The sequence below is a fragment of the Taudactylus pleione genome, unplaced genomic scaffold (assembly GCF_031769625.1).
Source record: "Taudactylus pleione unplaced genomic scaffold, aTauple2 ptg000609l, whole genome shotgun sequence".
In the NCBI taxonomy this organism is placed as follows: Eukaryota; Metazoa; Chordata; class Amphibia; order Anura; family Myobatrachidae; genus Taudactylus; species Taudactylus pleione.
In genome coordinates, this window is record NW_028285011.1 from 3,419,000 (window position 1) to 3,707,357 (window position 288,358).

The following is a 288,358-nucleotide window of genomic DNA, read 5'->3' on the forward strand; positions in this document are numbered from 1 at the left end:
GCTTGAAAACGGGGAGTGGTGATCCGAACGCAGGCGTGCCAAACGGTCAAAACGGGCGTTTTAAGGGTGTGCATAATTAACAAAGCAGCGTCATCGACCACGTCACCTGGTTGTCTCTTAGCCTGAACTGTTCGCATGATTGCGGTAGGAAAATCCAACCATAAGCACTGCGAGCAGTTCAGACGCCTTTCGATGTACTCAATTAATCTAATAAATAGCGGAGATGATGTATGATGCGAGCAGCCAAGGGGCGTCTTTACAAAATAGCGAGCGCATGTTTCGTTCGCTCGCTCAGACATAGAGGCGTCAACAGACCACAAAGAGCGAGCGCTCAATTTAAATAGCCGGCCCCTTTTTCTGAACGAGCGAGCGCAAATAGCGTCCGGCTCTGAATCAGGCGTACTGTTCCTTCAGAAACATGTGAAGACATGATATTAAAATGGTGCATTCATCCCATTATTTTTAGTATCCATGGGGCTGTTTGAATGGAAGTTCAACAAGTGCAAAGACATGTTTGTGCTAGCCTCTGTTGCACATTAAATACAATGGCATGGCTTATCTATCTATATTGCATGGTATATTATAGAAAGATATTCATTCTGCTCTATGGAATCACTTGGTGTACCAGACAAGCTGCTGAGTAGCATAGTATTATATAATGATCAAATACTATATGAACTAGAAAGAGTTTTATATATTTGTTATATTTTAATAAGGCATATAGCTACCTTATAATGCAAGTTGCACCACTCTGTTGGCCTTTTTCTTGTCTTTTCTTTCATAACAAATCCTGTTTATAGACTCTATAATGGGTGGTGATGGAATTCCAGATATCATGTGGTATAAGTTAAAGGATGGACAGTCAAGGTAAGGCTAGGGTGCAGTTGTGCAAAGCAGGTCAAACAGTAGTAATAAGTATGCAGGACTCAAATAACAAAAATATGTACATTTCTGCCAACTCTAAACAGACAATCCTATTCAAGGAGGTTGACCTCACATACTTGATTTATAACAGTGTGGTTTCCCACCCACAGATCTACCAAATAAAAATAGACATTCCACCTTAAATCTGAACTATTGAAAATTGTAAAAATAAGCTCTTACTAATCATCATTCCAGTATTTATGGGTGTGTTCTCATTAAGCAGTGTGTGGGTATGAAAACAAATACAGTATATGAATTCTGAGTAATTATTTCTTAACAACAGAGCTTCATTAAGTATACTGACTTTACATGTTATCATATTTTGATCCAACACTTAACAAATCCTGAAACTTTATTAGACTAATTAACTAAAACAATGTAAAATTTTCAGACATGGCTGTTGAGCACTTGTACACCTATTTACCTCGTATTCATTATTATAGTTCTATTGGACTGGTCCAATGGTATACTGTGGAAATCAGTGCTTTGTTCTAATGGGCTGCACTGCCTGGAAGTCACACCACCTACCCTAGCAGATCGGAGTCCGGACTATGAACTGCTCCTAGCACCTTCAGGACTAGGCTTGGCCACAGACCATTGATGTTTTGCAAACATTAACTGTCAAGGCCTGATGGTCAATGATTTTTTAATCAATGACGCAACGGTAATGGTTTATCAGCATTGATATCTATGTAATAATGTTTTTAGATGTTCGTTAATATAATTAATCTAATTAAAGTCTATGTATTTGAACCTCATTCATATTTGGCCTGATTCAGAGGTACTTTCTAAATGCACTTTCACGAAGTTGCGCAAATATTTGCTACTACGCATGCACAAACATTTCTAAAACCCCCTAAAGGCCCATACACACTGGATGATATCCATGAATGATATTAACGATAACGATATCGTTGAACGATATATCGTTCATATCGTCCAGTGTGTATGCACTCACCGATGAATGATGCGCACTCCCGCAGGTCGTTAACAATATTCCCAGTTGGCTGTACATGTAGCTCAATATGGGGATGTATTAGCGATGCCATGCTGCCGAATGCAGCATGGCCTCGCTCCTCCACCCACCGCCGCCTATCGTCATTGCCGGCATCGTCAAGTGTGGATGCACTTAACAATGCCAGCACCCCCGCCGGGCCTGCCGCTGACAACATCATCCAGTGTGTACGGTGCATGCATTAACCTGAGTGTACACCAAATGGGCTGTTGCATATGGGACCGCTGGTATTAGAGCTGGCAAGGAAAAACCATGGGAGTTCCTCAGTGGTGACTGGAAGTGCAAAGTAATCCATCACATGGGCATGTTATTGGTGAGTCAGTCTCATTTACAGAGCTGCAGCCACAGAGGCCATGTTCAGACGGAGATACTGCACCTGCCATAGTGTCGGTGGTGTGCCAATGGTGGATTGTCCAGAACCACTGGTGGTGTTACACCGTGCAGCAATGCTGAAAGTGGACATTTCAGGGCTTGCGCATTCAGGTGCACGCTAGTACACAAGGGGAAGGCTGAAATTATAATTTGCATGTTATTGCCATCATGGCTCTGCACAAATACGCAGCCATGACAGGGACTGCATGCACCTCTGAATCATGCCCATTGCACACAAGTGATAACCAGAAAAGACAGAACTGACTCAGATCAGCTGTGTGATACACTGGTCATCACAGTGATTGTGGAAGCCAACGGATAAGAGCCATAGTCACGGTTTAAAGCAGCGTTTCCCAACCTCAGTCCTCAAGGCACACTAACAGTCCAGATTTTAGTGATATTCATGCTTGAGCACAGATGATTAAATCAAAATAACTGAGGTACTAATTAAGACACCTGTGCTCAAGTACAGCTACCCTTAAAACCTGAACTGTTAGTGTGCCTTGAGGACTGTGGCTGGGAATCGCTGGTTCAAAGTGAGTACTGACCGGAGTCAGCTGCAGGTGGAAAGAGTCCCCAGATTTACAAAGGGATTATCTGAAGAAACCTGAAAAGAGTGATCAAGCACAGGAGACACTGTTGAGAAAACTGCACCAGTTATACAAAATACCGTTATAACCGCTGAAACTGGGGCTCATGCATTAGTGCCTGTGAGGGAAATAGGGAGCTTCTTGGGAGTATAGAGTGAGAGTCTGATTAAATGCATGCCTACATGCCAACTGTACCAATTTGTGGATCTCAAAACTGTCAGGGCTTGCATGAAAGTGGACTGAGTTAAGTTTTAAAATGGTTTCCTGGCAAAGGTTGTCCTCCATTGATGACAAGTTAATAATGGTGCCATTGATGGAAACATTTGATGGTGACTCCTTCAATGAACAAGCCTACCATGGCAGGGTCTCAATATGATTGCTTCAGCTGCAGTGTAGCAGAGCCTGAGAGTAGAGAAGAGGAGCTGACAAGCTGGGCAGGTATGATCACCAATGCAGTAGTTGGAGAGACCTTGTTGGTTGGGAATGGAGAGAAACATGGAGGAGAGGAGAAGGGATTCATTTGTTACAGAACTTTATTTACAAGTGACATCACATTCAGGGCCTGATTCAGCAGTGCACACTATTGCAGCCAGAGCACCATCGGACACTTCAGTCACACCATCAAACATTGCCTCACACCCATGAAGGAGCCGATTATGCATCTAAACATTGCCGTCTGTGTCAGTGCTGACCGCGACACGCCAGTGTCTGGCTAGCTACTCTTCTGTTACCACCCAGAAATTCCCACTAAAATTGCCTCTCCCTGCATCCAAATTCATTATGCGGCTCCCGGCGGCAGCCATCAGAATGCATGCAAAGTGCGATTCAGACGCATACACAGACTGAAAACATTGTCCGCTTCATCTGCCAACACTGAATCAGGCCCTCAGTGCTACGTGATTACTGTCATGGAGCAGATAGAGGTACTCTGAAAGCCTCATTAATCTATTTAGCAGATATTGCTGTGAGTATAATTAATATATTTATTGTTTATGTGAAATAAACATACCTGCAGCATTATCATGCTTATGCTGCTTTGAGCACTGTGTCTGTGGAGAATCTACAAACTGATCATTCTTGCTGGCTAGAAAGCCTTACATAGAACAGCAGCGAAAAAAATAAGTAGAAAATGTTATTTAAACATTTTACTACAGAAACCATAATATATTCCAGGAGCCAAGGAAAATGTTTCCATTATTATAGGTGGAATGTTTTGCTATAATAGTCAAAATGTGAGAGCAATATAAGTAACATTATTTCATTATTTTGAAGCTCTAATAGCGTTTTTTTCATTTATTAAAATTTTCAGACTGGCTTCATACGTAGCAAATTCACATACTATATTATAAGGCGCTTATATCAGAATCTATTTCTCACTCGTCAATGCTAGCTTCAGGGTAGTGGCCTTTTCATCCGTATAGTGTGGATATATCAATCATTGATAAATCTCTGTTTAGAGTAGACCCAACATCATTAGTTGGACTTAACTCCTTTAAAGTAAGCCTGTTAGCCAGGGCCATCTTAATGAATGGGCACACTGGGCAACTGCCCAGGGCCCCACGTTTTTATAGGTGCATTTGAGCAGGGGCAGGCTGGGCTGGGGGGCATGTACATGGAGTGTGCATGAGGCAGCGAGCTGAGAGGCAGGCAGAGAAAGATGCTCCCCACCTATTCTAATTGTGAATGACACACAATCAGAGTGGCCAGGCAGAATTCTCTACCTGCCTCCCAGAGCTGAATTAATGGGGGGGCACGTCCTCCCAGGACCCCCCATACTTTAATCACAGCTGCAATGCAGATCAGGAACTGCACTGCAAGCTGGAGAAGAGAAGGTGAAGTCCTAGCAGGGGGTGGGGTTACAAAGCACTGTGCCAGCAGCATCATGGGATAGAGGAGGAGGAGCTGCTGCAGACCCAGTTACCAGAGTACTAGTAACAAACACACAAAGGCCAGCGCCGGCAGCTGTGGGTTTGTTTTAGCAGCCGATGAGAGTCAGACAGACTCTCATCGACTGCTGCGCCCACTGCCAAAGCTGGGCTGGAGCTCACTCATGAGCTCCATTTTCCGGCTCCCGCGGTGGGTGATGGGAGAGATGTCATGACTTCTCTCCCATCATGCAAAGCGGGCCGGCTCGGGAGGACGCCAGATGGAGGAGCAGATGCCAGAGCAGGGATTAAGGTAAGTTGAGGTTTTTTGTGTGTGTGTCTGTCTGGCCGGGGGGGGGGGACTATTACTACTACGGGCACTGCACACTGGTGGGACCACTACTGGGGGCACTGCCTAGAGGGGGATTACTAGTGGGGCCCTGCTGGGGGGGACTGCTACTGGGGGGGCTCTACATAGGGGGGATTACTGCTAGGGGCACTGCTGGGGGGAGTACTACTAGGGGCACTACATAGGTGGGACTACTACTGGGGGAACTGCACTGGTGGGACCACTACTGGGGGCACTGCATAGGGAGGGATTACTGCTGGGCACTACTGGGGGGGGCTGCTACTTGGGGGATTACTACTGGGGGCACTGCTGGGAGAGGAGACTACTATTGGGACCACTACTGGGGGCACTGCATAAGGAGGGTTACTACTGGGGGCATTATATAAGGGGCACTGCATAGGTGGGGGACTACTACTGGGGCACTGCATAGGGGAGCCACTACTGGGGGCACTGCATGGGGGGACTACTACATAGGTGGGACCACTACTGGGGGCATTGCATAGGTGGGACCACTACTGCTGGCACTACTGGGGGCACTGCATAGAGGGACCACAACTGGGGGTACCGTATAAATGCTTGTGCAGCTATCGAGGGTGGGGGGCGTAAAGCTGAAGAAATGCCTAGGGTGCCAAGAAACCTTGCACCAGCCCTGAGTGGGGCCCCCCAAAAAAGGGGTCCCCCTCTCCCGAACCCCAGGCTTGCTCTTCCCCACACCCCTGGGCTGTGGGTACGGGGGTAATAAAGTGAAGAATAGATGTAAACTATTGTATTTTACAGTGGGACTACAGGTGCCAGCATATCTGCCCTTTGGCACTTGTGGAACTACAAGTGCCAGCAGGCGGCTGGCACCCGTACCCCCACTGTAAAATAAATAGTTCAATAAAGACAAAACACACACACCGTGCCTAGTAAAACTTTATTTCATACCGCTACCCACTCACACATACTTGCATGTACCAGCCGGTCTGTCATCTTCTCCAATGTAGAATCCATAATGACTGGCCCTGCAAAAAAGATGCTATACTCACCTTCATCCTGGTGCTGGGCTCCGCAGCACCCAGGGAATTCACCGTCACCCGCTCCATACACATACGAAAGCGCTGTGTGTGACCACATACAGCGCTAACCGGCTCCCGACTGAACAGTGACAACAGTCAGGAGCCACTAGCCGATCAGCGGCCGCTGATTGACTACTGCTCCTGACAGTTCCCACATGGGCTGATAATGCACGTGGGAACTGTGAGGAGCAGGAGGCAATCAGCGGCCACTGATTGGGTAGCGGCTCCTGACTGTTGTCACTGTTCAGTTGGTTGCCGGCTAGCGCTGTATGTGGTCACACACATACAGCACTAACGTAAGTGTATGGAGCGGGTGACGGTGACTTCCCTGGATGCTGCGGAGACCAGCGCCAGGATGAAGGGGAGTATAGAATCTTTTTTGCAGGGCCAGTCATTATGGATTCTACATTGCAGAAGAGGACAGACCGGCTGGTACAGGTACGCATGTGTGAGTGGGTAGGGGTATGAAACAAAGTTAATCTAGGCATGGTGTGTGTGTTTTGTCTTTATTTAACTATTTATTTTACAGTGGGGGTACGGGTGCCGGCCGCCTGCAGGCACTTGTAGTTCCATAAGTGCCAAAGGGCAGGCATGCTGGTATCTGTAGTCCCACTGTAAAATACAAGCTTCCTTATATTTCTCACTTTATTACCCCTGCACCCAATGCTCCAGGGGTGCAATGAAGAGCCCCGGGCTTCAGACCAAGCCTGGGGTTTTGAGGGGGGGGACAACACCCTTTATTGGAGGGGTCCCCATCTGCCCGGGTTGGCCTGACTGGATTGGGCTGATAATGCTTTGGCCACAGCCCCGGTAATAGGGTCTCCTGGCTGTGGCATTACAGCCCTGCCGTTTTGGGTCCGGTGCTGGTTTTAATTATAGGGGGACCCCTACGCAATTTTTTTCCCCCTATAATTAAAACCAGGACTGGCCCTGCAGCCAGGTGCTGGTTTCTAAATTACGGAGGAACCCTACTCATTTAGTTCCCCGTAATTTTAGGAACCAGGACTGGCTGGCAAGTCCGGGGCTGGTTAAGCTTTTTGGGGGGGGGGGGGAACCCTACATACTTTTTTAAAATCAGAAAACATTTTATCTTAGGTATTCAGGCAGAAACATACACAAATCAAATAGATCTGTGTATGTTTCTGCCATACTCGCAGCTCAGGAGGTGGTCTATTTGAAACATCAGTTTATCAGTGAGTTTGCTACAAACTCACCCCAGATTGTAAACTCGATTCTTAGTAAATTTGCGAGTTGCAACTTTTTTATGTAAAGTACTTCCTAGTTTGGCCGATTCTTAGTAAATTTACCCCTAAGAGGTTTCTATAATTTTAATTCCTTTTATTTTCTGAAACTTATTTGTGATATATTTGTATTGTCCATATTTGTATTACCTTTTTCTGTAATCAATAACCTTGGAAATATTTTTTGGATTAAACATTCTTAATCCAGTGTATTCTCTGTGTTCGAATTCACGAGCCTGTGAGGTCAAAGCTACGTACCTATATGTAATCGAGTGTGCAATATTGATATTTGATGGGAGAACCTAACAACTCCCGTGAACTTTGTTGGTGGTGGCAGTACCGTGTTAGAGTAACCGCACGTGCTGAGGTAACCATAAGTGACTGGTGGTGATTCTCAGATTGAGGTATCTGGAGAATCGGCCGGCTGGTCTTGACAAATTACTCAACAGTCTCTACTTGTATTTTAAAGTTAGATTTTTCTGTGCTATTTCAACTTATTCTGATAGTAGGAAGAGATTATTTTACCTTCATTTAGCGGGGAAGGATATATTCAGGAAAAGCATGGATTATAAACAAACAATGTGGGTGAGTTTTATTCCAGTTTAATTTACAAATTACAGTGCTAAATCATGACTCCCTTTCCAAATATTAAATCCTCAATAAAACGGCCATGGTATTTCTATTTGTGCCATTCCAGATGTAACGCATCAAAATGGCCTATATAGAATTAGAGGAACAAATACATTTTTGTGTGTTGCAATGGTTCCAATTGTCGGATGCTGCAGCATCCGTGTCTAATCTTGTTGCTATTGCTTCTGTGACTAAATGCAAATGCCACTAAAAGCCGTTCCCTGGTGTACAGTTGTGCAAGGACTGAGACACCCACTTTCAGTGTCCTTAGACGCAGAACTACTGCTTGATGCAACTTTAGATACAACCATCGAAACTTGCACCAGCCCCAGACTAGGTGCAGATTCTCAATCACAGTATGGCTTCCAATGTGAATGATTGTGCATCTGAGTTCGCAGCCACTTCAGCGACACGCCCATGACACTCCCACAACACGCCAATAAGACAGACCATTCTGTGTGTCTGAATAGCCACCTCCCAGTCACATTTCAGTGCACTCATAAAAACATAACTGCGGGATTCCTTGGCTAGGAACACTCTCCGTTAAAAAAGTTTACAGGCAAATTCTTTTGAAAACTGTATGGGATTTGCAACAATCATCTATTGGAGAGCTTGTTCCCTCTGACTTCCTAAAAGGATAACATTGTTATTATATACATTGTTTCAGTTCATAACCGGTTTAGAGCAACACAGAATATCTTGAGTGATTTCTCCTACCAAGAAGTCCCTTATTTATCTATTTATTATTTCTGGTGTTTACATCATTCTGCAGGTGCATCAGTAAGCTCTATATCCAGCATTACCTAAGGGATTCGTGTATATTAATAGTTGCAGTATCCATTTTATACTTGGCGCATAAGCATATACTTATTGCTCTGTGCTTATTTTTACCACATATATATTTGTATTCATTATTTATATATATTTTTTAATCTAAGGTATATATTAAATAATTATATATTTTAGACAGAAAGGCTCTTTGTATTCATTGACACTACACAGATATAAGGTTATTAATGCTTTACCAGCTCAGTGAAACCAGCAGTTGTTCTCAGCAGCCATCTTTAACTACATTTCACAACATGTACAATAATGATCTAATCCAGTGGTTCCCAAACGGTGCACCGTGGCACCCAGGGGTGCCTTGGGACATTTGCAGAGGTGCCTTAGATTGGTGGTCCAGCAACAAATCAAATTCTTTATGGTCAATGTAATGTAAATATGTGGACAAATAGAAGTGCAAACCTTTCCACCACCACATAACTGAACCTAAGGATGACGGGAAGCACAATTTACTTCACTTCACTACATTTTTTCTGAATTTCTCAATAACAAACTTTTGGCTTAGAGGTGCCGTGAATACAATACTGATACACCAGGGCGCCGTGATTCAAAAGAGTTTGGAACCACTGATCTAATCAATTACATACTGAGATACATTACCAATTGCTAGATATCACACACTGCATGTGTGACCAGCGTTGCCAGACAGTGCGGACTAGTATTTAGAGGTTGGGCTTGAAGGTTGACCTAAAGCTTACAGAATAGTGCATAAGAAATACTAATTTCTAAAAGCTGCAATACAAATATATAGTGTGTGTTGAGGCTGTTAGAATGGCTGATATAACAAATTGCAAAGTTTCCGTATGCCAGCACCCATTTTACCTCAGAATAATTTTTGCTCATATAATAGTTTTTTTATGAAGCACAAAATGATTGCATGGAGTTAATTTGCCTATTTAGCAGAAAAAAATAAATAAATAAATGAATGCTCTATCTTTTAGTGTCATTAATTAATATTGTTATGAAAACAGTGACACCACCTGCAGTGAGGAAGGTTGGAGTCACTTGTAGTGAATGGAAATGAATAGAGCAGGCAGCATGCTCGGTTCAAAAAGAAAATAACTAAATAAATAAATTAAAATAACTGAATAAATCAATTAAAAAAAATGCTAATTTGTGGTACAACAGTATACAACAATATAAATGTTAATCTACTTATTTGTAAATGATGACATTAGTGGAAAATTGTATACCACTGCTGCAATCATTGAAGGCTGGTAAAAAGTCTGAATAGAGAATAAAAACAGTGTTAAAATAAAATCCGTCTGACAAAGTAGTTATGTGTGTATAAAGAGAAAACATTTTATTCAGTACAGGAATAGTCCAATAGTTAGGAATAGGATAAGAACCACAATTATCTTCAGAACAGAAAAGGTCTTATACAAAACACAGAAAACGAGGGCGTGTAGAGCATTTTATTTTGTGATAATGAACCTAATTATCTGCCTTGTGCATAACAATTAGCACACGTCTCCAGTAATGTCCCAACCTTAGCAGGTTGCACGTCTGTCTAGAAAGTACAAACATCACTACAAAATCCATGTTGCTACCACTTTGGGGTCACAATCTTAATAATAATTTCAAGAGTTTCTGCTTTTGCTAAAATACTGCCAAGCTTAAACTATCCTTGTCTTAAATAAATGATGATTAGAAAACATCGGGACTGTCTATTATTTCTCAATTTAGCATTTTTTTATTTTTTATTATAGTGGTAATAATTTAACTATAAATGTGCTTTCAGTATACAGTGTGACTAATAGGTGCAAAAGCCATCCTACTGAAATGCAGGCCATGCCCTTGTTTCCACCACTTTGGTGGATGTCTAAAAAAATATTTTATTACACTCTTTTATTTATATGGCAACATAAAGGGGCCCATTTATCATTGAATATTTGAGGTAAAATCCCCGAAAATACCAGTTTTCGGGGGTTTACCTCAAATATTAAGTATCCCCCTGATGTATTAAGGAGGGACCGCAGCAAGTATCTCCGATACCTGCTGTGATTCCCTCCATTACCGCTGGCAGCTGCATCCCCTATAGGTTTCTATGGGGGATGCGATGCTGGCAAATTTACCAATATCCGGAATGTGATGCATTTCTGAAATTGGCCCCCTCAGCTAACGCCATCTGAAGATAGCGTTAGCCGCTGTAGCCTATGGGCTACCACCGCATAATCAGTTAGCGCAGGGTTCCCCAGAACCCTCCCCCGGCAATGGCCGCCAGTCAGCGGGACTGCGTATGCGCAGCAGCCCCGGCACTGGCAGGCAGCTGTCCGGAGACATCGCAGAGACGGGCTCCTTTCAGAGTCCATGTCCCTGCATGTCCCGAATGATACATCCAGACTAAATGATCGCATATTTCAATGCGATCATGGGCGGTACTGACATGCCCTGATCGCATTGCAAATGCAATTATTAATAAATGGGGGCCAAAGTATCTGTAATGCCATACAGGGAAAACTACAATGGTATGAGCAAACAATACATAGGAAAATAACTAACAAAATAGTAAGATAAGGAAACAACCAAGTGACAGTAATTAACAGTTGCATTTGATGACCCATGGGAGTATAGGGTTGAACATTGGGAGCTCGCCATCGACTCTTGTCTTGTCATGGTAACTAAACATAAAAATAATTAATAATAATTGTATTTATATAGTGCTCTTTCTCCAGTAGGACTTGAGGTGCTGAACATGTAAATATAACATGATACAGAGGTTTACATGTTCAAAACAGTATAGAAATTAAGAATATAACAAAGAACATTTTGGGTCATTAGTTGCAGGATTATTCATCCTACCCACGAAGGGTCCAGGCGAGGCAGCCATTTCAGGTGCACTGCATAGGATCACACTGGCCAGACTAGGCAATGCCTGGAATCGATGGCACATATACTGGGAGAGAAAATTAGTAGGCGAGATCCTTGCAAGTTCATCAGACCCATGCATTTTCATTCCATACAGAGTACAGGGCGAGGCAGCCATGTTGGGCGCACAATATTGGTTACAGTGCACGAATAAAGCTGGGTACACACTGATAGATATATCAGCCGTTCCACTGAATGGCCGATACATCTATAATACATCGGCAGGTATGTTCACCAGATATATCTGTGAACGACGTCGTTCACAGACATATATCGAATCTGCAGCACAGCAGATAGCCAATATAACTGAAAGATATATCGGTCATTTGCTGGTGTGTACGGGTGACCAACCGATCGCCCGTACACATGCTGCGGGGACCTGCCGATGAGTGACAGCTCAACTGGTCGGGCAAATTGAAATGCCTGCTCAGATGTGACGTCAAGCCTGGCATATCGGGCAGATGAATGCACTTACCAAGTGTGTATGCACTTGCCAATCTTCAGATAGGTCAGCAGTTAGGGTGACCCATCGACCTAGTGTGTACCCAGCTTAAGCAATACATGAAAATAACACATGCAAGGATAAAAGAACAAGTGAGTTAACATGATACCCCCTGGATCACTACTTCAATCGGTTGCTCTTCCAAGTACCAGGTGACGCAGCCATCTAGGACGCACTACATAGGTTACAGTGGGCAAGATGAGCAAATAGATGGAGGAACAATTGTGATGGTACATGCATGAGCAACGACCCGGTCCAGGCATGATGTTAAACAGCTGAATTCAGCTGTATTTTAACATGGCATGGACATCAGAAAGCAGTCATCAAATGGTAAAAACACTACCATTAGACAAAAAAAATTGGAGGTATTAAACAATCGAGCATTGATGAAACATAAAAATACAACCTCACTTGCGCTTGTGAAATCGAGCATTGATGTCCATGGCAGAAAGAATCTGCCAACTAAGTAGGAACGCACTAGAGCAGGGGTTCCCAACCACGGTCCTCAAGGCACACTAACAGTCCAGGTTTCAAGGATAGTCATACTTGAGCACAGGTGTCTTAATTAGTACCTCAATTATTTGATAAAACATTTTTTTTTTAAACTGTAGTGTGGTCTGCTGGGAGAACACGTGTCAGAGCAGACACCGGAGCGGGAGGCGCTGCAGCGGGCAGGTAAGTGCAGGACAGGGGGGAGGTAAGTGGAGGAGGGAGGGGAGGGGTTGGGAGACACATACAAAATTACCGCAGCTGTAGGAAGTGCTGCGCATGCGCTGGTTTTACGAATGCAACAGAACATGCGCAGCACAGATTCCAGCTGCGGTAAGTTACTGTAGAGAGGGAAAACTATTTCCCAAAAAGCTGTCATCGCAAAAATGACAGCATTTCAAAATAGATAGTTATAGGGAGGAGGAATGATGAATTCCTCTGGTAATTAGGTAGAACTCCATGCGAGTTCTAAACCTAATTACCTCCATCGAATTTTAAGTTCTGATGAATAGGCCCCTGAGTGAATATCCCTTTAAATAGCACAAATGTGCATTCATTGTTGCTTCTGGAATATTTCAACAGGGTGATACTTATGTCTAAAATAACTTTATATTTTGCAATATTCCACAATTTTTTTTCATTAAAAGAAATGGATTAATATCCTGTCTTCCATCTTACCCCGCCAGCAGTGCACAAATGCAGCTCCCACTTGTTGCAGACTATTATAACTGTCTATGCCTATTCCCATGTTGTACCTAACAAATAAAGTAAATATACACACACACACACACACACACACACACACACACACACATAGTTTTCTCTATATTAACAGATAATTACGTCAATAAGAGAGACATCTCAGTTACCTATTGAACTAATATTTGCATTCACGTAGCTTAACTGTTTCCTCCATAAAATACTGTGGAAACTTGCACATGGATGACAATGTGCCGCCCCCACACACCCCCATACGTGACTGCGAGCACTGTACATAACAAAAAAGAAATACATTTGCCAAATGTTCTATCTTTCCAATACAATGTGTAATGATCCGGTGACAGGGCTGTGTGTGGGCCCGGGGTAGAATGATGAGGAGGAGAGTGCAGCAGGCTGATGTGTAGTACTAGCCCTCTCCGCCCCCATCTTCTAGGGCTCAGCGGAAACTCTGCGGGGCTGGTGACATACACACCGGAGGCCGGGACAGGGGGGGAGGGACTTCTCACACACAAGTAATGATCCTCCAAACTTTTTGGAAACGAAAGTTTAAAGCGGGAACCCAAATGCTCGGAAGCAAATAGCAATAATAATACCCCCTCCCCGAGGGCTGCGCCTGTCTCCTCCCCCCGCCCGGGTGCACCTGGGGTGTAGCAGCACTACTACAACTTACTAGTATATGGTGATGATGAGCAGAGCGGTGCTACTACTGCTACACCTCCCCGCGGGCTGATGGGTGACACCGCTGCTGCCTGAGACGGGAAAGCGGCACTTCCTCACACAGCTCGGCCGGTGCTCAGAGACCGGAGCTCAGGAGCAGCAGCGCTGCCAGCCATGGCAGCGGGTGAGGGCGCAGATGGTGACACGAAGTGCCAGGTGGTGAAGGGCGAGGAGGGCACCGCAGGCAGAAGGAAGAAGCGGAGGAAGCACAGGAAGGAGAGCAAGGCGAGGACGGTCCGCTCCAACCTGCTGTACCAGAGCTGCGGCAAGGCAGCGGCGGAGAACCCCAACCGCCAGTACGCCGGCAACTCCATCCAGACCACCAAGTACACGGCGCTGTCCTTCCTGCCCAAGAACCTCTTCGAGCAGTTCCACCGCCTGGCCAACGTCTACTTCGTCTTCATCGCGCTGCTCAACTTCGTGCCCTCGGTTAATGCCTTCAAACCCGAGCTGGCGCTGGCCCCGGTGCTCTTCATCCTGGCCGTGACCGCCATCAAGGACCTGTGGGAGGATTATCGCCGCTACCGCTCCGACAAGGAGATCAACCACATGGACTGCCTGGTGTTCTGCAGGTGAGGAGGGAGGTAGGGGGGCACCACATACACTAGGCTACTATACGTGATGGCATGTGCGACTACAGACGTGGGAGAGCTAGACCCACGCGTGGCTGTATCACACAGGCTCGTCACTTGGGTCTTTCGGGACTGATAGTAGTAAATACTGCGGTGAGGGGAGAGTTTTACACTGACTGAGGAGGTGGTGAGACAGGCACCCAGCACCCAGACCCGCCCCCATGTGAGGCGCTGAAAGCTGCCACGTTAGTGCCCGGCTGCTGAGTGCTCTCCATTCATGGAAGGAGGAGGAGGGACCCCTCTCCTTACCCCACCACACTCAGTGACCTGCCAATGCCAACCTGGGAGGAGAAAGTTTGTGTAACTGGCTGGGGACTCGGGGAGGGTCACTCATCCACCCTGGTGGGGGTCGTGTCCCCAGCATCCTCACACGTGTCAGTTATTGTTCTGTCCCATCCTGGCCACACTGACTGCTGTGACCATCATATGTAGTCTATACCTTGCAGGCAGATGCATCGTGCAATCCTCTATTGTGTCTCATCAGACGTCTGCTCCTTGGAATACATTACATGCTGAGGCTATGGTTACTCCTCCCACCAGCTTCTGACATCTGCCTGAAGTTGTTGTCCATTTTCTCTTGCAGTGGAAAGTCTAGTTGTACACCTAATACTTGTGTTGTCCCAGCAGCTCAGCTTGGGAGAGACTTGGTAATTGGCAACTCTCAGAAATTGTGTTTTCCACTTGTTTGATCCAGATGAAGCTTGGCAGTTTTGGAGAGATTTTCCAGTGTTTAAGGCAGGGATGGTGAGGATGTTGTAAGTGCAATTATCTGATATCTATGCAAGTTATACACAAGATGTTGTTTGGATGAGTTTCTCAAGTTTCAACAATAATTAGAAGATGGTTTTAAAACTAGAGTTGTTTAGCTGTCGTGATGGCAGGCTATAGTTTATAATGTTGCGTTTTACAACTTTCTGGATAAAAATATTGAATTTGTCATAACTCCTTTTTAGCGTCGGAAACAAGTGCTAAAGGGGTTATTACTCATTGTAATATGAAGCCCCTGGTGTATGATAGCCAGAAAATGTTGGTTATTAAGGGGATTTCATAAACATACATTACGGCGCAAGAGTTTTAGAAATGCCAACACACATTCAATTTATTCGTGTACAATTATATATTTTATTTTTGTAATTGTTTCCACTGTATGCTGCTGTACTGTCATCATTTGTAATGCAGTAATGGTGGGTACACACTGGGCGATATTACTGAGCGACTGCACGATTACGACATCGTAATCGTGCAATCGCTCAGTAATTGTGCACAAATCGTGCACTTTTATGTTGGAAACGACCAGCGATGCGCACTCCCGCTGGTCATTTCCGACATTGTCCATCGCCTGAACATGCAGCACAATCTGACGACCTCGTCAGATTGCTGCATGTTGGGGAATGGGGGAGAGAGCCCTGCGCTGAACGATATCGTTAATGATATAGTTCAGTGGCTGTGCTCAATGTCATGAACGACATTGAGCACAGCCTGCCGGGGACACACTACACGATATTGCTCAGGGAGCATATCGTGTAGTGTGTACGCACCTTAAGTCTTCAGATTTGAATGCTTTAGTTCTAAAAAGTTTGTACACACTGGACGATGTGTACCGGGATGTCAGCCCATCGGGCTGACATATCGTACTGCGGGGACATATCCAAATGATGTAACGTACAACGGAACCATCACTTGTTCCGTGCTGAATTAACATGAATGAGTCCACATGCGATAACGTCAGGTTTGATGTGCAGCACATCGGTAGCGCGCATATCGTGCATATACACTGCATAATTTGTATGTCGTTACGATTTGGCCAAATCGTAACAAAATTGTGCCAGTGTGTACGCGGCTTAATCCTCACCTAAAAAGTCACAATTTTTAAAAAAAAAATTTGTTAAGATTTATTATAAGCATGTCTTATTAGCTTTTGTTGCTGCAAACTAAAGACTACCTTCATTACACTTTTTTTTTTTATTTTTTTATATCCCCAACATATTACACATTGCTGTACAGAGACTGTTTATTACGCAAGTCCCTGGCCCAGATGAGCTTACAATCTAGTTTGCTACCACTTATACAAATTCAAACCCTAAAGCCAGGTACACCCTAGACCATATGTCATCTGATCCAGTGAATTGGATGACATATCTGTCACATTGACTAGTGTGTACCCACTATGTCGCTGACTACGCGTGCTTCCACGTGGCATCAGTCATCACCCGTTGGACCTGCATGCAGCTCTGACTGGCGATATTGTCAGTGGGCGCCATACTGCCGAATCCAGCATGGCCGGCGCCATTGGCAACTTTGTATGCGCTTGCCAATGGCGCGACTCCTGCCAGGGGCCTGGCGCGAACAACATTGTGCTGGGTACACAGTTTAGTGTGTACCCAGCATAGGGTTTCAGTGTTGCAATTTTCTTTTTGGTGGCGGTTGTGTAGTGATAGGAGCAGCATGCCTTTGTTACTTTTCTACAAAGTTTAGTATTATATTTCATTTTAGATTTTTCTTCTCCTCCTCCCCATATTAAAAGGGTAATCAAACTCTGCGTGATTGCCACAAGGTGGCGGTTTTCTGACCATTTTGCTGGAAACTCACAATCGCAAATCTGTCCACATACTAAAGCTGACCACACACATAACGATATTTTAGCCGATTCCGACACATTGGAACGACAGATCTTGTAAAATATGGCCAAATCGTGAGAAAATTGTGAGTCCCCACTCATAATCGCGATGCGCGTCCCCGCTGATCGCACATCGCATCTTCAGATCTGCCAATCTGGGATACATGTGCACTGTAGAAATGTCTGGCTGCACGATAGATCGTTTGAAGATTGGACACTGCAAACACCAAATCTTGTGCAGAGCTGCCGAGGAGAGTTTTCAAGGGAAATCGTGCACCATGTCAGATCGTGAACACATCGCTATGTCTGTGGCCAGCTTTAATGGAGGTGCACAATTAAATGTTGGGGTACCACAATTTGTAGTAACTACTTTAGCCACACATGTTGCTAATTAAATACCACATTCACAATTGAACTTTGCACAATACACTGCTCTGCAAGCAAACACCCTATGTAGATCTGGAAGCTTCATTTGGCTTCTGGCTTTCGCTCTATAGACAAGGTAGTTGTCGACAGAATGATTCTAGTGTGGGGTGCAGGCAGAGGAATGCCTTTCCCCAATATGTACAGTTAATAGGAACTACCTCTTGATGGATACATGGTCTGGAAGGTGTTAAAACAGGCCTGTTCTCCCCAAATTCTAAATATTTAATACATTTTACACTGGGTAATGCAGTGAAAACAAAATATTTCTCTTGTACTGCTCCCTGAGAATGCTATACATTCTACTTTTAGGTTAGTTTCATATTTAGTTTGTGTTTTCTGTTTTGCCAGGAGTAGAGTGTATGTGATTGTTTTGCCCTTGATCTGCTAAAGTCTTAAAGCATCTCTGGCCAACAGTGGCTGCTTTGTGGGTCTCACCTTGGAAGCACAGATGAGCTATTCAGTAACTAAGTTAGCTTCGAGAACCACTACTGTAATTTAGTGTTACACGGAAAAACAAATCTATTTTTTTTTTCTTTACAGTTTTACAATGGTAGTGACCATCTTAAGGCCCACTAGGGCAGGGGGGATGTGGTTTGTTTAGGGGTTTGGTCATAATCTTTTAGTTTAAACCCACAGTATCCCCTTACATGGTGAACATTTCATTCACCAATTTAAAATGGCTACAGAAAGGGAGGTGTTAGCAGGAGAAACAATTAAAAATCTGTGTCCGTGATTGCAGCTCCTGATTGGTCCTCCCACTCACATCCCCCAACTTCAGTTTTCTACAGGGAGAAGCTAGAATCTAATTGGCTGCTATAGGTGGTAATAGAGACTTAAGACTTTTAACCTATTTCAGGGGTACAAGCACCCAATGTTTTAAATCTGCGCATGTGTCTCAATGGTTGATATGGAGATCCATGCAATTCTGTGTTGGGGGGATGTGCGGGGTCAGGCTCTGTGTCCATGTACTGTCAGACATTCTGCGCAATCATAGGGTTGCTCTAATGTCCGATGTTGCGCCCAATGTCTGCTCGATCGTGCTATTTTTCCTTCAGCTGCAGCATTCGCATAAATTCGCACCTCTGGATCAAGCCCTCAGCTTCTGAGCTAACAAGGCTTTGGAGGGCTATATACTTAAGGGCCTGATTCAGAGTTGTACGCAAACCTGATGGTTTGCTTACAACTCAGATGTGGGTGGACAGTGCATGCGTAGGACCCTTACTGCGCATGTGCAGAACAAGTCCTGCGTGATCGCACGCAGTGACCCCAAGCCATAGTTCCATAGTTGTTGGTAAAATGACTATGGAGTTACAATATAGATTTGCATACCATAGTTGTTGGTGACACTTTTTTTTTTTTTAATGGCATTCGGCATATGAAGACAGATCTAATAAGTATGCAGTCCTATTAGAAATACTTTGACTAAGTTTTTAGTATAAAAAAAAAAAAAGCATAAATCTAACAATTACAATGGCATGCCAAACGCATTTGGTGTTAAAATGGACTAAAACTTCATAAAGCAATAGTGTTCTTTAGCTCTATTTGAGTATACTCATAATGCTTGAACAATCTTAAGCAGGGTACACACTAGACGATATATATTGGACGATTTGTTTTGAGGCGTATCGGAAACGTCAAGTCCAGTGCGTACCCACTATTGCGTGCTCCCGTGCGCCGTTCATTGCATCTTCAGATTGGCCTGCAGTGGAGGCCGATCTGAAGATCCAGTGGCCGACACCATGCTTCTGGGTGCAGCGGGGATATAATATATCGGGAGGTCGTACACCAGATCGTGCAGTGTGTATTGGTCCGTCGCTGGGTACACACATTTTCTAGAGTGTACCCAGCATTAGACTTGTATGTGCTCTTTCACAATGATTGGTTGGGGCCAGCTCGCTCTTGTAGATAACACATTTGGAGCAAGTTAAAGCTCCATTAATTTTGGTATCCTTGAGATCTATTTACTATATGGTAAACACAGCTGTAATGTTTGTATAAAAGAAAATGGTGATTATTAAGCTTTTCAATTAGAGCACTGCGAATATACACTGACCAATTTTGTCTTTTTAAAATTTTGCCTTGAATGCAGGTTTTTAATTTATTCCTAGTTTGTCACCATTTAGAAAATGGTTTGCATGTAAAGACTTCAGGTGAATGCCAAGGAAGGGCCTGGATGATACATTCATGGATATATACCTGTAATGAGGGAGCTGGGCTTAGATGATCATTCAAAATATTTTCTTCTTTATCCTGTTGAAAGGCTTTATTTATTCTTACCTTTGTCTGTTATTACCCAGTCTTGTTTTATTTATTTTTTTTATTCCCAATTATAAAGCACAATGGATGCTGGCACTTTATAAGTAACTGTTAATAAAGATGATGAAGTTGACAGCATGGGCTGCTTGGTGGAACTTGCAAGTGGTGGGCCCAGGTGCAAAAATATGCCCTTTCTAGGCCCCACACTGAGTTCATAATATGCTATGTGACTTCCAAGCAAAACAGACCGCATCCCAGTGTCTAATAACAATCTGTGCCCCATTAATCTAATAATAATAATTAATAATAATAATCTGTGTCCCCTTTAATCAAATATGTGCCCCCTTTAAAGTCACCAGTATCTGCGCTGCTTGGAGGATACACAGATATGTCTGCTGGCAGAGGGTGAGGGCAAATGTAGAGGTGATGGACAGAGGCAGACACTGCCATTTAGTACAGATGGCATCATAGTGACAATCCTGTAAAGCACAGAGCATTGCAGTGACCAAATTAAATGGTGAATATTCTCACAGTTTTGTCTTTGGCAAGGTCCATGCAGGGCCATCTTAACGTATGGGCACACTGGGCAGCTGCCTAGGGCCCCACGTTTTTATCAGGGGCCTTTGAGCAGGGGCGGGCTGGACCGGGGGGCATGTACATGGAGTGTGCGGCCGTTCGCTCCGTACGTAGGGCAGCGGGCTGAGAGGCAGGCAGAGAAAGATGCTTCCCACCTGTTCTAATAGTGAATGACACCCAATCAGAGTGGCCAGGCAGCATACTCTACCTTCTTCCTAGCCTGTAGCCACAGAGCCAGATTAAAGGGGGGACACATCCCCTGGGCCTCCCCTCTTTCACAGGTCCCCCCCATACTTTAATTACAGCTGCAGTCCAGATCAGGAACTGTACGAGCTGGAGAAGACAGGCGGAGTTGAGCTGGTGCCATGCTACATTGCATTGTGCCAGCAGCATCATGGGATAGAGGAGGAGCTGCTGCAGACCCAGTTACCAGTGTGATAGACTATCCAGCAGACGGCCTGTAAGGTAAGAGGCATGGTCTGTGTATGTGTGCCACTGTGTGTGTGTGACTTTATATACTGTATTGTGCGTGTCACTGCATGTATGTATTTGTATACTGCAAGTGTGTAACTGTATGTGTGCATGTGTATGACTGCATATGTATGTATACGAGGGTTTGTTATCAAGGTTTAAATTTTATTGACCGTTTACATTTTTATTCCCGTGAATGGATGGATAGGAGCCACAGTGCAGTGCTTTGCCCAGGGCCTGCAATGCTGTTACAATGCTTCTCCTTAAATCCCAAAGATCCTTAATATTTACAGATATTACTGAAAACTACAGTTTTTTTGGGGGGTATCCCACAAATATACTTAAAAAAATATGGCCCATAGTGTAGTATGTATAAAACTGGCATTTAACATCTAATGGGCGGAATTCAATTGTTTACGCAGTCTGGAACTCCCGTCTAAAGTGACAGGAGATTGCGGGGTGGTATTCAATTGCTGCCATTTTTCGCGCTGATTGCGCCCAAAGTGGTCTGGTCTAGCCGCGTAAAGCAGCTACCCCCGACCAAAGTGCTGGGCGCGACTGTGAAAAGTGATGTTTGGGCGCCCAAACAGGTCACTTTTCGCACATTTCAGCTCGCACCCTGCTGGGGCTGCAAGCTGAAATGGAGCGCTGGCAGCTGATCATGCCCGACAGGAGCAACAATTGAATAGCTCCGTCGGGCGCGAAGGGGGGTAGAAACAATTGAATTCCGCCCTTTGAGTGAGATGGAAACCAGAATTTTGAAGGGTTAAAAAGACTACCAAATAAACTGTGCACGGAGTCAATTCTTGCGCAGTATTCCCCTACAGGTATTACACTTGAGTTCCATATATTTAAAGTAGATTAAATGTTTCGTTTTTTTTTTTTTTCTCAAATTGGGGAGATGTATATCACTTTTTCTCCAGAGTTGCTCATACTGTTTATGGATAATGACCTAAAGAGATGAAAATACAATACATAATACAAATTATACTTAACAAGCATTCGTAAAAAGAAATGAGAAATAACACCTTCAATTTAGCCAAAATGGTCCCCTACCGGATAGAATTGAAATCGGGCCTCTCAAAACAGTCTTTTCCCTGAAGATGGGAACAGCACAGGCTAACAGGAATGATTGGATGGCAGGGGCAGTTTAAGACAGAAGGGGGCCCATGTACAACCTCCTTGCGGGCGTCCTCTCCGGTAGTGCAGTAGACTGGCTTTGTGCCAGAGTCTACTGCAAAGCCGCAAATCTCCAGGAAAATGACCGCTGTGCTATATACCCGGTGATAGGTCTGCAGCGCCGGCCCAAGCGTGACTCCGGAGAGGAAAGTATAATTATATGGTTGTAGGGTGTGTGGTGTAGGTCCCCCTGGACCCATGGACCCATGTCTCAAGGAAACCAGACGTTCAGGGCATCTCCATGCTGATGCGTTTCGACCCATTGGTTTTGTCTCAAGACGTTGTAGTGGAGTGCTGATCTTCTAATATTTAAACTACCCCCCCACCAATAAGAGTGAACTTTATGAAGTGGTTCCAGAACACTCTGTGTCCCTGGGTGTTTTGTTATTTGTCTTATATACACTACCAACTATTGCATTACACTGGTGCCATGTGCTATACTATTGCTGATATGGGGGTGACTGACATTGGCAGCTGCGGGATACATTGGTAATACAGTGCTACTGGTGGGGATCTGACCTCACCGGGCAGCTATAAAATGATCCTGTTCTTCTGTATCTGTCAACGTTTAGAGGATGGTTACCAGGGATATTCCTATCCTAACTGTCAATTAGGGCGATGCTGAGTGTGTTACTGCTGGGACAGCAATATAGTGATTACACACAGGGAGAATGTGAGCAGCCATTACGATGCAGGGATTACCTTCTTACGGTCAGTCATAATAATGTAAGGTAAATTATATCCAGCCCAAGCGAACAATTACCTCACCCTTATAACTGTGTGTGTCTGTGTGTCTGTGTGTCTGTGTGTCTGTGTGTCTGTGTGTCTGTGTGTCTGTGTGTCTGTGTCTGTGTGTCTGTGTCTGTGTGTCTGTGTGTCTGTGTCTGTGTGTCTGTGTGTCTGTGTGTCTGTGTGTCTGTGTGTGTGTGTCTGTGTGTGTGTGTCTGTGTGTGTGTGTCTGTGTGTGTGTGTCTGTGTGTGTGTGTCTGTGTGTGTGTGTGTCTGTGTGTGTCTGTGTGTGTGTGTGTCTGTGTGTGTGTGTGTCTGTGTCTGTGTGTCTGTGTGTGTGTGTCTGTGTCTGTGTCTGTGTCTGTGTGTCTGTGTGTCTGTGTGTCTGTGTGTCTGTGTGTCTGTGTGTCTGTGTGTCTGTGTGTCTGTGTGTCTCTGTGTCTCTGTGTCTCTGTGTGTCTCTGTGTGTCTCTGTGTGTCTCTGTGTGTCTCTGTGTGTCTCTGTGTGTCTCTGTCTGTCTGTCCGTCCCCAAGACTTGGGATAAGGAGAGTCTGCATTCACCAATCAAATCATCAAACAGACAGCAAAATTATTTACTGCGCCCAAAGTGCTGTTTCAGCCACCTCCATGTTATCTTCCTCAGGGGCTAAAGAACACATCTCAAGCTTCTAGTCATATTGGGGCAGATGTACTAAGCCTTGGAGAGAAATAAAGTACCAACCAATCAGCACCTAACTGTCAGTTGTCAAACTGTGCTTGAAAAATTACAGAAGCTGATTGGTTGGTACTTTATCTCTCTCCAATGCTTAGTATATCTACCCCATAGTCGCTAAAACCGTTACACTAATCAGCCCACAAGTGTGTATGCTATGGAGACATTGGACGCCTGGTTATCATCAGGCATGTATACTGTAGGTGTGTAACTGTATGTATGTGCATAGCCTTAACCAGACATTTTGGTGGCAGAAAGACAATTGGTACCCCCTTCCCTGTTCAAAATAGGGACGGTGCATGCCAAAAATATAGGGGCGTGGCCGCATAATAGTACCAATTAACATCGCACAATAGTGTCCATTATTCACGTTACGCCACAAAGTACTACCCTTTATACACATTCCGCCACACAGTAGTGCCCCTTATCCACGTTACGCCACACAGTAGTGCCCCTTATACACGTTACACCACAGTAGAGCCACTTACACATGTTATGCTAAAGTAGAGTCCCTTATACACATTACACCACAGTAGAGTCGCTTATAAATGTTACGCCACAGTAGAGCCCCTTTCAGACATTATGCCATGGTAGAGCCCCCTATACAGACATACCTTGGTAGGGCCCCTCCACCTGTTTCGTCTTCCTCCTCATTTCTCCTTTTCATCATTCCTCCTCTTACTCCCCCTTTCTGGGAGCATCTATGCTGCTTACCTTCGTTTTTGTGCGGCTGTGCCCAGCAGCAGCCACAGAAGGGATCCTGACTGTACCCAACGAAGTCCAGTCCCTGCAGACACTGTAAGAGATGTGGAGGGTGGGAGGAGCACACGGGGCAGGCAGCTGTAATGTATATTAGCAGTGGTGCGTCCTGCAGAGAAGGAGCCGGGGACACTGCTACTATAATACATTGCAGCGCCCAGTGGGCTAGTCAGTGTTGGTAGTGCATACACGGGTGGAGGCGTCCGGTTCTGCCCACAGGCCATGTGCGCTCTGTGCGAGCGCTCCGTTGTACCACCCTAGTTACAGCTGTGTGTATGTGTGCAATATGTATGACTGTGTATATTAGGATTCTATGTGACTATGGGGCCCATTTATCATTGTATGTTTGAGGTATAATTCCCTGAAAACCCCCGTTTTCAGGGATTAACCACAAATATTTAGTATCCCCCTGATATATGAAGGAGATACCGCAGCAGGTATCTCCCTCCATTTCCTCAGACAGCCACATCCCCCATAGGTTTCTATGGGGGATGTGATGCTGCCAAATTTACCAACAACCAGAATGCGATGCATTCCGGATATATGCCCCCGCAGCTAACACCATCTGAAGATGGCATTAGCCGCTGTAGTCTATGTGCTACACTGCACATAGTTAGCGGGTGGAGGGTTCCTCCGGAACCCTCCCCGGCTATGGCGGCCGTGCATGTGCAGTCAGCGTGACTGCACATGCGCAGGAGCCCCAGCAACTCTCCGGGCACATCGCAGGAACGGGCTCCTTTCTGAGCGTGTGTCCCTGCATGTCCTGGATGATACATATGGGCGCTATGATCGCATACTGCAATGCGATCATGGGCGGTAATGTCATGCCCAGATCGTATTGCAGTAGCGATCATTAATAAATGGGGTCCTATGTATGTGTAGAAGTGTGAGTGTCACTGAACATATGTGTGTGATTGAAAAAGGATTTCAGTGAGATTGTGAAAGCTCGGTGTTAAAGTGGATGCGTACTACTCCGCCTGAGAAGTGTCATAAAATTGATCTACTTGTTGATGAAGCACAGCAGATGAAGATATATCTTTCGGTATATTGGCCATTTTCTGGTGTGTACGGGCATCCAGCCGATCACCCGCCGTCGATTGACCGCTCAACAGGGCGGGCATGTCCGCCCATCCAAACATCAGGTAGGTCGGCTGTTCGATCGATCTGTTGACATAGGCCCTGAATCAGGGCCGGTCTGTTTTTTTTTATTTAATTTTTTTCAAGACCATCGCGACCATCGGGCTGCGACGAGACCCTTGTGGTAGGGTCTCGTTGCCGCAAGCCCCAGAGAGCTTTCAGCTCAAACAGAGCCGAAAGCTCTCCCACTGACATCACTTGTTGTGATGTCAGTGGGGCCGCCCCCAGACGGTAGGCGTTCTCATGGGAACGCCCCCGTCTGGACAGCCACCCACCCCCGGCCCGCCCTCCAAAGGGGGCGTGCTGTCACTCAACATCGACAGCACGCCCCCTTTGGTGCGAGACCCGGAGCGACAGATTGCCTGTCGCTATCCGTGTCTCGCGCATGCGCACGACTGAGCCGGCTCCGTCGTGCACATGCGCTCTGGGCCACCATCGACCCGGTTGCGAGCGCTCAGCGCTTGCGACCGGGTCTGAATCAGGCCCTTAGTGTATACCCAACTTTAGGATCGCCCCCTGCTGCTGGCTGATCATCTTGCAGGACTGTGAAGTAGATGGAAAATTGCTTTATAAGGTACCTTTTTTGCTTTGTTTTTATTTATTTATTTTTCAATTTACTTTTTATTTTAAATATTTTTCTGTGAGTGTTTCACTAAACGTTTTTTTTCAAAGTGCTTCACACTACATTACATTATGATAGTTCTTTGATGACCTTGCATAAAGTAATATTGTGTGCGTGCTAAGCTGCTTGTAATTGTTTTTTTTTTTTTTAACTGTAATAAACTTTTTTCAAGAAATGCCCCCAAAATTGTGTTTTTTTGTTTTGTTTTGTTTTTTGTTTTGTTTTTTTAATGATCAAATTATTCAAATAAGAGCTATTTAACAGGATGATTTTGACAATTCTGCATATTTCTTAAAATAGTTCTTGTTTACATAATGACTATTTTGGGGACATTTTTTGGAAAGATATTAGCAAGTGGTTAAAAGTATAAAAAAAAAAAAAAAAAGTGCCAACAAGTGCATGTTGGCACTTTTGGTTCTCCAATTGCCTGTGTCATACTTGCCTACCCTCCCGATTTGGTCAGGTGCCGGTCCCGACCCCCTGGGAAGGCATGCAATCCTCCCAACTGTCGCCCGCCCCTCCTATCCCTGCCGCAATTACCTCTGAATCCCCCGCAGCGAGGGGGCTGGTGACGCGATTCATGCAGAATTGTAATTTTGACCCCGCCCCCTGCTTCACAATGCCTGTAATATTGCAATGACTCAATCGCGTGACTCCACCACCACCCTGCCCACAAATGCTCACAGCTTGGCTGGCCCCGCCTTCTTAAACTGGCCACGCCCCCTGGGATGCTGATCTGGGTGCTCCCTCCCGGAAGGGGCAGCCAGAAAGTCGGAAAGCCTGACCTGAGTGCCCTGGCAGTCATTTATCAAAGGTGGACATGTTGAGGCCTGTGGTGTACCATGGACAAAATGTAACCATTTATAAACCCCACATCCACCACCCAAGGGGTTTGGTGGATAGTTCAAGTGCTATTGGACACTAGGGATGAATATTCTTAGGATGGGGCCCACGTTTATTTTTGCAGGCTCAACACCCCTAGGGAATCCAGCCTAGGGGGCGATTCAATTGTTTTATCACGCCTTTAGATAGGAGATCAGCAGTGGATATTCAATTGATTTGGGGGTACCCATCCCTTTTTCTGCATGTCGCTCCCAAATAGGAAACGATTAGTTGTGTAAAGCAGCTAAACCTGTTGTGAATCACTCTGGCTGGGAAGAGCACAAACATCGGCAGACTTGCAAGGTATAGTGGACTTTATTTTTCTTACAGCAGTTTACAACAGACAAGTTGTTGGTATCTTCATATACACAGCTACTACAGGTCCTGTTGTTCACCTTGCTTGGCAGGGCTTCCTAACGCTAGCTTCCACAAACTATCGCCTGGCCACTGGCTGGCGTCAGGAGCACTGGTAACAACACCTACTCCAGCTAAATAGGGAAGTCACTTCCTGGAACAGCTGAGGCAAAGCCCATCTTGGCTCCCAAGAAAACCCGGACTCCAGACTAGAACCAGGTTGTAAGCCTGAAACAATGAGTTCTCCCAGGTCCCAGGGTACTTTATAGCTGCTTGAAATGTGGCACCTGAGTCTCTCTGCCACACAGTCTAAAGTCCTGGTTAGAGTGCCCAAACAGTAGTTTGGGTTGCCAAAGCCAGGACTTTTTGCCTATTTCAGCTCGCCACCTCAGGAGGATGCGAGCAGAAATTTGCACGTATGTGGTATTCACTCCTGATCGGAGAAACCATTTACTTGCTCTGTCAGACGCCCATTAGTAGCACCCACGGGTTCAAACATTTTAAATTCCCCTAGTGTCAACTGTCTGGTGGAGTGATGGTGTGTGTGTGTGTGTGTAGCCCCACACTGTGGGACTACTCTCTGTGCTTTCCCCAGCATTTATTTTAGTAAATGCTGTGTTTGAGATTTAGGGCCAAATGTAATAGGGTGAGAGTTTAGCTGAAATGTAATAGAGTCTAAGAACATGTTTGCATGTTTTTAGACTCCAAAAACTCTCACAATTTAAACTCTCATCCAGATATTTTTTCACATTTTGAAGAAAAAACTCAACCAATGTGAGTTTACTACTAAACTCTCACATTCAACCTATACATTTGGCCCACAGAATGCAGTGTCTGTACTTGCCAATACTAAAACGTTCCTCACACATGCGTATGTGCGTTGTTAACTATTGTACATTCGGTTGAAACTTATACAGAAGAAGGTATATGTCAAAATATCTAGAAAGATTCTATAGCGTTTTATAAGTAACCAGCTTTAATGCAAACTGCTTATGTAACTGACAATGAATTCCATGGAACTTTTCAATATTAAAGGTGACATATGAGTGGCTTTTGTAATACACATAGTAGTATCCGGATCAGACATGCAAAAACAATGATTTCAAAACTAAATTAAATTTCTCCTTTTTGTATTTTATTTATAATTTCTTTAGATTTTTTTTTTTGTTTTATTACTTTCCTACTTTTTGTGTTTTCTGCGTTTTTGAAATAAGTGGTTTCCTTTAAAACCATGAATAATGTTTCTTTGACTTTAAATTGGATTTTTCAAAAATACTTTAGTATAATGGTAGAATGCATTTTGTGCTATTTAGGTATTAGAAGTAGCTTGAGAAGATCACAGAACTTCAGGTTGACTTCTGTTAACCTTTCCTGCAGTAGATGACTTGTTTCTCCATTTATCATTAATGTCTAAGCTTTTCTCTCATTAAACAAGAACCAATTATTTGGAAGTTCTCTACAGAAGTTAATACTTTTGTCTGTACTGTAAAAATATGCATTCTGTGGAACTGGGCAAGTATTTGCTTCAAAAATATATTTTACACAGCTTATCGAGTGATCAATCTCTGAAAAGGTAGCGTAAAAACAGAAAACAGAAATATATGCACCAGGTTTACACCCGGGGATGTGGCTTGACAAAGTTTAGTAGTAAATGCAAAAGTTACAATACACAATTCATACACAACCGAGTACTTTATTGAAGTATCAAACATTAATTTACCATGTGAAATGCAATTAAATCCAGAAGCACATACAAAATAAAAGTATTAAAGTTCATTTAAATACAGACATCCATTGTTTTTCTTTGCAAAAAAAATCAAATGGGAATCTGTTTTTGGGGCACAGATTGCCAATGGAAATTAAATAATGCAAATATCACAGCAGCTGCACTAATATTAGTATATATCAGTGGGAGGGGGTGAAGGCACTTGGCCAATCAGAAGTGGCTGTTCAGTGTGTATGTGGTATCAGGAGTTGAGCGCTTGCAAGTTTATACGTCTTGTGACAGGTGTGGTGTATGTGTCTTTGAGCTGCATTTTCATGAACATGACCTTACTGTACTATACTATACCTCAACTGTTTCCCTTTTCGAAATTAGAATGTTTGGTTGAATTTTGCACTTCCAATCTACTAGTGTACACAAAAAAAAAATTTGTACGCACTGCAAAAGAAAAATTCTTGTGTCCAACTCTACATTAGCTTGGCACCTTCAATATCTGCCTCCTTTGTGACTTTCCTTCACCAGGACTTATAACCTCTCCTCCTAGCCCCCCCAGAGTTGCACTTCACATCAAATCTTTTAACAGCAGGTACACCAGTGCTTTAGTAATAGGTCTCCTCAGGTGGCAGCTGCCCTATTTACTGCAGGCTCTGGACAGGGCTTAAAATAATAGACTTGAGCAGTGCAGGGCACCCTCCCTGTGGAGCCTCCACCCACAGACCCCTGACTACCGATCGTGATGATCCTCAGCCTAAAACCTGCCTGGGAAAATTACCTACACAGTGGTGAAAACCGCATAACAATTGGTTCAGTGGTTGCGGAGTTTATCGCAATCTGACAAACGGACGTTCTCATTTATAAATATTATAGATTTATAAATGTTTGTTTTATGAGTTGAATTTATGCTTATATAACTTTATTGTACAATCAGATACTATATATAGTGCTATTCAAAAACAGTTATAATGGCATGTAAATGTATAAATTACCTTTTTTTTTCAAATTATTATTTTTTTATACATATATGTAATATATAAATTATTCCATAATATATAAGAACATGTTCATAGATCTGGTATTTTGTCATGTTTTCTGTTATTTTGGAGTTACTATTGTTTGGCTAGTAGTCTAAAATACCTTCTGTTTCCTGTCACATACACTGACAGGGCTGTATTAAAATAAATAGCACATATCTGTCACAGAAAAGTCAAAATATTATGACAACCACTGGCTCCATGGTGGTTAGAAAATCTTAGAAAGCATATTGGAATTTTGGATGAGCAAACTTTTAGTCCAACAATAACAAATAAGAAAGCGACAGCGCCAAATCTCCTGTCAAAACACTAAACTAACAACTAGAAAACTCCAATCCCGCAAAGATAAAATAAAACACAATTTATTAAATAACAATGTATATATAAATTGTCACAAAACTGTGTATAAAAAATAGTATCAAATAGTAACAATTAGCTGGAAGACTCCAATTCAGATTTATGTAGCACTGTATATACAGAAGTGCAGTTGAATAGGTATACTTTTATGATGCCGGCGGTCGCTATGCCGACAGTCGGCATCTCCACTACAGAATCCCGGCGAGGGTCAATTAACCTACGCTGGGAGACTAGGGGGGGGGGGGGAGGGTTAGCTTTAGGGTTCCGGGGGGTGGACTTTGGGTTAGGCACCCACCCGGAGGTTAGGTTTAGGCTACGGGGAGGGAGAGTTGGGGTTAGGCTCCCCCGGGGGGTACTTAGGGTTAGGCTCCCCCCGGAGGACTTAGGTTTAGACGGCAGGGAAAGGGGGATTAGGGTTAGGCACGGGGGGGGCAGGTTAGGGTTAGGCACCCTAAAGGAGGGTTAGGGGGTAGATTAGGTTAGGAAATACTTACCTTTTCAGACGATCGGGATTTCCTTCCACGTCCGGCTGGCTCTGCCGGGATTTGAACCACCGGATATGCGGCCGGCGGTGTAACATACTGATTCCGTTGAATATGGTAGCGGATAAATAATGTTTTCTATGGTATACACTAGCTAAAAAGACTAAGAACAATTCAGTCAGTCAGCATTTAAAATGGCAGTCACTTGTTGTATACGTGACCAATCAATATACAGATGCGCTCAGTTACATTGTAGCTGATCGCGCCATGTGATTCCCCGTGCCTGCTTATGCTATGGCGCGCAGTGCGATTGCGCCATGTGTTTTTACAAATATTTTCACACAGTATGATATCATGCTATCAGTATAACACAATGTTTTATTGAGTTGTGTATGGCCAGGCTGAAAGCTGGACATAACAGATCTTAAGAGCCATCAAATTAGTTTTTCAGCAGGCTGAAGCTGAAGTTGTGCACTTCCAAACGGGTTGAGTACAGGATGTCATTGCATCATGACAGGGTTAAGAGATCGACACCTGTCTGTAGGTATCCTTACCATTCTCCGACCCCTATCCCTCCCTCGACTCTGCCTAAACCTAACCCTCACCTTTTAGTGCCTAAACCACACTGTGTACCCAGCGTTGCGACCAATAATCCAACGATGACCTATCGGGCGGTCCCCACCCACAGAGCGATACGGTTCCCGACCGTTCTTTATATGCCCTGTCCCCCATAGACCCACATGTGAACGTTTATTGCTTCTCCAGGCCTCTTGTGCATGCAGAAAGATCTGGAGGAGTGACTGGCTATATCGTTCCAATCCGTCGGATCGGCCTCTAAATCGTTCTGTGTGTGGGGGCCTTTAAACATTGAATGAGTGACATACTGTAACTCATCCAGTGTTTTTATGCCCTTATGACAATGCTGCATCGATGACTGGACGATGACATCAACGAGAAGCACAGAGAAAAGAAAAATGTAGATGAACACTGACAATCGGAACAAGTATAATCTCTTCAATTTAACATGGAGTACAAATGAAGTTTTTAGCACGTTTGTCCAAAAATGCATGCCCACCTAGCACGTCAAAGTGTACTCATCCGGTAGGTCCCTAACATTCCTAAGGTTCAAGTCCAGAACATGGGTTTCCTCTGGGTCAATTCAACCAAACTGTCCCAGGACACCACCAGTGAGTGATATGTAGCAGTTAAGGTGTTAAGAAGTGTTCCATTAGTGAGAAGTAGCAACTTAGGTGCTAAAAAGTTACAGCAAAAATTGCAATGGAAGTGTTTAAAAATGTTACTTTAAAAAAAAAACATTTTTACTATTAATGTAACCCTTTGGTAACAAATAAGGAGACACATGTATATCTGAGCCCTTTCATGTAGTGAGAGAGCATAGATTTGTTTCTTTAGAATTGCTAGATAGTATCTTATTATTTTGTATTTGACACTCTAAGTACTGAGGGGCATAATATTCATTATTTAATATTTTCATTCATCCAAAAAAATATAGAACACAAAACACTTTTAGATTGGAAGTGGAAAAGATAAAATACATTGTTCATAACCTGACAGCTATTTTCTACAAAGTTCATGTATGTTTTGGGAAATGAATGGCTTCCAGTGCTGTATCCGCATCTATATTTCCTGGCACACCTGTTTTGTTGTGATCTTTTCACACCAATTTGTCCATGAATGTTACTTTGATGTTATATGTAATGCACACATTCAACTAGAAGATTTGCAGACTTTATTTACATTTATTCAAAAAAAATATGCTTCAAAAACCCATTGTCTTTAGGTCTTTACAAATTGATCTTGAAACAGGTTTGCATAAATGATTACCGTATATACTCGAGTATAAGTCGACCTGAATATAAGCCGAGGTACCTAATTTTACCACAAAAAACTGGGAAAACTTATTGACTCGAGTATAAGCCTAGGGTGGGAAATGCAGCAGCTACTGGTAGTAATCCCCCCTCTGGTACTGTCCCCAGTAGTAATCCCCCCCTGGTAGTGCCCCCAGTAGCAATATCCCCCCCTGGTAGTGCCCCCAGTATTAATCCCCCCCCTGGTAGTGCCCCCAGTAGCAACATCCCCCCTGGTAGTGCCCCCAATATTAATCCCCCCCCTGGTAGTGCCCCCAATATTAATCCCCCCCTGGTAGTGCCCCCAGTATTAACCCCCCTTGGTAGTGCCCCCAGTAGCAACATCCCCCCCTGGTAGTGCCCCCAGTAGCAACATCCCCCCCTGGTAGTGCCCCCAGTATTAATCCCCCCCCCTGGTAGTGCCCCCAGTATTAATCCCCCCCCCCCTGGTAGTGCCCCCAGTAGCAATATCCCCCCCTGGTAGTGCCCCCAGTAGCAATATCCCCCCCTGGTAGTGCCCCCAGTAGCAATATCCCCCCCTGGTAGTGCCCCCAGTAGCAATATCCCCCCCTGGTAGTGCCCCCAGTAGCAACATCCCCCCTGGTAGTGCCCCCATTATTAATCCCCCCCCCCTCTGGTAGTGCCCCCAGTAGCGATATACCCCCCTGGTAGTACCCCCCGGTAGTAGCCCCCCCAGTAGAAAGAAATGTAAAAAAAAAAAAAAACACTTACCTGTAACCCCGCTCCTGGTCCCGACGCTGCTACAGGCTCCACCGCCGCTTTGCATAATGGGAGAGACGTCGTCATGACGACGTCTCTCCCATTACCCACTGCAGGAGCCGGAAGATGGCTCCCGCAGTGGGAGCAGCAGTAGCCGCTGAGAGTCTGACAGACTCTCAGCGGCTGCTGATTACACCAAACACATAGCTGCCAGCTCCGGCGGCTGTGTGTTTAGCAGTGTGTAGTGTTGACCGAATTTCGTCCGGTCAGCGCTACACACGCGGCGCAGGCTGTGTCACAGTAACACAGCCTGCACCGCGGCCCGCATGGTACGCTACTCAGCAGCATACCATGCGGGCATGACTCGAGTATAAGCCGAGGGGGTGCTTTTTCAGCACAAAAAATGTGCTGAAAAACTCGGCTTATACTCGAGTATATTTGGTAATTACACAACTGCAAATGAGGTCTCCCATATCCAAATATTCCAAAATACGGAATATTTTTAGCATGACCAATATAATGAAACCTTTGCTTTTTGCTGGTTCAATGTACACAAACTTTGTTTGAGCCACATAATTATTAAAAATTTTGTATAAAATTACCTGCAGGCTGTGTGTATAAGGTGTAAATGAAACGCAAATGCATTCAAATTTGGGTCCCATTACCAAGATATTTCATTATGATATGCAAATATTCCAAAATACGGAATATTCCGATATCCAAAATACCCCTCGTCCCAAGCATTTTGGATATGGGAGACTCAACCTGTACAACTAATTCTTTGCTACTGGCGAGTTCACATTTTATTATGAAGGCTATCCCTGTGGTTGATATAACCTGTGGTAGACACATTGGAGATGTATCTAACATTCAAAAGAGATAAAATGGAGAAGTTACCCAATCGGCTTCTGTCATTTTATGGACTGTGCAAGATAAATGATTGCCCATAACAACCAATCAACTTCTAGCTATGTTTAGACTTTATCTGTCTTGAAGGTTTGATGCATCTCCCCCATTATCTGAAATCCTCAGGACACATTACACAGCAGATGGTGTAACTAGACAACTTTGAAGATCCAAAACTTTATGAAATGCTAAAACTGCACAGAATTGATACAAGAATAACAAAAAAAATCCTGGCCACATGCACACAGCTATACTAAAAAATTCAATGGAATCTAGTTGATCATTGTCTGGCAAGACCTTTTAAATATGGTCATTACAACATTTCTAGTGTCTTATTTATGTGGTAATCTTGTGATCACATTTTATTTATTAGCGGTTATTTATGTAGCACACATTCTGCAGTGCTTCACAGCGTATATTTGATCATTCACATCAGTCCCTGCCCAAGTAGTGGTTACACTCTGTTCCCTACCACACATACACAGATATACAATCTTGGGTTAACTTTTTTGCCAGGAGCCAATTAACCTACCACTATATATTTTTGGATTGTGGGAGGAAACCCACGCGGTAAGCACATAAAAACTCCATACAGATACTGGCCCAGTCCTCTCAACCTAAACATTGAATTGCTTGATCTTTCCAGTTTGGGCACCCAAGTGTTGCTTAGGGCCGTATTCAATTAGTCGCAATATTTTCGCAGCCGACAGCGGAATCTAGTTTCCGCCTACTTTGCGTGTTTGTATGTGGAAACTAATCGGGTGCGCCCCCGCTATTCACCCTATTCAATTCCAAAGGACGCAAAAATGCCAACCCGCGGAAACGCAAATGGCGGAAAGTGCTGTCGGGTTTGGGGAAATCAGCCTGACAGCCCCCAAAAGATACACTAACATTGGGGATCAATGTAGATGCCCCGGAATAGCCCTACTGAAGCTATTTGGGGTACTTAAATGTTCTCATTAGCTGCTAATTAGCGTCTTTGCACAAGTGGTGCAGAATAGCATTTGGCAGTTTTTGGTTTTTTTTTGAGAAAATAACTAGTCCCAGTAAATTTGAGGTACATGAAAATGGGTGCAAGTATATTTAAAATTTGCAAAAGTGAAGTTTTTAAAACCGTAATTAACGCACCTTCAGCAAGCACCTGCAATCTAAAAACCACCTCCCCCCATACTTGCAGACCCTTCAAAAGCTTATTTCGCTAGTATTTAAGTTTGTACCCCAACTTTGGACTTTTTCGCCCCCTTTTTTCAAAGTCATTTTTTGGGATGCTCATTTTTTTTTTTTTTTTTTTTTAGGATTTTTTGAAGCAGTTATGCTATGGGGGGCTGTCCCAAAGGTGCTGAGTGTTTTCCCGACGTTTGCACCCCAAAACAGCAATTCTGCACTTTTTTCACCACTTATTCATAGGCGAATATTTTTCGCCTATTTGCGTTGTTGCGTATGCGAAAACTATTTGGAATTGATTATGGCGATAACTTTCCGCCATCCATGATACTTTTTCGCTGAAAACTGCTTTTCGCTTCTAATTGAATACGGACCTTAGATGGGGAGGGGATTGTTGTTTGGCTAGTGCAGGTCTCCAGGGGCAAGGGCAGACAGAGTACTCCCCCCACATTTTCATACAGTCTATTTTTGTGTTGGTATAATAATGTTCCTGTTCAGTTTCAGCAAATGAAGGCTGTCAATGTGCCAGCTGCAGAGCTCTACTTGTGTCTTTCTACTAGTAGTAGGACTGTTTTATATATGACCTTTGCGTAAAGGGATAGCGTTCATGGCTCAAAAGAAGTATACATACAAAGTTGGGCACCAAAACTGCACTAAAGTCCTGTGTATCCTCCTCATACAGATAAAAATAGTCCATTATTTTGCGGGGAATCTGTATGAAATACCGACTGCTGAATAGCCGCCGGTTCTCATACTGAATCCTGACAGGAGGACATTCCAACAGGGGCACGTAAGAACCCTAACCTACCCTCGGGGTGCCTAACCCTAATCTCTCCTGGGGGTGCCTAACCCTAAGTCCTCCCAGGAGTACCTATACGTTGTTGTTGGAATTAATTTCCAAATTAGTCTTTGCATCATTTGCATACTTCGTATACATATATTCCATAGAGCGTTCCGTAGCTCAGCCCGTGAGCATGACATTATTTACTGCTGCATGTGAAGTGATGTTGGACAGCAGCCATTGTCCATTCTGACTAATCTTCATGTATCAGTTGCCCAAATTCTAATAAAATAGGTATAATGGGTTAAATGTTTTCAGTAAATAAAAATTGTGTCTTTCTTGGGAAAACAAGGACTCATGAGTGTCCTTCACTTGTCAAAATAGAAAACCAGAAATAGTAATTGCAATACAGTTCAGTCGCCAGTCAATAATTCTGAATTCCAGCTCTTTGTGGTTCTAAGTAACACAGCTGTTATGTAGACATGATATTATTTGGGTATAATAAATGTACAATTAGGTCATATTGTGTAGCAAATGTTAAGGAACATTTGAATCTGCTGCACAACTGTACATTACTTTATTTTGCATTCCGTAGAGCATACTTTTGCAAAGTGCCTAATTTGTGTGAAATAAAAACCTACAAAGTTGAATTCTTAGCTCACAGTGTAACATTTAACTGTATCTTTGTACATGTTCAATGAGCAAACATTCCCCAGCACTTTCAGCCATGGGCGTAATTACCATAGGTGCAAGGGGTGCAGCTGCTATGGGGCCCAGAGGTGAGGGCGACCCCACCTTCCTGGCCACATGTTACAAGTTACATGTGTTATATACATTTTTCACCATTTGGTGGTTCATGGGGCTCTTACAAACTTTTGCTATGGGGCCTTCAAATACCTAGTTATTCCCGTGCTTGCAGCATTAGGTTACATGCAGTCAAGTATATAGTTCAGCTGTTCTGTGGAAGAGACCTCTCACAGCAAGGATTTCCCCCCTTTTTTTTTTTTTTTTTTTTTTTTTATTCTGACAAATTCTCTTTTTTGGGAGGAGTAGAAACTGGAGACTAAATACATTGTTGAAGAACATGCATCTGTAGCCATGCCAAATAAGTCAACATTTGTTAGTCTTTCCGCCTATTGTTTTAAATAGTTCTTAACAATATTCCAATTTATGTCAGCATCCATGTAAAAATAAATATTTTTTTTCTAATTTTTGGAAAAGGTTTGTTTGTGATCTACCCTTTATTGATGCTCCAAAAGACTCACAGATGTACACATTAGAAAGCCAAGTAAGATTCTGGGCCTCATTTTGATCTGTAAAAACAAATGTCAGTGATATATATATATAAATTTTTTTTTTTTTTTTTCGTCAATATGTGGCAAAAATATACATACAAATAAACACCAGCAGTTTTAAGGCAGGTATCTACTACTAGATATACAAACGAGAGCACGATTACGACATTGCAATCGTGCTGTCGTTTGTTTATCTACTTATGTGCCTAGACTGAACGTTCACTCATTCAGTCTAGGCAGAGATGAAGACACTGACCTCTCTGCCGCTCTTGCTGCCGCCGGACCTCTCTGCAATACACGGGAAGGGAAACAAACAGTCACAGCCTGATGACGCTGGACACTTACACGTTGTGAGTGTCCAGCATCATCAGGCTGTGACTGACTGTTTCCTTTCCCGTGTGTTGCAGAGAGGTCCGGTGGCAGCAAGAGCGGCAGAGAGGTGCTCTCTATTGCTCCCCGTACATGCTGAACCTGACAGGATCGTCAGGTTGACAAGCATGTACGGGCGATGATAGATGGCAAAAACGACCAGCGGGCACACGCATCGCTGGTTGTTTTTGTCATTTACATGCCCAATTACGACGTAGTTATCGTGCAATCGCCTGTCAAAATCGCCTAGTGGATACCCCCCTTTAGATAAACTACATTTTCATAATGTTGATATTGCATTGTCCTTTATAAAAGGACCCAAGCAGACAGCTTGGATGTGATGATATCAAGGATGTAATATTGTGCCTTTAAGATAATGTGCAGCATGTACTGTATAAGTTTTCTACCTTTTACTAGCTATAATTTTACAAATTGATAAATAAGTGTTAACCCTTTGAAATGTTAATATATTAAAGGGAAATAGATTATTTATACAATAAATTACATGTAGTGCAGCAATGTGTCTATATTTAAAAACCTGTCTAGACTTATACAGTCTACAGCACAAGACAAGCTGGATAAAGATATGACTACCATAATAACGGGAGGTGCAGCGGCCATGTTTTCCATCAGCAATGGTGTATGGGACCCTTACAAATTATTGATGGAGGCCCAAACATTTTGGAATTTTGACTCAAGTGCAGGGAGTTAAATTATTTTGCCCAGCTGACATGACGACAAGTCTAAATGATCACACTGAAAAAAAGTATGTCAGTGCAGCAAAAAAATTTTTTTTTTCTTTTACACAAAAAAGGACTCCATGTACACATCTGCTTAAAACACAGGTGAAAATAGTATAAAGCTAGGTTTATAGAAAGGGTGATGTGTTATGGGATTAATATATTTAATGTAATTGCATGCAGGTTTGTTATAACACTGTTCCACTTATAGGGGTCAATTGGTAGCATAGGGTGTGAGTTGCCTTTGCCACAGAGTTAAAACACTGGTAACGGCACCACATCTTGCACTTCTCGCGGCGTGCTACCAGCCCAAATTCAGGCTGCCGTAAAGCATGGCTGCTGTTGCTCTGATTCTCACCAGAATGGGACTCCCATCCTATTGGATTGTCCCCTTAGTATTTTCTTGGGTCACAAACTATTTAAAGAAAAACAAAAAAGGCCCTCTAGGGTTTATAGAGTTTTCAAGGAAGTTGGGTGTAACAAAAAATATATTTTTTTTTTACTACATTTTCGCAGTGCTCCTATACTGTGAGTTCAGCCCTTGGTGATAAGGGAGGATAATGAGACTGAATGACATATTACATGGGTCAGAATAAAAATGGTTAAATGAAGCCATACTGTAAACAAATCTCCCAGCGCACTAATACAACAGGCAGATGAAACTATTAATTTCCACCGGTCATCCTACAGAGATTGTAGTTACTATACGGATATAACCTTATCATAGATGAAACTTCTTCAAATTAACCGTTTTAACTCTGCCTACTTTTAATAAACAACAATGTTGCAATTAGGTGATTGCGCTGTAAGATACAATATATGTGTATCCATAATCTTTTTTCTGTTCTCATGTTGAACATGTTTCACACTACACGAGAAACATGAACGATTGTGATATCGTTCAATTGTGCAGTGAATATGTCATCAAGGATGCGCACTCCTGCACTCCCACACAATATAAATTAATTTGTTTTATCTGTGCCTTTTTTTTTTTTTTTAGAACTGATAACTATCACAGCTTGTAGATTATGGCTTTTTGCTATGACTTTGGTGGTATAGGTAATAGCCTGCGGGCTGCAGGCATTGGCGAGTCCCATGTGAGACTGCCCGATGTTTTAAAATAGTCTTTTGAAGGGCAAAACCAGGTTGATTTCGCCTTTTAACCACTTAACTGACACATTTTATTTCCAAAAACTGCTCTGAAATTTTTATTTTTATTTTTTTTTATATGACTTAATTAGGTCAAGAACATCTTTTTAACACTTATCCAACACGATTTTATATTTACAAAAAAAAAACATTTGAAACATTGTATACTGTAAAGATAGCAATTTTTATGGTATATTGTAATGATGGCTGTACCATAGACTGCCGATGGGTCAACTATTAATAGAAACCATTGATTCTTTGAGACCACAGCCACCATGGTTTCCTTAACATCGGTTGAGGGGGCAGGCAAACCATCGATGGTCAGTGGCCATCCCTAGTATACTATAGAGTTGATAGTCCCATTACTTTTGGCCCCTTAAAATGTGGGAGGCACATATAGAAACCATTGTAATTCCTACACCGTTCATCTGATTTGGATGTAATTACCCTCAAATTAAATCTGAAAGTCTGCAGTTAAATCACATCTTGTTTGTTTCATTTCAAAGCCATTGTGGTGGTGAATAGAGGCCAAAATCTGAAAATTCTGTCAATGTCCCAATATTTATGGACCTGACTGTATCTTTACAGTGGTGGTGGGTATATTATTCCCCTCCTATAGTGCCCATTTCTATTGGCCCAAAAGCGTACCTCACTTAAACAAAGGTAAACGTAGTTGGATATATAAAGGTTTCTTTATCTGATGTGGGCTCCCCTTTTATCAATTTGAGGTTTCTCACAGTATTCAAAATCTTTAACAATGTACAGATCTCGTACCGGTACTCACGTGGTCTTAGATTTTTCTATGCCTATCAAGGTTTCTTTTCAGCTTCTCAGCACAGATGGTATTCCTCCATATTATATCAACCATGTTACAGTGGATATATTTAGATAAGTTAACATGGTGTAAATAAAGTTTTTATTAGTAAAAAGTGGTGGATGAATTACATCAAAAGGTGGGCTAGGTATCGACACAACAAAAGGGGTGTGCTAAAAAAACAGGATAGGTCCCCGGTCTCTATTCTGCATCAAAGTTATAAAAAAAGAAAGACACATACCTCCAAATGTGTTTAACCACAGTATCCCTCTATTAAAAAAAAAAAAAAAAAACACCTGGAGGTATGTGCCCTTCTTTTTTACAACTTTGATGCAGAATACAGACCGAACCTATCCTGTTTTTTAGCACACACAATGCCCGATCACTGTGTCCAGCAGTGACTGGCACACGGGCGGATAGACAGGTGGAGTTTTAGCTGAGGGAGGGGCCAGGGGCAGCACTGGTTGGGGGAGGAGAGGGCAGGGGTGCAGGTGGCTGCGTTGGGGGGGAGGGGGACGACTACAGAGCAGTAGCCCGGGCTGGAGACACAGCAGGCAGCTGCACCGGTAGGGGTTTCACGCAGGCTGCCCGATCACTGCTGGCCATAGTGATCAGGGCACACTGGAGGGGAATCATTCCGAGGGTATAGAACAGGCATGTCTAGCATGCGGCCCGAATAAACATTTTATGAACCCAACAGTTTTTACTTTACTTTTTGATCCAGCAACACATGTGGTGGTTTCTTTTATTTAGGATTCATTTTATTTCCTACATCTATTTAGGTACCCTTTGCCATCTCTCTATCAAACAGAATGCATATAAACTGTAGTGTGGTTTGCATATTACTTGCATCTACATATCTTTTTAAAGTCCAGTAGGTACGTGGTGTTAGAGTATTGAGTAACAACTGCATTGAAGAAGTCTTTGCAGACCTCTATCATGTAGTACATTACTACTGTGTAATGCTATCCCTTCCTCTGAAGTTCTGTTCACTGGCTCCTGGCTGAAATGCATTGAGCATTGACCAGGCATTCCCCATAATGATATGCGGTATCCTCAAGTTGAGTTCATTATAACATGGACAGATGTCCGCCTTCCTCAGACAGCAATTGAATTGGTCATCCCCTGAAGATAAATATTGTAAAGGGCTTGATTATCGGGAATTTGCGCGTGTGCAGAATGGGTTCTGCGTAGTCGCACGCAGACTCTTAAATGCCTCTGCCTGATAGGCAGAGGTATTTAAGGGGCGGGGTCGGACGGCATTCCTACAAAGGGAGCGTGTCCGTCCCATTTCCGGGAGTGGCCAGCCCAGGAACTGCGTTGATCAACGCAGTGTCCTGGGCTCGCAAGCCAGCCAGTCTGAGTAAGCTGATGCTTACTTGGCTAGCCAGAGGCTCGGTGCCGTCCACCATCGTGACCATCGATCACTGATGGTCGTGATGGTGATCCCAGCCTACGACCTCCGTCACAGTGCTGGGATCGCAAATGCAGCAGGGGGTGTCATACACTTCCTGCAGCATTTCCATAATAGCAAGGATCCCAATTGCAAAGCTCCCTGCGTGCAGCTTTGCAATTGTGATCCTTGCTGAATCGGGCCAACAAAAGTCAATAAAAATCCACTTGAGCCCAAACACCTAGCACCAAATGCTGCACACTCAATTAAACATTCTAGTTTAACAAGCTATTCCCTTCCTTTATTCGAACTACACCAGGAGCTGTTTTTATTCTGTAGCTCCAGCATTGCGATTGTACAACGCCCACAAATGATGCTTGCTTACCATTCTATGATTTATTTTGTGAGAACCAATGGAAAGCCCCATGAAAAACTGTTAAATGTGCTAGCTAATAGCAGAGTTTTCTGTTTTAAGAGCTCTAATTAGCTGCTAGTGTCCAAAGTGAGACTAAAAAGTGAGCGCTACTAACCATTAGTAGGATAAGATGATGGCTTTCATAGAATCTGGGAAGATGAATTGTTTTTAGCAGCAGTGAAAGCTTGTTTTCAGTGAGGGTCTTGTATTAACTATTATCAGATAGTCTTTGGGGGTTCTATACTTGCCACTAGTCATGTCTGTGCTTTGTATTTATGTCATCAGATATGTCTAATCACCTTTTTAAGTATAAAGCTGGGTACACACTAGGTCGACTGTTCGGCAGACCCGCCGATCTTTCCGACGATTGGTAAGTGTATATGTCTGGCCGATGTGCTAGGCTTGACAGCTCAAATGGACGGGTATTTATATTGCCCATCCAAATGAGCTGTCAATCACCGCCGGATCCCACAGCATACGGGCGATCGGGTTACCTGTACACACCAGCAGATGGTCAATATATCCGCCATCTGCAGATCAGATAGGTCTGTGAACGACGTTGTTCACAGACTTATCGGCTGTACACACCCAGCAATGCACTATAGATATATCGCTCGTTCAAACGAACGGGCGATATATCTATCAGTGTAGTAATGATGTGATGTTCCTGACACACTTTTAAAAATAACACGATCCAGTTTATATAAAGTATGCTCTTTTGCAAACTGCTACATATAGAAATGTATAGTATACCCTCCCTACTTTTCAGCCCTGTTGGGACGACTGAGCAGAGCCCTCAAATTGGGATAACCTCTCCTAAATCAGAAAGTGTGTCTGTAAATAAACAAATAGGTTGGCAAAATTGCCATGTGTTTGCTGTCAAATCTTGCCACTCCTTTTATTTTATCCATTTTTGTATAGCTATAGTATATAATGTCAGTCAAGATGTCACAAACTACTTTGAAACTGGGCATCTGTAGAACTATTTTCCAGCCATGAAAATATTATTCACATTCTCATTTCCTTCTAATGTTTTAGCAAGTTCAACTTGTGCCTGTCCTGGCCATTTTCCTATAAAGTAACTTGTTTTTCTGATTACAATTTCACTAAATGTAAATGACACATCACACAGTCAAGCAAAGTAAAAGAGTGTGCTGTGAGGAACCATGGAGTTGGCAGTGAAACATGTTAAACAAATCCCTCCATCTGTTGATAACCTGCATTTGTATAATTTGTAACAGAGCTGAAAACTATTTCATCAGCCTCATCTTGCCATGTTACACTGCCTGCTTGGCAAGCAGTTTGCCTTTCTGAAAGGAAAAGAACGCTTTCAGTAAACTTGATTTATTTATTTATTTATTTATTTTTGCTGCTTTATTTTTCTGAACATATTTAAAGGCATTGGGAGATGCCAAACTGTTTGCTAGACCATGCTCAAATACAATATCATACACTGGGTAATGGCAGAAGGCTCTGGTATGTAAATGCACATTTTATTTGATTTTTTTTTTAAATTATACTGTACACATAACCTGATCTTCCGAGGCAACCATTTTTCATCTGGTAAAACATAATGGAAGGAGCGTACATGTTTTTAAAAGATCGCATGAACAGATCTGGAATTGAAAGAATTACTTTTGTATATGTGAGGATCTGGTTGTGTTGTGGGCCCGGGGTGGTGATAGGAGCAGACTCTGAAGCAGGTTTAAATGAAAATGTGGAACTTTTAATGAGTGGTTTGGTGGACATGAATATGACAAAAAAACTAAAGTCCAGATGTGAGGATACCGGGTGACCTGGGTATTCTGGGGTTCAGGGATCACACAGTGGAGCAGGTTATAATGAAGGAATGATGAACTTTATTCATGGAGACACAGTAAACCAGCAAACAGTAAGCAGGGTTATATCATTACATTCCACTCAGAGTTCAGCAAAGTCCTTTCCAGCTGCTCTATATCTCCTCCCTACCTGGCCAGCCATGACAGCTGTAACAGTGCACACAGAGCTGCTATATATCTTAAGACAATGAGAGTGGACAACACCCCAACCTCCAGAGTCACACTGTACTCACACACTACCCCACAATTCCCCTTGCTGCACCACCCTACTTCCCTCTCTCTCACTCATTGGTGGGCTCAGGTGTCAGTCTTTGCAGAGAGGAAGGAGGAGGGCTTTGTAACAGGAACACTCGCTTGCTGTCTGCTGCTGACAAACTTCCTGTATGAGACATGCAGACTGAGGGCTTCAATTTAAGAACATAGAACTGGGTCATAACTCTTTTCAACATGCAGGCAAGTCCTAGAAGTCCTTTTCCCTTGTCTCCTCACACCAGATATAGCACTAAGTGCACTTGGTAGCAGTGGTGAAGTAATGGGAGAAAGCCAGTTAGTGACCGGCAATGGAAAATGTCCAGGTACTGACTGGTTAATAGAAAATGTCCAGGTAGTGGCAGACAATGGGAACTGTCCAGGTAATGACAGGCAGGGAAAATCAGGTGTAGTGGTTGAAATGAAGAATGCAGGCTGAGGAAGAATCATCCAGCAGAGTGCCAGTGGAGGCAAGGTGCTCAGGTACTCAGGCAAGGGGAAGGTAATGGAGGATGCAGGGTAATCCAGCGGGGTTGGAGCAGACAAGCAGGCAAGTAGCGTTTCACAGGAACAGGTGGTGAGCACAGGGAACTCTCTCAGCTATGCTGAGAAACACGTTGCCCTGGCAATGAAGTGAGGCTCTGAACCTCCCTAAATACCAAGTGCTGTGCCATGACTGGTCAGAGAGCATGTGATAAACCAGGATTGGGCGATTAGGTCACGTGACCAGAGGCAAGATGGCGGCACCCATGCCGGAGCGGAACGGAAGCACTGCCAGGCCTCACCAGCCCAAAGTGACAACATGCCCGCACAGAACCCCGCACAGCCAACGCCCCTCACCAAATACCAGCGCCACCGCCAGATGCCCCCCGTTCATATTGACCTCACAGGTAATACCCGGCGACCACAATGCCGAGAAACTCTGGTCGTGACCGTATAGGTGTGCATCCAACTTTAAGGATTCATTACCTACACTACTGTTTTATAAGTACCACATGTCACTACTCTGTAGTGCTTGGGAGTACAATACTCTTTCCACTACTTAAGCCTGCAGCTTACTACTTACCTCACTTGTCACTTACTCGGTCACATGAGTGGATGGGATACTGACTCTCCTGGTGCACTTTGCTTCTTTAAAAATGCCTATGCTGCTGTGAATGTTCTAGACATCTAGCTGGCTATAGTTTGTTCTAGCCACATCGTTCAAAGTAAGCATTCACCCAAAGCACTGAGTAACTTACAGTGGTGTGAAAGGTTTTTTGCCCCCTTCCCGACTTCTATATTTGCATATTTGTCACACTTAATTGTTTGATCTTCAAACACCATTGAACATAAGACCAAGACAACCTGAATGAACAAAAAATATAGTTTTTAAATGAGAATCTAATTATAGAACAAAAAAAGGTATCCAACATCACCCATGTGAAAAATGAGTTTGTCATCAACATAACTGGTTGTGCCTCTTTTAGCAGCAACAACTGCAACAAGTCGCATCCAATAACTGCTGTTGGCCCATTTTTCTTTGCAGAATAGCTTTAATTCAGCCACATATTATTATTATTATTATTATTATTATATATATATATATATATATATATATATATATATATATATATATATATTTTATTTTTTTGAGCATGAACTTCCCATTGAAGGTCCTGCCACAGTATCTCAATTGATTAATTTTGAACCATTCAGAGGTGGACGCTCTTGTGCTTCAGATCGTTGTCTTGCTGCATAGCTCAATAGCGCTTGAGATTCGAATCACGGACTGATGACTGAACATTCTCCATCAGAATTTTCTGGTAGAGAGCAGAATTCATGATTCTGTCAATTTTGGCAAGTCGCACAGGTCCTAAAGCAGCAAGGCATCCCCACACTCTAACACTACCACTATCATGTTTGACTCTTGGGGGTAAATTGACTAAGATTTTAGTTTAGTTTTTAATCTCTATTTGCAGCGCCGAGTATCTGGTGTTTTTTTTTTTTTTCTTCTAGTTTCTCATCTCTCAAATTTATTAAGAAGTGAGATTAGCTGAAAGTGAGGTGGCCGATGGTGAAGCAGATCGAGATATCTCCCCCGAGTTGCAAGTGAAGATGAGATTACGCACCTGAGATTGCAGTGTTTTCTCTCTGCAAAGCTCTCCCGAGCTAGCAGCCTGCACTTACTGTGATAGGTGAAGACTGCTTGTGTGTAAAACCTGTAAAAGAGTTTTTTTTTTAAATAGTGTAGTAAGAAAAAAAGACATAGGGTCCCCCCCCCCCCAAAAAAAAAGCATCACTAGCCCCGTACTGCTCAGCCAGTCCTAGTTCCAAGAATTATGGGGAACAAAATGAGTAGGATTCTACCGTAATTTAGGAACCAGCACCAGGCTGCAGGGCCAGTCTAGTTTTAAATATAGGGGGGAAAAATTGCGTAGGGGTCCCCTCTGTTTAACACAAGCACCAGACTCGAACAGACCGGGGTGTAATGCCACAGCCAGGAGACCCTATTGCAGAGTCTCTAGGTCCAAAACACTCTCACCCCAAGCTGGTCAGCCCTGGTCTGAAGCCCGGGGCTCTTCCCCTGCACCCCTGGGCTGTGGGTACGGAGGTAATAAAGGGTAAAATCAAAGTAAACTATTGTATTTTACAGTGGAACTACAAGTGCCAGCACCCGTACCTCCATTGTAAAATAGTTAGACACAAAACACACACACCGTATATAGTACAAGTTTATTACACACATACCTCAATCACACATACTTGCCTGTACCAGCCAGTCTGTCCTCTTCTCCAATGTAGAAATCTGTGTGGAATGACCTGCAAAAAAGATCCTATACTCTCCTCCATCCTGGCGCTGCGCTCCGTAGCATCCATGGTCTTGTTAAAACAACAAACCGATTTACCCCAACCATGCCGAACATGTGTAAGTATATGCTGTTACATATACTTACACTGGCCCTGCAGCCTGGTACTGACTCCTAAATTACACTGGAACTCTACTCTCTTTGTTCCCCGTAATTTTCGGAATCAGGACTTACAAAATTAACTATTTACGGGCAGAAACATACACAATTCACAATGATTTGTGTATGTTTCTGCCAAACTCACAGCTCACGAGGTAGAGAGTTTGAAAAGTGAGTTTGGAAGAGAGTTTGCAGGCATCTCACCCGAGCTTGTCATCTCGATTCTTGGTAACTTTGAAAGATGTATCTTTGAGGTGAAAAGTACTTCTGAGTTGTCCCGATGGTGAGTTAATTCGAGTTTTCTATCTCACCCGAGTTTTTACGAGTGAGAATCTCTCTCTAACTCACCCGACTTTGCTTTTAGTAAATTTGCAAGATGAAAATCCTTCCTAAACTCACCCGAGATTGTCATCTTGACCAATCTCGAATCTTAGTATATTTACCCCTTGGTATCATGTTCTTCTTGTGGAATTCTGTGTTGACTTTATGTAATGAGACCAATGTCTTCCAAAAAGTTGCATTTTTGAATCTACAGAACATTAGCCCAAAAGGGGTTTATCATTGTGGTTTATGGCAAATGAGACACGAGCCTCTGTTCCTCTTAGTTAGCAGTGATTTTATTTTGCAGCTCTCCCATGGATACCATTTTTGCCAATTCTATTTCTTTTGGTAGAATCATAAGCACTGGCATTAACTGAGATGAGTGAGCCCTGTGCGCTTTTGGAAGGAAATTTGTTCAGCCAGCCTCTCCTGGTAATACCCCTTTTACACCGACCTGAAAATCCCTGGTTGATGCATGTGAATGCATCAACCCACGATTTTTGTCAGTGTAAATGGATCCACCCCGGTCCAGGGACTCGGGGATCCAACTCTGGTAGTTTGCAGATTTGACCACTGGTCGTTCCCATGTCACCCTGCAGTGTAAACTGCGATATCCGAGTCACTATGACTCAGATTGTGCCGCCTGATTGGCCAGCTTCAGCGGTGCTTGGAATTGACATCTCCAAGTATCCACTGCAACCAGGGCCGGGCTGGGCTGATCAGCACGAAGCAGGTCACCCCGCCCCCCCTGCCTCTGTACCGCTGCGGAGTGATAAGAGGGTCAGGGAGTGAGGGGAAGAAGCGCTGCTCAACTGTGCCAGTGTGAGCAGTGTAAAAGGGGTCTGTTCCGGGTTGGAAACGTGTTCCAAATCCCGGGTCAGACCTGGGGCTTTGTTATAAAAGGGGGTATTCGTGGTAAGATTCACCACTGTTCAAAGTTTTCTCCATTTGGAGAAAATAGCTCTCATTGGTTCGTTGGAATCCTAGATCTTTAGAAATGGATTTGTAACCCTTTCCAGACTAAAAGTTAAATAACTTTCTCATTGTTTCTGGGATCTTGTTTTGACCTGCAGCATGCTGTCCTGCTCGTTGAGACCTTTTAGTAAACTTCACATCGCGAAGAGGTTTTATTTAAGTTCTGTTCAGATTCAACAGGGCTGGTTGTAATCAAGCCAGATTGTATTTAGTCTAATTGAACCCAATTACCAATGGAATTTGGTTAATTGGTTAAATGAGTATCTAAGGGGTAATTACTATTTCACACGGGGTCAGTTGGTCTCAAATAACTTTTTTTCCTTCAATAAATGAATTGATCCTTTAAAAACTTTATTTTGTGTTTATTGAGGTTTTCTTTGTCTGATATCTGAAAAAATTAAGTGTGACTAATATGCAAACACACAAGAATTCGGGAAGGGGCCAATAACTTTTTCATGTCACTGTAAAGAAAAAAAGCAAATATTTGTTTGCAGTAAGTTATCATATCACACTTTTGCACCACTGGTACCTGACGACAACCAGTGTCCTATTGCACAGAATTCCCAATTTGGATAACATAATATTTGTAGTATCACAAAATGGTTGATATTCAAAAACACTTACTATAAAGGCTGGAAATTGGTAGTTCTAGGTGTATTCTACAATTTGATATTCCCTAAACTTAAATTCTTAAACTTGAAGACCAAACATAGGCCTATATTCTATAAATCTACCAAACCTCTTTTCACTGGGCCTGATTCAGGAGTGCACGCTAGCGCATTCCCGATGTTTGGGAATCTGCGCAGGTGCAGGGCCCATTCTGCGAATATGCAGAATGGGTCCTGCTAACTCACTCGCAGACGGACCATCAGTGATTCACAGTCTGCGTTTGTGGGAGGGGGTGGCGATGCCCCCCTTTTCCTGAAACAGCGACGTATCGATGCCGAGGGAAGAAGCCAGGCTCTCCGTTGGCTGATGTAGATTTCCTAGCCTCTTCCTCTAAACTGCGACAGCCGGCTGCAGGACCCCATGGGTCACCGCAGCCGGCCGATGTCACGCAGATTATCCGATGCTGCATTGGACAACGCAGCTCGGATAAGTAATGCACAGGAGGCGTGATGCCTCCTGCTGCATTACCATATCTGCAAGAGTTGCAATTGCAAAGCTGCCTGCGTGTAGCTTTGCAATTACGATCCTTGCAGAATCAGGCCCACTGTTTGGATTGATTTAGATGTTGAACAATGGGCCTGATTCCAATATTTATGCTAAAGCAACTGCAATCTCTTATGGATCGCAGTAGCTAAAATATGCTAATGCCTTCCATAGCATACCCGAGCATCGTGATGCCCACTGCTGCCTTGTCATATCTGTCCGATGACGTACAACAGCTTAATCATCGGTAGCATTTATGCAGATCGGGCAGCCACGCAGCTTGTAAGTGAAAGCCTGACGTGCCTCAAACTATGCTGCTCTTCTGACGCCCTGTCAGGAGAGCAGCATAGTACGGGATCCCAGTGGTCGGGATGCTGGCGGTTCGAATACAGTCAGTCAGAATCCTGACCCAATTAGGTAAGTGTCCTAACACTAACCCTTAACCCTCTCCCTAGTGCCTAACCCCAATACTTTACCTTTGGGATTCCGCAATCAGGATTCTGATTGCTGTCATCTCGACTGCCGGGATGGTAACCACATCTCCTCCTGACACGCAGAGAGCTCTGAAGGAGATTGCTATGGCTCATTTATATATGACCATAAAACAAAGTTCAAACTGTCCCGACACGCCCACGTTTGCCTAGCCACAACACCCGTTACCGCCCCCAAACGCTGATTACCTGTCACTTGCTTTGCGAGTGAATCATCCGTGTGAGCGTGATAGCAATACAATTGCTGTGCGTGTGCAGTGCGGCATTCACGCAATGGCAAATGCTCGATTTGCCTAAATATCAGCATTGCATATATCTTGAAATCAGGCCCCTAGTCACACGTGGGGGGGAATAGTTACAGGTATATGCTTGGTTGGAAGCTGTCATCCAAACAGAGTAGGTACATATTTTATTTTGAAAGTGTTCAGCTAATCAGTACTTCGTTATATGGGATTCTTTCACTCTGTTTCCCATATTTTATGCCTGCTGACTCCAAGAGTAAAATAAATATATATATTCCTTTCATCTGGTCTATTTTTTTTTTCCTCTTTATTGAAATGTTATTTTTCTGACACCGCACACAATCCCATTCTCCCACATTCTACAGAGTGACCATACAGAAGATATTTTGGGACAGTGGTTCCTAAACATCACCCTGGGGTGCCAGGTTGGAGGTCTAGGACCAAGTTAAATTATTTATGGTCCATGTGATGGGGAAAACCAGAGCTGGTTTTCCCCAGCATAAAATGTGTGTAAACAGAATTTCAAACCTGTCCACCAACACATAATTGAACTTAAGGCCACATAACTGAACCTAAGAATGACATCTAAGCACAAGTTACTTCAATAATTTTTGTTGAATTTCTGAATAACAAACTTAGGGGTGCCATAACAAAAATGCTGATGCTCTAAGGCAACAGGGAGCCCCTGTTCTAGGGTCAGTGCAACTATGACTACTTATGTGACAAATAATTTTCCAAATATTATGTTCTTCAGGGTTTAAGAAAAACAAAATACTAGTTAACTCCTAAAAGGGTTGATAGACCTTACCTCAAGTTAAGGTGCATACACACGGAGCAATATATCTTTACAATATGAATGATAACTATAATGTTCAATGTGTATGCGATCAACAATGCGCGCTCCCGCTGGACGATAATGATATCGTCCATCGGCCATGCAAACAGGCCAATCTGGGCGATATCCTTATATTCCCTATAGGGATCCACGATCGTTGGTCGTTGGTAATATTGTTGGTGTGTGAATGAACAATATCGTTCATCCAGCACACCAGGAATTTCAAGGGAGATCGTTCAGTGATATCGTTCGCTGAACAGATCGTCCTGTGTGTATGCACCTTTACTGTTTATTGAACTACAAGTGACAGTTGTTTGATTCCAAAAAAGGCTCACATATCAAAATTGGAGGGTAACTGACGTTGCTCCAGGGCAGTATCACTAGGCACTAGGGTAGCTCTGTATGATTTAGCTGCCCTTGTGATATTTTCTTAATAAATGTGTAAGAGATATATGTGTGTATATCCACCATAAGTGGCAATAAAAAGTCTGACCATTGCATATTAATATATAGACCCCTTTGATCCTACTGTATCGATTCACACTATTCACTCTGTTAATATAGACAAATTATATTTTCATCCATCTGACACTGGGTTTCGAATGAACGGTTTGCAGTTGTTTTTATTAAGCTATATAGAAATTAATTATGCAATAGAAATTAATTATCTTATTAAATAGTATTGTGTTAGTGCTTTTTGGATTTTTTTCATGTTACAGATGAACTAGATGCGGCTCTCCATGTTTTGCGGTATAAAATTCCTAGTGTGAGAACCAGGCTTTTGCCTTAACTGATATGTTACTGCTGATACCGGTAGTACTACAACAGTTCACATGCCACAGACTGCCGAACTTTGGTGTGTGATCTCTGCTAACCTATACCCCTTTCAGATCTAAACCCCGGAAAAAGGACTGAAGCCGTGCTTTTTTGTTCTTACCCATGTTCACATCTGGGTGAGGACTCTGGTTATTCCTGGTTGTCACCCTTCACACTGGACCGTGTCTTCCAGTGACCCGGGTTTTCCGTCTCAGTTGGTGCTTGGTGACGATATCCTTTCCAAGCTCCCTCTGTATCCTCCAATGAAGTCCTTTTTAGGCATGACCCGGGTCATCAAAACCACGGTCATATCTTTCACACATGAATCTGGGCACTCACCCGGGTTGCAAGTCCCGGAAAAAAAACCCTGGTCGTTGCAGGGTTACGGACACGGGACTGTCAACCCGGGTTATTCCTTTCAGATATAAGCAGGACCCTGGTTGATGCACGTGCACAGCAAAAAAACATGGGTTTTTGGCTTGTGTGAAAGAGGTATTATGAATTCTCAGGACAATAGAAACACATTAATATTATCACACAAGTTCAGAGTAATGATTATCATGGCTTCAGAGTAGAGATGCTTTATGGACAACAATCTTTGCGGATCCGTTTTGTTTTACTGTTACTGTACAACCAGTATAAAACCTCAAGCATTTCTATAAGATTACATTTATTTCCCTAGGAGTGAGAGGAAATATGTGGAGAGATACTGGAAAGAAGTGCAAGTTGGGGACTTTGTCCAGCTGCGGTGCAATGAGATCATCCCTGCTGACATACTGCTGCTCTCCTCCAGTGATCCAGATGGGCTCTGTCACATAGAGACGGCTAATCTAGATGGAGAAACCAATCTGAAACAAAGACAAGTGGTGAAGAGGTTCGCAGAGCTGGTAAGAAAAACTGATTGTGTAAAAGATGTGTATGTGTGTGTACTATATGCACAAAAAGGCACCTCCTTGAGCAATAACTTTAATACAATAATCACACTGACATCCAAAAAATATATAACTACTCGTATGCCTGTGGCCAGCATTTCGCCAATTTGAACCCAGAATATACATACGGAAAATGCTTCGCTAGAAAATGGCTAGATCATATGTTAATATGACTGAATCGGGTAATGAAAGATGTTTGTGAAACCTAACTGGCTAAGCGACATCCTTTTATGGTTTTTGAGGATTTTTTTTATTAACGGTAACAATTTGCCAATTTGTAAGTGTGATGATCTATTTGGCCATGGACTCTGAGGCAACATGGACCGTTTCCAGGGGGTATTGCAAACTGAGCCCCTATAGATGCAAATGATAATGCACTGTTACTCCGCCTCACCGTCTCCCAGCCCAGCCTACCGCCAATCAGCGGCTGCCGGCAGCTCTCGTGGAAAGCAGAGAAAAGAGGCACAAACCCGGTGCTGACTGGCTGGAATTTGCAAGCTTGGAAAAAACGTGTTTGAGAAAGTAGGTGAGGGAAGAGCACCCCCTACGGCAGCAGCCTCATGTGCTATGCCGCCCGTGCGCCCTCCCTCATTATGTATTGGCTACGTCACACAGCCAGGCGGCCAATCAGGAGCCGAACTGGGCAAAATGTAAACAGTGTCTACACATGGCTCGGGCGCCGGGTCCATGTGAGAGCACAGACCACTAGTAGTACGTGAGAACAGCAGCGCCCCTATAACGCTTCCCCCGGGTCACTGTGCCCGACTTTGTGTTTTTGTTTTGTTTTTTTCCATCAAATTTTATACAGTTTTATTCCAAATTCTGTAATTTATTGCTGTTTGAAATCCGTCGCAAAAGAATCATTAATATCTTAATTAGTCTTTGAGATATTCAAATTCAAAGAGCGTTCCGGACAAAAGGACTAAGCAAAATAGATAGATATCGATCTATCTCTGATGATCACTGTGACCCGTACCAAAATGAAAACAATAAAAACTTATCTGAGCCAGTCTTGGCAAAGCTCACTCCTGTGGTCTTTCAACTCCAAAATGTAGAAGGTATCATAAAAACAAAGTAATTTACTGAGACTAATAACAAATGTACATATAATGTAATACATAAAATAAGCTGGATCTTATATTTTGAATGCAAATCAGATCACTGTAACACTGCTTTTACCAACGTGTTTTGTCTTAAGGTGCTGGCACTGTGCCTATTCTGACTGCATCAGCCCTACATCGTTTTCTCTGGCCATATTTTTTTTTTTTACAGAGCGGAACCCTTTAGATTCCTCCATGCCAGCCCCCACTGATGCATGCACATTATTATGGTTGCTTCTGAACCTTGAAGCAAATTGCTTCCAACTTTTGCACTGAGGCAGCCTTTTATTGGAGCACATTTTAGTCCTGATCATATCAGAACCCCATTAAAAATGTGGGATGTGCTGAATAAGCCCCTATATCAACCTAAATTGCATTAAAGATGTGGAGCTATGTAATGTTTGTTAATATTCAACTCCATTCTGTAAGGGAATTTTAGTAAAAATTATACATAATTCTGTACATTTTATACCCACAATGCCACTTTTCAACCTTTTAATTAAGGTTTCTGATAAGTGGGTGACAAATGGAGTAACTGATTCGATATGCACCATTACAAAATATATAGTGAGAATTCAATTGGTTAGTCGCGCCCATAACTCCCGTCTAATGTGACAGGAGCTATGCAATTGTCACGACCAGCCTCACGCTGGTTGTGATGGCTGCGTTCTCGCACTCTAAATGCACTGTATTAGCTGCGTAAAGCAGCTACTCCCATGCAAAAGTAAGGCGCCCTAAATACTTACTTTAGGCAGATTTTTGATCGCACCTCAGGAGGTCACAAGCAGAAATATGCATTAAGTAATGGGCACCCAAATGCAATTGAATAGTTCCCGTCACTTTAGATGGGAGCTACGGGCACAAGGAAATAATTGATTTCCCCTATAGAGTGTGTCCGTGTTGACATCAAGCAGAGTAATGTAAACGGATAACTAAACAAAAATAGATTTCTACTCGCCATAAGAAAAATGTTGTCTTCGCTGTGCTATGCATCTTTAAATCCGCCATGGGACAAGCTATACTACTTCACATAGTTTCCCGTCTGCTTAGAATCCATACACAGCAATATATCATGATTGTGTAAACGCGTTATTAAAACATGAGCACATTTCTCTAACTTTTCGCTTTCATTAGTTTATTTTAGACTTTTGCTTTTCGCAATACATTACATGAGACTACTATCTTTTATTTTATAATTCTCTATTTTGTGTTTTGTTTTAGTTTATAATTCCACATGGGTTCTGCAGCACAGGAGATAGTGGTAATACATAACGTATTGCACAAGTACAAACTAGTACAGCAAAGAACATTAACTTACATTTATACATAATTACGTGGAGAATACAGAGGGAAGAGGGCCCTGCTCGCATTTGGTGGTTTTAGTTGTTTGGGTCAGCACTGCAAACGTAATGATGTGTTGAAAAGTGTTCTTTCCTGTAGAAACCTGCTCTAGGTATTTAACTGGGGGCTTGATTCATCATGGATCGCAATTGCACCTCCATACACAGATCGGTCGATGGTGCGTACTGTGCGCGAGTTAGCATTGCGATCGATCACGCAGATACAAAGCCATTGCAGACAGAGTGACGGGACGTTAGTGTTTGGGGGTTGGTGACGAGAGTGTGGTCGGAGAAACGCATGCATGCCAGTCCGTTTTGGGCCATGTATACATTAGCCACTGCGACGGCATACACAGCTTGAGTACTCACTGCATGTGACAAGGTTAGCAATTTCTGAGTAAGGACAGACTTGTTGTAATTAGAGATGAGCGGTTCGGATTCTGTGGAATCCTAACATTGGGGATACCAGTCCACCCGAACGCTGTTCGGGTGTTCCCCGCCTGACTCGGATCCCCGTTCGAGGCCCAGTCGCAGCTTCCCGATGTCGGATTCTCGCGAGAGAATCCGACGTCAGGGCTCCTCTAGTGTAGGGCAGACCGCTGTGATAGCGGTCTGCCCTACACAGATCAAACACACAGCCGCCAGCGGCAGCTGTGTGTTTGTAATAGCAGCCAATGAGAGTCACGCAGACTGTCATTGGCTGCTGCACGGAGGGAGTCGGTTGGAGCTCACTCATGAGTTCCGTCTTCCGGCTCCCTCCTCAGCGCGTGACAGCAGAGTGGACGGTGGCGGGAGCGGGGATTCAGGTAATTTTTTTATTTTGTGTGTGTGTGTGTAAGGGGGCATACTACTGCTGGGGGCCTGCTAAGGGGCAGCACTACTACTACTACTACTACTACTGGGTGCCTGCTAATGGGTGGCATACTGCTACTGGGGGCCTGCTAATGGGGGCACTACTACTACTGGGGACCTGCTAAGGGGGGACATACTACTACTGGGGGGCCTGCTAAGGGGGGGCAATATTACTACTGGGGGCCTGCTAAGGGGGGCATATTACTACTGGGGCCTGCTAAGGGGGGGCATACTACTACTACTGGGGGCCTGCTAAGGGGGGGCATACTACTACTACTGGGGGCCTGCTAAGGGGGGGCATACTACTACTACTGGAGGCCTGCTAAGAGGGGGGCATACTACTACTACTGGGGGCCTGCTAAGGGGGGGCATAATACTACTGGGGGCCTGCTAAGGGGGGGCATACTACTACTACTGGAGGCCTGCTAAGGGGGGGCATACCAGTACTGGGGGCCTGCTAATGGGGGGCATACCAGTACTGGGGGCCTGCTAATGGGGGGCATACCAGTACTGGGGGCCTGCTAATGGGGGGCATACCAGTACTGGGGGCCTGCTAATGGGGGGCACTACTACTGGGGGCTCTGCTACTGGGGGGCATACTACTACTGGGGGCACTGCATAAGGGGCCCTACTACTAAGGGGACTGCATAGGGGACACCACTGCTGGGGGCATTGTATAAGGGGCATTACTACTGTGGGCTTTGTGTAAAAGGGTCACTACTGTGGGCTTTGTGTAAAAGGAGCACTACTATGTGTCGTAACATAAATAAGAGACACTACTTTATGGTGTAATGTGAATCGGGGCACTATGTGATGGAATGTGAATAAGATTGTGCACTGTGACTCCTTGGGCCATAGCCCACTATGTAAACAAGTACTGTGATTCTGCTGGCCGTACCACACTGGGTGGGTGCACTACTTTTCATTTCTGCAACTGCTGTGTGTCAATGTTTCATAGATGTGCTTTAAATTGTGGTGTCTGTGCCGCTGCTTTGTCGCTTAGTAACCAGTCAGCTCACTGCAACCTTTGGCCAATAATGTTGAAAACAGTATTATAAGCTGTGAGGTGGTCGAAATTGACTGTAAATTACTGGAAATTAATGTTATTGAGGTTAATGATACTCTAAGAAGAAAAAAAGGACCAATTTATGTGATTTTAGCTTTTTTTTTTTTGTCAATTTTTGTAAAAAAAAAATCCAAAGCCAGTCACCGCAGTCTGGCAAATCCAAAGCCGGACGACGAATTAGAACTAAATGCAGCAAAAATGGTCTGGCGCACATCCCTAATGTATTTGTGTGGGAGGGGCTGATGTTACCCGATGTTCCCGATGTATACACAGGATTGCAAGGTATTGCCTTGAAAAAGTCCCTCCCTGGGATGAAACGCGTTAGAACACAGTGACATAATCCACTTGATTTTACTTCATCTAGTCCATCTTCTACTTTGTACACTGTTTTTTAGATTGTAACTGAAGTTACATTAAAATCGTTATACTGCTCAGCAGCCTCATTTTTCATCTACTCACACCTCATATTCCCCCTCACTCACATGCATGCACCAGAGGATTTGCGGAGAAGTGACGGACCAGCAGATGCACACTTTTGGTAAGTATGACTTCCTACCTATATCATACTGCACCATAGTGTCATTGTCACTCTGATACTGCATTCATATCCCCTGACGTGAGTTGAGGGAAGAAGGAACAACACGACCAAGTGAGCAAGACTATCATATTATTGCTGAACACCCAGCCACAAGTTTTTGCCCACCAAGTCACAATTCATTTGGTCAAGCACTATCATCACTGTATGTCAAATCCATATAGAGACATTTAACACTCACCGAATATCCAGAAAAAAATTATTGCCGACCAGATTCCCGAAACAGACATTTCTTCTTTTTGAGACTGTGTTAATTTTACCAAGTCCCAGCCTCAAGATTTTGCCGACCAGTCATCTTACATAATAGTTAAACTGACTATACCACATTGGAGGATTTCATAGATACACATCTATTTTACAAATAGTTGACCCAAAAACACAGGGCCTGATTCAGAGCCGGACGCTCTGTTAAGAGCGCTCGCTCTGAATGAGGGCCCTCCTACCTCTTATTGGAGCGGCCTCCTGGCCGCTCGCATAGCTGTGGGTGACCACCCACAGCTTATGCGAGCGGCCAAAAAGATGGTCGCGATGGTAAAGACCATCGCGACCATCGGGCTTGCGACGAGACCCAGCGGTAGGGTCTCGCTGCCGCAAGCCCAGGAGTGCTTTTGGCTCTATCAGAGCCAAAAGCACTCCCACTGACATCACTAGTGATGTCAGTGGGGCTGGCCCCAGACGGTAGGCTCTGCCCAGACAGAGGCGTTCCCATGGGAACAACGCCTCCGGCACGCCCGCCAAAGGGGGCGTGCTGTCAATCGACATCAACAGCACGCCCCCTTTGGTGCGAGACCCATAGCGACTGCTTGGCCGTCGCTATTCGGGTCTCGCACATGCGCACGACGGAGCTCCCTCCGTCGTGCGCATGCGCACTAGGGCACCATTGACCCGCTTGCGAGCGCCAGAATCAGGCCCACAGTCCAATCAATTATAGATAGCTTTGATCAGCAACCCACTCACCATAGAGCGCTTCCCTCCATCTTTTATGTTTATGAATCAATTTTGGGAATTAAGGACACTCCCTGAGGTAGCAGCTAGTGGTGCTACACATACCCTCTTTAGGAGTTCTAACCGCCAACCCTGTCTAGTATCAAGGTATTATGTATGTGCGAAAACGGTAGTGGGCGTCTCTATGCTGGCTTTGGGCATCTCTATATAATAGCTATGCGATTGCAGTCATTAGCATATTTTCGCAAATATGCCATAAAAAACACCTTTTACAAGCTTTATTGTGTTTTTATTTTATTTGTCCATTTTTGTATATTTTTCAAGGAAGCACTTTTCTCAACTGATAAATTTGTCAGTATTGCTTTTTAGTAGACTATGCTGAGATAATAAGAGATAAGCAGCGGAAAATTCAGGGCAGGGTCGTGGAACACTTTGTAGCCAGCTGGTTTCTGGGAGTAGTCAACATTGTTATTTAAAAATAGGGCTTTGCACAGCAGGTGTTAGTAACCTTTAACAATAGCGCCAATGCCTTATCACACTGCACATGACCATACATGTCAGGAACTTCACACAGTGTACAAAGTTCTCCGTACATTATATATTTATTTATTTTTCTTATTCCGGAACAGAAAGGCTTATACTTCAGGAGTGCATTCTGCTTTTTATAATATTAGGTCATATTTATAGTAAAGTATTATTATTTCTATAGCATCGGCATGGATAATACCTGTATACCAAACCTTCATACATTACAAAATGATTCAACGCTTAGAAACACCAGATGCAAAGCATCATCTACTTAAAACCCTAGGGTAATTAGAGCGACTTCAGATGTTATGTGTAATATTTCCCTAATTCACTGATAAGTGAATAACGGTACTGGTTAGTGGACCATTCACAGCAGTAAGAAACCAGTCTGGACGGGCGGGTGGTCGGCGAAACGCAGGCGTGCCAGTGCGTTTGAATGCCGTTGTAGGGGTGTGCATAAATTAGCCACTGTGATGCCCTACGCAGCTTTAGGGCACATAGCGTGCAATGAAGTTAGCAATTCCTGAGTAATGTCAGACCTTCTGCAAGTGTGCGTGAGGCTGCGATGGTACTCGATTGCACCGATGGTTTTGCTGTCTTGCTAAACCTTACGGATATGTGTAAGGTAAAGTGGGCGTCCTTAAGTTGTGCTGCGGTGGCATAGCGATCGCAGTGGATTAGCATACTATAGCATTTGAACTGCGTGTGTAATCGCTATTGCATTCACATTTGCGATCGGTAGTGAATCAGGCCCATTACCCCTAGATCTTTTTTTTGGAGCTTGCAGCTATCCAGCTGTTGGTAGTAAACAGTTACAGAAACTGTTCACTACCATGTGCCCAGGGGCGCCGAGAGGGGGAGGGGGGGGATGCGGGTACTGATTATCCGGGCCCGGCCATGCCAGGGGGCCCGGGCCGCAGCACACCAGTGACTGTTTTGCCATTTACTTCTTTTAATCATTAAAAAACTAATCACCTTCATTATACCTCAGCCGCGGGGGCGGCAGTTCAATTTTGTGATGCTGGTGTTGGGGGGGTGGGGGGGGGTGCAGGGTAGTGGGTTACCGGACTACCACTGTGCATGATGATGCACTTTCTCATAGCTTCCGCGCCGCTGCGGAGCTTATTGTCTTGCGAGATAACATCATCATCTCGCTAGGCTCTCACTCTACACCAGGCTTCGGAAGACGGGCGGGGATTGGGAGGCACAACAGGAGGCAGGCACCAGACTGAATGACCCTGGGGCTGCGCTCAGAGACTCCGAGTGTGACTGAGGGGAAGGGAAGAGCCGAGGAGACTGCCCAGCTGAATACTGTGAGTGTCTTCGACACTGCAGTTTATATTTTTAATTTAGAAATGCATCCTTCCTTTAGTGTATTAGTTAAGTTTAATATATATAAATATATATATATATATATATATAATATATATATATATATATATATATATATATATAATTTTTTTTTTTTTATTTAGTGGCTTTGCAACCAATGGGGGGAATTCAATTCAACGCGAATTAAATAGTGCCGGGAGCGAGCTCCCGGACCTATTCAATTCAGTGCGCTGTGTGGTTGGAGAATGCCGGTTATCGTGCCTTAACAAGGGTGTTAAGGTGCGGTAAACTGCATTCTCTGACCAAAGTGCCGGGCACGCGGCTGTTAGTGCTGCACGATGCAGAAAAACAGCTGCGCGCCCAGCATTTTGGTCGGATTTCTCCTCGCATCCCTTAGCCCGCCCAAACAGCGGTGTATTGAATAGCTTCGGGAGCTCCCTCCCTTATATTCAACATTGCACTGAATTGAATTCCCCCCAATGACCGCTGAGATGCACAGCAGACAATAGCACTTGGTAGTGTTCCCGCTAGGCTGTTTTAATGGAGTGCCACGCCCTGCCTGATTTTAAAAGGGCAAAATGTGCCCTGCCCTTTTAGCGGCGCCCCGCTAAAACAGCCTGCCCTGTGCTTTCTTCACCAGTGGGCAGCAATGTCAGGTTGGTGGGAAGACCGATCACCACATGTTAATAGAAGCCATGCGCGTGCTCACAGGATTTTTATACAGTGACTGGGAGAGATTGGGGGAAGCCCAGCACCTCTGTAAGTGCTGGGTATGCCCCCAAGTGTGACGAATTTGTGGCAGGTCACAAGGACTTGCCTTCCTGGTTGGCCACACCCTCTTTTCGGGAACGTGGACGCAGAGACTCCCTGTCCTGTTTGCGGTCTAGCGGGAACACATCAAGTTGTTATGTGCTTCAGCCAATAAGATATTGCCCTGTCTCCCCCTCCAATAGTCAGCAGATATGATATGCGATGCATATGGCTGGGGGTGGGGCCCGGGAAGTTGCTGTACCTGGGCCCAAGATTTCTCTTGGCAGCCCTGCATGTGCCTTGCAGAGAAGTCTGGCAGATGTAATTTGATTTGAATTTCAGGGCCATTGTTTGCAAATAGAGTTCACTGTGAAAAGTTGCAATGTTCACTTAATTAGTTAACGCCAATGAGATATCTGTGTATCTGAACAAGCTAGATCTACCTTCTCATCTTGCCTCTTAGAGGCAATAAATGTAGTTTGTCTCCTTGCGCACTGCATGACTGTTTTGTTGCGGGGTGTGCTGCAGGTAAGAGAGAGGTGCATAGTTCTCTCAATATACACAGATAGGGGTTGAGTGCGGTAGCTCCTTCTACCTATGTATAACGTGTGTTGGTGTATGTATAAACAGGCTAACTCTAGTTATAGCGTATGTCTGTTTTGTTGGTTAAATACAGTGTTAACCTCAGAGCTTATAATTGCACAACCATATAAATGTCACAAGTTCATTACAGGGATCAAAAACAGCGATATTGCAGAGTAATAAAGTATAGTTATAGACAATTAATGTAGTGTAATGGTGCACATCCACTTGTTGACTGTGAAACGAGTGCATGATTACAACATTGTAATCGTTTCAAAGTCTGTGATGTGCCTAAACTGAACGTTCAGTCGTTCAGTGTAGGCATATCAATCATCCCCGAGCATGGTCAACCAGCATGTTCAGGCGATGATAGATGTCCAAAACAACCAGCGGGCGCGCGCATCGCTGTTCATTTTTTACATTTACATGGCCGATTTGCGAATGATTAACAAGCGGTTGAACAATAACGATGTTATCTTTAAATCGGCCTGTTTAATAACGTAGTGGATATGCACCTTAGATACGTATATAGATGCAAAGTAACCAAGTTAATAGACAATTATAGGCAAATGGTAATGTCAATAGAGTCCAGTATAGTACAACTCATAACTTCTTACAGGTGTAGCGTACTGCACAGTGTACAGTCCCTGTATTGTACTGCACAGTGTACAGTCAGAGAGCAGCGTCCCACTGTACTGTTTTGGAGTTCTGTTTATAGTTGGTAGTCGTGGGATGGGCAAAGAAAAGAATGCAAAAGAATTAAAAAATCTAAAAGTATAAAAAATAAGGTAAGTAATGTATCGCTGCCACAGTTTTACCTCGAGAGCACTTCAGTCACCGTGTGCTAGTGCATTTTCGGTGGTTCCATGCTTTGCCTGGGGATTACACTGGCTTCCCTTGAGATGCTGCTTAAAGATGCTGCAAACGGTGTGCCTGGCAGGGCCGGACCGTTGGGCATCGAACTCTGCTGGGGTGCATGCTGGTCGCATCAGAATTGCAGCAAGTTGTCTGGTGAGGCTCGTCACGGTGGGGATCTTCTCCTTCCTCTCCCGATGCTTGGCTGGTTTCCGGGTTGGCACTCGGTGGCTCCAGTCACGTGACACAGGGGCTGGAGGTTAGTTGGAGGTGCAGTGTTGCCGTATATGAGTCTGGGCTGTAGTGTTGGTAAGCACCAACGCGTTTCAGCAGATTGGCCATCCTATGGGGTTGTGGATAAGCGGAGTGTTTTTGAGGTCACTTGTTAAATTGATACGTGTGGGTCTTCCCACTTTTGTTATTGGATGTAAATGATTGCTTGGTTTCCTTGGCTTGTAGAATTGCTTGTCGGTCATTCTTAAACAGGCCATCTTCTCAAAGTCTCTGTTGTATATGAAACAATCAATTGAACCTTAATGGTTGTCCCTCCTTTAAGGGGTTCATCAGCCATTTTGGGTAGGTCTCAGGTAGCATATCATTGGTGCAGAAATGAACATATTTGATACATTGTAGAAATAATTGTTGCAATTTATACAAGGTTAATAGTGGTTGGTATATACAGGTTTACATTATTACACCTCTACTTCCGGTACAGTGTTGTATAGTAATACATATCATTGTAGCATTATTGTTAACTCTGTATGGTGCTTCTGCATTCTTGGCTACATTGTTCGCATGGTATAGTTCTGGGTATTGTGAATGAGGACTTCCTATGGGGTACCTTTATAAGAATAGTGGTCCATGTTCATTTTATAGACATGCCACGGGTCTCATCTACACTATCATAGTCTTGGATGTATCCATGCCCCCCCCTATGTTGATGATTTCTTGATGTAAGAAGAGAGGCTATCATTTTTTATTTAGGATTGTGTATATTTACAGATAGTAGATCTGTAAATAATAGACATTTTGGGGCTAGTGTACCTAGTTGGATGATACATCTCAGTTCTTCCTTGTTGATAAGGTGAGTATAGTCTCCCCCTCTCCATCTTTGTCTAACTTCCTTTATCCCAAGAAATTTCATTTGTGTGGGATAGCAATTATGGTATTTCTTGTACTGTGTGGATAATGGGTGATCCTCAGTACCTTTTTGGATATTGCATATGTGTTCACAGATTCATGTTTTTAGGGGTCTGATTGTTCTTCCCGCATACATTTTTGGGCAAGGGCATTCTAGTGTATAACTCACCCTTTTTGGTGTTACATGTGATCATGGGCTCTATTTACTACAATCTGCATATTGAATGCAGATTGTAGTGTGATATTATTGACTGAATTCGCATTGCGAATTCAGGCAATATCACAGGGATTTACTACAAATCCCTTGCAGGGACAGAGCTTGCGATAAAGCTCTGTCCCTGCGAATCCTCTTCGGAGCCTTATCACGGTAATTTTGCAAAAAATATTGTGACTAAGTGCCCGTGCATGCGCCGACCGGTCGCCGCTGCTACACCAAGGTGCTAAGCCCCGCCCCCATGATCGCAGACTCCCCCGCGCGCCACCCCCCCCCCCGCGACTTCCCTCTCCCTTAATTACACTTGCCTGCATGCTCCGGGCCTCCGGTGATGCTCTCTATTCCTCCGGTCAGGTGATCTCCCATACTGCACTGGGACCCGATCACCTGATGACCGGGCAGCAGTGCACTATGGGAGACCAGCTGACCGGAGGGGAGTCATCACCGGTCCCTGGAGTCAGGTAAGTACTTTTTTTTTTTTTTTGAACAGTAATCCGCTTGCGGTCTGTTTAGACCATACAGCTGATTACTGGGACCGACTCCCGGCTCTGCTCTCCCCGTTAGAGCAGAGTAGGAGGCCAGTAACTGGGGGAGACCCTGGATAACCCAACCTCCAAGTGGCGTTATTATCACAGGGCTTTCCCCGATATTTTTTCACATTTTATTTTTAGTAACTTTGGTCGGATCACATTTCCCATTACAATTATGGGAAATGCGATCTGCTTACTAAAAATAAGTGATACTTAGGGGTTGGAGTAGAATTTACGAATTCTACTCCAATTGCCCTGTAGTAACTGTAGGTGATACTAAAATGTAAATGTTAATAAATAGAGCCCCATGTCTTTTATCCTTAGGGTTACATTGTTTCCGGGGGAAGTGATTTCTTGTATAGGTTTGGTACTTCTTTGTCCTGTAGTTTTACATGCTTTGCAAGTACCACAATGATAAAATTGTGATTCTTTACTAGGTTCATCTTGATATACGGTGCTTTTCGGAAAATCACGGTCTGTTTTGGACGGAGATGAACCAGTGTTTATTTATGATACGTTTGATTTGGTTGGCTGTATTGTGTGATGAAGCTGATATTGGTATTTGTGTGTCTGGTTTTGGTTTGTAGTAGCGGTGTCCTCTCTGATTGTCTTCACGGTTAACTGGGCTTTTTTTTTATGATGTCCGGGTTGTACTACTTAGAAAATTGTGTTTGCAGGGTGCAGCTGTCGTAGTCCCTTATTCTTGAGCAGTTGCGTCTCAATCTTTTTAAATTGCTCAAGTGGTACATTCTGCAGCCAATTGGAGGCAAGCAGGGAGCTGTCATTTTTCCGCTCATTACGGTAGACAGATTGTGTCCGCAACTCCATAGGGTACAAGCAGAATCTGCCTTCAGAGGTTAATGCTAATTGAATTGGCCCGTTAATGTTGTATTTGTTTTGGCTGTTGCAGTGTTTTGTGTATTTTTTCTTTTTGAGGGCACAACACTTCTGCCTAATCGCTTTCACAAAGCCTATTAAAAACATCAGCGGCAACAGTGTAAAGGTGGGTACACACCTGACATATATCTGCAGATCGAGTGATCTGCAGATGATGGTCGTTCATACACACTGAATGCCATTATCTGCTTGTGCCCTCGGATCCCGGGGGGGCGGGACCCGGCGGCCGGTCGGGGGCATGTCCCGCCCCATCAACAACTGTGGAATCATTCTTTCACACCAATGTGATCAATACAAAAAATATTTAATTAAATATAAAATGAACAAATTACAGATCGTGACTACAGACTACGAAGAGATCATGTCCAAACAACTGAATTTACCACAGGTAGACTCCAAGCTGTAGGAACATCTCAAGGATGATCAGTGGAAACAGGATGCACCCAAGCTCAATTTTGAGCTTCATGGTAAAGGCTGTGAATACTTATGTACATGTGATTTGCAAAAATCTCAAAAAAAACTTTACACGTTGTCATTATGGGTTATTGGATGTAGAATTTTGAGTAAAAAAATGAATTTATTCCATTTTGGAATAAGGCTGTAACATAACAAAATGTGGAAAAAGTGAAGCCCTGTGAACACTCTCCAGATGCACTGTGTGTGTATATATGTATGTGTGTAATAAATATTATATATAATTTATATACTTCACTCCTTTACCAGGTACTAATAGCCTGGATGCCTTCCCTCGTAGTAATAGTATGTACCTATTACCCGAATATGCAGAGTGTTTATGGGGTGGCACTCACAAGACTTCAGAAGTTTGGTAATAAATCAGGAGACACCACTCCACAGTTTGATTAACGTTAATCAGTTGTTATTTCAACTTTTTTCTTCAGGATCCATAGGGGTACCATGAGGTAATGTGGTTGGAGGCGCATCGGAAGCCACTGCAGTCAAGGCCAGGAGCATTCGCATCCTCACTAGACCACAGGGGGCCTGATCGTCTGACGCTGGGGATTGGCAGCAGACGCTTCTACTGCCACGAGGCCAATGTACCTGGCCGGTTGATGCAGCTTAGGGGAGGTAGGCGCTCCCCTGGCAGCTCCTCCCCCGACCCAGATGCAGTCTCTTCAAAAGCTTTCGTGTGTCTGGGTCGCTCCTCCTACCCACCTCATGTATATGAAACGCTCACAGTCCACTATCGGTGTGCTGCTATAGCTGTTGGTCTAAGGAGGTTTTGGGTCAGTCTCCCTGTATACCTCTCCCATGGGCCAGGTATATAGTGCTCTATATCCTACCAAGCATTGGGGTAGATGTATGAAGCCCAGAAACGGTATCAGCGCACGTTAAGTGCGCTGATACCGTTTCTCCCTGATGTATGATCGGGGGTCTGGGCGGTAAATGACAGGGGCGCTGACATCCTGGGCTATGTACGAATGGTCAGATCGTCTGACCGTTCGGCCGGCTGTAGCTGTCGTTATCGACAGCTACAGCCTGGCGTTAGCCTATACCCACAGCAGGGACAGCGCTGTGGCGGCTACCGGCTCAAGGGCTGCACGCGAGGATCTCGCGATACTTGCGAGATCCCGCGCATGCTCATTGGAGCTGGCCGGGCCTGACACATCGCATCAGCACTAGGCTGATGCGATGTGGTCTGTAGCGGGTAGCGCCGGAGGGGGGAGTTAACGCTCCTCCTCTCCGGCCGGTGAGATAAAGAAGCGAAGCAGGAAGCGTTATAGCGGCACTTAACGTGCCACTATAATACATCTACCCCATTGTGTTTTGAGTAGTTGATTCAGAGCCCAGTGCAACTAAATTTGCATATGCTTTGTATGTGACTGTTAGCTGCCTTTTTATTTCAGAATGTCAGTTATAACTAGGGGTGAGCGGGTTCGGATTTCTGAAATCCGAACCCCCCCGAGCCCCCCCGATCCGAGTCCGATCCGAGTCAGGCTCGACTTTTCCCGCCTGACTCGGATCTGACATCGAGGCAAAACGTCATCATCCCGCCTTCCGAGTCTCGCGGGTTTTGGATCCTATATAAGGTACCCGCGTCGGCGCCATTTTCTCACTCGGCTGTGGACAGTGAAGAGGGAGGGTGGGAGTTAGTGCTGTGTAGTGTAGTGTAGTGCTGCTGTTGTCCACTACTTCAAAGTCCATAGGGGCTGGCTGTGTTGTGCTGTGCTGCTGTTGTTAATAGGGGCTGTGTCCACTACTTCAAAGTCCATAGGGGCTGGCTGGACTGTGTTGTGCAGTCAGTTCTCCATAGGGGCTGTGTCCACTCCAAAGTCCTGTGCAGTGTCCCAGTCCTAAAGGGGTGCTGTAGTGTTGTCCAGGGGGTGCTCTGTCCATCAGGGGTGCTCCCCCCAAGTGCTAAAAAAATAATATATTTTCTGTGTTTGTGAATTGTGTGCGCAGTAGCCGCACGTGCATCAACAAAGTAGTGCCAAGCGTGCGCCTGTGTCATAAGTAAAGGGCCGGCTGGCTTGACCGTTAAGGGTGCTGTAACCCCCGAAAGTACACTCCAGTCCAAACCAAAAAAAAAATTATTTTCTGTGTTTGTGAATTGTGTGCGCAGTAGCCGCACGTGCATCAACAAAGTAGTGCCAAGCGTGCGCCTGTGTCATAAGTAAAGGGCCGGCTGGCTTGACCGTTAAGGGTGCTGTAACCCCCGAAAGTACACTCCAGTCCAAACCTAAAAAAAAATTATTTTCTGTGTTTGTGAATTGTGTGCGCAGTAGCCGCACGTGCATCAACAAAGTAGTGCCAAGCGTGCGCCTGTGTCATAAGTAAAGGGCCGGCTGGCTTGACCGTTAAAGGGTGCTGTAACCCCTGAAAGTACACTCCAGTCCAAACCAAAAAAAAATTATTTTCTGTGTTTGTGAATTGTGTGCGCAGTAGCCGCACGTGCATCAACAAAGTAGTGTCAAGCGTTCGCCTGTGTCATAAGTAAAGGGCCGGCTGGCTTGACCGTTAAGGGTGCTGTAACCCCCGAAAGTACACTCCAGTCCAAACCAAAAAAAAAATTATTTTCTGTGTTTGTGAATTGTGTGCGCAGTAGCCGCACGTGCATCAACAAAGTAGTGCCAAGCGTGCGCCTGTGTCATAAGTAAAGGGCCGGCTGGCTTGACCGTTAAGGGTGCTGTAACCCCCGAAAGTACACTCCCGTCCAAACCAAAAAAAAAATTATTTTCTGTGTTTGTGAATTGTGTGCGCAGTAGCCGCACGTGCATCAACAAAGTAGTGCCAAGCGTGCGCCTGTGTCATAAGTAAAGGGCCGGCTGGCTTGACCGTTAAGGGTGCTGTAACCCCCGAAAGTACACTCCAGTCCAAACCTAAAAAAAAATTATTTTCTGTGTTTGTGAATTGTGTGCGCAGTAGCCGCACGTGCATCAACAAAGTAGTGCCAAGCGTGCGCCTGTGTCATAAGTAAAGGGCCGGCTGGCTTGACCGTTAAGGGTGCTGTAACCCCCGAAAGTACACTCCAGTCCAAACCAAAAAAAAAATTATTTTCTGTGTTTGTGAATTGTGTGCGCAGTAGCCGCACGTGCATCAACAAAGTAGTGCCAAGCGTGCGCCTGTGTCATAAGTAAAGGGCCGGCTGGCTTGACCGTTAAGGGTGCTGTAACCCCCGAAAGTACACTCCAGTCCAAACCTAAAAAAAAATTATTTTCTGTGTTTGTGAATTGTGTGCGCAGTAGCCGCACGTGCATCAACAAAGTAGTGCCAAGCGTGCGCCTGTGTCATAAGTAAAGGGCCGGCTGGCTTGACCGTTAAAGGGTGCTGTAACCCCCGAAAGTACACTCCAGTCCAAACCAAAAAAAAATTATTTTCTGTGTTTGTGAATTGTGTGCGCAGTAGCCGCACGTGCATCAACAAAGTAGTGCCAAGCGTGCGCCTGTGTCATAAGTAAAGGGCCGGCTGGCTTGACCGTTAAGGGTGCTGTAACCCCCGAAAGTACACTCCAGTCCAAACCAAAAAAAAATTATTTTCTGTGTTTGTGAATTGTGTGCGCAGTAGCCGCACGTGCATCAACAAAGTAGTGCCAAGCGTGCGCCTGTGTCATAAGTAAAGGGCCGGCTGGCTTGACCGTTAAAGGGTGCTGTAACCCCCAAAGTACACTCCAGTCCAAACCAAAAAAAAATTATTTTCTGTGTTTGTGAATTGTGTGCGCAGTAGCCGCACGTGCATCAACAAAGTAGTGCCAAGAGTGCGCCTGTGTCATAAGTAAAGGGCCGGCTGGCTTGACCGTTAAAGGGTGCTGTAACCCACAAAGTACACTCCAGTCCGAACCAAAAAAAAATTTATTTTCTGTGTTTAGCCGCACGTATATATCAAATCGATATAACATAAATGGAGGACCAAACTTTCTCCGATAAAAATAAAATAGAGAAAGATCAAGAACCACTTCCTCCTAGTGCTGAAGCTGCTGCCACTAGTCATGACATAGACGATAACATGCCATCAACGTCGTCTGCCAAGGCCGATGCCCAATGTCATAGTAGAGGGCACATACAATCCCAAATGGCAAAGTTCAGGAAAATGACCTTGAAAAAGACATTTAAATCAGCTGAAGAGAAACGTAAACTTGCCAATATGCCATTTACGACACGGAGTGGCAAGGAACGGCTAAGGTCGATCCCTAGTATGTTCATGACTAGTGGTTCAGCTTCACATGACGATGGAAGCACTCCTCCCACTAAAAAAATCAAAAGAGTTAAGCTGGCAAAAGCACAGCGAAGAACTGTGCTTTCTAAGAAGATATCACAAATCCCCAAAGAGAGTCCAAGTGTGGTGGTGGTTGCGATGCCTGACCTTCCCAGCACTGGACGGGAAGAGGTGGCTCTTTCCACCATTTGCACGCCCCCTGCAAGTGCTGAAAGGAGCACCCACAGTCCACTTGCTGATATGCAAATTGAAGATGTCACTGTTGAAGTACAACAGGATGAGGATACTGGTGTAGCTGGCGCTGAGGAGGAAGTTGGCGAGGAGGATTCTGATGGTGATGTGGTTTGTTTAAATCAGGCTCCGGGGGAGACAGTTGTTGTCCGTGGGATGAAAAAGCCCATCACGGTCATGCCTGGGCAGAAGACCAAACATTCCACCTCTTTGGTCTGGCAATATTTCTATCCAAATCCGGACAACAACTGTCTTGCCATATGTACCATATGTAAAGGTGAAATAAGTAGGGGTAGGGACGTCAACCACCTAGGAACATCCTCCCTTATACGGCACCTGCAGCGCGTTCATAAAAAGTTACTGTCAAGTTCAGAAACTTTGGCTCAGACCGTAAGCAGTCCAGGGACACCTAAATCCCGTTGTCCTGTTGTATCCAAGCGCCTGCAAACCACACCGTCAACTCCCTCCTCGTCAATTTCCTCCTTAGTCAGGATCGGAAGTAGTCCTGCAGGCCATATCACTGGCATGACTGACTCTCCTATCCGGGATTCCTCCGGAGGATCCTGCATTGCTACGCCTACTGCTGCCGCTGCTGCTGTTGCTGCTGCTGCTGGGAGTCGTTCATCATCCCAGAGAGGAAGTAGGAACACCACTACTTTTACTAAACAATTGACCCTCCAACAGTCCTTAGCGAGGAGGATGAAGTACGACAGCAGTCATCCTGAAGCAAAACGTATAACTGAGGCCTTGACTGCTATGTTGGTGTTAGACGTGCGTCCGGTATCCGCCATTAGTGCAGTGGGATTTAGACAATTGATGGAGGTAGTGTGTCCCCGGTTCCAAATCCCGTCTAGATTCCACTTCACTAGGCAGGCGATACCGAGACTGTACAGAAACGTCAGAAAAAGTGTCCTCAGTGTCCTGAAAAATGCCGTTGTACACAATGTCCACTTAACCACGGACATGTGGACAAGTGGAACAGGGCAGACTAAGGACTATATGACTGTGACAGCCCACTGGGTAGATGTATCACCTTACGCAGCAACAGCAGCAGCGTCACCAGTAGCAGCATCTCAGAAACGCCAGCTCGTTACAAGGCAGGCTACGCTGTGTATCACCGGTTTCAGTAAGAGGCACACCGCCGACAACCTCTTAGAGAAACTGAGGGAAATCATCGCCCAGTGGCTTACCCCACTTAGACTCTCCTGGGGATTTGTGATATCTGACAACGCCACCAATATTGTGCGGGCATTACATCTGGGCAAATTCCAGCACGTCCCATGTTTTGCTCACACAATAAACTTGGTGGTGCAGAATTTTCTGAAAAGCGACAGGGGCGTGCAGGAGACGCTTTGGGTGGCCCGAAAAATTTCTGGCCACTTTCGCCATTCAGCGACTGCGTGCCGAAGACTGGAGCGCCAGCAAACACTCTTGAACCTGCCCCGCCATCACCTGAAGCAAGAGGTTGTGACGCGGTGGAACTCAACCCTCTATATGCTTCAGAGGATGGAGGAGCAGCAAAAGGCCATACAAGCCTATACATCCACCTATGACATAGGCAAAGGAGGGGGTATGCACCTGACTCAAGCGCAGTGGAGAATGATTTCCGTGTTGTGCAAGGTTCTTCAGCCCTTCGAACTTGCCACACGTGAAGTCAGTTCAGACACTGCCAGCTTGAGTCAGGTCATTCCCCTCATCAGGCTTTTGCAGAAGCAGCTGGAGAAAGTGAAGGAGGAGCTAAGACGGAGCGATTCCGCTCGGCATGTGGGACTTGTGGATGAAGCCCTTCATTCGCTTTGCCAGGATTCCAGGGTGGTCAATCTGTTGAAATCAGACCACTACATTTTGGCCACCGTGCTCGATCCTAGGTTTAAAGCCTATGTGGTGTCTCTCTTTCCGGCCGACACAAGCCTGCAGAGGTGCAAAGACCTGCTGGTGAACACACTGTCAGCTGAAGCGGAACGTGACACGTCAACGGCTCCTTCTTCATTTTCTCCCGCAACTGGGGCTGCCAGGAAAAAACTTAGGTATCCTAAGCAACCCGCTGGCGGTGATGCAGGGCAGGCAGGACCAAGTTTGGACATCTGGTCCGGACTGAAGGACCTGGCAACAATTTCTGACATGTCTACTGTCACTGCATATGATACTGTCACCATTGACAGAATGGTGGAGGATTACATCGGTGACAGCATCCAAGTAGGCATGTCAGACAGTCCATACCTGTACTGGCAGGAAAAAGAGGCAATTTGGAGGCCCCTGTACAAACTGGCTCTATTTTACCTGAGTTGCCCCCCCTCCAGTGTGTACTCCGAAAGAGTGTTTAGTGCAGCCGGGAACCTTGTCAGCGAAAGGCGTAGGAGGTTGCTTCCACAGAATGTGGAGAAGATGATGTTCATCAAAATGAATTATCAGCTCTTCCAGGGAGACCAGCCTCCAGAAGGTACAGAGGGACCTGTGGTGGTGGATTCAAGTGGGGACGAGTTAATACTTTGTGAGGATGAGGATGTACACACTGAAGAGGGTGAGGAATCGGTGGATGAGGAGGATGAGGATGACATCTTGCCTCCGTAGAGCCAGTTTGTGCAGGGACACATTAATTGCCAGCTTGTTTTGTGGGGGCCCAAACGAACCAATCATTTCAGCCACAGTTGTGTGGCAGACCCTGGCGCTGAAATGATTGATTTGTTAAAGTGTGCATGTCCTGTTTATACAACATAAGGGTGGGTGGGAGGGCCCAAGGACAATTCCATCTTGCACCTCTTTTTTTCTTTGCATTATGTACAGTTTGGGGCCTAGTTTTTCTAACTGCCATCCTGCCTGCCACTGCAGTGTCACTCCTAGATGGGTCACGTGTTTGTGCCGCCCACTCGTGTCGCTTAGCATAGTCATCCAGCTACCTCGGTGCAACCTTTTGGACATAAAAACACTATTGTGAGGTGTGAGGTGTTCAGAATAGACTGGAAATGAGTGGAAATTAAGGTTATTGAGGTTAATAATAGCATAGGAGCAGAAAAACCTACAAATTCTGTGATTTTAGCTGTTTTTATGCTTTTTTTCAAAAAAATACAGATCCAAAACACAAAACCCAGAACCCAAAACACGGAAGGGTGGTTTTGGCAAAACCAATCCAGATCCAAAACACGAAGAAAGATCCAGATCCAAAACCAAAACACAAAACACGAAAAGTGGCCGGTGCACACCCCTAGTTATAACCATCACTGTTTTTCTTCTCATCCTTCTGTTGCAGCTGTGTGAGGTTTTTCTTTATACTTCACATTTGTTGTTTGTGAAGGTTGTCATTTTATATTGCATTTTTACCTTTATAATTGATATGTCAAGAAGTAAGTAAGCCTGTTTGGCGGGCTTGTCCTCTCGGGACTTTTAAAAGGATGGTTTGTGTGCTGTCTGTTATAAAAAAAAACACCTCACCAGTCCAGTATACCAGTCCCTGTACAAGAGCAATCTTGGGTGTCCTCCTTGTCTCAGGTTATGAAGCCGGTTTGTAGATCGAATGGCTACTCCCATACTGCCTCCTTGTATAGGGTATCCACAGCATGCTATGTTTGCACCTCCTAAATTAAACTTATACCAAAGAGAGCTTGTATTTAAGTGTATAACATACTTTATGTACAAATAAATTAAACCTACACTTTTAAGATATTCAAGATCAAAGGTCATGTCATGTGACCTTGAAATGTAAAAGTCAATATTTAAATATAAAACTCTTTTTTTATGAAAACTCTGGTCCCTTAGCTTCAAAACAAGACCAACATGAAAGTTCTGCCACAATTAGAAGCAAAGTTATAATACGTTTTAGTTGACCTTTAGTTGCAAGCATAACTTTTACATTTTTTTTGTCATGTTTGTAATCCTGTAGCATGAACACATGTATCACTACGGCTAACATTTTACATATGTAAGTTACTTTATGCCGTCTATAATCCTACCAAATTTCATGAAAATCTGAAAGAGTTGGGTTGGAAGCTGTATGATTTGGCATGGAATGATATTTATTATTATTATTATTTATTATAATTTTTTTTTTTTAATGATCAATTGAAAGATCAATTATATTCTAGTGTTGGCAGAACATCAGTTTTAACTATGACCCACCTAGCTACATTCCAGTCAACTGAGTTTACAGAACTATTAAACAGGATTCACATTGTGAGCTACACATCAATGCTTTTTCTGTATTGCAAGTATTTTGCTACCGCACCCATAACTGCTTATGGAATGTTTTGCTCATATCATCAGCTAGACCTCAGAATAGTAGTCTGTGTGCAGCATGTGAATGTGCTCCTCATATGCATTGCATTAATGTTTAACATCTAACCATTATTTGTCTGTACATCATGGTTACTTTTTTCCACCAGTAGCTTTTCCCATCTCCTCTCTGAATGGTTGGCATATGCAAGGAGGTAGCCATGATGTGCTTATTTCCCATTCTATTACTAGTGTATATACTGATTAACTACCACTATACAGTTATTTCTTGTTTAAAGTCAGATGTAACAAAATTGATTTTTTTTTCTTGTTTGTTTTACTTCGCAAAAACAAAATGGTGACAAGTATTTTTGGATATCTGCCTCAGAATAGAGATTTGTGCATGTGGAGAGTTTTGTTTATTTTTATTTCTAAATGTTATTGAGTTTGTATCGATGGTCTATTCTAATCTGATTGGTCAGACTATTAACCTTTTTTATTTATATAACTCACCAGCAGCATATTCCATTGCAAGTAGTAATTGGGAATATAGTAATAAAACAAGGCTGGGTTTTGACACAGAGAGGTGAAAGGTCCCTGCTCCCAAGCTTAAAATTGTGAAGATAAGTGTTGTATATTGCATGCTGATCCAATCAGATTGCAAGGATAAAATGTGCTTCGTAAATTGTGTGATGCAGTCATACAGCAATGTTGGCAGCAGTTGGGTTCAGAGGGTTGTTTGGGAAAAACAAATTTAGTTTGAACGGTGTAGAGGGGTGGTAATTAAGTAGGATACCTTGCTGGAGGCTAGAGGTAAGTCTTGTGCGAAGAGCATTCAGCGTCGTCTTATCACTACTTCAATTCCCTTCCCTCTCCCACCCCTCCTCCTCTTATCCACCTTTGCTCTTGACCTATCTTCCCCTTTCCCCCGAAAATCAATTCAATCCCTGTAGAAACTCCCTTTACAGATTCCTCCCACAGCATTGTGGGGATTTAATTTGTTGGCACCATTGGCTCCTACATCAGCACCTAGAACAGCTTGTTCGACCAGCCTCTTAAATTGGGATTTATTTCTGGGTATGTGTGGTCATGCTGCCCCTATGGGGTTAGCCAGCAAGGTGTTGGCTAACCACATAGGCCACTTACTATGGTTTAGAGCTGTGCTTGGTAACTGGCAGACTGCAGGGCTTGTAGACATGGGGCTCACCTACAAGACAGCCAAACTAAATAATGTTTTGTGATCCAATGATGCAAGCATCTTGGAAGTATGAAATATGCTTAATTGCTTTAATTAAATGTTTCCAAAAGGAAGTATTCTTATTTGAAGGCATTGGGAATACACACAGCATACAGGATGCTATGCTCACGTTGTTGGTCATAGTGTCTATCGTGCTGATATGGAGAATTGACAACAAGTTGTAGTTCTGCACTCTTTTATCGGGTAGTGGATGTACGCCTTTACCCACTTCCTCAGATGGAAATGCCAGTGAAAGAACTTTGCCACGATTACTTATTTTCACCATGGTCTTTTCAAGTGTGCTTGTTTCATAGGGGGAGGGGCCCTAGATTGCACACCCTAAGCACAATGTGAGGTGCTACCTGCTGTGACTTGTAGTGCTGCAAGCACAAAGAGACAAATGCAAGTGCACACTCTAACCATGCTCAACCTAATAATATAACTGCTAAATAGCATCAAAGAGGTTCTTTGCATATAATGGCCATAATTATGGGCCTGCCCACCACGTCCAGGTGACCTCCAATCAGGCAGCTCCCTAACACTCCCATGGAACAAATATAGGGCACGGGACCCCCCAGGTCAACCCAGCAGAACCGCCCCATGGCATCACACTAGTGTGAGATTTAAAGTGAGGGTTAAAGAATAATAAGGAAAGCCTATGTGTTAAGTCCTAAATAAGTAGGAGGTTATAATAAAAAGTGTATAGAGAGCTACACAGAAAAGTGTTTATCACTTCATTAAGTCTGTATGGATTTAACGATGAACTCTTCAGCCTCACAAACACCTCAGGGACATTTCAGTATTTAATGGAGATGTGTCAAGTTCATAAATATAGCAGAATGATTTTTGAAATTTCTAAATGTTTTAATTATGTACTTCTGAACAAAATACCTTGCAAATAAACCAGCAAGCAGCTGTTACAAGTTCTGCAAGAATGCTCATTGAGTAAAATGTTTTTACAAGAATGAGGCAGTAGACAAATAGGCGTGCTAATAGTCATTATTGGCTGGCAGACATCTTTCAAATTTCTGTACATAGATGTGTCTAAAAATTACACTGAGCAATAGTGTCATGCAGATAGTAGTTTTTGATGGCTGTGCTTTAGATCAGCTCTGTTGCCTACCCATGTAATCCTCTTCTCACAAATATATTTAATGTACTGTAGGCAGTGGGGAAACTTCACCATGTTCTCACACCATGTTCATATGATCATCTGGAATACCATATGTGCTAGACACAATGAGTGCAATTGTCATAGCTGTTAGATCACTGCACCTCTTTTAATGATCTCCATGGTGACAGTAGCTACCGCTTCAACTTCTGCAAACATGAGGAACAAGTGTTTACTTCTGTGTCCAACAGTGAGTATGATGACAAAGTAAATTATCAGGCACAAACTTAATCCAAGCTGGCAGATGGCCGCATTAGTGCTCATGAAGCTTTTTCCAGAACCAAAAGAGGAAAGCTATTCTATTGAGATGAATGAACAACAGTCGTGGTTACTTCCAGCTGATGGTCTTCCCAATTCTAAACAAGCTGAGCAAGTACTGGAGCAGCTGCAAAATAACTTGCTGGCATTAGCTGACGAGCAGAAGTATGTGAAAAACCGGAGGAGACTATACAACCTCCTCATCTGCAATATCCTGGGTAAAATTAAAGGCCTCAAATTGGAAGATTACCTCCGATGTCTCTATTTGTTCTATAGCTCTTTCCATTCTGGATGATATGCCGATCATTGCTATGGCCCATGGGGACCTCCGGCCCCGATTTCACAATCCCAAGACACCTAATGCCACTTCTCAGGCTCTTGCTACCCTGAACACATCCAAAAAAATTTTCCCAATGTGTATGCCCCTAACTCGATCAACCACATTTTTTTTTTTTTTTGTATGCTTAATTTAATTTCACACCATAGAAGAGGTAAAGTGGTCCTGGGGGAGATTTTACCATGCATGATTCCCGCCTAGTTAGATGTAGACACCCATCCAAATTGACCCTAACAACTGCTCACAATAATTCTAAAGCTCTGCAGTCACTTCTTGCCCAACACTACCAGTTCGGGACATGCCAGGTAAGAAGAAAATGTTCCAGGTACTATACTTGATGTTTATGCAAGGTTGGATATGATTTCTCTGAGTATTGACCCTACACAACATATTTTAGATTTCACAATCTTCCCCAGTACTTGGTGTGATCATGGGCTGGTTACAGTAGATATAGAATACCCCCAGCCTGGACGCCAGCATTTGACCTGATGTCGTAACGAACAGGTTCTCCTCAATCTTCAATTAAAAATACAGCCTAATGAGGACTGACCTAAGATAATTCCAATGCTACTCTGGAACACCCATAAGGTGATGATTTGAGGCTCTCTAATTACAGCTGCAGCCTTTGCTAAAAAGACTAAATCACAAAAGCTTCTTGAAGTCTCTGCCTTAGTCACTCAGTTGGATCAAATTCATAAAGTCTTGTGGCCATAAATTTGCAATAGTCTGCTTTGGCACCTAAGATGAGTGCTGGGCTTTTCGCTCACTACTCCAGATGTGTCCTCCTACACCTAGCCTCAGTTCGTGTGAAGACAAATCGGCAGTTCTGAAACTTAAATAGCGTAACAAAACATTTTACGAAAAATGTGATGAGGCGGAATTGTTTGCACTCAGGATGGGGACTACCATCTCTCAGAGCAATGAATTTCTTTTTTTTTTTTTTTTTTATACCTGGACCTCAAGCCAGTGAAAAGAACCAGCCGACTCATCAGTAATCATAAATTCCAATCAAACTCTGATCCTCGTATTCTAACTTGATGAGGAAAAGGCATTTGACTGAATTGGCTCACCTTTTCATATGCAAACCTTGAGACAATTTTGCTCGAAGACTGCTTCTTCCAGGGAATCCAGACACTCAACTCTTATGTGAATGGTCTTCTATCGGCACCCTTTGCCATAATCAACGACACTGTCATCCCTAAGATGTGCCCTGGTCATTGAGCCCCTGGTGACAAGTATCTGTTTATCCTCAGACATCAAAGGTGATCAGCCTGGGTCAGACACGTACAAACTCTACTTACTGTATTTGTCGATGAGTTTTTTTTTTTTTAAACATTAACTTTTCCAAACATATCCATACCTAATCTTTTCAAGATCCTTGCTGAATACAGCGTTATTTCGGGCTATAAAATTAATTTCTCAAAAACATCCCTTGCATTGCATTTGCATTCTTTGATCCTACATCTCCTGCAATACAACTACAACTTTTCTTGGCAATCCTCCAAATTCAAATATCTAGGGATCTTTATCATCAATCATAACTCGCTCTACTTAGAGTTTTCCCTCTATCATCAATGCCATCAAACTAGACAGTCTAAAGAGTCAGAAGTTAGTCATCTGGTGGTTAGGAAGGATTGCAGCACTTAAGAACAATTTCTTGCCTTAACTGCTTTACCTCTTCTATACCCCAATTAATGCCCCGGTCGACACTAACACAACTATATAGATGCTTCCGCAGGCAAGTATTTCAAACAGGTCATATTTTAAGTATTTTTAAGGTTGAGAACCACTGATATAAATGGTTCATACAATTTGTGTTGAGAGAGAAACTCCCATCACATAAGCTTTTCCAAGCTGTATATGTATTGCTACTTCCAATGGTGGAAGTGGCTTTCCTGACAGTGCTCTTGTTGCCACTCATTTCAGTCAGACACCTGTGTGGTTTTCTAGGTTACATGCTGATGTGGACACAGCTAGTATCATACTCTTTAAATGTTTCTTCTCTTTCCTCAGTTGTAGCAATAACAGCTTCCACTAGACCAAATTTGGAGCACATACCCAGTCATTGTAATTTCCTTCTATATTGGGGACCACTGTAAAATTAATTTCAATCCACCACTGTCCTACCCCTATTACCCCCCCCTATGGGAGTACTGGAGTTTCCCCCTATATTCTGCTTACCCCTCGTCCATGGCTAACACCGGATGTAAGAGTACTATCAGACGTTCTTGACTTTGCTTGTTGCGCTTCCTAGATAGCCCCTTACATTTACAGCATTCTCCCAAAATATTTTTATCGTAACGGCGGCATTGAGGCAGCCTGGGGTTAAGGAGTGTGTGAGAACCAAGGGTGAGGAGGGGGCCCGAACTCGATCACTGCCTGTAAGCAGTAGCCCATCGTGCACCCACATTCCTAACCTTTCCAACCTAGCAGTTTACGGTGCCCTATTTAATAAGTTGCACTGCACTGACGTTTCTATTTAAATTTATATCGCCCCTCTTGCTCCATAGCTAGAACTTTCACCTCCCTCAAACATGTGCCAGCTTCTCTTGAAGGGTATTATTATTGTCCTCTACAATCTCTTAATAAACAACAAACCTGTGGATACACCAAAACATGAACTTAACTGGGATCAGTTCCTGGAGAGCCCACCAGATGAGGACAGTCATGGAGAGCATTTCAAAGGCCTCGCTCTTCTATCGGGTCACGGGGAACGTGTATAAACTACAGTTCTACCTCAGATCAATGCTGGCGGGGGTGCCAATATGTGGGATAATATGTCCACATCTGGTGTACCTGCCCAAAATTTGCAGGGTTTTAGTTAGATGTTTCTAATCTCATCAGTGATGTACTTGGGGTGTGGATCTCCAAATCCCTTGTTATTTTCTCCTATGTTGCCCTCTCAAACGGTTAGACAAGCACACGGACAACACTGTGCATAAATCCTCAATGCAGCTTGTTGGCTGGACACTGGAAACGCCCAGATTCCCCCATTGATCATCTTTTAAACAAGATTTAGCATTTGGCAAGCCATGGAGAAAAATGTCCTCAACTCCTCAAATTTATTTATTTATTACGGGTTATTTATATAGCGCACACATATTCCGCAGCGCTTTACAGAGAATATTCACATCTGTCCCTGCCCCAGTGGAGCTTACAATCTATATTCCCTACCACATGCTCACACACATACACACTATGGTCAATTTTGTGGGGGAGCCAATTAACCTACCAGTATATTTTTGGAGTTTGGGAGGAAACCGGAGTACCCGGAGAAAACCCACGCAAGCACAGGGAGAATATATTCATAACACGTGCCATAATTATGCCCAGGTTTCGTGTGATTGGCATTTTTACAATAGTTCCTCATCCTACAGAGATCCATCCCAGAGCCTTCTGGAACTTTTCCTACAGCCTTAGGAACAATGATACATCTTAGTCTTGCCTTGTGTTCTTTTGCGAGTACCACTCTATAATCTAATATGCATGTCCATGCGCTCTCTGCTTGGTGAGCATTGTATTTTTTTCATCTCCTCCTTTGTCTTCTAGCCGCTTTAGTGGCCTATGTGGAACCATATCATTTTGTATATTTACGATGTTTGAAAATATAATAAAACGCGCTTGCAAAAAAAAAAAAATAGTCGCCAATACCTGCTTTAATATTGGTGGCTGATAATGCCTTTGTCTTACATTAACCACAAACACTTTATCCAACAACAGCTACAATTGTTGTTGTTTCTCGTCTTGTTTTCATGTTATTGTATGTTGGTTATTTTTCTCATGATCCTCTTAATGTACAGTGCTACAAAGTATATTGATGCTTTATAAAAAAAAAAAAAGGATAATCTTGCACTGTTCAAGCTCCTGATCGAAGTCATACCTTTCTGATTCTGTATATAATATTATACTGTACACGGTACAAACAACTAGGTATTTCTATATAGTCTAATCTTTTTAAAATGAATAACAACCAAAAGGACCTCATATTACCATTAATTATAAGGGGGAAAAAGCCCCCAAAATATGTCTCTGCATTACCCCCACATGCTGCTCACTGGATCCAAAATTTATCACATGGCACTGAGAGCTTCCGCTTGTTCAATAATTGCATCACATGGCCTCAGATTGCCACTTGCGACAAAATACTACTTGCACTTCCCTCCGTATTTTAAAACACTCACGAGCACAGCAGGAGCACACAGACAGCAAAGCACTGCACACTGTCCTTGTCTGATTGGCTGTGCTGTGTGACTTCTATATAGATCTCCAAAAGAGTTAAAAAAAAAAAAAAAAGCCCAACCTTTCTATTTATAAACAAAATGCAGGAGACACACACCCACACCTATATTGCCTTTCAGTCTTCTTTCCTCCAGTTAAAAACAGAAAAAAAAAAGATTCTAAATCATGTGGCGAATTACAATTAAAATCTGTTACGGATACAAGGTCATACCAAGTATGTGTTGCTTTGCTAATGGCATTCATGTGTTTTCAGTTAAGAAAAAAAGTTTTGCTAATATCAGTACACTGCAGATTAGTTAAGGTGCAGTTGTTATAAATATTCCCTTGCAATATGACTTTATATCTATATAAAGTCTTAATTACCCATATTTGTCTTTGGTATAATTGATAGTGATGAGCGGGTTCAGATCTCTGAGATCAGAACCCACCAGAATTTAGCAGATCCGAGTCAGATCCAAGCAGACTCAATTTTTCCTGCCTGACTCTGATCTCAAACCAAGGCAAAACTATAGAGTCTGAAATCTCACGGTTCATGTCTCTATGATCAATGTAGTATATAAGGGACCACGCGATGGATGCCATTTCACTACGGCTGTGGAGACTGAACAGAGAAGGTGGGTAGTGTAGGGCGAGGTGCTGGTGCTGTCTGCTGTGTCCTGGGCTGGTGCTGATCCATTCTGGGCTGGTGCTGTCTGCTGTGTCCATCAGGGCTGTTGCTGATCCATCTGGGCTGTCCGTGCTGTCTGCTGTGTCCTGGGCTGGTGCTGCTGATCCATCTGGGCTGGTGCTTTGCTGTCTGCTGTATCCATTTGGGCTGGTGCAAATACAGCTGGGATAGTGCTGTGTCCATCTGGGCCCAAGTTCTGAACTAAAAAATAAATAAATAAATCAATCAGTGTCTCTTATATTTTTCTGCGTGCGTGTTAGGCTTAACCACAGTACCGCACAAAATCCAGCCAGCAATGCAAGTTGCAACCTAGTGCTGCCCGACTCCAGTCGTGATCAATCGCTGCTCTGGGCCCAAGTTCTTGATTTATAAAAAAAAAAAAAAAAAATTGGTTTTTTTTTGGATCTTTTACTGTCTGTGTGTGCGTGTATCCAGCCAGCAACGCAAGTTAAGTTGCAACCTAGTGCTGCCCCACTCCAGTCGTGATCAATCGCTGCTCTGGGCCCAAGTTGTGGAGCTGAAAAATATTTTCATATAAATTCTTTTTTTTTTTTTTTTGTCTAATATTTTAGGGTGTGTGCACAACTGCACGTGTGTGAATTTTGTAACCGCACCTTGGCTACACTATTGGTGCTTGTGACACAGCTTCAAGACCGCAGAAAATTTGGAGGGCTGTCACATGACAGGAGAGCAAGGCTTAGAACTGCATGTTGTAGCTGCCGCCAGCAGTGCAAGGCCGTCAACTTCCGCGTCCTCTATGAATGCCCATGATATGGTAAAGCTACTTTTACCGAACTTATGAAAAAACTATTGAAAGGAAATTTGCCTTTAGATAAACAAAGAATTGGCAATATGCCATTCACTACACGAAGTGGAAAGTAAAAGATAAGGCCTTGGCCATTCTTTATGAAGACTGCTGATTCTGATAGCCCTTCTGCTTGTAGTAGTAGTGGTGGTACCATTAAAACATTTAAAGTTGTTTAAAATGAGTAAGCCAGCTCCTGGAAAACCAACTGTGTGCCCTGAGAAATCGCAAATCCCCGAGGAGAGTGTGGCCGCTGTTGCCATGTGTGAGCCATACCTAAATACTAGTGTACTGGAGGATCCTCCAAGTTCCAACATTATGTGCCCTCTGTAAATGTGGGGAAGGGCAGTCAACATCTTGCAGACGTAGTCATCGAGGATGCTTCTGTGGAATTGCACATGGAGGAGGAGGATATTTTGGTAGTTGTAGGTGCTAAGGATGATGAAGATGTTGATGCCGAGGATGTCCTTTGTGTAAGTAAGGCAACAGCTGTTGCCCATGGATTGAAAAAGACAAAACCCATTGTTGTCATGCCGGGACAATAGAATCCACTTCTCACGTGTGGAATTATTTCAGCCCCAATCTGGACAACAGTTGTCAAGCCATATGTACCCATTGCCAAGCAAGAGTGAGTAGAGGGAGGGACCTAAACCACCTAGGAACCTCCTACTTGTTGCGTCACTTGGAACACATTCATCAAATATCAAAGTGTATGTCGCCAAGTTCCAAAACTAAAAACGTAACAAATCCAGTGTCACCTTCCTGCTCCCTCTCTTTTTGGGATCCAAGCGCCTTCGATCTACAACACCAACACCTTTATAATCAACATCCTCATTCGTCATCAGGAGTAGTCCTGCTGCATCCAATGTTGTTGTTCGAAGCATGATTGACTCCTCTCCTATCTGTGATTCCTCAGAAGTATGCTTGATGACTACGCCTGTTGCTGCTGCTGTTGCTGTCAGTGGATCTTCATCCCAGAAGGGAACCAGGAGGAAGGCTACTTGTAGTGTAGCCTCCAAAAAACAATTACAACAACAACCGTTTGACAGCAATCACACAGTTGCACAGCGGATTACTGACGCCGTAACTGCTATGCTGGTATTAGAAGTGCGTCCAGTATCCGCCATTACTGCAGTGGGTATTCAACATTTAATTCAGGTCCTGTGTCCTCGCTACCAGATCCCTTCTAGATTTCACTTCACTAGAAGAGCAATTCCAAATCTGTACAAGGACATTAATAGAAAAAAAAACGTATTAATGTCCTCAGAAATGCAGTTGTACCCACTGTCCACTTGACCACTGATATGTGGATAAATGGGACAGGGCAAACTAAGGATTACATGACTGTGACAGCACACTGGGTAGGTGTATTGCCTACAACAGCAGCAACAACATCTACCAATAGACAGCTGATACAGAGGCAGGCTACTCTTTGTGTCACGGCTGCCGACACTTGATACTCCTGGGAGGAGGCAGGCCTACTAGACACAATAAACTGGTGTGGCTTTCGGAATGACCTTTTCATGAAATCTTGATAGCACGGAATAAAAGTAAATGGAATTTATTCACAGGAGAAATATAATAGCAATGTCTCATATAAAGTCTCAACACTGAGGTTCACATAAGCAATAATGAGTATAGGAGAAATCCCCCCCCATATAGTCTTTAACACAGAAAAGTTAATATGGTAGGGAACCCCGAGTCCAGTGTGAGGCTAACACCTCAGGATGGTATAGAGGAGCTTCACCTGGGTGGAACTCTGTACTGATGGAGATCGGGAGCAGAGTGAGCCCTGTGATGCAGTGAGGTCGGAGCAGGGTTGAGCCCTGTGATGCAGTGAGGTCGGAGCAGGGTTGAGCCCTGCAATGCGGAGGTTGAAGCAGGGTTGAGCCTTGTGAAGCAGTGTGCTTCCGGAACAGGGTTGAGCCGTGCGGTGTAACTAGAATACGGAGCGGGGTTGAGTACTGCGATGCAATGAAGGTTGAAGCAGGGTTGAGCCCTGTGAAGCAGTGTGGTTCGAGACAGGGTTGAGCCCTGCGGCGTGACTAGAATCCATAACGGGGTTGAGCCCTGCGATGCGGTGATAACTGTAACAGTGCAGTTGACAACTGTAACGAAGATGGGTTCGATGTCCACAGGAGCGAGAGACAACAGGCAAAGTAAATAGTGCAGCAAAAGGTGAAACCACAGCAATGGAGCAAAAGCAATACTTAGACAATGGCTATGCTGAGCTCTGTGTGATACTGTCTCCATTCACAGAATGGTGGAGGACTATTTCAGAGATAACATCCTAATAAGCATGTCAGAAAGTCCCTTTCAGTACTGGCAAGAAAAAAAAGGCAGTGAGGCACATACACAAACTGACTTTGCATTACTTAAGTTGCCCACCCTCCAGTGTGTACTCCGAAAGAGTGTTCAGTGCAGCTGGCAACCTTGTTAGTGATCGGTGTAGGAGGTTACTTCCTCAAAATGTGGAAAAGCTTATGTTCATTAAAATGAATTACAAATTCCACTAACTAATAAAAAAATCTATTGTGAGCTATGAGGTGGTCAAAATTGACTGGAAACGAGTGGAAATAAATGTTTATTGAGGTTATTAATACTGTAGGAACAAAAAAGGCCCATTTTATGTGATTTTTAGCTGGTGTTTTTTAAGAAAAAATCCAGAACCAAAACACGAAAACATAACACGGAGGTGAGGTTTTGGCAAAACCGATCCAGATCCAAAACCAGGGGAGATCCAGATCCAAAACATGGGGCTCCGTGCACATCTTTATTTGATAGTAGTTTGCTGCTTTTTAATAGTTTTATTTTCAGACATTTACTATGTACATTACCATTTATCTGTAAAATGTGAGCTATGGTTGAGAAAATCTTAAACCAGAAATATAAATCTTTAAATTGTTTCTGCCTCTCTAATTACAAGGTTAGCCAGCTGGACTTTTAATGAGTTTTTATGATAAAACAAAATTCATATTCTCTTCAATCATTTGGTGATATATACCAGTACTCATGGCCCCTGTATTACAGAAATATGAATGTTAATGTATCACAATACAAAATGAATGTTTATGTTGTAACTGTTATTAAATCCTCAAAGCTATGCTAATACTCTAATAATAATTTATATAGTAATCACATGTATCATGGTCAACTAGTGGGAATTAAAATTGGATTAAATTAGATTTTCAAAATACAAAACAAAATGCATTTCAAAGTCCTGTCACTACTGCTTGGCACAAATGGTTTGCATTACTTTGTGCCATGGGAAAATCTTTCTACAGTAAATCCCAAGGTCCAGATTTATTGTGCTGCAAGAGCTTGTCAGCACCCTGTTTTATCCATAAATAAATGAGCAGAAACTCGAGAATTGCATAAATAACTCTTGCAAGTAAAAAAAAACCTGCAACAAACAGCTAATGCAACTAATTTAACCAGTCATATTATTTGATAAGATTACACCTATATATAATGTGACCACGGGTGTCATGGCAGTTTTTCAAGAAAGGATACTGTTGGCAAAAAGAGATCCTTTTTTGCCTCTTTTTATTGGTTGTTTTTTTGGATGACATGCTTTAAAAGTTACACAATAAAATCTAATTGGCTGCAACTCCGAATACTAACCACCAAAATTGTCCTTTTTGTTCCATGGACTATTCAAATTCTCAATCTTCCCAAGGCTTCTGTCCCATCGAGGCTAGCGTTACAGCTATTCTTGCATCACCTTGACTGTTGTGTTTAAGATTTGTATGCCACATAATTACCTTGGTACAGACCAGCTACTACTTTTGCCTTTTTGTTCTTGTATTTCCTTAAATAAAAACAGATTGTATAAAAAAATTTAAAAAAACAGACTAGATAAGATAAAGTTAGGCTGGTTACCCATCGGCGTTATGGCAACCGCAGTAGGTTACCATAACGCCGCAGCGTAACAATGGACATTGAGTAGCATTTTTGTTCAGGGGAGGATACTCACTGGCAATGTACTTGAGTGGAGAGAGCAACAGCATCTAAAAGAGAAAATATGACGTTAACGAGACTTCCCAGGCTATGCCCCACATGTTTCTTGGTTTTGCCGTTGACTGTTTCCTTTTTTTTCCTCATTGTATTTTAACTTGTGCCTTTTTCTTCATTCTTTATTCTTTATTTTTTCACTAGGGGAAGGATTAGGTTTAGGGTGTAGGGAGGGGGGGGGGTTAGGTTTTATGATCAAATTATATACATTAAATGTGCATGGGCTTATCTACCCTAATTAAAGGAGATTAGCCCTTCATACTTTTCATAGACATAATACAAAAATTGTTGCATTACAGGAAACATATTTTTCATCATTCCCCCCCCCCCCCAACCATCACAAGTAATAGATACCCAGTTGTATATTATGCAAATGGACCATTTAAAAAAAGATGGGGTAGCTCTATTTTTTTCACAGTACAATGCAGTTTGAACTATCCGTTAAACTAGAAGATAAAAATGTCCGCTACTTAATTTTGCAAGGTAGATAAGGAAGTGACAATAGTATCGTTATACGCTCTAAATACATGCCAACTGTCCTTTCTTAGACAAGTTATGGAGGAAACCCAAGTAAGTAAAGGATATATTATCCTACAATGTGATTTTAAGCTTGTCCCTGATCTAGATAAAATGCTTTCTCCATCCTCTAGAATTAGAACAGAAGATAAGGGAGCCTTGCTCTCAGAATACGATCTATATGATGTATGGAGGGTGTATTCTCCAACAATTAGAGACTGCACGTTCTTTTCTCGCATCCTTAATACATATTCTTGCATAGATCTTGTACTACTAGACAAATGGACTTTACAAAATACCTACCAATCAAAAATCTTACCTATAGGCTGGTCAGACCATGCCCCAGTTACATAGACTTGGTCTTCTGCTATTTTCGTTAACCCTCCCTCAAAGATTCTGGAGGTTTCCTGAACATTTGTTGTCTGTCCCAGAAGCTGTATAATCACTGACTGATACTATCAAAATATATCAAGAAGCCAATTCTGTAGCTGATGCTTCTGCATCTACACATTGGTGTGCTCTTAAATCAGTACTTAGGGGGATATCTATTAAAGTAGGATCCCGACTGAGAAGACAATCCTGGCAACATCAGACCGATCTACAAATAAAGTTGGCCCAACTAGATTCTTTCAATAAATTACATCCTTCTCAATCCCTCAAAATAGTTAGCCACCTTGAGAAATAAACTTAAACATTTATATACGGAATATAGAGCCCTCTCATCAGTGTTAGATCAGGTCTGTTGTGCCACAGCAACATTTCCAATTTTTGGGCTTTGCCTTTTGCACAGTCCACAGCCCCACCGAGGTTTACCAAATTTATGGCATTTATGGCTTTTATGACAGCCCACCTGTTCAGGGTATCCATCTGCTCCAGTATCTGGATGGCCTCCTGCTCTTAGCAGGATCACCACGGTACTTTAAAGCCATTTCAAGTTAACCATTGCTTTCCTTCACAAGCACAAATGGTTAATCAACTGGAAAAAAAAGTCCTCCCTGAATCCCTCACAGGGTATGATTCATCTGGGAGCCCTGCTGAATTCTCAGAATTGGAGAATCCTTCTGACGTCAGACAAGTTCTCCACTCTTCAACTACGAGTGTGCGGATGTCTCCACAGTCGACAGGTGTCATTACACTCTGGAATCCAGGGTTTCTACCTTCGGAAGGGTGGAATATGCTCAGTTCCATTCCAGGCCTTTGCACAAACTGATCCTCTCCAGATGGAATGGGTTTCTCTATCTGATCATGGTTCAGATAATGATGCTCTCTCCGGAGGTACATCTGTCTCTATCTGGGTGGCTATGGCCATCTCATCTAGGGTAATCCTTACATCGGACGCCAGTCTCTGGGGCGCAGTGACCGGTCCGCACTCCTTTCAGGGCAGTTGACAGTCTGCCGATTCCGATTTGCCAGTCAACTTATTGGAACTTCAAGCTGTCTTGGGCCCTCGTTCTGGCGTAACACATACTTCACGGTAAACCTGTAAAGGTTCAGTGCGACAATGTCACAACAGTGGCTTACATCTAGAAGACACTCGTATTTGGGCAGCAATGACAGGAATGTCACACATTCTGACATAATCCAAGGGTCTCCTCCCGGCAATCTATGCAGTGTTCATTCCAGGAGTTCTCCATTGGGAAGCGGACTTCCTCAGCCGTCACGACGTGCAACCCGGGGACTGGTCTTCTCCAAGAGAGGTTTCAACTCCTAGTGAGCAGAGAGGGCCTCCCAGAGGTGGTCCTCATGGCCTTCTGACTCTATCACACACTGCCGGTGTTAGGGTCCAGAACTAGAGATACTGAAGCAACCTTCGGTGACGCGTTGTCAGTGAAGTGGACCTTCCACTTTGTGTACCTGTTTCCTCCGGTCTCTCTTCTTCCTCGAGGTCTTCGGAAGTTCAATTGAGACGGAGGTACTCTCCTGCTGGTGGCTCCTGATTGTCCCAGACATCACTGGTATTTAGATTTTCGGAGTCTCTCCATCGACACTCCGTTCCTGCTGCCTCAAGATCCGGACCTGTTGTCTCAGGGTCCTTGCATTTCCCTGGACCTGGATCGTTTGTGTTTGACTGCGTCCCTACTGTGGTCCTAAGGCTTCTCTAAGTCTCCAGTCCTCTCGGCTGGGGTGGCCTCATTGACTGTGGCCGGCCTCTCCGGATTTACGTTGTCCGATCAAGTTCTTTCAGAAAATCGGACTCCTTATTTGTAGTCTATGGATTTCACAGGAAAGGATGACCGGCCGATAAACAGACATTGGCTAGATGGCTTCGTATGTCTATCTCAGGGGCCTACACATAGGACGGCCTTTCTGTTTCTGTTTATGCTTATTCTACTCAGGCTGTGGGCGGCTCGCTGTGGCGCCTCGGCTGTTCTGTCTTGCAAGGCGGTCACGTGGTCTTCTGTCCACACCTTTCTAAGGTTCTGTGCATTGGATTCCTTTGCCTCTCAGGATGCTTCCTTTGGGCGACGGATTCTCCTCATCTCAGGAGCATCCCCACCCTTATAAGGACTGCTTTGGGACATCCCCAAGGTCAACCCTATGGACCCTGAAAAAGAAAAATAGAGATGTGGTAAGAACTTGCCCTCTATCTTTCTTCGAAGTCCATAAGGTCCACAGGGCACCCACCCTGACGCACCTGGCTTCATATGTTACTGGTCACTGGTTTCCCATCTCCTTCTCAGAATATGGTTCTTGAGTGTTCCAGTGTTCTCTCTTTTCTCCTCCGGCCTTTGGCTACTTACAGACTGAGGTGCCTATGGCTTGGGGGCAGGGTTATAGGGAGAGTGGACCCAGTGCATCCTGGGAGCTGAAAGCTTTAACTGTGTGGTGTCCGGTTTTGGTTCCCAACCTATACCCCAAGGTCAACCCTTTGGACCCTCTGGACTTCGAAGAAAGAGAGATAACGAGGGTAAGTCCTTACCATATCTCTCATATTTTTTTTTTTTTTTACGTTTCGACCTAGATAAAAGAAACTACAGCACAATTGCAATGGGAAGCAGAGATCCTTACAACATTCTCAGCTAAACGGTAGGAAACAATCTATCTCAATGCCCATTATTTGTCTAACTGCACAAATCATACAGAACTACAATTTAAACTATTGCACTGACTATATCTAACTCCAGCGAAACTACTTAGAATGTGGTCTTCTGAATCCAAATACTGTTGTAGGAATTGTGAAATAGTTGGAGATATATTTCATATTTTGTAAACAAGTTCAGTGTGTGTGTGTGTATGCAGCCACACCACCAGTTGCCCTCCTCCATATATATCCTATAGATATGCCAAAACATTCCCAATATGTATTAGGCCACATATTGGTAGCAACTAAATGTGCAATAGCCCAATACTGGAAGAATCCCCTGCCTCCTACTCTTAGTAATATCATAGCAAAAGTACAACCTGTTTGAGAGAGACACTAGGGACCCCATATACAATATCTACTTTATACCCCCCCACTTGCCAAATGGTCTTGCTGGAAAAAGTTCATTACAGAGGAAGAGGGTGCGTAATATAACATGATCTCACCATCTTTAGTATTAGAGGATTTTTCTTTATTTTAATATCCCGTAATGAGATGGATAATCATTTATGGAATTCTGTCTTTGAAATATAGCATATACCATTTCATACTGTTAAATAGATGTATACTGGTTAACTAAAATTTTTTGTTGTAGAATGAACTGTAGACCCTTATATTATTTTTTTATTCCCTTTTTTTTTTCTCGTTTTTTTTTTATAAAAAAAAAAAAAGTGCATCAATGACTGTGTACATTTTTGTGGAATAAAAAGTGTAAAAGTGATGAAAATAGAAACAAATATGGTCCATACTAGTGTTAAATACTAGTAAATAAGCCTTAAAACCAAAAAACAAATGCACATATACAGAGTTAGCAAATAGCCTGCCAGTTACTTTGTACTTATTTCTCTCAATGATCAAGATTATATTCTACTTGCTTTTAAAATTGCCTTTTCTTAAACATTTTATTTCGTCCAGTATTATTTTTAGTTAATTGACAAATATTTTATTTTCCATTTTTAAGAATTGTATGTTCTTGTCCCCTGTGTTTCTGTGTAAACATAACTAGCTTAAGAAACACACTGATCTTGTCTGATCAGCCTGATAATTGAATAGGTGTGTATGCAGGAGAGTTAGCCGATAAACTGCTTTAAAACGCTCCTGCAAATGGTTGGATCGGGAGGTCACATCTTATACGCCGTTTAATAGTTAAGATAACCAACCTCCCGATCCATTGAAGAACGTACACATTCGCCAAATCCTGGGGATTTGCTCTTGTGTGAACATACTTGGTCTCAGTTCCACTAATATTAAAATAGTAATAATAATATTAGTAGTAATTTCTTTCTTCCATCAACAGTAGGAGGACGGCAATAATTATACAAAGATTTCGACAGTATTTGTACTACGACGATCTTTGCTGAATGTGTTTTTTAAAACCAGTGTTTTCAAATCTTTATTCCTGGCAGAGGTGTAACTAGGGTATTTGGCGTCCAGGGCAAAATGGAAAATGGTGCCCCCCCCAACTGTGTGCGCTCGTGTAAAAAATGGGCATTGCTACCTGACTGTATTTTAGATTAATAAGAATGTGTAGTAAAGGTTGAGTGTCCCATATCCAAAATTCTTATAATGAAATATCTTGGGAATGGGACCCAAATCGAAACACAAAATGCATTTATGCTTCATATACACCATATACACACAGCCTGCAGGTCATTTTATATAATATTTTTTATAATTTTGTGCATCAAACAAAGTTTGTGTACATACCTGAAATTGTTTCATATACACACAGCCTGAAGGTAATTTTATACAATATTTGTAATAATGTTGTGCCTTAAATAAGTTTGTGTACATTGGACCATCAGAAAGCAAATATTTCACTATCTCAGTCATGCTAAAAAAAAAATTAGTATTTCAGAATATTCTGTATTTCGGCATATTTGGATATGGGAGACTCAACCTCTAGCTTGATATTGTTAGAATTCACTGACTTTCACTATGCTAGTGGGTGGCTCCATTGGTAAGGTGACTGACTGAAAGCATGAAGGTGCTAAATTCGATTCCCAAGGAGAATGTAAGTATCTTCACAAGCTTCCCTTGTAACAGTAGATGGCTCATTGGTAAGCTGTCTGACTGCAAAACTTGAAGTGGACAGGTTCGATTCCCAGCTAACTGTATTTTAAAATGTGAATATGATTGAAGGGGAGGAGATGTGAAAAGAAGCAGAGAGGAGATGCCGGCCCGGGACTCTCAGAGGGACATTTCTATACGGCAAATTCAGGATACGCTGTCCTGACCGTGGCGCCCACCTCTGCTCGGCCTGCCCCTAGTAACGCCACTTATTGCTGGCAGTGAGTACTTCTGTCATTGGCATCCATTTTTTATTTATTTTTTTCTGACAAATGTTATTAATGGTATAAAATGGTTCAAAAGGTAATTCAGAGCAAGACCGAGCATCCATAAATACAGGAGTCCAAGAAAGACTGAGCATCAGTAAATACAGGAGTCCAACAACAAAAATACAGAAATCACAGGAAAAATATTGCTTGTTGCACCATGGGCTTGCACAACTGTAAATAGTCTTAAGAAGTCCAAAAAAGGATGACCTAGAATGTTTTAATTATAAAATGTGAACAGGGAGGAGAACAGGAAAGAAGAGGGGGGGGGGGTGAGGGAATACCTCTTGCGCAACACATGTCAGCATTCTGAAGGGTCAGAGAACCTCGTAGGTAAGATGCACGGTGAATGAATATTACGGTAGGTAGTCCAGCTGTCTCAAGTTTTGTGGAATGTAATGTCTGTGTTCTCTGAAATTAAGGCATATAAATAATTTGTTTAAAAAAATAAATCATTGAAGAATTTGTTTTGACAATATTTATTATAATTTTTTGACACCTCAAAGTAGCCACCTTTTGCAAATATAACCACAGAACACATGGCATTCTTTCTGCTTTCATCAAATATTGTTTGGGAAATTATTCTCCTCACTGTTGCAGAAGTTTCCACACATGTACTGTAGGTGGCTTTGCTTTCACCCTTCTTTCCCGTTCATCCCGAGCCAACTCGAAGGGGATTAAGTATGGAGACTGTGCTAAGAAAGTAGTTCTTTCATAACCTGTAGGATGAACCATTGACCAACTAAGCTAGGACAAGATTATTGCTTGGCACTACAGAATACAGTGATAGTCACTGTCTAAGTTGCTGAATCAGATATTTCAAAAGTGCCCCAGAGCAACACTGCTCCTCATTCAATTTTGACAGTTGGCGCCACAGGGGTGTATTTATTAAGTGGCGGCTTGGAAAAGTCCAAAAATGTTAAAGGTTTATGCTTTTTAATAGCAAAACGTGGGCTTAACCATCTTTTCGCCTATTTGGTGGAAAACAGATGTGTCTTCATACACCTAGCATCTATATGCTATATGTCGCATATGACACTCCGAGAAGTAGCGTACCATATCTTCTTCTTCGGGTTCCATAGGAATCCACAGGGATACCATGGGGAATATTATGGTTGGAAGACCAGGCACCAAACAGTTAAGAACTTTGGCTCCCAGAATGCCCCGGGTCCTCCTCCATATACTGTATACCCCGCCCCTAGCCATAGGACTTCGGTTTGTTCGTTTGGTGTGGCAGGATTCAGATGCATCTTTTATACAGGGGACTGCTTAGGCATTCCTAAGTTTCATTTTATGATTTATTTTACTTTGTTTTCTTGAGTTGGCAGTACTAAGCGTCTGTATTAAGACGCATGGGCTGCGACTCAATCTACCTTCGCCGGGACGCTATATCAGTAATTGTGCTGGTGATTTTGGCAGGCCGCGGCTGCGCTTAGCTAGCAGCAATGCTGCGACCTGGACTGCACCGGATGCTTGGACATGTCAGGTAAGGCGATTTCTCGCTTCTGGTGTAGAGATGCACCAGAAGACACTGTAAGTACCAGGGATTATCCGCATCCTTACTGCACCAGCCGAGGACTTATCGTCTGATGCAATGGGATAGGACGCAGACGTATATCTGCTGCAACGAGGCTAGAAACCACGGTTGGTTAATGCAGCTATGGGGAGGTAGGTGCTCCCCCGAACCAGACGCAGTCCTGATTAATAGGCTTTGCGCGTCTGAGTTGCTCCGCCTACCCTCCACATGTATGAGACTCTCACGGTCCACGGAGTGCACCTGGTAGCGGTTTGTCTCAGGAGGGTCTGGGTCAGTCTCCCTGTATATCTCTCCCTTGGTTAAGGTATACGGTGCTCTATATCTTACTATTACTTTGCGTTGCTGTAGTTGATTTGGAGCACATAGTCACAAACAATGCATATGTAATATAATTACTGTTTGCAAAGTTACTGACTAGCATTTTTTTATTCTATCTGTCAATTATAACTGTCACTGTTATTTCTTTCTGAGTGCGTCACATTCATTTAGCATTGGTGAAGGCTGTCACATTACTTTGCAATTGTTGCCTTTACTTTAAACATGTCAAAAGATAAAGGGAAACATGAGGGAGAGCCACCTGTGTTGGTTTCATGTGTATCATGTAAAGCATGTTTCCTCACAGGACATTTAAGGAGGGTTTGTGTGCGGCCTGTTTAAAAAAAAAAAAAAAAACACCTCACCAGTCCGGTTTACCTGTTGTTGGACAAGAGCCATCTTGGGTTGCTTCTTTGTCCCAGGTTATGATGCAGGTGGTGGATCGTTTGGCTACTCCAATGATGCCTCCTTGGATGGGGTGTCAACATATGTTTTCACCTCATGGGCATTCCTCTATAAAGGATGCTGATAGCCATTCTAGTCATAGTATGGCACCAGCTAATGTTGATAATAGACCGATAGTGACTAAAGCACCTAAACGTGGGTTAAAGGAGAAAATCACCCTATAAGAGAATTTATAAACTGCGAATCCAAAAATGTGGTTTATGCATTAGAATGCCAATGTGGTTTGACTTCTATTGGCAAGACCACCCATAACCTAAAGTTAAGATTGGCAGGACATGTGTATAATATCAGGAAAGGGCTTGAAAAACACACGGATCAAATCCCTGTCACCTCAAATACTTTTGGGGAATACAAGTTAACCCAACATGGAGATCAAAGGATTTGGAAGTGAGGCTATCTAAATCTTAAATGAGGTGGATCCATAAGCTCCAAACATTGGTCCCCAAAGGGCTGAATGGGGAGTTTGGGCTGAAGTGGTTCCTGTAGTATTATGGAAAATATATATATATATTTAAACATTTTGTATTGTATAGAATGTCTCAGAGATTTTTAGTGTAAAAGATTGCAAATTTTTATATATATATATATATATATATATATATATATATATATATATATGTGTGTATATGTACCTCCTTTATGTTGTTGCCTATGTGGCTATGAATTGTTTATGAAGTATCTTTTTGGCTGCATTTCTCATAATCTCTATTGTTTTTAATGTCACACAATTTTATTGATTCATTTTTTTTTTTATTTGTTTTTGTTTTATTTTTAATGGATTCTTGGCACAGCACTTTACTGAGAGACATTTTGACCCCAGAGGATGGAGGGATAAGTACTTCCAGTTGTTGGTTGTTGTAAAAAGAACGCATTCTATCGTTGAGGAAGTGACTGGTAGTGCGAACATGTCACTTCCGGCAACAGCAATCTCCGGAAATGGCGGGAGATGACGCTTGTTAATCAGCAAGGGTATATTAGGTGGACTAGGAGATCTTCCCACTATGCTTCTGATGAAGGATTAGCGAATCCGAACTGCGTTAAGCAAGTGGGATCTAACGCTTTAGGAACATTGTGATCTGGGGGACCATGGCCTTAGTGAGGTGGTTACAGTTATCCAGAAACCTCAACCTCCCACCATTTTCATCAAGAGACTTACCGGTATCCCTAGCATAACTGACCATAAGCGTGCATCATAGTGGCGACGGTATATGCCTGTTTTATTTAGAATGTGAGTGCAATACTGTAATTGTTTATTTTACCAAACGCTATTTGCACTATTTTCCTGTTCTCTTTCTATTTTTTGGGAGTCATGTTGTGAAAAGAAAAAAGATTCATCCAATAAGAGAGGAACATAATAAATTCTGAAAAGAAACATTTGGACTTCTTGCCCAGTTGGGAATAATATACTTTCCTTCTCATTTTAGATTGACAGCGCTGAATGAAACACTATATATGTATCAACATATGGGTTCAGACACATCAGAGGAGTCTGATGATGCACAGGATTTCTCTCCAAGATCTACTTCTGGAGAGGAGAATCATCCATCTACTGTGGATGTTTTTTCTTTGAGGGCGGTTAGATCAGTCCTAGATATTCAGGATGATGAACCAACTCATAGTAAGAAGCCTTTAATGTTTAATCACCACCGAAAGGTGGTCAAAACGGTATTTCCTGTGTCTGAACAGTTCACTGAGCTTATTGCGGAGGCATGGGGAAACCCTAATAAGCGATTTTATGTTGATAAGAGAATAAAATCATTGTACCTATTCCCACCTTCGGTATGCGTGTAGTGGGAGGTACCTCCTACTGTGAATGCTCAATGTAATACATCTAATCAGAACAGCTACATTGCCTATTCCATCGGCTTCTTCTCTGAAAGATTCCGCAGATTGAATGTTGTCTTAAGGCGATTTTTTTCATCATCTGGAGCGGTTACCCGTCCGGCTATAGCTGGAGCCTGGGTAGCTAAAGCTGTTAATGGATTGGGGCATTGGAAAATTCCCTTCCAAATGTTACAGATGATGATTATCTCCCCGATACAGGAAGCGGCTTCCTATCTCGGAGGAGCTGCAGTGGATGCTGGAATTTAGCTTCTAAGACATCAGCAGCATGCATAGTTGCACGTAGAGCCCTGTGGTTAAGGTCTTGGAAAGCTGATACAGCATCAAAGAGGGTGCTGGAAGTCTTGCCTTTCCATGGAAAGGTACTTTTTGGAGCAGAGCTGGATGGCATAATCTCTACTCTGACTGCTTTAAAATCAGCAGGTCTGCCATCCAAGTCATATAGTAGAACTAAGCAGGTTTCTTTTCTGTCTTTTCATCCTCAGTGGAAAACCAAAAGACAGACTTCCTCCAAGCCAAATAGTTTTCGTAAGTCTAAGCGACAAACTTAGGAGTCTGGCCAGAAAAGACGTTCAGCCTCTAGGCCAGATAATAAGCCCTCGGCCTGATGGAGCGGACCGCCTCCTTGGGGGATCCCAGGGTGGGGGGGGCGACTTCTTCAGTTTGCGGATTGTTGGTGTCCAACAACTACAGATGCCTGGGTCCGAGAAGTGGTCTCTCAGGGGTATGTCCTCACTTTCAGGAGACACCCCCACCAGAGGTTTTTTGCCACAAAGCCTCCATCGGATGTGGGCAGGGCCTTGGCTTTTCAGGAAGCAATTCACTCCCTGCTACAGGCAATCGGAGTTCCACATGGTGAAGTAAAGATACCTAAATGTGTATTTTCCACTTACCTTCTAAGCGAGTTATTGGTACGCTGGATTGTATTTAGTATTGGTGGCGAGAATCTGTTCTACTCCTCCTCGACAACACGTTGCACCGCCCCGATTCTCTTTCCTCCCTAAGGACATTTATATTACTTACGATACTACACATCTGTCATTTTTTGTCTTTTTTTATCTTTCATGCATTGACCATCACTGAAAACTTGGACTCAGTGAACGAGAACATAACATAATCTACGCCTGTGAGGATTGTCATTATAAGTATATTTTGATTAGGATTGTCAATTTTCTGTGACGTTTTAGTCTGTTACCTTTATAACGTGTTTTGTTAATTTACTTATATCGCCTTTGATCCTCCTTCCTCCTTCAGCATTTTAGTATTTAACGACCTGATTGGGCAGGTATTGGTGAAGAGGATTGGGCTGATTATATTCTTGCGCCCAAATTACCACATTGTTATATTTCTGGTTTTACAGATGTGCAGAGTCGCCAATGAAGCACAACAAAACTGTGCGTGAGGAAAAGCCGTCGCTGCTCACATCGGAGCCTTTTTTTGCACAAATACAGACTGTTGCACACAGATGTACAAATTGATCAGTGTTATCTAGTAAATGTAGTTTTGTCACTTGTGCATATTTTGCTTAAAAATAAAATGACTATTTTGAGCGAGAAAGATGTGTGGCCGAGTCACCTGGGCCTTGGCAAGCCGAGAGTGGCTATTTGGTGCGACTGAAGCGATAGTGTATGAAGACGTGCAAAAACCCTGCGTGATGCACCAAATTGATTATGCGCTCCATAAGACCTTTTGTCCAATCTTCAGTAGTAGTTCATTGTCTGTGCTTCCATGGCCAATGCATGCCTCTTTCATTGCTGCTGTAATAGCTGTAAATTCCTAACACATTATTTATTCCTTGAAATAGGCCTTTTTTAATCTCTAGCAGGTTACAGTTTTCCTTTTTCTACCATTTCAGTTTATTCACTAGGCTTCACTTGCATAATGTTTCAATAAAAACTGAAAAAAATTTGGGTGTTCTAAAACTTTTAACTTTCATTAACTTCAAGGAGTCATAGAGCTGAATAATCTGTGAAATCATTTCTCAAAATATAAAAATATGCGCTTTTTCCAAAGTACTTATTTTTCTTGTCCAAACCTGTTTTCCTTGCACTGACTCCCATGAGTCACATTGTACCGCCTCATAAAAAGTGTAACTGTGACATTTTTGTACATAAGAAATTTCTTACATCATAACACTTTCCCCATATAAAAATGACAAAACTAACCTAATGTACAAAGAAATACAGCAACGTCTTAAGTAATGTACTTCTCATAGGATAACACTTGAAATGTAGAAAGGTTTTTACAGTTTGTTATAAGCAACTTGTGGAATCTGGTCCTTGCAGTGCCTATCACATGCTGAAGGATGGGTTAGTATTAATAACAGTGGAATCAGTCACATGTCATGGTGGGTTGGGTATGGATTTTCGACGGTTTGGATGCCTCTGGTCAGAATACCGATAGCGGCATCCCGACAGTCAGAATACTGACACCCATAGGTAAGTATAGTAGAACTAAACCATACCCTAATCCTCCCGCCCAATGCCTAAACCTAACCTCCTCCTCCCCACACCCTGAACCTAGCACTCCCTCCCCGGTGCCTAAACCTAACTTCTCCCTAGTGCCTAAACCTATACCTCCCCGAACCCTAAACCTATCCCTCCCCCTTATTGCCTAACCCTCCCCTAACTCCAAATCCTTCTGGATGGTAAGTGGTATCACTTGTTGAGGTATTACATTGCAGTTGTGGCTGTGGCAGTGATCGCAAATTTGAAAATTAAGCTAAACTGGCTACTGCATTGGGTGTAATGGGGGTGGGCGGGGGTGGTTTGGTTGTGGTACTATTAAAATCCCCTTTCCCCAATTCCTCCTCTTTAATGTTTGTCTTTCACCAACATAATAGTGGCAGTGTTCCTGCCATTAATGTTAAGCAGCAGTACACTTCCTATAACTCTTGAGGACCTGTGCTTGGCTGGAATTAACATCTGCCTCAGGTGAAACAGAAGTATCCCAATATCTGAGTAACGATACTGGATCAGAACCTCTATATACCCCTGCCTGTACCTTCTAAAATCCTTCCTATAAACCTCTAAGGATGACGCTAATTTGCGTATGCAGTCATACAGTAAATAAAGACTTTGACCTGGAATCTGTGGTTCCAAAGCACAAGTGTTATTCAAGTAAAAGTTCAGACAGTTACACGCAATTGATCCAGACACAATTTAGGCGCAAATGGAATTATACAGACCCAAGTACAGTATACATACGCAGCGCTTCCGGACCCGAAGATGGGCATCAGCAAGAGACCCCTCGTCATTCAGAACGAAGACTAAGAACCCAACATTTGAGCACACATTTTTATACCCCCCAGAATAAACAGGACAATAGAGAAGTTTGTTGCTGATGTCATTGGTTCCCAGGGGAGAAGCATCTGTTACAGAGCATTTAACAGGCTGGTTCAAATAGACTCTCCCTGCCTCTAACAGCTGGGGATCTTTCCCTTCCCGCCCTCCTGCAACATCCTAACAGTTGTTCATGAAATATACATTTTGTTGCTTGTAGGCTCTGCGATCCATAACTTGAGAATGCATGATGCGATCTCCCCACTGATAACACCGGAACACTGTAAAAAGAGTACGCATCAGTACGAAACCAAACACGAGTTGTTTAGCATGTATAAAGCCTTAGTTATCAAATATCTTTATTTCTCAGCATTTAAACTAACTGAACCAACTTAAATCATATACTTTAAAGCTTATTAAACCTTATGTGTGAATATGTAATGTGTGAGTATTCGGGGTTTGATATAAGGACGCTAGTTAACTTGGGGCAGATGCGTGCGCATAAAGCTAATAAAACAGCGGTTTCATACAAAGTCCTATGCATTCGCTAATATGCGACTAGTTAACAGCGCAATTGTGCGTATTAATGTGTGTATGAGAAATGGTGAAAGATGCAATCGCATGGTGCTAATAGTATTTTCGCCACATGTACTAAAATGTGAGTTCATCTAAAATGGCGCTTAGGCGGCCATTCACAAAATTGCGTCTTGCGATCTCATTTTCAAGATGGCGTCTTGCGGCCAGTCGCAAGATGGCGTTGTCGCGATTAAATTTTAAACTGAACTTGTCTCAGCCAATTATTCAGCTTCGACACTGAGGAAAGGGTACATATATAACTGATTGTGTTTACAGGATTCCAGAGTCACGCAGGTTCATCTAAAATCTTAGACTACAGGTAGGAGAGGAGCCATTTTTTATTTTTGCATGCTTCTGGTATATTATTTACTTTGAAATATGATTACACAAAGCAAAAGTGGCACTTCCGCTGCCAAGCTATATTTCTATATCCAAGTGTTAGGTTTTATAAGCTATTTTAGAGCATCTTTATTTCAGGTTTTCTTGTTTACTTGTTTCCAAATAGGGTAAGAAAATAAGGGACATCACTAGGTCTTCTCCATCAGCACAGAGGTTGAAATTATAGGAAATTAATTTGTTTATATAGTGGGTAAAATAAGTATTGAACACATCAACTTTTTTCTCAGTAAATATATTTGTAATAGGGCTATTATAATGAAATTTTCACCAACTGTCAGCAACAACCCATGCAATCCACACATGCAAAGAAATCAAACCATAAATATCTATAAATTAAGTTATGTGAAATGATACAGTGAAAAAGTATTGAACATGCTTACTGTCCTTGGCTGTGTTTGGGATCATTGTCTTGCTGAAATGTCCACCCTCGTTTCATCTTCAGCATCCTGGTAGATGGCAGCAGATTTTTATCAAGAATGTCTCGGTACATTTTTCCATTCATCCATCCTTCAATTACATGAAGTATGCCAGTACCGTATGCTGAAAAACAGCCCCACACCATGATGTTCCCACCTCCAAACGTCACTGTTGGTATGGTGTTTTTGGGGTGATGCGCAGTGCAATTTCTTGTAACATGGTGTGTATTCTGGCACCCAAAGAGTTCAATTTTGGTCTCATCTGAACAGACTATATTCTCCCAGTATTTCACAGGCTTGTCCAAATGTTGTGCAGCAAACTAACGAGCTGCAACATGCTTTTTCTTCAGCAATGGAGTCTTGCATGGTGAGTGTTCATACAGGCCATGGCGGTTGAGTACATTACTTATTGATTTCTTTTAAACAATTGTACCTGCTAATTCCGGGTCTTTCTGAAGCTCTTCACAAGTGGTCCTTGGCTCTTGGGCAAGTCTTCTGATAATTCTTTTCACTCCTCTGTCAGAAATCTTGCGAGGAGCACCTGGTCGTGGCCGGTTTATGGTGAAATAATCTTTCCACTTCCGGATTATAACCCCAACAGTGCTCACTGGAACATTCAGAAGTTTAGAAATCCTTCTGTAACCAATGCCATCAGTATGTTTTGCAACAATAAGGTTGCGAAGGTCTTGAGAGAGTTCTTTGCTTTTACCCATCATGAGATGTTTCTTTTGTAACACCTTGGTAATGAGACACCTTTTTATAGGCCATCAGTTGGGACTGAACCAGTTTATATTAATTTGCACTGACAAGGGGCAGGATTGCTTTCTAATTACGGATAGATTTCAGCTGATGTCTTGGCTTTCCATGCCTTTTTGCACCTCCCTTTTCTTCGTGTTCAGTACTTCTTCCCTGTGTCATTTCACATTATTACACATAACTTAATTTATGGACATCTATGGCAGATTTCTTTGCATGTGTAGATGGCATGGTTGTTACTGACGGAATCAGTAGGAACAACCACCGGACGTCAGCCCGGCGGTTCAAATCCCGACACCGGCAGCCCGCTAGGTGAAAATCCTGACAGTGCAGGTAAGTCTACAACCCCCCCCCCTGCCAAACCCTAACCATCCCTTAGGGGTGCCCAACCCCCCTCAACGCACCCTAAACATAACCCTCCCGGGGGGGTGCCTATCCTTAACCTCCCCCAGTGCCTAAACCTAACTTTCCCCTTTCCCTAGCCTAACCCTAACCTTCCCCATCCCCGGCTAGTAAATACCCCGGCAGAGGACGATCGGTCAGGCGTCCGCTCGGTGTTCCAGCATCGGGATTAATGTTTGGCGTCTGTATATCAGCGCTTATGTTAAATCCCTTGCTGGGATTACAGTGTCGGATGGCCGCTGGTCTCATAAATACATCCCGTTGCTGACATTTAGTGAAAAATTTCATTACAATAGCCCCATTACAAATATATTTACTGAAAAAAGTGTTGATTGTTTCAGTGCGTATGTTACCCGCTGTGTGTGTGTGTGTGTGTGTGTATATGTAGTATTATTATTTATTTATATCGCACCACAAGTGTTCCGCAGCGCCTTACAAAGTACAAAAACAAATAAGTTGACCAGTGACTTACAGTACAATACAATACAATACAGGACAAGGACATGGATAATATACATTGCTACAATAGCAACCATAACATCCAGATAAGTAATGGAGCAAAGCAACCAAGTGTTAGGTGGGGAGTAAGAAGCAGATTAAAGTAGAGAAGGAGAAGCACAAGAGGGTGGAGGGCCCTGCTTGTAAGAGCTTGTATGTATGTGTGCACAGTCGTGCCCTTATATTACGGCTGCGTGTAAAAAAAAAAAACTGCAATTCTCTAATTGAGAATTCCGGAGGGGGGGCATGGTGTACCTCAAAAGCTGTTGGAGGTACCGAGCTGAAATTTGGCAGAGGCAGGTAGAATTGTCGCTCTGTGCTGCTTGCCAAATTTCAGGGCATAAACATAAAACATTAGGACTTGGGAGTAATCAAAAGTTCCAACTGTCACATTTTTATGACATTCTTAATTAGGATCACTTTTCTGCTGTAGTCTATGGGTCTTTTTTGGGAAGGCCTAACTCAGGGTAGGGGGCAAATCTAGACTTGGGTTTTGTTTTATTAGGTAGCTATTGCGCTAGGGTACTGCTTTTGGGGTTAAGGTAAATTAGAAAGTTAGTTTTTAAACTATTACCTCAAGAATGCACCATTGAATAGCTAGGACTTTTCAACTTGTTGCGCACTGTGGCTTCACTTGGGTGCACCAAGATGGCCGTCATTTGCAGGCTTTAGCGGTGATGGGCTCGGGGGAAGGAAGCTGGCGTTAGCTGCAGCGGGACCCGGGGGAATGGCGCGGGGGGGTAGCGGGCGTTGGCTGCAGCCAAGACCCCGGGACTGTAGCGGGCCCTAGCAGCTCTGGTGGGGCAGGCGGTAGGACCCGGGTGAGGCAGCAGCACACAGAATGCAGGCTCAGATCTGTAAGATCCGTGATACCTTCTGTGTTTTTAAAAAAAAAAAAATGGAGTGGTTCCGCCGCCCCCCCCCCCCTGAAAAAAAAAAACAGCACCAGTACTGGTTGTGCTAAATACAGGGGACAAACGATGTAGGGGTCCCCCGTATTAAGCACAACCAGCACCAGGCTTTTCAGAAACACTCCTTGTTGCCAAAATATGGGGGACAAATGACGTAGGGGTTCCCCGTATTCCGCGCAGCCAGCACTAGCCTCTGAGCTGGTTCTGGAAATACAGGGGGGGGGGGGAATTGTGTAGAGTCCCCTTGTATTTACCAAAACCAGCACTGGACTCTTTCTAGCAGGTGGTGATGCCACAGCCAGGGTAGCCCTTCCACTGGGCCCCCCAGCCACAGCATCACCCCTAAACGCTAGTCAGCCCAGGCTGGGAATCCCTCTCCAGGTCAACCCTGGCTGATAGCCCGGGGCTATCCCCGGCACCCCTGGAGCGGTGGGTGCTGAGTTGATTGTGTAAAGTGTGGTGCAAGTAAAGAGTTAAAATATTGTCTTGCTGTGGAACTACAGTTCCCAGCAAGCCTCCCCCACATGCTGGTACTTGGAGAACCACAAGTATCAGCATGTGGGGCATTACTGGCCTGCTGGTACTTGTAGGTCCCCAGAAAAAGCAATATTAAAAAAACACAGAACACACACACCATTGAAAAGTAAAATGTTATTAAAACATACACGCGCGCACACACACGTGCACACACACATACACACACTATCTCACATACTCACCTATGTATCCCTGTAGCCAATCTGTCCTCTTCTCCAGTAGACAATTCAATGGAGTACCTGTAATAAAATCCATATTCGCCTCCTCCTATGCGTGGATCTGTCCTCTTCATCAGGCAATCCAGGGTCTTGGCAAAAAAACGCGCAAAATTCCCGGACCCACGAACAGTAGTAGTGTCATTACGCAAGGAACACGTCCATGAAGGCATCGGCCGAAATGATTGTAATTTCATTGCTCTTTGGAGTTTGAGTGGCAGAAATTCAACCTTAATGGGACATGTGAAACCAGCTATGTATTTTATACCATGGAATCCAAGATGAAACAAAGAGCCATCATTGAATTTCTGGAAAAAGAAGGCTGCAGTGCTACAGAAATCCACAGAATACTGAAAAAAGTGTATATGGTGAGCGTACAATTGACTATAGCAATGTCAGAAGGTGGATAAAGCGTTTTCAGTCAGGAGAATCGTACGTGTGACAAACCTCATGGTGGCAGACCATCAACTGCAGTGACAGCTGAGAACCGACACAAAGTCGATGCCATGATTCAGAAAGTCCGTTGTGTGATCATCAGAGATATCAGTGATGAATTTGAATGTAGCCATGGCACTGTAGAAACCCTAATCAATTATTTGGGATATCGTAAAGTGGGTTCCAAAGCAATTAACCAGGGATCATAACCTAAATGGGTTCCAAAGCAATTAACCAGGGATCATAAGGCCCAGAGGGTGGAAGTGTACCTTTTGACCAACTTTTGAGCCAACCCTGAGACGGTTTTGGAAAATGTAATTACAAAAGATGAGACCTGGGTATTCCTTTATGACCAAGAAACAAAGGCCCAATCAAAGCAATGGAAACACCCAAGTTCACCCAGGCCAAAAAAGTTTGAATCACAGTGATCCGTAAAAGTCTTGGCCACATTCTTCTGGGATTGCCGAGGTGTTATTCTCATCGATACTTGGAACCAAACCAATCATTCAATCAACAGTGATCGATACATTGCTACACTTAAGCTGAAAGAAGCCATCCGCAAAAAAAATTCAACAATTCCACTGTCAAATGTCATCTTACACCACGACAATGCCAGACCTCACACTTCGATGGCAACATCTGCGGCCACTGCCAAAATGGGGTGGGCAATAGTGCTACATCCACCATACAGTCCTGATTTGGCCCCTTCTGACTTTTATCTGTTTGGCCCTCTCAAATACTGTCTCCGGGGTCAACATTTTGAAGACATAGAGGTTGTTAAAAACGCCAGACGTTCCTCAGTCAAACACCAACCACTGGATTTTTCCAAAGTGGATTCACAGCTTGGGTTGAGAGGTGGAGAAAATGTTTGCGGGCAGATGGTGAATTGTATGAGTAGAATCATTCTGTAGCTAAGACTTCAAAGTATTTTACTGCAAATTTTCAAATCTGTATCTATAATAAAATTTGAGTTGTGAGCATTTAGGCATTACTTTTTGAACAACCCTCGTATATATAAAAAAGGGACTTTAAAAACTAATCTTATGGAAAATACATTTTGGCTGACGACCTTATTTCATAGTTAATCAGAGGTTCAGGAATTGAGTTCCTGCTGAAAAATAGCACTGTATATATAGATTTGTGTTCATTCATAATTTTACCCAGTCTCTTAATTTTCTTTTCCCCCTATTCGTTAGATCTGAGAAGTCTATATTTTTTGTGTGTTTCAGGAATCAGAATTTGATCCTATGAAGTTTAACAGTGTTATAGAATATGAGAAGCCAAATAATGATTTAAGCAGGTTTCGAGGTTACATGTGAGTATTTCGAATTCACATATGTATTACTATTAACCTTTTTTTTTTTGTTGTACAAAGCATTATATAGTCTTTATTATCGTTTATTTATATAGGCCCCCACATTATACAGCACTTTACAGAAAATATATAATAATTGAACAGACAAGTGACTGAAGGTGTTTTTTTTTAACAATTTTCTGAAAAAATACTTTAATGAATGAAGGTGTTATGACCTAGGGATCATAGTAACAATATTACTATAAATGTTGGTAGTCTAGTTACTAACATATTTTGTGGATACAAGTGCTATATCCAATTCTTAAATTCTAATTATCTTAAATTTCTCAGTTGCTTCAAAACCTTACCTACGTAACACCTTCATCCCCTTGCCTCTACAATTGGCAACAGTCCCTGCCTACTGTAGCTAATGCAGGTTACACACCACGGTCCCCAAGGCACACTAACAGTCCAGGTTTTAAGGATAGCCATTCTTGAGCACAGGTGTCTTAATTAGTACCTCAGTTATTTTGATTTAGCCATCTGCGCTCAAGCTATTGATATCACTAAAACCTGGACTGTTAGTGTGCCTTGAGGACTGAGGTTGGGAAACATAGCACTAGACTATGTGTACCCAACCCGACATTGGCAGCGACGGGACTTGGCAGGGAAGCCGGCATTGGCAAGTGCATACACAATTGCCAATGTGGGCAGCGACTGCCATGCTGCATTCGGCAGTATGGCCCTCGCTAATGACATCCCCTGTCAGCCCTGCATGTAGGGCCAACGGAGGATGTCACTGATGAACCACAGGAGTCGCATCATCAGCAACATAGCGGGTACACACTAGACTGTGCCTGAAATGTCAGTCTGATCCGCCGGATCAGATGACATATCATCTAGTGTAGTGGTTCTCAAACTCTGTCCTCGGGACCCCACACAGTTCAAGTTTTGCAAGTCACCTAGCAGGTGCACAGGTGTATTCATTAGTCACTGACACATTTTAAAAGGTACTCAGGTGGAGCTAATTAGTTTACTTGTAATTCTTTGAGGAGACCTGGAAAACATGCACTGTTTGGGATCCTGAGGACCAAGTTTGAGAACCTGTGATCTAGTGTGTACCCAGCCTTTGTCTATTTAACAATAACATACATACTAGGGTCACATTAAGACTCTGGTGGATATCAACCCATGACCCTAGCACTGTGATGTAGTAATGTTAACCTCTATGCTGCCACCATGCTGCCCATCTATGCATATTATATAAAATACTATGCAGTGATTTGCTAATAGATTTAAGTAGACACTGTCCCAGTGGATCTTCATTTAAATACACTAACACGCACATTCATTTCTTCTTCAGAAGCCAATTAACATACTAGTATGCTTCTAGAATGTGTGCAGAAGCCCATGCAAATGCCTGGAAAATATACAGGGGTCACTTCATTTTTGTACTCCTGTTTGCTGCGATGCATAACATTCTGCATTGCTGCTTACTGCAGCAATACAGAGCATTGTACTGCCGGGAGGTTCCCCTTGTGTAATGTATAACAAACATATATATTTTCCATGGTGGCATGAAATTGCCTTCACCAACAGCGTAATGCTCCAGTTAACGGCTTCAATTATTCTATGCTGTTTCTACTTTCCTGTGGCTATTTCTTGATTGTGATAAAAACCTTAATGCCCATTCTCAGGCTGGCAGTACAAACTGAAAAACTTTTTAGCAGTTCGATCAATTGGACCTACTTACAGTTTCCATAGCAGACTATGGGAACTGTGGAAACAAGCGAAGAAATGCAGTAGAAATCAATTATTTCTCTGTGGTTTCCCTCCTGTTAAATAGACAAAGCAGTGTTAACTAATTTCTCCAGGAGATAAAGGTGTTTATTGCCATTGGATAAGTAGACCCCATAATCTCCACAGAGATTGTGCCCTGGTAAGAATAGAGTCAGTGCTGTAATTTAGCAATGCTCACTGTGCTACCAGGTGGCCTTATTACTCTGTTTAAAAAAATAAAATAAAAAAATAATAATTTAATACATTTTAAAGAAGTGAGTAGTTAGTATATGTCCTAAACTGTATAAACAAAACTGGTTTCAGAAATTCTTTAAAAAAAAAAAAAAAATACACTCCATAGCATGGACTGTGCTATGCAAAGGAATTTTGGTTTGGGACCTGTTAAAATCAAGTTATTTATGCTCTCCTAGCTATTCCATCATAAATTGGTTATGTATGTGTAGAAATATCTTGATCTTAATTGAAAAGATTGTTGAAGTTTGACATTTTTGAACTCTGTATATGAAAAAGAATTGTATAGCTGTGTGGTTAGATTTAACAATCCAAAGTAATTTATTACATGACTGAGATAATGAAACCTTTGATTTTTTTTTATGGGTCACTGTACACAAACTGTTTTGTTTAAGGCACAAAATTATTAAAATTATTGTATTGTATAAAATTACCTTCAGGATGTGTGTATAAGGTGGAATAAATATAGGTGGAAAGCGCTGCACAGACACACAAGGGATCAAAAGAAGTATAATAAATCACTATTTAATAAACAGTAATACACAATAATATACCTCCAGTCTACTAATACTAAAAGGTTAATGTCTGGAATAGCATGGTACACTGCTAACATAAGGAATAACCCACACCTGTCCATGAAATAGCTTTTGAGTTGATAGTCCCATTACTTTTGACCCCTTAAAAAGTGGGAGGCACATATAGAAACTGTTGTAATTCCTACACCGTTTACCTCATTTGGATGTAATTACCCTCAAATTAAATCTGAAAGTCTGCAGTTAAAGCACATCTTGTTTGTTTCATTTCAAAGCTATTGTGGTGGTGAATAGAGGCCAAAATATGTAAATTCTGTCAATGACCCAATATTTATGCACCTGACTGTATGTCACGAAGTGGTTAGCCACACTGGATACTTGTGATTAGCTGGCTGTCTATGGGAATTTCGAGGAATCTCTGCTTTGACCCATGTCTATGAAGACTATCCGACTCTCTATTGATGTGGCAGGGGGAGAATAATTAATAAGCCTATGGTGCTCCAACATGGGGTCTGCACCTAAACACCATCAGCAAGGATTACCTGCTTAATATTTTATAAGGTTTAATTGAAGAACAACTCCTTTATGTTCAGGGTCCATAGGCTCTACAGGGAAACCTTGGGATGTAGGTGATGGCTTGGACATCCGGGCACTACAGTTTTTTTTTCTCTCCCAAGATGCACTGTGCCACTCTCCCTATACCCTGCCCCCGAGCCAGAGGCACCTCAGTTTCGTTTGGTGCCCAGCCGGAGTCGGGTCACTGTAACGCAGAGGGGACTGTTTTAAAGCCCCAGAAGAATTTTTTTTTTTTTTTAACAAGAAATAACTTAGAGCAGGCAGCGCCGGATTGTCCATTGGACGTCCCCGCTGCTGCTACGTCACCCCGCCGGGCCACGACCCCAGTAGTGATCTATGCTAGCCAGTCCTCGTGGGACTACCTGACTGCAGCCGTATCTACAGGGAGCAGGTAAGGCTGTGTTGCAGTCCTTTCCCCTGGGCCTCAGGGTACTGATGGCAAGTGGAGCCAGGCCACCAGTACTCCTGTGCTTCCACTAGACCACCAGGGACCTTATGCTACACGGGAACCAGCGTCCCAGAGGTTAATTTCCGGCCAGTGGAGGCAGCTTTCTCTGTTACAGTGGCTCCTCCCCTTAGCTCAGCGCGCGCCTGCCGCTTAGGTCTGGCTTGTCTGCAGCACTACTCTTCCCACGGGCATGCCCACTCTGAGGTCTCTGGTGCCCATTTTCTCTATCTGGCTTGTCGCAACTCTCTTAGGACATTGCGGAGCCCGGTCCCACTACATACCTCTCCTCCTGGTCAGCATATGTAGCACTATATCCTACCAGACACTGAGTCTGTGTAGTTGATCTGTAGTGCCATTGTGCAGGTGTTTCTGCATTGTATGTGACTTGTGCTAGCGCTGTCTGTATCTTTTTTTTTTTTTTTCATTACTGTCAAGTAATATTACTATACCTTTCCTCATTTCTCCTGCCTTTACAGTACTGGGTGCTGTCAGGGTGGTTATATTACCTCACATTTATAAGAAATATATTTGTGTGGTTGGTCACTTTTCCTCAGCCATTATGTCTGACAATGAGGATGATGTGCACACTGCTGCGCCCACTCTGCTGTCATGTAAGAGTTGTGCTGAAGATTTGGGCGAGGGAGACATGGTGCAGGATGGATTGTATCAAGTGTCAGTCCTCCAGGCCCCTCTGTTGTCTCAGTCCCGGTGCAAGAACCCACTTGGGCTTCATTTTACTAAGCAACTCATGTCCATGGCAGGAAGTTGGGTGGTATCCACTGCTTTTCCCCATATGGGTTTACCGCAGCAGTCTGTTTTTCCCTCACAGAGACTGTGTCTACAGGTTGCTACAGTGCAGGCACCATCTGTACTTTCACAGTGGATGGATGCACTGTCTACCACAGCACAGAACCTGGCGCCCACATCTACTGCCCTCCAGGCTATGTTGCAGGGTGATAAGTCCCCTAGACCTGATACACGGCGTATGACATTGTCTCCGTCCACGTTATGACTATGACACTGACGACGGAGAAGTTATTGATGTCTCTGACTCAGAACCCTCTTCTCAGGAAGTGGAGTTTAGGTCAAAGATCAATATTCAAGCTCTAATTAGGGCGGTACATGCAGCCTTAGTTATAGAGGAGTTTCCTTGATCTGTTCAGCTCGTGGATCATTTGGAGCTAGCTTGGCGTTCACCTGGAAAGAGATTCCAGCCTCAAAGATGTCTGGCCTTCTGTTACCCCTATCCTGAGGAACACTGTTCCACATGGGGAACACCTCCTGCGGTGGACTCTCATGTTACACGTTTAATCAAAAGTGCTACTCTGCCTATGCCATCCATATCTTCCCTAAATGATCCTACAGATAGGAAGGTAGAGGTTTGCCTAAAATCTATGTACTCTTTCAGGTGCAGCCGCTAGGCAGGCCAAGGTTATCTCATGGGTGGCCAGGGCCATGTAATTTTGGGCAGCCTCCCTGGAGGATTCCTTTTCTACGGATGTTCCTGGAGATCTGGTAACTCTTGTAGGTAACCTCCATGATGCAGATGCATATATTAATGATGCTGCTTTGGATGGCACCCTTTTGACTTCCAGGTTTCGGCTGCTGCGGTGCCAGCTTGCCATTCTTTGTGGCTGTGCTCCTGGAAAGCGGACGCTGATTCCAAGAAGGGTCTGGAAGGTCTTCCTTATAATGGTAAAATCTTGTTTGAGCCTGATTTAGACCAGATTGTGTTGACACATTGGCAGTGGCTAAGTCTTACCTGTCTCCCTTCTGCACCTATGCCTTCAGGGGCTCTGGCCTCGTCCTAAGGGTCAGCCCAACAAAAAGGCTACCAGATCCAGGAAACAGGCATGGAGTGTTCGACGTCAGGCTTCCAAGTCCGAGGATAAGCCCTCAGCCTGACTGGGCAGGCCTCCCCCTGAGGGATCCCAGGGTGGGAGGCCGACTTCTTCAATTCGCCCAGTACTGGTGTCAAACCACCACGGACACTTGGGTAAGATAAGTGGTCTCAACAGTACACCCTTTCATTTCGCAGAAGACCTCTCCACCAATTTTTCTGCACAGGCCCTCCTTCAGACAAGGAAAAGGCCTTATAGATCCAGAAAGTCATACAATCCTTGCACGAGTGACGGGTTATTACTCCACTCTATTTCTGGTTCAGAAGCCAAATGGCTCTCATCAGGTTCCTCAGGGTTCCTCGGATCAGGTTGGAAACCCTACGCTCCATCATACTTGCTATGGAACCTGGGGATTTTATGGTATCACTGGATATTCAGGATGCATACCTGCATGTACCAATTACACCCTCTCACCAGCGTTCTCTCCGATTTGCTATACAACAACTGCATTTCCAGCTTCGGGCTCTGCCTTGGTAAACACCTCGGGTGTTTACAAAGGTTATGTCTATTATGGCGGCCCACCTGCGGGGACAGGGTGTCCGTCTGCTACCATACCTGGACAACCTCTTGTTAGCAGGGTCTCCAGAAGTATTCCAACAACATTTGCAGCTTACAATTTCTGTTCTACAGACTCACGGGTGGTTAATGAATTGGCAGAAGTAATCACTGATTCCATCGCAAAGGATGCTCCATCTGGGAGCACTGTTGGATTCCCAACAGCAGAGGATTTTTTCTGACAACAGAAAAGATCTCCAATTTGCAGAAGCAAGTACTCAGATGTCTCCATAGTCGCCGGGTGTCAATCCACTCAGCAATGCAGGTTCTGGGATCCATGGTGTCGACATTCGATATGGTGGAGTATGTCCAGTTCCATTCCAGGCCTCTGCAGAAACTGATCCTCTCCAGGTGGAACGGATTACCCCATCGGATAAAAGCACAGACAATGGTACGATCTCCGGAGGTACATCTATCCCTATCCTGGTGGTTGAAGACAGCTCACCTCACCAATGAGCGACCCTTTTGGATACCGGACTGGATAATTCTGACGACGAATGCCAGCCTCAGGTGTTGGGGCGCCGTGACAGGTCACACTCTTTTCGGGGTCGTTGGACAGCAGAGGAATCTGCCCTGCCAATTAACATATTGGAGCTTCGGGCCCTCCCGCTAGCCAGACTCCTACTTCACGGAAAACCCGTGCAGGTTCAGTCAGACAATGCCACGACGATGGCTTGCAACAACCATCAAGGAGGAATTCTAAGTCAGGCGGCAATGACAGAGGTGTCATGCATTCTGACATGGGCGGAAGGCCATCTCCCAGCCATATCAGCAGTGTTCATTACAGGAGTTCTCAATTGGGAAGCCGACTTCCTCAGCCGTCACGACATGCATCCAGGGGAATGGTCTCTTCACCAAGAGGTGTTTCAACTTCTAGTGGACAAGTGGGGCCTTTCAGAAGTGGACCTCTGTTATGACCCTCCGGTATTTAGGATACTTAGTATTTTGGCTGTCCTTCAAGCGAGTTTGGATCTTGGTCTCCGCTGAAGGTGCGTGTTACGGCTCTATCAGTTTAGCTTCAACGAAGGATTACCGGATATTCGTACTTTCCTACAAGGTGTCCTTTGGATTCCGCCTCCCTTTGTCCTTCCTGTGGCTCCTTGGGATTTGGCTTTTGACCTTAAGGCTCTCTAGAGCCCTCCATTTGAACCACTGGCCTCAATGGATCTCAAATGGTTGACAGCTTAGACTTTGTTTTTCTTCTGACCATAGCTTCGGCCAGAAGGGTGTCCGACTTGGGGGCGCTCTCCTGTCGCTCCCCATTTCTGATTTTTTTTTTCACCAGGACAGGGCGGTTCTTTGGACTCGCCCTGGGTTCCTTCATAAGGTGGTCTCTACTTTCCACATTAATGAGGAAACTTTTGTTCCGGCCTTTCAATCCCCAGACCTCTCGGCAGGTGAGGCCTCATTGGCTGTGGTACTTTCTCTCAGGATTTGTGGACCGTACCAGTTCTATTCGGAAATAATCAGACTTCTTGTTTGTCTTCTAAGGTTTTCACCAGAAGGGCTGGCCAGCCAATAAACAGACTTTGGCTAGGTGGATTCGTATGACGATATCTGAGGCTTACACTCAAGAGTGCCTTCCTGTTCCACCTTCTGTTACTGCTCATTCTTTTCGGTCTGTGGGTCCATCATGGGCAGCTCCCCGTGGCGCCTCAGCTGCTCAGCTTTGTAAGGCGGCCACATGGTCATCTGTCTAGAACCTTTTTTTTTTTTTTTTTTTCTAAGGCTCTATGCATTTGATACCTTTTTTGCCTCTCAGGTAGCTTCCTTTGGGCGCCGAATTCTCCTGTCGGCTCAGGAGCGTCCCCACCCTTAAAGGACTGCTTTGGGACATCCCCAAGGTCTCCCTGCGGAGCCTATGGACCCTGAAGAAGAAAATTAGATATGGTAAGAACTTACCTTTGTTATCTTTCTTCTAAGTACATAGGGTCCACAGGACACCCACCCTGACGCTTCAGATGGGCTTCGCTCTGGTCGCTAGTTTTTCCTTCTCCTGTGTGAGAATGTGATTCCTGTGTGTTTCAGACTTCCTTCTCTTTTATCCTCCTTCGGCTTTTTACGAACTTAATTGCCTCTGGCTCGGGGGCGGGGTATAGGGAGAGTGACACGGTGCATCCTGGGAGAGAAAAATTAACTGCGTGGTGCACGGATGTCCAAGCCATCGCCTATCACCCCAAGGTCTCCCTGTGGACCCTATGGACTTCGAGGAAAGAGATAACAAAGGTAAGTTCTTACCATATCTCTCGTTTTTATAAGATTTGTTTTAATTTGGAGTTCGTCAAGGATTTATATGATTCAAAGTCCTCTTATACGCAGCATTTATGTAATATGTGCCACAAACACAATCTGGATTCAACTGAAAAGCTTTGTTTGACTCCCCATAAACTTTCATCTCAGGGATTGCCACCAGATTGATCAAATACCTAGCTCTCTAGTTATCTGGGGATGGCAGTGTTCATCAAAAGTGATCTAAATTTTAGTTTTTGGGAGTAGTTCTCTTTTTAAGAACCCCTCAAGTACACAGAATTATTATACATATGTAAGCTAAAGTAAAAGAGAATTGTTGTGTTACATGTGCACATATTACTTCATGTGTAAGTGGTGGTATCGGTGTGGTTTGGCATTGTTGCCTCTTTTTGTGCCGTAAAACCTTGTCCCACCATAGATAACACAGGTAAAGATTAAGTCATAGGGAAAAGGACCGGTTTAGAAATTGACATTAAGGGGTAGATTTACTACACTTTCTAAAAATGAAAAGTGGTGGTGACCAATTTGATGCCTGCTATCATTTCCCTATTGCATCCTAGAAAATGAGACCGAATCTGATTGGTTGCTATGGGATACATCACCACTTTTTCTTTTTTTTGAAGCTTTGGTAGATCTACTTCAGATTCAATTCTTCTTATAATTACATTAACGAGTGAAAGTCTAGATGAACATGCAGATTCATGCATACACAGCTAGGTACATTATACCATTATTGGGCCGATTTGCCAATCGGGTGGTCGACCTGATTTATTGTATAATGTGTAGGCATGAGCATTTCACCAATAAAACTGTCCCGATATCGTGCAGTCTGGATTCTCGATAACATTATTTAACAGCCATTCTGACATGATATACAGGGTGGTCCAGTGTCTACTACATGATATGGGAGTGCGGTCAAAACTTTTTTTGGTGTTTCACCAGTATGGCGGCAAGGAGTTTGGCAACTGCACTATGAGTAATAGGTGGGCTTTTTGGGTGACATTGGATGAAATCATTTGCAATAGCACGTGTGGGTTCGTTCTCCAGTTTTTAAGACAATCTCAACACGTTCTGTTTGTGTTAGACCCATTGTCATTAATGTCACTACCTGCAAAATAAAACTCTGTTTAAAACTTGACAATGAATAAAGATATAAGAAAAACAATGGTGTTATTTATTTTAACATAAAATTTTGTATCCATGTGACACATCACATGACTACCTTCCCTTTTAAAAAATGTGAGTTTCATCCCAGATTGCCGACTTCAAGATCCCCGCCATACTGGCGACATTAACTAAAAAGTTTCCCCACACTCCCATATCATATGTGTTAACATTGGATTAATATTTCTTTACTCATTTCCTTTTTAGAAGGGTGTTTCCACACTTATGGACTATTCTGTGTATCAGTTGCCATATAATTTTGTTGTAGAATCCAAATATACCATCAGAAATGTGATATCCCTTAAGGTTTTTGAGAAGTTTTGTGTAAAGAGGTTTTGTAAAATTTTAATTTGAAAATGAAAGTATTTAGTCTCAGTACTTTTCGGGAAGACTCCCTTCTGCTTGCTCTACTGGTATGCATCTTGCCCAGACTCCTCATCCTCTGTCATCAAAGTCCTACTCCTCATCTTCCTCATTCTCCTCAATGCTGGTCCTGGGGCAGAACCCAACTCTTAGCGCTGGATGCTATGTTTGTTGGCTCTTGTCCCAGCTCCTGGCCAGTGTGCAGAGGCGGAATTAAATAGGTAGCTCCCCAGACTGTACTGTGACCAAAAGTAACTGGGGGGGGTTCTCACAGTGGGCTGCTTCGTGACGGAGCCTCTGCCTTTTGTGTCCCAGCACTCTGGCTTATGGCTGATCACCTTAAGGACAAATGTGGTCCTCACGCCACTGGCAGTGACCAGTGTAAGTGGCGATGATATTTTTGTTTTAATTTCTCCATTTTAAATCAGTGGTGGTCTTTTTTTTTTTTTTTTTGTGTGTGACTTAAATGTAGTTGCACTGCTGTTAGGTTTGCAAGGTGGATTCATAAAGGACTGCTGTTTTCTGTGTTTATGGGATAGCAGAGATACTAAAAATTACTATATCACAAAAGTGACTAGAAAGAAACCTATGTTGCTGGAGAGAAGAACATCAAGTACATTCCATTGGTTGAGTCTCACAAAATAATTTTACCTCCGCTTCACATGAAGTTGGGCCTAATGAAGATTTTTGTGAAAGCTCTGGATGAAGAAGGCCAGGCTTTCAGTTATCTGAAGGAATAGTTTCTGAAGTTAAGTGAAGCAAAGCTATAAGGCTCTTTTCAGTTCCCAAAGTATCCACGCACAGCAGCCTTGATGAAGGACCAAGTACAAACATCGATCGGCTGCGTGCGAACGCAGCCATGCGATCAAAGCTGAATAAGGCCCACAGTCCCTTCTTCAAAAAGTGTGTCCATCATCCTCAATAGTCTAGGATCAAAATCTAGAAACCACAAAAGAGGACAATGTGCCAACAGTGCAGTATGTAACTGAAAATTTGTGTAAATTCTTACATACTAGTGCTCTATTGTTTATATAAATATATTGTAAAACGGATACTTGAAATAACAACTCTGTAGGCAGATTTCCGGTGATTACACAGTGTCTTTTTACTTGTGCTTACAATCAGCCATGCTCTCTCCCAGCATAGCCCTTGATCCCTGGCACTACAGTCACTTGTGCCAACTCGCTGGCTACTATTCAGCATCAGTGCGTGGAAGACTAGGTGAATGAGAGTTTTAAACTCTTCCTCTGCTATGGATTTCTTGCTGGCTCTGGGCAACTTTAAAAAACCAGAATTCCATATTACCAGTTCAAGCTGTGCAGCCCAGAAAACTCGGAATTCCAAACTTCTATTGCTTCTGCAGAATGTGCAGGTCTTGTTCTCCCCTCCAATAGAGGGAGCTGATCCCACCAGAATGTGGGCAATTCAGGTCAGAGATGACCCCTTTCACCACACATCCCCCCCCCCCTTTGGCTTTTCCAGGCTTATGGAAGCGCACTTTTCCCTTCGCAACAGCCAAGACCATTCAGCCTTTTCTAACTTTTGGGACAACGCGTCAGCATTTCTATGCTTAACCCCAGGCCGATGCTGTACGACACACTTGTATTGTTGGAGGATCAAGAGCCAACGCGTAACCCTGTTAAGGTGCATCCACCTCAAGGGTACATGATCTTTGACTAGGATAAACTCCCTTCCTAGGGGATACTACTTTGGGGGTTTGACTGCCCACTTGATCGCCAAACATTCCAGCTCGACTACAGCATACTTTTTCACGTGGCAACAATTTTCTACATGAGTAGAGGACTGGCTTTTTTTCTCCCGTAATGGACTGTGACAAAACAGCTCCCAAGCCTATCGTGGAGGCGTTGGTTTGCAGGACAAAGGTTTTTTGGAAATCAGGTGCCTGCAGAACCGGTTTGGAACACAGAGCTGTCCTCATATCTTCCCAGGCTGCTTCAATTGTTTTGGTCCAGAGAATTTTTTCCGGCTGAACCTTCTTACAGGTCCCCTTCAGGGGTAATGCTCTGGACGTAAAATTTTAACTGAATTGGCGGTAATAGCCTACCAACCCAAGGAAAGTTATCATTTGTTTCTTGGTGGAGGGTCTTGGCCAGGATTGAATAGCCTTCACCTGTCCATTGCCAATCACATACCCTAAATCAGTGGTCTCCAACCTGTAGCTCGCGGTCTTAATTTTGGTAGCTCACCTAGCTGCAGTACTGCAGAGTAAACTAGGAGAAAGTGACCTCTCTTGACGTGCTTCTCTATGGTTCCACACATGGTGTCTACGCTATGGCGGAGCGAGTGACTCCTGCCCAGCCCTGCTGGGAAAATCACGCAGCACCCCTGCCTATACAGTATCTTTTGCTCCTCTGCTGCACGTACCTCCTTGGAGCCGGTAATTAACAGTGAAATGTGCCTGTGCTTAAATTTTATTTACAAACTACAACAATATCACTAATAATTAAATGCATTGTTGTTCTCTATGAAATATTTTTAATTTTCATTAAATGATCTTCAATTGTTCGGTTATTAGCCAAATTTTTTTTCTACAATTTTAGCAGCTCTTCAGGAAATTTTATTTTACTAAAGTAGCTCACACCTCAATTAAGGTTGGCGACCACTGCCGTAAATAATTGGCCTCTGAAAGTCCAGTGGTACACTTGGCTGGTTTAGCCGTAAACCCGTGCTGTCTTGCGCTGTTTAGCACTTCTTGGACTTTGGTCAAGTGTTCTTCCCAATTTTCTGTATAGATGTGTCATCTATTGTTCACTCTAGGTCCGGCACTGGACCTAGAGAAAGGGCACATCTGCGTGTTTCAGCGGGGCACCACGCTGGAGGGCAGGGTGCTTTTTCACCCTTTACAAATAGTGCAGGGCGCAGCGCCCCACTAAAACAGTCTAGCGGGAACGCTAGTCTAGATGGGCTACAGCGTACCCCTGGTGTGGCCTCAACAGGCGATCCATGGCACGCTGAAATGTCGCTGGTGCCCAATGAAGGCCAAAAGGAAGCATTTTATACTGATACAGGCCATCAGGCATCGAGAAGGCAGTCTTCATCTTGGTGGTCTTACTTAGGGGAATTTGCCAATTTCCCTTTGTGAGGTCCAGGGTTGTAAGATACCGGCTACTCGCCAAATTTTCTACTAATTCGTCCACCCATGGCAGCAGGTTTACGTCAAACCTGGAATCCTGATTCAGCCGCCTAAAGTCATTGCTAAAACATTTGGCTCCTGATAGTTTGGGGACCAACACAATAGGACTTGACCAATTACTTCTGAACTCCTCAATGACCCAAATTCTGAGCATCTCTTTCACCTCTTGTTGGACTGCTTGCTGCCATGCCTCGGATGCGATACAGTCGCTGCTTTACAACCACTCTTTCAGGTGTATTTATCTAATGCTCTTCTAAGGCAGTGCACCCTGGCAGGGAAGAAAACCCATCCTGATTATTGAACTAAGGCTTCCGTTTCTTTTTCGCTGTTCTGCTGACAATCTGTCCGTCAGCAAAACTTCTATAGGGCCAGGCGAACTAGAGCAGCCCCCAGGGACCTGAGGGGTGGCTGTTTCCAGCATATCAATGGCAACCTCTGTATTGGGTATAGCATCTCTGCAAATATTTTTGTCTGGCTGTAACCAGGCAAAGTGTTGCGGATTTCTTTCCTCTGAAATTAATTGCACAGAGGTTCCCTCTCCAAAGAGTACAGGCCGAGCTTTTCCACTCTTCTTCCTTTTGCGAAGTAGGGCCTTGGAGACTTTACAGTGGCTTTGTCTCTGCAGTTCCTTTAAGAACTCAACAAATCCTGGGACATTGCGTCCCAATATCCTAGGATAGGGTAGCTTACAACCACCTCCATAAGTGCGCCCCTTTATGGTGAGGCTCACTCACACCCGGGAAAAGTTTTCTGTGTACCCATGAGCGCAGAGTACTTCAGCTAACCCTGGCACCTTTTCCAGCTTGAAGTCAGTCTTATTTATACCCCTTTCACATCTGAATTCTGGGACGCAACCAAGATTTTGATTACAGCCCCATCCTGGCTGAGACCCCTTTGAGACTGGTGTCCCGTTCCAGCACTAATGCCGGGTCAATGATTTCAGCACCATCACGTGCTGAGTCTGCGCTTGGAGATGAGGTCATCTTCAAAGAGCCAGCTTTTCCTATGCAGTCAACGGGACCCGGGTTCCTTTGACCCAGGTTACCTGTTCACACTGCACCGCGAGCCAGGTTGAACACTTGTTCAATGCTTCTTGTGACCAGGGTTGAAAACCTGGGTGGCTCAACCTGACTTATCTCAACCTGGCCTTTCACACTGCACAGTAACCCAGGTTGCTGCACGTTCACATGCAATAATCCAGGTTACTGCGTGTAGTATGAAAGGGGTATTATATTCCTGATGGTATAGTTATATCCCCAAACCACTGGGTTAAGTCAAGAAGCCCACATTCTTATGATTGTGCTGGATACAAGTAATCCTGTGAATGATTTGGCAGATGGACAGTTGCAAAGCTTTCATGTTGTGCGTAATGTGTCCTTGCAGGTGCACATAAGATTTCCATCAACTAGATATCTTCCTCTCCACTGCCCTTTGAGCTCAGATTAACAGATCGTGGTCAGGCCTACCGCAGTAAGGAAAGCTTCCTAATTAGCTGCCTCACCCAGTCCCAGAATAAACAATTCTTGGTACTCTACTGCCAGATATTATAAACTAACAGTCTAAGGGGTGGGAGCTGGTGCTTGAACTTTATTCCTATGAAACACGTATTAAAAACAATTCAAGTTAACGTAAAACCAATCAAAAACCATACACCTCTACTAGTGCTAACACCCACCTAAATAATAGGAATCCATGTAAATTACTTATAATGGCCATAAACTCAATGAACTTGAACTTTGGATGGCTCTTTTAAATATAGATTATAAAAAGGGTGAGAAAAACAAACCAAAACAATTTAATTAGGAGCATCTGCATGGCAGTTCATGTGTATCTGTCTTCCAGTTGGAAGATGTAATCTTAAAATATATGCTGGGATCAATTATAACTTGTTATAGACCTAAATGAACAATAATGTAGGAATGTATAATAAAATGGCATATATCAGTTATTAAGGCATCTAGTTGAAGGAAATGTTCCCCTTAGTAATATTGGTTATTAATTCCTACATGTGTACTAAAGAGCCCTGTAAAAGCGATCGTGCGTCGGCGGCAGTTTTACTGTGCACCTGGTCTCTAAATACTATGTGTTTGTTCGTCCTCAGCGAAATCCCAATAATATCTTGATTATAACACGCTGATCGTGGCTGATGCACACAGAACGATCTCTAAATATAATGTGTCTGTCTGTCCTCAGCTAAATCCTGTTAAAATGCCTTGGTTATAACACGCTTACTGTGGCTGACACACGGGATAGATCCGTGTGCAGCCGTAATAATAGATACTGATTCTTAACACAAATGCCACATGAAACTTCGCTTCCGTTCACGAATAAGCATGATCAGATGCTGAATGAACACAGCATATGAATTGTAGCGGTTACATGCTGATGATGGAGATAGTGATTCAGTTAGGAAATAACGCTATTACTGAGCTCCCTTTAAATTATCCGGGAGCAAACAGTTACAATGTAATATAGACAAGTGGATTACTATGTTACATAGATCTGTTACATTTGTTACAATGGAGTTTTTGAGTTGTAATAGCAAATAAAACTTGATTACTGTTAGAAATATTTAGCTATTGGGATCTTGAAGATATGATTTGCACGAACAAATCCAAGCTGAATTATCAGAATTGAATTTCAAAGTGAGGAGACAAATTACTTTGCTTCAATAAATATATAGTATTATACAATCTCCAAGGTATAGGAGATACTCATAGGTGTCTTTAGGCTTATGGAGATGTGCAATATAAATGTGTATTGATATACCGTATATGATCCCTTGCTGACCTATATCATTATTATACACTGTTCCTGTTAAATAGGAACAAATCTGATTAGCAACCGTCCTCCATCTAGACACAAATTTTCTAATGGATTAAATATAGACTGACTACACACTATATATAAATAGAAGAAGATGCAGTAACAGGCATCAGTGAAACACAAAATAATGTTTATTACACATTTTTCATATCTATAAACACTTTCTATTATTACGATCTACTAAACTTTTGAGTATATTTCACCATTTTTAATTCAATATGGATACATTTTAAATTATAATTGAATAAAAGTTTTATAGTTAAGCTGTGCACCATATACAGATCCTTTCCCCTTTGATTCTACTTGTACTGTACTATCTGTGGTAGCACCCCCTAATACATACGATTATTTAACACAGATTTAAGATAATTAGGGGTTCCTTTTGTAAACTATCAAATAATAAAAGTTCCTGTGCAATAGACCCTTTCATTTGGTTCCTTTATGTACTAAAACATATGCTGATGAATAGTTTTATAAAATAAAAATAGGATGTAGACATAATAAATGACTATGCCTATCAATTTTCTCTTTAGCTACATATTCAACCCTGCTTGCATTGCTAGCAGCCAAGTGGCCTAACATTTAGTGAATGCATGCTTACTACATTATTAGTGAGCAGCAGTCTGATCTAAGAAGAAAAGACTTTACCTAGAAAACGAGTCCTATTGTTAACACACAAGCGGCAGCATCAAAACAGAAAAAAAAGAGAATCGAAATATTTCTATTAATGTTTGAATACAGAAAAAAAATATATAAAGAAATTGATTTCCCCAAGTATTAATAATATATATGCCAGGAAATGTCAGGAAACATGCTGCTCTGAGAATTGGAGATGACAGAGAATAAAACCTCTGTATGCCTTCATGCTGTGTGCTTGGATTTTCTGTGGCTTTGATAGAGCTGGTTCTAAAGCATTTCCCAGCATCCTGCCTCATGTTTAGTGGCACATAGCATTTCACGGGGGTCATTCATGGAAACTGAAATGGAAAACCAACCATTCAGATGCTGTTCTTTTTCTAGTACAGGTTAGAGCAGTGGTTCTCAAATGGGTATGGTATAAAAGATCTCCATGAAAAAGATAGACAATGTCTAGATTGATCCCACACAGTAGACAGTCAATAGGTAGACAGTGACAAAAGGTCGACAAGGATGAAGATAGACTGGTACAAAAGGTTGACACAAAATTGGTTGACACACAAATGGTCGACACTTGTTTTTTTTTTTTCTAACCCTAATCTTCACCTTAACCCTTCCCTTGGCACCTAACCCTAACTGTCCCTCCTAGACCCTAACACTCCAGTAAGTGCCGAACCATCCTCCCTAGTGCCTAATCCTAACAGGCAGGGTAAGTGCCTAACGCTAATCGTCCCTCATATAGCCTAACCCTCCATTAAGTGTAACACTAAAAAAAAATGTTAACCATTTTTGTGTCAACCTTTTGACACTATCGACCTTTTGTACCTGTCTGCCTATTGACTGTCTACCATGTGGTGTCTATCTAGACCAGGGGTGGGGAACCTTTTTTCTGCCAAGGGCCTTTTTGATATATATAACATTATTTGCGGGCCCGGTGCAGGCCACGTCCCCTCCGTGTGATGTCACATGGGGGCGGGGCCACAATCGCCGGTGATTACAGCAATGCCCGGAGCATCCTAGGGATGCTTCGGGGAGCTGTTAGGGCAGCGGTATGACCGTCTGAAGTGTACTAAGGATGCTCCAGGTGGCACTACTGCATAAATTCTGCCTGCAGGGTGCAATTCTAGGCACCCTGCTAGCCAGAAGAGGCTAGCAGAAAAAAGCTGAGGGCCAGACCAAATGATTTTGCGGGCCTTATACGGCCCCCGGGCAGGAGGTTCCCCATCCCTGATCTAGACATTGTCAACCTTTTTAATATAGATCTATTGACTGGAACCCTTCTCAATCTCTGCCCACAGGACCCCAAACAGTTCCCGTATTCTAGAAGAATCATAGGTGTATTCATTACTCATTGGTACATTTTAAAGATCCACAAGTGGAGCTAATAATTTCACTTGTGATTCTGAGGGGATATCTGGAAAACATGCACTGTTTGGGATCCTGAGTACTGCGTTTTAGAACCTGTGGGTTAGGGAATGAAGGCAAATGTACGAGCAGCGCAACTTTTTTCCAGTCGTCCTAAAAGTCCTACGAAGTCTCACACAAGCACTCCAACTGTCAAAATACTGCATGCATTCTTATTGTGATGCTTCACTTATATTTCCAAGTGTCAATGAAAATGTTTCATTCTGATATACAGGATTACATCTTTTTATTACCACCCACTATCAGGCAGAGCAATACAATTCAGTACTGCTGGCCTGGGTTTTATATCAATTTTTCTTCAGAGATTTTTTTGTTAAGTAACCTGTTAGCAATTACCCTGTGAATACATTATCTTAATGTACATTTATTAAATTTTTTTATTTTTTTTTGTTAACAAACAAGTCACAAGCTTATAGCGATCATTGCACACATTACAAAGCATCTGCATCTGACCAAAACATGACCCTGTTAAGTGTGGTAAGAGTACATGTGTTTATGCATGTTTAATTTTATATGTTACTATGTAATAACATGCAAGTGTTACTTTAAATAAACATATAGGCACTATTTTTTTTTTTCTTTGTGGTCCTTCCTTTTTTTTTTTGAGATTTACCAACTTTTTATTTAGCAGTGTCTTCCTTTTATATTCCAGAATTCATAAAAATAGAAAAAAATGTGGTCTTTCCAAGGAGAACCTCTTGTTACGTGGCTGTACTCTGAGAAATACAGAAGTTGTTTCTGGAATCATCGTTTATGCAGGTATTGATTTTTTTCTCCCCAACATTTCAATGGTATTTGGACAGACACATTTAAGAGCAGTGTAACTAGCTGCACACATAGAAACAGCTTGCTTTACAACATATACCCAAAAAATTTGTATTCATAACACTTTAAAGCAGAGAAGATATTATTATTTTTAATTTCTGAGTCGTATATAGATTTTTGTGAACCACTTTAGGAGATTACCCAAAATTCTCAATATATCAGATTAAAAAGAAGACCGTATGAAGAAAATAAAGGACAGGAAGATTTTGATTATAACGGCACTGTTCCTCCGTACAAACAAAGAAAATAGTTGGGATTGGCAGAGCATGCCGATTTTTAATATTTCATTTTATTACTTATTAACGTCTCTTTTCTGTAGGCCATGAGACCAAAGCTTTGTTAAACAACAACGGACCTCGTTATAAGCGTAGTAAGCTTGAGAGGCAAATGAATACAGATGTCTTCTGGTGTGTGCTGATACTCCTAATTATGTGCCTGTTTTCTGCAATTGGTAAGAATTATTCTTCATTAAGAACTCAAGACTTCAATTGCTACACTATTTGCAGTCTCACTTTAACACTCTGTAGTGCATCATACTTCCTATAGACTAATAGAGAGAACTTAATGTTCATCAAAATGCTTGACTTTGAATAGGCAGGGTAGTTGTGACATGTGGAGACTGCAAACTGCATTTTGGGAACTTGTTCAGAGTAGGATGTAATCGCAAATTTTTTCAACCTATTCAGAGTTGGCTGCATGCTCATCTCAGCAGCTGTGGCTCCTTCCCCTTCATGTACCTGTATCCCATACATCGGGAATATGCTGGAGGTTTGACTTCAGTGTTAGCACGCAAAATGCTTAATAACGCAGTATACAATGCATACACGTTACTTTAAATGGCAGTATATTGCAGATATTAAGCACCCAAGTGCCTTGAAGCATCTGAAATGCTGAACAAACAAGACACAAATATGATTAAACAAAAAAAAAAATGAATAACACTAAGAGGGGTATTCAATATGAAAGGTAAACTTCACTGTCGAAGTTTACGTTTCATATCGGTGCTTTTACCTGCGTTAAAGTATCGGGCGCGTGCCCGCTTATCCCCGTATTCAATATGAAACTAACGAAAACGGGAGCCTGCGAAGTGGGATTTGCGTAAAGTTACGAAATTTTCCTTAAAAAAATTGTAGGACCCCCCCTAAAGTTGTAAAAACATGGGGGATCACTATGGGTACCCCCGTTTTAGCCTGTAATTGAAAGTCGGGGATTTAAATAGCCACAGCAGGTGTTTTTTCCCGACATTGAAGAAGTGTTGCAGAAGAGCACTTAGGTTATTTTTTTCGTTTTTTTAAGTGGTCCCATCAAATTTGGGGTACATGAAAATGGGTACTAGCATATTTATGTCCCTAAAGTAAGTTTTTTTTAAATTTCTGCATTTGTGCACCATCTGCTATAATTCTATTCTTCAAAACACCTGCCGCATACTTGCAGAATAGCCCTGAACCTATTTCCCTATTGTTAAACAATTTTTTCCCATTTTTTTTTTTTATTGTTTTCATCCCAATTTTTTAATTAATTTTTTGGGGTGTCCCTATTTTTTTAAAAAACTTTTTTTGACACAGTTCTTTTTTAAATGTCATTCCCAGGGGTGCAGGCTATTTTTTTTTTAGCCTGCACCCCTAAACCCCAATTCTGCACTTTTTTTCGACACCTATTCAGTGGTGAAAAGTTATCCCCGTTTTTTATCAAAGACTTTTCGAACCTGCGAAAAGTCTTTGAAATTGAAAACTAAAACCTGCGATAATGACGTCATAGGCGCGATATTAGCGCAAAAACTGAGTTTTCGCTCCCATATTGAATACCCCTATAAGACTTGTGGGCAACCTTCCCAACTGAGCTTGTAGCCTATTTTATTTCTCTAAAAGAGGTACCATTGTAGGGTGATTTGACTTGTAAAACACATGTGCTACTGTTTTACTACATTTGCAGTAATGGGTGTATGTTAATCACTTTAATCCAGTCAGGCATAGTCCTGCATCAATTATCATCATCAGTTCAGAATTTACACCAGGGTTTCCGTACCCACAAGTCTGGTCCCTCAAGGCAGAAGCAATGTGGCTTTTTGTTGGTCATTTTGAACCTAATTCGCATCAACAAACCTATACAATGTCCATAGTCTACCCTTCCAACACAAGATTTTTGTGGTGGCTTTACTTATTAACTTAATAGGAAGTCTAAAACACACATTTTAGAAAACTCAGGTAGTTTTGCTTTACTTTGTCCTCACCCACATGTTCCGCAAGCCCAGGTATATCTTGTTGTGACACCTATCCAAACCCTATCCATTAAACCACAGGTTCTCAAACTTGTCCCTCAAGAACACAAACAGTGCATATTTTCCAGGTATCCACACAGACTCACAAGTGAAATAATTAGCTCCATCTGTGGATCTTTTAAAATGTCAGTGAGTAATTAATACACCTGCGCACCTGCTGTATGACCTGGAAAACATGACCTGTGTGGGGTCCTGAGGACAGAGTTTGAGAACCACTGCATTAAACAATTATTATGGAGAATCCCCATAGACAGCATTTTAAAAGCATATTTTGCATTAACAGTAATATTTGGTGTTTACAAATGTCAAGCAATTGGTTTATTTTTGTTTATTTTTAAACAACTTTTGAGTTTTTGAAATGTCACACTAAGGGGCAAATTCAGTTAAGCACAGAAGGTATATTGTGCTTGCAGTCTATGGGGGTGCCTACCGTATCTGCCAGATAAATGTGCCATTGGCAGCTTGCCTTGAATTTAATCTATTTCATGTGAAAAATGTCACATTTAAATCTCAACAATATGCATTTGCAACAAGTTCTTTATCTGAATATGCATGTCCTATTGGCTAGAGAATTGCACCTTAATTTTAAGTAGGTTACAGGTTAACATTCACAACACGAGTGATGATGTCTTGTACCTCCTCCTATTCTCTTCTCCCTCTACATGCTTCCTAGACCCAATGGAATGTGTGGGGGAATGTTTTTTTTTTTTTTAATGTATACAGTATTCGGTGTGTGTGTCTTTTATTTAATATTTATTTTACAGGTGCCAGTGGCCCGGTCCTGGCATGCTGGCACGTTTTCTACAAGTGTAATTATGTTAGGGCATGCTTGTTGGGACATGTAGTATTCCTGTAAAAAAACAATATTATTTACTCACTATTACCCCTGAACCCGAAAGACCTGGTTGTACCTCAGGCGGAGGGATCCTTTTTTTGTAGGTCACGATTTTCCGAGGTATTCCAGCCCTGGGTTGACCAGTTTGGGGCTGGTTAACATTATAGCAGGCACTGTGTGTCTCCCTGCTATAGCGTTACCCCTCCTTCCCGGCTGGTTCAGCCTGGAGCTGGTTATTGGGAAATAGGGGGAACCCCACACTGTTTCTTCTTCAGGGTCCATAGGGATCCAAAGGTATACCATTGGGATAATGTGGAGTGATCCAGGCACCAAACAGTTAAGCTTTCAGCTCCCAGGATGACTCACTGTCCTCCTCCACATATACCCCGCCCCTGGCCACAGGCATTCAGTTGTTTGTTTGGTGCGGCACGGTTCAGACGCACATTTGTAACGGGACTGCTCAGGCACTCCCAAGCATTTATTTTATGTTTTATTTTATTTCTATGTATTGTTTTATTTCTATATTTTTGACTTAGTAGTGCTGAGCGTCTGAATTAAGACTCTTGCGCTCGACCCAAACGCAGATCCATCAAAGGTTTTCCCGCATCTGGGTTAACCCTCCTTGTGCATATGAGACGCTCACGGTCCATTATCGGTGCTTTGCTGAACCGGTTTGGTCTCAGGAGGTTTTGGGTCAGGTATATAGTGCTCTATATCCTAACAAGCCTCGTTCTTGAGTAGTTGATACAGGGACTATGGTAACTTAATTACATATGCATTCTATGTGACTGTTTGCTATCTGCTGTGTTGATACTGCCTTTTATTTTCTGACTGTCAGTTATAACTATCACTTTTTTCTCCTCATCCCTCTGTTACAGGTGTGTGGGGGTTTCCTTGGTACTTCAGTTACTTGTATTTGTGAAGGCTGTCACATTACATTGTTACCTTTATAATTGGCATGTCAAAAGGTAAAGGGAAACAAGCGGCGGAGGCCCCTCTGCTGGTTTTATGTAAATCCTGTATGGTGAACTTGTCCCCTCAGGACTTTATAAAGGATTGTTTGTGTGCTATCTGTTATAAAGAACCACCTCACCAGTCCAGTATACCAGCCATCTTGGGTGTCCTCCTTGTCTCAGGTGATGACGCAGCTAGTGGATTGTTTGGCTACTCCCACACTGCCTCCTTTAATGGGATACCCACAGTAGGCTATGTTTGCCCCTCCTATACATCCTTCCTGGGCGGATTTTTATGCCCACTTAAGTCAGAATATGGCTCAGTCGGCTGTTGCAAACTGACCAGTAGTCAATAAAGGTGCCTAAGTGGAGGTTATCTTTTTATCAGTCTGCTCAGCATATAGATTCAGACGTATCATCAGTAGAATCGGATGATACGCTGGGTACTTCTCCAGGGCTTTGCTTGGGAAAGGAGGACCGTCCTTCTACAGTGGATGTTCCTTTTTTGGTGAGGGCATTTAGATCAATCCTAAATATACAGGATGATGAACTGGCTCCTAGAAAGGAGTCTCCAGTGTTGAAACACCAGAAGGTGGTAAAAGCTGAGTTTCCTAAATCTGAGCACCTGAATGAATTTATGGAAGAGGCTTGGAGCAACCTGGATTAACGGGTGCATGTTGTGAAAAGATTAGCATAATTGTATCCTTTCCCGTCTTCTGTATGTAATAAGTGGGAATTCCCTCCTACTGTGGATGCGCATGTGACACATTTAGTCAGGAATGCTACGTTCCCTATTCCGTCAGCATCTTCTCTTCTTCTCTTAAAGATCCTACAGATAGGAAAATTGAAATATGTCTTAAAGCAGTATTTTCTTCATCTGGAGCTGTTACTCAACCAGCTATGACTGGGGCTTGGGTAGCCAAGGCTGTTGAATGAACGAGGGCATTGGAAGGTACTCTACCTAATTCTACCAGAGAACAACTGACCTATATCTCCCACATACAGGAAGCGGCCTCCTATTTGGGAGAAGCTGCAATAGATGCTGGGCTCCTGGCTTCTAAGGCACTGGAATCCTTACCTTTTTTTGAGAATATACTTTTTGGAGCAGAATTACATAAGATAATAGCTACTCTGGCAGCTTCAAAATCTGCAGGTCTGCCATCAACGGCTACGTTGAAGTCTAGGCAGTCTTAATTTCAGTCCTTTCCTCCTCAGGGATGAGCAAAAGGACAGTCTACCTCCAGGCAGTCTAGTTTTCACAGGACAACCAAGCCACAAACTAAAAGGTTCTGACTGACCAGACATCCAGATTCTAAGCTGTACGACAAGCCCTCTGCCTGATGGGACGGGCCTCCTCCTGGGGGATCCCAGGGTGGGAGGCCGACTTCTTGAGTTTGCGGACTACTGGCATCAAACAGACACCTGGGTCCGAGAAGTGGTCTCTCAGGAGCATGCCCTAACTTTCCGGAGGCATCCTCCCCAGCAGTTTTTTTTGCACAACTCTCCCATCAGATTCTATCAAGGCCTTGACCCTCCAGGAGGCTATTTTCTCCCTGCTGCGGTCCGGGGTGATAATCCCGGTTCCTGTGGGTGAACAAGTATGGAATATTGTTCCAATCTATTTTTGGTTCAGAAACCGAATGGGTCTCAGTGCCCTATTCTAAATCAGAAAAACCTCAGCAAGTTCATCCGTGTACCCAAGTTTCGTATGTAGACTCTTCGGCCATTTATTTTGGCAATGGAACCTGGGGATTTTATGGCTTTCCTGGACATTCAAGATTTGTATCTGCATGTGCCTTACGCCATCCCACCAACAATTTCTACGGTTTTCTGTCCTGCAACAACATTGCCAAGTTCAGGCACTGCCCTTTGGTCTATCAATGGCGCCTCGGGTCTTCACCAAAATAATGGCACTTATGACGCCCTACCTCAGGCGTCAGGCAATCGGAATACTACCATATCTGGATGACCTTCTCATATTGGCACAGTCTCCAGCTGTTCTACAATGCCATCTCCAACTGACCATGGCCTGTCTACTGACGCACGGCTGAATCATCAATTGGAAGAAATACTCTTTCTCCAACACAGCGGATGGTACATTTGGGGGCATTTCTGGATTCTCAGGCACAAAGGGTGTTTCTTCTTCGGGATCCATGGGGTCCACAGCCATTACGTTGGGGGTATGAATCCCGGTCACCAAACAGTTAATACAAGCGAGCTCTCTGCTCCCAGGATGCACCGGGTTTCCTCCTCTTATACCCCACCTCCTGCCTCAGGTAGCCAGTTCTTCCTGTTTGGTGTGTTCACCACTTAGACAGTGGGACTGCTGGAGCAGTCCTGCAGACGAGTACAAAAAAAAAGTGTTTTACTCTCTATCTCAGCGGGTGGTCTGAGCTGTACTGGAAGCAGCCTCGCGCCTGATTGGAGGCGCACCAGCCACGCGCTGCAACTACCTCCTCCGGCGCCGCACCGCTAGCCTCGGCAGGGGATTCGGCAGAGGCTTTCTGGCCCTGGACTGCAACCGGATCAAGGGGATGGCAGGTAAGCAGGTGGTCGCGGCGGCCGCTGACGCCGGGACCACGTGGCTGTCCGGCCTCCAGCGGTGAGACTGGCCGGAGGCGCGCTGCAGTCAGGAGGCATGCGGCTTGTTCTCCTAGCCTAGACCACCGGGATTTGATGTTCCTGACCAGCCGGGGCTTGTGACGGTGGCCAGGTCAGTTTACCGGGCAGGTTCAAGCAGCATAGGGGAGGTACGCTTCCCCGGCGGCCCCTCCCCCAATCCATACGCTAGTTCAGTCCTCTGGCACAGTTGATTGTGGATTGCATCTCCCAGCCTCCATATAGGGCAACCAGAGTGTATGTCAGTTGCTCTCTGAACGCTGCTCCTACAAGAGGGACGCTGGGCATTCTCCCTGTATACCTTGCCTACTGCTGGTCTAGGTTTTTACAGGGCTCTATCCTACCTAAGCTGAGGCTGATTATGGTAGTGAGAGCTTATATGCATATGGCTCGCAGAGTATTTATGCATGACATGTGATTGTTGTTTATGGATACTGTTTCTTCTGTAAAAGAAATGTAATTCCTGTATACTGTCACTGTCTCTCCCCTTCCCTTGCTAGAGGTGTGTGGGTTGAGAGTAGAAAGCAGCACATATACACTCAGAACCAGTGGCATAGTGTTATGTCTAAGGAGTCTGAGGGTCAGGTGGCGGGAGCCCCGTTGCTGATATCCTGTGTAGCCTGCAAGGCAGGTTTGTCCCCACAGGACTTTCTACAAAATGGGCTTTGTGGGAACTGTTTCAGACAGCCACCACACCAATTAAGTTTGCCTGTTTCAGGCCCTGAGCCTCCTTGGGCATCATTTTCTCAGGTTATGGCTCAGGTGGCGGAACGGCTGGCTGCCCCGGTACCACCGGTTTGGGGTTTGCCTCAGCAGATGCGTCCTATGCCCATGATGTGGCCGCCTTGGATGGATCCTGGTGCTGGTAAGGTTATGGCATCATCAAGCCAAAGCAGCCTAAATCTGGGCGCCATGTACCGCCTTACATGGGTGAGTACTCGAGTGCCTCCTCCGAGGAGGAATAGGCACAGGACTTTTCGCAGGAGTCTAGTTCCAAGGAGGGTGATGATCATTTCCCAGTAGCCGATGTCCCTTTTCTGATAAGGGCTGTAAAATCAGTGTTAAATATCGAGGAAGGGGATCTTCCGCTTAGGAAAGCCCCCCTGTTCAGACGCCAAAAAGTGGTTAAGGCAGAATTCCCAAAGTCTGAACATTTATCAGAACTTATTGAGGAAGCCTGGGTCCGTCCGGATAAGATAAGCCATTCTTCTAAAAGAATGGCGCTTCTATATCCTTTTCCAGCAGAGGACTGTGCCAACTGGGAGAATCCACCATCGGTTGATGCGCATGTGGCACAGCTGATTAAACGTACCACTTTGCTAATCTCAGCAGTTTCGCCGAAGGAAACCACGGATAGGAGCCTGTAGTCTTGTCTCAAATCAATTTTTTCGCTGGCAGGAAAGGCCACTGCCTGGGTAGCAAGAGCTATTGAGGAGTGGGCCAAAACTCTAACGGAGTCTTTACCAGATGCCTCTAAGGAGCAACTGGATATGATCTCCTTTATTAGAGAAGGGGCCTCTTATTTGGATGATGCTGCCTTGGCTGCGGGGATCCTTTCCTCTAAAGTTTCAGCTGTCCCTGGTGGCACGTAGGATCCTCTGGTTGAAGGATTGGAGGGCAGATGTCTCCAAAAAGGCCCTAGAATTCCTTCCATTCACAGGAGGTGTGCTCTTTGGTCCAGAACTGGACAAAATTTTATCCTCCATGGCAGCCTCAAAGACGGCAGGTTTTCCATTAGCAACCTCGTCTAAATTGAGGAGGGCGTCCTTTCGGGGGTTTCGGCCGCAGGGCAAGGCCAAAGGTCAGCCCTCAGCGAGATTTACACCAAGAAAGGCAGGACCCAGGAAGCCCTGGCAGAACAAACATCCAGGATCTAGCGTCCAGGATAAACCAGTGGCCTGATGGGACGGACCTCCCCCTGGGGGATCCCAGGGCGGGGGGCCGACAACTTCGGTTCTCAGAGCCCTGGCACCTCACGACGGAGGATGCCTGGGTTCGGGGAGTTGTTTCCAGAGGGTATGCCCTGACGTTTTGGAGGACTCCTCAAAGTTTCTTTTGTGTAAACCCGCAGGTGGGTTCAGAAAGAGCTTTGGCCCTTCAGAAGGCTATTCTTGCCTTACTAGCATCAGAAGTAGTGATTCCGGTGCCAGAGAACCAGTTCCGAGAGGGGTTTTACTCAAATCTGTTCTTGGTTCAGAAACCGAATGGGTCATACCGGCCTATTCTGAATCTTAGAGAGCTCAACAAATTTGTTCGAGCCCCCGGGTTCAGGATGGAAACATTGCGATCGATTGTGTTGGCAATGGAACAGGGGGACTATATGGTGTCCCTAGACATACAAGATGCCTACCTTCACATCCCTATCACACAGGCTCATCAAAAATGTCTTCGTTTTGCAGTAGGGGAGGAACATTCTCAGTTCCAGGCCCTGCCGTTTGGCCTGTCCACAGCCCCTCGGGTATTCACCAAGGTGATGGCAGTGATGATGGCATGCCTCAGGCGCCAAGGCGTCAGGATTTTGCCTTACTTGGATGACCTCCTGTTGCTGGGGCAGTCCCAGGATCATTTGAGGCTGACCGTATCATGTCTGTACAGTTACGGCTGGATCATAAACTGGCATCATAAGTCGTCACCCTGCCCGGTACAACAGATGTGTCATTTGGGAGCGAGATTGGACTCCATGGTGCAGAGAATATATCTGCCGGAGGAGAAGATCCTTGCTCTACAATCACGAATACGCAGGTTGCTTCGCAACAGGCAAATATCCGTTCTAGTAGCCATGCAGGTCCTGCGGTCGATGGTGGCCACCTTCAGGATGGTGGAATAAGCTCAATTCCACTCCAGACCACTGCAGCAATTCATTCTGTCTCGCTGGAACAAGGATCATCGCACGATCAGGTCCCAGCTGCTGCATCTCTCTCCAGAGGTACGGTTGTCTCTGACCTGGTGGTTGCAGACAAAGCATCTCAGGCAGGGTCGTCCCTTTTGGGTGTCGGATTGGACATTAGTCAAAACCGACACCAGTCTTCAAGGTTGGGGGGCAATGACGGGTTCACACACTTTCCAAGGAAAGTGGTCAGTGACGGAAAGCCGGCTACCGATAAATATCCTGGAACTAAGAGCTATATTCAAAGCTTTAGTGCAGGCTCAGGAAATCTTTAAGGGCAGGTCGGTGCAGATAGTCGGATAATCGCACCGCGGTCGCCTACCTAAATCATCAAGGGGGCACGAGGAGTCGGGCCGCCTTGGCAGAAGTATCACGAATCCTGGTATGGGCAGAGATTCGTCTGCCCACGATATCTGATGTGTTCATTCCAGGAATCCTGAATTGGGAGGACGATTTTCTCAGTCGGCAAGAGATAAATGCAGGGGAATGGGCCCTACATCCACAGGTTTTTTGGAACCTTGTGGACAGGTGGGGTCTACCAGAAATAGATCTGATGGTATCAAGAAGGAACAACAAGGTTCCCAGGTATGGATCCTGGCCAAGAGAGTTTGTAGCGCACTGACAGTAAAGTGGGGTTACAAGCTGGTATATCTGGTAGATCTACGGTCTCTCTCCATAGACACTCCATGGCCTCTGCCATTGAGACCAGATCTGTTGCTACAGGGTCCCTGCTGGTACCCGGATCTTCATTGGCTATCTTTGACGGCATGGCTCTTGAGGCCTCCATCTTGAGGGAAAAGGGGTTTTCAGAGTCTGTTATACAGACGATGCTGAAGGCACGGAAACCATCCTCAGCCCGTATATATTATAGGGTTTGGCATACTTTCTTTCAGTGGTGTGAACTGAAAGGGTATGATCCACATAAATTCCTGATATCCAGAGTGCTGGATTTTCTTCAAAGCGGTCTGGAAAAAGGGCTACGCCTGGCCTCTTTAAGGGTACAGGTGTCAGCTCTTTCAGGCTGGTTCCAACATAAAATTGCTCTGAGACCGGATATAAAGACCTTTTTTCAGGGGGTGTTGAGGATTAAGCCTCCCTTCGTTTCCCCGGTTGTTCTGTGGGACTTGACTCTAGTTCTGAAGGTTTTACAGGCTCCTCCGTTCGAGCCTTTAAATTCAATAGACATCAAGTGGCTAACAGCAAAGACTGTATTCCTCCTTGCTATGGCATCTGCACGTAGTGTCGGATTTAGCTGCGCTTTCCTTCCGGGAGCCGTTCTTGGTATTTCATCAAGATAGAGCAGTACTACATACTAGGGAGGGTTACCTTCCGAAAGTGGTGTCTAAATTTCATATTAATGAAGAAATAGTAGTTCCAGCGTTTCAGGGCACAAATCTCTCACAAGGTGAGGCTTCCATGGATGTGGTCCGTGCGTTGAGAATTTATGTTAAACGCACGAGCAAATGGAGGAAGTCCGATTCACTTTTTGTGCTTTATGGTTGTCATAAGCGTGGCTGGCCAGCCAATAAACAGACACCGGCCAGGTGGATTCGCATGGCAATTTCATTGGCTTATACACAGGCTGGTATGCGTGTGCCGGATTCAGTGACTGCACATTCTACTAGGGCGGTAGGTCCATCATGGGCGGCCCGCCGGGGTGCTTCTGCTGAGCAATTATGTAAAGTAGCCACATGGTCTTCCATCCATACCTTTGTCAAGTTTTATGCCTTTGACACTTTTGCCTCTCAGGATGCCTCCTTCGGGCGTAGGATTCTCCTCTCTTCTGAGAGTCAGGAGCGTCCCCGCCCGTAGGGTTAGTGCTTTGGGATATTCCCAACGTGTAATGGCTGTGGACCCCATGGACCCCGAAGAAGAAAATAAGAGTTATGGTATAACATACCTTTTGTTAACTCTTTTTCTTCAAGGTCCATGGGGTCCACAGGACACCCACCCAGACGCACCTGTAGTTCTGGGGGAGGTTTTCTGTAGTTGAGAGCTCTGGAGAGTCTGGACTCGTAAGTATGGGTCTTTTCTTTCTTACCCTTTGTTTGTCTCTGCCTGCTTGAGCTTGGTAACGAACTGGCTACCTGAGGCAGGAGGTGGGGTATATGAGGAGGAAACCCGGTGCATCCTGGGAGCAGAGAGCTCGTTTGTATTAACTGTTTGGTGACTGGGATTCATACCCCCAATGTAATGGCTGTGTACCCCATGGACCTCGAAGAAAAAGAGTTAACAAAGGTATGTTATACCATAACTCTTATTTTCTGACAGAGAACAAGATTGCTGCCCTAGCATTGCGAATTCGCAAAATGCTACGCAATCTAAGGGTATCCATTCTGTCAGCGATGCAGGTCCGTGGGATCAATGGTATCTACCTTCAACATGGTGGAATATGCTCAGGTCCACTCCAGGCCTCTGCAAAAATTGATTCTCTCTCGGTGGAATGGACAGTATCATCTAATAAAGTCCCAGAGGATCCTTCTCACTGGAGTTTCGTCTCTCACTCTCTTGTGGTGGCTACAAAATGATCATCTTGACAAAGGTCGTCCATTCTGGATTCCAAATAGGGTGCTTCTCACCACAAATGCCAGTTTTCACGGATGGGGGGCAGTGACAGGTCATCACACTTTTCAGGGAAGATGGACAAATCAGGAAAGTCATCTGCCCATAAACATTTTGGAGCTTCGAGCAGTATACAAAGCACTCGCCGTGGCACAGGACCTGCTCCAGGGCAGGCCGGTTCAGATTCAATCCAACAACGCAACCGCAGTAGCCTATCTCAATAAAGAAAGCATGAGAAGTCACGCAGCCATGAGAGAAGTGACAAACATTTTGATCTGGGCAGAACGTCATCTTCCGGCTATCTCGGCAATATTCATCCAGGGAGTCCTCACCTGGGAAACCGACTTCCTAAGTTATCAGGACATACATGCCGGAGAGTGGGCTCTCCACCAAGGGGTTTTTCAACTCCTAGTGAACAAATTGGGCCTACTAGATATAGACCTCATGGTATCACATCACAACCACAAGGTCCCCAGGTACGGGTCCAGGAGCAGAGACCCTTCAGCCCCCTTAGTGGACGCACTGGCAGTAAGAATGGGATTTCAAACCGGCGTATCTTTCTTCCGATTTCCCTCCTCCCAAGGGTCCTTAGGAAATTCAAGCAGGAAGGCGGAACTGTAATACTAGTGGCTCATGCTAGGCACAGATGTCACTGGTTCACCGACATACGGGTTCTATCCATAGATATTCCGTTTCCTCTTTCTCTATGGCCGGATCTGTTAGCGCAGGGTCCCTCCCTACATCTGAACTTACACTGTCTGTATTTGACGGCTTGGCTCTTGAGCCTTCCATCTTAAGAGCCAAAGGTTTCTCCAGCTCTGTTATTCAAACGATAATTAGGGCATGAAAATCTTCCTCTGCCCGCATCTATTAGAGTTTGGAATTCTTTTGGTAAATGGTGTTCCCACAGAAAGTATGACCCTAAGGTTTTTAGGGTTTCCCGGGTGCTTGCTTTTCTCCAGGCTGGGTTAGACCTTGGTCTCCGCCTGGCCACCCTGAGAGTGCAGGTTTCTGCACTGTCAGTCTGGTTCCAGAAAAAGATTGCTGCTTTGCCAGATGTTAGAATTTTTTTCAGGGGGTTCTCAGAGTTCAGCCACCCTTTGTCCCACCGGCAGCACTCTGGGATTTGTCTTTGGTTCTCAAGGGGTTACAAGCTACTTCACTAGAACCTCTGGATGCTGTTGATTTGAAATGATTGACAGCGGAGACCCTTTTCTCCTTGCTATCTCTTCTGCACGCAGAGTTTCTGATTTGGCAGCACTTTCTTGTTGCTCCTCATTTTTGATTTTTCATAGAGCTGTCAATCATTTGATAGATCTGTTCTCACTACCTTCCTAAGGTAGTGTCCCATTTTCATGTGAATGAAAAGATTGTGGTTCCAGCTTTTTAGTCTTCAGACCTTTCTGTAGGTGAAGCCTCCCTGGATGTGGTTCATGCTCTCCGTATATATGTGGAGCATACAAACTGTTGGAAAATCAGATGCTCTTTTTGTGCTATATGGTTTTCACAAACGAAGATGGCCAGCTAAAAGACTCTGGTTCGATGGTTACGTATGACTATCTCTCGTATACACACAGGCTGATCTCCCTGTCCCAAACACGGTGACAGCACATTCTACCCGGTCTGTGGGGCCATCTTGGGTGTTTAGTTGTGGTGCCCCTGCTAAACAATTGTGCAAGGCAGCCAAGTTTTCTTCTGTCCACACTTTTCTTAGGTTTTATGCCTTTTGATACTTTGGCTCTCAGGATGCTTTATATGGGCGACGAGTTCTGCTTTCTGTTCAGGAGCGTCCCCCACCCTTAGCGGGTACTGCTTTAGGACATCCACATGGTATCCCTGTGGATCCCTATGGACCCTGAAGAAGAAAAGTATTGTTATGGTAGACTTACCATTGATAACTTTTTCTTCAAATTCCATAGGATCCACAGAAATAAATAATAAATACTGCATACACACACACTCTGGTCGAAGTGGACATTTTGAAGTGGGGGTATAGAAATATCAGGGGGGCTTTGCTTAGGCAAGCTCAGTAGTTCCATACTTCCACTTCAACTAATGACAATGACCTGGGCCTAATGTCTAGGGTCACATACCAGGGGCACTCTGCCCATCTATCAACCCTTCCTACAGCTCTGATCTCATCTCAGTCCACACTCCCCCATCTCACACTCCACTTTTCCTATGACATCCACATCCAAGATTTCTCCCGAGCAGCTCCCTGCATGTGCTGCTTCAAAACTCCCTTAAAGCACACCTGTTCCTCAAAGCTTATCAGCTCTCATCTTGCTGCCCTCCCACCTCTTTCTTCCCAGTTATACCCGTCTCCCTTAGTCAGTAAGCTCTCATGAGCAGAGCCTTCAGTCTTCTTGTTTTCTTCCTGCACTATCCATGTCCCCAGTGCACTCCCACTCATGGTCGTTGTCAATGACCCTTTCTGTATGCCCACACCACGGCACTTGGTCAGTGAGTGAGACTGATTTATTGTCACTCACAAAGTAGTAGTTTTTTTTTCACACTGTTTAGTCTATCCCCTTATACATTGGGGGTTGTTTTTTTTACTATTTTTATAATGAAGCGATTGTGTTTTCAATGCAATTGCTTCAGTGTATGGTGCTGGGTGGCATCATATAAATAAAAGATGATAATTCTTAGAAAATGCACACCCAGTTTTCTTGAGAATATATTTTGTTAAAATTCCTACAATGGGTGGGCTTTCATGAAATCACTGTTATTTGACCTCCTTATCCCTTGGCCACTTGTCTGTACTAGTGATTAAGGAACAATAATAAACTTTGCTTATAAAATATGAAGAAATGTAAGGGAAAGCCATAATCTTAAGTAATAGGGGAGTATACCAGAGAATATTTATTTTAATCACTGTTTCTAGTTCCTTTCACTTAACTTCTTTTTTACATTTCTTTTAAATTCACCTAAATGAAATTGGGCATCCCCAATGGATTTACCCACAGTATATTTTATTAAGTTTCTTATATAGCGCAGCATATTCCGTTGTGCTTTACAATTGGAAACATTTATAGAACAAAACAGGGTAATAACAGACAGACCTAGAGGTAAGAGGGCCCTGCTTACAAGCTTACAATCTTTAGGGAAATAGGCATTGATACACAAGGATAGGTGCTATATATTGCAATTTGGTACGGCCAGAATGCAGAGTTTCTTGGTGGGCTGCATGATCCAGTTACACAGGAATGTCGGCCAAATATCAGGAGGATGTGAAAGAAAGGCAATGTGTGAGGTTATGTGTGGACTGTGAGAGGGGATGTAATAAGACATTGATGGAAGCTATGAAGGTTGTGTGGCCTCTTCTGGATCTGATGAGCTTGTCTGAAGAGGTGAGTTTTCAAGGGAATTCTTGAACTATTGAAGACTAGAGGTAAGTCTTATTGTGCGTGGTAAGGCATTCCATAGAGTGGGTGCAACCCGAAGAAAGTCCTGTTACCGTAAATAGGAGCAATTAATGCGCGGGGATGAGAGACGCAGATCTTTTGCGGAGAGGTTGGGTTGGGAGATATTTTGAGATGAGTGAAGAGATGTATGTTGGTGTAATTTGGTTAATGACCTTATGTGTAAGTAACAGTATTTTGTATTGAATACTGTAGAAAACCGACCTCCAATGGAGGGACTGACAGAGCGGGGCAGTAGACGAACGTTTGGCAAGGAAGATAAGCCTTGCAGCTGCATTCATAATGGACTGTAGTTTTTGGGAAGACCAGTAAGACTATTGCAATAGTCAATGCGGGAAATTATAGGTGCATGAATTAAGCTGGCCACACATCTAAAGATTATCTGTCCAACCAGCCAACTAGTTGATTGGTTGGAATGATGATCAGCAATTTGCTCCTAAATGCCAGAAAACAGATGAAAATGGTCGGTCAGACAAGTTTGTTAAATGTTTGATCTAAACAATTTGTTCAAACAACCGTTTTTATCCATTTTCCAGTGTTTGGGAGCAAATTGCTGATTGTCATTTGCTTTCATTCCTTACCAGATTTTCATTCCAACCAGTCAACAAGTTGGCTGGTTGGATGTAAGTTGGTCTAGTGTGTGGCCAGCTTTAGAGTTTTTGCAGTGTCTTATGTGAGATATGGTCGAATTTTGGATATGTTTTTTAGATGTATGTAACATTATTTTGAGACAGATTGAATGAGGGGAAAAAAGGACAGTCCAGAGTCAAGGATGACACCAAGGCAGCGAGCTTGTGGGGCGGGGTGGATTGTTGAGTTATCAACAGTGATAAAGAGATCAGGTTGGTAACTGTTATTGGCCGATGGAAATATAATGAATTCTGTTTTACAAATATTAAGTTTCAGGTGGTGAGATGACATCCAAGGTGAAATGGTAGAAATACATTCATTGACACGGGCTAATACAGATGGTGATAAATCTGGAGAGGATAGGTAGATTTGAGTATCATCCGCACACAGATGGTACTGACATCCAAAATAGCGGATTAGTTTGCCAAGAGAGGTGGTATAGATTGAGAATAGGAAAGGACCTAAGACACAGCCTTGCAGTACTCCAACTGATAAAGGTAGCGAAGAGGATGCAGAATCTGAAAAATGAACAGAAATAGAGCGATCAGATAGGTAGGAAGAGAACCAAGAAAGAGCTGTGTCCTTAAGACCTAGGGATTGCAATGTTTGTACGAGAAGAGTGGTCAACAGTATATGCACATTTCTAGAGAATAAAAATGCAAAGCCAGCAAGTACATAAGTGAGTACTGTGACATTAGAATGTATGGGTTCTGTTCTCACTGTGCTAGTGTTGAAAACTGTAGTAAGCATCTGTACTCTAGACTATTTGTATATTCACACTTTGATTATTTAAATCTGCAAACTAACTGGAAAACGCTTAAATTGGATTTAGATGTTATGTATTTAGATTTAATATAACAACCTTTTTTAAAAAATTACATTTGGATGATATCACTTTAAGATAAAATTCTTCTAGTCGCTGACTTAATTATGTAATCCTAACAAGATTCTATTTTATCAGGTCATGCACTCTGGGTATGGCAATATGGAGCAAGGAGACCGGTGTTTGATGTTCTGGGAACTGATGGAAATTATGTGAAGCCCTTTCTTTCTGCAGTTTATCTATTTTTCACAATGATTATTGTTTTACAGGTAATTCTTAAAAATAATTCCAAGGCATTTTTTTTTCAAACTGCAGAATTGTAGAATACATATTTACATACATATGTTGCTAATAAATAACCTAAACACAGCCTTAGGGCTGGATTCAAATAGCCGTGAAAATTACTGTGCGAGGAAAAGTGCTAGTAGCCCAGAGCTATTCAATTATAAGCCCGGCTGTTTGCGCAGTAAATCCACGGCAAACGCTCGTTAACCCATAGATTCTGGGATAAGTGCCCGGAGCTATTGGTTAACACATTCATGGCACCCTCGATAAGGGCACTTAGCATGGAATTTTGTTTGAACCTCCCTCAGACTCAACAGAAGTCTACGTTAAGCGTAGCCAGTGGGCTACAATTGAATAGCCCCACCCGCGGCTAATTTGAATCTGGTCCTTAGTGTTTCTACACGTGCCTGATCCTGCACTTCACCCAAAAGCCGAGAGCCAGTATTATCATTCAATAGAATCGCATATATTGGCTTCCTGATGTGCTGCAGTCAGATGATAATTGCACACAGGCTAATTCTACAGCCATCGATTTCAACATCAGCTGCAATATTATAAACCTCAAAAGAACATCAGACATGTGTTCAGTGGCATGCTCCTGAGTATAGTTGCCTTTCTGAAAGGCCAATACTCAAAACTAAAAGTCTTTCGTTTGCAATTTCATTAACATAGATGAAATACCAAATGTAACTTAGTCGCACTCCTTAAATGAAGCAATTTGTGGCTGGTCACCAGGTACGTTTAGCATATTCGAGCAGGGAGAGACCTTGACTACCTCATTAGTGTGAACATGGTCGCTCGAAAAAAACATCTTTTTACATATATGTTTGTGAATATTATTATTAGCTCCCGTTTACATAAGGCTATTTTAGTTTCTGTTAAATTGATTCTGTAAGCAAAAATATAGTACCACATACTTCCTTTATAGTCCCAAATAGGAGAAAACGGAAAAGTTCCTCTCACCTGTATCTGGCATGTCCAGCTGACAAAATTACCTTCTGACTGGGACTCCTATTACATGAGTTGCTGAGCTGCAGTGATCTTGCACACACCTCTTCAGTTCTTCCTGCCTCTCCTCATGCAACTGCTGCTATTATAGACTTTCCTATTACAGAAATGCTGTAGATACTCTGCACACGTGTTTTACTGTCAAACCAAAATGTGCGGTCAGGATAAAAAAGTTCAAAATTTAAGGTTACATTTGGTCAACAGTTCTTGCATATTCCCAACTTGCAGCAGTCTGCTACTGCCACATGTGGCTATTTCGTTTTAAGACTTGGGAGTAGGTTAAAACAGTTGGTGGTGTTGCATACCAATTAGATTTGTTTGTCATTTTCTAGGCTGCAACAAATAAATAAAAGGCAGATTCTGATTGGTTGCTATACAACCACTTTTCTGTTTTAGAAGCTTTAGTAAATTTTCTCAAGTCTTGACCAATTTGTCATGCCTTATTTATTCTTTCTCTTTTCTTAAATGACAGGTACTCATTCCAGTGTCCCTCTATGTTTCTATTGAAATTGTTAAAATCTGCCAAGTGTACTTTATTCACCAAGACAAGGACCTGTACGATGAAGAAACAGACTCTCGCCTACAGTGCCGTGCTCTGAACATTACTGAAGACTTGGGTCAGATACAGTATATCTTCTCCGATAAAACTGGAACTCTAACTGAGAATAAAATGGTTTTCCGAAGGTGCACAGTCTCTGGAATAGAATATTCCCATGATGCAAATGGTGAGCTATTGTAGGATTTTTTTCAGTTTTACAAATATAAGTATGTCTGAGTGAACATGGCACAATAATAGCAAAATATGGTTGTCCAAGAGCTTGTATGTTGAATTTATAACAAATACTATTGAAATGAAAGGATGAAAAAACTGAATTATTTGTTGATTCAAAATAGAAGAGCATCCTGTATCATTCATTTATATGTAAAGGCTGACTCGCCATAGCTGGGCTTGACATATTTTCGAGACACTTGCAGGCAGGATGCATGGAGGTTGGGTTAGGTCTTGAAGGGGGAGGGGCAGGGATCAGTACATGGGGCCAAAAGTGGCCCCTTGCAGGTTCGCCACGATTCGGGAATGGTGGCTCACTACGCTCGCCACAAATTATATACCCCCTCTATGCCCACGTACATGTTAACACTGGAGCAGTCCATCCACTCTGCAGCGGTCACGTGGTTGCAACGTCAGAGAGGTCCTTTCTCCACATAGGATCTAGCAGCAACCATGGGGGTTGCTAGGGGAAACCAGTTGCTCTACACTCCTGTGTTTATAAAATGTTTAAATAGTGACCCACTTTGTAGTTTATTGCAGAATAACCTAATTGAAAACAAAAACATTATGTATGAGTCAATAAAACATTAACCCCATGCACTTGTTGTAGTCTGCATTGCTTTTGAGTCTAGCCATTTTTGTGAGTTATAGATATTCATATATGTACAAAGTGCAGTCTGTAATTCCAGGAAAGCCTTATGTAGCCTTAAATTACGAATACCTTTAATTTTCCTATGCATGTAAGGGAAGCATGCTATGGGTCAAACGAATACTGAGCTACCGAACAAAGCCATCTCAAAATAATGATTGTGCTTTCAGTGCTCTCATGCGCACTCTTGTGCCCTGAGAGATGGGCATCTGTTTCACTTATCTCACTGCCAGTGCAAGACCGTTTTCTTATAGCATTGTTATTAGGCTTTGCTGCTGCAGCAATACGTTTCTGAAAAGAAGATTGCATATTAGTTTGTCAGCCATCTGTGTTAAAAACCAGTTATTCTGTGTTGTCACCTTGTTTTGTCCTTTTGTTAAATGCTACATTTGCTGATGAATGAGCATAAGTGAGAGCGTGCGACACAATCGCAGTGGGTAGATTTTATTTTTACACTACAGGTTGCATTTTGTTCCACTAACACACATTTGCTTGGTATGAACTTGAAATGTGAAATAAATGTTAGACTTTTTATTTTATTTTATTTTATTTACAATTAAGTAGTTTTGGGGAATAGAAACAGAACATTGGTGTGAATTTGGTGCCCAGAAACTTTGCTGTAGTATATAAACGAACTGAGCTGATTGACAATCTCTATTCATGTGGTGACTGTAATATGCTTGTATCTTCTGAGTTTTATTTCATTTGTATATGTTACATTGATGGTTTTCTGAAATGTGTGTTATATTTACTTTCTAACAATAATAAAATGTTAATAATTGTATATTTAATATAAGAGGAATTATATTTACATTTTGACCCATCCTAATGTTATGCGTTTTAACCAGTTTCAGAAAGGTGCTAACCTTAGTATGATCAAATAATACAACAACAATTCTATATTATTATTATTATCCTTTATATGGTTCAACAAGGGTTCCGCAGCGCCTTACGCAGTACATAAACAAATGAGCACACAAGAAAACAGTTAACAGTACAAACAATGCAGGACAAGTACATGATTTATACCTTGCTGCATAACACTTAAATAAGCAGCAGGGTGTCAGCAACCAAGGGTTGGGAGCTGCTGTAAATTCAAATATAATTAAGTGAAGGAGAAGCACGTTAGGGAAGAGGGCCCTGCTCGTGAGAGCTTACATTCTAAAGGGGAGGGGGCAGACCAACAGGGGTGACACAGATGGGCTGGATACATGGGTCACAGTAATATAACATCTATGGAAAGGTTAGTCTAAACTTAAGAGGAAAAGACATTGAGTTGAGCAAAACTGCACCAAGTCTCATGATTTGCGGGTCACAACCAAGGTCCATGTGAGAGGTCATCTTGCTGCATCGTTCGGTATGGCATAGTTGGAGTTGATAAGCAGATTGCATGGGGAGATCAGGAGGGATGCGGGCAGCATTGGGGATCCAGGTGCAGGCACAATCTATAGGCATGGTGGAAATGTGGTGGTAGATAAAAACAGTCCTTAATAGCAGAAATTGCTGATTTGTTAATTTCTCCTTCTGTTCTAACTCCTGAATAACTCCAGCCTAAATGTAAATATTCTGTTTACACTTTAAGCTAAGCACTGTTGCTAGAGCAGCCTTGGCTATGGCAGCCTAATAGTAACAAAGAAGTATGGCTCTAACCATGTGTCCACACTGATTCCACCCTACCCCTAACACCATCCTCACACAACAAAGGGTCAGCAATCAAATAAACAATTGGTGAGAGCACAATATACTAACACAGATACAGAGTACTTTCCTGCCTTGATACAGATTTTAAAACGATATCAAATACTGTATAGTCATTTACCTATCAATTTCAAAGGCTGTGCAATAGAAAAAGCAAGCAGCAGTAAATGTTGGGTGCTGTAGTTAATTGCCTGTGGATGACACATACTGTATATCATAAGTCATCTGTTTCAGAAATGATTATATTAGAAAGCACTTTGTGTGCCCTGTCATTTTGCTTGCACTGAATTGACTTTTTTAGTAGGAAGGAAAGATTATCTGTTTTTCGTAAACAAAAAAATAATGAAATTCCATTTTATGATTTATTTGATTAGTCCATCTCACACAAGAATAAAAACAAAAGTGCCTTACATATTTTCAAATAAATCAAAACCATTGCTTGAAATGATACCATGGCAGTTTTAGATTAGTCATCACAATATGTATTTTTTTTTCTGTAATAAGGAAATGTTGCTCAGAAGTAACCAAATCCGTTTAAATGGCAAGTCTTTGCCCCAGTCTCACCATTTTATATTTGCTATATGCTGGTCTGCAGTCAGAATTTTTGGTTCCCTTTCCAACCTGCTTATTAGAGCCCTGCCTGTCCCACCTCTTATTGTGGCAAGTGCAATACAGTCCTCACTGGTGACTAATATTTAAAGCAAACTATTTTGTTAAAAAATTTACAAAGAGGACCGTGATCTGGTGGCTAGGATTTAAAGCCACACCACCAGTGTAATTGCTAGTGTATGGCATGGCTTCCAGTCAGCCAGTTAGCATATGGCAGGCCTGCCAAACTCCATTTTTCCCTCTTACAGTAATACTTTCAGGAACACATTGGTGCGTTGCCATGGCAGTAGTCAAATTTTGATAAAAAATGTATATGAAAAACAGTGAAAACCTACACAATGTGCATAGTGGGATCCCGACAGGGGTCGGGTAAATATACTTACCCTCCCCCTATCCCTCCCTTCTTGTAGCCTAACTCTCCCCGTTAGTACCTAAACTTAAGTTTCCCCCCTTCATGCCTAACGCTAACCACCCCCAGCGGTGCCTGACCCTAATCCCTAGGGGTGCCTAACCCTCCCAAAATCTAATTCTAACCCTGCTATGCTACCTAAACTTAACCCCCCCCCCCCCCCCCCACGCGACTAACACTAAGAGGGCCCTGGCTTACCTTCGTTCAGGCTGTCGTCGTCCTGGATTCCGACCTCTGCATTAAGATCTATAGGCGTCGGTATTTCTATGCTTATTTTAAGTCCTTTGTCAGGATTGAGACCGCCGGTCTCATAACTACATCCCGTATGGTGGATTACAAAAGCAATACCATATGGGTTGGGTATGATTGGTTGACAGTTATCGTGTCGGCATAGTAGAGCTGTCGTCATGCCCAGCAAGTAGACTGTGACCACGTTAACATTCATGTCTACATGGATAATACGTCAACCTGATGACCTGTTGACAAAGGGTCCCTGGTATTCTAGCATTGACTTTCCATTGTCACAGCGACTCCAGCATTTTCTGGGTACCGGTGGTCACATGAAGATCAGTACGACGGCGATGTCTTAGCAGCGGCGTACCGATCAGTATTTTCCTCTCTAATCCTTAACCCCCCCCCAGTACCTAACCCTAACTGTCGGCATCTTAGACTGTCAACATTTGTCATGGCAGCAGTTCAGATGCTGACATTGTGAACATATCAACATTTTGAGGATATTGACATGGTGATTATTGACCTTCTGACCGGATACCATACCACATAGCCATGATATCTCCCTATAGTCTCACATACAACCAGATAGTCAATATGCCATATGTAGCCTAAATACCACTTATAGCCTCACTTGTGTGTATCTAGGCAGTATTTGAAAAAAAAATTCTCGTTTAAAAAAAACCAAAGATCTGAGTTTACCTTGTGAGACTGTCAGATCAATATATTTATGGTGGGGCATTGAAACTTGGCAGTAGTGTATGGCAGGACTTCCAGTCTGATAGCTAGTTAATGATAGCCCATCTCACCCTTCTAGTATACTGCTGTTTCTGCTGGTTACTTGTTGTTTGTAAGGTGAAATAATTGGTAGCTGGCAGTAATGTGTAGCTGACAGTGCACATGCTGGTTTATACATTGTGTTGGTCATTAGAAGCTGAATTACATATTTAAGCCTTGGTAATAATCAGTTTTTGAAATGCATAAAATGTAGGTAAAAAGCTGTCGCTAAATGATAAAAACAACTTCCATAAATTTCCAGATTCTGCTAGTGATTTGTGCACCTACCTTAATTCAAAACCATGAATATGAAAGGTTGGGAATTCAAGGCGCTGCACGGAGTAAAGCGCCTTGGGTTCTGGGTTTGACCCAGAACCCAAGATCAAGTACTAGAAAAGAATACTCACACTTCAGAAAGAGACTTCAGATCTTGATATGTGTCGGCGTGAGGAGGATTACAGATACCTCTCACCTACCTTGTAGGCCTGGAAGGATCTTTAAAGATTTCCAGAGTGTTTCTATATTAACAACTGGACCCAACCAGTGTGATGTTTGATGAGCTTTCTATCTGGCATAAAATTAGTTTCTTTGCCATTTTTTAAATGTTGTTATATGTGTGTGCATTAATAAATGCAAATTTTATATTGCTTGAGATCTGAACTTTTATCATTTTAGCCTTCTAAGGTAATTTAGCCGGCTGCATATCGAAACATTTTGTGGATATTCTTTAATGAGTATTATTTCATTGATATGGTTTGCAGATCTGAGCTTTTATCATGTTACCCTTCTAATGTAATTTCGCATATAAAAGTACTTTGTGGATACTATTTGATTGTTTATGCTAAATCTGCTTCTTTGGAAGCTTACCCCTTTAGTAAGAGGTTCCATTTGCTACTACACTCATTGCTAATTTTAAGTATTTTCTTCTTGTCTTACCAATGCATCTCAATTGTGAACTCTGGAATAATGAGAACTTCTAATTAGAGGGATTACAGTTTTAAAGTTCTATCTATGACTCACCTTATATAATTGCCAACCTATCTGTATACCCCCCCTATTATTATGTGGCTATGCAAGTACCACCCATTATTTACACCTACCTTCTTTTCTATTTTTTTTAGGGATGTGCAGGCTCGGATTTACTCGGATCTCAAAACGGCATTTTATTGGCTATCGCCTATCATGTGTTTTGGATAGCCAATATAATAAATTCGAACTTGCGGTAAAGTGGCGATAAGAACCGAGTAAATCCGAGCTTGCACGTCCCTAGTTTTTTTTTTTATTCAAAACCAGTTTGACTTTGGTTGTGTTGCATTACTTTATTATAAAAACATTATGTTGTGTTTATAAATTTTGTATGACTGAATTTCTACTGAACCAATGGTTTCTATACTTTCTGGAAACAGCACTAGAGTATCGGCATGTTTTTTTCACGGCATCCCTAGGCCAAAAGTTTAAGAATTTCAGAAAACAATTACGTAAATTGTGCTTGCCTATCATCTTTAGGCTCAGTTATGTTGTGGTGGTGGTCAGGGTTGCGCTTTTGTTTGTCCACACATTTTATGACTAGCAGCCACCAGCACTTTTTGCCTATAACATTGACTGTAAATAATTTGATTTGGTTCTGTGCACCCATACAAATGCCCCGTAGCACCCAGTTTGGGAACCACTGTACTAAACTATTAACTTTCACTTCATAGCAAAGCGTTTAGCAACCTATCAAGAGGTAGACTCTGACGAAGATGATAGTGGACCAAAGACAGAAACGCTTACCCGACGTGACAGTGGTGGAAGCCATCACAGTGTTAAAGTGGTGCACAGAAGTCTAAGCACCAAGACCCACAGACGTACTGGCAGCAGAGCAGAAGCTATGAGGGCCAGCATCCTCTCTAAACACACAGCTTTTAGTAGCCCCATGGTAAGCGCTAGTAGATTAAATATCATAGTATATCCTAGTTTGGTCTTAAATTGTGCATTGCCATATGACCAAGTTACTGCTCCTTTTTGGAAATGGGTCAAAAGGATTTTTGAATATGTCTTCTAATTATTAGAGCTCTTCACTTTGGAAGAAGAGAATATTTAACAAAGTATATAATGTTATGCTTCAAATTTGGTGTTTGTTAGCAAATGCATCATTCAAACCATTGATCCTACTATATATGTTGCAAGGTTAAGTAGACCTATAGAAGATGGTTCTGAGTTGGGCGCAAAGCAAAAAAAAAAGGAGCAAATAATGCACCTTGAGAAAACCGTGCTGCACTACAGGTAGGGCAGACTTAAAATGTGTAGAGATTTAGATGTGGAAATGACGTCCTAGCTGAACTCTAGATTGCAGTGCATAAAATGAAGCTGTCCAGTAATTGTGGGCAACATGCATAATCAACCAGTGTATACCCTGCATGCAAAATTGCATTGTTGCAACATGGTTTGTTCAGCAGCACAGTTGTTCGTTTTTCTTTTTTAATAATCATTATTATCAGCCTCATAATGTGCTGTAAAGTAAAAGTGCCTCATCTATTCCATCGAGTTACTACGGGTGTATGGAGTATAAATGGATCATACTTTGCCCCGCCTTTATCTGTTCAGATTTGAATTACTGTGATGACTGAAATCACTAGCTCAGAATCTGAAGTAGATGGGTCAGAAAGTACTTATATTGAAATATTAAGATATTTAATCAAAGCACAAATGTTAAGATGAATGTTTGCATATTGGAGGGAGATGCTATGAAATGAAGATTAGTTTCCAAAGTTGGTTTTCTACATTTTTGTTTACTTGTTTCTTTATGGCCATTTTGTTTTTAGGAAAAGGATATTACGCCTGATCCAAAACTACTAGAAAAAGTCAATGATTGCACAAAAGTCCTAAAGATTGTGAGAAACCGTGAAGAGCTGTTCTCTCAGACCACCACAGAACTAATGGATGTATTTGACTTTTTCGTTGCTTTGACAATTTGTAACACAGTTATTGTTACTGCTCCAAATCAGCCAAGACAAAAGGTAAACTGCGCATAAAATGGTGATGCTGGATTACCAGCTATGTTTTTTTAGACTTGAAATTACTTTACCACAGATCAATTACTGATTTCTACACAGCATTGGGTATTTCTCAGTATCTATTTTGGAAAAATCCACCAGGTAGAATGGGACTTATTCTGACCCCAAGAGACTTGGGGACTGATTCAGAGATGGACGTTATTGCACAGCCGCTATGAAGCGACTGTGCAATACCGTCCAACACAAATGCAACAGGAAGTGTTTGTAGGAAATAGACCCCTTCTGCATGCATCTGCTATCCGAATGCAGCGTCTGTAGACGCTGCTTCGGATCACCATTGCAACCATCAGTCGCAATGGTTGCTCATTTGGCCAGGCTGTTTAATCTGAGACTTACTCAACCTGGCCGGTTCCTGGCAGCTCACAAGGCCAGGCAATCTGCATCCACCAATGCAGAACCTGTCCTTGTCCCTCTCAGAAAACGAGAGCAAACACGCCCCTGTTTCTGGGAACGCTGGCCAGACAATGGTGTGGTAGCCCTTTTTTTAATTAATTAGGGTTCCAAACACTCTGTTCAAATAGCAACTCTGGATCCATCAAAAGAGCCCCAGACCATCATACTTCCTCCTCTGTTTGACAGTTGTCACATGGTTTTATTGGAATCTATATTATGCCGCCTGCCAGGATGTCTGCTGTCAAAATACCGACGACAGCATGCCAATTGTTGGCATCCCAACAGGGGTTGGGTCAGTATACTTACCCCCCCCCCTTCTCTCCCTAACCCTCCCTTCTTGTAGCCTAACTATAACCCTCCCCGTTAGTGCCTAAACCTATGTCTCCCCCCTTTGTGCCTAACCACACCCCCCCCAGGGGTGCCTAACCCTAACCTCTCCCCCCTGCCAAAACCTAACCCTGCTGTGGTACGTAAATCTAAGCCTCCCCCTCATGGCTAACAGTTAAGATGCCCCGGACTCACCTGGTTCGGGCTGGTATCTGTCTGTGTTTTCGGCGTAGGGATTAAGATAGACATCAAAGTACCGATGCCTATCTTAAGTCCCATGTCAGACTTCCATCATCGGAGATCAAACCGGCGGCATGCCGTCTGCTAAGTACATCCCGGTCTTATTATCTAGAGCTGCTTCCCGGCACTAGTGTTTTTACTTTTTAAATCAACAAAAACCCTATGTGATGAAGAATTTCACATTTTGGTTCTTCGTTCCATAAAACCTTCTTCCAGTCTTCAGTAGTTCTTTGGCGATGCTTCATGGTCCAGGCAAACCTTTTTTTCATTGCTGCAGAACAGCTGTAAGTTTTTAACCAATTACTTCCCTGAAAAAGCTCCCCATCCTGCTTTTTTTAATAACTCTGAAATTGACATTCATTTTCCAGTTTTGCTATCCTAATCTTTTTCCAACAGTTTACTGCTTAACTTTGTACCATTTCAGTTTATTCGCTGAACCTCAGTTGCTTAAATTTCAATAAAACTGTAAAAATGGGTGTGTTCTAAAACTCCTGACTGGTAATGTAACATAGTTAGTCATGGCATCCATTGGTTGCTTTACTAAATTTTGATGCCAGAAATAAAAGCACCAATTACATAAAACCCAGTAGATTGTTTTGCTATACATATGTCTACAGTAATGATTTACATATGTCATCACTGTTTGGGAAAAGTGGGTGTATTCGACAGTTACATTTTAAATGTGATTCTTTGAAATGTGAAGGATTTTTGTAACAATGCTACAAGTCTTTCCAAATGTCTCTAGCATTGTTAATGTCCTAGTAGCTAGTGTTTACGTCATTTCTCCTTGTGTTTCTTTGTAGGTGAGAGTTCGATTTGAATTGAAGTCTCCGGTTAAGACCATTGAGGACTTTATTAGAAGGTTTACTCCAAGTCGGCTAACGGCTGGTTCAAATAGTAGCAGTTCATCGAGTCTTACGAATAGCAAATCTTTGCAAAGAATTGGATCCAGTATCTTGTCCTCCAGCTCAACTGAGTGCAGTTTCATGAAGTTGGAAGGAAAACGATCCAGCTCTCCACAAATGTGTGTAAATGGCCAGGATTCTCAGCAGGGTAATGGAGTCACTGTAAATGCACAGGAAGGGGAGTTACGATATGAAGCAGAGAGTCCTGATGAAGCTGCTCTTGTTTATGCTGCCAGAGCGTATAATTTTTCTCTGGTTGGTAGATTGTCTGACCAAGTGACAGTGGAATTGCCTCAAATGGGAAGATTAAGCTTTGAACTCTTGCACACTCTGGGGTTTGACTCTACCAGAAAAAGGATGTCTGTCGTGGTCCGGCATCCACTTACAGATGAAATTGTTGTTTACACTAAAGGAGCTGACTCCGTTGTCCTGGATCTCCTCCAGCCATGTTCTAAAGGTAGGACTTAAGGTTAAATAAAGGTAATTTTGTTGGACATCTGTCTTTATATTGCATCAATAATAATTTGAACAAAATATTTACAGAAATGTCCAGTTACATCTTTGCCGCTTGTGTGGCAAAATCACACCACGCATGGCGCGAGTCCGCGAACAGGTACACGCGTTGCGTTCGCACCCGTGACCCATAGGATTGCAGTGTGCGAATGCAGCCCTCGGCATGACCTGTCGTAGCGGATGAATCCACGGCTAATCGCATGGCGCGATGCGTGCGCACATTTGCATCGCGAGTGGCAAGGCTGCAAGAGCACACATCTGTAGATTGAATGTAATGTTATTTGATAGAGGAGTGGTGTATACATACACTAGTGGGCAGGAGCTTTCCTACTGTAAATTGAGGGAAGTACCTAGACTTAAGTGGCTGAGTTTGGGGAAAGCGAGGAATGTGTCACTTGTCAGCAGTTCTCTTCCCTTTCCATTACTTCTGCCACTGCTCCAGTGGTTCCCAAACTGGGTACCGTTGCACTCTGGGGTGTTTCTGGGCACTTGCAGGGGTGCCTCGGGTTGGTGGTCCAGTACCAAATAAAATGATTTTTAGTCAGTGTTGATGGGTAAAACCAGTGATAATGACTGTCAATTAAAAAATATGTAGACAAAAAGAAGCGCAGCCAACTATCTCATAACTGAACCGAAGGTTGATGTAGAAGCACAATTTACTTTTTCATTTTTGCTGAACTCTCAAAAATAAACTTTTGGCCTAGGGGTTCCGTGGAAAAAATGCAAATACTCTAGGGCGCCGTGATTCTAAAATGTTTGGGAACCACTGCACTACGCTGTTCTCTCCTCTGACATCAGGACTGTAAGGTGATGGCTAAACCTCAGATTCCCTCGTAAATTTGTGTACATTTTGCTAAATGATGATGTATTACATCTTCTGTATATTTTCCTGCTTTAGATTTATTCCACAATTTCCTTTCTAGCTGGGCATGTGGGTCCATTGCACATTTTGCTCCTGCTAATGCCAAAAACAATATACTTGCTGGGCATGCACAATATAAGGCTTCTATGACCATCTAATTTATGCATTTTATACTGTAATTAAGTTGGCACACTGAGGACTATTTTTAAAGACTTCTTTCCTGTGGGTTTCTGTTGCCTAAAGCTGGGTACACACCATATGATCCATCATACGATATCTCTCTCCAATGTAAATCGGAACGATATATCTTGCACATCGTTTAGTGTGTACGCCCAATCCATTGTTCACGCTGGTCGTCCTACCTGCTGTTCTGCACGGCAGATGGGGCGATGCAATGAATAAGACGGTGCAATATGTAACGGCACATCACACCATTGTACACCTTATCATCCAGTATACAGCACACATGATGTATTATTACATCACATCGCACCGTTGCTGGGTTGTACCGTCGTATGGTGTGTTCCCAGCTTAAGACTTGGATAGTTTTTCACTTATTGATTACGCTAGTCAACAAGGTTTCGCCAACATGGATGTGAACTGTAGTTTTCTGTTTCTCTTGACCATTAAGTGCGAAATCGGACAATAAAAATGTTCTAACACAGTTTTAGATACAAGGGCAAATAAAATCTTAAAAATGCTTGAAAATCTTCCAAAATTACTGTTGTCTGGAATCGAATTATGTCCCTTTCTATGTTGAATTTCTTTATACAAATAGACACTATTTCCCGTGTGAAGGGATTAAAATCCTAATGTGAAAACACATTATATTTCCAACCCAACCCCATCTATGTTAAGGGGGAGTTGGGAGCATATTAATCATTAAAGTGTGTTTTTACATTTGAACCAAATACAATACAAATGTTTACATTACGGGGGAGTTTTGGTTTATAAGCTGCAGTGGCTGGTTGTCTAATTTGAGTGTGGTTGTTGTTTCGTGAAATATTTTAAGATGTAAAAATTTTCCAAATTTTGCTAATTTCTGGATGACTTAGTGAAGTCACGCCTGTAGGTCACGCAGAAACTACTGCAGACTTATTATGCTTATTTTGGCTGCCATGTGGGTGAGATAAAGATAAAACTTGGGCACCACATCTGCTGTATAACGTGCTATGCAAGTCTGAAAAATAAGGAACAAGAATAGTATGGCTTTTGAAGTTCAAATGGTCTGGTGAGAATCAACCAGTTACTTAGATTATTTTTGTCTAACAAAAACTGAGGGGTTTTGAAAGAAAAGTAAAAGTTAATATTTAAATATCCCAATCTCGTATCCGCAAAAGACCAGTGGCACATACACCTGAACTTCTGATTCTTGTTCCTATATCTAACTGGGAGAAAGTTACAATTTCAGAACAAGAGCAAGAGTCACCTAAGCCCGCTACTAGTCTCCCTACATCTTGCGATCCCAGTTACAGTCCTGAGCATGACAAAAAAAACACACTTAAGTGAGCAAAATATTCAGATCCAGGTTGTTCCAATGGAATTTGCTTGCTAAAGACGCAAGGATTTCTGTGTTTAGAAAGCGACATGAAAACCATGCAAGGTTCCCCTTGCGTCTGCAAAGATGCCATGTAAAAGTATTGATGGATAAAATAGGGTTTCAACATAACGCTGAAGAATGAAGATTATTCATTGATTCTTCTAAGCAGAGTTTTAAAAGCCAGTATCTCATTTGGTTGCTATGAGAGAAACTTGCAATGCCATCGATTAGAAAATATTTTGCTGGCATATATGTGCTGTTTTGAAAGTTATTGCTTTGTTGCTTGGACTGCAGGGTTGTTTTACTAACCTTCGAAGATAAACTTAAGGCGGTAGAATTAGCTCCATGGAAGTCCTTTTGGCTTTGTGGTGGGTTTTAGGAATTAAATAAGCAGAAAACTATACAGAGATGAATAACTACAAAAAGTTAGGATGCCATATGTTGAAGATACATTTGTCACATTCTCGCACCTGGACTTCTTTCCAGACAGTTTGAGCTGTGAGTGATGAGCCGGGGGAACAATTCCAACAAGATATTTGCACAATGGAGCAATGGGTTTCAGCGATGATGGGTGATTATTGCTGGTTTATCATAAGGGAGGACCACGCAACTCATAAGCACAAAAAATACGACGACGTATAATTTATTCACCATTGTTATGAAATGTGACTGTTTTTGCAGTACTATCCCAGTTTTAAGCAATTCATTTAATTTACATTGGATGAAGAGAATTTAATAAATTTTTAGCAATTTGGGGGACACTGGACCACCGGTTGCTCATGGGGACTGTTGGAGCTGGCACTTACCAGACGAATATACCTTTAAGACAGTAGCTCCTCCCCTCTGCAGCCCCTGGTCGTCAGTGTTAAGTGCCCATGAGAGCTGGATTGTTTGACTGGGGCTGCGCTACAGCCCTATCCTTTTAGTGTACCTTTTTGTTTTTCTGTATTTTACAGTGTTATCTGCATTCCACCTGTGTTTTGCATGGCTGTTCTGATATACACATGTATTTTTTATTTTTTTTTTACAACTCTGTAATCTGTTTCTAGCTTGTGTTGCATTATTCTTTGCTAGATTCTTGTGTGTAATCTGTAATCAAAATTCCATGCCTGGTTATTTATGGTCTTCCTTATGACTGCAAGTTGAAGCTCACTAGGCAAAGGACCCTATATGCCACATGGGTCCCGTGACACCCCGGTTTCTGGGAGCACAATACTGGTCATTGAGGAGTACGGGCTCAGTCAGGTTTGTGACTGAGCTTGTTTAGCTGGTGGTGCGCTAACAGGAGAAACAAGCTAGGGCACCTCCTTCACCTGCTGACCCGTTGCATGTGCAGGCCCTCCAGAGGGTGTCATGGTATCTCCCTGTCCTTTTTGCGGAGCCTGGTTGGAGATGGAGCACTCATTCTAGGCGTTTGCAATGGTCTCTTCATACTTGGCGAGGTTCTTTGCAGAACTGTATTACATGTACTAACAGAAACGTAATCACTCCCCTAGGATTCCCTTGGATCAGCCGGAGGAAGAGCAGGCTGAGCTTCCGGATGACTTGCCTCTTCAGGATAGTTTGGAACCCCCTCGTCAGATAGCTTTAGCCTATGGTAACCTTTGGGCTAATGCATCACGTTTTAAAGCTGTGCATGCTCATTAGGTTTGCTGGGTCCATACCCAAAAGTAAAGTGATAGTGGTAGTTATCACTTTGTTTGTAAGGCTGAAAATTATTAATTTGCTTTGCGAGTTTGGTCTTTAGTATTTCATCAGAACCGCATTAAAAATTTTGAATGTGATAAATATGCTCCTTAGACTCAGTGCTACAGTGACTTTATTGTAGGGCTCTTATAACTGAAATAAGAAATTGAGGCACAATGTCATCAAAAGTTTTCTAACTTCCACTTAGTGTTTGGGGTCAATAAGTCACCCTGGGAAATTTATAGGGCATTACCAATAAATTAATTTTGGACATAACATCTACATGTAGTTTTTAAATGTTTTATTATATTGTCCCTTTTAATGCAGTTATCCTGCATATTGGATATATTATTCAGCTACCAGAAGAACAGAGGTAAAGTTCTTTCAAGTATTGGCATATGGCTAATGCCCATGGATTTTAACAGGGACTCCATTATAAAAGTTGACATATATTACTGAGCTGTATGTCAATGATATAAATGTCTGTTAGCCATTAAATTTCATTGCCTCGTTCGCTGGTCGTAGACATGTATCCAATACGCACTATATAATTTATGAGGTCTTTTCAATTAATGGAAGAATTTAAGGATTGTACGGTGTCTCAAGGACACAGAAATCAGAATATTATTACATGAGACAGTGGTAAACAGACGCTCAACCAAATCGTCGCTGGTGTTCAGTACAAATAAATAATTGTGTGACAATTTGCAGTATGTTTTTCTTTGAATAGTATTGCATTGTGATATATGGGTAATCTGAATTCCTATGTTAAGGAGCAGGCTTCCAGATCTGCATTTAAGATCTACTTAGGACTATATGGAAATGACTGAGCCGGTGCAGGGCTTTATGCCAGAATCTGATATATGGAAGCGAAGGAGAGATTTAACATTAAAACTGACAGGTGAAGTGAATAACATTGATTTATGTCGTTACAATGGCACCTTTTAAGGAGTGGGGTATATTAGGCAGCAGTTGAACACTGCAGTGTTGCAGGTCGGTCAGAGTACCCATGCTGACCCCGAAAGCGCCTACAATGGGTATGTGAGCTACAGAACTGGACCATGGAGCAATGGAAGGGAGTGGCCTGGTCTCATGAATCACATTTTCTTTTAAATAATGTGGACGTTCAGGTTCGTGTACATAGTTTATCTGGAAAAGATGGCACTAGGATGCACTATGAGAAGAAGGTGTGATGCTCTGGGTAATGTTCTGCTGAGAAACCTTGGGTCCTGGAATTCATGTGGATGTTACTTTGACACGTACCTAAACATTGTTGCAGACCAAGTACACCCTTTCATGACAATGGAGGTCCCTGATGATAGCAGTGGCCTCTTTCAGCAGGAAAATGTGCCCTGCCACACTGCAAAAATCGTCCAGGAATGGTTTGAGGAACATGGCAGAAGTCAAGCATTGGGATTCAGTTAGCCTCCACGGCTAATTGCCATGCTGGGCCTATTCAACTAGCAGAGATTCCCTCGCGTGCGCGTCCATGAGACCCTGCGCGTGAGTCCCTGCAGTCAGACCTTACCTCGCAGCTCATGGAGGTACAAGGTAAAATCCGCGTAAAAACCACCAAATCGGGCTCGCATGTGGGGGGAAAAAAAAAAACATTGATTCTGCAGCTTACACGGAATCTGTGTGTCTCTGTGCACGAGTCCTGATTTTGTCAGCTCCAAGCTCTAACAGATACTTTCCGACACAGGCACCTGTCTGTCTCTCGTCTGTCTTTTCTTTCCCCCTGTCTGTTTCTCGATCATCTGTCCTCCTTCCCCCTCTCTCTCATCCCTGTCTCCCTCCTTCCCCCATCTCTCTCATCTGGTGGGAGGGGACCCGCAGGGGCTCACAAGTGAGGGTAGGTGCGTAAGCGGTGGTGGGGTGTGAGGAAAAAAATGGGAGATTCACAATGGTTAAAAATAACATTTATTCGTGCTTAACATTAAATTAGGTTTCCATACAATGACCACATGTAAAAATATTTGATACTGGAGAAAGTCACATCATCTTATCCACTCCCTGCAATACTACTTATCGAGGCCAGCTGGAGGGGCCTGGGTCAGTAGCACATCGGCCAGAGAGAGAGAGGCGACTGCAGCAGCTCTCTGACCAGCCCACGCTGTTGTGTGCGTGTGAGGTTCTGAATTTGTTGTGGACCCGGGGTGGTGATAGAAGCAGACACAGGAGCAGACTTAAATGAAAAAGTGGGGTTTTTAATAAGTGACTGAGAAGACATGGGAATGGCAAACAAAAAAGTCCAGGTATAGCACTAAAGTGCACTTGATAACTGTAGTGAGGGTTAATGAACAAATGTCCAGATACTGACAGGCAGGAACAGTTCAGTATAAGTATGGTGAGCTAAAACTGAATGCAGGTTTGGTGAGCTAAAACTGAATGCAGGTTTGGTGAGCTGTAACTGAATGCAGGTTTGGTGAGCTGTAACTGATGCAGACAGAGGTAGTGAAGTCCAGCTGGGAGTGAAATGAAGCAAGGTACAGGGAGACAGCAGGTTCAGGTACTCAGGCAGGTGAGAAGGTATATGGAGGGTGCAGGGAAAGTCCAGCAGGTTGGAGCAGGCAAGGTTCAGGCTAGGTAGCGTTTCCAAGGAGGCAGGTAAGGCACAAGTACTCTCTCTCAGCTGCAGCTGAGAAACACGTTGCACTGGCAAAGGAAGGAATGCTCTGGACCTTCCTAAATACTCAGTGCCGTGCTGTGACTGGCTGGAATGAGCATATGACCTACCAGGATTGGACAGCTGGGATCACATGGCCGCAGGCAAGATGGCGGCGCCCATGCCAACGGAACGGAAACACCTCCAGGCCTAGTGACAATGTGCCCGCACAGGACCACGTGCAGCCAATGCCCCCCGCCAATCACCAGCTCGGCTGCCAGAGACCCCCCCCCGCCACAACGACCCCACAGGTAATACCCAGCGGGTACCATGCCGAGAAACCCTGTCCGCGACAGTGCAAGGCCACGGAGGATCCAGGGGGGCTGCTGCCAGCTCTTTCTCCAGGCAGGTGTTATTTGGGTGGGGGTGGGGAGATTGAACTGATCGCTAAGCCCCCCTCCCCAACCCTGGTCAAGGCAAACAAATCCTGCTAATTACAAAGAAGAAAAGGTCAAAGGTCTAAAAATCTCCATTTGGACACACTGCAGTACCAGAGCCCACCACTGCTCTTGACAGCCCTGATTGCAATATCACTAATTTTTTACCTGACAATGACAATCGGCTTTAGTAGATGATGCAGATGGACTAGTATCGTCATGACTGGTGGCACTGGCAGCAGCATCCAGCTCTTATATGTGGTTACTGCTCTCCTCTAAAGTCTCAAGTGATCGTTCTCCATATCAACAAACACTAATGAAGTAGGGTACAGCTTACACGTCAATTTGTACCAAGTTTAAATATTACACTGCGGTATCAATGACCTACAGTGTCTCAAGATTTTTTTATGAATAAGAAAAGAATAACTCCGCTGCCACTTGGTGTCACAATATAATTTTTTTATGAATAAAAATAACACTGCGCTACCACTTAGTGTGATGTCATTATGTTTTATATATAACGCATGTTATTTAGCACTTTGTTGTGGTCTTGTAGTCTGTGTGTAGAGTAATCATTTATTCACAATTGAGGAAAGAAGTGAAAAGTTGAATATTAGACAGCGCTACCACTTAGTGTCACGAGTTTATTTATGAATAAGAATGACACACTGCGCTACGACTTAGTGTCACAATACATGGACGATAAACTGCGGTCTGGCCGGCAGTGTCACCGTACAATAATATTGCAGCTAAGTTGCTAACGCACACAAAAAGCACTTTTTTTACACTGGGGAAGAGCACCCCTCAATGAGACAGCTGCCCCTTGATAAGCAACACAGACAGCACCCCTTCTTTATGGACAACAAAGCACCCCTGCCGAGTGCGGATAGACCACCTGCAGTGTCACAAATACGTGGACGATAAACTGCAGTCTGGCCGGCAGTGTCACCAAACAATAATAGTGCAGCTAAGTTGATAACGCACAAAAAAGAGGCACTTATTTTTTTATTCACTGGGGAAGAGCACCCCTGATTGATAGAGCAGCATCCCCTTTATGGACTGCAGCCCTAGCCCCTTGATGGACAGGACAACAACAGCAGCCCTTATGTATAATAACACAGCAGCATCCCCTTGATTGACAGGACAAGTGACACAGCAGCTGCAGCACCCACTGAAGACCCCCTTTATATACTGCAGACCCCCTTTATATACTGCAGACCCAGCCCCTTTATGGACAACACAGCAGCAACCTTCAGCCCCAGACCCCGACAGGACAAGTTGGTCAACACACAGACAGTGACAGCAACACGTCTGTTCAGTTCACCATCCACACCAAGAGTGAAAATGGCTCCGATCACCGGGACCTTTATAGAATCCAAAACCCGCGAAAATCCAACAGCGGGAGGATGACGTTTTGCCTCGTTTTGGGATCCAAGTAATGCAGGAAAACCTGAGCCTAGCTCGGTTCTCACCTTGAATCTGGAAGTTCGGGTGGGTCCAGTTCTCTGAGAACCGGACGCTCTAATCTCTAATAATAATATAAACAGGATATCTTGTGTAAGAACAAAATTTCTTCAATGAAATTACAGTTGATTATTTGTCCCAAATTCTGTTACGCATCATGGGTGCATTGTGTAGTGAACTTGAGCCATCTAGGTCAAATGTTTCTTTCCTTTTGCTTGTTTATACAGGATGTGAATATAGATTATTGGATATAATTAAAAATCTGTTTTTGAAGATGGGATATTACAATCTAAAATTTCAACAATGTCTTTGCACAAGAGATGTTTCCTAATTTAGTCTATACAATGTTTTGGCCCTGGACCCATGTACTCTGACAAAGTGATCCTATTAAACCCAAAATAAACTAGCTGTTGCTTGTGGCTTTGCCCTGGTTAAAGTAACTTTTTTTAATTTTTTTAATTTTTTTTTTTTTAGTTGTATTGAGGAATCCCTAAATTTTCACAGTCATGTATGTGTGTCACGTAGGGGCCAGATAGCAGGAGTAGCCTGTGCAACCAGCAACATTACACAGTTTGGCTACGGCAGCACTTCCACTCGCCCCAAGGTCACTCGGCCCTGCACACTATTGGCTTTTTTTGTTTACTGCTTTACCCATTTTGAATTCAGGAGCGAAGATGTATAACCTAAAAAGGAAGGTTTTTTTTTATCAAAATCAGTTCAGTACTTTTTAAGGTAACCTGGATCAAATAGACAGAATTAACCATTTTTAGAATTTTTGTCTAAGCTATAAACTATACGTCTACAGCTGGGTACACACCTTTGCGGTTACTCTTTTGATGTGATGTTTCAATCGACTTCACTCCCAATCAGAAGTCCCAACCATAGTGCCGATACACGCGTACACACCTATACAATCATACTTGCGACCTTTGATCCCCAACTGCCTAAATATCATAACAAAATGATTGTACCACCCACAGAGGCGGCGCTGGTGTAGAATTGCAAGAATGGTTGAAGGTGCGTACACACTGCACTCTTGGTCCGGTCGAATCGGATGAATATTAATAAACATTATCAAAGGTGCGTACACACACTTTCGATATCAAAACAACAGGTCAAAATCGAAAGAATGACACGGCGATTGTATAGGTGTGTAAACTGGAATCAAATAAAAATTTTACAATTAGATACCAAGTTTAAATTTTATTTATATGTACTGATGAGTAGAGTAAAATGCAATGTTAAATTGAATAAATTAATTGTCACTTGTGTTTTATTCAATATTTGTGTTGTGCATGAGATACTGTGCTGTATGTTTAATCCAGCATGGGAAAGGAGAGGAATCTCTATGGTACAGTTTGTCAGCATTGAAAAATAGGACACTACTAGGACAAGAACATTCAGGGACAAAATGTAATGTGTCTGGTATTAGGAACCTTTGCATTTATTTTTGGCATCAAGGACACTTGTTCCTTCACTTATGCTGCAAAATGGAACACGTTGAACAACAAAAGGTATATATTTTCATTTGATATACTGCTGTGTAATAAATATAAAATTTTTAAAGACTACAAACTATATTGTAACCAATGCATTGTTTTTTCCCTTAGAAAAGTACTATTCTATTAATTTAGTGACATTAATTAATATATATATATATATATATATATATATATATATATAATTTTTTTTTTTTTTTTTTTTTTTTTTTTTTAGATAACACTGTGGGAAAGTACCAAAGAAGAATTCAAGCCAAAACTCAGAATTACTTGAACTGTTATGCAGTTGATGGATTAAGAACTTTGTGTATAGCAAAACGAGTAAGTACTTAGAAGCTTTGCTTTCTCAGGAAAGGATTTGTATATATCCCTGATTTTACAATTGGGAATGTCTGCACCTATGGTAGGAAAATGGAAACCGTTCTATATATACGACCAGAGTGGACATCATAGTTCCCAACTGCGAAAAAATGTACATTGGTTGAAATATAGATGTGTCCTTACTAAGCTTTGCTGAAATTGAGCCAAAGGCCCCCTCGCCCCTGCCATAGTATTGGATACAGTGGTGCGCCATGCTGTATAGGCTGTTTGTGTGCAAAGCTGAGTGATGACACATCTGTACTCAAACTGTATGAAAAAGTGATCAGGAAGTGAGTTCATACTCACAGTAGTAATAAGTTATCTTTGAAAAGATGCACCAGTTGCTTGGACTAAATTAAGCCATTTGAATCCAATAATTTGCAGATTCATGTCCCCCCTTCTGCTGTATACATTCTCTTACATGTATTTCTGGTTAAAAATGTAACTCGTATGTTGTTTTTCTGAGTGAATCTCTCTGAAGGAGCGTACTTAACGATACAGTAACAAATGTTGCAAAGTGCTTTTTTAAGTAAAATTGGAACAAACACAGTTATTACCGCGTACACAGATTTTATTGTTGTAATAAATCGCCTATGTGTTCTAGTCCTTTAGTTACAGCGCAACTTACTTATCCATTATTAAGAACTGTGGACATTGTGTTCTGCATTGCCCTTGTGTGGCATTTTGTATAGATATCAGTCACATATTTAATTAAAGTAAAACAAAAATTTTTTGTGATCTCCCACATCTTATAAGCCAACCATAATTGGTGGAATGCATGCTCTATTGGCTCAGAAGATTGTAGGAGCTCAAAAATTAAATAAGGGTCCTAAAGATCAACTAATTGTCTTATTTTCTGCTTTGCTCATTCTTATGTGTGTATGTCATGATACAGTTTCATAGAGGTTATGTGCAACAGCAGCACGGTTGGTGTAGTGGTTAGCAACGCTGCTTTACAGCCAGGGGTGTAACCAGGGTATTTGGAGCCCAGGGCAAGTACAAAAATTGACACACACCGCCCACCAACTATGCGCGCGTGTCGAAAAAGTGGGCGTGACCACTGAAAAATTGGGACATGTCAACATGATCCACCACCATTTCTCGTCACTCTGGGAACATTCCTTTCCATTCCATATGCACTTTACTGCCCCCAGTAATAGTGCCCCTTATACAATGTCCCCAGTAGAGGTGCCCCTTATACAGTGCCCCCAGTAGTGGTCCTCTCTATGCACTGCCCCGTATACAGTGCCCCCAGTAGTGCTTCCCTATGCAGTGCCCCTTATACAGTGCCCCCAGTATTGGTTCCCCCCTTTGCAGTGCTCTTTATACAGTGCCCCCTGTAGTGCCCTTTATACAGTGCCCCCAGTAGTGGTCCCCTCTATGCAGTGTCCCTTACATGGATCACAAAGACACACACAAAACACAATACTTACCTGAATCCCTGCTCCTGCACCGCCACGTGCTGCACTACACTAACTAAAACTACTGACTTAGACCGCGGCGCTCAAGGCACAAGCCCCAGCTGACACCCCCGCCCCCATAGGTACGCCACTGCTCACAGCACTGAGGTCTTCGCTTTAATTCCCACCAAGACCCTAACTGTGTTCCCCTTGTGTTTGCATGGGTATCTTCCAGGTACTTTTCATTTCCTCCAAAGGGAATATGGATTGTAAATTCCATGTGGGCCAGGGACTAAAGCAAATTACCAAAAATTCTCTGTAAAGTGCTGCGGAATATGTATGCATTATATCAATAGCTTGCAATAAATAAATAACAGGGATGTTTTTGAAGTTGTAAAGTCCCTTCTTTAGTGAAAGGAATATATCTCACAAAGGTTAAAAAAATCATACTCTACTGTCACAATCTATTGCTGTCCTTCCTTCAATCTCTACCTAGAACTGATTTTAAGAGAATGTAAGGGACTGGTAAACTTGTGTCGGTGAGGTGATATGCATTATGATTTGGTAGTTAAGGGTATGCTATGCCAAAAACTAGCACAGTGCTCATTTTCATTAATGTAGCAGCACCAGTTGTTTGAGAGACCTGGTAGGATCATTAAGGTTGGATGTTTGGGTAACTTCATTTAATAAGATAATAATCCATTCAGTTAATGCAGCTTTATTAGAGAGTAATAAAACAGGATTATATTCTAACAATAGTGACAGGCATCAGAAAGCCGAAAAGATGACAGACCACATGTTGTTCTTATCCAAAGGGCGGCTCTAAATCCCTTATAAGACAGGACAACCCAGTGGGCCTGATTCAGACTCGTTCGCTAGCAAGCGATCGCTCGGAGCGAGCGATGTTTTGCAAACGGCGTATGCATCGCAGTGCACGAACTAGTACGAGCGATCGAAAAGCAATCGCTCGGCCAGCAGAGACAGCCCAGCTGGATGAGTGACAGGTCAAGCAGTTTGTGGGTGGTAATAGGGGCAGGCCACTGGAAACTGGTGAGTAGAGGTGTGAACGCAGGCGTGCCTGAGCATATTAACGCCGTTTCAGAGGCGTGCATAATTAACTGGCAGCGTCATAGTACACGTCACCTGGTTGAATTATACACTGAAGTGGTTATGGTACAGTCAACCGCAAGCGCTGCGGTCAGTTCCAATGGAACCCGATGTACCAATGTATGGTTGCATACTCTTCCTGGAGATGACGTGCGCTAGTGGGCGGCTAAAGACAGGCTGGTGGGCGTCCTCATATACAAAGTGATTGCATGCCAAGACATAGTGGGCATGCTTATGCCTTGCCGTGCGATTGCCTGCCTTGCCGTCCTTTAGCTGAAGTTGCATACGCTGGGAGCGAGCGTCCGCATCTAGCGACCGGGTCTAAATGAGCTCCAGTGTGTGTTGGCCATAACACACTCTAAAGCTTACTTCAAAGAGTCACTCTGTCTTTGATCTGGTAATTCAATATGCAAGGAGGCTTGGGCCTCTGAAGTTGTAGCCTGCCTACAGTAGAATATTTCTAGCTAATAGCAATGGTCCTGGTAAGCAACACCTAAAGGGGCCCATACATCAGCATGGCGATTCCCGGATTGGCGGTCTTCGATCAGCGAACTGTAGGCGGGTTGGGGATATTTAACGTGTAAAAAAATCACTGACTCGCCAATTCCGTCCATTTTTTGGATTGGGGAATCAAGATGTTGAGTAGTCCACCACAACGGGGAATTGCTGCTACAGCGGCTAGATGTATGGGCCCCATTCTAAAACTTTCTATAGGGGTGCAAGTGTTGCATTCTGTTTTAAGGGGATGTAGTTAAGATAGGCGTCGAAATACCGTCACCTATCTTAATTCCGACGCTGGAATCCAGGAGGACCTGTGCCCAAATGAAGGTAAGCCGGGCACCCTTAGTGTTAGCTGGGTGGGGGTGTGGTTAGGTTTAGGTCAGTTAGCGGGGTTAGCTTTATAGCTCTAGGTTTGGGGGGGTTAGGGTTAAGCACCCCTAGGGGGGGGAGGGTCAGGGTCAGGCACCACTGGGGAGGTAGTTAGGTTTAGACACTAAAGGGGGACGGTTAGGTACGAAGGGGGGAGACTTAGATTTAGGAACTAAAGGGGAAGGGTTTGTGCATGGGTAGGGTTAGGCTACAAAAAGGGAGGGTTAGGGGGAGGGTAAGTATACTTACCCGGCCCCTGTCGGGATACCAACCATCGAGATGCCGCTGTCAGTATTGTGACAGGAGGCATCCGAACAGCCGGTATTACATACCCATTCCGTTTTAAGTGCAGGTTTCACAAGTCAACAGCATTAGCGAAATGGTATATAGAGAAACCAGGCTCCTGTGTTTTTCCTGGAGCAGGAGCACAGCACATATTAGTTTTTGGGGAGCACAAATGAAGGGGTTTGGGTAACAGTGGAATAGTTGGCAGTGGATTTATGCATGCTTGCCCTCATTGAAGCAGAGTGGGCTGCTACTTGAGTAAAAGGTATCCTTTGCAGAATTCCTTAAATTTACAATAAGCACATGCTCACTTACATCTATCATTTTATTAACATATATATATATATATATATATATATATATATATATATATATAATTTTTTTTTTTTTTTTTTTTGTAAAGCTTTTACAGGGAATTATTGGTCATTCAATTCAATCCATGCCCTTAGTATGGCTTTTAATCTATATTACCTAGTACATGCCACTCACACTAGGGTTAGTTTTTTTTATTTCTTTGGGGTCCATAGGGATACCATGGGAATATTATGGTTGGAAGACCAGGCACCAAACAGTTAGCTTGGTTCCCAGAATGCCCCGAGCCCTCTTCCATATATACCCCGCCCCTAGCCATAGGACTTCAGTTTTGTTTTGTTCCGTTCGGCAGGATCCAGATCCACCTGTAACAGGAAGACTGCTTAGAGCAGTCCTAAGCTTTTATTTTTAAAGTTGGCAGTACCAAGCGTCTGTATTAAGACGCATGTACTGCGGCTCTATCCACCTCCGCCGGGCCGCAGCATCGGTAATTGTGCTGGTGATTTCGGCGGGTCGTGACTGAGCTTAGCTAGCAGCGAGGCTACAACCTGGACTGCACCGGATGTCGGATAAGGCAATTCCTTGCTTACGGGTAATCGCGCGCGGCAGTCCTTGCTTGATTTCAGAGACGCACCAGAAGCTGCCGCTGCTGTAAGTACCAGGGATTGTCCGTGTCCTTACTACACCAGCCGGGGCCCTATTGTCTGACGCCGGGGATCAGCAGCAGACTCAATCTGCTGCAACGAGGCCAGCATACCCGGCTGGTTTATGCAGCTTAGGGGAGGTAGGCACTCCGCCGGCATCTCCTCCCCTGACCCATACGCAGTGCACCCGGTAGCTGTGGTCTCACAAGGGTCTGGATCAGTCTCCCTGTATACTTCTCCCTTGGTTAAGGTTTACGGTGCTCTGTGTCCTACCATTCCTTTGCGTTGCTGGAGTGCATTCAGGGCCTGATTCAGAGCCGCTCGCTGTTTGCGAGCACTCGCTCTGAATCAGGGTGGGGATTTTTTTTTTTTCGGCCTCCAGGCCGCTCGCTAAGCTGTGGATGACCACCCACAGCTTTTGCGAGCGGCCTCCGCTTGCGAGGAGACCCTGTGATAGGTTCTCAGCTCTCTTAAGCCCGAGTGGACTTCCTCTAATAGAGCAGGAAGTCCATCAACATCGACAGCTGCCCCGTCTTGTAGCGAGACCGGTTGCGACGGAGGAACCGTCGCAGTACGGGTCTCACGCACGCTGAAGATGGTGCAGTCAGGGACCATTGAGCGGGTCTAAATCAGGCCCTCAGAGCCAATTGTAATTATATTACATGTGCATTGTATGTGACTCTTTTCTAGCTGCTGACTGATACTGTTTTTATTTGTATCTGTCAATTGTTATTTCTTTCTAAAGTACTTCAAATACGTTGAGATTTTGTGAAGGCTGTCGCATAACTTTGCAATTGTTGCTTTTTTTTGTCAAAAGATAAAGCCGAGGGGGAGCCACCTGTTCTGGTTTCATGTAAATCCATGTAAGGCTTGCGTGTCCTCACAGGACATAAAGGAGAGTTTGCGTGTTGTCTGTTATAAAGTGCCACCTTACCAATCCGGGTTACCCGTTGTAGCCATCTTGTAGTCACATTGCATTGTTCCCTTTTTATATGCTAAGCGTAAATGGAAGCAGATTTTATTTATCACTGCTATTGCTCCATTTGACCCTCAACTGCCATGATGGTAGGGGCTAAATTGTACTTCACATTTACTTGTGAAGACTGAGATACCATCCCCCTCTCCTAATTAGTTGGAGACGCTCAGCTGCAGTTGATCATGGAAATGTATGCTGAGGGGAGATCTGGGCTCTCTTAGTATACCTTTCTCCTAGGAACAAGGTATATAGATAGCACTGGAATCCTAACAACTTTTGTTTGTATAAATTGATTCAGTGCTGACTTGTAAGTATATTTGTATGCATTGCACTTGTATCCTATTTATGTGATATTTATATGCATGTAGATCTTACCAAACTTATGGGTTTAAGTAGTTGATTTTAATGCCTTTTTGCTAATATATTTCACTCTGCTGGGAAAAAGAAAAAAAAAAGCTTTTTGTTTTTCCTAACCCCCAGCTACCTGGTGTATAGGCATTAGAGAGTACTTCACATTTATTTTTATCTGTGAAAAGGGTAACAGTGCAGTTTTAATCCTACACTGGTTGTAGGTTACTTGCAAGTATATCCCATATCCCAGGACAAAGGTAAATGAGACACTGTACCTGTGCTGGTTTCATGTAATCCTGTGCAGTTGGCCTCTCAAGATTTCATACAGGTTGAACTGTGGTTTGATTGATTTACACCACAACAGTCCACCTTGCCGGCACCTGTTAAATGTCCGCCTGGTCTCAGGTTATGACGCAGTTAGTGGACTGCGTATCAGCTCCCACACTGCCTATGTTTTCTCTTCCCATACATCCTTTCTGGATGGAGGGCTATGTCCACTCAGTTTAGAATCTCTTTTTTAGCATCTACCTATATGCAGATGTTACAAGCAAATAAGGCATCAGCCGTCTAAGCATACAGATGGATTGCACCATTCTTTCAGTCCACCCTGTTTTCAGATTCTGATATATCATTTGAGGAAGCAGAGGATACACAGTTTCTCCCTCTGGGCCTATTGTGGAGAGGAGGAGCATCATTCATCAGTGGATGTTCCTCTTTCTAGCAGGGTTATTCAATTTTCATTCTAGAAGATGAAGTACCGGCTGATAAGCCTGGTGTTCAGCACCCAATGGTGATTTAGGCTGGATTCCCTCAATCTGAACAGCTCACTGAGTTTATGGGGGAAGCATGGAACACTCCAGGTAGACTGTTCCAGATTCCAAAAAGACTAGTGTCTTTTTACGCTTTTCCACAGGGAGAGTGCATTAGGTGGGAAATCCCCCTCCCTACTGGGGATTCTTGAGTGCCACCTTCCTAAGGGGTTACTCCCCAGAAGGTTGTTGTACAACTCACGGTTCTTTTAGCTAATAAGGAAGGAGTTATGACTCGGATTTGTTCTTGATTCAGAAGTTAAATGGGTATCTCTCTATTCTGAAATCTCTCAACAGGTTCATTCTTGTACCCTAGTTACGTATGGAGACCCTACAGTCAATTATGGTGGCAATGGAACCTGGGGATTTCATGGTTCCCTGGACATACTGGATGAATATCTGCATGTACCTATTGCACTATCTACCAAGGATTTCTGAGTTTTGCTATTCGTCAACAACATTACCATTGCCTTTTGGGATGTCCACAGCCCCTCGGGTGTTTACCAAGATAATGGCGGTCATAACTGCTCATTTCAGAAGTAGTCAGGATACTGCCATACTTGTACAACCTCCTGATATTAACAGTCTACAGAGGTTTTACAACATCATCTCCAGCTGAACACTTCCTGTCTACAGGAGCAGGGCTGGATAATCGATTGGAAAAGGTCTTCACTTTTCTCCATCAAGATGGTACATCTGAGGGCGCTACTGGATTCCCTGGTACAAGGATCTTTCTACCAGTTGACAGGTTTTCGGCTATACAATTCCGGATGGGCAAATTGCTCAGAAATCAGAGGGTATCCATTCACTCAGCAATACAGGTCCTGGGGTCCATGGTATCCTGGTGGAATATGCCCAGTTACATTCCAGGCCTCTACAAAGATTGATTCTCTCCAGGAGGAACGGACAGCATCTTCTTATAGGGCGCCCGTTCTGGGGAAGATGGGGACAAATCAAGAAAGTCATCTGCCAATAAACATTCTGGAACTGCGAGCAGCAATACAGAGCACTGATCAAGGCACAGGACCTGCTACATGGCAGGCCGGTCCAGATCCAGTCCAACAATGCGACTACAGTGGCCTACCTCAATCATCAGGGAGGCACAAGAAGTTATGCAGACATGGAAGAAGTGACAAAGGTTCTGATTTGGGCAGAACATAATCTTCCGGCCATTTCGGCAATATTCATACCAGGAGTGCTAAATTAAGAAGCAGACTTCCTAAGTCACCAGGACATAAACACCGAAGAGTGGTCTCTCCGTCTGGGAGTGTTTCAGCTCCTGGTAAACAAATGGGGTCTGCCAGAAACAGCTATCATGGCGTCACGCCACAACCACAAGGTCCCCAGGTATGGGGCCAGGTCCAGAGACCCATCAGCAGCCTTTGTGGACGCACTGGCAGTAAGATGGGTCTTCAAGTCAGTGTATTTCTTTCCTCCAATTTCCCTGCTTCCAAGAGTTCTCAGGAAAATTCAAGCAGGAAGGCGGAGCAGTAATACTGGTGGCTCCGGCTTGGCCCAGACATCATTGGTTGACCAACTTACAGAATCTGTCGGTAGACAGCAGATCCTGCCAAAGAGGAAAGGATATGGACTAACGCAGAATCCCTGCCGACATTTGGACTTGCCCGTCTGACTTTGAGGGCGTGGCTCTTGAATCATCCATCTTAAAAGCTAAAGGATTTTTCAGTTCTGTAATTCAAATGATGCTTAGAGCATGGGCTCCTGCTTCTGCCCGCATCTATTACAGAATTTAGCATTCTTTTGATCAATGGTGTTCTCATAAGGAATATGATTCTAGGGTGTTGAGGATTTCCAGGATACTGTCTTTTCTGCTGGCAGGGTTAGATAATGGCCTCTGCCTTGCCACTTTGAGAGTGCAGGTTTCTGCATTGTCAGTCTGGTTCCAGAAGATTGTTTCATTACCAGATGTAAGACTTTTTTTCCAAGGATTTCTGTGAGTTCACACTCCTTTTGTTCCAACCGAGAGCACCGTGGCATTTGTCTTTTGGTTCTTAAGGTGTTACAAGCTCCCCCATTTGAACTTTTAGACTCTGTAGATTTGAAGTGGTTGACCGCAAAGACCATTTTTCTTCTTGCTATCTCTTTTGCTCGCAGAGTCTCGGATTTGGCACTGCTCTCTTGTCGCTCCCCATTTTTTTTTTTTCACCAGGATAAAGCTGTTCTTCGTACAAGTGAGTTACCTTCCTAAGGTAGTATCCCGTTTCATATACATTAAGAAATTGTTGTTCAAGCTTTTCAGGCTCCAGACTTTTCTGTAGGTGAAGCCTCCCTGGATGTAGTTCGTGCTCTCCATATTTATGTGGAGCATACAAACTGTGTTAGAAAATCACATTCTTTTTGTATTCTATGGTTTTCACAAACGAGGCCAACTAATAAACGGACTCTGGCTAGATGGCTACGCATGACTCTCTGAGGCAGGCTGATCTTGATGTACCAAGCACGGTGACTGCATATTCTACTCAGTCTTTAGGGCCATCGTGGGTATTCAGTCGTGGTGCCTCTGCTGAACAATTGTGCAAGACTGCCATGTGGTCTTCTGACCACACTTTTCATAAGTTTGATGCCTTTGGTACTTTTGCCTCCCAGGATGCTTCCTTTGGGCGACAAGTTCACCTTTCTGCTCAGGAGTGTCCCCCACCATAAGGGTATTGCTTTAGGACATCTCCATGGTATCCCTGTGGATCCCTATGGACCCTGTTTAAAAAATATAGAGTTACGGTAGACTTGCCTAGATAACTCCTTTTCTTTGAGGTCCATAGGGTCCACAGGGCGCCCACCCTGACACGCCTGGCTTCATTGAGTGATTTTTTTTTTTTCGGTTACCAGTTCCCTCATCTTCTGCAAGTGTGTTTCTGGTGTATGATTGTTCTTCTTTCTTCTCTTTCCTTCTCCTGCCTTGAGGCTTGTTAACTAAACTGAAGTCCTATGGCTAGGGGCGGGGTATATATGGAGGAAGACCCGGAGCATTCTGGGACCCAAAGCTTTAATTGTTTGGTGCCTCGTCTTCCAACCATAATATCCCCATGGTATCCCTGTGAACTCTATGGACCTTGAAGAAAAGGAGTTATCTAGGTAAGTCTACCATAACTCTATATTTTGTCCTAAGCCAACTACACTACAGTATGGTTTTGGTTTGTGGAAGAAAACCAGAGTAAATTCGCACATGTGAAGAACACGCAATCCTGAAATAGAAAGGGCCTTTATGGGATTAGATAGGGCCTTTATGGGAACAAAACTCTGAGTCAGCAAGCTAACCATTGCGCCACTGGGCTGAGACTTGCTGCTTACAATTTGGAAGACTTTTAAAATAGACACCCCCCTCTCCCAATTGTTTAATTTCCTGCAATAGTTACTTGCATGTCACTTCATATCTTCTAATATAGTGCAAATTAAATGTTCACAGGTGTGATTTATATATTTATCTGGATTTTCTATCAATCTAGAAATTGTGATTACTTGACTGTGGCCTATTTAAAATCATCCCTCCATCAAAAAAACTGATGCATCTTGCTGATTGCATAAAAAGATGTTTTTGCGGGCAGCAGCACTAAACATACTGTTAATCTATCTTCATGCCATGCTTATTTGCAATGTCTAAACAGAGACAATATATTATGCAAGTAGAGTTTACTTTGGAGATTATACCCCATAAATAATACACATTTTAAATTACTTTTTCTTCTAGGTTCTCAGTAAGGAGGAGTATGCGTGTTGGTTGAAATTTCATTTACAAGCAGAATCCTCATTAGAAAATCGCGAAGAGCTACTGTTCCAATCTGCAGTTCGTCTGGAGACCAATCTACATTTGCTGGGTGAGTTTATTAATCCTCCTTTCACAGACGTATAGGTGAAAGCTGTTCTCTTAATTTTATAAGATACACATTTATACTGTTGGCTCATAATATTTAAGAGACCTTTGAAACAAGAGCGTTATTTAAATTGGTACTCTCTCCAGCACCTTTTTGTTAATTACTCCCATTTACGAGTGAGAATTCTTGGAATCTTTTCCTTGAGCTATGTAACTATTAACCCAGGCTGCAAGATATAATTATTTTGTGTTTTGCTACAGTATATCCAGTGCAAGGGAATCTAGGGAATTAATAGTACTGTTCCCTCTTCATTTGAATGGAAGAAACTTTAATCACAATCACTGGTGGGTATTTGTGATCAAAGGAAGAATAAACAATTCTGTTTGGCCCAAAGCAGTGGCATTTCAACAACTGTTTTATTTCTTTGTGATAAGACATGATTAAAAATATTTAACTATTCTAGTGCGGCATTGTGGGTAAATAAATTTACTAAGTGACCTGGAGTTACTTTGTCTGACTGTACTCCTCTGTGTCTGTGGTTTAGTGTAGTATGTGAGGCCTGACTGTATAGCTCTCCATAAGAACACAACTGGACTTCGCCACTAGTGCTGAAACAGTGGCCACTTCAGGGAATAAGGAATAATCTAACACTTTCAACTGTAGTACTGTATGTTAGATTTAAGGGGCGTTTGAGGCCTTTTGCAGAAAATATTGGATCACACTGCTTAGGCCTGTGTGCATTGTTCTCCACACTAATACAAAATAACACAATGAATAAGAAATCACACAGCACAAACAACAAATTTTGAAGGAGGTGAATAAATACCACCACCTAAACATGGATTGCTAGCTACAATGGCTGACCAATTGCATCATCAGTAGAGGGACAAACCATACTCTGCAAAGATAAATTATTCTCGGTCCTGGAGGCTGCTTGTAACCTCTTCAGGGCCATTTTGGTAGCCACGTCTAGATTACAATAACAACGTTACATGCCAATTTTAAAATTAAAATCTTCTAGGTGAAAATTAAATGGAGAGACCAAAATGTATTAGTAATTTTTATATTAAATCTATTTAATTTCTGCTGAGCTAGTCACATATTTGAATTTGCACACATGGCATGTTTCTCATATGCATATAAAAGTGCTTATACATTTGTTACATCTAGAGCTTTTTCATTTTGGGAATTTAGAGCTGAAAATACTATTGATTTCTTAAGGTTTTGAGAAATGAATATCTAAAAATATATATTGTGATCATATTTGCTGAGCTGCAGTTTTATTTAAGCTTCAGGTGACTGTTTCTGGTTAATGAAACTGCTGCAGTTTGAGTCCTAACCCAGGATATTATAAACTTTATAGGCAGCACAGCATTAGCGTTGCTTCCACACACTGTCTGGTTGTATTCTGACCAGGGCACAATATGTCTGTAGTTTGTATGTTCTCCCAGTGTTTCTTTTTCTGTGTTTTCTCCTAGTACTCTGGTTTCCACCCATACTCCTAAAACATAATAGTAACTGGCTTCTGACTAAAATGAGCCTGTGTGTGTCATGTGGTAGGAAATTTAGAGTATTAACTCCACTATGGCAAGGAGTGATGTGAATTATTAAATGTTCTTGTTAAAGATAGATTTGGCCAGGTCTATCAGTTGTAAGAAGGTGGTGAGGGGTTAAATTGTTTTAACTGGTCTTCTCAGCTATTTTTAGAACAGGCAATTGTTCATGTAGAAATATTGCCCCTCTTCCAGGCAATTTTGTCCTTTGGAACGGATCGGATCTATTGAATATTACTGTAAAACAGTATGTTAGTGTGTTATTTTAATGCTTTCAAAATCAGTTTTTTTTTGGGGGGGGGGGTTTCTTTTACCCACTTAACTGGTAAATATTTTTTCCAAAAACCGCTCAGACATTGTCAAGGTTTTGAGGTCAGAGGTTGGTCAAAAACATTTGATTTTATAACTTATCCAAAACAATTTTTTTTTTAACAAATAGCATTAATATAGGTTTTTTTTTTTTTTTTTTTTTGCAACATATCAGTCATCAATATATCGGACTATTGATGAATGGAACATCAAACGAAACAGAAGAAAAAGACAGGCTCTTTGCTGGGGCACACTTGAATGAAAATTTGGATATGAAGTAAATTAAAATATAACTTTTATTATATCTTTCTAAAATTTAAGAGGTGTATATATGAATTATTTTGCTTGAAACAAGAAAAATAGACAAGTTTTAACATTTTAAAACAATGTGCTGGTGTTTTAACAATTAACACATACACTTACTCAAATGGAGAAAGTATTTAAGTGAATTCTGCATTTCACTGAACATTTTTTTTAATGAATATCAACCATCCACTGTGCATACATCAAAGTACACAGATAATAAGTTCTGCTGATTGGTTATATGTTCACTGTCCCATGTGCCATCCTATACCGTTCCTCAACCAGTGTAAATACTTACAGCACCTGGTATTCCTAGGTGGTCTCCCATCCAAGTATTGACCAGGCCTCCTACTGTATCGCTTCCAAGATCAGATGAGATTGGGCCGAATCAGTGAAGTATGACTGTAGGTTTGGTCCCTCATATAGGTGAGAAATGCCCTAGCACATGGTCTCACCGAATCATATAAATGTAGGACTATCTCTTTAAGAAAGAGTCCATTATATTAATGAGTCATAAGTCAAAAAAAGTAATGCATAGGCATACTTTAATCATTGGACATAAACAATAATATACGTTTTTTAACTGTTGAAACATACACTTACATCATACTTTAATCATAGGACATAAATAATTATATACGCTTTTTTACTGTCGACACAATCAGACAGTATTATCACATTTAATAAATGTTTCAAGCGAACTTATTCTGGTAGTGCAAGTTTTATTGTCAATTCACCATGTTATTACTTGTTACCTTAAGGATAGTGTAACCGCTAGTATAGTCAAAATTCCTAGGTATCCCCTGTGATACTCAGTCCAAAACAACAGTCTTGAATACCATCCTGGTATAATCACAGTGCCTGGGTATCTAGTAATACACTCAGGGCCTGATTCAGACCCGCTCGCAAGTGGGTCGATGTTGGCCCAGTGCGCATGCGCACAACTGAGGCGGCTCTGTCGTGCGCATGTGCGAGACCCGAATAGCGACAGGCAAGCCGACGCTCCGGGTCTCGCTACAAAGGGGGCGTGCTGTCGATGGTGAGGACAGCAAGCCCCCTTTGGTGGGCGTGCTGGGGACGTGGCTGCCCAGATGGAGGCGTTCCCATGGGAACGCCTACCACCTGGGGCCGGCCCCACTAACATCACAAGTGATGTCAGTGGGAGTGCTCTCAGCTCTGTTTGAGCCGTAAGCACTCCAGGGCTTGTGGCAACGAGACCCTACCACAAGGGTCTCATCGCAAGCCCGATGGTCTTGACCATCGCGACCATCTTCCTGGCCGCTCGCTATAGCTGTGGGTGGTCACCCACAGCTATGAGAGCGGCCTGGAGGCCGCTCTAAAAATTAAGAGGGACGGCCCTGATTCAGAGCGAGCGCTCTGTCAGAGCGTCCGGCTCTAAATCAGGGCCTCAGTCCAAACAAACTGTCTAGGATAATATCCTGGTCTGCTCTCTTTCTGTGTGTTGTATTTTAATCCGCTGTATTGGTCTCTTAAAGTATATCTACCATTGCAAACAATAGCGGAAAAAGACATCAGATGTTGCATATATGTGAGACCTTTTAACAAGCTTTTTGTCTTTAAACATATGTTTGAACACATATAATCAAACACGTGCTAAACCATAGTCTCTCAGAAATGAAGTACCTGCATATTGAGAGTTCATCAAGAGCAGAGAGCAGTGTCAGATATTGCATGTAAATAGTTATATATATCCTTATTTCAAGCACATTGTCTCAAATGTGTTAGGTGAGACTTAAGTCTGAAAGACAGGTGTACCCAAGACAAGAAATAGTTTGTATGCTGAGATCGCTGAACAGACATAAATGTCCGTCAGCTAATACGATACCAGCAACAGTGTGGAGCTCGGTCTGTGCATTGACTGGCTCTCCCACAGCGAAGTGCAGATATACAGAGGACGCACATTTCACCCTGTAAAGGCTTGATCACCTCACCATTGCCGCGTACTGTCCATATCCCGGTTTTAAGCGTATGTCTATGTGCGCGTCACTAGTTGACCTAAGTTGCCAGGTGGACGGATAGGGGTTCCTAGGAGGCAGGTCCCGCCTCTCTAGATGACATTAACAAATGGCCCCCACGAGACCTCTGTGTTTAGACATTCTCCATGGAGATCAGGCATCGCAATGTTTTATGGTCAATGTAGTTTTAAGGGGCACTAGTGTGTATTAGTTGATCGTACTGTATGATTGAAACGATTAGGTTAGAAAAGAAATACCAGCTGTCAATAACACATTAAATGGTCACTTAAATATGTGTTGAGAAAGTGCGGTGATTACAGAAATTATATGTAAACACAAAATTCAAAGATTTAATTAATCTATTTGTATGGTAATTTTGAGATTGAATATCGATGTAAATTGATTTAATAATTTTTGGTTAATCATAGCCCCTATAAATTATGTTTCTAAGATCTATGTAAGTTTTTTTCTTATGACTGTGATAAAAATTATTGAAACATGACGATGTGTTAAACATGAGAATATGTGCTAGTATTGTTATGTTATTAGGTGTTAAAAAATATATATTTTTGTGAACATGATACTCCATATGAATAAGAGTAAAAATTGTAATAAAATAGGTAAATATTAGTCATATGTATAATACTATACAGCACCTTGTGTATTGTGAAGGTTAAAAAATGTGTGATAAAATAGTGATATGTTATTAATAAAAATATCAGTAACTGTTAAGTTTAATCTCTTGTGTGATGGTGTCATTTAATATAAAGTTACTCAAAATTATATCTGGGATAAATAGTGTGTATAATCAGTTAGTGAATACAAAGGTGAATTTGTTAGTACCACGTGTATATTAATGTGCGATAAAAGATAGATAGATATAAAGATACAAAAATATAGAAAATAAAAATAAAAAAATATATATATAACAAAATAATAAAAATATGTGTATGATCAGTTGGTGAAAAAAGTGTGGATTCATTAGTACCATGTGTGTAGTAATTAGGGATGTGCAGGCTCGGATAGGTTCGAGTTTGCACGTGGAGTTCGGATTTTTCCCTCCAAAAAAACGGAACTCAGAACGAGGCAAAACGTCATCTTACATGGACGAACATCATCATTCCTGGACAAAAGACCAGGAATGATGATGTTCGTCCATGTAAGATGACGTTTTGCCTCGTTCTGAGTTCCGTTTTTTTGGAGGGAAAAATCCGAACTCCACGTGCAAACTCGAACCTATCCGAGCCTGCACATCCCTAGTAGTAATATGTGATGACATATATTAAGTATCTTAATAATAAGTGAATATGTTAGAGAATATAAATTTGTGACTGTTTGATAAAAATTTATATTGTGAGAGATTAAAATGTCATCATAAATATATATACCTTTATAGATCTAATATAATGTATTGGTAAAGGTGGCTAGTGTTCTGTTTACTTTTACCCACACCTGACCCTAATATTCTCACCCAAAGATGACATCGTCGTAATAATGATACAGATCAAAAGGTTTTGTAGGAAACCCATAATGATTGTATATAGTACTAACTCCCATATAATAAAATATAAAAATGAGCTGATGACAAGAAGGAAAAAATGGATAAATTTAAATATTGTACCAATTATATTAAAACCCAAGCATTAAATAAATGACTGACAAGAGGTTGTTCTAAAATGGAACCAGTGAAATGACTTAAAATAATAGAGTATATAAGGAATAGATTTGTTTGCATTGGATTGATTGATTATAAGAAGACACTGTAGTTGGTATACTCGTTCATTCCCCTAGGAGTGAGAGCGGCCAGCTTGAAAGTCCATGTGCTTTCTCGTCTCATTACTTCCTGCATTATATCACCTCCACGAATCCCCAATTCGTAGATCTTTTAGATTATTCTGATGGTGTTTGTGAAAATGACGGGCAATTTTGTGAAATAAATTTGACTATTTCTGCAGTGTGGTTTAAAACCGTAATTTTATAAGGAAGAATCAACAGTTGTCAGTCATAAGGTGCATACACACTAGACGATATGCTCCCTGAGCGATATCGTCTAGTGTGTCCCCGGCAGGCTGTGCTCAATGTCGTTCATGACATTGAGCACAGCCGCTGAACGATATCATTAGCGATATCGTTCAGCGCCGGGCTCTCTCCCCCATTCCCTGACATGCAGCAACCTGACGAGGTCGTCAGGTTGGCCTGCATGTCAGCCCGATGAACGAGGATGACGAACGACCCGCGGGAACGCGCGTCGTCGTCATCGTTCATCTTTTTTGTGTTAAAAATGGACGATAAAGTGGACGACTGAACGATAACGATATCGTTATCGTTCAGTCGTCCACTTTAATCGCCCAGTGTGTACGCACCATTAAGCTAAACAAAAGTGGTGCAACTAAATATTTATAAATCTTGCCAACAATTTTAAACAAATGAAAAACTGCAAAAGTGTTTTCTGATCCAATTACACATTTTCCATCAAGTTATTTCTCAATGTGTTAGTAATTATACATTATAATTAGGGATTTATCCAAACTGTATTATTCATGTTAGATTTTTCAGAACTACAAGACAATAGTTTCAGTGATTTGCTGTTCTTACCATCTCCCTCCTTCTGTATAGACATATGATCAATAATACCTGTCTCAATTAATGGTAAGCAGAGGGTAGCAGTTTAAAAAGAGAGAATCAAACAGTAGTAGCTAGTCAGTTGCCCCAGTGCAATCGGTAACTGCTATGAAAGACGGTCAGCAAAGTTGTTTTTGATAATTGTCAGGTAAAGTGCGCTTTCCATAGAAATGATAACATTTTAAAGTGATTATGTAAATTAACTCTATGTACATGTACATTTGGCATACAGATGTGTCCTCATACTGCTGCAGTTGCGCCAAACAGTCCCCCTTGGCGCACCAGGTCAAGTGCTTTTTTGTCCACAAATATATTGGTAGATGTCTACAAGTGGGTAGGTGCGTAGTGACTGTGAGTAAGGAGGTTAGTCCACATAATGATTCCAAACCGGAGTAGGTTTTATTGAATATAACAGGATACATGTAATAGAAGACAAATAGCAGTCAATGCGATAAGGTATCAATCTCTTCTTGGGCTAAACACTATGGCGCTCCAATAGCACAGTGACACAAACTACTGCACATGCAGATTTTTTATAGCGGCATGTAAACAAGTTTTGTACCTGGAGTCTAATCAACTGAACTTTAAGTTTGGTGAATAATAATTTCTCAGACGTGTGATATTATTCAGATAGTCATGCACAATAACACATAGTTATGAGACAGCACATAGTGATTTACCATTTAACTACATATCAACAAAATGCGTCTTGATCGTTTCGACAAAGATGCACAACAAGACTTCACTGATTAGTTTGCTATGCAACACTTGTATATCTGTATGTAACAGAGCCTAAATCGAAACAGCGGCCACTGTTTTTTACCATGCCAAGTTCCATTGTGCTTTATATACAGATTCAGTCGCACACAGACATACAAGTGTCGCTAATCAAATGAATCGGTGCAGTCTCATCGTGCATCTTAGTCATTTCACATTGCGACTAAGACACATGTTTGGGCAAAAAAGGTGTTCGCCACTAGCAGAAACCCACGGGGCCTGGTTGATTATTCAAGTCAGGCTTCTTGCATGGTGTATTTGAGGCTAGTTGTATGAGGACACATCTGTATGTTTCACAATGGTTCTATACTGCGTAATCTATTGATCTCAAGCAAACACTTGTGCCATTAAAGACTTGAACTATATTACCAGTTATTAACAATAGTTTTACTATATACTGTATCAGTGTTCTCCCCAGAAAATGTTTCCAGCCAGGTGGCATCAAGAAGTAGCCGGGTAAAGGCCTTCGCAATAATAAAATGTTTTAAACCCTGACCTTATAATGATTTAAACTTGAAATACCATTTTATATATTCTCCTCTTATTTTATTAGAGACCCAGTCATCATATTATGAAAAAGCTGCAAAGTCTATAGGATCTGGTCCTTTTTATACAGCTCCCAGAAACTGTCCCCACTTGCAGGCTCCCGAAGTGCCAGGTGGTAGGCTGTTTCTTTCCGGGTGGTGCACCCACAAAAAACAGCCTGGGGAGAACACTGAGTATGGATAAGTTTGTCTGCATACTATATAAAATACCACCATGTGTGTCAGCTAGTACATTGATGGATATTGTTTTGCATATAAGAATTAAAACTTGGGAATGAACTACAATATTATCACTTTATTACTGTTTTAACTTAATGTTAGAATGGTTGAGTTCTAGAATGTAAAACTTTCTCATCTCCAGGTGCCACTGGCATAGAAGATCGCTTACAAGAAGGCGTTCCAGAGACTATTACTAGGCTACGCAAAGCTGGACTACAAATCTGGGTACTGACTGGAGATAAGCAGGAAACTGCTGTAAACATTGGGTATTCTTGCAAGCTTCTAGATCATGGGGATGATATCCTGACTTTAAATGCAGAATCTATGGTAAGATTTATTTGTACCTAGTGTAGTTGTAACCTATGTAGGAAAGAAAACCCTGAACAAGTCCTTATATATGAATGAAGGTTCCCTGGTTACTGAGCCTGGTGAGCTAAATGCATAAATATACGGAGAGGAGGTTATACCTGTAGTATGATTTCCAGTTACATGAAAGATTTGTAGCAGTGCTGATCTGTGACATCTGCACCATAGTGCACTGTAAACTGTGGATTAAAGTAAGAATGGATCCTTAAATTGTTTTACTGCATTTGCCATTATTTCCAGAAAATCCATTTTATTTCTCTGTACATGTCTGTTATTTTTCATATGGACCACTGTCATGATTATAGCTCAATCAGAATGATTGTCAATGTCATGATTTATGCTAATATCTGAATTGACTTGTAATGTTTTTCAGCAACATTCAGTATATAAGCAAACATAAGGTTAATGTATTTTGATAAAGGAAACAGACTTTACAGACCTGATTCCTTTCACTTTACCATGATTATTTACTAAGATATACTGAGTAAACTCTGAAGAGAAATAAACCCTTATTAGCACATTTAAGAGCTTCACAGATCCTAATAGCTTGGATAACACTCCTATGACTTTGGGAAATTAAACCATAATCAGGGATATGTTCCCTATAGGAAACAGAATGTATAGAGGCAATAATGCTCATGGTATATGTTTGTGTAGAAATCTATAACATCTGTTAGGCACTAGATATGCCGTGTACAGGTCTTGTAAGGAACCCACATGGCTAATGTATTTCCCCAAGTAATGAATATATCCAGAGCCGCACCGGGCCCGGCTCAAGGGGCGTGGCCTAATTGTGGGAGGTGTGGCCATGCCCCCTTAGGGGGAAACAGGGGGAAAAAAACATTTTAGCAGCAGCGCTGGGAGGGGGGGCGCTGGGAGCCCCTCAGCCCGGCGCACAGCCAATGGGGGGCACGATCAGCGTGATCGCTCCCCCATAGGCATAGGAGACTGCTCACAGCTGCTACGCAGCAGCTGGACCAGTCTCCCACTGCAGTCCAGCACACAGCAGCGTGTGCTGGGCTGCTATGATGTAGAACGGAGGGGGGGGCGGTGCCGGACCCGGGCCCCCGTCGGACCCCTTCAGCAAGCCCGGGTAATTTGTACCCCCCCCTCCTCTCGGCACCCCTGCATATATCACACTCCTGTTTCATATGTATATGGGAGAAAAATCATACAGTGTTAAGTAGAATTAATGCCATATTTATGTTACGTTCTAGAAGAGAGATATTACTAGTATTTTGGACCCATCATACGCCAGTGGGCGGTTAGGAAGGACAATTATGTATGGTTAACTTTTCTGATTTGTATTTCTACTATGTCTGGATTATCTACTGCAGCGCTCATTCGATTTAATTTATATAGGCAAAATGGATTTGCACACAAAACTGATGCAGAGAAAAAAGTGCATATAAGGGGTCAATAGGAATACAAAAATATATCAAGTTGCCTAGAACCCTCCAGACTTCTATTCTGTGGGTCTAAAGCCACAGCCATAATGGATTCTAGAAGTCACCAGGGAGTAAAAGCACAAGGCTTCAGGTAGTGGTTATTCAGTGTAAGGTGACTTCTAATATCCATTTTCTTATTAATAATGTTTACACCGTGCTTCTGCTTTAGAACACCAGCAAAAATGTACACTTTATGGAGTGTACACACGGTCAGATTTGTCAGACTTGTCAGATTTGTCAGATGAACGACTGAACGATTAAACGATTTGAACGATTTGGACGATTTGACCAAAGTTTTGAACGATTTGAACGATTGAACGATTTTTAACTGCATTAAAATGAATGGAATCGTCCAAGTCTGACTGCAAACCCATCAGATGTCAGATATCGTTATCTGACAAACGGGAACGCGCATCGTTGATCGTCCATCGTTCAGGCATGTCAGATATGAACGATTTTTCATCAGATATGAACGACTGAACGATTTTTAAATCGTTATCGTCCATATCTGAAGAAAAAATCTGATCGTGTGTATGCACCATTAGTCTGGCATGATAATGAGGATGTTGTTATAAAGATGGTGACCTATAATGGGATTTTAGATGTGTTCTCTGCACAAAAGTGCAAAAAATATCTGAGTGCATCTTTTATGGGATGGGAATGTGTTAGCGAGAGCACCTGTATATACACAACATTATAATTTTCCTTTACACCTAGTGTATGTTTTGTAAAAATTTAACTTAGAAGATGTTAAGCTGGGTAAATACGGTACGATGTGTACCCAGCTATACGATCCGACTGCAGACATATCGGGCGGTCCCCACACACTGAGCGATCCATTTCTCGACCGTCCGATATGCCGACCCTACCCCTGCATAGACTAACATGGGATCGTACATCGCTACTCCAGATCTCATGTGCATGCAGAAATATCTGGAGGAGCGACAGACGACCCCACAGGAGTGCGCAGTGGACGATATCATGCCCACACTTTGACCGATATAGCTGAAATATCGTTCCAATCTGTTGGATCGGCCGCTATATTGCTCCATGTTTGGGGGCCTTTAGACCATGCACATAATATAAAAACAAATACAATCGTGTTATGGTTATAATAAAAACAAAAGTATACTGCTGGCTGCTAATTTTCCAAGATTTGTTGTGGGATAGACATGATCCAGGAAAAACCTAACTGTTCTCAGAGCTTAAAGTTCTCAAGAGCCATGGGGAAGATGTACTAATCCTTGGAGAGAGATAAAGGTTAACTGTCATTTTTCAAAAACTGCCTGTAACATGACCGTTATGAGTTGATAGGTTGTTACTTTAGCTCTCTCCACTTTATCTCTCCAAGGCTTAGTACATCTATCCTTATATGCCTGGTAAAATAATTGTAAAGTCCCTGGGGAAGTGGTGACCATTTGGGAAGGCAGATGTCTGAAGTTTGACATCCCCTTTAACACAAAGCAGTATAAGTAGCAATAAAGCTGAAGTAGGAGTCGTGTCAGTCATCAATAAAAGCTCATTTCCTTCTTAATTAATTACTGATCTTATTACTTGCCATCTCAACAGTTTACAGTCCAAGAACTCAAAGGAGTGAATGCTGAATAACTGCAAAGTGTGATCTATGTTCTGTGTGCTTAAAGATCATGCATAGAAATTGCTAATTACTCTCTAGCATTAACGTTTGGTGGAGTGCCCATATTTTCCAATTCATTTTTAAAAAGCACATTTTTTTGCCGGCTTGTGCTGACTTTTTGTTCTCATAACGTTCACTGTGGCTAAGACGCAAATCTGATGTCAATTTAACATATCTTTTTACATTAAAGCAAAAGGCTGAGACAGCATATCTTGGAACACCAGACTTTCAATTTTCTGTCAGGAATGCTATAAATGTCTCTGAAAGCACAAAAATGATATTGTCATATAAGTGTTATAACACTTTCTCAATTTTCAAGGGAATAATCATATTAGCAGTTTTACCAATAAATATTATAATTTAGTTATTTGCCCCGCTTTAAACTTTCTCCTTGCTCTCTTGGCGTTCAGTGTAACAGGATATTATGACTTGGACATTATTTTTTCGTGTAAACAGAAAAATGGTCTATCCCACAATCGGGTATGTGAAAGGATTGGAGTAACCCAAACAAATCTAACAACAGTACTTTGTTTTTCTGTCTATAATATAAAATTACTAAAAATATCAGACTTCTGAGTTTAACAGGTTTGTCATCTGTAAAATGGTACAAGGATGCAAAGCAGAAATTATTTGTATATTGAAAGCTGTCCATGTTTAGTTGTTAAACCTGTTAAATATGCCCAAAGGAAATTGTGATTAACACCCATTTTTCAGGACTATGTGAGCTTTGTAAACTTTTTCTCAGGATCTGCAGATTAGACGTGGATTTGTAATACCGAAGTCTGTGCAGATATCTAAAGCATTGAGGCTTAGGTTTAAATAAAGCTTTTTTTTAATGTAGAAGTGGCTATGGATTGCTGGCCTTGCTTTTCTAATGTATCACTTGGGATTGTGTGCATCTTTGATGCTTTGTCAGGTTTAAGGGTTTAATGTTAAACTACAAGCATTGATAAAGCCAACTTTAATACCAGTAATAAGATTCACCATGAGGATGTCTCATCTGAGGTCTATAAAGTCTGATCAATGTTAGCACAAAGTGGTTGCTGTTCTTGTGGTCTCAGCTGCCATCCCAAATCAGTGACATGTTACCCATATTGCCATCATCAGAAATAAATATATTGGCCTTTAGCAGGCCATTTTACTTGCCTCGCAGTGTCCTTAGCAGACTGTAATTTATCATTTTACTCTAATGTAACATACCTGATGTTTTTCCCTGTCCTCTATCTAAAACCATTTCCCTTTTTTAATTGCTATTGCCAGTTCCTTTTAGTTATAGTGCTGGCATGACCGCGCATTGGGACATAGTACTACAATATGTTACATGCAGTCCAACATAAACTCTTCATTTCATAAATGTACATTTACACCTTCAGTTGTGTAGATCTACTCCTATCTACTGTATAACATTTTTAATATTGCCATGTAAAAGTAAATCTAGACAATGCAGCATTGCTGTGTACTTTATAATGCAAACAAGTGCAGAGCAAAATTTACAGTATATGTTTATTATAATAGTCCCACTATTTAGAGCGGTTGATCATAATCCATCTAAATATAATGTACATGTTGTTGTTGTTGTCTTGCCAAAAAAGTGCGTGTGTGTGTGTATATATAATATACACTAACATAGCAGTCATAAGTATATATGTAAAAGTTCCTTAACCCGGACAGAGTTCGAAGTACAGTTAAGTACAAGCTGTCAAATGTTTCAATCAAAACTATGCCGTCTACAGAGTCCATCAACATAATTATAGACAGAAGTCTATTGATAGGCAAAATCATTCTTGCCCCAGAATCACATTTTATATCTATTTTTAGCTTTAATGAAACTGACATTTATATTCACATTGATTTCTATCCCAAGCTCGGTTGCATAATTGTATTTTTTTAGCATGAGGTCCTTTTAATAGGCTCCTTTCTATTGGCCAGCTCCCTACATAATCTGATCGGAGGCAGATTTCCCAACCAAATACATGTGGTGTAGGGGCCTTTTGTTCTGGGACTAGAACTAGGCTGTCTGTGGCCAATTCTGGTTCTAGCCTGCTCACATCTTCATTAAATAAATAGCATTCATAACCTCCACATTGGGAATGCTTAGTAACCTGGAGACGACATCTGGACCAGACCAGGCCAAAAGGTAGATTGCGATCTACCGGTAGCTCACGGGGCATCCGCCAGTAGATTGCTACCAACTGAAGTAAAATAAATCTGAAACAGCTTCTGTAGCCTCAGAAGCCCAGATCCCAGTAGTGCAGCGCATAGGTGACGTCATGACATCACCCACGCGCTGTAAGGAGCCCGCCGCTGCTGCTGTCCGCCTACGTGTCATGCGGAGCTGCTGTCCCACCAGCACATAGGCTCCCTCACAGCACCAAGCACATCCCCGGACTGATAGCAGCAAACTTTCTGCAAGTGTTGGGGCCACTCCCGAAGGTTGTGTGTGGAGAGTGATTGTGTTATATAATGCGGTAAAGGGGCTGGGTGATGCTGCTAGGGCACAGCCGCCTCCCTGCTGTGGTACCATGCCACCCCATGCACCGGCTTCCCGCCGCACACACCGAAACTGAGTGACTGAGATATTTTTAAATAAGACAACCCCTTATATTATTAAGCAGTGGAGACAATTACAGTTTATTACAATTTTATGGTATGGGGGAAATGTAAGAGATTGCAGATTTGTGGCAATTCTGTACACTTAAAAAAGACTATATTTTTTGTAATGTCTTATTTTTTATGCTTTCCATTTTTGTTTAATACTACTGTATTTTATGAATGTAAGAGCTGTTGTATAATACTACTGTATTTTATGTATGTGAGAGCTGTTGTATAATACTACTGTATTTTATGTATGTGAGAGCTGTTGTATAATACTATTGTATTTTATGTATGTGAGAGCTGTTGTATAATACTACTGTATTTTATGTATGTGAGAGCTGTTGTATAATACTACTGTATTTTATGTATGTGAGAGCTGTTGGGAAAACATTATCAGTGCGTCTGTGTGCAGCTTAGTGCTTGTGTTCAGCATAGAGCCTGTGAGCCTGATACAGAGGCGGGCTCTATGGAAGCATGGTTGCGATTTATTACGGATTTAAATCTGCAAAATATGCAGTCACCATCTCTAATTCCAGCGATCCCATATGCAACTGCGATTGCCATTGTACGGTTAAAAGATTTTGCAGTAACAAAAATAAATTGCTCAACAGCGCAAACATTGGTATAGCGTCCAACTTTGAATCCGACCCACTGACACCAGTAGATCACCGCTAAGTAAGTGAATGTAAAGTAGATCCCAGGACACAAATGTCCGGCCACCCCTGATCTGGACCTTTTTCCTGTGAAGTAGCCAAAGCAGGTATGGTCCCTGGACTTCAGCACATTGTCTAATCATTATTGTAAGAATTCTAGCAAAGGGCTGAACACGATTTTTAAAATTAGTACAAAAGCAAACGTAACCTTTTTATTTTCACACTGGAAATAAAGATTAAGCCGAAATATGTACTTTTATTTCTTGACCCTATAGCTGTATAAAACTGGGTGGGTGCTCTATCAGATTTGGGGTAAACCCCTGAAGTTGCACTAGTGGCATGAATGTGAAAGAGTGGTCTGTTTTTCCCTAGATCAGGGATTCCAAACTCCAGCCCTCAAGTTCTCAAAACAGGTCATATTTTGAGTATTTGCCTGTGGAAACAGATGGATTAAGATTATTTACCTTTCCATGACTAAAAAAATCCACAAAACAATCCACTCTGATCCGCAGGAGGTTTCTGATCTCCCTGAGATTACATTAGGACACCTGCAATACAATTTGACAGGTGTACTTGAGGACTTTTTCTATAATATGTCATAATACAAAGTAACTTGAAACACTTTTTTTTTTTTTTTTTTTTTTGTCTTCTGCTTTTTTTATTCTATAGGAAGCTTGTGCTGCTTTACTTGACCAGTGTTTGCTCTACGTAGAGTCCAAGATTTCAAATGAGTCAAAGAAACAATCTGCTGGAAATGTGGATGTTGGTTTTAGCCGTAATGAGTCCCGATTGTCTCCATCCACAAGGCATCAGAGTCTTGGACTTGTGATCGATGGGAAAACATTAGCTTTTGCACTAGATACAAGCCAAGCAGATAAATTTATTTCACTGGCTCAGCAATGTCGATCTGTGCTCTGCTGTCGATCAACACCCCTTCAAAAGAGCATGGTGGTGAAGCTTGTTCGAGACAAGCTGAAATCTATGACCTTAGCAATTGGTAAGCTATGTGTTTCAATTTATACAGACATGTCCACAGGAGGGGGTTTGCTTGCAATTATGACCAGAAACCAAAGCTGTTAACTTGCTTTTGATTAAATTTAAAGAGCCAGCACAATTTGTGTTAAGTTGGCCGCACACATTTAGATATAGTCAACTCTGTCTCCGTTATCATACATAATATTCAAATCTTTGAAAATGTATTCAAATGATGACATTCACCAGCATAAGTGATGGCACGGACCAATAAGATATTGCTAGCAGTGCACTTTAGAACACCCCTGAATGAATAGCAATGTGCAGTTGGGCACAATTACATGTTTTAGCAAAATGCCATATAATCACCTAAATGTGTTCTTTAAACTTTTTTGTATGTCACGGTCTTTGAAGGTGATGGAACAAATGATGTCAGCATGATTCAGGTAGCAGACGTTGGTGTGGGAATCTCTGGTCAGGAAGGAATGCAGGTGGGTTATAATTGTTTTTATGCAGCTTTTCAGATGACTATTAAGCAGGAAGCATGAAAAATAAGCTGCTACAGGATTCTTAAACTGGCACAAATGTAAAATAATATAATTTGTTTTGCAATGTAGGGGCTAAGATTATTTTAAGTAGACCTATCATTTACCATTAAAATGCTTTAAAGTCTTAGAATGAATTTTGAGCTCTATTTGTCAAAGCTTTTCAACATTAATACTTACTTTATAATATTTTTATGGGCCAGTAATTTGAAGTTAAAATTACTAGTTTGGTCTATTGGGAGTGCTTAAAAAATACAATCTTCTCAAAAGAGCTTTGAAATATCCAAATTGGATCATGTTGAGAGAGAGAGAGAGAGAGAGAGAGAGAGAGTGAAAAAAATGAGAAAATGGGCCTGTGTATTAATTATCGGACACTCTATTAATGGTCCATTTCGCATCCATAGGTATCAATCCGTATCCGCCATTTGAGGATAATGCAAACCTATGAGGCCAATCTATAAAAAGCACAGTTTGGATATTGGTACAAAGGGTCAGTCTGTTGTCCCCTTTTGATGATAAATGGGGACTGTGGTCTGCAGTACTAATTGACCTTTTGAAGGAGAATTCATAAATTTTTGCAGAAAATACTGTCTCTATATAATTTTATGAATAATGGGCTTGATAAATATGCCCCTAATAGTGTATTACAGCAGATTAGAATTCTGTTGGAGCAGTGGTTCTCAACCTCAACCCTCAAGTGTCTCCAACAGGTCACGTTTTGAGGATTTCTGTCTGTGGAAGCAGGCGGAATAATTACTGACCCAGCAAAATAGAAGAACTCGCCTGTGCATGATTAAATAAATCTACAAAACATGGCCTGTTGGTGGTACTGGTGTTGAGAACCTATGTTTACTTTTTGTCTCTCTGTTGTGAGGCTTTTTATCACACTGATAACATTAATTGTGCTCAGTACAGGTCCCTTCTTCTAAACTGACACATGCACAATCTATACATTACCTCCACAAATATTTCCATTTAATACCTTTTAATGCAATTAATCCATTTTCCCTTGATACCGCTATAAACATGCTGTATAAGTTCTGAAAACAATTTCTTTTGCTTCATTCTTCAAAATGGAATAAAATATGAAAGCACTTGTTGTAAATATTGAATATACAGTATAAATGTAGTTAACCCCAATTTAAACTCCGTTACCAGAGCAAATCCTAAACCCAGCAGATCAAACTGGCCTCTAATTGTGTGCCATATTACACATTACAGAACATGTAACATCTGATTGCACAGTGGCAAAACAGCATCTGCTTTTTTCCATTTAACATATACAGCACATTCTGCTAGTGGGCATTATCATGGCATTGCTCTGTTTGCATCTGTGCAACTTAATGTAGATTCCATTTTTTTATATATATTTTTTTTTAAGGGTGGGAGAGGGGTTCTCATGCTGGCACTTAAAATATCTGAAACAAAAACTGAAGTTTTTTTCTTTGGTACAATTTTATAATTCATCTGTTTGTTCTATGCCGGCTCAAAATTAAGACTTCGGGTGACAAATTTAATCTCTCTTCTCTTGTCTAATCGCACTGACTAAAACAATGACTGTTAAACTTACAGGAGAAACTTGTAAGCTTTACTGCAAGCAGGGAAACACTGTCAAAGATTAAATAAATGTAGCACTGACCGCTTACTACAGGGCATATTATTGACATTGACTGTATTTCTGCAGTCAGGCGTCACCGTCCTTAGCTGTGTATAACATGCCAATCAGGATTGCTGAATGCAATGACTACAACACTGTACCAGTCAGAGTGCAGAAATGTTTATTATCCTAATGTTCTGACCCTAACTAGTATGTATATAATGGCTACAGTTATGGTTCATGCAAGGTAGGCGTGAATATCATTGTAGCAATATGTGCATCGAAAATAGCTACACGCATGTCCTTACTACAGTTTTTGAAGTTAATATATTTAGGGGTCAGTTCAGTTCAATTACATTCGATCTTACATTACATGTTCTGGTGTGAGGTATGGGAGATTTGCAGTGTGCGCAACTCTACAATGTAAGGGTGAGATTGCTTGAATTATTGAGGTTATTGCATTGCCTCCTGAAATCTAAAAGCTATAAACTGTTTCACAGGGCCAATAACCCAGAATTTGAGGGCTTCCAATGTGTTTGAAGGAATTGGGCATACAGAGAAAAAACTATATTTATTTTGACCCTTAGGAATTGTTTCGAAAGATCCAGACATCAGGAATAATTAAGAGCCAATGATTGTGCATGTTGTTTGTCTCTAATATATCACTGAAATCTATTCTGTGGTTTGTCACTTTGTTGGTGTCTTGCAGAGATGCTCCTTACTTTTCTTCTCCTTACAGGCAGTTATGGCCAGTGACTTTGCTGTTCCAAGGTTTCGATACTTGGAGAAACTGCTGCTTATTCATGGCCGATGGTGTTATTCTCGGCTGGCGAATATGGTATTATATTTCTTCTACAAAAATGCTGTAAGTGGAAGTTAAATTATAATGACATAGATGCTATGAAAGAGGTACCTCACCCACCTCAACCCTATTTCAACCCGGATTCGTGTGTTTTTGAACACAGCCCTACGGGGCTGCGAACAAAAATCCACAAATCCGGCAGTACCATATAGTCACACTTGCTTGCACCCGCAAGTAACTCGTGGGCAATTGGATTGTGCCCTAAAGATTTGTTTTCTTCAGCAGTGTGTTATAATGCGTCTTTTTAATTTTTATGTGCATTTAGAAATGTTTGATTTTACTCATCTTTTTATTCTATAGTTGTTTTTTGAGTAAAAGTTTTCTTAACATATATAAAGTTTTCTAGAAGATTAACTCATTGTATAATAAGGGATGAAGTATATTGGATTACTTGCCTGTTTGCCGAATTATGTAATATTTCTTTATGGATATTCAGGAAATCTGAAAACCACTATTTGTACAATTCCATTACAATACATTTGCTCCATGACCATACACCTCTGTCTCTTTACCACTGGCCGCACATTGACATTTTTGGCTGGTTCCTTGTGGTAGCTGTTCGGAGTTTTTCTTTATTTTTGTGGATCTTAATTAAGGCTAAATTATCTAATGTTTTTTTAAAAAAACATAGGAGCTTGGTGTTAAGTATAGATATCCTTAAACTTTTCTGTAACCTTATTTTTTGTTGTGGGGGAAAAAAAAGCATTTTTTTCCTTTTAAAAATTATTTCAAACCTTTATTTCTAGAACTGCAAAGCAATTAAAATTAAACAATACTTTAGTCCATTCAGTATCTATTCACTAACCATAGTCTAATGTGGTAGCCCAAACAGAGCATGCTACATTCATAAGACAAGGAAAGTATAAGCAGCGCTATAGTGGTGTAACTTAATCAGATACATATGACTAAAATACCTTATTTATTAAAAAATATATAAAATATTCTATTAATCAACCTACAATCCTAAACATCCTGTACAAAAACGTATTTGTAAACATACAGTGTACATAAGAATTACATCAACCAGTGTGTATAACAATCTGTGTGCAAATATATAAAAAATCTATTCATGCTACATTCATGTTGCGGAAGTGATGAATTATTTGTTTTGACTGAGTGAAAATTGTCCTTGTTGATTATTTCTTTTCTCTTACTTTCAAACTAGATGTTTGTGGCTCTCCTGTTTTGGTACCAATTTTTTTGTGGATTCTCTGGATCGGCAATGATCGATCAGTGGTATCTGATCTTTTTTAATTTACTGTTCTCATCTATTCCCCAACTTGTTACTGGAATTCTTGATAAAGACTTGCCAGCTGATATGCTGATTGCTGTTCCCGGACTCTACAGGAGTGGACAAACAATGGAGGTAATTTTAGTCGTATCTGGGGACAGGGAGGGTGGAGAACTGTAAATTGACAATAATTTTGTTTCATCAATGCTTTTTAGAATAACAGAAATTTACCATTGAAAAATCACAATTAACGAATTGTCAGTTATACCAACACTTTCAACATTCTAGTATTTTTAGGGGCATCTATAACAAGAAGTGACGGGAAGCTATAGTTGACCATGTTGTATACAAACAATAGTAGTTAGTACTACCTTTTCCCAAAACATACCCTTTGCAAGTGCATAATGACAAACTGCACCGATTATCTACTTTTATCTATGTATTATACCTCTTTCATTATTGATGTGTTAGAGTTACTGCCCGCTACATTTATATGAGGGATTATTGAGGGTGAATGTGGACACAGACAATCTTTAACCACTTAAATTGCCATTTTTTTCCCCCCCCCCAAAAAAAAAAAAAAAAATATATATATATAATATATATATATATATATATATACATATATATATATATATATATATATATATATAAGGGGTGTGCACCGGCCACTTTTCGTGTTTTTGTTTTGGATCTGGATCTTTCTTCGTGTTTTGGATCTGGATTGGTTTTGCCAAAACCACCCTTCCGTGTTTTGGGTTTTGTGTTTTGGATCTGTATTTTTTTGAAAAAAAGCATAAAAACAGCTAAAATCACAGAATTTGTGGGTTTTTCTGCTCCTATGCTATTATTAACCTCAATAACCTTAATTTCCACTCATTTCCAGTCTATTCTGAACACCTCACACCTCACAATAGTGTTTTTATGTCCAAAAGGTTGCACCGAGGTAGCTGGATGACTATGCTAAGCGACACGAGTGGGCGGCACAAACACGTGACCCATCTAGGCGTGAAACTGCAGTGGCAGACAGGATGGCATTGAAAAACTAGGCCCCAAACTGTACATAATGCAAAGAAAAAAAAGAGGTGCAAGATGGAATTGTCCTTGGGCCCTCCCACCCACCCTTATGTTGTATAAACAGGACATGCACACTTTAACAAACCAATCATTTCAGCGCCAGGGTCTGCCACACAACAGTGGCTGAAATGATTGGTTCGTTTGGGCCCCCACAAAACAAGCTGGCAATTTATCTGTCCCTGCACAAACTGGCTCTACGGAGGCAAGATGTCATCCTCATCCTCCTCATCCACCGATTCCTCACCCTCTTCAGTGTGTACATCCTCATCCTCACAGAGTATTAATTTGTCCCTGCTGGAACCACAGGTCCCTCTGTACGTTCTGGAGGCTGGTCTCCCTGGAAGAGTTGATAATTCATTTTATGAACATCATCTTCTCCACATTTTGTGGAAGCAACCTCCTACGCCTTTCGCTGACAAGGTTCCCGGCTGCACTAAACACTCTTTCGGAGTACACACTGGAGGGGGGGCAACTCAGGTAAAATAGAGCCAGTTTGTACAGGGACCTCCAAATTGCTTCTTTTTCCTGCCAGTACAGGTACGGACTGTCTGACATGCCTACTTGGATGCTGTCACCGATGTAATCCTTTAACAGACAGACGCACGCTTGTCGCTGCTGCTTTGAGGATGCAGGTGCGGCTACAGCCCACACAATTCACAAAGACAGAAAAAAAAAAGAATATTTTTATTGTTTGTGGAGCACACTTTGAGGGTTACACCACCTTTTAACAGACAGACGCACGCTTGTCGCTGCTGCTTTGAGGATGCAGGTGGAATCTAGACGGGATTTGGAACCGAGGACACACTACCTCCATCAATTGTCTAAATCCCACTGCACTAATGTCGGATACCGGACGCACGTCTAACACCAACATAGCAGTCAAGGCCTCAGTTATACGTTTTGCTTCAGGATGACTGCTGTCGTACTTCATCCTCATCGCTAGGGACTGTTGGAGGGTCAATTGTTTAGTAAAAGTAGTGATGTTCCTACTTCCTCTCTGGGATGATGAACAACTCCCAGCAGCAGCACTAGGAGGAAGTGGTTCTTGATCTTTCCCTATTTTATTTTTATCGGAGAAAGTTTGGTCCTCCATTTATGTTATATTGATATATATACGTGCGGCTAAAGCGCACACAAACACAGAAAATACTTTTTTAATTTTTCCTGGAGAGTAGTGCACTTTGTGGGTTACACCACCCTTTAAGAAATGAGCCAGCCGGCTCTTTACTTATGGGACACAGGCGCACGCTTGGCGCTGCTCCTTTGTTGATGCACGTGCAGCCACAGTGCACACAAGTCACAAACACAGAAAATATATATTTTTTTGGTTTGGAGTGTACTTTGGGGGTTACAGCACCCTTTAACGGTCAAGCCAGCCGGCCCTTTACTTATGACACAGGCGCACGCTTGGTACTACTTTGTTGATGCACGTGCGGCTACTGCGCACACAATTCACAAACACAGAAAATAATTTTTTTTTTGGTTTGGACTGGAGTGTACTTTCGGGGGTTACAGCACCCTTAACGGTCAAACCAGCCGGCCCTTTACTTATGACACAGGCGCACGCTTGGCACTACTTTGTTGATGCACGTGCGGCTACTGCGCACACAATTCACAAACACAGAAAATAATTTTTTTTTTGGTTTGGACTGGAGTGTACTTTGGGGGTTACAGCACCCTTTAACGGTCAAGCCAGCCGGCCCTTTACTTATGACACAGGCGCACGCTTGGCACTACTTTGTTGATGCACGTGCGGCTACTGCGCACACAATTCACAAACACAGAAAATAATTTTTTTTTTGGTTTGGACTGGAGTGTACTTTCGGGGGTTACAGCACCCTTAACGGTCAAACCAGCCGGCCCTTTACTTATGACACAGGCGCACGCTTGGCACTACTTTGTTGATGCACGTGCGGCTACTGCGCACACAATTCACAAACACAGAAAATAATTTTTTTTTTGGTTTGGACTGGAGTGTACTTTCGGGGGTTACAGCACCCTTAACGGTCAAGCCAGCCGGCCCTTTACTTATGACACAGGCGCACGCTTGGCACTACTTTGTTGATGCACGTGCGGCTACTGCGCACACAATTCACAAACACAGAAAATATATTATATTTTTAGCACTTGGGGGGAGCACCCCCTGGACAACACTACAGCACCTCTTTAGGACTGGGACACTGCACAGGACTTTGGAGTGGACACAGCCCCTATGGAGAACTGACTGCACAACACAGTCCAGCCAGCCCCTATGGACTTTGAAGTAGTGGACACAGCCCCTATTAACAACAGCAGCACAGCACAACACAGCCAGCCCCTATGGACTTTGAAGTAGTGGACAACAGCAGCACTACACTACACTACACAGCCCTAACTCCCACCCTCCCTCTTCACTGTCCACAGCCGAGTGAGAAAATGGCGCCGACGTGGGTACCTTTATATAGGATCCAAAACCCGCGAGACTCGGAAGGCGGGAAGATGACGTTTTGCCTCGATTTCAGAATCCGAGTCAAGCGGGAAAAGTCGAGCCTGACTCGGATCGGACTCGGATCGGGGGGGCTCGGGGGGGTTCGGATTTCAGAAATCCGAACCCGCTCACCCCTAATATATATATATATATTAAAGGTGCAATGTATAGACGGCACTCGTTACTTAATCCTTGTAAATTAACGGAGACTGTCACTGCCAATGTTTCGGAGATTTAATATCTTTTATGAAGACATAACAAATACAAAAACCAGAATATAGTTATAGAGAAGCCACCCCCCGTGTGCACATCTCCGTCAGTGCGGCCCTGTGGGTCCAATGAAGTCATTCAGTCACGCCATCAGGCGTCCCAGCATCGGGGGTACCACTTGATCATGTGACCATCACCATAGTGACCAAGAAAAACAAACTAAAATACGTAAATATCATTAATCACTGCAGATAAACAAAAAAAATAACTTGTTTATCACCATTATTATTATTATTATTATTATCCTTTATTTATATGGCGCCACAAGTGTTCCGCAGCGCCTTACATAGTACATAGAACTAATAAGTGAACAAGAAACAAGTAACTTACAGTACATTACAGTGCAGGACAGGGACACAACTTATATACATTGCTGAAATAGTGATTAAAGCACTCACAATAAGCTGCCGGGAGTTGGCGGTCCCGTGTTAGGTGCCCTAATGGGGAGTAGAGAGTAGAAGAAAATGTAAAGAGAAGCACATGAGGGAAGAGGTCCCTGCTCATGAGAGCTTACATTCTAAGGGGAGGGGCAGACAGACAGGCGTGACACAGAAGGGGAAGATAGGAAGGAAAGAGCATGAGGTGGGTTAGGAGGAGTGCTGGAAGGCCTTGATGAAGTAGTGGGCCATAGCAATAGACAAACCGTTGAAGACATGTATATATTATTAATGACAAGAGATAAACAAATAAAGACTTGTTTATCAACATATATCTTAAATACTGATAAATAATATCAGAATAAAGTACTATATACAAGTACTATATATAATGACTGTAATGAAGTGGCTCCGATCGTAATAGATTCAATGATGGAAAACATAGCTAATTAAATAAATGCCACAAAAATCAGCTAATGGCATCCCTGAAAAATCAATGTATTGTTCTCAAGTCCATAGAAAGCAGGATAATGGAAGAGTTTCATTGAGGCCATAAGGTTGAACTGTATTTAACAAATTAATCTACAGCAACCGTCCCCGGTTGCAACCCCTACATGATACGGGCACATGGTCGATCATTTCGTACTTGATAGTAGCTAATCCATGTTTAAAGTGGCAAAAGTGCCTAGCTACTGGTTGATCAGTCCTTTCTGTCGATAACCGTGTATAATAAATATATATATATATATATATATATATATATATATAATGTGTGTGTGTGTGTGTGTATATATATATATATAGCATACCTAGGGTGTGTCTCGCACCCCATCTTATCCATAGGCCACAATTGTACCCCCCCATTGGAAATAGACCCCCCTCCTAGTGGTTATTGATCCTATTAACATTATCCCCCCTCCCCCCCACACACAAACACACACACACGCACCCCATTAGTAGTAAAAATAAACACTGTTTTTAACACAACCACCCCTGTGAAAATGCCCCTGTTTTTTGCACACACCCCCCCCTTTATCACAATGTTATTATTTTTAATAGATATACCGCAGGTAAAATAAGTATTGAAACCTCAACATATTTCTCAGTAAATATATTTGTAATGGGGCTATTGTAATGAAATTTTCACCAAATGTCAGCAACAACCCATGCAACCCATACATGCAAAGAAATCAAACCAAAGATGTCCATAAATTATTTGTGTAATAATGTGAAATGACACATGGTAAAAGTATTGAACACATGAAGAAAGGGAGGTGCAAAAAGGCATGGAAAGCCAAGACACCAGCTGAAATCTATCAGTAATTAGAAAGCAATCCTGCCCCTTGTCAGTGCAAATTAATATAAGCTGGTTAAGTCCCAACTGTTGGCCTATAAAAAGGTGTCTCATTACTAAGGTGTCACAAGAAACATCTCATGGGTAAAAACAAAGAGCTCTCTCAAGACCTTTGCAACCTTATGCCTGTGGGTCCAAGGAGTATGATTTAATCACAGTTGTTTGTGAGGCTCCGCACTGTCAGCATTACAAGTCTGAGTTTTTTTCATGCAGATTCAGTAAAACAGTATATTGCATACATGAAGTTTATATTGTCTCGCATAATAAACACTAAAGTACATATTATACAGGTGTCTGCGCTCTACATGCTATTGCATACACATATGTAGCACTCCTAAATAAGAGCAAATACACTAGAAATTCATTTAAGTTATACCTTACAACACCATTGTGGAGCCAGTTATACACCAGTGTTAGATCCTGTTGTATGTGTAAAAGAAAAAGCCTTCTCCATCTGTTCGTAGATGACAACACTAGGATAGAATCAGTAATGCTTTCATGTCTCATACATTCTATTTTACACATTTGAAAATCGGATAGCACATCCTAAGCACTGCAGGTGTTCAGTTGTGAAGGTTCTTAACATTATCTGGACAGGTGCGTGTTGATGATGGTATGCCCCATCTCCTTTTGGGCACAGCACTGCAGAAATTTTCAACAGTCAGAAAATGAAGCATTAAAGTGCTTCATCTCCCCCTTTCTGATGCCCACAAACTCATGGTTACTCTTGTTTGAAAGAAAGGTTCCCTCTTTTTATTATTAAGACCCCTGAGAAGTTAATCTCTGGTGATTAAGCACACAATAACACCCTATATTATTGAAAACCTTAAGTTTAAAGATCATGGGGTTCTAAAGCCCAGATCTTCCCCATTCTGGCATCAGTAAACACAGGAAAATCCTTATAACATGTTATAGGTTGTCTGCTTTTCAAACTGGTATTCCTTGTTAGGCATTCCTATGTGTTGGAGAAAAAAAAGGGATATTCCCTCCAGCACACTGCAGCAATATTGGCAAAAATACTTGAATCCTACATGATAATAGAAATTCAGAGGTATTCGTTGCATACATTTGCAAATATATGATTAAGCACCGGGCCAACGTCAAGGCTCCTGTGTACCGGCATCCCTAACATTAAGGGGTTCACGTCCGAGGCGCAAGGTACCACCATACTTTCTATTCCTATGTGTTGGCATGTTGTTTCTACACATTTTATGCCTTTCATTCAAACATGTTAAAAAATCACATAGTACTTCTGGTGGTGCTTAGTAAAAATACAGGTTTTTTATTAGTTCACTTTCTTGCAATGTCAATAAACACTTTCTTGACCACTTTAGCTATTATTATTATTTATTAAACCTTTATTTATAAGACACCACAAAATGAATGCAACGTGGTACAGGGTAAACAGAAAACATTTCACAGTAACTGAGCATTAGAGCTTTAAGTACAATACACAAATGAATTCCATAGCACAAGTAAATGGCAGAAATGCCAAACCTTAATATAATTAATGGGTATTTGCTTTTATTTTGTGAGGAGAAATAAGCAAACTAATGGTATTTTTTTTGAGAAATCAAAGTCTTGTCAATAATAATAATAAAGTATAATTTGTGTAGGTACCGCATAATTATTGATATTGGAGTGTGCACACTTCCATTAGAACAGGGGTTAACCTGTCTCTCCTTCATTTTTGTTTTAGTTTTGATTGTTTTTTTGTTGGTGGGGGGTCTTGAGGGTTTTCTTTTTCTTTGGAGAGGGTGCATTTTCTATATATATATATATATTATATTATGAGAGAGAGCGTTTGATCAAAATGGGTGATGCAGTGTTTCCATAAATCTATACGTGATCAGCCATTACTCCTTTGTTACCTGTCGAAGTATTGATGAAATGTTGAGTACAAAAGCATGGTGCCAATTAGGTCTTTATGGGTAGTCTAATTAAATCTCATTACAGGTCATGAGTAGGTCATTTAGCTAGTAGGATATAAGTAGGAGTATACTTGCGCACAGATTAGATGCACTAACTTCCATATATTCCATAACATTGCTCTATCTCCATGTTGGGATTTCAGACTAATGTTTATTTTGAAGGAAAATTGTATGTTCATTTTCTTACAATTCTAATTTTGTTTAATTTTATTTCTCTATAGGAGTACAAGCCACACATGTTTTGGCGTAATATGATTGATGCTTTCTATCAAAGTCTTGTATGCTTTTTTATCCCATATTTTGTAAGTTGCCCATTTTTACTATATGAAATATAATTTATTACAGAGATTTGCACTCTAGTCAAATGTTTTTTTTATTTTATTGTATTATTATTTTAGACTTTCCATGATTCAGATCTTGATTTGTTCACATGGGGCACTCCAATAGTGACATGTGCTCTTCTCACCATTATGCTGCACTTGGGGATTGAAACCAAAACCTGGGTAAGAGAAAATTTCTTGGACAACTTACTAATTAGCTTTCCCTTGATTATATTGCTAAAAGTCACATTTATAATGCCGCATATTTTGTTTTCAGACTTGGATCAATGTGTCCTCCATGGTCTTCAGCATCCTCCTATTTTTTTCTGTGGCTTTAATTTACAATTCATCCTGTCCTACATGCAACCCTCCTTCAAACCCATATTGGACTATGCAGAAACTCCTCACCAACCCTTTATTTTATTTCATTTGCATCTTGTCACCCATCGCTGCTTTATTACCCAGGTATTTTTCCCCTCTTTTTTTTTTTTTTTTTGTTATTGTATGTAATGCTTTGTTTTGTTTCTTTTTCCACAACATGTTCTCTAATGTAGTCAATTTTGTTGATCTAAACAAGTAATGAAAATTATAGATCTTCACAGAATAAGATAATTTTCACTCAAATTGAGTAGTACCAATATCCATTTCCATATAAGTTCAAGGCGCCTGCCAGGGCAAAATAACAAGCCTTAGTATTGTATGCTGTCAGTGTACAGTCTTTATGGTTCAGTCCTGAAGGGATAGCAAGATGTGTCTCCTCAAGGTTAAACATCACAATGAATATTGGCTTTTAAATAGCATATTATATATTTTCATACTTCCTGCCTTAACCTATATATGCTGCTGTCTTTATTAACACTTTTGGTAATTAATTTCTTTAGGTTTTTATACAAATCCATCCAAGGGACAATGTTTCCAACACAAGTGCAGGTTGGACGCCAGGTGCTGAAAGCCCACCCAGAATGTCTATCTTATGTTCTCAACAAGCTAAATTCCAATTCTGCATCTGTTTTGGAGAAACAAATCAACACTACAATATCAACGCTTAGTGACCTCCATTCATTTAGAAACCAAAGTGAAACCAATATGGGCCAAATGAGAGACACTCAAAATATTTGTTTCCAAGATCAAGAAGAAAAAATATTAACTAATCAGTATCTTTGTTCCAGTTCAGTGCCTTCACTTTCTGTAAAGCAAAGCGGCCATTCATTACCATGTTTTCAGCCTTGCACTCATGACTCTTCTGTGGCATCGGAATCTTTGTACGTCGATGAGTTGGCTGGATGGAACGCAAAGATAGACCGATCTGACATTGACATTGGTTTGATAAGCTGGATAACGTCTACTCCTTTGTTTAAGGATTCTGTTAAACCAAAGCAACTATCAGTTAGTGCTCAGGACACATCAAAAGATTCATCTTTATTGCCAACTGCTTTATGTATTACTACAGACTCTAGCAGAAGCCCAGGGTGTAATACAAGTGTATTTTCCAACAGGATAAACAAAAACTCAAGGAATGGGGAAATGCAAGAAACAACATTTTTATAAATGTGTGTATATGTGTATATATATACATGTATACATATATATATATATATATATATATATATGACATTATTTATATTTTCTACTTTGCACATTAAATTTTTTTATATATATATACTTTGTTTCGGAATATGAAACCGTAAATTATCGGTACAGGATTATTTAGTGTTTTTTAATGTAAATAACTTGTTCTAAAATTTATGTCAGAGCTTTAGGAAAAATAATTATAAAGAGTTATCTTTAACTGTTTACTGGTTAACTGGCTTTACCAAAATGTTGAAAGTTACAAGAGAGAAATCTATTTGTAGAGTTCAAGTTTATATTTTATTTCACATATTGTGCAATTTCTGGTCATGTTGACCCATCGTCTGAAAGAAGGACCTGACATACCATAATACTTCAGCTCCTAAATATGGTTATTAAGCACATGTATAATTTTGATTTATTTTTTCCATTCACACACTTCCAAGATTTAAGAAGTAGACTTCAAGTTGAATACAGTTGAATTTAACAAAATAATGGTGGCTTTATTTATTTTATTTTTTTTGTGCACAGTTATAATCTAGCTGTTAATGTGGGAAGGTCATCGGTACCGGTTAAAGTTAAGACCACTAAACCTAAAAGACAAGTTGGTTTGTATAAAACTGCAAACCTATATGTGATATGTAAAAGCATCAGGAACTGGTCAAAGCTGGAGATATTGGAGATAATTATAATCACAAGTTCAAATATTTTACTATACACATCACACTTCCTACATAGTAATTCCATTGAAGTACACCGCACTTCTACAAGGGCGGGATTATAGGCAGGGCAACAGGGACGGTCGTCTCAGGGCCTCCACACACTTTCCTCTGCCCCCGTCCATTATAACTAACTTAAGTCCGGAGCACAGCATGCAGCTGTTTACGCTGCGGTACTCCTCGGCAGCTCAGCTGTTCCCATACAGCAGCCGCCGAGGAGCTTCACTACAGTCAGTCTCGTGAGATTATGATGTCAAATCTTGCGAGACTGTGATTTATCAGACCAAGCGGCCTGCAAATACTCTCAGCATCAGCATTTCCTGTGCCCCAGACGAGCAGTAAGCAAGCATCAAAACTGAGAGGCAGGTACAGGTAGCCCGGTGTGTGTGTGTGTGTATATATATATATATATATATATATATACACACTTTGATAATAATAGGGGCCCCCACAAGATTGTTGCCTAGGGGCACTTAAAGCTTGCACTGCTTAGTAATTTGTAATTATGTCAAAGATCTCAAGTTCTTCTAAGGTTTGGAAACTTGTATATGTGAATGTTGCTTGTTTTTCTTTCCTAAACGGCGTCGAAATACTGACGCCTATGTTAATCACCACGCCGAGAGGACGCCGGACCTATCGTCCTCTGCCCGGGGTGAGTATACACTTGGCTGAGGATGGTGTGGTTAGGTTTAGGTAACCCTGGGGGGACTTGTGGTTAGGCACCCCCCTGGGGAAGGTTAGAGTTAGGCTAGGGGAAGGGGGGTTTAGGTTTAGGCACTAGGGGTTAGGTTAGGGTTAGGATGTCCCCGTCCCCCCCCTCCCCACCCGGGGAGGGTTAGGTTTAGGTTACGGGGAGAGGGGGTTAGGGGGGAGAAGGTCGTCCGGCGGTCATTCATACTGATTCCTTGTAAATGAAGTTCAGTTGTTATACAACCATATCTGTATTCCTGTAGCCTCAACACAGGATTTGTCTAGAAAGGAGTTTGGAAATCACGTTGTCATCGCTCTTCCTGACGCTGCATTTGCACAAACTATGTTGAATGTTTCCTCATTCTCATTTAGGAATAATGATCCTGGAAGACAAGTGACCGTAAACATCTTTTGAAGGAAAGTAGTTCAGTGTTAAAGTAAACTAAAGTATCTGCCTATGTTAGTCAGACCTGGTAATTTGAATTAAGGTATATTAAAGTCATCAATTCTTCTCTTTGAATTGCTTCCAATTTAAACTTGTGCAAAATCTGTCAAATCAAAAGTTAGACCTGTAATGCATAAAAATCTAAACCTGACCCAACATTATAAAATTTCAAGTGAATAAAGGCATTCCAATTTAAAGTTACTACTAACAAGGCTATATATATATATATATATATATATATATATATATATATATATATTTCTTAAAGTTAATATAATGTTGAAAGAGCCTATACTGCACTTTTTACTGTTGAGAAAGTTCTATTTGTATACACATATATTTTGGCACAGTATGATGAGGTATTTTGTAACCTGTTTTGTTGCATACAAATACTGTAGCTTTATCGTCAATACCTATAGCTTAATTGCATAACACCAAAGAATTTAACATGTTTATTTAAATAATTATATACAGAACGAACAAACAAAACCTAAAGAAAATATAAAAATTGACACTGCTGCCAAATTCTAATATATACATTTGTTATTTCCCAGTTTACAAGGTAATTTGTTGGAATTTGTTTTTTCCCATTATCGAATGATCACTTTACAAATATGGAGTGTTTTGTCTTTTGTAAGTTTTCTAAGATCACCTGCACTAAATGTAAATGCTGCTCCAGTAAATATAACGCTCTCTGCCAAATCTGTTTTTGTCTCCTTCTGTTATGGCTGTATTTCAATGGCACATTTTACAATTCCTCATTTCTCTCAATGGAGGGAATTAAATTCAGTGCTAGTTTAAGCTCCCAGGATGAGTGCCCTGAGCTATTCAATTGGCCAAGCTGTGTAAACCCGCTTAAGTTGAAAGATGCAGTTTACCATGACTAATTCTCGGGGCTTAGTCGCGTTAAACTGCATTTTCCGACTCAAGTGCTGAGTGCAATGCTGTTACCACACGCGGTAGCACTGCAACTAGCCCCAAGACACTAGTTAGCTTGGATTCCTCCTCAGGAGGGTGCAAGCACAAATCAGATAGGCTTGATAAACTCGCGCTGAATTGAAGTCCCACCAATGTTTTAAAAAACATTCTTGGAAAAGAGAGAATTTTAGTCTGGGCTACTTAGTAAATCTATAGGGGTATGCATAAGCAAAGTCCATGTTTCTGTAACATAGGAAGTTGTTTTTATAGTGTATGAAAAAACTGACACTAAAAATAAACACACTTCAGTAACTGATTCCTAATTTGTGTGTATATGGGGTACACATGAAAGCACTTGTACAGTATAGACACAAGGGGATATGTTCAATGTCCCGGCAGATAGGATTCCAGCGGTCAGAATAACTACGCCAGAATCCCGACACCTGTCAGAATCCCGGCGCCGGCATCCCGACCGCCGGAATCTCGAAGGTAAGTAGCGGGGTTAGGGGGAGAGTTAAGTTGGGTTTAGGCACTAGGTAGAGGGGGGAGGGTTAGGATACTGACGGAGAGGTGTCTGTATCCTAGCCCTGCCGGGATGCTGGCGTCAGCTTCCCGTACCCATCCCGACACAAGGGGAAGGACAACTTACATGCCATTTTGAAATATTGTGACGTCACTGAATTTCAATGGAAGAAAAAATATAATTTTTACGATAGTAATTATAGTCAAAATTCCTTAGGGAGCACTAACAGTGCATGTTTTCCAGGTCTCCTCATAGAATCAAGTGAAATAATTGGCTCCACATGTGGATCTTTTAAAATGATTCTGGAAGTAATGAAAAGCACCAACTAGGAAAAATGGAAACAATGTACTGTTAGTGCTCCCTGAGGAATGAGTTTGGGAAACACTGACACAGATGTTTATCAACCGCAGGGATACCTATTTGTACTTTGCAATAATTCTATAAATGCCTTGTACATGTATGAGTAAATGTAACTTTTATGTGCATTGCCTCTAAATGTATTGCTTTCTATAACTACAAGTATATGTGCTGTATTCTAATATAGAATTGAGATTTATTTCATCTTCAAAAGATGACCTTGTAACAATTGGAGGCTATCCTATTTGTTTGACAGGTTAATAAAATTGGTTATATTTTTTCTTTTACGTTGCTGGCCTTTTTGTCATCCTCTAGAAACACATGCTTTTAATATTGCATTGACATATTAGTTGCTTAAAGGTATGTGCTAGCTCTATTTCTCCTGAAACGTACACACGGGCTTCATGCTTGTGTGACACTACTAGAAGAACTTACAGTAAAAATTTCAGTAGACTCTGCAGGCAGTAGCACTCACACAGCACCTTTCTGTTATGGCGCCGATGAACGACATATTGGACGGTCAGTACACACTGGCAACCGATTGCCCCATATGTCGTTCACCGGCACCATTAAACTTGGCAGCAGGGCCGCTCCTTCATCCGTGCATGCACAAACGACTGGAACGACCCTGATGAGGGGCAGCGGGGGCGTGCATAGTGGGTACACACGACTATGTGCCCGATATGTCGGCCTGATCTGCTGGATCAGACAACATATCGTCTAGTGTGTACCCGGCATAAGGCATCCTAAATGGAGTGTTTTGGGTAATGGGATTGATACAATTCTTCATGGCAGAGATTGGATAACTTTTATTAAAATCTGCCTTTTGAAAAAGCTTGAAATGTTAAGCAGCAGACTGTCATAAAAATAGTTCAAGATTAGTTCAGTATAGAGCCATTTGACTTTAAGGTTAATGCCTATATTCTAAGAAAATCATAATAAAAGTGGCTAAAGATTAGTTAAATATCTATCTGACTCCAGTTTATCTGACTGTAGTTGTCCCCATTTTCATGTTTTAGGATTCTGCGATAGTGGCACCTTTCTTATTAAAATGTTTCAGCATCTGTATTGTCAGTATTTGTGCTTTATAAGTTGTGCTCTACTAAAATATTTTAAAAAATGTAATGATCAGGTTTTGTGACCATGTTATGGTAAGAAGTCATCTATGTGTTTCTTATGTCGGCCATACACGGTAACATTTTTTTATACGATGTGCACGATTTTGATCGATCGCAACGATCAATCGTGCATATTGTGTGTGTTTTGGCATGCTGTATGGCGGCGATGCGTGTCCCCGCAGTCGTACTTCGGCATCGTAGATCTTATGGAAAAACCATAATATCTGCGATCCGTCATGCTGTTGAATAGGTAAACAAAGCATCTTGTAAGATGCATCGTTTACAATTAACAGCAGCATGCGATGCATCGGGCTGAATTTGAAATCGCCCCATGTATGGCCCGCATTAGTTTTGTGTATGAGATTAAATAACAAAACAATATATATTCTAATTCTTCCAGTGTTTTATCTTTACTACACTATTTGAATGAGGTTAGAGTAGCACTGGAATCTACATTATAAGAAACATTTCATATATGGAATTAAATCTGTTAGGTTTCTGTTTTTAGTTACACAGTTAAAATTTACATTTAAAATATACGCTAGTAAAAATGTGTCCTGTAATATGAGACTGCAGTTTGTTGGCCTGTTTCTGAAATATAGTAATGTCTGCCATAACTTTCTGCTTGTTACGCCTCTGCACTGATTGCTCGTCACTTCTGCCTAGTTGGACATTTGTAGGATTTATATTTCAATTGCTAGCAATCTGCAGATTGCCTTCACCTGTCTAATACTGACATATGAAGATCTTGTTCTCAAGCTGAAATTGTTTCTGCAATGAGCCAACATTGAAATTGCTCAATGTTGAAAATTGAGTAGGTCACCTGCCCTGATATGTCTATATAGAAAAATCCCATTTAACTAGGACACAGTGAGGATACTGCCCTTTGTATCATTACCCTGCATTTAGCACACTAGACAGTGACTGTCAGCATTAACAATATAGCTTTTGTCCTAGACACTGCAAATATACTGATGCCTGGCAATACTTAAATATGCTGAATGTCAATGTGGCACTTTATACTTGCAAAGTATAACTGCAGGCATGTCCCATTCTAAATGATTAACATGGCATTTATTCTTGCACTTGTTGAAAAAATAAAGTTGTATTTAACATGTGAATTCAGTGTAGAGGTTACCAATGGACATGGTAGTTTTTGGTCTTTTTATTTTTTTTTTACTATAAAGTCATAGTGACCTGATAATGAATCTCTTGCATACACCATAGCATGTCACTGGTAGTCCCTCTGTGTTATTCTCCTTGGAAGTGACGAGTAAATAAATGATTCACTTGGCCATTATTCCAGCTGTACCATCCCAAAAAACAGATGCCAGCAACACACAGTTGGGTAAGATTCCAAAATAAACAGTCAACATTGGGAGAACTGAGAATTGGCCAAATATATGACAGGGTTGTCATTATTTAATACACTTGTGTAAATAAATTGTCACTTTGGAAGAAGAGGCAAGGGGTCTGGATAAGTGTCCAATGTCAGTTAAAATGGCACAGTTCTTCCTCCTGTTGCCCAGGTCGATGATTATGTAAATAATGACCCATTGGTTACAAGGCATGCTTGTTTTCTGTAGTTACATTATAAGAGAAACACATTCTGATGTGTTTTCAATATAAAAAAAAATATGTAAAAATAAAAGACCATAAGCGCAGCAGGATTTTGGGAGAAAAATTAATTTGCGGATCAAAATTATTAACTATTACTGGTCTAATTTAAAGAACAGGGCTGATGTGCTAATTTTACTGAGTAATAACTGTGGTTCTAACAGATGGTAGTAGTCTGGAAGTCACCGCAGAAGAGATTTTTTTGTTGTATTAAAAATTACAAGTACACTTAGAATTGGAAATGGATGAGAAAAAATGCTTAAATAAAACAGTCTAGACCACTGTAATAATATTACTTTAAAAAAATATTAACTAAATAAACTGGTTGTTATGCATTATAGCTGCACTTTAAGTATAATTGTAATAGATACTGAAAGCTAGCCATCAGGCTGGTAGGCACAAAATAAAGCACATTAATAGAAATGAATATATATTGAGAGAAACTTGAAACATGAGAGCCTATTTTTAACAGACAATGGTCTAAAAATGTTAAATGTTGAACTTTTTAACAATATATTAACAGCCAATCCCTTTAAACACCTAATGGTATAAATGGGTTGTTATAATTTTGCACTTTTCACAGCCAGACATTATGTTTTGATACCGTACTAATTAGTACTTCAGGTTTATTTGTAAGCCAAAAGCCAGGGCCGTAACTAGGCTGGTGCGACCTGTGACATTGCACCGCAGGACAGGGGGCGCTGTTCAGGTCTGTCAATGTTCCATTTATTATCATTCTCACTTGTAGCTTCCTCTTCTTGGCCTCCCCTATCTCTTCCCTGGCCATTGTCCATGAGGCCATGGCCCTTTTTCGAGTGCATTTCTTATGTCCCTATTTGAAAATGCTCTTTCTGGCACACGACACCAAAAAGTCTAGTTACGGCTCTGCCGAAAGCATACCTTCTGTTGGAGGTTACAACATTTATAGTTGCTCATAATTACTCATACTGTAACAGCAAAGTGGCACCACAAGGGGAAGCAAAATTGTGAGATTTATGGTGAAACTTAAACTTAAGTTGTGACTTTTACACTTCTTATATACCACAAATAGTGACAGGTGTAATGGCACTTTGAAAAAAGAAAATAAAGATAAATACTCCTTGTGATTCCACAGGAATTTTCCAGACAAGCATATATAAAAAAGAAAAAACAACATACAATAGTGTAATACTGTTTTACGTCGATTAATATCAAATGATGAGAGACAATAATTGGTCCCAATCTAAGTTAGTATTATTGGGGATGCCCCCCACTCAAACTCGCAGCCGCAAACTTGCGTAAAAATCTTTTAAGGGTATCTTTCCCTTAATCCCCCTTTTGGATACGTATTAAATAATGATTCAGGGTTACCCCCTATACATCACACTCACGATTTCCTTCTTGGGATATTGGGCGTATCTCAATTTCTTGAAGGATTTCTCCGACACTTAAATTTTTCTCACTTTATTGACTCCAGTGCAAAAAAGTTGAAGATTCTTTTATTTAACAGCATATAGTTCCAAAAAAATAAAAGGTTTAAAAACAGTGTGTGACCAACAGATGTTAGGGATCCCAAATATAGTCCAAAGTATGACAATTCTCTTTCCTTAGTGTGTAAGAATTCCAAAAATAACAGCCAGTATTCCCCATCAACGCGTTTCGACCCACCTGAAGGGGTCTTTTTCAAGGTGTATGGGGTATCTGGCTTAGTCCCTTTATATACCTTGCTAATTCCCCTCATAAACTAATTAACCTATCCCTATCAACAAAAGAGCCCTGCAACATGGCTAACATATAATCTAGTGCTAGTAAATAATCACAAAGTTAGTCAGCACATGTTGACTGGTCCCGCTAATTCCCGCCTTTCTTCGGCGGTATAACCGGAAGTGAAATCATCTCCGAGGTCCCACGCGGTCTTTTACACTTCTGTCCTACCATAATGCTAATTTGGACTTCCCCCTGAAGAGTTTTACAGTTATAGCATCACTTAAAGAGGTTTCACCCTACTGTTAACCTGACAAATATTCTTGCACTGAGGTAGGACCATAAGAAATAATAAGTGCACTGAAACTAATTTATCATCTAACATGCTTAGATGCTTCAACTTCCTGCCCATACACACAAACAATTCCATTACAGACCTGCGCAAATGTACTTTTTCTCTGACACTTTGGATAGGGATGAACACCAGATTCTATTCTTGCCATCCTATAGTCATTGACATTCACATTGTCAGAGCTAAAAAGAAACAACTTCTGTTTAAATGGCAACCAGAAAACAGGATATATTTGGAAGCAGTCTACACAGGGGTTCCCAACCACGGTCCTCAAGGCAATCCAGGTTTTAGGGATAGCCATACTTGAGCACAAGTGACTTAATTAGTACCTTAGTTATTTTGATTAAACCATCTGTGCACAATCATGGATATAACTAAAACCAGGACTGTTAGTGTGACTTGAGGACCGAGGTTGGGAATCACTGCTCTAGCTGGAGGTACATAGGGACTTATTTACAATCAATGTAGTACCAAGGATATGTGCCTGAAGTACACCACCCCCAAACACTCACAGCTGTTAATCACTCTGCGATGGCTTTCATTCTGCTTGAGTGATTGCAATGCTAGCACGTGCAGTGCGCACCATCGATGTGCATACGCTGTTGCAATAGTGATCCATGCTGAATCGGGCCCTAAAGGCCTAGTTCAGAATTACATGTAGCAAACCGCATACTCTACAGAGTACTTTGGAGCAATTCAGAGTTGTGCGGATTTGTCGCGTTTCACTTGTGTATGTGTAGACAAAATTGCGGACTATCCAGAGGTCAATGTTTAGGCAGAAACTTTAGATGGATCTCCGGTACCAAGTGTGGGGCTGATAGAGATGTAGAGAATAGTCCCTGTGGCTGTTGTTACAAAGAATCTGAAGCAGTGCAGTCACATACTGTAGATGGGGCCAACTCAGAACAGGCAGATGTTCAAATGAATTTCCAGTCACTATAAGCTGCCTGAAGCAGGCCCTGTGTCATCCTACAGGACTGGCCACTTTTCTGTGTAATATCAGGAAGCAGTACAGATAGATGTACTCATTATCAACACATGGCAACATTCCATCATTTCCGCTACCTTGCCATATTGTCTTCTGTGTCTTTAGTAATAAGAAACCCTTTGATATATTAGGAGAGCCCCAAAAGTGTTATGTACACATTAATAAATAATCCCCTGTGGGACAGAAAATGCTTTACTTTGGTACAATAAGTGAGTAAAGATATTTTTAATTGGTGGGCATTATAAGGTGCAAAAAAAATGATTTGAAAATAGATTATTCACTAATTAAGCCCTTACAATTTTTGGAGGGATAACAAAATGTATACAGAGAGTTTACTCTTTGTAACTCGATTACTTTTTTATGTGATAATATATTAACACCCAGGTCTGTTCACAGAGCATGTAAGCATATACAGTAAATACATGTTTTATCACTTAATCCACTGACGGAGATATTTGGCCTGATTCATAGATGTAGGCTAACCCGATGGTTAGTTTACATCTCCAATGTTCAGGGGTCTTCGTAGGCTCAGGACCTGTTCTGCACATGTCAGAGCAGGTTCTGCAATCCCACTCACAGTCCCCACTGGCCACAGCATGATTTGACATTTGGGGGACAGAGTGGGGGTCGTGGCTGGCCACCATTAAACTGGTGTGTCTCCTCCACTTTCCAGGAGAGATGAGGCTCTGCATCTGTGGACATAGATTTCCTGGCTTCGCAAGTGACCAGGCATTGGCCAGACTGAGGTAAGCTTAATCTTAGGCAGCCTGGCCAATGGAGCGACTATCTGCTCCGATAGTTACAATGGAGATGCGAAGCAGCTTCTACAGACGCTGCACTCTGATCGCAAATGCAGCAAGGAGGCATCTATTTCATAAAGGCACCTCCTGCTGAATTTACATTTTGTTGGATGGTATTTCTGTGTGGCTGTGCAATCCCGTCATCTCTGTATCAGGCCCATTATCTATCTTACCACTATAAGCCATCCAACTAGTGTTCTGTAAAATTATTTTACCCATAATTATTTATTGGGTGTCCAAGAGAGAGCTTTTTGCACTTCAGGCTCCTGTCTCGCTGTGGGCTACAGGGTTTGGAACAATGTTTAAGTGAATGCCAAGAAATGTATTTGTCTCCTAAGTGTGAAACAGGTAATTACATGGAAACCTAAATATTTGGCAATTAAAATGGGTGAATTATGAGGACAGCATGTTGCGAGAGTGAGGAAGCAGAGAAGTGTTTGTGCACCACTTCACCTTCATCTATATCACATCCATGTGCAGGGGCTCATGGATGTGATATAGGAGAGACTGCTACAGGTAAGGTAGATGGAATAAGGGCATCAATAAATAGGGGTCATTAGGGCATCCTAGCACAACACATCAATGCAAATGCTGGTTATAGTATGAGTCCTCATAAGTAGCAATGCATAAATGGACAATATAAACCCAATATAAGTTCCCAATTTGTAATTCTCATAATAATCATCTAGACCCCACTAAGTCCTAAAGTTTTATAAATATTTTCTTATGTGACAGCACAATTTTTATTCACCAATAAATAAGCCACCCAATGGGAAGCTGGTGGCACTTGCGCCCAAGATGGCAGACGTCCCTCCTTAGAGATCTGATGGCGTCTTTTCCTGACAGCTGTCCCACATAGCCTAGCAACCTCAGCAGAGACCCATGGAATGCCTGAGCATTTGAGCCTGCCGTAGAGCCTAACTTCTCGGCTCCGGCTTGTTCCTGTTCCCAGAAACTTCCCTCACGACACCTGTACAGCTACAACTGTTTCAGACGTCGGCTGCTGTGCCAACCCAGACTGCAATGGGGAGCGTACCCTGCCTGAAATCTTCACGGTGGTTGGCATGAGTTGGATGTCCACTTTTCTCTAACCTGCATTGACTTATTACCACTTGGCTAGCTCTGCTGTTTAGACTGATTGAGGCGGAGTCACTACCATCTGCTCTCTTCACAGTTCCCTTTTCTCCAGCCTTCACCTGAGATGTTCTACAAGATATACGGCTGGTGTCATGAGTGGGGACTCCACTGTCTAGCCTGGACGGTGCCTTGTCCCTGCTGCCCCATCTTAGTGGTCATTTTTGCCTCTCATTGTTACAAAATCTCCCCAGCTTCCCATCACCCCTATTTAAATGGCATGGACTTGCCTGCCCCATTTATAATTTTACATTTTAGACCCCACTTGGGGTAATTGGAGCAGCATGCTCACCACCCGAAGTTTTTCCCGGATTAATGACAGTATGTCATCTGAATAATGGCAAGCCTTACTGCTGATCTGCATGACATCCCTATCATTGCTACTGTCCCATTGTCTGTCGCCCTTCACTATGGATATAAGAAGGATCTCCCTCATCCTGATGCTTGCCAGCTGTCCCCTTTTTCTAGGATGTCAGGTGCCTCACGCTGCTGCTGAATTCAGTAACTGAGATTCTACAATTTCGCAAGATGCTGACCTCTAAATTAGTCTTCCAGGAACTTGAAAAACAACTGAAAAAGAGAAATTCGGCTCCCGGCTTGACCTCTTGCATGCAGATGTTTCTCATTGTCAAAGCTGGATAATCAGCTGAGACAGAATCTGTTTACAATCAGAATCTGCGCGACGCCATCTCACGAATGGTGACAAGACTTCATCTTAGAAATAGATCACACAACGCCATTTTGTCAAAACCACAGAGTAACAATCTTCCCCAAACACATACTGACAGTGTTTAACATACATTAAAAAATGACTTATTCGCATTCGAACCCTTTTTAGTAATCCTTCCAGAAATCATGCCCTGATGTACACAAAGCCCATTCTAGGGACTACCTTGATACCATAAGAAACACAGTATACTAGGAAAACAACTAACAATACACCAGAATACTATGAGCATTTTACATATAGAGTGTATGAGCTGTGGCAATTTTAATATAACCCAGACATTGATCTACACAATTGAATTTGTCTGAATCCTAAACTGGTTTTAGTCTCACTATCAGACAGAATGGTCTCCACCCTGTTTGAGAGTGAAGCTCACTGCCCATAACACATTTGCATTGCAGTTTGAAAATGTTAGTAAGAAATTAGATATATAGATATATATATATATGTGTGTGTGTATGTATGTAATGTGTGTGTATATATATATATATATATTAAATCCATTATAAATAGAATCACATGACGCACATTAGCGAATGCACAATATTCTGCATGCGAACGCTGTTTATTAGCTGCATGCATGCACATCTGCCCCAAATCAGATAAACCTAACTAGCGTCTTTTCCCAAACCCCTAATACTTACATAATGCACACTCACACAAAAGGTTCCATAGCTTTAAAGTATAAGATCCAAGTTTTATTCATTTATTACAAATGCTGTGAAATCAAGACTATTTTGGTATCTAAGGTTTAATACGTGATAAGTAAGCCGTGTTTGGTATTATACTGATCTGCACTTTCTCAACAGCTTCCCGGTATCATCGGTGTGAAGATCGCAACATGCATTCTCAACTTATGGACCGTAGAGATATATAAAGCACCAAAATGTATTTTGTGAAACTAACAGCCTAGATTTGCATGCAGGGGGAATAGAGGAGGCAGCAAGCTGTTAGAGGCTGTTCTGTGTCCATTTGAATCAACCTGTTAAATATCCTGTAACAGATGCACCCGCACTGGGAACCAATGGGATCAGCAACAAACCTCTCTATTGTGTTGTCTGTTTCTGTAAGGGTATAAATGTGTGTTGTGACCCCAGTCTGGAGTCTTCTTGCTGATTGACAGTTTTTTGCTGATGCCGGTATCTGGTCCAGAGCGCGTGTGTATGTATGACTGTATCTTGGGTCTGTATAATTCTTTGCGTTAAATTGTACTTAGATCACAGCATGTAACTGACTGTACTTTTACTTGAATAATACTTTGTGCCTTGGAAACACATGTTCAAGGTCTAAAGTCTTTATTTTATGGTATGACTGCATACGCAAATAGCGTCAATTTTAGAGGTTTATAGGCAGGTTTTAGAAGGTATAGGTAGGAGCGTATAGAGGTTCAAATCCAGTATCCTTATCATATATAAGGGCAACTGATGGGTCTGGCAGAAGGCTAAAGGAATCTTCTTATGGGGCATTCTGAAACTTTCAGGATTTGGAGAATTGCCAGTCCCTGGAGCTGTGTTTGTTTCGGGCTAGGCTAGATAACTTGGATAACGGGACAATGTAACAATTTACAAGTGACATGCATTAAAAGTCCTATCTGCTAAACCTGATGCACAAATTTAGTTTGATAAGGTCCATAGAGCTTCTTATGCACGTGCATGTTATCTGCCGCCTATACCATTTTACCGTGAAGGAAGAGATCCTTCAAAGTGCTCATTGACTGGGTTCCATTGAATAAGAAGACAGCAAAATTCTCGTCTTTCAAGACCTATTCTGGCAAACCGTCCAATAACGACAACTCCATAAGTCCCTCCTGTCTGAACTGTGAAAAAGAATGTTAAATATCGCTGGAGCTTTCCGCTGAGTCTACAGGCCCAGAGTAAGGGTAAATTCCTGGCCTTGAAATTGCCCTCTGACTTGTCTGCCTTCTGCACTGCTCTTGGCATCCGTAATGTGTATTTGCTGAATTGGTTTGCCTTCCCTCACTGACTAGATGCTCCCACCCTTCCCCTTACTAAGAGCTGGCAGCTGGTTACCAAAGGTGCTCTGGGAAGGGTGTTATGGCTTTTGGCTGCCGTACTGGTGCTGGGGACCCAGGTTGACTATTGTCCTATCCTCCTTCATGTCTGTGTACCATTGTTCTTAAGTGGTACTTAGCCACCATGCTAACGGAGGAGGATTTGATATCTGTTGATCCATATAAATATTTTGCTAACCTGCTTCAACAGGTTACACTTAATTACTCTCCAGTTTATTCTGTTCATGCTGTTCAGTCATTATTATTATTATTATTATTATTATTATTATTATCCTTTATTTATATGGCGCCACAAGGGTTCCGCAGCGCCTTACAAAGTACAGAAACAAATGAGCACACAAGACAACAGCTATTAACAGTACAGACAATGCAGTGCAAGTACATGATTTATAAACAATGCTGCATAACACCTAAATAAGCAGCAGGGTGTCAGTAAGCAGTTTTAGGTGCCATTGTGAATGAAAGTAAAAGTATGGCAGGAAGAAGCACGTGAGGAAAGAGGGCCCTGCTCGCGAGAGCTTACATTCTGAGGGGAGGGTCAGACAAACAGGGGTGACACAGATGGGCTAGATAGTGAGGAAGGAGCATAGAGTAGTGGGTTAGGATGAGCGCTGGAAAGCATTGAGGAAGAAATGGGTCTTGATGGCCCATTTGAAGATTAAGAGCCAGGAAGCCAAGTGATGGAGGAATTTTGCAGGAGCAGTGGTGTCAGAGGGGTAAATCCAGGGTTTGGTGATGGCTAGGAGAATCAAGGCATTGCAGATGAAGTGCTCATGAACGGAGACCAGTTTATTATAGTCATTTGTTTGTATTCCTTTATATCTTTATTGTATTAATGTTCTTTAAACATAGGATGGTTGACCCAAGCACCCCATCCATCTGGTTCTTATTGCCAGGACTGCCATCGCTAATACCACTTACTTTCCCCAGCTGTTCTAGTTTTCACAGTTTTAGCATGTTCATTCTATGTCCTCTATACAATTTTATATGTTTGCCCCATTCCTCCCTCTCTCCTCCCTTTCCCACTCCCTGTGCCTTTGTGCTTGTATTTGCAGAAATGCTGACTTTGCTACCAGGACTGCCATCGCTAATACCTCTTACTTTTCCCAGTCCCACTCCGATGCCTCAGACTGACTGACTTGGGTCCTTACTATGAATGTGAAAGGTCAGAGAAAGCAAATATTTTCTTTGTTCATGAAACCTATGCCCTCACCCAAGGTCAATTGTCCTCACACAGGTCTTAGATCAGGTAGCTGGGTTATGGGACTGATAAATCTGTTATTAAGCTATCCACATAAGACTCCATCTTGTCACAAGATGGTGTGTGCCTTTAAGTTATTCATAGCTTTAAATGTATAATATTACAGAGACTGATTTCTGGTGAGCTTTGAATTTCAGAGGACCTTGGCTTCAGCAGATGTGTTCTACTTCTAAGATAAGCATGAATAGAATGTGTATTCTATATGTGAATATTCTGTTATGTTGCAATTAGAAGAACACTGTGCTTTATATTATTGTCTACACGCAAATATAGCCAGAGAGAATCTTGAAGCCAAGTCTGGTGGTGGTACACTAATGAGCTTGGGCTGGTGATTAAATTACAATAGATTGGTTCTGATCTATCACTTGGAGGTCCTTTCACTGAGATTTCCTGCACTGATCCGTGGACTGACACGTCGGGAGTGACCGGGACAGTGGATTCTAGCTAAAACCCAGGTTGAGTACTTTTGCTCAAGCTGGACTGCACTTTTTTGGGAAACTCCCGTGTCTGTCTAGGTTTTCAAGTACGGAAATCTGTGTCTCAGACTCTTGTTTTTATGTTTTGGGTTTTATTTTATGAAATGGCATGTCCAATGAATCTTTAAAAATGTATACAGATTATAATCCTTATAGATTTGAATATGAACAAATATGTTATTGTGTTTAACAGTCTGATAATTTGTTTCCCTGATTAGCATAAGTATTGTCCCTTGATACATCTTGTGATCTTTATACATCCAGAGTGAATAGACATAGAAGTATACATTTGGTTTGTTGGTAGGTTGCCATATTGGTGGAGATTATCTCCAGACTATAGTAAAATAATTTTGGGAGTTGTTTATAACAGCTTTGCTAATCAATCTATATCCCAAAGGTATGGTCATTGTGTGCCCAGAAATACCCACATGTATTTGGTTTTATGAAACCTATTTACAGATATCTGGTTTAGGAAACCTATCTACACATATTTGATTTAGGAAACCTGCACACACATATTGGGTTTAGGAAACCCACAGAAATGGGTAACGTGAATAGCAAACATCTGTCCAACTGTCAAATCCCCATGGATATTATACGTACAGTGTTAGGTCCTGGGGCGACAGAAGGAATGTCTAAACTTTTTAAAAAGGCTGGCATTCACAGAGATGGCACTCTTGACCCAATTAAATTACAACAGATACGTAAATTACATGGCTCCTACATAAAACGTAATTAACTTGAAGGTACTCTATTGAATTGGATAAAGGTGTCAGAACAAATATTGTTAGAGAGTCGCAAGAAATGGAAGAAGAGATAGCTAGTATGCCCCTTAGAGATTGTTTTGAAATAACCACTGTAAGAACAGTAAATCAAAGATGTTCAGTGAGTAATGCTGCTAAGCGAGGATGGAGATGCCCTAATACAGATTGTCAAGCTTGTAATGACCCCAAAGATCAGACTTGTTGGAATTGTGGTGCACATTGGTCAATAAGTTGTAGAGCTTGTAAATTGAAGGTGTTATGTATTGAACCCAAGAAAAATACAAGGAGTTGGGATAAGGATAAGAAATCCATAGACCCCAGTATGAGACATACATAGAAATGTGAATTAAATTAAAGTGTGGAGAGAATTAAATTGTAATGTTTGGAAATGTAATAGCGACAGTAAAGTTTTTTTTCCTCAGCACCACCCTCCTGAGAAGGAGTAATTGGTACATTCCCTGAAATAAAACCATCGACAGGATTATATCCTGTACTCACACAGACAACACTCGGACAGTGAGCTGAGGCTGCTAGGCAAGTCCACTGGTATAAGCCGTGGACCCCAATGGACTGAATGGCTTTAGCAAGGGATATGCCTAATATAAATAAAGACCCTATGGGATTTGCACGTTATATGAGACACCTGCAAGTCTTTTATACTGCCACATGGTTAGATTTAGAACAGATGACAAAAACTACGATGGGAGATTTTGAAGCTGATCAAAAATGTTGCAGAAATAGCAGACCCAAATGATAACCATAAAAAGGAAGCTGTTAGTGGGGAAGAATGGATAGTAAATGTGATACGTACTGTGCAAACAAAGTCAACAATATGCCTTCACAGGATACTCCACAAGGGCGTAACCAGTCTGTCACTGATTACTATCAGCAATGTAGACAGACACATGAAGATTATGGGGCTAATTTGCAAAATGCAAGAGATGTGAGAATGTTTAAAAACTCATTCCTAAGCGGTTTAAACCCTGATATATTAAAATCAGCCACCCAGAATATAGCCCTTTTAACCCCCGAAGTGCTCTTCACAATTCTAAGATCCATCGAAGAGGATGAATCAGATAAACAAAATAAGAAAACTCAATTATAGCCTATTTGTGTTGTTCAGTCCACTGGTAGATGCCAATAGTTAGTACCCTTTGGGCACAGTTCTGGTACATGCTTTAAAAACCAACAGCGCCACCTGCTGCTGCAGCATTACCTAATCTTAAAATGAACAAAAGAACCTATGTTTGTAAGAGAAATCAATTGTGTTTTCACTGTATGCAACCAGAACACATTAAGAGAGACTGTCCTCATCTCAATGAACCCAGAATAGAACACAAAGGTATACAAGCATAGCAGGATAGTCCCCAGAATCACAGACCCCTCAATATGACCAGTTATAGAGCCCCTCAATATATTGTATCCATATGGGGTTGCTAAAAATGCTATTCAGTTCAAATTAATCTCACCATAACGTTTGACCTCCACTGTAGTCCCGGCCACTGGCCTGGATGGTCAAATACAGTATTTACAAAAGACAAATCCATTGCAGATTACTGTAAATAATGGTGTAATAGTCTCAGATCACTGCCTACCTAATTTTTTAGAGGCAGATTTATGGTCAGCATTAAATGCTACAATAAAATACAAAGATGGGGAAGCAATTTTAGCTCCAAGCCAAGACTTCTTAGAAGAATAGCCTTTGTTACAAGTAACACGCATAAATAGATCTCATTAATGTTGTTAACACTGAAAGTGACTGATATGAGATGTTTGCTAAAGTCCCTGATATGTTATGGGCACAGGGTAAAATAGATATAAGGCTACTGTCCATTTAAATTAAACTTAAAGCTAACGTGTGCCAATTAAACAATACCATTTCAGATCAGATCAAGTAACCAAATAGGTAGAAGGTTACAGGTTTAATACACTAACTGTACCTAATCTGGACACCTTGTTGAATGGCATACCACCCACCTCATAATGTTTTACTGCCTTCTAGTCCCTAACAAAAGAAGTAGTATGTTTAGTCTAAACTGCCACAAGGGTATGCAGCAAGTTCTAATGTTAAGATTGGCTGTTTGCCAGTGCAATCATAATCGTTATACGTTATGTGGACAAATTTAGTGTTGAATTAGAGCAAAATTGTTTACATGAAACAATAGTATCAATGAATATTCTGCACACGTAAAACAGAATTATGAAGTATTTAAAGATAAATTGCAATCCATACAAATAAAAGTAGATTTTTTTAGTACCACGTATATCAGTGTAATTCAGAAAGCAGATGTCCAAACAGCTTAAAACCTTTTTGGGCATATTTACATATTGTAGTGAATGAATACTTTATGTAACTAAATTGTAACTTTTGTATAATGCAAATAAGGGATTGATGCAACAGAATCCCCTTACATTAACATATGAATAAATTGAAGTTTATTATGCTGTAAAATAAGATATTGCTGATGCATCAGCATTGGTTTTACCTGATTATAATATACTGTTTTGTCATAAGTCTAACTCACATGCTCAGGGGGTCCTTAAACAACCACATGGAAACTCTTGTCACTTAGACCCTGTAAAGTGCTGACATAATGTTGGAATACCCCTTAGCCCTTATACTAATGGTTGAATCCTGCTTTTGCAGGTTTCAAAAGATGGGCGAGTATAGTGATAATATACAAGTAAATAAAGACAGTGTCAAGGAGGACACTGAAAATATACAAACTTTTTATTTTCCTGATCATGTTTGTATTGAACTAATGAAGCAGGAATCATTGTCCTTATTTAACATTTCAAATGTTTATTTTGAAGATGGAGTTCCATACACAAGATATGTTGGCTACTTCAAAGCACTGTCTACTGCATTCCAGTTATCCCAAAGGCTTGTAGTGATAAAAATGAAGGTACACTTGAGAGACTATACCCAAAGTTGAAGACAATAGACTGGTAGACCAGGCCGCACATGCTGCTGCCATAAGTCACTACTCCCAAGGACAACCCAATTATGTGGTAGATCCCGCCCCCAAGATTGACTTAAGTACCCTCACAAAGCTCCAGGTACAAGCTCCAGAGGCTGTGAAAAGTAAAGCTTAGGAGCTGAAAGCAAAGCTAGGAGCTAAAGATAAATGGTGAGTGGGGAGAAGGTCAACATTTAGGTCTACCAAAAGCAATTCACCCAGTTATGACCCAGACAATACATGATGAGATGCACATGGGGAAGGATACAATGGTGGCTATCACCAACTCCGGGTTTTGCACAGGCCTTTGAAACAAGGTGTCTAATATGTGCATTGGACAATCCGGGTAAGACTGTCACAACCCCTTTGAAAAGTACTCCCCAGACTCAGTGTTCCTTACAAAGGATACACATTGATTTTATACCACTGCCCAAATGTTCCGAATGTGATGTCCTCTTGTACGAGCCTCATCAGTCACTAGCCCGGAGGGTAGGCGTGTTGGAGGGCAGATGCAAAGACAGTGGCCAAAGTAATTAAGATAATTAAGAAAATTATTTTCTCCAGTGTGTTAAGAAAATCATGATTAAGCTCATCTGGAGATATGGTGTACTATGTATCAATCTTACAGAAACAATTAACTAAAATACATAGTTAGGTGTTTTCTTCTATTCCAGTCCTTTATCTTGATACAGGTAACCACTGTTTACAACCAGGAGATTGGATGATAATTTGGAAATAAAGCAGGAAGGCTATTGAGCCCAGATTTGAAAGTTTATTCCAAATCCTGATGAGTAAACTTATTTCAATGAAACTTCATGGGAAGGACACCTGAATATATGCCTTCTATTGCAAAGTCTTCTTCCAAGGGGAGTTTTTAGTAATTTGATATTATGAATAGATACAGTACATGTTCCTAGGCCCCAAGCCTGACAAAGGCTTGTGGAAATGTATATTTTTCTTTGTTATAAATTTAATTTTAGCTTTAAAACTTTGAGTTTTTATTACAACTATTAAGCTGAGTAACTGCATATATAGTAGTATATCAAGAGCTGAAGCAGTAGCAATATCTGGACTCCGTATAGTACGTTCACCATATAGTAACTTTAGCCAAATTGATTGATAGTGTTGCAAATTAAATATTTGATTGTACTTAAGTTGATCTCTAATGAACTGCAATTTAAAGTAAAGGTTATAGGACAGTTTAGACTGATCCTTGAGTAACTTATAACTGCTTGATAAGGTATGTATCTTATAGTGAGACTAGCCTCCTGTAATATATATAACTGATAACTTTTCTGACCTGATACATGGACATGTGAAGAAAATCAAGGAACTAAAAGACCCGTTTAGGGAAACACATAGTATCCAGAGTATGATCTTGATAATAATGAATGTTTTTCCTAATTAAACCCAGCTAAATGGTTTAATGAATTCAATAGATGGATATCAGGAATTCTTTCAATTATTGATAAAGGTTTAGCTTTGTTTGTAATCATTTAGATTGCTGTTTTTCTGATTAAGAAGTTACCTACACTTGACTGTTGTTTCTCTAAGGAAAATACACTAAAGGCCTTGATGATAACTCAAGTCTATGATTACATCTATGCCTCAGACAACATTCCAAGTTAAACCATTTGTGGAACCAGCGTCATTGAGGATGACAGGCAAACATGTGGACAATGCAAGACTATCATCATTTCCCTAAATATTCATGACAAGATGGACTGAATAAAAGACAATTAAAGACTTAAGGTGCCCACACACATAGCGACATTTTACACGATCTGGCCGATTTCGACGAATCATGACGACGAATCGGGTAAAAAAAGTACAAATCGTGAGTTTATACTCACGAGCACGATGCCGATACGCGTCCCCGCTCGTCGTATATCGCATCTTCTGATCTGCCGTGCTGTAGGGCAGATTAGCCATCCATGAACACGATGGAAGCAGATCGTGAGGGTTTTTTTCCCTCATGATGAATCGTACGATTCATCACACAATGCGGAATTTGACAGAAGCCTGGACACGCCCCATCGCCATCTTGTGCAGCATCGTGCATGGAGCAAGACAGTCGCACTTTGGGAGCCTGCACACTGAAGTCTTGTTTTCTTGGATATTTGGTGAGTATTGGTACAGTTTAAATGCAACCACACTGACCACCAATATGTGCTCCCCACTGCCCACCAATGTGTGTAATATAACAAAAAAATAAATAAATAAACACGTATTTTTTTAAAAAATCACCATACATTACATTTAAAAACACACATTATTTAAAGCTGGGGGTCTTCTACCTTTCGGTCTCCAGCTGTTGTGGAACTACAGATCCCAGGATGACCTGCCACCCACCTTTGAAACTGTTTTTAGGGCATCCTGGGATCTGTAGTTCTACCACAACGACAGGCCCAAAGGTGGAAAACCCATACTGTCAAACAAAGAAAAACATATTACCAAACAATAAACACATGACATTCCTGTAAAAGAAAACATGATTAGAATACCATAACAAACCTTTAAAAACCTGTAAAAAAGAAAATATTAAAACATAAAAAATGTGAACTATAACAACATTACATTTAACAAAACTATATACACAAATATTTAAATGTCCTTTTTTTTCTTATTCATAGATAATGTCCATGGATTCTGAACGTGAATTAGTTACAGGATTCATTGGAATCCTGCACTCGAAAGAGTGTCTGTGGAAGATCAGTTCTCAGAAGTACCACAATAAGTCGCACAAGTTGGCCGCACTAGAGCAACTTTTGGTGTATACGAAAAAATACATATCTGATGCAGACCTGAAAACTGTACGGCAAAAGATTCAGAATCTCAGGACAGTGTACATCAAAGAAAAAAAGAAGGTGGATGACTCCAAAAAATCAGGAGCGGGCACAATATATAGTCCTGCGCTGTGGTACTACTAAATGATGTCATTCATCAGTGAACAAGAGCCTCAAAGGGAATCAATCATCATGATGTCTGAGCGTGAGGGAGATGAGGAGGTTGCAGAAGTCTTGGTAAGTAGTGACACTGTTTAAACCAAAATCCTTAATGTTTTTGTTGTTAAATCCCAAATGTCCAAGTAGTCAGTAGTTCAGACAGTCCTCCTGCCATGGTACAGCACCTGGTCCATTGAAATAGGTCATGTACTCCTCCCTCACTTCTTTGGCACGTGCGGTGGATGTTGTTGTAATTGGTGGTGCAGACACAGATGTCAAATGTTCAATGTCCTCCAGGGTCCTACATCTTCTTGTCTAGCTGGGACAGGTCCTCGTTGAGTAGATTTTCTTCACAGAAAGTTGTGCAGCACACAGCACGCCATCACGACCCAGTCTATCTTCTCCAAATGTAGATTGATGGTGGTGTGGAAAATGCGGAAGCGGTTGCTCATTATTCCAAATGCATTTTCCACAATGCGCCGTGCCCGGGATAGACGGTAGTTGTAGATCCTTTTCTCTCTGGTCAGGCCCCTGTGTGCAAATGGCTTCATCACATGTTCATGTAATGCAAAAGCCTCGTCTGCAACAAAAACGTAATTTAGGCCGTGCTTTGTCTGGTCCAGTGAGGGCAAGTTGAGGGTTTTGTTGGCGAGTCTCTGGTAGAAAGCCGTCTTTTTGAAGGACCCACCATCCGAAGCACGGCCATTCTTGCTGACATCCACAAACAGAAATTCATAGTTGGCATTCACCACTGCCATGAGAACGATGCTGAAGAATCTTTTGTAGTTGTAGTAGTATGATCCGGTGTTGGCAGGTGGGTTGATGCGGATGTGTTTCCCATCGATGGCTCCTCCGCAGTTAGGGAAATTCCAACGTTGTTCAAAATCTTCCGCTATGCTGGTCCACTCCTCCACGGTGTTAGGAAACTGTAAAAATAGTAAAAAAGGGGTTAAAACATGACTATCATTTTTTTTTATATCTTTTTTCCCTATATAGACTCCCACCCAAGACCCTAATTTAGCATCCACACCGGACCTCAGTCTGCTCAGTGGTGACAGTGATCCGGAGAATAGCACACAAGTGGAAACTCCACTTCCACCTGGACCCTCATCTTCTCAACAACCCCAAAAAAAGAAAAAAAAAACAAGGGAGAAAGGAGAATCTTACTGAACGTGAGGACCATTTTTTACAAAACGCAGAATGGCTGCCGCAGAAACCCCCAGATGCAATAGATGATTTCACAGCTCATGTGAACAGCACATTGAGAAATCTGGATACAGATATCCAAAGAAATTTTCTAAGGTTAACCCACGACCTATTGAGTTGCTGTATGAGCAAAAATCTCACAAATTCTACATACATTGCAGATCCAATGCTATTTTCCCCTGCCCCAAATAGATATGTCCGTCCCCCCCCCTGCCCAGTTAGATATTACTCCCCCACCAAGCACCAGCATGACCTTGTATAATGCTCTGCTGGATGCAGCAGATGAGTCACCCCAATATACAGAGATGTAAATTTATTTGATATTTAATTTAGTTGTTTTTTCTGTCTTGCTTTTAATGTCACCAAATTTTATGAATTCTAATAGGTGCTTGCTGCATGGGATAGGGTGGTGATGACGCCATTTGGACAAGGTCACTACGCACATGGCACAAGTACACATTGCTGGAAGCCGGGGCCACAATGTATACTTGTGCCATGTGTGTATTGGCCTGTTCAAACTGGCGTCTGACCCACCCTATCACATACAGCCGGCTACCTATTGGGATTCATAAAATTTGGTGATAATGTTCTTTTGTGAACTTGTTACAAGAAAAGTATATTGCACACAGTTTAGTACACACTTTCAGTTGCCTGTAGGTCAGTGCACATTGTACTAAAAGAAGGCAATTTTTTGCTTTATGTTGAGTAAAAAATAAAAATAAAAATTTTTCTTTGCTCAAGAAACCAATGTGTGGTGTGTTTTTTTTAACTTAACTTGCAATACTGGTACTGTAGCACTTTTACGATGGCTTTGCAGGTCTCCGGAATGATGACGCCCAAGGACTGAGGTGAGATGAGTGTCCCAAACTTTAGGTCTTCCAGTGACCTTCCTGTAGCCAGGTACCTTAGGGTAGCCACCAGTCTGTCTTCAGCAGGGATTGCCCTCTGCCACCTTGTGTCCTGTCTCTGGATGTGGGGGGTCACCAGACGCAGCAATTCTTGGAAGCTGGCGCCATCCATGCGCAGGTAGTTCCGATAGTCCTCCGGGTTGTTCTCCTTGATCTTCATCAGCAGGGACATGTGAGAGCGGGTATCCCTTTGTAGCAGCCACTCATTGGTCCAGCATGCTCTCGTCCTTCTTCGCTGGGCCCTCTTCCTAATCTCCCGGACCCCAGCTTCAGCGACCAACACTCTATACCGATAGGGATGCATCAGTACAGAATTCAGGAATAGGATAGAATGCAGGTAGGTAGCACACACTTGCAGGTAGAATAAACTTTGTAAAAGGCAAGCCAAATACAAAGAGCACAGTAGCAATGTACAGGATTCAGCAGGAATACACCTAGCCTCATCTAGTAGCAGAGCAGAATGTACACAGAGGTTAAAGGGTGCCTGCTTTTTATACTCCCTAGATAGCCCCTCCCATTGTTACGGCTATTTAAATCTCCCACCAATAGTTAGAGCCTGTTTTTTTTTTTTTTTTTTTTTTTTAACTCACGATTTGTTATGGCCAATCTCACGATGCGTACGATCCGATAGATCGTGAGATCGTAAGACAGATTGGGTGTCTTTTTTTCCAAAATCGTGATCACGACGGCAAGGGCGCTCCCGTGAAAGTTCGTGAGGAAATTGGCCATAAAATCGTATCGTGAGGACATCGGTATGTGTGTGGGCACCTTTAGAACCGTGGACTTGCTTTATGGGGAATGGAACAATGCGTAATCCTATGTATAGGTTTCTGTAGATGGGACTTGTGCATAAATGTACCTATACTTAGTATAGCAATATTGTGTTCCTCTTAGGTAGATAGTATAGAGTAAAGTTATGAATAAAAGATGGGAAAATGATAAATCTGTTATTAAACTATTCACATAAGACTCCATCTTGTCACAAGATGGTGTGTGCCTTTAAGTTATTCATGGCTTTAAATGTATAATATTACAGAGACTGATTTTTGGTGAGCTATGAATTTCAGAGGACCTTGGCTTCAGCAGATGTGTTCTACTTCTAAGATAAGCATGAATAGAATGTGTATTCTATACTCCTATGTGTGCTCACCTCCCTTATCCCCCCTAACAGTTCACTCCCTAATGTATAAGATAATAATGGAATGTGGATATTCTGATATGTTGCAATAAAAAGAACACTGCTTTATATTATTGTCTACACGCAAATATAGCCAGAGAGAATCTTGAAGCCAAGTCTGGTGGTGGTGGTGATTCTGTCTCCTGAGATCTCAGTAATGCAAGGGTCTGACATACACTAATGAGCTTGGGTTGGTGATTAAATTACAATAGATTGGTTCCGATCCATTAGTACTTGGAGGCAATCTAAATTGGTCCATGGATCCTTTGTAGGACACCTCTAGGGGACACTCCAGTGTCCACCGTAAAGTGTGATGCTTGCTCCTTGACCATCAACTGATCGACCACTGGCACATTCTTCATCCCTTGGACCGGGATTATACCCTCGCCAGTTATACAGTAGATTAGACTACTTCTTTACAGGCCATAGACACTTGCACCTTCTCAGTGACTCCTCAATTCGCTCCATGACCTGGTGGGATCACACCCATATTAGACTGACCTTGGAGAGTCCCTATTCCACTCCCTGCCAATGGATTTAGAGACTAAATGAACTAAAGCACCAATATGCAAATCTGATCTGATTTCCACTTTAGATGAGTTCACGGCTAATAATAACATCCCGGAGGTGTCACTGAAATCCATTTGGGAGCCCATAAATGTGTCCATGGGGGCAAATTTCTTGGCTCCAGACTCAAAAAACAAAAAGCTTTCCAAATTGTGGCTTTACTGGTTAAATTTTAGATCCTTAGGGGCATATTTAATTGTGTGCGAGAATAGCAAAAAAAGCCGCACCTGCGAGGTTTTTCCTGCAGGTGCGGATTTTTTGCTATTCTATTAGGTGCGTGTTTTTTTTTTTAAAAAACACGCACCGGGAGGTTTTCTTTTTCACGCACCTCCTGAGCAAGCGTGATTTTTCCAAAAATCGATTTAAGGAAAAATCACCGGGACTTGCTCTAACACCACCGTGGCACCCCCCCTGAGGACTAATTAAGCAATTGGAAGTATCCAATTAGCTTAATTAGTCCTTAATTACTCACCTTCCTCAGCGCTGTTTCTGAATCTTCTTCTGCATCCAGCATCGGGAGCCGGTTCTTCTGGGTGAGTATGTCACTGTGTGGTGTATGTAAGTGTGTATGAGTGACTGTGTATGAGTGTTGTGTGTGTGACCCCCGATGCGGGTGTGTGTGGGCCCCCCCCCCCGAATGGGTGCTGGGAGAACTACATCTCCCAGCAGCCCTTGCTCCTCCCATTAGACCGCGGGACTCCCAGCAGCCCCATCTCCAGTAAGAAGAGAGAGGGGGAGCCGCGGAGACCCGTGCAGGTAAGTGATTTTTTTTTTAATTTACGCGGCGCTGGGTTTTCTTTGATGAAAACCCCGCGTCCACTGTTTTTTTAATTGAATCCCATGTGTATCGGGATTCTGAAATTGGCCGCGAGGGGCGCGAGGTTTTATCCTCACTAAACCTCGCACCCAATTAATATACCCCTTAGACCTAAACACAAGGCTGAGTTGTCAGAAGCTTGATCATCATTAAATAGCTTATTAAGTGATTATGTCTAGCAGGTAGGTTTAGGTTTTTTTCAGTACAAATGTGATTAGGCCTACCTGCTTCAGAAATATGGTCCTATAACCAAATTCAACACTAGATACATTCGGGAACCAAGCGGATTGCCATGAGTCAAGCATCTAAGGCACCTGTATCATATTTAGTTTCCCAGATGTATAGACTCCTAGATAGATAGATATATCTATAGATATATATATAATGTAATGTATGCAAAGTTATCATGGAAATAATAGTCTTGTAAATGTGTAAGCAAATCTGACAAAGTGCTATGAAAAAACTTGGAGATCATTATTTATACTTTTCAAACCTTTGATATAGGTAACGTGGAGAAGTTGTTCATAGCATCCAATCAGCTTCTAACTAATACCCCTTTTACACCACAGCAAAAACCTGGGTTATTGATGGGCCTACCCGGGTCACAGCTCAGTGTAAAAGGGTCCCTGAAAAATAACCTAGGTCTAGTGACCCGGCAATCCAACCCAGGTAGCTACCAGGGTCGGACCCAGGATGCACCTGGGTAATGGTTCAGTGTAAACAGTGCAACCCGGGTTATCCAACCTGGGTCATGCCTAAAATTAGCTCATTGGTGGTTGTGGAGCAGTCACCTCCCACCTTTTATGACCTCACAAGTTTAGCGGGGCAGACCCAGGTTCAGTGTGAATGGGGCTGACCTGAGAATAACCCAGATTGATGGTGCTGTATAAACGGTGTTTGACCTGGGTTGGAACCTTGGCCCTGATTCAGACCCACTCGCAAGTGGCTGTCCGCTCGCAAGTGGGTCGATGTTGTGCACTGCGCATGCGCACGACGGCGGGAGCTCCGTCGTGCGCATGCGCCAGACGCGACGAGCGAAGGAAAGTCCTTCGCTCGTTGTGTCTGATCAAAGGGGGCGTGCTGTCGATGTTGATTGACAGCACGCCCCCTTTGGTGGGCGTGCCTCCCTGACGGGGCGTTCCCAAGGGAACGCCTACCGTCAGAAGCCGGCCCACTGACATCACTAGTGATGTCAGTGGGAGTGATTTTGGCTCTGATAGAGCCAAAATCACTCCGGGCCTTGCGGTTGAAAACCTCAACCGCAGGCTCCGGCTCGCAGTTTCGATGGTCGCGATGGTCAAGACCATCGCGGCCATCAAACTGCGCGCTCGTATAGGCTGTGGGTGGTGACCCACAGCTATACGAGCGTCCAGGGGGACGCTCCATAGTTATGGAGGACGGCCCTCATTCAGAGCGTGCGCTCTGCTCAGAGCATACGGCTCTGAATGAGGGCCCTTGTCTGAAAACCCAGGTCGGACCCAGGTTTTTGGTGGAAAAAAGGTATTACATTTTTCACAGTCTGCATAATGACAATTAAAATCTGATTAGTTGGTACTTTATTTCTCTCCATGATTTGATAACTCTCCCCCTATGTCATATGTGCTGAGATCATTGTGTTTTTTGCGTATGTTGTGAAAAACTAATAGTAAAGTCAGGTCTCTTTCCATCTCCACAGGGCCGGATCGGTGCAAGATATTTTGGAATGCCCCAATCCAACTATATCCATAATTAATCCTTTTATCAATTTAACAAATGTCCTAGTGTTTAATTAAACAAATGATTCCACAGAAGAGAATATTGTCCCCGCAAGAAAAAAAGGCACACACTAGCCTTCACCGGCAAAAAAACACACACATTGGCCCCCACAGGGGAAAAAAAAAACATACATTCAGGGAGCCACTTTTGGGGGGGCAGCACTTGGATGCTAGTTTTAGTTTTCTCAGTCTAATATTTACCATTAATTACAAAGTATTACCACTATACTATACCATATGCCATCTTGACTGAAATGTAAATGGATAGGACATCTGCAGACTGCCCGTGTAAAGCTGCCCATCCACTACTAGATGCGGGGACGATGGCACGATTACGACGCCATTGTCTCCCGCGGAGTGAAGTGCATACACTGAACGTTCAGACGTTCAGTGTATGCAGATCAATCATCCCCGAACATGACCATCATGTTCGGGCGATGATTGATGTTAAAAAGGACCAGCGGGCGCGCGCATCGCTGGTCGCTTTTAACATTTTACTGCCCGATTTGGGGCGATTACCAAGTGATGGAGCTATAACAATGGTCGTTCTAGCTCAATCGCTAGGTTTAATCACCTAGTGGATGGGCAGCATAAGCTGCACTACTTATTAAATATGTATACACAATTAAAAATAAAAAAAGTCATACTTCATGGCTTTTTTTTATAATTATACTAAATTGGTCTTATAAGCAAACAATGAAGATAATAACATTTGGCAGAGGGGGGGCAGCCATTACTGTTGTGCCTAGGGGCACACTGACCCATAAATTTGCCCCTCGGGTATCAAACAAATGCACTGATATACTGTAAATGGACATTGTTCTGTCTAGATCTGGATTTGTGAAATTGGTAATTGGTTTCTACAATATATACTACAAGGTGTGGATGTCTGACCCTCAGTTCTAAAGAAGAGCAAACAGACACAAGCAAACAAATGGCCACTATGTAGAAGGAGTAGAAAGAAAGCATCTGATCCTTAACCCAGTGATTCCCAAACTAGGTGTTGTGGGGCACTTGCAAGGGTGCCATGGGCTGGTGGCCCAATACCAAATGAAATGAGTTTTTGGTCAATGTGGTAGGCAAACCCCGTGGTGGTAGCTGCAAATCATAAAATACGTGGGCAAACAGAAGCTCAACCCTGTCCACCACAACATAATAGAACTTATGGATGACAGGTACTTAGTTAAATATTTTTTAGAATTTCTCAATAAGAAACTTTTGGCCTAGGGGTGCCATGAAATAAATGCCGATACTCTAGGGCGCCATGATTGATGAAAGTTTGGAAACCACTATCTGAAAAGATTTTCACTGGTTCTGTTAATATACTTTCCTATAATGGCCCACAGCCTGTTTTCAAACACTGTTTATTGTTATATAAATAAGTAAACCGAATATATTTCAGTAGCAATAAAAGTTATCTGTAACCTGCCGTGTATACATAAGTTTATTGTGTGGAGTTTGTTGTGAATGATCGGATAGCTGATTTGAAGTAGTCCTTTGTTCGTTTTTTGTATTTCACTCTCTTGTGCAAATGAAGCATACTAACTCTAAAGGCTAAATAATCAAATACAGTATCTAGTCAGATTGTCTATTGTTCTATTATGTATTTGTTGTCTAGAATTAGAATGTTTATTGTTTAACCTGGATTGTATGTGTGTGCTGTAGAATTATAAGATTTGACTGTATAGTAAAATTAGATTACTGCTAACATTGGCAGCTTTATTTTGGACTGCAAATGACAGTGCAAGGAACTTAAGCTATACAATTATTTGGCCGATTTATCAATCGGAAGATCGGCCTCATTTATTGTATAGTGTGTATGAACAATCGTTTCAGCGTATCACCGATAAAACTGTTAGAAACGCATTCCTTCGATTATACAATCTATCGGTCAAGACCAAAAATCTCAGCCTCAATTTCCTAATGCCGAGCAGTGTTTGCGCATTCTCAGTAATCTGCCAATATTTACTATGCTTTCCTGTCACTATGTCATCCTCCTTGTGGACAGACATATGCAACTTTACTGTTAATTTGCCAGGTATTTCATTTAAATCGTATAGTGTGTAGCACAGATATCGGGACCGTGATTCTGCAGAAAATCATCCAAATTATCGATCAAAAAAATCGCATAGTGTGTACTTTGCTTTAGACAGTCAGCATGTTAAGATCTGTGAAAATTTGTATTATTTCTGATTGATTCTTCCCCAAAACTCAGTATTATTATTATTATAATATTGATTACTTGAGGTCTAATTTTCTTGCATAATTGGAGACTTGGTAATCTAATGAAGAACTGCTTAATCCAGTTCATATAGCCATACATTGCTAGCTAGACCTGTGTATGAACTATAAAAGAAGCATGTAAATAAAATGTAACTATGGATTGGAATATACAGCATGATTTGGAACATTATATGAAAAATATGCACAAAATAGAGAAGTAATGAATAGCTATTTATTGAATTAATTAAAACGCTCAAAAAGTCTACTAAGGCTAAACTTATTTTTTATTCTTATTTTTTATATATAGAACTGCAAAAAATGAATTTTCTACTGCAGGTTCCTTAGGGTATCCACAGGATACCTTGGGATATAGGTGATGACGTCAGTCTCAGGCACCACAGAGTTAATGTTTTTCAGCCTCCCAGAATGCACTGGGGTCCCCCTTCTACACCCCGCCCCGAGCCAAGGCAAATCAGTTTCGTTGGTGCCTGACTCGGAGTCGGAGCACCATTTTACAGAGGAGGGCTTTTATGGCTCCTGAAGTTTTCTAACAATGCAGCTGTGGCTGCACATCTGAGTGTACAGCATGGACTGTCAGTACTGACATCCATGCTGTCTCTCCTACACCCCGCCAGTACCAGAACGCCAGTACCGATCCGGGGATGCTGGTAGTATCTTGGGTCACAGCTAGCGGTGACCCTGGATACCTGGACTGTGGCCGGATCTAAGGGGCAGGTAAGCGGCGGGGTCCCGCGGTGGGTCCCCGCAAGCAACTCAGTCCAAAGTCCCCAGGCAGGGGGCTCCCTGGGGCCTGGCTGCAGTGTGGAGCCAGGTATTAACCTGAGCTTCCACTATGCCCCTGGGACAGGGGGCCGCGGCTGTGCGGCAAACTCGTCCAGCGTCCCAGGGGTTAATTGCAAGCCAGGCGTGCGCGCCTTCCCTGTTCACATCTGGCACCTCCCCCGCTGCACACAGCCTCTCCACAGCGGTCTGGTCCGTCTGTGCAGCGCTCCTCCCCCGGGCCCGCCTCCTCTCTGCTCCTCGGCGGCCATCTTCAGAGCTTGGCAAGCGCTGCTGGATACAGATCACCGGTGCCTGTGTGGTCCGGGTCCCCCTGCATACCTCTCCTCCGTTAAAAAAGGTCAGTGTATGTAGCGCTATTTTCCTAACAGACTTGTGTCTGTGTAGTTGAGTCAGCGCTGATAGTGCAGGGATTCTTCTGCATTGTATATCACTTCTAGCTAGCGCTGCTGACTGTACTTTCACTTTCTCCTGTCAGCCATTTTACTATCCCTGACTTCCTCTGCTAAAGCCCTTGCGGTGCGGTGTTGCAAGGTGCTTATTGCCTCACTGTACAAGTATTTACCTGTGAGGTGTGTTACATACAACTCCGTTACACTCATCATGTCTGAGAGTGAACGTGACTTCCCTCTCCAGCTTAAGTGTACTACATGTAATGTACAGTTAGCAGAGGGTGATGGTAACTCTAATGGGTTATGTAGGGAGTGTTATTTACTTTCACGCCCAATTTCGGTTACTGCGCCGCTGCAGGAGCCGCCCTGGGCTTGTTTTGCTAAGGCATTTACAACCCTTGTGGGCCAGCTAGCGACTCCCCCCGTGTATCCCCATATGGGGTTTCACAGCAGTCATCGGTGTAGTCGCCCATGCAGGGGTTCCCCAGACAGTTAGTGGTACCCCAGAGTCTCCCCCTGTCGCCCCCCCAGGTCTCACAAGAGCCTGCATGGGTTAATTCCCTGTCCACTTCGGTGCAACACCTGTCGGACGTTTTACAGGTGGAGTCATCATTGCGGCCGCATAAGCGTCCATTACCATCTCAGCCTGCTCCATATGATGAGGATGGTGTGTCATCTGATGACGGTGAGATATTTGACCTTTCTGACCAGGAGCCCATCCATACTAAAGAAACGGATTCTAAAGCTGGCCACACACTAGACCAATTACATCCAACCAGCCAACTTGTTGTATGGGAGTAACTGATTATCAGCAATTTGCTCCTAAATGCCAGAAAACAGATGAAAATGGTCGTTCAGACAAGTTTGTTAAATGTTTGATCTAAACTGTTTGTTCTAACAACAGTTTTGGTCCATTTTCCAGCGTTTGGGAGCAAATTGCGGATTGTATACCTTACCAGATTTTCATTCCAACCAATCAACTAGTTGGCTGGTTGGACAGATAATCTTTAGATGTGTGGCCAGCTGTAGTCTAAGGTTTATATACCTGGCCTAATACGTGCAGTCCGTAGGGCCTTGGTTATTGAGGATGACCATCCCCCCGTGGCTACATCTAAATACACCTTCTTTAATAATATTAAGGGTGATGCCACGGTTTTTCCTCTTTCTGGTCAGCTAGTGGACCATTTAGAGGAGGCGTGGAAAAATCCGGGTAAACGGTACCAGCCTCAAAAACATTTGGTTTTTGCATACCCATTTGCAGATAATTATTTCTCTAAGTGGGAATCTCCTCCGCAGGTGGATTCTCATGTGACACGCCTAGTACAGAGAGCTACATTGCCCATGCCCTCCATGTGCTCCTTAAGGATCCTACGGATCGCAAGGTTGAAATATGCCTTAAGTCCATTTATTCCCTTGCTGGAGGGGCGTCCAGACAGGCTATGGCTGTGTGTTGGGTGGCCAGAGCCATGGAGCGCTGGGCTGACAGATTGGAGGTGTCTCTGGACTCATCTGCAGAGCAGGCAGAGTTAGTTTGTAATCTCAGAGACTTGGCTACTTACATTAATGAGGCGGCCTTGGATATCAGTCTCCTCACCTCCAGAATCTCCTCTGCGGCTGTGGCCACTCGTCGCACCCTATGGTTGCATTCTTGGAAGGCGGATGCCGATTCCAAGAAGGGCTTGGAATGTTTACCGTTTAATGGACAGGTCCTGTTTGGCCCCAGGCCGCAGCCAAGTCTGTGTGTCTCCCATCGGGTCCAGTCAGGGTCGGGTACTTCGTCCTTTCGGCCCTACAGGCCCCAGGGTAGGTCCAAAGTACAGTCTTTTCCAAGACAGGCCGGGCCCAAGAAGTCTACCAAGCCCAAGAACAAGCTTGGAGTACAAGGCGCCCTGACACCAAGTCGGACGACAAGCCTTCGACCTGACTGCCCGGGCCTCCCTTTGGGGGATCCCAAAGTGGGAGGCCACCTGCTTCGGTTCACCCAGTGTTGGTATCTGACTACCAAGGGCACTTGGGTACACGAGGTGGTCTCTCGGGGCTATGCCCTATCCTTCCGGTGCAGACCCCCCAGCAGATTTTTCACAACAGGCCTTCCGTCGGTTCAGAACAAGGCCCTAGAATTGCAAAGTATTGCACTCTATTCTCCAGGCTGGAGTTATAGTGCCGGTTCCGTTATCCCAGAGGGGCATGGGTTTCTATTCCAATCTCTTTCTGGTGCAGAAACCCAATGGGTCTTACCGTCCTATTCTCAACCTCAAATCCCTCAACAAGTCTTTGAGGGTGCCTCGGTTCAGGATGGAGACCCTGCATTCCATCATACTGGCGATGGAACCTGGGGATTTCATGGTGTCGTTGGACATCCAGGACGCTTATCTCCCCAATGTCCCCATGGTCTTAACGCATCAACAATTCCTCAGGTTTGCAGTACGCGACAAACATTATCAATTCCAGGCTCTGCCTTTTGGTCTATCAACAGCGCCTCGGGTTTTCACCAAGGTCATGGCAGTCATGGCGGCTCACCTGAGGATGCAGGGAGTCTGCATATTACCTTAGCTGGATGGCCTTCTGTTGTTAGCAAGGTCTCCAGAGATCCTCCAGCTTCATCTGCAGCTGACGATCTCAGTTTTGCAGAATCATGGCTGGTTGATGAACTGGAAGAAATCCACCCTGGTTCCCTCACAGAGGATTCTCCATCTGGGGGCCTTGTTGGACTCGCAACAGCAGAGGATCTTTGTGATGGAGGAAAAGATCTCTGCATTGCAGATGAAGGTACGCAGTTGTCTTCAGTGCCGCCAAGTGTCTATTCACTTGGTGATGAGGTTACTGGGCTCCATGGTGTCACTCTTTGACATGGTGGAATATGCCCAGTTTCACTCCAGACCTCTGCAACAATTGATCCTGTCCAAATGGGACGGGTTGCCTCAGTGGATAAAGATGCAGACCATGGTGCTTTCTCCAGAGGTCCATCTGTCTCTGGCCTGGTGGTTGCAAACAACTCACCTGAACAAAGGACATCCCTTTTGGGTGGAGAACTGGGTCCTTTTGACAATGGACGCCAGCCTCAGAGGCTGGGGAGCAGTCACGGGTCCACACTTGTTCCAGGGCAGGTGGACTCCGGCAGAAGCAGAGATTCCAATAAACATCTTGGAACTTCGCACGGTGTTCAATGCTTTCCATCACACAAGACTGGTCCTACAAGGAAAACCCATGCAGGTCCAATCGGACAACGCCACCACAGTGGCCTACATAAACCACAAAGGAGGAACCAGAAGTCAGCCAGTGCTGGCGGAGGTGTCCCGCCTTCTAGCTTGGGCAGAGGGCAATCTCCCTGCCATATCAGTGGTGTTCATCCCGGGAGTCCTCAACTGGGTAGTGGACTTTATCAGCCGGCAGGACGTACATCCGGGAGAATGGTCTCTTCACCAGGAGGTATTTCAACTCCTGGTGGACAAGTGGGGCCTTCCAGAAATAGACCTCATGGCCTCCCATCACAACTACAAACTGCCGGTGTACGGGTCAAGAACAAGAGACACGGAGGCATTTCTAGTAGATGCTCTGTCAGTCCGGTAGACCTTCCAGTTTGCGTATCTTTTCCCTCAGTTCTCCCTTCTTCCTCGGGTGATCCGAAAATTCAAACAGGAGGGCGGCAAGATCTTTTTGATAGCTTCAGAGTGGCCCAGACGTCACTGGTTCTCAGACCTTCGAAGTCTCTCCATAGACGCTCCTCTGCGGTTGCCTCTACATCTGGACCTGTTGACACAGGGTCCTTGTCTTTACCTGGACCTCAGTTGGCTGTCTTTGGCGACATGGCTGTTGAGACAGCCCTCTTGTCATCCAGGGGTTTTTCCAGCTCTGTAGTTAAGACCATGCTAAGAGCTCAGAAGCCTACATCGGCTAGGATTTACCATCGAGTATGGCATACTTTTTTTTGAGTGGTGCCGCCCTAGAGGCTATGATCCTCAGGTGTTTCGGATATCCAGAGTGTTGGCTTTCCTACAGGCGTGGATCACGGTCTTCGCCTTTCTTCTCTGAAAGTGCATTTTTCTGTTCTTTCAGTGTAGTTTCAGCGTAGGATTGCTACACTTCCTGATGTCCGCACCTTTATGCAGGGTGTTCTTTGTTTACAGCCTACCTTTGTTCCACCTGTGGCTCTTTGGGATCTGGCTGTGGTCCAGAGGGCTCTCCAAGGACTGCCTTTTGAACCACTGGGCTCAGTGGATTTGAAATGGCTTATGGCTAAGACTGTATTCCTTCTGCCCATTGCTTCAGCCAGAAGGGTCTCAGAATTAGGGGCTCTTTCATGTCGACCTCCCTTTCTCATTTTTCATAGGGACAGGGCGGTGCTTTGTACTCACCCTGGCTTCCTCCCAAAGGTGGTATATAGTTTCCATATCAACGAGGAAATTATTGTACCAGCGTTTAATTCACCTGACCTTTCGGTTGGTGAGGCCACCTTGGATGTGGTGTGGGCCTTAAAACTCTATGTTGACTGCACCGCTTCTTTTCAGAAGTCGGACTGGTTGTTTGTCCTTTATGGCTTCCAGAAGAAGGGTTGGCCTGCCACTAAACAAATGTTGGCAGAATGGATTCGCCTGGCTATTTCTGAAGCTTATGCTCATGAAGGTCTTCCCATTCCATCTTCGGTCAGGGCTCTTTTCACTAGGTCTGTGGGTCCTTTGTGGGCAACTCGATGAGGTGCCTGAGCAGTTCAGCTTTGCAAGGCAGCCACGTGGTCATCTGTCCATACATTCGTACGGTATTATGCTTTTGATACCTACACCTCTCAGGATGCTTCCTTCGGGCGGTGGATTCTCCTTACAGCACAGGAGTGTCCCCACCCTTAAAGGATACTGCTTTGGGACATCCCCAAGGTATCCTGTGGATACCCTATGGAACCTGCAGTAGAAAATGAGATATGGTAAGAACTTACCTTTGTTATCTCTATTTCTACGAGGTCCATAGGGTTCCACAGGACTCCCGCCCTGTCGCACCTGTACTCTGCAGATGGGCTTTTATCAGGTCACCGGTTTTTCCGTATCCTTCTGGTGAGAATGCGTGTTCCAGATCTTTCTTCTCTCTCTTTCCTCTCCTCCGACGACCTGGGGCTTGTTAGGTAACTGATTTGCCTTGGCTCGGGGGTGGGGTATAGAAGGGGGACCCCAGTGCATCCTGGGAGGCCGAAAATCATTAACTCTGTGGTGCCTGAGACTGACGTCATCACCGATACCCCAAGGTATCCTGTGGAACCCTATGGACCTCGTAGAAATAGAGATAACAAAGGTAAGTTCTTACCATATCTCTTATTATCCAGCTTCAACACATTTAGCATATTATTTACAGGTGGAAGCACTTGTGCTCCAAACATTGGTAGGAAAAGATAGGAGAAGACATATTATTCACGGGATGGGTACTGGATGCTGGGATTCCGGCGGTCAGAATCACAATGCCGGCATCCCGACAGGGTGAGGATACCGACACCTGTCGGTAGATATCCTGACCCCCCTCCTCTCTCTACCCTCCCCCCTCCCCAGTCCCTGATCCTAACCTCCCCCCTAGTGCCTAAACCTAACCAACCCCTCCCCACACCCTAAACTTAACCTCCACATGCTAAACCTAAACTCCCCCTCCTCGCAACCTGAACCTAACCTTCCCCACCCTAGTCCCTAACCCTCCCCCTAGTGCCTGACCCTTAACCCTAACACTAACCCTCCCCCTAACCCCGCTACTTACCTTTGGGATTCCAGCACCGGGATTCTGACAGGTGTCGGGATTCCAGTTCCGGCATTCTGAGCGCCAGAATATGACACATCTCAAGATAAAACATGTGAATTTAAGCAAACATTAACAATTTATTACAACTACTTCGTACACGAAAAAAAGATGCGGTTAATAGTTCACTAGGAACTAAAACCAAAGGACTCTATAGGAGTGCACTCAGTATAGCTAAACAAAAAGAATAAAATTTAACTTTTATTTAAACTGCAAAAGAGACTAAAAAGGACTTACATAGGTAAACGACTACCTGAACTGGAAAAAGAGTGATAAGAGTGAATTAGGAATATGGGTTACATTAACCCAGATAGGATTGGTGAAATATAGAAAAATATAAAAAAGAGACAATACAACATGAAACCAGGTCAAGGTGTCAGGGGATTGTATTCAAAGAAAACATAGATACACAGCCTCATTTGATATTATCCAAATTAAGTCATAACAGTTGTTAGTAAATAGAAAAGGTAAGGGGTATAAGGTCCATAACTAGGCTCTGCTGCCCCTTTCACACTCAAGGTGGCGGAAATGGAGTGAGAGATCTCCTAGTCAGGTAACCCCTAAGAGTATAAGGCGACAGCAGTCCTATTCACCAACCCCAATTATCACCATGAATTGTCTTGCCAAATGGTATTGGACAACAAATAGGTGATGTGGTAGATGGAAAAGAGGGCCACTGGGAAGATATAGATGAAAACTACAGGTTCCTCAGACCTAGTGTTATATATATCTCTCCTCAAATGGGTATACTGGATAGTCTCAAAAATTCATCCCATGTGGATCCAAATTAAATGATTAGGGTATGCGGTAAGAGCCGTCTCATATGCCCTGGACAGGGGTTAACCAGATGTATAGTGTAGAGGGGGCTAAAGATTCCACAACCAGGCTCTGCTGCTCAGTCTCATACACAATTTGTAGAGGAGAGGGAGTGAGAGATCTGCTGGCGTGGTAGTCCCGAGAATATCACAGTTAAGATGAGGTTCCCGTCATCAACCCCAATTTCTGCTGTTGGTTGTCATGCACAAAAGCCTAGGCCAACCAATGAGAGAATCCTCAGGTTGGTATCAGAATCACTTAGAGGTATAGTAAGGTAATGATAATATGTCAACTGTTACATTAAATATATGAGGCTGTGTAAATTATACAAGTATTAATATATACAATTTGTGATAAATCAACATCATTAATTATATAAACAAAAATGTTTTTAGTCGTTATATGCTAATCAGAGTATATAATTTAATAATCAATGTGTAACTGTAGGACAACAGGTACAACCTAATAGATCCTGCAAATAAATAAATGGACGCATATATACCTATATTCTTGCACCTTATCATAGGCTGTAGTTTACAGATTAGGTTGTATGATAGTAGTCCCTTATGTTGTCTAAAGGGTAGGTTATGGTAACAAAATACAATGATCCATTAGATGACTCAAATATCAGTATTCCGTTTTATGCGGTATAAATCAAATAAATCCTATCAGTCACAAAAGTTGAAGTTTAGTATCATCAAACCTACATAAGCTCATTAGTGTCAAATAACACCCATGTGGTGAAAAGTAAACAAAATGCAATAAGTGGATGGCAAGGTATGAGAAAATCACATTATAATAACTAAGTATATAACACTGCTTTAACCATGTGACACCTTTGAAAATATCTCACTTCCTGGCAAAATAAATAAAAAAGCATAAGTTCTTTCCATTATAACAAATCGGTGCAGTATATTTCCATTTTCTCTACCCCTTCCTTCTGTTTCATGGACCACTTTGTACACTCAGTATGGACACACGAGCTCACAGCCCTGTCCCAGTCTTACTGGGCTTGGCATAAGGATTGGTGATCTCATTACTAAATCAAAGTTTCTGCATGCACCTACTGCAGAAGACAGCAAATAATTACTTAATTTTTTTAAAAAGCAGGTGAAAATGAAAATGTTCACCTGCAATTGTAAAAATTAAGTATTCAGGCCATTCATCAAGAAGGTAAAGCAGGATATATCACAGATATCAAATGCTTACCTTCCTCTGGCGGAATGGCCCGCTGTCCTCATACACTAGTATGGGGACAGAATTCATCAAGCTCCGAAAATCCAATATTTTCGGAGCTTGAGTGCAGGAGGATTCCACATCTTCAGATGGCGAATGCTCCTGCTTGTGGATCGCAACCCACTCCTTCCCTATGGGAAGGAGGTCCGGGTTGCGAAGAGGGATCATTTTGGAGCCCTCCGCCGGACGTCAAGGCTCTTGTGCGCATGCGTGACCTAGATTCACTGCTCCAAAAGAGCAGTGAAGCCACTCACGGGACAGCTTTCACATCAGCTGTCTCCGCGACGGAGCAATGCTGAATTGTTCCGGATTCTGCGGCAAGTTAGAATGTTAATTATCGGGGTCTGAACGGACCCCGATAATTAACATCATGATTTGAATGCTACATTTCATATGCTATAGATGTAACACGGCTGAGGTCTTACAGAAATGGGCTCTTTGTATTTATCATTATACCTCAGCATATTACCATCTGCACAGCAATGTTATTTCTTTCAATTTCTCCAATTAAAACTTCAATAATACATTCAATTTTGCTTTACACAAAGAATATAACCAATATAACCCATGAAAAGAATTTTGATATTCAGAAGGAGTGTGATATTAATAATTGAACAATTCCTTTAGAAATGTATTGATTTCCTCTGGCTATTCTGCCCCATTAATATTGTCTGTATAGTTGCTGACCTCTTGATTAACTTATGATTTGAGAACTCTCAATTCACCCATTAAAAATTGTGTTGACACAAGAAAAAATTACAGATTAATGTTTGAAAATCATATTGGAATAAGCATTCATATATTGTATATACTTTGAGCATGTATGTTTCTTGTGTTATTCTATGGAGGTAAGACCTATTTTGACTTGCACTCATTACTGGTTTTATTGTAAATTTGTGTTTTATGAAGAGTGAAAGACACTTTTAGTAGAATATGTCAGGGACCATTTGATGTTTCAAATTGACCAAGGCCTAGCCAATAGCATGTACACAAATTCCAGTGCACTGGTCAATTGCCTGTCCACAAGATCCTGAGGGGCACTGTCCTATAACCTGTTTATAAGATCCTGGGGTACTGGCCCACAGCCTGTTGCCAGGATCCTGGGTTACTAGCCCACAGCCTGTTGACAAGATCCCAGGGCATTGGCCCACAGCCTGTTGACAAGATCCCGGGGCATTGGCCCACAGCCTGTTGAAAAGATCCCAGGGCATTGGCCCACAGCCTGTTGACAAGATCCCGGGGCATTGGCCCACAGCCTGTTGACAAGATCCCAGGGCATTGGCCCACAGACTGTTGACAAGATCCCAGGGCATTGGCCCACAGCCTGTTGAAAAGATCCCAGGGCATTGGTCCACAGCCTGTTGACAAGATCCCGGGGCATTGGCACACAGCCTGTTGAAAAGATCCCGGGGCACTGGTCCCAGTGGAAAATGCAGGATTTCTAGATGTGGTTTTCCAAATGCTTGATTTTAGAGTGAGTATGGCCAGTCCATGAAGCGGGCATAATTAGCACTAATGCAGCTTTAATATGCGTCATATAAAGTGTATTGTGTGGCATAATTCCAGCATATACAGGACCAGCTTTCGCAGTGAGCCATTAAATGCGGCCGTATGGTCACCCTACCTGAGCTGAATGTTTTTATTTCAGATGTAGGCAACTTTCCAGAGCATAGGAGCAAGTGCTGAAGTCTGGGGGAGCAGCAGAAGAATCTAGCACTTCCCTGGACATATATATATTGGTCTCCTTATGCACTGGATAGTGTATTATTATACAGTATTAATAATTAACCCTATTGATGGTCTATAGCAGTGCACCTCTAACAACAGTGCATGTTTTCCAGATCTCCAGGTGCACAGGTGTTTTTATAACTGGATAACACATGTTAAAAGATCCACAGGTGGTGCTAATTATGTAATTTGTTATACTCAGAAGAACATCCAGCACTAGTAAAATTATAATATATTGCTATTTCTATTGTGGTCATGGTGTGGGTTTGGGAGGAGGGTTTCCAGGCAACCAGAAACCCCTCTTGAGTTTGCCTATGGGTCCACAGCCTGTTCACGAGATCCCGGGGCACTGGCCCACAGCCTGTACATAAATGACCCAAACTACTGGCTTACCTTGACAAACCAGCCCTTGTGGCAGACAGTAACTGTGGCATTATCGCTGTTCTCTATTGAGGTTGGTACCATTTCATTTCTGTGTGTATCTGCTATGTCTCTACTTGAAAAAAAAATAAAAAAAATGATTTTGTAGTTGAGTGAACGCTTGTGATTGGACTGGCCCATTGTCCTCATAAAGAGACATGATACTGTACCAAAGCTAGCTTCACTACTATATATGGGTTTAAACACCTTGGTAAAACAAAGTGAAAAGGTGGTTATTTCATGGAAACATTCATAAAAACAATGTAACCTGCACAGGTACATTGGAATCTACAAGGCATCATTTCAGTGCCTCTTTCTATGCTGTTGTGGATTTGCAGCCCCCAGCAGGAGGCTCAGAAGTGAAGGAACCCAACTCTGCTCTAGCATCCCTAAGGAAGAAGACTCACTGTTTGTCATTGCACCTTTTCCATTTTCCTGGCCCTCGCAACCAAGGGGAACTAGTCTATTCCATATTACTAACACCTATAGACCCCCAATGCAGGCCAGAAAGGCTCCCTGGTTGTTCCCATATCCTTGCCCCAAACATTCCCACACAGTAGTAATCGCAGTTCCTCACCTTTGCCTTTGGTTATTCTTCACATGTTGGTTTGTTTGAATCTGGTGAGTTACTTCTACACTGCAATGCACAATGAAAATCTATTATTTCACAGACTAGCATAGTACAGTAATCAAATATTCATATATACAATCAGGTTTTCATCCATCTATTCCACAGGTTCTCAAACTCGGTCCACAGGACCCCACACAGTGCATGTTTTCCAGGTCTCTTCACAGAATCAAAGTTTAAATAATTATAACCATCTGTGAATCTTTTAAAATGTGTCAGTGAGTAATGATTACACCTGTGCACCTGCTGGGTGACCTGGAAAACATGACCTGTGTGGGGTCCTGAGGACCGAGTTTGAGAACCACTGGTCTATTCAATGCTTGTAAATTGCTTCCCTATTCTGTAATATTTTCAACGCCTCTTTGTAAGTTGAATTCTGTATGGACAACTGTAGTGCACAGAATCTTCTTTATGCGGAATTCAACTATGAAAGCAGCCTAATTTGTACCCAGGGATTGGCATATGTAAAACAGCCAGGAATGGTGAGAGGGGGAGAAGGTTAAGACCCTTTTTATGTTTCTGACAGTGGTTATAATGGTGGAGTGGACGGTTTGTTGTTTTAATCACCGTAGCTCTACCTAACTTCCAATACCTTATTATATGTTAACTTTTTAATCAACACAGATTCCTACATTGCTGTCTACATATTAGAATGGGCACTATTTTAGTTAAGTCCTGGAAAAATAGACATAATGGGCGGGATGCATGATGAATTGCACTCTAGATGCAATATATTCTGCCGGTCTTCGCATGCATGCCGGCGACGGTAACGCTGGTATACATGATGATCACGGTAACAGTGGCCCTTTGCGATGGAGGGACTTCCAGTTATATGACCCAGAAACCCCTTCAGCAACCTTCTGTGCATGTGCAGAAGGAAGCATGCGCTGCGGGGGGTGCTGGGAGAGATCCAATTGGATTCCTCTATCAGTACTCTGAGGAGAGATGCCCATAGGCTTCTATGGGTAAAGCCTTGAGGAAGATGGCGTTACCCACCACAATCCTCGGCTTGGTGCGTATGAGAAATGCGGTGAAACACACATTTTGGGGGTTTGACTGCATTTCTCCTCTTCCTGCATCTTGCTCAATGTGTCAGTATTAGTGTTAGGGTCCCATGTTATGGAGTTCACCTTGACGTGGTGGATGGGCAAACATCTTTGGCCAAACATGTAGTAAGAACCTTACTTATACTCCATGTTAATTGTAGAGTTTATTAGGATTATTTTGACTATCATTGTTCTTAATGTGTGCACATGCATTGTCTTTTTCCTGCATTATAGTTTACCTTGGTGAGATATTTATCAGTACAAGTGAGAATAAAGATTAGTCAAACACAGCAATATAGTCAGATTCCGTGCTTTAGAGTCTTAAATAGACCTGGAAAAAAATGAACAAAGAACACTTTTTAATCTATTAAAATAAATAAATACACACTTGAAATAATCCATAAACTGACATTTTAGTGAGCTAACCCAATGATTGTATTTATAAATTATTTATAGTTGCAATAAAGACCATAGCCTGTGTCATACTGTTATAAATACACAATCAACTTAGCATATGCTCTGGTCATTGACAGTGGTAATTGTAGTGCTTCTCCATAGGGAGGTCTTTTCTCTTAACATGACATCCTCCAGTTACTCTCTAAAATTAACACGCCAGCAACATGCATGTTATAGGGTATGCAGTCGGGATGCTGATGGTCTAAATGCTGACTGTCGCCATCCCGACTCTCTAATCCCAGCAAGGATCTAATGACAGACGTCAAATTCCCAACGCCTGTCATTTTACCTACGCCGGAGCCCAATGCCCGGCATCCCGATCGAAGGTAAGTTGGGGGATGGTTAGGTAAGGGGCTCCTGGGAGGATTTAGGGTTAGGCACCCCCCTAGTAGGGTTAGGCTAGGGGAAGGGGGGCTAGGGTTAGGCATCCCTGGGGGGAGGTTAGGTTTAGGCTGCAGGAAATGGGGGTTAGGGTTAGGTACCCCTAAGGGAGGGTTAGGAGGGGGGATAGGTTAGTTAGTATTTACCTTAGCTGCTGTCGGGATCTTCACTGGTGCCGGTCTACCGGCGTCGGGATTTGAACCGCCGGACATGCATCCGGCGGTAAATCATACCGATCCCTGTTAAACACTACAGGAGCTCCCTACCACGGTCCTCAAGGCACACTAAAAGTCCAGGTTTTAGGGATAGCCATACTTGAGCACAGGTGACTTAATTAGTACCTCAGTTATTTTGATTTAACCATCTGTGCTCAAGCATGGATATCACTAAAACCTGGACTGTTAGTGTGCCTTGAGGACCGAGGTTGGGAATTACTGCATTACTTAATAACACTACTTTATTTTTCCAAAACTGTATTGTTTCTTTTTTCTCTTCCTTTCCTTTATACAGGACAACATTGAGATGTAGTGTTGGGTGAGTATCAATTCATAGGAGTTAAGGATTCTGGATTTCAACCTCTATACGCACCTACCTATACCTTCTAAACCCTGCCTATAAACCTCTAAAATTGATGCTATTTGTGTACGCAGTCATACAGTAAAATAAAGACTTTAGACCTTGAACATGTGTTTCCAAAGCACAAAGTATTATTCAAGTAAAGTACAGTCAGTTACACACTGTGATCTAAGTACAATTTAGAGCAAAGAATTATACAGATCCAAGATACAGTTATACATTACGCACGCGCTCTGGACCAGATACCGGCATCAGCAAGAAACCTCCGTCAATCAGCAAGAAGACTCCAGACTGGGGTCACAACACCCACATTTATACCCTCACAGAAACAGACAACACAATAGAGAAGTTTGTTGCTGATCCCATTGGTTCCCAGTGCGGGTGCATCTGTTACAGAGTATTTAACAGGTTGATTCAAATGGACACAGAACAGCCTCTAACAGCTTGTTGCCTCCTCTATCCTCCCTGCATGCAAATCTAGGCTGTTGGTTTCACAAAATACATTTTGGTGCTTTATATCTCTACGGTCCATAAGTTGAGAATGCATGTTGCGATCTTCACACCGATGATACCGGGAAGCTGTTGAGAAAGTGCAGATCAGTATAATACCAAACATGGCTTACTTATCACGTATTAAACCTTAGATACCAAAATAGTTTTTATTTCACAGCATTTGTAATAAATGAATAAAACTTGGATCTTATACTTTAAAGCTATGGAACCTTTTATGTGAGTGTGCACTATGTAAGTATTAAGGGTTTGGGAAAAGATGCTAGTTAGGTTTATCTGATTTGGGGCAGATGTGCACGCATGCAGCTAATAAACAGCATTTGCATGCAGGATATTGTGCATTCGCTAATGTGCGTATGTTAGCAGCGCAACTGTGCGTAATGTGCAGTGTTTACGCATTAGATTAAATTTATGATGGATTTAATAGTATATATATATATATATATATATATATATATATATATCTCATTTCTTACTAACATTTTCAAACTGCAATGCAAATGTATTATGGGCAGTGAGCTTCCCTCTCAAACAGGGTGGAGACCCCCAACCGTGTTGGTGCCAGCCTGTCTGAAAAAGAGCAGATTTAATTCAAGTGTCTGGGCCATATTACAATTGCCACAGCTACACCTGTCCACATGTGGAGTCTCTCCATTTACATGCAAAAACACCCACAGTTTCTGGTGTATTGTTAGGTGTTTTCCTAGTATACTGTGTTTGTTATGGTATCAAGGTTTTCCCTAGAATGGGCTTTGTGTACATCAGGGCATGATTTCTGGAAGGATTACTAAAAAGTGTTCTAATGCTAATAAGTCATTTTTTATGTATGTTAAACACTGTCGGTATGTGTTTGGGGGAAGATTGTTACTCTATGGTTTTGACAAAATGGCATTGTGTGATCTATTTCTAAGATGGAGTCTTGTCGCCAATCGTGAGATGGCGTTGAGCAGATTCCGATTGTAAACAGATTCTGTCTCAGCTGATTATCCATCTTTGACAGAGTCTACCCCTTTTATTCCTTATTTAACATAACACAAACGTAACAGCATACCATCTGAATTTTTTACTCAAGCACATTAAAGCCAGTCTGGCCATGTGAAGGTTAATCCATCACTATGCCTGTGTACCAGATACTGGAGCACCTAGAGCAGGGGTTCCCAACCACGGTCCTCAAGGCACACTAACAGTCCAGGTTTTAAGGATAGCCATAGTTGAGCACAGGTGACTTAATTAGTACCTCAGTTATTTTGATTTAACCATCAGTGCTGAAGCATGGATATAGTGTGCCTTGAGGACCGAGGTTGGGAATCACTAACCTAGAATAAACACGGGGAGATTGCACAAATTATGAGGGTGTTTCACTAAATAAGGTAACAAAAACTCTCATTGCGTACATTTATTCAACTCATACATACAATATACATATAATCAATGGCCTTGGGCCTTGGTACAGATTATTTTTCCACATAGTCCTCATACTTGTCTAAGCATTTGTTCTAACAGTACACCTAGGCATCTATCCCAGCATAGAAGAAATTGGTGTCAAGCACCTGAAGCCAGGACATGATGGCTTGCTGAGCTTCACCATTGGTTGCGAAACACCTTCCACCCAGGTGCTTCTTCAATTGTCTAAATAGATGGAAATCCCTCGGTGCCAGGTCAGGGCTTTAAGGAGGATGGTCCAGTACCTCCCAATGGTAGTCCTGTAACAACTCACGTGTGCAGTTTGCTTGGTGTGGCCTGGCATTATTGTACAGCAATATGATGCCCGTTTTTTAGCAACCCAGGTCGTTTTCAACTAATTGCCTTCTGCAACCAGCTCAAAGTGTCACAATAGCGGACATTATTCACAGTATCTCCCTTGGTGAGGAAGTCAACAAGAAGCATGCCCTTGTGGTCCTAAAACACAGTCAGCATGACCTTCTTTGCTGATGGAGCTGTTTTGAATTTCTTTGAAGGTGGGGAATGATGTCTGTTCCCATGTCATTAATGCTTGCTTTGTTTCCGGTGTCACATGATGCACCCACATTTCATCGCCTGTAACCATATGTTGCAGGTACTGCACTCCCTCATGGTATCACATCAAGTGCATGAGAGTGATTCCCATCCTATTGATTTTGTGAACTTCTGTGAGTTGCTTCGGTACCCAGCGTGAACACTATTTCCTGTACCCCAGTTACTCATGAATGATGTTGTGCACAGTACCCACTGAGATGTTCAGTTCATCAGCAACATCACTAACCCGAATGCATCTGTTCTCCTAAATCATCTTTCAATGTAGCACAAACAGTCATCTGTGGTTGACGTGCTTGCTCATCATGAACGTCTGCCCTGATTTTATCAAAGGCAGTGCATTAAACCCAAACCTGTTTCCATGACATGACGTTATCACTGTACACCTCTACAAGTTGCCGATGAATTTCAGCTGCTGATGTGCCCTTTAAACGCAGAAATCTGATCACACTAAGCACCTCAATTTTTGACCATGGTTCATCCAGCCACACCATCTTACAACTGATATTCTGACAGTATGACTGATATGAGGCAAGGTCTAATGGCTGTGATGGGACACAGTGGTCTGCCTGCTCTGCCCTGGTGCGAAATTAGAATGAAATAGAGAACATTACACACGTAAGAGGTCGTGTTACCTTACTTATTGAATCGCCCTTGTATATACAGATACCACTTTGGTCAAAATTTGAGCAGTGATGCCAAACAATGCTGGAAATATTCACACACTCTCAGCACTGATGTTCTGAACTTTCACACTTTAACTTTCAGAGATGCCTTTAAGTATAACTAATGCTTTTGAATTTGCAGAATTGAAGTTGCAGCTTTGGCGTTGTACTCATGACCATCCCCTACGCAGATGTTAGTTATAATATTGAATCTCAATCTGCCTATGTATTTTCTGTCTGTCTGACCAAAGACAGGTTGGTGTATGTGTGAGTTAATTGATTGACTCACCAGGTATATGTAACATCTGTGCTCCCCTGTGGTATCTCTTTACAATGCAAATACATTGTGCTTTCATAGATGTGCTCAAAGCCACAAAGAGTCATTGTACATGTGCTCTTGCAGCTTGAAAGTGCTTTTCTAATTCTCTGATATCAGATGTTGCCCTGTTTCTGTAACATAGATGAAAATTAATTAAAACAGAAATGAATTGCTAAACTGTCTTGTAATGTTTCAAACATTGGGATACCTAGGTATAGAGTTATTGCCTGTCGCATCCTTGTTTGCTTCCAAGGTTATTTATAGTGCATAGTCAATCTGCAGAATATACTTTTTAATCCTTACATATTGGAAAGGGTAACACAGAATATTGGTAGCGGGTTCCCATATGCTTGAATTATAAACAAAGCAAATAAAAAGGTTTTCATGGTTACCTTGTGTGTTTGAGTACTCAGAACAAAGACTGGCTTACAGTTACAGTCAATATTAATTACTAAATACAGCTTGGTAGTGACCTCCAGTACAGCAGGAACAGGTGTCACTTTAAAGAAGGGAATGTAATTATTGGAGATATGCAGTCATGTTCAGCTGGGCACGTGCCCAAAAATGACTAACCCAGCATCACTGTTTTTCCTGTGCACTTCTATGGGCTGTCCTGGCATTCCAACTTCTTGTTATAAGATATTCATCATCTCAGTGTTTATAATTCATATAAGATATTCTATAGACCGTTTTGCATACTGTACATAAATGTCATCTATCCAATAAAGCAATAGTTTGTTATATCGTCACCAATTTATATACTCTATTATTTTTGGTTAAGAAAACTAATAATCCACCCATGTAGCATCCAAAAACACTTGTGAAGTAGTTATCAGTGAGTTCTAGATATGCACTTCCGTGTATTATCTGATTAATTACACAAGTTGTATCGGCACAATATTGACTATCTGCCGTTGTCCATGAATGAATGCTGACTTAACTTACTCTTTGCTACATTCAAATGAGATGTACAATAAACATAGATCATACAAAACAGTAAAATGAGATTATATGATGATCAATGAATATTCTATAGAAGCGCAACTAATTATTATATAGACTGATCATAAACTGCTTATATCTTAAAACATAAACATATTAACCAATTATACACCATCATCAGGGGCGTATTCATAATGGCTGCAGGGTGTGCAGTACACACGGGCCCCTGTGTCTGGGGGGGGGGCTATACTGCAGACCCTGCACCCATATTTAGTTATACTTACCTTTTCGCAAACTCTGCAGCGTGAAACCTGCGTTGCAGAGCAGCAAAAAATCACAGGGAAAATGTCAGCGGTCATTTTCCTGCTGGCTTGTGCATGTCCCTGGGGAAAAAGTGCGAGCGCCATTTACCCGGAGATCCACACATGCGCAGTAGATTCTGTCAGTAATCCAGAATCTACTGCTCTGACTGAGAGGAGGGGGCCGAAATGGAGGCTGCACGCGGGCCCCCTCCTCTCTTAAATGCCCCTGACTATCATGTTAAATTAGCAGCATTAAAAAATTTCAACAAAAATTAGATCCAAAGTGTACAAACATAAAATACCAAGCTGCCTGTGTAACACAAAATAAAGCCTTCACCAAACTTCAACAATAATCACAACAAAACTATAGTGTTCCACACCGGCGCACAGGCACGTGTCCCCAAAGTTTTATATATGTGGATTCTTGTAATTTCTTACATAAATTTCTTCCACTTCAGTAACACTTTCATAAGGTTATGTTCCTCCAGGAGATATTATTTCTAAGGAAAAATTTCAAAACAAGAAAAACAAATATAGTGTAATACTATCATGAATTATGAATGGTGATTAATTCCAATACTGTGCTCACATTTAATTAAATTGAAGCTTGCATATATCACCATATCCAATGTGTATCCTTTATTGGATCTTTAGAGTTGGTTCTTCTGATTTTCAATATTCATTTAGGATCTCAAAAAAATAGAGACTAAAATAGTGCAATATTGTTTAAAAAACAATAGAACAAAATTATTTATACATCACACTTACATTTGATAAAATATAACATGCATATTGTATATCACCATATCCATGGTAGCAGTCAGTGATAATAATGACCCCTTTAGTTATAGAAATCGGAGTCCCCAAGTCCTGGAAACCTGTTGCTCCAATCTCAAAAAAAGGATGCCACCACCGGTAAATCCTACAGGAAACCTCAGCTTAATGCATTTTTCAGACCCTTGATGGTCCTCCTTCAGAAGCGTGAGGTTATACTGGACTGGGCCCCTATATATATACCCACTGATTGACACACTAAAAATTGATTTTCGTGGCTAAGTCCATAACCAGTAGTGCGTCATCACACACTGCGCTCTGTTTTCCCGGAAGTGCGTCGCCGGCTATGACACTTTGAGTTTCAACCCATCCATAACCGGAAGTGCGTCTTTAACATGCCACACTCTGTGTTCCCATTCCCGGAAGTGTGTCACCGGATATGACTCTTTACGTTTCAACTCATCCATATCCAAAGCACATTTAATGTGATCCGCGTTCCATTTCACCGGAAATCATTGGGGTGTATAAAACGGAGTCCATATAAGTCCATTAGAATATATATAAAAGAAAACATCAAATATAGATACAATAAGTATATTATATGTATAAGTAGAAAGGAATTACTGTATATAGAATTATATTAAAATTCATAACATAGAACATTAAGATACCAGATTACTAAAATACACTATGAGATAGTAAAATTTGCTTAAAATTAATACTCTTAAAATAAACTAGATTAAATAGAATATGTAAGATATAAAATATAGATATCATATATACACAATTATTGGGATCTGAAATAGTAAAAAGTAAAACAGTGTAAAATCTACTAAACATATGAAACTATAAAAAACATTTTATCTCAAAGTCACTGTTGAGACCCTGGGAGACCAACGTCTGGAGTTTATATATTTCATCTCCGTTTTGGCGAGACGCGTCTCAATATCTTTATCACGCCATATTGGATGTATTTGTTCAATCCCCCAGAACCTCTTAATGTGACATGGGTTTGAGTTATGTACTTGTTTAAAATGTGCAGAAACAGTGTTTGTTTCTAGGCCTTTCTTTATGTTATATAAGTGTTCAGCTAATCTGATTTTCAAATTTCTACTTGTTTTTCCAATGTAGAACAATCCACACTGGCATTCCATAGCGTAAATTACATTTTTTGAATTACATGTAATGAAATCATTTATGGGGTATATAATCTCCTTATCTTGAAATTCCTTAATTTTACTGTCGCCTTTGACCATTCTGCACATTTTACAAAGCCCACAACGATGAAACCCCTGGCTCCTAATACTGCTTTTTTGGGGGGCTTCGATGGTAACAATGTACCAACGGGGCCCGTCGGTATATAAATTATGGCTTATTTCCTATCTCATTCCCTAAAACTGGGTCTTATTTCAGAATCCTCCAGTTTCTTCTAATGGAGCGTACACACGGTCAGATTTGTCAGACTTGTCAGATGAACGACTGAACGATTTGAACGATTTGACCAAAGTTTTGAACGATTTGAATGATTTGAACGATTTTTGACTGCATTAAAATGAATGGAATCATCCAAGTCTGACTGCAAACCCATCAGATGTCAGAAATAGTTATCTGACCATCGTGAACGCGCATAGTTGATCGTCCATCGTTCAGGCATGTCAGATATGAACGATTTTCCTTCAGATATGAACGACTGAACGATTTTTAAATCGTTATCGTTCATATCTGAAGGAAAAATCTGATCGTGTGTATGCACCATAAAAAGTAGCCTCAATCTCTCTGTGCTGTGTGTTAAAATTCCTAATAAAAGACCACTTCATATTATCATTTTTAGGTTTATTATTAGTATTATTACATTTTATTTATTTATAGGGCGCCACAAGTGGTCTGCAGCGCCGTACATACAGTAAAGCATACACAGAACATTACATTACAATACAGTAACCAAAATATAAACACAAGTAACAATTAGAAACACAATTCTCCATACACAGTACAGCTCTGAAGGTGAAGGCTGTCATAGAAGTGCTAGAGAAGAAGGCTGTGAGACATTGGGGAGGAGGACCCTGCTCCTAGGAGCTTACAATCTAGGGGAGATGGACAGATGACATGAGGCATGAGTGTGTAGAGGGGGACCTGAGTGCAGGAAGTAAGCAAGGTAGAGATGGCTGAGGCGGGAGGGACAGAGACCTGGTAGCATGGTTATGTGGTGGAAGGGTATGCTTTGGTGGGTTTTCAGTGCACATTTGAAGCTCTGCAAGGTCGGGGAGAGCCTGATTGAGCGAGGGAGCTCATTCCAGTGGAGGGGTGCTGCATGTTTAGTCTTTTTGATTTCCCATATCAAATTGCTTCTTTCAACCAACTCTACTTTGCAAAGTGCTCCTTCCATACATTTTTCACTATAGCCCTTATCCAGAAATCTTTACTCATACTATCCATTCCATCTTTGGAGACTTCAGATTCTGTACAATTACGTTTAAGAATTGACCATACGGTATACCATCCAGCCAATTACCGTGATGTTGACTGGATCTATCTATATAATATTGGAGTCTGTTTCCATTCTATATAGTTTGGTATGTACTCGATCTTCCTTTATTTATATATATATATATATATATATATATATATACATAAATCTAAAAACAATATTTGTTTTTGACTATTGTAAAAGGTTAGATTAATATTGAACTGATTCTTGTTTTAAGATTCAGAAAAAGCTGATAATTCCTCCTCAGTCCTGTTCCATATAAACAGCACATCATCTATAAATCTGTGCCACAGCACCAGGCCTGTCCCCAGCTCATTCTGATGCCATATGGTTTGGTCCTCCCAATATACCATAAATAAATTGGCATAGCTGGGGGCAAACCTGGTCCCCATTGCCGTTCCTACCTGTTGCATAAAATAGCTGCCGTTGACGTAGAAATAATTCTTTTTTAAAATAACTTTTATTCCATTTAAAAAAAATTCCCTCAGATGCATAGAATAATCGGATTGATCTAAAAAGAACGAAACAGCTTCCAAACCTTTCTCTGTCTCAATAATAGTGTATAATGTCGATACATAGGCACTAATCAAAAAATAATTATTCCAATTTACAGTTAGTTTTTTTTGTTAAGAAAACTAATAATGCACCCATGTAGCATCCAAAAACACTTGTGAGGTAGTTATCAATGAGTTCTAGATATGCACTTCCGTGTATTATCTGATTAATTACACAAGTTGTATCGGCACAATATTGACTATCTGCTGTTGTCCATGAATGAATGCCGACTTAATTTACTCTTTGCTACATTCAAATGAGATGTACAATAAACATAGATCATACAAAACAGTAAAATGAGATTATATGATGATCAATGAATATTCTACAAACTAATTAATGATTCTCATGGTTTTGTCCATGCACTTTTATATTTGATGATCACTAGAGGCGCAACTAATTATTATATAGACTGATCATAAACTGCAAATATCTTAAAACATAAACATATTAACCAATTCTACACTATCATCAGGGGCGTATTCATAATGGGTGCAGGGTGTGCAGTACACACGGGCCCCTGTATCCGGGGGGCCCCATACTGCACACCCTGCACCCATATTTAGTTATACTTACCTTTCCGCAAACTCTGGTGTGCTGCTCTGCAGCGCCTGTCTGGCACTGCAGAACAGCAAAAAATCACAGGGAAAAAGTCAGTGGCCATTTTCCAGCTGGCTTGTGCATGTCCCCGTGGAAAAAGTGTGGGCGCCATTTACCCAGAGATTCGCATATGCACAGTAAATTCTGGCAGTAAGTCAGAATCTACTGCTCTGACACAGAGGAGGGGGCCAAAAACGGAGGCTGCACATGGGCCCCCTCCTCTCTTAAACACCCTTGACTATCATGTTAAATTAGCAGCATAAAAATATCATATTCACACTAAAATATAATAGCCACATACAATAAACACATATCATAGATGATGTAATAAATAAAACCAATAATATTCACCACTATAGTAGATGATTGGGGAATATTGGTACTGGGAATACATGATGATATCCAAATATTTTAATTCTTGGTATGGATCCAAAAGTAGATGTTAGTGATATTGGGAAAAATAACCAAGATTATAATAGAACAGACAATCAAAGAACAACTGAACTGAGCTCTTATAATTTCAGGGGTGAGCAATAAGCAGCCCCCCATCTGTTGCAGAACTACACATCCCAGCATGTCCTGCAACAGTTTTACTATTTGGTGCTAAAACTCTTGCAGACCATGCTGGGATGTGTAGTTCATCAGCAGCTGGAGGGCTGCTTATTACCCACCGCTATCTTATATTGATAATTCTAGTCTGGATGTAGTCACCATCCCAGTGGTCGGGATGCCTGGCGCTCAGAATACCATGCTGGAATCCCAACATCAATCGGAATCCCGGCGCCAGAATTCCTATGGTAAGTATTAGGGTTGGGGGAGGGTTAGGGATAGGCTGTGGGGGGAGGTTATAGTTAGGCCGTGGGAAAGGTGGGCTAGGGGAGGGTTAGGCTACTTATCTTCAGGGCATTGGGATTCTGATTGTCGGGATGTGCTGTCAGTATTCTGACCGCAGGCATCCTGACCTCCAGGATCCCGTACCCAACCCTTCTAGTCTGTTACCAAACGTAATATTATACTAGATTACTTTTGCTAAAATGGCTCTGCACAGGAGCTAACACAGACTCTGACACTGCGGCAGACTATTTTCTCTCTTCTGTTCTTGGCCTGCTTCATGGAGGGGTTGGTTCTGTCTAGATCTAGATATTTATATGTCTATTATTTTTGTGTGTGTAAGGACAATAGTTCTAGTTTAATAATAAAAAAAATAATAATGTTGCAACATAACAATGGTCTGTGGTATACAATTATATTATTATTAGTAGAAGTTGTAGTAGAAATATTAGTAGTTGCTGTTGTAGTAGCAGTACAATATTTCATTTTGACTAGAGATCAGGGCTGCCATCAGAAATTGTGGGGCCCAGGACTGACAAAATAGCCATCACCTCTATGTTCCTGCAACTCCAGCCCAGGGGGACCCACACCGCACACCCTGCACCCATAAAACTTACCTCTCCGGAGTCCCACGTCGGCTCCGATGTCTGCGCCTGTAAAAACGGCTGGAAAATGGCCACCACTGCCATTTTCCCATCGTTTGTGCATGCTCAGTACAGGGAAAATGGCCGCCACGGCTTTTTTTCCGGTGACCTGTGCATGCGCTATAGACTCTATGCACTCAGTGCACAGTCGGCTGCCGAACGGAGAGGAGGGGGCCCGTGGCAGAGACAGCATACGGGCCCCCTCCTCTCTAGCCAGCACCCCTTCTCTCTCTTTTTTTTTTTTTTACATTCCCCATCACCACTCCCTCCCTTTATATATTTTAGGATTTTGTGTTCTAAGCCCCATCCCATCACTTATATTTTTATTGCATTTGTGCCTTCCCCCGCATACTCCTTACAAAATATATGTTTTGTTTTTTTTCCCCCAAGACCACCTCCACCCTTTCCTTTATAGAGTATGTGTGTATGTGACCTGTTTAATAATATTGTGTCTCCTTTTTTACTTACCAATTTCTTCCTCTAGTCCTTCTCTTCTTGCCTGTGATCAGCTTATGCTGGCCAAGGAGGGGAGCGTGTTTGCTCCTCTTGCAGGCTGTTCTTCTGTGCATGACATGTTCTAATGTCTCACTCCCCTTCTCAGCATCACAGTGTGGCGCGCTGACATGGGAGGGGGGACTCGGGGTCGGGAGTCAGAGACACTGCGACAGCTGGGCGCACCGGCATCTGACCTTGTCCCCTAGTGCAGCCGTGGAGTGGAGCCCTTAGTCTCTGCCGGCCGGCAGCCCTTCCAGTAATAAAATTGTACCAGCTTGGGAGGCAGATGTCACCTTGGCCCCTAGGCCAGCCTCTGGATAGGAGCCAGGTGCGGGCCCCCCTCTCTGTCCAGGCCCAGCAATCCCCCCCTGATGGCGGCCCTGCTAGAGATGCACAAATCTCAGATCTATTTACCAAATCGGTTTAAAAATGAGAACATTTGCTGGAATTCCTGTACTGATCCATTTAAATTCAAGAAAGTGGTGCCAATCGCACATGGACAAGTCCATCTGAACATAACAATTTTGGCTCAAACTTAATTGAGCCAGATGCCTTAAGTTTTTAATTGCAGAGTATACATTGAACTGCAGTACAAACTACAGACAGAGGTGTTCAGTCATAATTAAATAAAATGATAAATTGATTTTTTTTATTCAATTATGTTAACAAGAGCGTTTCCAAATAAAAATAAATAAGCAAACTATTTTTAAGCAGAACAATATCTCCCAACCTTGAACATTAATGGAAATTTGCCAACAGAAATTGATTAGCATCTGTAATACTGACTGTGTATTATGAAAACCTTGGAGTGTAATAGAATCAAAAGGTCACAATATATAAGGGTAAAATACAAAATGTTTAATAGGGTTTGGAAATGATGGCACGGTAGTGCAGATGAACTTGAAATGCAAAATACCAATGCAGGATACACAGGAACAGTACTAGAACTAGAAATACAAAACAATCTTTGGGCATGGCTGGTTAGCAGGTACACTTAGCTCTGAGTAATGCAGAGGAATAGACAACAGACTGGTAAATGGGTACTAGTTCCTTAATCTTGACTGATATTATAAAAAATTATGATAATACTCCTCCCTTGGTGCAAAATAGCAGCCCTAGGTGGAACACACGTGGGTACCTTAAAAACTCTTAAATAAATATATGAGTGACAAACATATGTGTGTCCTCCAAGTGGCGCTAAAACGCACACAATGATAAAAGAAATATATAACTTTCCTCTTGTGGATGGAGTTTTCAAATGGAGTATTTTTTCAACATGAAAGATAAACTTAAACAACGCATAATATAGCGTAATATTGTAAAAAAAAAATCAAGCAGATTTAAAACATAAAATAAACAAATAAAAATGCAGTAATATGCAAAGAGAGAAATGTCCAATAGCATGGGGTCACCATGAGCCTGCGTACCGGATTCAAGAAGTTTGTTGATGTTGTATGTGCATCGCTGGTAATCCGTATAATAGCAACACGGTGTCTCACAAGTAAAAAGTTCCCGGTCAGCGGGTCCCCGGGCCCGTCAAAATACCAATAATACTCCTGCAGTCCTTTACGCATTTCGAGACGCGTTTCACGGTTTTGTCACTTCCGGTTGGGAGATGCAGAATTGATTTCCTGTTACAGGGTATTTAAACCCACATCACTGTGATAGTCTGCATCCTTCTGACGAAGAACATATGGGTTTGAAATGCGTAAAGGACTGCAGGAGTATCATTGCCATTTTGACGGGCCTGTCGACCTGCTGACTGGGAACTTTTTGCTTGTGAGACACCATGTTGGTATTAACCAGATTACCAGCGGTGCACATACAACATCCACAAATTTCTTGAATCCGGTATGCAGGCTAATGGTGACCCCATGCTATTGGCCTTTTCTCTGTTTGCATATTACTGCATGTTTATTTGTTTATTTATTTTATGTAATAAATCTGCTTGATTTTTTTGGACAATATTACGCTATGTTATGCCTTGTTTCATTTTATCTTTCATGTTGAAAAAATACTCCATTTGAAAACTCCATCCACAAGAGGAAAGTAATATATTTCTTTTATCATTTTGTGAGTGTTTTAGCGCCACTTGGAGGACACGCATATGTTTGTCACTCATATTCACTGATATTATGGTTCACATTTGCAAAAGTCCAGAAACATCCATATGCTGAGAACACAGAGAACTTGCATGGATACCTTAACTTTGCAGACAGGAAGATTCCAATGACTAGACAGGCAGAACTGAAACACAGACCATATTCAATGCAAGGATAACAAATAATGACCAGCACTGTGCATGGTGAGCGGCAGCGCTATGTAGTGATGAGACAGGTGCAGGTGATGACAGGCAAAAGCAGATTAACCCCTGCAGTATGGAGAAATGTCAGAAAGTCACAGCAGCACCTCTGGGAGCACAAAGGTACAGCAAGCCAGATACCCAAAAAACTGACAATGGGCCTGATTCATCACGTATCGCAATTGCGTATGCAGATCAGCCGATGGTGCATACTGTGCGTGCGTAGGTCAGCATTGTGATCACACTGCAATCACATACGCAGACACAAAGCCATCGCAGAGTGACAGGATGTCAATGTTTGGGGGTGGTGACGGGGGAGTGGTAAGAGAAACGCATGTGTGCCTGTCCGTTTGAACGCCGTTACATGGGCGTGCATAAATTATCCACTGCGACGGCATATGCAGCTTGAGTACACACTGCGTGCTACGAGAATTGCAATTTCTTAGACAAGTCAGACCTGCTGTTATTCTGCGTGATGGTCCGATGTTACTCAATGGTACCGATGCGCATGCAGAGCTGAGAGGGCATCGGAGGACAGATCTGGAGATGGGAATGACAGCAGCTGCCATCAGTTATGGTAATTGTAAGCAGAGTGGACGACAGGTGCAGAGAATAGCGCTGAGAAAGTTTAGTTACACAGGTATACTATGAAGGCATGTATACTTCTGCTATGCGTACTTTTGCATATTTCTGCCCAATGTGTGAGATGTAGTGTACTGTCTTGTGAGGTTTCCTCATTGCACTTTGGGGGGAATTCAGTTCAACGTGATAGTGAATATCCGTGGGAAGGAGCTCCCGCAGCTATTCAATTCAACGTTCTGTTTGGGCGGGCAAAGGTTTTCTTCTCGCACCCCCCGGATGCGAGGAGAAATCGGACAAAAGTGCCTGGCATGCAGCTGTTTGCCGGCACTTTAGTCAGAGAACGCCGGTTACCGCACCTTAACACCCAGGTTTAGGGTCGAGAACCGGCATTCTCTGACTTACCTACTTCCCAACAAGGCACACAGGGGGTCATTCAGACCCGCTCGCGAGGGAAGTTCGCTCTCAAGCGGGTCGATGTTTGGCGCATGCGCACGACGGAGGGAGCTCCATAGTGCGCATGCGCGAGACCCGGCGAGCGACGAGAAATACGTCGCTCGGGGTCTCGCACCAAAGGGGGCGTGCTTTCGATGGGTGACTGACAGCACGACCCCTTTGGTGGGCGTGGCGGCCAGACGGAGGCGTTCCCATGGGAACGCCTACGGTCTGAGTCCAGCCTCACTGACATCAGTAATGATGTCAGTGGGAGTGACTTTGGCTCTGATAGAGCCAAAATCACTCCTGGGCTTGTGGCAGCGAGACCCTACCACAGGGTCTCGTTGCAAGCCCGATGGTCGCGATGGTCTTTGACCATCGCGACCATCATCATGGACGCTCGTATAAGCTGTGGGTGGTAACCCACAGCTATGCGAGCGTCCATGAGGATGCTCCAAAAACAGGTAGGAGGGTCCTGATTCAGAGCGAGCGCTCTGGTCAGAGCGTTCAGCTCTGAATCAGGCCCACAGCACATTGAATTGAATAGCTGCGGGAGCTTCGTCCCACGGCTATTCACCATCGCGCTGAATTGAATTCCCCCTATTTATTTCATGGTGAGATATTAGCACAAATCACTGAGATTACAATAACTAAAGCTACACATTTCCCTCACCTTTGCCAAGAACATTTCTAATCTTGTTACAAAATAAGTTTTTTTTTATTTACTTTAAATGTACAGTTGACATTTCTTTGTCATAGTATCAATACTTTGAATGTAGCCATATTTTGTTGTTATAATATAGTATGTATAAATCCAAAAATGTATTATGTATTATGTATAAACCTAAACCTTTATAAAAACACTAGATATTGGGCCAAATGTAATAGGGTGAGAGTTTAGAAAAGTGAGAGTTTCTGACACTTTTTAAACTTTTCCAATGTAATAGAGTCCAAAAACAAAGTAACAGAGCGAACTTGCATGCTTTTTTAGACTTAAAAAACTCTCACGATTTAAAATCTCACTCAGATGTTTTCCCATTTTGAAGATAAAACTCAACCAATGTGAGAGATTACTGCTAAACTCTCACATTTTCTAAACTCTCACCCTATTACATCTGGCCCATTGTGTCAGTATACCATTAAATGTCATGCTTATATAATTGTGCAAACAAGGTAGAATAAGGGATTTTTAAACCAGAAAAAAACAGACATAACTGAGTGTGTGGCCATATTTTTTATTAGTTATTTTATTAAAGTTTTTTTACTTATAACTTGACATAAAATAAAATCTACACATAAACATTGGTCTTTTTCCATACAAAAATTTCCAGAAGGAGGAGTAACACACCTGCAGATGTGTGATGGTTCTACTGCTGCACCAAATGTTCCTACTGCACTTCCTCCAACACAATAATCAGCTCCAAATGTGTCTGCCAGAACTACAACAGACCCAACATATGATGGCAACATACCAGTGTCAGGTATTAGTAAGAGGGAGGCACATCAAAGAGGCAATGTCCAGATTTCATAGTAGTCCAAAATTGAAATAGATCATGGAATGATCTGGATTGAAATGACCAAAAAAGATCATTCTATGCATAGATGCTTCACAGCAGACTCAGCTCCTGACTTTACCTGGCTCCGGGTGGACCGTCATGTACCCTGCCCAGAGCTGGCTCCTCACTCGGCAGGGCACATGTCCACCTCTTGGGAGCTCGAACTTGGGCCAGGTAGTCTTTCTTTTATCTCCCTCAGATCTTGATGAATTTCCCTTAGAATGGAGGTTCTCTCATGCATGCTGGTTCAGACCGTGTCATGCATTGACTCAATGGCTGCAGGCTGTCTCTCCACTGCCACCCTAAGTCCATTGATGACCTCTACAATGGTGGTAGTGGTGGATGGGGGTGACACTGATGGAGTTTGTGCTTCCCCCACATCCAACGGAATGGTATGTAATCCCGGCAGTCGGGATGCTTGCTGTCAATATACCAGCAGCGGCATCCCGATGCTCAGGATCTCAAAAAGGGTCGGGTAAGTATACTTACGCTCCCCTAATCCTAACCCTCTGTTCCTACATCCTAACACTAACCCTCCCCCCACTCTATCCTAACTCTAACCCTCCCCCCTTACTGCCTAAACCTAACCCCCACCCCAGTGGTGCCTATCCCTAACCCACCCCTGAGGGTACATAACCGGGGTTTCTTCAGCCGGGATGCCGCACGTCGGTATTCTAACTACATCCCCACCCGACTGCAGCTCTTGATGGTGGTCGTCTCCTAAAAAAGAAAGAAAAGAAGAAACATGTTTAAAATGTGTAAGGTAAAAATAGGTAGATAGAAAGAAAAACTTAAAATATACACAAGTACAAGACACAGCATGTGGGACACTAGTGGCAGGCACCGCAGGATGTTGTAGGTGGGCATCTACCAACAAACCCTGTTCTAAGGTCCCCACAATTTTTAAATCTTGTGGGGTCAATTCCAAGATGTGAGGGAGGGGACCACCTGGCCCTTTTTCGTGCTCAATCCGGGATTTCAGTTTGCTCCTGAGTCTGCTGTGAAGGTCACTTTGGGCCAAATGTAATAGGGTGTCAGTTTTAGTAACAGTACAAACTCGCACTTTCTCGCACTTTTCACCGGTTTCCCCGGCCAAAAGCATTATCCCTGACTGCTAGTCAGTGCAGGCCGGGGATCCCTGGGGAGTTGGGTACCCCTCTCCAGTGCACCCCAGGCCTAGACTGATAGCCCGGGGCTATCCCCGGCACCCTATACTCACCTAATATCCGAAGTAGGCAATCTAGGGGTTAAAATAAAAAAACACAAAAAAAACGGGATCCATGCGAACTGAGCAAAGGTATGTTTGTACACATACCTTTGCTCCGCGTAAATGACCGGGGCACACGTGTGCCCCGTCAGTGAAGGGGCCGCCAGTCAATCAGGGAGCATCTCCGTCGGAGCAGCTCCCTGATTAGCTGAATGCGTCCAGCCTGTGTCTCCCATAGACTTCTATGGTGTGAAATCCCCATTGAAGTCTATGGTGGGAACCGCTACATCGTAGCCGCAAGATTAATAGAGGTTAATCTTGTGGTTACATCAATGATACAATGTCGTGACATTGTATCAGTGATGTAACCACAAGATTAACCTGAGGTAACCTTGCGGCTACGATGTAGCGGTTCCCACCATAGACTTCAATGGGGATTTCACACCATAGAAGTCTATGGGAGACACAGGCTGGACGCATTCAGCTAATCAGGGAGCTGCTCCGACGGAGATGCTCCCTGATTGGCTGGCGGCCCCTTCACTGACAGGGCACACGTGTGCCCCGGTCATTTGCGCGGAGCAAAGGTATGTGTACACACACATACCTTTGCTCAGTCCGCATGGATCAGGTTTTTTTGCGTTTTTTTATTTTAACTCCTGGATTGCCTACTTGGACAAGTGGACGTGATCGACGCATAGGAGAGGTGAGTATGGATTAATTTTTTTTCAGGTAACCCTATGGATTACTTCGGATACTAGGTGGTGTGAGTGTGCATGTATGTTTAATTAAAATTTACTTTCACTGTTTGTTTATTTACGTATTTCTTTAGCTGTAGAACTACAGGTGCCAGCGGGCCCGTAATGCCCCGCATGCTGCTATTGTGGTTCTCCAAATACCAGCATGCAGGGGAGGCTTGCTGGTACTTGTGGTTCTACAACTAAAGACAATATGGAAACTTAATTTTTACACTTTACACTAACACTATCAACCCGGCACCCACGGCCATAGGGTGCCGGGGATAGCCCCGGGCTATCAGTCTAGGCCTGGGGTGCCCTGGAGAGGGGTACCCCTTTATTGGGGGGGTACCCAACTCCCCAGGGATCCCCGGCCTGGACTGACTAGCGGTCAGGGATAATGCTTTGGCCGGGGAAACCGGTGAAAGGTTTTCCCTGGCTGTTGCATTATCCCCCCACTAGAAAGAGTTCGGTGCTGGTTCTGGAATTTTCAGGGGACCCCTACTCGTTTTGTCCCCTGATTTTCCAGAACCAGGACCAGCTCAACAAAGCCCTGTGCTGGTTCTTAATATACAGGGGCCCCCTACGCATTTTGGCCCCTGTATTTTTAGAACCAGAACAGGCTTTATAAAGCCCGGGGCTGGTTATGCTTTTGGGGAGGGGGTGCACATCATTTTTTTTTTATTTAGAAACATTTTACATAAGTACACACAGAAACATGTACATATCTCATGGATATGTACATGTTTCTGTGTTAATCCGACCTGCTCAGGATGTACTCACTAGCCTGAAGCAGGTCTATTATTTGGGGACTTTTGGTAATCTTTTTTTGTGAGTCTGAAACAGACACTCTATTACATTGGGCGAGTTGATTGTTTTCAATGTGAAAACATCTGGATGCAAGTTTGAGAATGGGGAGTTTTAGTAACTCTGAAAAATGCGAGTTTTAGTGAACAGACACCCTATTACATTGGAGAGTTGTGAAAAATTGCGAGTTTAGCACCAAACTCGCAATTTACCAAAACAGACTACCTATTACATTTGGCCCTCTATCTTAAAAATATAAAAAAATAATAATGATATGGGTTCACAAATTTTTAAATGCACATTTTTGCATGCTAATACATTTAACACACATCTGTTGTTTACAACAAATGTGATACGTATATTTGACAATTAGAGGTAAATTTACTAAGCTGAGAGTTTGCAAACTCTAGAGAGTTTGGGCATTTTTTCCCACTCTCAAATTTACTAATGTCAAACTCGGGAGAGAGATCTCCTTTGCTATGGGAAAATACTGGAGAGTTAGCAAACTCTCTTCAATTCACCATCGGCAAAACTCGAGAACCTTTTCACTGGTGAAGATAGGATTATGGAATTTACCAAGCAGAGAGTTTCTAAACTCTCATGAGATGTGAAAACTCTCCTGTATAAACTCGTGAAAAAAAATACACCTGCCTGTGATCTGAGAGTTTTGCAGAAACATACACAGATTGCTGTGATCCATGTATGTTTCTGCCTGTAAATATAGAAAAAAAATTTAAATAACTGAAAAAAAATTACATAGGGTCCCCCCCCCAAACGCCTAACCAGCCCCAGGCTTGCCAGCCTGTCCTGGTTTCTAAAATTACGGGGAACAAAATGTGTAGGGTTCCACCGTAATTTAGAAACCAACACCAGGCTGCAGGGCCAGTCCTGGTTTTAAATATAGGGGGGGGGAAATTGCATAGGGTCCCCCCTATATTTAAAACCAGCACCAGACCCAAAACAGCCGGGCTGTAATGCCACAGCCCGGAGACCCTTTCACCGGGGCTCCGGGACCAAAGTATTATCAGCCCATGCCGATCAGGCCAAGCCAGGGGGATCTCAGGGTAGGTGGGGACCCCCCAAGAAAGGGCTCCTCCCCCCCTGAAACCCCAGGCTTGGACTGAAGCCCGGGGCTCTTTCCCGCACCCCTGGAGCGTTGGGTACAGGGGTAATAAAGTGGGGAAATAGAAGTAAACTATTGTATTTTACAGTGGGACTACAGGTGCCAGCATGCCTGCCCTTTGGCACTTGTGGAACTACAAGTGCCAGCAGACGGCCGGCACCTGAACCCCCACTGTAAAATATATAGATAAAGAAAGACAAAACACACACACCGTGATTAGTAAACCTTTATTACATACACCTACCCATTCACACATACTTACCTATACCAGATGTTTCTGTCCTCTTCTCAAGTAGAATCCTTAATGACAGACCCTGCAAAAAAGATTTCATACTCACCTATATCCTGGCGCTGGTCTCCGCAGCATCCCCGGGACTTGGCAAAACCAAAAAACGACTAAGCCGACCAGACAGACCCAGGATCTGTATGTGTGTTTCCACGGGGTTTGCATGTCCCACCAGCCAATCACGTGGGAACTGTCAGTAGCCGGAGCCAATCAGCGGCCGCTCTACAGGTAGCGGCCGCTGATTGGCTGGCGGGAGGGAGCTGTCAGTAGCCGGAGCCGGGTGGTGGGACGTGCAAACCCTGTGCAGTCCTGTCAGCTGGTATTCGAGAGAGATCTGTATGTGTGGCAACACACATACAGATCCTGGGTCCATCTGGTCGGCTAAGTTGGTTTTTGTTTTGCCAAGTCCCGGGGATGCTGCAGAGACCAGCACCAGGATATAGGTGAGTATGAAATCTTTTTTGCAGGGCCTGTCATTAAGGATTCTACTTGAGAAGGGGACAGAAACATCTGGTATGGGTAGGGATATGTAATAAAGTTATACTTGGCACGGTGTGTGTGTTTTGTCTTTATTCAACTTTTTTTTTAACAGTGGGGGTACAGGTGCCCGGTCTGCTGGCACTTGTAGTTCCAGAGGAGCATTTGGTAATGCAACAGCAACAGGATCACCATCAACATCTGCAAGTATGTCTAAGAGGAGATCTTCATTCTACAAATCCCCTACAAATCCTTCCAGAAATTCTTGTATGTCAGAAAGATCTTCTTCCTCCATGGTTTCCGTAGTCCCAGATCCATATGAGCCTTTTAAACAAACATGCGTACGCGGGACGTGCGGTGCGTCAATACGCAACCAATACATAATTAACAATTGGCTATAAAACCATGCTCTCAAGGCACACACACCATTTGCCACTCAGATCTCCTAGATGCTGCCAATGTGAAGAAATGTACAGGCACCTGTCCATGTGTTGAGTGGTGATATATTCATTTTCAAGTGGTGATATGAATTTGTAATAGAGGGTTCTGTAGCCTACCTAAATCCGAACTAGCGAGGTGTCATAATCTCCCATTTTAATGTAGACAGCCATTCAGAAAGTAACCAGAGTCTTTATAATGTTTGTCTACTGTCATTATCAACATTGCCATCATGAGAGCCGCTTGCTTCACATGGTGGGAGCTCCGCGTACTCATAATGGACCACCGTCTGGGGCATGCAGTGCCCTACGTGGGCAATGCTATCAAATTGTGCCCTACCACGAGGTGCGGAGGTGCCTCCACAGAATCAGATGACGCCACTCCATTGTCCAGCTAGAGATGAGGTGCAGTGACCTCCATCTTCACCAGCCAGACCTCCTGGCCCAACTGCAGGCCTTGATTATACACAGTAAATATGCAAATCATTGCGAATATTTGTGCACACCTTGCGGGCGTACTTCTCTATGCACATGTTTGGTGCTGATAGTATGACAGCATGATGCTGCCATTTTGTGTAGTCATTTTAAAAGATGTTTAGATGCTGTTGCTCTACTATAAAATCAATATGATTCCCATAGCACATTTTTCACAGCTACAAGCTGCAGAACTTCTTAGAATATATCTACATTAGGGGTGTGCACCGGCCACTTTTCGTGTTTTGTGTTTTGGTTTTGGATCTGGATCTTTCTTCGTGTTTTGGATCTGGATTGGTTTTGCCAAAACCACCCTTCCGTGTTTTAGGTTCTGGGTTTTGTGTTTTGGATCTGTATTTTTTTTTAAAAAAGCATAAAAACAGCTAAAATCACAGAATTTGTGTGTTTTTCTGCTCCTACGCCATTATTAACCTCAATAACCTTAATTTCCACTCATTTCCAGTCTATTCTGAACACCTCACACCTCACAATAGTGTTTTTATGTCCAAAAGGTTGCACCAAGGTAGCTGGATGACTATGCTAAGAGATACGAGTGGGCGGCACAAACACGTGGTCCTTCTGGAGTGACACTGCAGTGGCAGACAGGATCGCAGTTTGAAAAACTAGGCCCCAAACAGTACATAATTCAAAGAAAAAAAAGAGGTGCAAGATGGAATTGTCCTTGGGCCCTCCCACCCACCCTTATGTTGTATAAACAGGACATGCACACTTTAACAAACCAAACATTTCAGCACCAGGGTCTGCCACACAACTGTGGCTGAAATTATTGGTTCGTTTGGGCCCCCACAAAACAAGCTGACAATTAATCTGTCCCTGCACAAACTGGCTCTACGGAGGCAAGATGTCGTGCTCATCCTCCTCATCCACCGATTCCTCACCCTCTTCAGTGTTGTGTACATCCTCATCCTCACAGAGTATTAATTCTTCCCCGCTGGAATCCACAACCACAGGTCCCTCTGTACGTTCTGGAGGCTGGTCTCCCTGGAAGAGTTGATAATTCATTTTATGAACATCATCTTCTCCTCATTTTGTGGAAGCAACCTCCTACGCCTTTCGCTGACAAGGTTCCCGGCTGCACTAAACACTCTTTCGGTGTATACACTGGAGGGGGGGCAACTCAGGTAAAATAGAGCCAGTTTGTACAGGGACCTCCAAATTGCCTCTTTTTCCTGCCAGTACAGGTACGGACTGTCTGACATGCCTACTTGGATGCTGTCACCGATGTAATCCTTTAACTGACAGGCGCATGCTTGTCGCTGCTGCTTTGAGGATGCAGGTGCGGCTACAGCCCACACAATTCACAAAGACAGAAAAAAAAGAAGAATTTTCTATTTTTTGTGGAGCGCACTTTGAGGGTTACACCACCCTTTAACAGACAGATGCATGCTTGTCGCTGCTGCTTTGAGGATGCAGGTGCGGCTACTGCGCATACATTTCACACACAAACACAGAAAAAAAGAAGATTATTTTATTTTGTTGGAGCGCACTTTGGGGGTAACACCACCCTTTAACAGACAGACACACGCTTGTCGCTGCTGCTTTGAGGATGCTGGTGCGGCTACAGCCCACACAATTCACAAAGACTGAAAAAAAAGAAGAATTTTTTATTTTTTGTGGAGCGCACTTTGAGGGTTACACCACCCTTTAACAGACAGAAGCACGCTTGTCGCTGCTGCTTTGAGGATGCAGGTGCGGCTAGTGCGCATACATTTCACACACAAACACAGAAAAAAAGAAGATTATTTTAATTTGTTGGAGCGCACTTTGGGGGTAACACCACCCTTTAACAGACAGATGCACGCTTGTCGCTGCTGCTTTGAGGACAGTATCATATGCAGTGACAGTAGACTTGTCAGAAATTGTTGGCACGTCCTTCAGTCCAGACCAGATGTCCAAACCGGCCCTTGACTTATGACACAGGCGCACGCTTGGCGCTGCTACTGTGTTGATGCACGTGCGGCTACATCGCACACAAGTCACAAACACAGAAAAAAAATGTTTTTTATTTTTTGGAGCACTTTGGGGGTTACACCACCCTTTAACAGACTTATGGGACACAGGCGCACTCTTGGCGCTGCTCCTTTGTTGATGCACGTGCAGCTACAGTGCACACAATTCACAAAGACAGAAAAAAAAGAATTTTTTTATTGTTTGTGGAGCGCACTTTGAGGGTTACACCACCCTTTAACAGACAGACGCACGCTTGTCGCTGCTGCTTTGAGGATGCAGGTGCGGCTACAGCCCACACAATTCACAAAGACAGAAAAAAAAATAAGAATTTTTTAATTGTTTGTGGAGCGCACTTTGAGGGTTATACCACCCTTTTACAGACAGATGCACGCTTGTCGCTGCTGCTTTAAGGATGCAGGTGCGGCTACAGCCCACACATTTCACAAAGACAGAAAAAAAAAGAAGAATTTTTTTATTGTTTGTGGAGCGCACTTTGAGGGTTACACCACCCTTTAACAGACAGATGCACGCTTGTCGCTGCTGCTTTGAGGATGCAGGTGGAATCTAGACGGGATTTGGAACCGGGGACACACTACCTCCATCAATTGTCTAAATCCCACTGCACTAATGGCGGATACCGGACGCATGTCTAACACCAACATAGCAGTCAAGGCCTCAGTTATACATTTTGCTTCAGGATGACTGCTGTCGTACTTCATCCTCCTCGCTAGGGACTGTTGGAGGGTCAATTGTTTAGTAAAAGTAGTGGTGTTCCTACTTCCTCTCTGGGATGATGAACAACTCCCAGCAGCAGCAACAGCACTAGGAGGAAGTGGTTCTTGATCTTTCCCTATTTTATTTTTATGGGAGAAAGTTTGGTCCTCATTTATGTTATATTGATATATACATGCGGCTAAGGTGCACACAAACGCAGAAAATATTTTTTAATTTTTGCTGGAGAGTAGTGCACTTTGTGGGTTACACCACCCTTTAAGAAATGAGCCAGCCGGCCCTTTACTTATGGGACACAGGCACACGCTTGGCGCTGCTCCTTTGTTGATGCACGTGCAGCCACAGTGCACACAATTCACAAACACAGAAAAAAATTTTTTATTTTGTTTGGAGTGCCCTTTGGGGGTTACAGCACCCTTTAGCGGTCAATCCAGCCGGCCCTTTATTTATGGGACACAGGATTCTGCCTCCATTGACGCAGACCCTGGCCTCTTCCCTCCTGGAAAATGGAGGCGTCACACTTCCGTGAATAGGGCCCAGACAGGCCCCTATGCCGCGGCTTGTCAATCATGCTGCAGGTTGGGGGGTCTGCAAGGGAGATCGCAGGACACATTCTGCATATGTTATAATGCATTGCATAACGTATGTTATAACGTTTCCTCAGATGAACATACATCTCTGAATCTTTCCCTTAGTCTATAGAAAAATCATAATTTGCTCGTAAGGGCCTCATTTATCGCCAAGTTTCTAACATTCACAAGAAGGTCGACAGGTACAAATGGTCGACAGTGTCACTGGGAAGGAGGTTAAGTTTGAGCATAACAATATAATGTGTATTAATTTAGGGAAGTTAATAATTATAACTGGGTAAGCTTAATTGGGTTTTAACATGATTGTTAAGGGGTTAATCAGCTCATGTTTCAGTAGAGTTAAATAAGATGAAGGGGTTAATGCTTTTATTGAGGTTTATTAAGGTGAAGGTTTTTTTATTAGACTAAGTCAGGTAATTAGGCTGTTAATATTAAATTAGTTGATGATGTGGGGAATAATTAATCAGTAGGATTATTTAAGGGGCTAAATATGTTGAATGGGGTTGTTACAATGCCCAAAAATGTATGATTTTTGAGAAAGGTATAATTAGGGTGTGACGGTCATAAAATGCTCTCTGTAGTGTATGACGGTCTCAAAATTGCTCAATGTGATGTATTGTATGGTGATCTCAAAACTGCTCTCTGTACTGTGTGGCACCCACAAAAATGTGCATTGTATTGTATGGCAGTCACAAAAATTCTCTCTGTATTGTATGGCGGTCATTGCGATGCTGTGTGCACCGTATGGCAGTTCCTTGAGGCTCTGTTTACTGTATAATGATCACTGCGTTCTGGCTGTGTTGCTTTACTTGTTTCTATAGTGCATGTCTGGTTATTAATGTAAATTCACTGGAAATTATTGATGTAATTTGGATGCAAATAATGTACAGGATTTTGAAATTTGAAACACCTGGGACTCGGGCACCTATCTTTCCAACTTCGCTTCCCCTCACTGCCTTGTGACAATTCGCCAATTACATCATAGGACTTACTGTTTATACAGAAAGCAACACAAAGCTAAGTGCTGTGGTCGGTATGCCAGGATTTGAACTGACAATCACAGATCAGAAAAGCGCAAATGCCATTTTCTACCTATTGTTTTTTTTAAATGGTAGTGCATCGTTAGCCAACCACACAGTTGGTTAGTAAGTGGTTTAGTCTGGCCATAGACTGCATGATAGGGCCGCTGATATGCACAACGATAGATAAATAGGTCGATAATCGGAGCACCTCCATACACAGCAACATTCAGTATATGAAGGCGAGCTCCATTCACAGCCTGAAGCAAATGATCCAGAACGGTTTTCAACAATTTGCAGACTGTAAACAGTTATCGTTCAGTACCATACAGTACACTGAATGATAATCAATCAAACCGCTTGTTTGGTTGGCTGATTTGCAGGATTATTGTGAAGTATGGCCAGCTTAAAAATGAATAGATAAGTCCATAAGGATGTATGTATTCTTTAAAACAGTAGTCCCCAAACTGGGTGTCATGGCACAGTGAGTGTGCCGCTGGGCACCTGCAGGGGTGCCAGAGGATGGTGGTTCAATACCAGATCATATTATTTATGGACAATGTCGTAGGCAAAACGAGAGCTCAAAATAATAAAATATGTGGACAACCCTGTCCACCACCACCACATTCCTGAACCCGAGCAAGACAGGTAAGCACAATTTACTTAATTAAATAATACTTGCTGAACTTCTAAATAAGAAACCTACCTTTGGTTAAAGGATCCTTTACTTCCAATAAAAGTATATCTTACACTTAATATACACATTGTCCATAGCATATTCTTCAAACTGCATAGAGCAATAATATACAGTAGTTCACTTCTCTGTATTGGCACCCGCTGGCCGTTATTGGCAGTGATTAATATATGGTTATATAATGACAGTGATTAATATATGGGTATATAAAACAAGTGTGTTGGGGGGAGGGGTTGCTTCGACATTACATCCTTAAATTAAGCTATCCTTTACAAACCAATGCACTAAGGAATAAAAATTGGTACCGAAATGTGCTCCCATCTATACCTTATGAGACATATCTAATGAATGTACGTACGATATTGTTGATTGTTGATTTTTCTTATAGAAAAAAAACTTAATACACATACTCTGCATTTAAAGCTGAAGTTTTAGTTCAGTAAAAACCGAAAATCCCCGTATTATCCATTCCTAATATAATGACCATAAAACCTCAAAGCAAAAGACCGCCTACGGCATAGAAATCAGACTACTGACATCTGTCAGGTTATTTCTAATCCAATACTTTTGCTATTCATATACAAAGCCATCATCTAAAAGATTTACATCCAGGTGATTCAGTTAATTTGTTACACACACCTCTCTTTATAGCTATATATATACTGTGTATATATATTATATAAAATATTCAAGGCTTGTGAGGCTTAGAAGTTGTAATATTGACATGTTTGAGAAGCAGCAATTGGCTTTCTGCAGACTCCTAGTACAAATCTTCAAAAGATACTGTGATTTTGTCAAAAGATAAGAAGGCGGCTTCAAAATAACGATAGAAAACATCAATAAGCAACCTGCTTAGGTACATCTTATGTGGTTTTTTTTCTGGATTTCTCTGGGGGTTTCTTGCTAGATTTTCTCTTCTAAACCCTATTTTCACTAGGGGAAAGCAGGAAAATAGGACAAGGGCTTCTGTGTCAGTATTGCAATGAATTCTAGTATTTTGTTAGCAATACCAAAGCAGGGAACTCTTGTTATTAGTAAAAGGCTAGTGAAGTTTTACAATGTGATTGATCAAAAAATACAAAACAAAAATGAAAATAATGTGAGTAGCATATTTAAGATTAGTAAATCTCCTGTTATTTACAGAATATTTTGCACAAAAAGCAGAAATGTGGCTTTATTACATAATATTAATTATACAGCCTTGGTAAAAGCATTGTTGCAATAAAGAGAACTGGAATATAAAGAGAGAAACGTGAATATCTTTCATCCCTTGTGTTCTGACATTGTCCCATTCTGTATTACAGTAATAGGATCTATGTGGAATGGTTTGAATTAACTGGATTGTCCCCTAAAGTATCATGCGTACAATCAGGGGCTCAGAGAGGGGGTGCAGGTACTAATTACCCAGGCTTGATGGAGGGGCCCGAGTCTGCCGCCCCCCTCCCTTACCTGTCAGTGGCAGCAGTCTGTCTCTCCCCAGCACACGTTGCAGTGTGCTGGGCTGCAGTGGGTCCAGGGAGGCTACTGGCGCTGAGTAGCAGTAGTAGCAATCTCCTCTTACTGAGCGGGGGGGAAACCATCACACACATACACACCCTTGGATTTCCACTAAGGGGGCAGCAAACACTGCTTTTATTTTATTTTTTGTAAGGAGACATGATCTCCTTACGTTAGGTAATGCACCCCAAAAAGTACCAGGGCCCCGCACAGCTCTCTACGGTCCTCCCTACAATAAGGGGCATTGCTTCAGATTTTTTTTTTTTTTTTTGGGGGGGGGGGGGGGGGAATTGAAGAATTTCCCTACAATTTCCACCTCAAAAGGCATGCGGCTAAACACTGGAAGTATGAGGGCCTTACCAAGGGTGGTGCGACATGTGCCTTAGCACAGGGCACCGCAGAGGGTGCTGTTCGCCGGTGACTGTTGATTTTCTCTTTATTATCATTCTCACTTGTAGCTTTCTCTTCTTTGATATCCCCGGCATCTCCTGGCTGCCCCTATCTCTTCCCTAGCCGACTCCTCCTTAATCTGGCCACCTCCCCAAGCACCTTCAGTCACTTTCTCCTTTATTTATACCTGGGACTCAAACCCATCATCTCTCACATGACAGTCAGACACCTTACACGTGGAGCTATCTACTCCTGCAAAAGAAATCTGCAAATTCAAACTATATGAGACACGGGATGCAGTCAGGAAGCCGACGGTCGCAATTCCGACCGCCGGCTTCCCGACTGTCAAATCCCGGCAAGGTACAAATGACAGGCGTCGAAATCCCGACGCGTGTCATTGGACCTATTACGGGAGCCCGACACCCGGAATACCAATCGAAGGTGCGCCGGGCGAGGACAGCTGCGGGGGTGGAGGGTTAGGTTAGGGGCTCCTGGGGGGGATTTAGGATTAGGCAGCCCCGTGGGAGGGTTAGGGTTAGGCTAGGGGAAAGGGGGGTTAGGGTTAGGCACCCCCGGGGGGGAGGTTAGGGTTAGGCACCCCCCTGGGAGACTTAGGTTTAGGCTGCAGGGAAGGGGGGGTTAGGTTTAAGCACTTAGGGGCGTGGGTAGGGTTAGGCACTTGGGGGAGAGGTTAGGGTTAGGCACCCCTAAAAGTGGCTTAGGGTTAGTGGGTAGAATAGGGTAAGATGTACTTACCTTCTTTAGCTTCGGGATCTTCACCCCTGCCGGGCTTCCGCTGGGGGTATAACATACTGATTCCTGAGACACAATATATTTTTGTAATAAATAACCAGCACTGCAGATGTGTAGTGTCTGGCTGTGGGGAATTGGATGTGTGGCTGCACACTACATACATCTGCCTAGTTGCAATGGTTTTAAACTGACGATTACAAGTAGCTTCATATAGTTAGAATTTGCAGGCTTCCATTGCAGAAACAGATAGTTCCATGAGTTGAACTGGACATCCATTATACAATTATCTGTCAGATATCTGTCCAATCTGGCTGGTTTGAATGAAAACCTGGTAATGTATGGGAGCAAATGGCAGTCGTCCAGTTGCTCACAAACACTGGAAAACAGACAAAAATGGTCGTTCAGACAAATTGGTTAAAACACACAAATGTAACCAAATTTAACAATTTTTTTTGTCCTTTTTTCAGTGTTTAAAACCATATGATCGACTGCCATTTGCTCCCATACATTACCAGGTTTCATTCCAACCAGCCAGATTGGACAGATATCTGATAGAAAATTGTATAGTGGATGCCCTGCTTTAGGTGTCTAACTGCAATGTGGGAGCTGATGGGTTCCAGTCTGGGTATGACAGCATTGAGAAATGTGTGTGTTAAATAAAGGAGTTTTCCTGCATATCAGTGTGAGAGGATTCAAGTCCTGGGTATGACTGCTAAGAAATGTGTGATTTAAAATAAAGGATAATGCATACTTGCCGACATTCAGCTCCCTCCTTCCGGGAGGGAGCTGAATGTCAGCTTACAGTGGGGGGCGTGGCCGGACGATAGTGCCAATTTAGGGGCGGAGCCAGGGCATGACTGCGAGATCCCGTCATCGCGGCCCAATCCCCTCTACACAATGCTGGAATAAATGGTGTTGTAAAGCATTGTGGGGGTTTCACTATTTACTCTGGGGGGGAGGGACAGCGGCCGCCGGGAGGCTTGCCTGCCTTTCCGGGGGGGGGGTGGGAGCAGCACCCGCTATTCGAGAGGCTCCCGGCCAAATCGGGAGGGTAGGCACGCCTGGGATAATGTAACTGAATGACAAGGAGCTCTCAAGTTAAGTGCATGAATGTCGTATAAGAGGACTGGTGTCCAAATCCATTTTCTGAAAGTTAGAATAGTATACGAAGGCGGAATAAGCGTGAGTATAACTAAGAATACTATGTTTTTTGCTGTATGGCTGTTGATGACAGCCTTGTTACTGGGCAGATTATAAGGCTGTCTGGTCAGCTGGTTGGGTGAGCCAATGATATTGCTTGAAGGAGTGGTCAGATGATCAGTATATATTGGGCTGTGTGAGCATGGACAGCCTCTTGGTTCCTGGATCTTTGAAACACTATCAGGCTGAGTAGTTTTTCCCTTTTTCTGAGCACTACCTTTCCATTCCAGTTTTATCCTTTCATTCCCCCCCTGGTATATATTCCCACTGGAGCCTCTCTTTTACATTTATCCCCTGTTCAGTCTGTCCTGCCCCCCCCCCTCCCTTCCTTCTTTCCCCGTATAGCCCGTTCATTCCATTCTGCCCCCCCCTGCATTTGGGCTTATTGATCATATGGTACCACTCAGCCCCGGCACCATGCGCCCCCCCCCCCTCCACCACCACTTGCTCGTGGCTCCCTCGTGGCTGTAGGTCCCCAGCCCTTCCCGCAGCAGACTAGCGCTTAACCGCGCCAGCGGGAGCTCCCGCTTTCGCGCCTCCCGCTGGCGCTCCTTTGTTCTTTTCATACCCCCCCTTTTTCCTTCACCGCTTCTTAGGGGGTGTGCGCTCCCGCGCCTCCTGCTTGTTCCCAGCCCCGGCAGCACATGCAGTGTTGTCACCAGCGGGAGCTTCCGCTCCTCCCACTGGGGAGCCGGTTACTGCCCTCCGGTCCCCATTTCACCTTACCCACCAGTGGGGTGAGCACCTCCCGTTGGTGCCCAGTCACGGCGGCGCTAGTCCCTCTATGCGCCAGCGGGAGCTCCCGTATCCACTCCTCCCGCTGGCGTTCCTGCCTGCCCTCCAGCCTCCACTTCACTGGCGGGGGTCACCGCTCCCGCGCCACCTGCCGGTTTTTCCGGCCATACTGCCGCGAGTGCGGCTCTTCACTCTCCAACTCACCCCCCCGCGCCGTGTCCACCGCGCTGGGGGGTGTCCCATTGTTTCATCTGCAGCTATGCATTGCCCCTGTCCGCGCTGCAGGCCCGGCGGCCATTTCCCATGGCGGCCATTTTGAGTCCCACCTTGGTAGTGGGATTTCAGCCCAGCATCCATCTTTAATATTATTATTCTTTTTATTTATTTTTTTTTTTTTTTCTCGCAGCTGGCCTTGCAGCTTCTGCCCACTGCCTGCCCCTGCCGTTCTGCCTCCTCTTGCCCTCTGCCCCCTATCTCCCACACCTCCTGTCTTTTTACTGCTTCCCCATTCCCCCACCCCCAGCCGCAGGTTCATTTTCCCTTGCTTCACCCCCCCCCCCCCAGTTTTTCTTATTATCACTGTCCTTCCTTCCTCTGGCTATCTTTCTTTGCCCCTTCATCCATGCCTCCTTATAATATTTTCCTAGCATGGCTCCTCGACCTCTCTTCTATGTCTCTGCTTCCAGCACTCCAAATTCCTCTCTACCCATTAATTTTCCACCCCTGGTGGTCCCATGCACCCTCTCTGCCTTCACGCCTGTCCCCACCTCCCCTCCCGTGCTTGCACCCCCTTCTCCTCCTCACCTTTCTCCTTTAGTTACAGGTCGGCCTGGCTCTGTTGGCTTCTCAAGATGATGCAGTTGCTGTTCCATTGCGGTGGCTGGTGATCCCGAGCGTTTTGAGACGGTTATGTCGGTCAACATGGTGGCTCCGCCACGTTAAAACGTCGAAGATGGCACCTCGCAGAAGCATTGTAGAGGAGGTTCTGGGTCCACCTGGTGCTGGCGAGTATGATTGTGTCACAAATTTTGTTATGACATTTGTTGTTTCTCATCTACCGTTTGCTCGCCCGCGTAAGATTGACAGGAGGGTTGCGCAGCGGTTAGACAAGGGGTTTAGGTGATAATTACAGTGAGGTTTATGACGCAGTTATAGGGGTTAGGAAACAAGGGTACTGTACATTGTGTCAATTCAACTTTTGCTGTGTGTTTTGCGCTGCAGCGAATAAGGATCCTCAGAAGTTGATTTGCTGATTTTTCTAGTTCAATTTTGGGATGTCATAGGGTGAAATCAGACGACATAGGCGAGTGTCGCAATTTTTGTGAATATAATAAATTGGGTCATGCTCCCCTTTGCCATCGGCTATTTGGCGGACAGGGTGCATGGGTGGATTTATTATACATCTGTGTTGTCGTTACATGTTTGTCTAGTCCAGAAATTTGGTATGGGGTGTTTTTGATGCCCAATGCGGGCGGAAAAAACAGCAACGTCGACTCTCCTTGGTCACGGGACTGCCTCCGCATTACCTCTTCGGAACGGGGTAATCCTGGTTTATTAAGGCATATTTTTCGCCAGTTATGATCCTCGATGTGTTGTAGGTTGGGCTCTCGTTTGCCCTCATGCCGCACTTGCGGGGGTGGCTCCTGTCCAAGGATAGCCTACGGGTATAGGTGGGTTTACCTCCCGACTCAGGGGTTAGCTCCAAGGGAGCTAGTTGGGCTCAGTCACCATTTTGTTTGGCTGTTTTTCTCTGTGCAGCACAGGTAGTGCAGTGGTTAGCGTTCCTCCCTCCCAGCGAAGAGATTGTGGGTTCGGTTTCCACCTTGGTCTGATATCTTCCTGTGTTTGTTTTTCCTCCATGTATTCGGTTTCAATGCATGGGGTTTAAGTGGTATGCAGGTGAATTTGTAAATAATGTTTGCCTTCGGGCGGTGCGGTTTCCGGCACCGATTTCGGGAAATCCATTTTTCTTATTTTCGCATGTTCAGGACGGCACTGACCAGGTCGGTGTAGCGCATCGTCCATATTGATTTCTCTTCATGGGCGCGGGAAGGAGTGACGTCTGTTTGGACCTCCTCTTGGGGGGCAGTCACCTTTTTTCCGTGTTTTGGGTGTTCCAGTTGCGCGTGATATGATTGTAGGTTTTGTGTCCTGTTGGTAGGTTGGAGAAGGAGATAGTCACGATTGTCGGTTATGGTTGTTTGGTAGGTTTTTGTAGCGTAGTGGGAAATGGATCACATATCACACTAGACATTTAAGGTTTTGAGCCTCAGTGGAAACATTTTAAAAATAAATAAATAAAAGAAATAAATAATAATTATGTACGGGGTTTGTAAGTTGTTTGCTTAAAGGCGGCGGATTTATAGGTTTGCACAGTTTGAACAAGCTTTTCGTTGTTGGTCAAGTTTCTTGTTCAATTTGACGGTGAACTAATTTGTACTTCAGCGGCAATTTTTGCTGCAATTTGTTTACCAACAAGGCTGGCTGGCCAGGTTTTTTTGGGTTTTTTTTCGGTTTTAGGGAAATTTTTCAGCATGGTTTTTTACGATGCAGGTTTTTCGAGTAATTGTTGCTGTTGGAGCCGTTCCCAATTTTCATGGCCAAATTTGCTGGTTAGTTCATCTGAGGTTTAATTATTTTCTAATCTACTCAATAGGGTGCAGTTCATGCCATCTATGACCGAAACTCGTTCCTTTTGCGTTTGCGTTGTCATTTAGTTTTGTTCGTTTAGTTTCAGAATATTATATTACTGATGTGAATTTCCAGATCTTCTCGTAAAGCGCTGCGGAATATGTGTGCACTATATAAATAACTGGTAGTAATAATAATAATAATAATAATAATTTCTACATACAAGTTGAGCTTCGTTTTCTTGTCCCAATGATACCAAGGAGGTAATCGTCTGCCTGGCAATTTTGGCGAGCTTATAGGCTCAGCCATCTACGGAGGGTAAGTTTTTCAATATTGCCTTTACTTCTTTGTTTGGAGCCATTCATAGCGGAGTGGCTCCAAAGCCTCTGCGGTGGCGGCGCCGGCGGGGAGCTCATCTATTGTTGGCTTGGAGGTATTCATGTACATACCCAGTCAGTTATGATATGTTCGGTGAATGGTTTCCCCGTTCGCGTCGTCTCCCGGCGGTTTTTTGATGTACGGTTTTTTATGCGTTGCCTGTGGTTACGGGCTGGTGACTTTCTGACGGGTGTGAGGCTTCGCTTTTGCATTGGAACTTTCCAACTGCTATTTTGGAGTGTTTCATTTTGTCGGGGTTTTTGTTTAAAGATATTGTTTTTCAGGGATTAGTGGTGCTTTGCAAGTTTTTATTGGGCAGTTCAGACCATAAAGGTGGGGGTGGATAGTTTCCTTTTCTTAACATCCATAGGTTCATTTGCCCGGTACGCCTTGCGGTGCATTACAGATGTGGCGCCCTGCTGGTGAACACAAGGAGAGTTTACAAGGAGGGTATTAGGCCTCGCTTTTACATTTGAACTTTCCAGTGGCAATTTTGGAGTGTTTAGTTTCGTTAGGGATTTGGTTTAAGATATTGTCTTTCAGGAGATTAGTGGTGCTTTGCAAGTTCATTGGGCAGTTCAGACCATGCAGGTGGGGGTGGATAGTTTCTTTTTCTCAACATACAGAGGTTCATTTGCCCGGTACGCCTCGCGGTGCATTACAGTTGGGCGTCCTGCTAGTGAATGCAAGGAGAGTTTACATGCCAATCTTACCCTGCATTTCTTCAGTTCACTTAGAGCACGAGGGTGGTGTACAGGCCAATTTTATCCTACGCACTACATTTTAGTTTTCTGCGGTTTTTTGGTCATAGTTTTGATTGGGGCAGTTTCTATGCTTCAGTTTTTAGTACTTAATTTCTTCTAATTGGCGCAGCGATTGCGGTGGCATTTCCTGCAGAGTTTAGGGCGTGCAAATGGCTGCCTATGAGACATGTTCAGTTGCGACTAGAATGAGTTGCGCACCTGGCGACAACCTGAAACGTTGTTTACCAACCAATCGTTGAACGACTAGCATTCAACAATTGGGGGGTGGTGAAGGGATTTTTAAATTTTTCCTCCCGGGAGCCTTGATCCGGCCCAATTTGGTTCACGGGTAGGTTTTTTAGTTTTTCCCCTTCACTCGGGTTATTTGTTTCCCCTCTTATGCATCCCTGCTATTTAGTTGCTATGTGTTTCCTTAAAGTTGTGTCGGGATGGTTTGGGTTTGGTGCGATACTCATGGTACGGAACTTTGTTGCTCACTGGGATTGCAGCATTGACAATTGGGTTGTGAATGATGTGCGCGGTTTGATGTAGATTTTCGTGCTTGGTTTTCTTGTGTCCTCGGTGACTAAATAGGATGTGCCTGACTAGGAGGGTTGCCCATCAGGGAACGATGTGCGACAGCAGAAAGGTGCGGGATGATCGTTCGTGGTGAGAGGTTTTGTTGGGCTTACGGACAAATGGGAGGATGTATGATCTGGCTGGTGCATAGTTTGACTTGGAGAGTGGTGTATAAGCATGGTGCATTAGACAGGACGAAGAAGAAGGTGAATGTGTCAGAAGACTGTCATGCGGAGTCACTGGGTGGCTTGGTTGTGAGTCATAGCTTTTAGTTGGAGATTTAACTCTGTATTTTTCAATCCTGATTGAGGGCATCTTGATGACTTGGATTCAGTTTCTTTATTTAGGAATTCTTGTTTTGGGCTAGGTCGTGTTGGGTGGCGGGCCAGTTTCCTTTGGAGTCTGGCTTTGGCGGGAGTACGCTGCAGCTCAGTGGCTTTATGTGGCGTAAGATACGTTGTGGGGGCACTTGCCCTCGATGAACCTGGCGAATTTGTCCTGCTCCGCACGGGGGGACCCGGGCGCTTTTTGGTACGGAAGCGCCTCGGATTGGCCCAGGAGGGAAGTGGGACCCTCGCAGCGTTAGTGCGTCTAGAGGGGGGACGTGTCAGTTGTTCCCCGAGTATTTGAGCAAAGTAAAAGCTAGAACTGAGTCTGCAGCGTCTCTTTGCCACCCCGGTTAGGTTAATTCATTATAAATAAAAGCTGTGACCTTTTTTAGCCAAGCTCTTGTTGTCTGTGTCGTTATTTATTAGTTTAAGTTAAGTAAGCTATACAAGGTTGTTAAGGGTTAGAAGCAATAAACCAATGTATTTCTTATAGTATACGAAGGCGGAATAAGCGTGAGTATAACTAAGAATACTATGTTTTTTGCTGTATGGCTGTTGATGACAGCCTTGTTACTGGGCAGATTATAAGGCTGTCTGGTCAGCTGGTTGGGTGAGCCAATGATATTGCTTGAAGGAGTGGTCAGATGATCAGTATATATTGGGCTGTGTGAGCATGGACAGCCTCTTGGTTCCTGGATCTTTGAAACCCACCATCCCACCCGTTACTGTTTATGTTGTGTCACAATAACTTTTTCTTCCCAATTCAGGGGAGGCGCAGCATGGTGGGAGTACGCTGCAGCTCAGTGGCTTTATGTGGTGTAAGATACGTTGTGGGGGCACTTGCCCTCGATGAACCTGGCGAATTTGTCCTGCTCCGCACGGGGGGACCCGGGCGCTTTTTGGTACGGAAGCGCCTCGGATTGGCCCAGGAGGGAAGTGGGACCCTCGCAGCGTTAGTGCGTCTAGAGGGGGGACGTGTCAGTTGTTCCCCGAGTATTTGAGCAAAGTAAAAGCTAGAACTGAGTCTGCAGCGTCTCTTTGCCACCCTGGTTAGGT

At 42.6% G+C, this 288,358-nt stretch overlaps 1 protein-coding gene across 1 annotated transcript; it reads left to right on the forward strand.

Annotated features, from left to right (window-relative positions):
• The first annotated feature begins 14,012 nt into the window (after positions 1 to 14,012).
• Positions 14,013 to 210,028, forward strand: ATP10A (ATPase phospholipid transporting 10A (putative)). The gene is made up of 21 exons (XM_088454092.1): positions 14,013 to 14,755; positions 53,293 to 53,497; positions 107,853 to 107,938; positions 126,432 to 126,538; positions 126,924 to 127,055; positions 143,755 to 143,885; positions 145,382 to 145,634; positions 151,752 to 151,969; positions 152,856 to 153,050; positions 154,871 to 155,429; positions 165,796 to 165,899; positions 176,399 to 176,525; positions 184,969 to 185,153; positions 192,194 to 192,521; positions 192,911 to 192,987; positions 195,378 to 195,503; positions 196,666 to 196,866; positions 204,429 to 204,509; positions 204,606 to 204,710; positions 204,805 to 204,992; positions 205,409 to 210,028. The coding sequence occupies exons 1-21, from the start codon at positions 14,298 to 14,300 to the stop codon at positions 206,073 to 206,075; spliced, it is 4,533 nt and encodes a 1,510-aa protein (XP_088310218.1). The 5' UTR covers positions 14,013 to 14,297; the 3' UTR covers positions 206,076 to 210,028.
• The last annotated feature ends 78,330 nt before the right edge of the window (positions 210,029 to 288,358 follow it).

Bases quoted from the DNA above. Each gene is read 5' to 3' on its own strand.
- ATP10A (XM_088454092.1), top strand. From the start codon at position 14,298: ATGGCAGCGGGTGAGGGCGCAGATGGTGACACGAAGTGCCAGGTGGTG. The intron at 192,522-192,910 runs GTAAGCTATGTG...CGGTCTTTGAAG, and splicing joins ATCTATGACCTTAGCAATTG to GTGATGGAACAAATGATGTC. The intron at 196,867-204,428 runs GTAATTTTAGTC...ATTTCTCTATAG, and splicing joins GGAGTGGACAAACAATGGAG to GAGTACAAGCCACACATGTT.